We start from the raw sequence: 288,358 nt of genomic DNA, 5'->3' as shown, positions 1-288,358 counted from the left end.
GCAGCATCATCGTGGAGCATCAGCTTCCTTATTGTTTAGTCTGTTGGGTAACGGAATCAAACTTTGGGGACTGTTGGACATACTTTTATATTGGCTTTGTATATTGCCATATTGTATTAAGTCCACCTTAGCTCTATTAATATTCTGCTAGATATGGATCTAAGTGACTCTGATGACACCCCAAATGTGACTCCCCTTGTTGTGGGTAGGGGCAGAGGGTTCACAACTGTTCCTTTTTCACTGGGTGACTGTCGGGTGGGGCATAGAGCAGCAGATAGTTCTTGTGAGCTGGTGGCTGAGTCGCAGTCAGTACAGTGCACTAAGTCATCTACCTCAGACCCCCCAATAACTGATGTGAGTCTAGTCGACCAAATGAGCGACATTGTGCAGCAAATTGGGCAACGCCTGGCTGATAGCAATCTGTCACACCTGACTACGCCACACACTTCGAGCCCTGCATCTGCTACATATACATGTCCTGAGGTGGCGCATGAAACAACAGATCTCCCCTCCAGCCGCTCACTAGATCTCTCTCAAGTCCAGCTGGTGGCTCCACGACAGGTTAAAGACCCACCTGTGTTTCGGGGGGAGAGTTCGGACTCATTGTCTGTTGATGAGTGGCAGGAAGCCATGCAGAGTTACATAAAGAAGAGTGCCATTCTTCCAGAAAACCAAGCTGAGGAGATTTTGATGCATCTGAGAGGCAGGGCAAAAGATGTTGTGAAATTTGGTGTGAGGAATGGTGGAATTGATGTCCAGCATAATCCACAAGCTATCTACAGACTTCTGCACAAACATTTTAGTTCCACCCAGTGCTCGTCTGTGCCCCTGGCTGACTTTTATTCCACCCTGCCGAAGGACCGAGAGGATCCATATGAGTACTGGCTGAGGCTGAACAAGGCTGCTGATGTTGTTGGCAACTGTCTTAAGGAGCAGGGGAAATCTTTTGAGAACTCTGGTGTGGAGGTTGCACGCATGTTCATCAGACACTGCCCCTGCAGAGACTTGGCTCTTATTTTTAGAACCAAAACATGTGATAAATGGTCAGCTCGTGAAGTTCAGGAGGTACTGGATGAGTATCACCTGGGTAAGGGGTTCCAGTCTCCTCCACAGACGGGTAACTGTGTCTATGTGAATGAGGCAGAGGTTAGCACAAATGGTACTCCTTGTTTGGCTGACCATGAGCAGAGGCCAGCTGTGAGTCAGGATGGCTCTGCTATTGAGAGGTTGATCAGCATGCTAGAGAAGGTGCTGCTTCAAGGCCCAGGCTATGCTCGAGCTAATGCCAGGCGACAGAGTGCCCGACTGCCGAGAATACCGGGCTTAGATGACACACCATGTTCCATCTGCAGAGATAGCTCCCACTCCACACTCACGCACTGTCGGGAAAACAGATTGTGCTTCATGTGTCACCTACCTGGTCATTCGAGACGTAACTGCCCAGAGGGCAAGTGTACTCCTTCCAGTGGTCATCAGGGAAACTGAACGATCTGCGTGGAGGGGAGGACAGCGCAGATCCAGCAAGTAAGCCTCCCATCTTGGATGTGACTGATATTAATGATTATGACACTTTGTATTCTACTTACAGTGGCATTGTCCCGCCAAATAAAACACTGATTGCATAGGGCTTGCATAGGCTCTCAAACACTGATAGTTTATTCTACTCTGCAGTGACTACTAGTGGTGGACAAGTTCTTAAAGCATTAGTGGACAGTGGCTCTATGGCGTGCACCATAAGTGAGACAGTTGATGAGAAACTTTCACAATCGATACCTGATATTGAGAGACGTTCAGCTGAAGACGTTGTCATTGTTGGTTGTGGGGGTCACCTCGTTACGCCTTCTGCTATGTATGATCTTACAGTGTCAATATATGGCTTTAAGGTGGTGATTCCTGTTCTGGTGGTTCCGGGCCAGGCTGATGACATGATTCTGGGCAGCAATGCGATAAAGTGGCTTATTTCACAGTTAAAAATGACTGTTGGTACCCAGGATGATGCTTTCCCTCATTTGGCAACTTTGCTGTCCTATTCTGATGACTGTGGTGGCAGAGCAATGCCTCCAAGTTTCGGCACTGCAAAGCTTAAGAGACGCATCACCTTGCAGCCCTTGTCTGAACATTTAGTGTGGGCTAAGCTGCCTGCTCCTGATGCCTCAGCGGTGGGAAGTGCTGTCATTATTGAACCCACTCAGTCTCGATCCAAACCTGCACAGATCCTAGTGGGGCGAGTTGTCACTTCCTTGTTTGGGGATGGTTGGGTCCCTGTTAAAGTGGTGAATCCCTCCGACAAGCCCCTCACTCTCAGGAGAAATGCTAAGGTTGCTGATGTGTCCCCCTGTCTTTCTGTGCAGGACTTACCTGAACCTGTTCAAATTCGATCCAGTACACAATACACACAGAACTCGTCGCCCGCACCGAGATCAGAAGCGGAGATGTCACAGCGCTTGTGTGATTTGGGCCTGCAGGACCTGGACCTCTCGTCCTGTGAAGTTTCCCCAGAATGGAGAGATAGGCTGCTGCGACTCATTGAGTAGTATGAGTCCATCTTTTCAAGGCACAAAATGGACTGCGGTGAGGCTGCTGACTTTGTCCACAGAATCCGCCTGGTGGATGACAAGCCCTTCAGACTGCCATACAGACGGGTCCCACCATGCCATTACGAGAAGCTTCGCACTGCCCTAGATGAGATGGAGGAGTCAGGGATAATCCGTAAGTCCCAGAGTGAATTCTCATCCCCCCTTGTCTTAGTTGTTAAGCCAAATGGTGACCTGCGCATATGCAATGACTTTAGATGGTTAAATGCAAGAACAGTTAAAGATGCACATCCATTGCCTCATCAGTCAGACGCCCTCGCAGCACTTGGTGGGAATGTTTTTTTTTCTACAATGGATCTCACATCGGGGTTTTACAATGTCAGACTCCACGAGGACGACAAAAAATACACGCCATTCTCCTCCCCATTTGGCCTTCATGAATATAACAGGATGCCTCAAGGCCTGACAAATAGTCCTGCTACTTTTATGCGGATGATGATGTCCATTTTTGGTGATGAGAACTTCACAAGTTTGTTGTGTTATCTGGATGACCTTATGGTCTATGCCCCATCCGAACAGGTGGCTCTTGAACGTCTGCAGATGGTTTTCTCACGACTTTCTGCCAACAACCTGAAGCTCGCACCAAAGAAATGCCACTTTCTTCAGCGGTCTGTGAAGTTCCTGGGACACATCATATGTGGTGAGGGTGTGAAAACAGACCCAAGTAAAGTGCAGGCTATAGACAATGTGGAGGAAGCAGACCTGATGGAGTCTGACGGGGTGACACCATGTGCAAGGAAAATCAGATCCTTCCTGGGGATGGTTCTCTACTACCATCATTTTATCGAGCGGTGCTCTGCAAAAGCTAAGCCACTGTTTGATCTTGTGGCTGAACCAGCTGCGCTACGCAAGAGAGGTAGAGGCCGTAAGCCTAAATTTAAAAGGGGCCACGTGAAGCTGTCTCCGGCTGACTGGACTGATGAGTGCAGGGAAGCATTCAAGGCCCTAAAACATGAACTTGTGCATAGTGTCACATTAGCCCATCCAGATTTTACTGCGCCCTTTCTCCTTGCAGTTGATGCTTCCTTTGACGGCCTTGGAGCCGTCCTCTCACAGTTGCCCCCTGATGGTAGCATCGCCAGACCAGTGGCATTCGCCAGTAAGACCCTGTCACACTCTCAGCTAAACTATCCAGCGCATCGTTTGGAGTTTCTTGCTCTGAAATGGGCAGTCTGTGACAAGTTTAGCCATTGGCTGAAAGGGAGCCACTTCACAGTGTGGACGGACAATAACCCGCTGACATACATCTTAACCAAGCCTAGGTTAGATGCATGTGAGCAACGATGGGTTTCAAAGCTTGCAGCATACAGTTTTGAACTGAAGTATGTCCCTGGCACCAAAAATGTTGTCGCGGATGCATTGAGTAGAGAGCCATTTGTCCAGTCGTGCATAGGCCACAGGCTAGTCACTGAACCTTATGCTGCCCTATTGAACCAAATGCACGGTCTGGTGGATGGGACTGTGCAGGATATGTTTCGGTGTGCTGCAAACTGCCAGTTGGTTGTGGATCAGTCTGAGGAAGGAGCTACAACTATCCTAGCTAACCCTCAAGGTTCTCTCTCGTCACAGGATGTTTCTGCTGTGTTGGCTGCACATGACACTGGTGGTATCAGCCATGTGAGAGGTGTGGGATCTGATATCCCTCAGGTCCCAACTATTGCCCGTCCAGCCTGTACGCCGAGAAGTGAACTCGCTAACCTGCAGGAACAAGATGAGGTTTTGGGCAGAGTTTTCTTTTATGTCCGGCGTCACAAGAGGCCCACCAGGCATGAACGTGCTAGCGAGTCCCGTGGTGTAATGAAATTACTCAGACATTGGTCCAGACTCTTGATTAAAGATGGTATGTTGTATAAGGTGAAGAAAGACAGGAACATGAACGTGACGATTTACCAGTTTGTTGTCCCAGACACTCTGAAGACTGAAGTTCTCCGAGGCATCCATGATACGGCGGGTCATCAGGGCCAAGTCCGCACCCTGTCTCTTGCAAGGCAGAGATTCTTTTGGACAGGGATGGAGCGTGACATCATCAATCATGTGAAAGGCTGTTTTCGTTGTGTGGTTGGGAAAACCCCAGAGCCGAATGACCGTGCCACACTGGAGAGCATTTGTACCACTGAACCGATGGAGCTAGTCTGCATCGACTTCTGGACTGCTGAACAGACTGACAAGAAGTGCGTTGATGTTTTGGTTGTCACAGACCATTTTTCCAAATTAGCGCATGCATTCCCTTGTAAGAATCAGTCTGCCAAGCAGGTTGCTCGCCGCCTGTGGAATGACTTTTTCTGTGTGTACGGCTTTCCCAGACGTATACACTCTGATCAAGGAGCCAACTTTGAGAGTCAACTCATTAAGGAGCTCCTGGACATGGCTGGCATCCAGAAATCACACACCACTCCTTACCACCCAATGGGGAATGGTATTGTCGAGCGATACAACAGGACCTTGGGAAATATGATACGGGCTTTGCCCCCTCAATCCAAAGCCAGGTGGCCGCAAATGCTTCAGATGTTGACGTTCTGCTACAATTGCACTGAACATGAAACAACAGGTTTCGCACCTTTTTTTCTCGTATTTGGGAGAATTCCTCGTCTGCCTGTTGATGTTGTTTTCCAGCATGTTCTCCCTGATGGTGCCGTTGTTGACCACGGTGAATTTGTCGCCCATTTGAAGCGTGACCTGTCTGAGGCTGCCCGCATTGCCAGGCAGAACAGCCGTATTGCCCAGGCTCGCCAGGCGAGGAATTATGACCGCAAGGCTAAGGGTGCGCCCCTCTCAGTCGGTGACAGAGTCTTGCTTGCTAATCGTGGTGAGAGAGGAAAGAGGAAGATCGCTGACAAATGGGAATCCACAGTTTTTGAGGTGGCGTCTGTGAAACCTGACATCAATGTGTACCACATCAGAGACCCTGTGACTCTCAGGGAAAAAGTTGTTCACCGAAACCTACTACTTCCTGTGAGTTTCATTCCTGCAGGAAACGAGTGCATACCAGTGTCAACCTGCCCCTTGGTTGCGGATAGTGGACAAGGTGAACCAGAACTTCCAGGTGATGTGCAGGATGGTGAGACGAAGACGGTTCGCTGGCTCATGCAGATGGACCAAGCAAGTGACAGGGACTCTGCGGTTGGTCAACCTGGTTGTTCTCTTGGTGCGGCTTTCAGCGTCCCAACCTCTGAGGCAGAATCGACTGTGGCCCCGCCTGCTGGGTGTGACCCGTTGGTTTCCCGGTTGCCCTCCCCTGCCCCCTCTATTGAATCTGTTGTGTCCCGGAGTACCTCCTCGCAGCTTCTGGCGGGAGATGCTCCACATGTCCTTTCCCCTGAGCTTGTGACTGACACACGACTGAGTACAGGGGACCGTGTAGTGCGTACACAGCCACCACCTCTTTGTACTAGATCAGGTAGACCTGTGAAACCTCCAACACGTCTCATTTGTGAGATCAATGAACAACAGGTTGATGATTCAGTGTCGACAGTTGACTCCTTGTTTTCATTTGTGCGAAATATGTTTTCAGGATAGATTACTAGCCGTTTTGCAAATGTGCTGTTACTCAGAACGTTTTGGGTAATACCTGCGTGGAGCAATGTTCACATCATGGGAGGTGTATACGGCATCTTTCATATCTGGGTTGGCAGGGGAATTGGCCGCTCTCTTGCTTGCCTTATTCCATATGGAAAGTTTTTTTAACTGACTTGAACTATCTTGTGCTCCCACGGTCACACTGTTATGTTTTATGCATTGGAAGTTTCTGTTTTTCTGTTGTCATGCCCCAATTTAGCAGGATTTAAGGGGGGTGTGTGTAACATAGTTAAATAGAGTTGAAGTTAAATCCCGCTAAATGGGACATTGGCGCCACCTACTGTCGAAAAAGTGACCCTGCAATATTCACAAAGGGCAAGGGATTCTGGGTAATCCTCAGAATAATGGAGGATTCCTGCGAGGTAAGGAATGCGCAAATGTCGTGGGGAGGAAAAATCATATCGCAGGCTGTTAAAGTAATACAGTCTGACCCGATTATTTTTGTTGTTTATACATCATTTGTTGCGGGTCATTTCTCCAGTCTTTATGTTGAACTGAGTGCACGTTTATGTGAGATTTCTTTATTGGGAGGAGAGGAAACAAAATGGGAGCATAGTTAGCTAACTCTGTTGTTGCTTTCCCGTTTAGATTTTGTGCTGATTGCCCACGACATTAAAAAGAGAGCATTCTAACCATTGCCTTTTTGTTGTGAATGCAGGTATGTGACTGTGCCACACTGTTTAGAGAATTTACATTGTTTCATGTACAGCTTTAAAATATATTTCTATATTCCTTTCATTTGGGAAATTTAACATGCAATGTTAATGGTGTTGAAGTTTTTCTATTTTGGTTGTATAAATTTACCACTATACGATCACACTGCAAGTGGAAATGTAATCCTCAGAATAATGGAGGATTCCTGCGAGATTTTGTGCTGATTGCCCACGACATTAAAAAGAGAGCATTCTAACCATTGCCTTTTTGTTGTGAATGCAGACCAGAGAAGACACTACACAGAGGTCACATATACTCTTGGTTAGTTAAGTGACTCTCTTGGTCCCAATTCAAGTGAGCTGCATTTTATTTGAAGAGAATCAGACTAATGGCAAGGAAACTGCCAAATAAAAATGAGTCAAAGGTGGCTGCAATGAAAGCCTCAGAGACCATTAGCAGGGAATATACAGAGCGTAGGCTTGTGTCTGTGGGTGTGTCGATTATATTTGACTTTATGTTTCTGTCCAGTTACTTTTTAACCCATAAGCTTTTTATTTAAAAAATATAGATCCCCCTGCCACTTCATTGGGTACACCTGTTCAACTGTTTGTGAGTGTAAATATCTAATCAGTGATTAACATGGCACAACTCAATGCATTAAGGCATGTAGACATAGTCAAGATGACAGGCCAGAGTTCAAATCAAGGATCCAAATGAAAAAGAAAAGTGATTTAAGTGACTTTAAATATGTTGTGGTTGGGGGCTGAAAAAGAGAAAATATTCAGTCAGCAGCAGTTCTCTTCGCCTAATTAATTTCAGAGACCAGTGGAGAATAGCCAGACTGCATGAACGTGATAAGAATCCAACTAAAAGTAACCACTTGCTGCAACCTAAGGTATGCAGAAGAGCATTTCTGAATGCAGAACACATTGAAGCTTGATGCAGATGGCCTACAGCATAAGACCCCACCAGGTGCCATTCATATCAGCAAAGGACAAGAAACTGAGGTCACAGTTTATTCAGGCTCACCAAAATTGGACAGCAGAAGATGGGAAAAAGGTTGCCTGGGCCGATGTGTCTCAAAGCCTTTCGGTCTGTGACACTGAGAAGTTAAGCAGTTAAAAACGTTTTTATTTAAACAAGCTTTCTGTTGAGAGATTTTATTGAATTATTGTTTATGAAACTACCCGTTTATTTTTTTGTGACTGTTGAATATTTGGTTGGGTTTTTTTGTTGTTGTTTTTTAATGGCTATTGCGGCATTTAATGTTCTTATTTAGTTTTTTCTTTTTGTGTAAAAGCTGTTAATAAATACACTTATGTTACATATCCAGGTTGAGACAAAGAGCTGGGTTTGGTGTGTTCAGGTTTTATCAGCTGGCATGTGTCACTATTTTCTACAAACTGGAAAGGAAGAGAGTGTTGGAATTTTCCTGTCAGACTGTAATTAATGAAATAAAGTGTACATTTGCTCAGGAAAATATCCTCAGAATCTCAAATGATTAGGGTCCAGATGTCCTCATTGTGGGAACGGTATAACCTTATCTGATGTGGGGTCATAGATCTGTTCTGTTCAAAATCATTTAAACTTGTGTTCAAAGCTGACTTTATTAGCATTAATCTCTTGGCCATATTTTTGGGGGGGAAAAAGCAAAAGCTGACTCAGTACTGACTGGCAGACTATTTTTCTGATAAAGTCCTTTGCTCTAAGAGCACACACAGTTACTTCTGTGAGTCGGTCTGGCATATTTTCTTGTAAGTAAATTATAGCTTTCTGTCACAATAAGCGAGCCTCTTGGGTCTGACGTAAGTATGGTTTGGTCTGGGGTTTAAGTTTATACCCCAATGGAAACTTTGATCTGTTCTGTGTTCTCTTATTAACTGCTTAGTCCCTGTTGTTGACCTAAGGTCAGTGTAATCAACCATTTGTTTGCTCTAATGTCACAGATGCTTTTTATTTTATTTTATCTGACAACAAGACATTAAAATCTAAAGGTCCCTGAGAACCATTTAACAGATATCTCACCCAACCAGTAGAGGCCACTAGTTCAGAGATGACAGAACCCGGTTAATGTCGTTTTTATGTCCCCACATAAATATTTAAAAATTACTGAAGGAGGTGGAAAGTTTTTTTATCGGTTAAATCTGCCAGGATTTATTTCTTGAAGCTATTGCTTCAAGAAATGGATTAGAATTCATACACTGCTGGGAGTTTGCTATTTGAAACCATTTCAAGTATTATGAAAACTTATTTGACCTCTAATCTACAGCTTCCTTCTCACTAATTAAATTTTGCCTATTATGCAAAGAGGAGCCATGAGCCAAAACAGAGACATCATCATTAGTATTATTATTATTGAGAGATTTTCCAAGCATTACTGAGTTCTTACTTCTAAATAAGATATTTTTATATTTTCAAGGCAACATGCTGGTAGGTGCTTGTATTGCGGTTTTTATGACGGCTTTATGGGCAGCACTGACACGCCACAGTGTAGAGTGCCAGTGCTTGGGGATGTGCCCAAATGCTAATGTCTGGTGCAATGAGTGACTTTTATTCAACAAAAAGAGGTTAAGAACAGTACTTTGTAGTACAGTGCATTACTTACAATGACTCAAAGCTGTACTGCATTGCGTATTAAGCAGTTAGTCATAAAGATGTCTTGAGATTTATTTGGATAAATAATTAAACATGGACAGTAGTTTGGTCAATACATTCAGAGGTGTCCTGAGACATAAATGAACTAAGTGCCTCTTATATTAAGTACATGTACTTAATATAATGAGCAATGTAAATTTCTTACATATTTTGAAATAGTTATTTATGTTCTTTTCTATGTTTCATGTACTCTGTGTGAGCGCTCCATGCTTTATGCCAAGTTATCAATTTACAGGCAGTGAAAATAGAGGATGTTATAGCTCATTCTCGTTGCTATGCATCATTGCCTTAGGTCAACTAGTTGAGCCAAAAGCAAAAACATGTAGGTTACATGTACTGATACCTAAATGGGAAAAAAAAGAGCGAGACAGAGAAATCTGCCAACATGTCTGGTTAGATTAAATTTAACAGACAAGGCAATTCAGACAGGCCAGTTCAGCTGAGTGATAACAGACAATAGAACACCTGCAAGTGTTCATCTGCACCTATTCTAAGATAAACTGAAAGGAACAAATGTCTTTCATACTGTACATCTGATGTTCCCATGTTCATGTTCATTAAGAACAATAAATATTTCTTATCGAGTCAAAATAAAAGAGACCCGTTTGCAGTGAAGCAAATAAGAAACACTGGATTTAATAAAGAAAGTAAAGATTTTAATGAAATAAGATTACCTTCATACACTGAAATCACGGTTATTGTTTTTAAGTAACTAAAATATGTCAGAAATATATAATGATTTTTTTCAGAATTGAATTGCTATAAGGTTGTTCTATAAAGAAATGATAAAACATTAAATTACTGCTTTAAAATGGATGAGAGTGATTTCATGGAGTCTGAATCAAAAGTAGGATATCTGACATTTAAACAAAATGACTACATTCATTTTGGCTGTTGCATGAGAGTGAAGGGCACTTTTGATGGTATTAATGACATCAACCCACATTCTTTATGTGCAATTGGATTCAGTGAGTCACTTCCCTTGCACAGTTATTATGCTTTTTGCTATTACCTGACAGACCCTTAGCATAAAGTGCCAAATTACAGCACCACATCACAATCCCATATATAATGGCATTCATCCAGATAACATCCTTTTCCATATACGGTATCTTTGAGAAAATATTGACCTTTATAGTCCAGACTGGAATTTTTGGACTCCAACAACAGCTCGCTTTAAATAATGTAGATGCTGAAAGCACTAACTGTGAAACTGTGAAACAAAAATGACACTGCTTTTAGGCTATTGGGATGATTTGGCTCAAAGTATTTCACATTGTCAAAGCTTACACTAAGTGAACGTATGGGGGAGGAAGAGCGAGACAGAACTATAAGGTCCATACCCAAGTAAGCAGTTTCCTTCGAAGGAAAATGAAACGAGGGGAGGGAGTTACTGACACTGGTAGCAAGCAGAGCTTCGGTAGATCAGACATCAAACTGGAGGCAGCGAGTGATGAGGACAGTGGTGCTCCAAAGTCCCTAAGAGAAGATAGGATGATTTAGTGGGTGAGCGCCTTTTGAACATAATCACTTAAATACTGTTATTTCGTTAATTTACTGTTTATTAGTTTAAAGATTAAAGTGCAATGACCAAGAGTTTTCAATAATAATGTTTTCCCTTCTCTCTGCAGACTGCAGTCCTGAGTTCGGATTATTAAACAGAAAGGGAAAATAATAATAATAATAGCGGGGTGTGCTGGCAGAAAATTACGTAGGGAAACTAAGCTAACACAGCTGATAGAGGTCCCGAACCTGGGTTTGTGATGTGACTGCTGGCTGCGCCTAAGTGGCGCTTTTACGCACGATGGAAGACCTTTTACGCGAGCAGTACAGTTGGTCTCACAATCTCACATGGAGCAGCTCAAGTCGTGAAAATGAAAGCTACGTAGGAAACACCACGGTGAACCCTCTGAAACGAAATGAAGAAGTGGCTAAAGTGGAAGTTACCGTTCTGGTCCTTGTGCTGCTTCTCGCGCTGACAGGCAATATGTGCGTCCTGTGGGCTATTCACACCACCAAGCACAGTCAGTCTCGGATGTATTACTTCATGAAGCACCTGAGCATCGCAGACCTTGTAGTTGCAATCTTTCAGGTTTTACCTCAGCTCATCTGGGATATCACTTTTCGCTTCTATGGACCCGATTTGCTGTGCAGGTTGGTGAAATACCTCCAGGTCGTGGGTATGTTTGCGTCTACGTACATGCTGGTTTTAATGTCGATAGACAGGTGCTTGGCAGTCTGCCAGCCACTTCGCTCCGTGCACAAGAAAAAAGACCGCTTGTGTGTGATCGCCTCTTGGATGCTCAGCCTGATATTCAGCAGTCCTCAAGCTTACATATTTTCTCTTAGGGAGGTCGGTAATGGTGTGTATGACTGCTGGGGGGACTTCGTGCATCCTTGGGGTGCCAAAGCATACATCACTTGGATGAGTTTGAGCATTTACATTTTCCCAGTGGCCATTTTAAGCATCTGCTATGGTTTGATATGTTTTAAAATATGGGAGAATTTCAATCTAAAAACCAGAAGGGAGCACTTTCTGGCTCTCACTCCAAGGCCCTCCAAAGGCGCCCAACCCTTTTCTCGTGTGAGCAGCGTGAGACTCATTTCGAAGGCTAAGATCCGCACAGTAAAAATGACATTTGTAGTGGTACTTGCTTATATTGTGTGCTGGACTCCTTTTTTCTTTGTCCAGATGTGGTCGGCATGGGATCCTGCTGCACCAAGAGAAGGTAAAAGCGCACCCAACGGCCTTCGTTTTACCATAACAGTTTTTCTTTTTAAAGTGTTTACACATTTTGATTAATGGCAATATTTATTGGTTTATGACGCCGTTTTCTTCCTTCTATTGTGGGCAAAGTGCTTAGTGACACAATGACTAATGCGTCGTCTTTGTCCAAGATTAATGGTGTTGATTTTTTTTTCTTGCCAAAAGCACTTAATAGGGAAAAAAAAATTCTGTTCCACAAGTGTCCCACGCAAACAAAAATCATTCTTCCACCTCACAACACATCTTTAGGAATGCACAAGCAATCCGCCGTTCTTTCAAGGCAACACAATGGTGTTTAAAATCAGACTTCCCCAGAGTAAACAGAAATGGATGGGCGTAACATTCACAGTGGTTATCAGTTTGAAGAAAGACCTCAGAGCCTCTAGGGGAGTAAATGTACCAGAACATCAAAGCGTTTCTGTCTCAATTCCCAGTGCTATTTTGTCTAATATCCATTTAATTGAACTGTTTGTTCAGATATACTCCTCAGATCTTGTCAGTTTGCCATTAAAGTAGACATTCAAGCTGCATTATCTTAAAAACATCCACAAATGTGCATTCAGAGCTTTCAGAGATTCCAATCAATGTTTTGGTGGCCAGACTTTCCCCCCAGAATAATCATTTTCCTGTTGCTCTCATTTAAAAAAAATAAAAAATACCAAGGCCAAAAATGTGTCAAACAAGCACAAATTACATTTAAAATATATCTAAAAAGAAAAAAAATCCCAGAAGGCTGTGTTATATTAGGGACTCCAGATTGCTTGAAGTATTGAAGTATTTTTTGTCAGAGTGCATTTAGCAATATAAGTATTATCTGTGGACACAAAAAGTACGTTTAGTGGCTTAGAAATAAAGAATAAAACTTTAGAAATAAAGAAAATTTATGTTGGTCTCACATTCATATATTATATCAACTTTCAAAATTTTTTCTGTCTTCATCTTCTTGGTTTACTCAGGTCAAGCAGTATCATCTGTTTCTCAATAAATACACCTGAACAATAATTGAAAAAAGTTACACATATATTTTGCCATTAAGCAGCCACAATAAAAACTTGTTTCCTTCTTTATAACTCAGTGGGATAGCAATGTTACCGGATTTAACACTCTAATATTAAGCATATATTTAATATTTGTAAATCCAAATAATAATGCAGAATAGGGGAACGAACAGTGCAATCACTTTAAATTGATCATTCTTTTTTATTACGAACAAAGCCAAGCCAAGGACTGGAGAAGGGTTTCCAAACCTACCACTGACTTAATCTTTGCCACGTCTCTGTCTGTCATGCAAGCAGCGGGGAAGCCTCTTTCGGTGTTGCACATATTATTATCTTATCAGCAGACTGTTATTGTAGAATCATTTCTCTACTGTTCCCACTCTGGTAAATTTTAAAAAGCCTTTTTAATTGTAATTATACTTTTTAACTTGAAGCAAGTAAGAAAGCATTGCTTAAGGAGCTCAAAAATTTTATAAATCAGTAGAGGGTTACAAAAAATTCCTTTGACATATAGTCATGCTTGCATAAGTAAATCATAAGAGTGAGTGACTGGTCTGCCTCTGGTACTATTTACAGGGCATAACAAAAATACAGTGGGGCTTAATACATCAGTATAATTTGTGGAACTGGAGCAGTTTTATGAGAGGCAGACAACAGATTGAATTTAAATCAGGCTTTGTGGTTTCAGTGCACATCAAATTCTTTTAGATTTCAAAAAATACTTTTCCAAGGAAAGTCTCTGTGCAAATCTATATGCAAAAGTAAAGATAATTTAGATTCTCTATATTTTCTGACTCATTGCAGTCTCTTTGAAGTAATGCCACATGGGTTAAGACTCCATGAAGGTCGTGTTTATCAGGGCATTTGATCCAGCATGAAATCTGTGAACTTTTTTCCAGGGCCTGCACTTCAGTCATAACATCACACTGTAAAACTTCCAAAGGATTCACTGATAATGGAGGAGAATGTGGCTTCTTGCACTCCTGCAATGTTTTCTTAACTTTTTATCCTCAAACTTATCTTTGATATAGAGCCTGTTCTTCCACAAAGTGACAGCAGCTCTGTTTTTGAAGTTGACATCTCATCCTTTATATTTCTCCTGAAAAGAGCAGTAAATCACAATGCTGAAAAGGAGTTAAGATAAATGTTTTTCTTTCATTTCAGAAAGTGATGAATGCATTGTACCAATATAAAAAGGAAAAGTTGAATGCTGTCATTTTCAGTTTTTTTCCCCTCTGTATTTCCAGTGGCTAGGATTTCTTGCACCAAATGATTTTACAACTCTGGGCAGGCTGTTAAACACTTTTCAGAATTTTGATGGGCCATTTGGTTGGCACACCTCTCACAATAAAGCAAAGTACTGTGGGGACTCAGAGTACAGGGAAGAGAATGGGTCAGTGCTTGAGGACCGACGCCAGCAAGCTCTAAATCTCTCTCACCCTATTTAGGATAAAGAGGGGGGACTTGGAAGTTGTCCTCTTTCCACTTTTCAGATTATGTGCTTATTCAGTGTACTCCAGGGCTCTAATAATTGGAATGTAATCAATTGAGTGAATGAAAAAAAAAGCTGTATTTTTTCCACCAAGGACAGGTTCTTTTAATCGAAGCTGTTCGTCATATTTGTTTTCAAGCAACCTAAAGTTCTATCTGTGAGGCATCCAGCAGCTACCATGTTTCATTTTTATGATCCAAAATGTTTTTTGGAGGAGGAAGTCTGAATTGCATTAGCTTGTCAGCTAATATAATTCTGTATGAATAATGTGGGTATACAATAAGTACATCAGATTGACAGATTTACAATACATACATGAAATTAAGCATTAAAAAGGGCCCCAGTGGTTTTACTGGGTTTTATGACCCCAACCCAGTACTTTTAGTGACCTAAAAGATTATCAACCACACTATTAGATATGCTATCCTAAAATATTACATCAGATGGTGGGGCTTGATGAAAAAGCAGGGTGTTTAAGTTGTTAGACTATAAAGTAGTTGTTCAGATATTTAAATACAAACTAAAAGTGTTGGCTCAAGTAATAAATTGCCATTACCCTTCCTAGAGCCTCGTGAAGCTTGAACAACTTATGAATAAACAAACTTTCAAACCTAAGCATCGAGTGATTACATCTTACTGTGATGGGGAAAGACTTGCTAGTCTTTTTAAAGATCAACCCACTTCTTCTTTCTAAACTGTTCATTTTATTCATGGTGGCAAGGTCTGGTATTTTTCCCATCTTTATTTTCATCACTGTCAGCAAATGCAGTGAAAAGCTGACAACTAGATACGTGTTAGTTTGTCTCTTAACGCTTCTCCGCACTGTTTGTAGCTATAATTCTCACATCTGGTGGTTTCTACAGATGATCAAAATCTTTAAAAAAAAGTAGTTTGCTACTAAAGTATTAAAAGAAAGTTTCAAAAATACACAATTTAAAACAGGAAGACAGTGTATTTGTTGGGTATGTATTTGTTTCAAATTATTTGGTAAATATATCTGTAGGACTGAACGCCAATGTGGTTGTAAATTATTGTGCCAATGGTCATGTTTATGACAAAACATGTTATCCAGTTTAACGCTGCGTGTCACTCATATGTTTTTAATATCATCTGGATAAGATCAGTCGAGCTACACAGCTGATATTTGTTAGTAGAGTCAGTTCAATGTTGGTTGTGGCTTTTCTGGGAAATAACAGACTAAAAGAAGAATGTATGAAGAGGGAAAAAAAAGTCTTTCAAAATAACCTCTTATATGTTCTTGTTTCTCTCCGTCTTCCTAGACATGGCTTTCATCATTGCAATGTTGCTAGCCAGTCTCAATAGCTGCTGTAACCCGTGGATTTACATGTTCTTCGCGGGTCACCTATTCCATGACCTGATGCAGTGTTTCTTCTGCTGCTGTCGACGGTACCTGACAGAATGCTCGTGCAGCTGTGATCAACAGTGCAGACACAAAAGGGGCTCCTCCACTTACGTTAACAAGAACACCAACAGTCAGAGGAGCCTCTCACGCACATCCAGTATGGTACACTGAAAAGCCAGCTAAAAGGCATGCAAGCTTCGTGCAATCAAGTAATCTAGCACTCATACAGCTACCCATTTCACCCATTTAACTGACTACAGAGGCAGTGTGCTGGCTATTGCTGCACATTTTTTCTGTAACATTTTGAATCGAGCTAAACTGACAATGTAAACTTCCTGTCCAGATGACACCCTGCACCCACTGGTGACAGAAAACAGTACAAATGGTGTTTTATATATATCGTGTATAGAATTTGAACAAAATGTGATGTAAAATTTAAAAAGAATTTGTTATCATTTTCATCTTTCTTTGCAACAAAAAATATGTGTAAAGGTAAGGTAATATGTAATGTGTGATGTGAAAGGTCAGCTACGTTTATTCATATATGTTTGTTGTGAATTGTCAAAGAAAACATTGTAGTGTATAGCCTCCACAGGGAGAAGCTTTAAGGTGGAGGAGGGGATTATATAAAAGGGTTGGGGCATTAGTGTCAGCAGTAGAGCTGTCAAATAAAAAACAGTCTGTCTGCGAGAGGGAAAGTGCTCTGATTTGTGATTCGGGTGAAGTTATACTAATTTGACCTGAAGATTGAACCCTCCAAACCAACCAAAGTTTCATAATTCACACTTATAAGACACAAAGACTTTTTTTTCCTCAAAAGCTCAAATCAGTGTGGAAATAAATCTGCAAATACGTAATTGGTCCAATACCATCACACAGTAAATTTCATAAGTCATGAATGATAGTTATCTGTCCACTTTCTGCCATCCTGTCTGTCTATAGATATTATATCTAACAGAGATTTCTCTTAGACATAGCATATGCCACAGTAAATTCTGATGTGCATGGATTTCTGCAACAATAAAGTGTGCCAGTGAAGTCGATCTCTGTCGTGTGAATGTGGATGCCACTGCACATCTGTTCCTGCCTGTTGTTAGTGACAGCTGTGGGAGTGGAAGAGTGACATCAGAAACACCTATTTCAATCAAGTGTTTGCTGCCTCAAATTGCTAAATGTACTGTAGGCAATCTTGACACATCACAATAACTAACTGGATATACAGTATCTCCCTGCATGGTCATTTGTCTTCAAGCAAGAAGATAAAGAGATGACACAGGAAAACTTAACCTTATATTAGGGATGTTGCAACAAAAGAGCATATCATCGTTGTATTTGAAAAATGCTTTAATAATGTCTTTTTAATATCAACAATAAGTCTAAAAGTGTATTAGTTTAAAAACCATATTAAACCATGTCTTTTACTTTCATTTCCTTCCAGGACAATACATCAAATATTAATTATTATTATTCAGAAACATATTCTTGATATTCTGTTCAATGCTAAACCTTTAACAATTATAAAGTTTCTTTCTCTATGACCACAACTGAGCCGTGATAGAGGAGAAGCTCATGTCCAGTAATTATAATTGTGAAATGAAAGATATTTGCACAATCAAATATTTTTTCATTGACAAAGTAGAACTCATTTCAACACTTGGTACAAGGTAACTGAACTCTTTTTTTCCTGACTAGACAAAGTATTGTTAAAGCCCCTTTTCATACATCCTCAAACCTAGATCTTGAAAAGCCCAAACTCTATTACATATTATGTAATATTCAAATTGCAAAAAATGATTTCTGCATGCATTTCTTAAACTATAATCCCTCAGAGTGAAAAAAGAACTACATGCTGAGCAAAAAGAGTCACTAAAATGGTTTCACATCCCGAATGTGAAACGAAGAATTGCGTCACCATTGATTTTTTACTTCAAGTCTCAGCAGATACTATTGAACTTTAATAATAGCTATAAATAATGGGTGTTACATTTTGGATAAAGTATTTTTTTTTAAATGCTGCTTGGTTTGGGTCCACGTGACCACACAACAGTAAGTGCACTTGTCCATGTCAATGAGCATTTGCAGTCTTGAAGTGCTTCTCACATGTGAGTCTCATTCTTTGGCCAGGTGAATGCTGAAGCCACCACAACATTTTCCAGCACTTGTGAGAAAAGGCTGTACAATGACACCAAGGACAATGCTCCATAGGCTCTGCAGCCAGCGAGTGCCAATAAGGAGACACTGGATACAGGGACTAACCAACCTGTCATAGAAGAGAACACAAAAATGTTTGTTTTAATATGTAACAGTAATAATTTCCTATTTCTAATTTCTCATGTTGAATTAATATATAACACTCTGCTATAACACTTTGTTTCTCAACAATGAAGTGAAGAGATTAGTACTTATATGGCATCTTAAAGTTATCCTAATGCAGAAAAGCTCGGAAAACACCTGGCTTCCCAAAACAAAATTGGAGGGGGGCTTGAATCAGACCCATCCCACCTTTCAGCAGTCATGTCTTTCAGACTTCACATAACCACAAGGTTTTAATTGACATCATCGAGGTCATTTCTTTGAGCGATTTGAAAGCTCCCTCCAGGCCACGGAAGCTATCGCCCATGGAGTGACACTTTAATAGCATTATAGAAAATTTTTCCCCATCAATATTTCTCAGATTCTTGTCTCATCTCCAGAGGGGTCAGGTGGCTCTTTAGCCTCGAGGCCGGAGGTTCGGATATGTTTTGATGACCATGTGCCAATTTAGGGAGCCACCCAACAGAGGCAAAATGCACTTATGTTGGCATGGTTCATTTCTGTGTCAGTTTATAATTATAACAACCATTATGGAGGAGGATGTTATATTCTCTGACCGCAGCTGTATGTGTCAGTCTTAGGAAGGCTTAGTCTTTTATGATGGTTGGGAAAAAAAATCAAGCTGAAGAAAAAATTTGTCTAGTTCATGCTGCTATACCACAGTATGATGTGTACTGGGGAAAGATTAAAATGTATAGTAATGCATTCTTTCACTGTTGTGTGTGCAGGCTCAATAAGCGGTCACAAAAGGTCACCTGTACATTACTTTAATTGAAAACAAAAATCTTAATTACTAACCTAGAGGTCCGAATCTAAACCTACCAGATATGAAGACAGCTGAGGATGGCGAACAGGAGTCCAGAGATTATTGACACAGGAATGGCCAAAAATACTGTGACTATCCGGTAAATCCAAATCCTAGACACCTCGAACAGGGCATGGCTCCAGATCCACACTCTGTCACCGCTCCGCACTGATACCGGCTCAGCTATAACATCCTCAAACGTCACCTAAAGAAACAAAGAGAGACTGATGCTAGTGCTACCGAGGTAAACCAATAGCTAGTGTTCTTAGGGGTCTTGAGTCAATTTTTGCAGATAAATGATGTCCACTAGAGAGCGGTGCAATCAGTAAAGCAGCTCTTTGGTCCCCTGTGTCAATATTTAAGTGCTTTCTGTTTTTTTCAGCTAATGTGCAGCATGACAAATGTACAGATAGACCATGAGATAAAGTTTAATAGAGCTACTGCAGAAAGAATGCAATACCTTAAGGCAGTCATTGATACCTCGGGGGTCTCTTGCATTAATCAGCGGCTTGGTATCACTGATTTCCACTAGTGTAGACGTGTGAATGTTTTCCTCCTCTTCCATAGCAGGAGAGGCCTTCCACAGTGTCTCACGTTGCTCCCCATTTTCAAAGTCTTCAGGGTCACTGGAGTCCCCCAAATCTATATCCACTTCCTCTGAATCGTCCCCTTTCATCATGGTGTTAATTAAATGCAAAAAAAAAAGCACAACCAAAGAAAAACAGAGTGGGAAATTGTTACATTAGTAACACTCCAGACTGTGTGAGGCCATTGACTGGAACAGCCCAGCCGGCTGTGCCGGGAGGTTATATTGGGAACGTTACAGTGCCCTGGGTGGTATTTGCAGATGGTCTTTCAAGTGAAGATCATTTTCCTCTGCTGTGGGAAGATATGGGAGGAGGATATAAATACTATGGGCATGAACAGAGATAGCTCTGTATACACTGATACGCCCAAGTGGGACAGACAGACACTAAAGTATAAAGGTCAATTCAGCTTTATTTAACTGGCAACTGTAAACAATAAAAAAAAATCAATTCAGGAATCCGTGCATTGCAATGACCTTACAGTATCATAGACTGAAACTAAATGATTTCCTTCATCTTTTACTTTAGTTGTTTGTAATACAACAAGGCAGAGATGCAGAACTAAAAAGGATTTCAACCGAACATATGCAGTGATACTGGAATTCCTGTCATGCTGATTCTAAAATGTTATTCATAGGCTCCATTACTTCTGCATCTAAAAAGCCTTTAACTACGAGACAACACTGCCCCTATCTGGCCTTTTATGGAAATTAACTACTTATCTTTGCCTGTTCCTAATCTAAACACTGAAATGCTATCCAGTTCTGTACAAGTAATATTTACATCGTGGTTCACTGCTATCAGTAGGTCAAATACTCATCCAATCAGACCATATAAGATACACAAAACTAAGCAACACATACACAAGAGATAGTAAGAAACAAAATCTATACAGTAAATATTGGTGTATGATGTTGTACAATGTAGAACCTAAAATAAAAGAAGCTTATATCAGCAAGGCAAATAGCATGGTGCTGGGTGGATGGAGAGAGAGCAAAAACTGAGGCAGCCAGCTTTTAGAGATGGGCCAGGAGCTTCCAGTTGCATTCATTAACTCTAACAGGGGCTATCACAGTGCATACATCAGGATTTACATAATGGCAGCCCACAGTTCCAACCAGACACTCCATGGGTTCCCTGGCTCAAAACTAAATGAGTTTAAGATGAGCAAATTAAATATAAGGACCAAAACTTAACATATTTAATTTCTTAAGAACATAGCAGCTTTCTGACTTCCTATCCAAAGTTTAATTAGACAATTGTATATAAGTGGCTTGACGGTTGTAGATGGTGTTCTGACCAAGCGGTTGCACAATATTCTAAATGTAAATATGTGGTTGAATGAATTAAACTTTTGCAGTATGAAATGGTAGATTGTCTCTAATGGCTGTAAATGGATGATGGCTTTTGTAACTTTTATCACCCTTTACCTTTATGTCCAAAAAAAAAGAAAAAAAAAGCACATAAAAATTGAGTAATCATATCTTGATCAATATTAAGAGTAATGCATTAAAAAGTTTTGCTCTTTTCAATCCTGAAAAACAGTTTAAAGAAACAAATAAAATGGGGGAAAAAGCCAAGCCTGATCTGAAAGACTGAATGAACATGGCACTACGTAACAACCTGCTGTCGAGTATGTAACAAACTGTACATTTGTTCAGAGTTGGGGATAAGTGCTCTACTCTGTGATGAGCACTCTACGGTCTCCATGGTAATGATAATTTCTGCCTGCTGGATGGAGATAGAGAGAGAACACAGTGTATGGATGGCAGTGAATTTCCTGTGTTGGTGCAGGAGACAATGGTATGCTAATGGACTGCACACTTCACCAGATGGGGTTTGTTTGTTTCCGGCTTCACAGGTGAGGTCAACAGACGGTGAGTGCATGTGTGAAGCAGCCAGATAGGGAGAGAGGGGAGAAGCAACCATGAGGGAAAGATAGAAAAAGAAACACGAATATCCCAGCTCACTGAATAATGCTATTCTTACCCCAAGGCTACAATTCTGAGGGCTTGCAAGATAAGATAAGCTTCAGCTAATAAACAAATAATTGGGAGCAGTACTGTCTTTGTCATGTTTACTGAAACATATTTTTAAATAAACTTGTATGTAATAGTTGGAACATGATTTATACTTTTTATATAACAAATTACACTACTTACTTTCTTTTTATATAAATTGCATGGAGTACAAAACACTGTAAAGAAATGGTGTCACAGTTTAGGTATTTTCAAACAGGTAAATTTAAAGCTAAAAATAGAGAAAGAAAAATTTAGGAGAAAAGGTTATTTTCAGATTTTATTATTATGAGGGTTTAAGGGTTCAAGGACGATAATATTGCTTTGCAACACACGTAGAGCAGCACACTAGCCTCCAGTCACAGCTCTGATACAGAGCAGCAAATCAAATGCTCTTTTGGACTTTCTTTTATTCATCCTTCTAAATGAAGTGAAGCGTCAGAGGGCCCAGCCCCCATAGTCAGGTGCAGATTTCATGAAGACTTCACTGCAGAGGACCACGTGAACCATCACCTCATCTCTGATGGTGTTGATTTTTTAGCTTCCTGTTTCCTGTTTAGTAAACCTTTTATATGAGGGCTGTGTAGACGTGGTTTGATCAGATTTGGTCGAGAGTGACCCAGGAACATACTCACACAGCCAGGCAACTGTCATTACATTCTGAGTCAAATTTTGCTAAATCCCAGCTGCCGCGTGGAATTACGTGAAATCCTCTTTTTAACTGATGTCCACCTACTTCAGACTAGTAGGATAAACAAAGACAGACAGTACTATTTTGTCACAAGTTAAATCAAATGTGATCATGCATGTTGTGTCCAAGACTTGTAAAAGAAAATATTATGTGGAAGAATGCTGCATTATCACATTTTCCCTTATAGACTAAAATAGAGGAAAAACTGTGCAAATCACAGACTCACAATAAAGAAATTCATGTCACTGAGTGGAGAAATATTATGTTTGCTTTAAATAATCTAATATTTTAACGCCAGCTGAAGCTCAGATCCTTTTCTGCCAGCAGTAGCATTTTATGTGGGGCACAAGAGATGTCAGACAGTGTTTCTTCTCAGCACCTGCCGGTCCAGCTGTTTTCAGCACAATAGGTCAGACTGACCGTTATGTCATGATTCCCACAGTATCATGTATGAACATCTGCAGGTCAGCAAAGCAGCTCTGATACGAAGCACCGGCATCCCCAACACTTGGCATGACTATATAACAGAAAAGCTTAAAATATCCATCCAGTCAGTTCTTTTCTGTTTATTCAGTTTGGGGTCCCAGGGGGGCTGGAACCTAAGCTTAAAATATAAAAAATATATATAAAAATAAAGCATTTGGCAACACTGGTTCAAATATAGTAGATTCGACAGAACTAGTTCCATGAAAAACAGCTGGTTGCTAACCATCTACATTATGCCAAGAGGACTTCATGTCAGTGAAGCACTGTTGCTCTTGCTGCTGCTCTCTAAGCAGGATTATCTGAGTGAATTATTTTATTTTGCATAATTTGACCAGATGTGTCAATTTGCAGCCAATTTGCAGAACTCCTTACATCCTATCACACAGCTAATCTGTGTTCCTTTGGTTTGAGAGGCTAAATGGAGAGCGTAACAGCAGAAAGTGAAATGACTCATTAAAGCCAGTTCAAAAAGGAAATGCAGAGCAGAAATGGAAATGAAATGAAGGAAAGAAATTGCCATTTTAAATGTCAGAATAATCTGAATTTTGAATCCATTTACTTTTTTCTCTTTTTAAATTATTATTTTTTTAAATTAAAAAACAAAACAATTTATTGAGTGTTTAATGTGGCTTTCTATAAGTCAATCAAGTTTATCAATAGCTTTGTTTGTTTTACATTCTTTCCTGCTTTTGGACAGTAATTATTCTATCGATTGTGAATAAACTGGGCAGGAGGTTATGCTCTGTGAGCACTGCGAACAAGGTTAAATACCTGTTGTGTTAGTTTGTATGCACTTCTGAGGAAACTCTAGGAAAATGCTGTTACTGTATAAGAGGAAGTTCTGGCAAAATAATTTGTTTCGCACCATCTGACAGCACCATCAATCAAACCTTCTCCCTTTGATTCTTCTGAAGTGATTCTCCCATTATTATGTCAGAGCATCATTCATCCTTTTGTGAAACACCAAAGCAGGCCTTCCAGCAAACAAACAGCACTGGGTATAGAAAGGGAAGAATTTTAAGTCTTTTCAGCATACTTACTATTCAGTACAGTAATGTATTACATATTAAATGTTATTTAATTGTTAAGCAGTATGACTGTGTCACCCTGTGATTTTCCTCCTCCTGTATAGTGCAAGTGCAGGAATCCATGCTGGGTGGAACTGTATTTACCCAGCATGCAGATAACTGCCAGTCAGACAACTTTGTAATGCAAGTAATTTTATTTCAAATGTAATGTAATTACTGAATTGATTACAGTAATGCATTACTGTAATGTGTTAGTGAAAAATGTAATGTGATGAGCTGATGCGCTACAAAGTAATGTGATAATTTGTAATGTGTTACTTGTCTTAACACATTACAAATTATTACTTAAAACATTATTATATCTAATACAAAGTGATGTGTTACTTTGTAGCACACAAACACTGTCGTGGTTTGCACATTCTCCTAACAAGTGAATCCTGTTTAATTCTGAGAGAGTACACAAAGTCGGGCTGTGGCAGGAGGGACATCATTTAAAAAAAACAACCCAAGAAACTAAAATCTAATTCCAAATCAAACATGTGGATCTGCTGTGGTAATCCCTGATGGATAAGGGAGCTTTTTAAGATCCAATAGTCCTTTGGTCCTCTTTGTCCAGTCGTCTCTTTCCTTTGTGGACTTTCAATGAAAGCTCACCTGAACCACCTTTATTACCAACGGTTCCTGAGACCAGACGTGTCTCGTCATATGATTTTATGAAGTGTGACATAAGGGCCAAAGGTCACAAACATTCAATATTGGTTATCTAGCTTGTCCTGTGTGTATTCATTTCTCTGGATTCTGTAAATCCTTTAATGATGGGATGAACTATAAATCCTCGAATCCTTTGCAATTTCACATTGAACTATTTATCCCACACACTCTTTAATAGCTTCTTAAGCATTTTTAAGCTCTTTTTCATTCTTAAATGTGTTTCTGGTATCAAGTTCAAAATGTATTTTATTTTTCTTTCATCAATCAGCAGCATTTTATCATCACTTATCTCTTTGCTTCTTCACGTTCTTCTTTAAGTTGCTCACATCATGGGTGACCAAATTGGATCATCTGCTTCTATCTCACCCTGTTCTTGGCATAGTTTTCTGTCAGGGCAACAATCTGCATGCCCTCCTCCACTGCACCCGTAAAACTCCTCTGTGGCCTTCTTCTTTTCTTCTTGTCTGACACCTCCATAGTTAACAGCCCTTGTGCAGTATATTCACTGTCCCTCTTCTGCGCATGTCCAAACCATTTCACCCTTGTCTCTTTGTCTCCAAAAGACTCAAGCTGAGGTGTCTCTCAGATATACTCACTTCTAATGCTGTCCATCCTGATCACAAAAATCTTAGCAACTCTGCCACGTCCAGCTTTGCCTCTTGTCTTTTTATCTTTATACTGTATTTTCCGATAAATGTAGGGATCTAAATGTTTTGAAAGTCATTGCATTTTGTTAATTATACACACGCACACATATCTTAGTGAGCACATCTAATTGAGAAAATACTTTCCCTAGCTGCCTACCCTAACTCTAACCTTCAAAAACGATTGCCTAGCCCTGACCCTTAGCCTAAACGTAACCATAACCTAATTGTAACTAAAACCACATTTGAGCCTCAAAAATGCCTTCAAACTTGTGGGGATGGGCATTTTGTTCCCATAAGTGACTGTTGGTCCCCGCAAGTATGGTAGCATGCCAATTTTCTGTCCTCACAAAGATGTCTAAACATGTACACACATACACAAACACACACATGGTGAAAACAACACCAATGTTATCAGAGACTAACACTCCGCAGCACTTACTTGAACGTGTTTACAGCCAGACACCATAAAAAGGCAGCGTTATCTCACTTTTAACATATCTAGATGTCTATAAACTGGATTTCAGTTACTGTGTGTATGTGTGTATGCGTGCATGTGTGTGTGTGCATGTGTCTTATTACATTTTGTGTATTGTGTGTGTTGAGGAGTTATCTGTTCTGCTGCCTTTCAGTATGCAGTTGTCACTCTTCCAATTGTTATTTCTCTCTTTAAGATCTCTGCAAATCACCATGTATTTAATTTATTGGCTTACTGGTTTATCTTTTCATTTGTCCACATAAGCATGTCTGCCTGATGTTATCCCAAAAGTCTAATCTCTGTGGGAAAGCTGTGCATAGCCTCAAAATATTCACAACAGACAAATCATCAGAAACATTAAACTGTCTCTAATGACTTATCTAAATAAATAAACATCAAAGTTTAATAAGAATAACTTCATACACCAGAAGTCAATTGCCAAGCTGATTGTAAGTAAATACAGAAAATTACAAATTCTTTGCTGTTAATCTGCTCATGTACTCATATTAAATGTTATTAGAGACAACCACTTCATCTATTATGAAATGGCATTTTCTGCTTATATAATGATGTTTTAACTGGGCTCAATTTTACTTACAGTGCTTTCATAAGTGGGCACAGGGAGGGTATGGAGGTCAGAAACCATAAATTCAAACCCACAATGTCTGTCCTGAGACAAACTGTCGAACATAAATTGGGCAAATGAGTGTCTTTAGGCACGTATTAGTTATCTCTTGCAGAAAGTAAACTCAAGCAAACCTTAACAATATGCCTGAAGGACTTGGGTTGGCTGTTGAATCATGGTCACAACAGCCTAGCAGCCCCAGTGCACTCTTAGAGGCTGTTTCTGTGAGATTAATTAACTATGTGGTATATTAGTTAATGTTAACAGAATACAAAACATGAAGAAGAAATGAAGACATACAGTTTACATAACTGTATATAATCCCGAACATCTTTCACCAGAGAATAAAGTAGATCCGATTTTAGACCAACATGCTAAAAAAAAGTTTTATATAAATCTCATACTTATTTCTAATGTACAAACATTGTTTATCAACATTATTAAAATGCCAGAAATTTATTTTCACATTTAAATTGATAAGAAATAAAATATCCTTGAACAAAACAAATATTTCCTCCTGTTTGTGTATAATAAATAACATTTACATAAATTCCTGGAATATAAATACAATAGGACAACATTTGATTGTGTAATAATTACTTGTGTTGATTCATTTTCATAAAACAGAACTATTGATTGTAGATAAAGAGTAACTTTACTTTAGGCTAGCTAATAAAATTAAAGTGATCTTTAAGGACTCGTTAAGGCTTGTTTCACCACAGTAATGCTTTTTTTAAAAGTCCATTTAGTACTTCTTTGAATCTTTATAGAAACGATTCAAAGACGAAAACAGTTTTTTTTTCTGTATGCTGTCTCTCACTTGTTATTACTGTCTGCAAAAATTTGCTTGTCATATTGCATATGATCTTTAAATAACTTAATCCCCCAAACTTTCAATTATTTGTGGCACAACACTGAGGTACAGTAGAGCAAAATCTAACTGAACTCCTCTGGAATCTGTCCTGGTATCCTGAAACCAGTCTGCCCAGTATAATCCAGAGAACTGGGAGTAGCAAAGCTTGGACGTGTCTCTAAACTGCAGCTGGTCCTGTTGAGAAACTGCAAGAAGTTCTCATGACCCGAGCCCTCCTGGCTGGACGCTGGCAATTCCATTGGCCGAGTCGAGTAGCAGCGCCTTAGTTTACAAAGCTCTTCCCTAATCTGCCGATTTAGAAGCCCATAGAAAAAAGGGTTAATAGCAAATGACGAATATGCCAGCCAGGTGACAGTTTCCTCCAGGTCATCGGGGATCTGGGGTGTTGCATCAAGTATCAAATGAAGGTGGAAGGCAAAATAAGGCAGCCAGCAGATTAGAAACTGCCCAACAATGACCACCAGAGTAAGAGCAGCCTTACCACCCCCGAAAGGCCGTTCTCGGGTAATCCTGCGTGGGGCATTGCGAGTTGTAATGATGGTAGTCTGACTGTTTATTGAGTCAGAGCGATGCTTCAGTTGACTGTTTGTCCAGGAGGGCAGAGGTCCATGTTGCCGGGCAGCCACACGGGCCACTTTGTAGATATTACAGTAGACAGCAAAAATCACAACTGCTGGCAGACAGAAACAGGTGACACTGAAGAGCACAGAGAAAATACGCCTGTGGTCACTGTTGCTCCAGTACAGTGAGCAGTGTGCTGCACTGACGGAGGTCAGGCTGCCATAAGACGGCCATCCAAACACAGTAGACAATCCCAGCCCTGCAGAAGCGACCCACACTATCACCATCACAGCTGCAGTCAGCTTCAGCGTCATCTTGACCTCATATCGCATGGGGTGAACAATGTAGTAATAACGCTCCACGCTAATAGCTGTGATGGTGAAGATGGAGGCTGCTATGAGGATTACATTGAGGAAGACATAGATCTGGCACTCCAGCATAGTGAACACCACACCAGCAAAGTACCCCGAGCTGGACACAATGCCGAGTGGCATGATCAAGATGGCACACAGAAGGTCCACTGCACAAAGATGGCACAAAAATACAAATTTCCTGAGATGAGGGGCTTTGATGACAACCACAAGAACAGCAGTGTTGGCCAGAAGTGCAAGAAAATTTAGGGTCACCATGAAAAATAATCCCATGAGGTCCTTGAGACGTGTTTGTGGGCTGGGAACATTTCCTAAGTGTCTGCTGGGTGCAGAAGGCTCTATTGGCCAAGCGGCAGTGCTTTCATTGTACTCAGTCACAAATGAACTGTACTCTTCCATGATTCATAATAAAGAACGAGTTAAGATCTGTATTCCAGTGGCTCCCATTGTTAAGCGACGAAGCTAAAAAGTTCTTCAGACATCAAAAGAAATACACCTCACTTCTGTAAAGACAAAATGAAGAAAAGGATAAATATATCAATGGCAAATTTTGCATCTTTTCATTTGCATCAGATGGCTTTACTTTTGCACAGTGGAAACACTTTCTAGTAAAGCATTACGTATTATTTCGCAAATTTGGAGCTACTTTCCAATAAGTTTTGCTAAATCCTCGTCTGTATTCACCCAGTAGTTGCTCATTTTATCTGCACTGAGCCCTTTGTAATTTGTCTCAAACAGTTAACTGCTTTAGCTTAAAATGACGATGGTAGTTGAGGGCAAACTAAAACAGAACAGCTTTAGGCTGAAAATCTTTAAAATGCTCTCCAGAGCTCAGATAGCCTGCAGCTGGGTGATAATTGTTTGCAGGTTCTTTGATAGGAACGGGCCTTTTCACAAGTAGCTATATTGATTACAGTAAGGACAAAGAATGTTAACAATACACGCTATAAGTTACACAAAGCACTGTTAAGGGGGTTATTTAATACCTATTAGATCATTTCTGAATGATAAATTCTAAACATCTTTCCAACTTTAAACCTGCATTCCTAAAGCCATATGTAGTCTCAAGGCATGAGTTGAGATAACCCTAATGACATCACAACAATGGCATTAGCCATTTAAAAAAGCACATCCAGAGCCACAGAAGGCATTACATACAACAGTTTTTAACGTACAATATTACATTTGTTGTCAAATTGATCATAACTCATCACACTAACTGTATCTGACATACTCTGCAGTGTGATATATAAATACAAACATCCAGGAGTACTCACTACAACCTTCATCAAAACACACAGACGTTCACCTTATTAGTTAGGCTGTTTATGCCATTTTGTATCTATAGTGAGGGAGAAACATGATCAATGGGAATAATTCATGGAGGACACTGTGTTTCTCCTCCATCCATCCCCATCCTTTAGAAATGAAAGATAATGAGCATGCTTGTTTTAGCCCAGCTGCAGTGAACTGCCTGCATTGATTAGTATGTGTTCAGTGTCACCCTTCACCATACCATCAAAGAGGAGACCTTAAACCAGAACACGCCTGACCCCTAATCACCGAGCAATCTAGAAATAGTATATAAAACAATGTAACAAATGTAACATTAATCCGTTTACATTTAGTTTCACGTCTGTGCTGCCCTTCATGTGCCTCCCCCATAAATGTATCTAACTATCTTGTTCTGATAATCATAATCAGGTTTCAGGCTGTGGAGGACGCTGTGTCCTAAATACATGTGCTCTCTATCCACTGGTTATCCACTGATTCTCTCTGCCGCTGTAATCTTCTATGGTGGACAGCTATTGGCATGCCACGTTTGCACTGAGATTTATCCCCAGGAAGGACTAGTACATGTACATTCTCATACACATTATGTAAGGCTGTCCTCGTTCTCATCATGTTCCAGTTGCAGCCCAGCATGTGATGTTCTTCAGTCCACAAATGACTTCTGAACAGGTTTACCTTTTCTAGCCACTGCTCAGTTTCACTTTATTTGATTCTCCAAAACATTTGTAGTTATTTTACATCTATGTTTAATACTTCTGTCTGATTTTATCGCTCCTCTTGGTTTTTCAAATAAATCCTTTTTAAAAGCCAAAAAAGGTCTTAAGAACCATTTTAATGTATTTAAGCTTGCATAATGTTAGTGATGAGCATTTATTCCATTATCTGACTTTTCTGTTGAATTTGAATTGCACAAATAGGTTTTAAAGAGTTCAAACTTAACGCAAGAAACTGAAAGTGTTGACCAATTTTAATTAGATTTAAAAATGAGGTCTCCAATAACTGTTAACTCAGCTCATTCTGATACAAAATGAATGACACTTCAACATGCAGCTGCAAAATTCCATCCATGTGCTACAGTATGTTGAAATGCTGAAAGTTCATAAGTTTAGGTTAATAATTTCATTCATTCATTCATTATAATAAATTCACTAGAAGGCAACATTTCATCAGCTTGTAATGTACTTGGACTTTGTGGGTTTTAAATGTGTAGTGAACCCTATGAATTGATGCACAGTTATATTCTTAACTAGCATTATCTATCCAGTTTTTCTGAATGACATAATTTGAGAGACTTTTTTATTTCTGGCATGGCTCAACTTGGTGTTAAACTTGCTCAACTTTAAGAAAAAAACCATTAAGGCAGTGTCAGTGAAATCTGCTAAACAAATTCTAACAATTTCAGGAAGTGTTACACAAACGTCTCAGTCATTTGATCTGATAGAACAAAATAAATCAATGAAATAAGTAAATATGAAAGTGAAATGCTTTACTTTACTTTGCATTTTACTTTAAGCAATGAACCAAACAAATAGAATAATATATATTCTTTCACATCATAGTTAAGTGTTATATAATCAAATAGCTATATACTTACATCAAAGCACTTTCATTTTGAAAATTGGTCCTTAAAAAGTTCTTGTAAACTAGAAATCTTCCAAAACACTCTGATATTTCAGAAACTTTGAAAAGCATCAAATTCAGTACTCAGGTGTTGCTGCAGGTGCATAATGGTCCACCGGGAACTATCCTGCTGTGTTGCAACTTCTCATGAAAACAGCTGATTTCCGACAGGAAAAAAAAGGCTTTTGAGGCTTGACAGAGGACCCCTGGGAGGACTGAGGGTATCGGAGAGAGGTGATGTGCTGTGAGTCCACTGAGGCAGCCCAGCTAGCCCGAGGGAGGGGGGGGGGCGAGGAGCCAGCCTTTGGTTGTCCAAATCACATCTTTCAAGCGAAGATGACTGCATCAAACCGCCTCCCACTGACATTAACCATGTCCCACACACACTGTCGTTCATCAGTCAGTCAGTATGTGGCTGTGACTGTTACACACTGTTCTTGTTCTTACACTTGCTCCTCTATTCTCTTCATAGCTCCAGAGAACGAGGACACTGGTGTATTGCTTGAATGTAATGACTCATTTACCATTTAACACACAGTACTTCCTTAATTTAGTTAACCGAGTTTCTTTCTTTTCTTTTTTTGTTTACTTAAGTAACAGTCACCTTTCAGCGGAGTAGATCAATACTACAACAGGGGAAACAGGGGTCAGTACTGACATCTGTTGGCTGAGGAGGAAACAATACTGTAGGTTACTGTGCTGATGGAAGAAAGATTCAAATAACTGAAAAAATATCAGCTGCAAAACTTTATTGTTTGTTAGAGTGAAGCACAGAAAACACATGACAAACATTTTGAAACAGTTATCACATACAGTATACCTTGAAATTACCTGCAATGCACAAGTTGGAATGAACAACAGGGCAAAAGTGAGATCCCTGTCCTACTCACACGTGTAAAGGTCAGCTGACTGACTGATTCTAGCTTAAAAGGTTATTAACTTATAACCACTCTCTTAAATACAGTAAGAAAACCTAAATAAGAACACTTGTTTACAGTATTAATGATTACATATGTGGCAGTGTATAGCGCTATCGAACGTCTGGGTGTGGACACCATGTGACACTCAAGGTGAAAACAATCTAACAGACATTAACTGCTGTCAACGTAAAAATATAAATACTTATCATTCTTAAAAAATAAAGAACTAGATTTTAATGCTGAATGAACTATAGTGGATAAAAAAGGCAATCTGTGACCTATTTCTATCAGACATGAAATACGTGTGACCAACGGATGAAGACAGAGGTGAAGGACTATAACTGAGAGTCACTTGTCATTGCTCCGTCGTCGGGCAGAAGCGAGGCATCTTGGCAAAAGCTTTGCTCAGCATTAGCTCTGTTTTCTGTTTTACCCAACCCCAGTCTCTTCTTCAATAATTTATCCTCATTGTTCAACTTTGTGCGGATTGCGGTTTTTATTTGGCTGCTGTCAACACTGAACTTGGCTGCCACATGATCTGCAGGAAAGAAACAGAAACCTCTGGTTATCAAATTAGTACGTACAGTGGTGTGAAAAAGTGTTTGCCTTCTTCCTGATTTTCTAGTGTTTTGCATATTTGTCACACCTCTATGTTTCAGATCTGTTTCAGAAGTAATGCCCCCTCTTGTTAAATCACAAATTTACTATGATTCTTGTTTTGTTAATCATTGTTTTGGAAAGTGTTTTACTACAGACACCCAGGCCTGAATACTGGCAGACCTGTTGAATCAAGAAATCACTTGAGAAACAAAGTCAGAGATATTCATCAGTCTGGAAAGGGTTACAAAGACATTTCTAAGGCTTTGGGACTCCAGTGAACCAGAGTGAGAGCCATTACACACAAATAGAAAAACTTGGAAAAGTGGTGAAGCTTCCCAGCAGTGACTGGCCTACCAAGATTACTCCAAGAGCACACCAATGACTCATCCAGGACAATATTATGGAACCACAAGCTTCACATGTCTCAGTTAAGGTCAGAGTTCATGATTCAACAATAATAAAGAGACTGGGCAAAAATGCCATCCGTGGGAGAGTTCAAGGAGAAAACCACTGCTGACCAAAAAGAACACAAAGACTCGGCTCATATTTGCCTGAAAACATCTTGATGTTCCTCAAGAATTTGGGGGAAATACTCTGTGGACTGACAAGAACAAATGCTGACATTTTTAGAAGCATGTGTCCCATTGCATCTTCATCTCATCTTTCATTTCAGAAAAGGATCATACTGGCAGTAAAATATAGTGGTGGCAGTGTGATGGTCTGGGGCTGTTTTGCTGCTTTAGGACCTGGAAGACTTGCTGTGATAAATGGAACCATGAATTCTATGGCGTTATTTTTGTGCCACTATTCTGAGCGCACGGAAAAAAAAATTTTGAGCGCACGTAAAAAAAAAGTTTGCAGGTGCAAGTGTTGCATTTTGAGGAGAAATTTATTTTGAGCGAAGAAAAGCTAAATTTGAGTGAACAAAACTCATTGCTGCGTGCAAAAAAAAAAAATGTATTTCAGTGTTTGCTATTATCCACACACACAAACACACAATAGCAGCCCCTCTCGCTCAGTTTTTGCATTTGCGCTTGCTCGCAATGTGTTGCTCGCGCTCTCAACGTGTTACTCGCGCTCTCAACGTGTTACTCGCGCTCTCAACATTTCTGCCCGTGCGCGCTCAACATTTCTGCCCGTGCGCGCTCAACATTTCTGCCCGTGCGCGCTCAACTCTTTCTCTACACCGTTATATTTGTGCCACAAAACCAGCCAATCACAGACTTGGATGCAAAAAAATCCAAGCTGAGCGCGCACGGGCAGAAATGTTGAGAGCGCGAGCAACACATTGCGAGCGAGCGCAAATGCAAAAACTGAGCGAGAGGGGCTGCTGTTGTGTGTGTGTGGATAATCGCAAACACTGAAACACATTTTTTTTGCACGCAGCAATGAATTTTGTTCACTCAAATTCAGCTTTTCTTCGCTCAAAATAAATTTCTCCTCAAAATACAACACTTGCACCTGCAAACTCTTTTTATGTGCGCTCAGAATAGTTGCACAAAAATAACGCCATAGAATTCTGCTGTCTACAAAAAATCCTGAAGGAGAAGGTCTGTTTCTGACCTCAAGCTGAAGCACTATTCAAGCACAATGATCCAAAATACACCAGCAGGTCCACCTCTGAATTGCTTAAGAAAAACAAAATAAAGGCTTTGGAGAGACCCAGTCAAAGTCCTGACATAAATCCGATTGAGATGCTGTGGCATGACCTTAAAAAGGTGGTTCATGCTCAAAAGGCATGCCAGTTATCGCTAATGCTTGATTGTAGCTGTTGCTGCTAAGGGCGGCACCAACCAGTTAGTAGTTTTAGGGGGCAATCACTTTTTCATACAGGGCCATGTAGTTTTGTATTATTTTCCTCTTAATAATAAAAATCTTCATATAGAAACTCCATTTTGTGTTTAATTGTGTAATTGTGTTATGTTTGTCTGATTTTCAAATTTGTTCGATGATCTGAAACGTTAAAGTGTGACAAACATACAAAAAATAGGAAATCGGGAAGGGGGCCAACACTTTTTTCAATCACCATATACAGCATTTACAAAGAAGGCTAATGTTTCTAAGGCATCCTTAGTGTTCCTTGATTTACCGATTAAACTTTTCAAAATCTCAGGTGGGAGCTGTGGCTTGTGGCAATCCTCTCCCGTAAAGGTATTCCTACGGCCCTGCAGAGAGTGGGTGGCCAGCGTTTCTCTGTCAAAAAGTATCATGAGCAGGGCTGAAGTGTACTTCTTGTAGTCTGCAATTTCTGCAATGCGCTCATAAAGATTTTTTGGCACTCGAAGATTCTCTGAGAGATAGATGAAATTGTGGTCATCCTACAAAGAAAAAGAAATATCTTTTATAAAAACATTACATTTCATTGGTGTTTGATCCCAAATTAACCACTTATAAAATAACAAATTAGTGCTAGCCTGCCTGAGCTTAAAAACAATGAACATTTCAAATGAGCACCAATGACATATAACTTCTTCTAAGATAACAAAATGTTAATGAACTGATCAATCTGCCAACTCAGTTATACAAAGAAAGTACAAAGTCTACAGCACACAGGAGCGTTGACCTCTGGTATATTATGAAGCGCTCTCATTTCTGCCTCAGGCTCAGTCAGGAAAGAGATAGTCTCATCAGAGTTTTGTGGCGCAACTGCTCCTTCGCCTCCGTGGAGAACATGATCCAGGGTGACCCGCAGTTCATGTGCCGTGTGCCTCATCTGCATCATGAGAGTGTTCATCTCTGAAAAACGTTACAAACCACTGAAGTAAATCCGACACATGGTGAAGATATTCATCAGATAAATTATTTCATTTTATGTTTACAGCATAAACTCAGACAGAAAACTAAAAAGACTGACGGGATCCAATTTTTCCTTCCGCACATGTTATCAATGCACTAGACAGTTACACAGACGAATACTCAACATTTGACATTTAAATTTTAATAAGGCCCTGTTCTTGTCATTGTTGTTAAGAAATTCCCTTAAGTAATCTTCAGGAAAAGTTCTCCTGGCTTCTTGAAAGAAGCTCAAAGCTCTTCTTTGGATGTTGGCTGCCTTTTGTTTCTTTCTGTTTTCTCTGTCACGCACTGCTTCAGTAATATTTGCTCTGTCAAGGCCAATCCATGACTGTGTGTTTGGAATCACTGTCAGTATAAAAAAATGAAGCTGTTGCCAATCAGAAATTTTCCAAATGGTACCTCGCTGTTCTTCTGCTCACAAAAGTTTGGCAAATTCAAATTTTCCATACCCATTTCCTTCCTTACGCATGGCTTCTTGACAGCCACCCTCCAGCTGAGACTGTTTGTGATGAGGCTTCAGTGAACAGTAGATGGATCAACTGAAAGGCCAGATGCATCTCCTCAGATCTTTTCTGGCTTTTTTCCTAATTATTAAGGACATGACTTTCACATACTGTAGATATTTTTCTAACACTTCTTTTGTCCTCTGCTTATCCAGAACAAATTCTCCACAAGTTCTATAAGGACACACTTCCCACCATGTTGAGATGTACCAACTTTTAAGCTAATAGCTCTGTGAGAATTACCATGATGGTACAAAAATACAATTTTATGCCCATCAACATAAATTATCTTTGGCATATTCAGTTCATTTAACTAAAGAAATGGGAACAAATTACATGCTTTTCGCCACAGGCTGCTAGTAACAAAGATACAATTTAAAATGAACTCTTTGCTAAGTTGTCTGGAAAGTGTAGTCAAAACACTGATTCGTCTCCTCACTTGGGTGCCTTTTTATGCTTGAATGATTCATAGGTCAGTCTTAAGTGGATTAACAAAGACAAAGGATTTCCTTGGAATTGGCAAGTATAAGAACTCAACTGAAAATGAGTGAAAAAGCAACCAGTGACCAAAGAAAAACTTTGGTGAAAGAGCTTCCTGCTCTTCCACTTTTTAAAAAAATTACAAGAAGGTCTAACTCCCAGGAAGAAAAATACAAAGAAATGCAGGATGACTCATTCGGATTTGTCCTTGTAGCATCTAAACCAGTTAGGTTTAGTTAGAGTAATGTGTGTGCTACAATAAATATTAATGTGGTCTGACAGTATTTTTAAAGGATATAAATTAACTGATTGATTGATTAGTTAATTTTTCCCACCCACCTTTGAGTTCCCTCAGCTCTCTCTCAGCCAAAATTCTGCATCTGCGTTCATATTTCAGTTGTGCCTGCAGCTGCTCTATTTTCATGAGAAGGCTGATGGTGTCTGTTCTGATTCCCGGGCTTGCAACATTGTCTTCATCAAATTCAGTAGTGTCAAGCTGCCACAAGAGTTGAAAAAGAACACATAAAAAAATCCAAGTTATACACAAGTTACTTATTCTGATAATTAAACAATGAACTCTCACGTCATTGTTGGGATAAGGTGAGTAGCTGGCCTCTTCATGGAGCCTAAACTTATCCTCGCCTGAATGACAGCCAAACTCTTGTGCATCTGTAACGTTATCGATCTTTATCATCTTAATGGGTGGCTGTGCTGCAGTCGCACCTGCGTCTCTCTTGGGTGGCATGGTGGTGAACAATCTGGGAAGAGTAAAAAGCACGTTGACACACCAAGTGCTGCTGCTTTTCTGCACAGGACAAACTCAAAGTTGGAGCCAAACTTTTTTCTTTTTTTTCACTCACTCAGCGACGATCTCTGCTCGTTTTAAACTCCCCCATGCAAAAACAGAGAGACAAAAAAAGGTTTGCAGTCAAGCTTGCATCCCCCTCCCGCTGTCTCATCCCCCCTCCTCCTACCTACTACTAGCCTCCAGCTGCTGGAGCCAATGAGTGATGCAAACTGCATTTCAAAACATGTTCAAATACACGTGATATTTACTGTGCGATAGTTTAGAGGAACCTCACCTCAGGTTGAGCTCAACGACAAACTGTAAACACAGTCACTGAAGACAAAGGCAGTGCAGTACATGGAAATACTGCGTAGTAGAGGAAGTAGTAATACTACTGCAGTAGTACAGTACATAGATCCTGATATAATTAGGGATTTTTTTTAACCGCCGCGCATAACATTTTCGATTAAATATGTGTGAAATACTAATCTTACGTTTACCTTCCACTGTGTGTGGCGCGCACATTTATGGGATTACCATCTTGTCAAATGCATATTTTTACAATTATGTGCGGAACAAAGCTGCGAAAACTTATTCCCCGAGGGAAGTATTTCGCCCCAGCACAATTTCCTGTTCATCGAAATTCCTACACGGGCCAATTAAAATCCAGAATTTTAATAAAGGGTGGGACATGTTAGAGTGAACGTGACAATTAGCCAATCAGTGTGCGCTCGCGGCCCATCTCAGCTTCCTAGTTTGGTTGCAGTCGACCCATGTGGGTTCAATGTTGACTTGCGGCTTGAGAAAGTTGAAGAGTTAACGCTGCATAACTGTTGTCAGTTTTGAAACGCTGCTTGTTGCGTTTCGACATGTCTTCATCATTCTTTTTAAAAACAAAAGAAAACCCCAAGTTTGCCAAGAAGGGGAAAAATACGGCGGGCACGAAGCGAAAGGTAGGTGAATTGAACTGTTAGCGGGTAAGCTAAACCATAGGGTTCACTCGTGGCTTCTTAACTGGTTTCCACTGTTGTTATAACGCTTTTATTTACGCTTTTGTGGTAGATACATCGTATTTTTTCCCCCTCGCAGGGTGATGTGGATCCTACCGGAAAAGGCAAATTACGAGCGAAGAAATCGAGCTCGAAATATAATGAAGAGATTTCCAGCGACTCAGAGACGGAGAGGTGCGTTTTCAGTGGGGGTTATACATTAATCACAAGCCTTTGGCCTCTAAATAAAAGCACGAGTCTTAATGATCTTTGTGATAATTTGATTTTTCCAGTGCCACAGCGCCAAAGAAAAGGCAGTCCACCGAGCAGATTGAGTATGAGGAGACTCCACAGGAGAAGAAGCTGAGATTAGCTAAACTTTACCTGGAGCAGCTCAAGGAAGAAGGTAAACTTGTGTCATTTACACAGGCACAACATTAAAATTCATTATTCCAGAATGAATGAAAAGAATTCTTCTTATCTTCAGAGGAAAATAAAGCAGAAGAAGCCTCCTTTGAGACAGATCTAATTGCGGGAAGACTTCAAGAAGAAGTGGTAAGACATTTCCTATGTGAGCCCGTTTAATAAATGGTAGCTGTAGTACCAGGGTACCTTACATGACTTGGTTATTACACTGCCAGTTTCATGTGTTGAGCTATGTCTCTGTGTACTAACATTTACTCAGATTGTCCCCTCACAATGAAAATATCGTGTTGCCAACTCTACACCTAACATTACAAACTGTTGAGCCTGTTGGCCAGATGTTCCTTAGATCATGCTGTTGTGAACGCCATTCATCCTGTCATTAATTGAGTTTTCACTTCTGGTCGATTTGCCCTTGCTCCTTTGTATGAATCGATCTCTCTATGCTCGGCAGTAACACAAGTCCTCCTGAATATGTAGCAGAAATGCGCTCAGTATTTTGTTTTTGTTTTGGTTTGTTTTTTTTACTTGAGGCAGACATTTGATGGTATCTGTGGGTCCTTATATTTTGGCAATAATTATTATGCTCTCAATTCCAAAAAGTTGATTCTGTTCATCTGGACGTAGTATTTTCAGTGGGAGAAACATTTTGTCACTCATCAAAGTGACTTCTTCAGTCTCTGAAGACTGACATGACTTCTTCAGAAGTCACTTGGATGAGTGAATTGACAGTACTGAACAGGTTGATCAACATAGAGGTAGACTACACTTCAGAGTTTCAGAGGGGTTTGCTGTTATGACATTCCTATGGCATAGATTCAACTCAGATGTCTAAATCAAATCTTAATAAAGTTTTTTATGTTCCCATGATTTTTCAAAGTTTAGTTAGGCCACAGTTTAGTTTCAGTTTCACAAGACAATTTTCTCTAAATTAAATAATGACTGATGTAAAAATGCTGATGTGGTCTTCTGGGTTACAGTTCAGTAATTTTTAATAATTTGCAGCTTTACATCTTATGATCAGATGCAAGAAATATTTTGGTTGTACTTGATCACATCAAAAACAGTATCTCATTGATACTGTTGTTTTTTTTTTTGTTTTTTTTTTTGGATTTACTGTACTTGATTTGCTGGACTTGTGTTTATAATATTGATATTTCTGTGGATGTGAGTTTATTTTATTTTTTCCTTCTCCCATCAGCTTGAACAGAGAGGAAAGCTCCAGCGGCTCATCGCCAAAGATGTAATTATCAGAATTTTCATCCTTTTAATCCCGCTGTGTGTCTAATAAGAAGTTTAATGTTATTTATTTCTGTGTGTTTTTTGTTTGCTTGTTTTTAGCTCATACCACCAGATCCTTCAGAGATCAGGATGTTCAGAGGACACAAACTTCCAATTACGTGCCTGGTCATCACTCCAGATGACAAGTACATCTTTTCTGCTGCCAAAGACTGCTCCATCATTAAATGTTAGTGTATAGTTAATCCTTACAATTTTTTTTAAACTCCTGTCGTGAAAATAAATTCAAATTATTTCACAGTTGTGAAGGCTAATACTTTAATAATAATATGTTTGGAAATGTTCTTATTAGGGGATGTTGAGAGTGGTAAAAAAATACATACAATACCTGGTGGAAGGAAGGGTACAGAGGATCGCCATGTTGGACATACAGCCCACATCTTGTGTATGGCCATATCATCGGATGGCAAGTACTTGGTGAGTAGTTCTTCCTCAGCAATTCCTGCTTTTACCAATTTTGGGAATCCAGCTTATTCTACCTTTCTTACCAAAGTGTGACCATAACGTCTTTGTTTACATATTTTTAGGCCACTGGAGACATGAACAACCTGATCATGATTTGGGAGGCAGAATCGTGTAAACATTTGTATAAATTTACAGGACACAAAGGTGCTGTGTCGGTATGTTCTTGATGTTTTTTTTTTTTTTTTTTTGTTTGTTTTTTTTCCCCCCTCACTAGTTGGCTACAATTTTGACATTTTAACATCTCAGCTGTGCGTTGGTGATACCTGCAGTTCTCTTATAACACAATCTTCTTTTTCCTTCACAGGGCCTTTCATTCAGGAAGGGGACTCATGATCTGTACAGCGCCTCTCATGACCGCTCAATCAAAGTGTGGAATGTGGATGAGAATGCATATGTAGAAACTCTGTGAGTGACCAATCAGAAAATAATTTCTCACATTCATTTGGCTCTAGTGTGTGAAATTAACTGTGACTGTAAATTCCTGTAGCTTTGGCCATCAGGACTCGATCACAGGACTGGACAGCCTGAGCCGTGAGCGCTGTGTGACTGCAGGAGGGCGGGACGGTACTGTACGGGTGTGGAAGATAGCTGAAGAGTCTCAGCTGGTGTTCCATGGCCATGAGTGAGTCTCTTGACTTCTGTGCATTGCTTGTTCTCACCAGTGTGCACAAATTCAGGTGCTTTGTCTGTTTGCTTGTTTTCTAAGATTCATATAAAAGCATTTAATAATTGCACAGAAATGTTCATAGTCTGCATTAAAAATATATGCAAAATTACCATCTGAAATAAGAGAACCTGAGAATGAAGCCAGAGTGTTTCCACAGGAGTGGTAATTGTTATTATTTATCTTTAAACAGAAAAAGCGATGCTTGGCTGGAATGACAAGTATGCTGAAGATTGCTTCCCCAAAGACAAACTAGCTCAAGTTAAAACTTGACTTTGTAGTTGGTGTGGGGGGGGAATCTAAGCAGAATGTAAGAAAGAGAAGACAGTGGATAGCAAGGTGCACCTCATCTGTTGGCTTCAGATGAGAAATTATTTCAAATATTGAAAAAACCCCATATTCTTCAGCATATGCAATAAATAGTTAAAATAAGATAACTAGTATATATGAAAAATGTTAAAGTCTACACATTCTCATTTTTGTTCTTTATAGGCAATTTAATATTTTATAGTGTTGTATTTAATTCTAAATTTGAGCATTTTTGACCTATGGTCTTTTGGAATAGGGTAAATATTGACCAAAACAGAAAACGTAATATGGAAATATTGTGCTAATACACATGGTTTACACGCAGATTTGTTCACAAGCACTGTTTGTGAACCAATCACATTTTACTTTTTTGGCCTGAAAAAATAAATTAATAAATCTTAAAATTAGAAACCATTAGGAAATTATTTTTGGACACTGCAAATGTCAGCTAAACCACTAGAAGAAAGAAGTGGCTCGGTGGTGTAGTCGTTAACACATTAACCTTACATGCAAAAGATCTTCAGTTCAAGACGGAGAGCAAACAAACCCAGAGTCATGCTACTCAGAGAGCCAGTCGCAGGCTTGGATAAATGTTGTGTCAGAAGGTATCTGGCTGTGCCAAATCATACACGCAGATCCCATCTGCTGTGGCAACCCCTAGGGAAATAAGGGAGCAACCAAAAATGGCCAAAAATCAGCACAATTTCTCATGGATGATCTTGCTCTTCTGCTGCTGGCACTATACTCTCATATAAAGTTTGAAAAAATATGAAAGAAATCAAATTATTACTACCTTTGTTACCTTTGTTACTACCTTTGTTACTACCTTTTTGACTGCTGCGTGGTTTTTATTGTCCCTCTACCATTAAACATGTCTGTTGGTTGATTTATATAAAATCTTTTGATATTAGATGTATTGGAGTAATTTTCATTCTGAAAATTTAACAGCACAGCTTGATTTTTTTAATTTTTTTTAATAGATGTACACATTCATAAATGCATATTTATTTATAGTCTATTTTTCTTTAAGCATACAGTGAGACTGACAACTCTGATTTTGTTGTCTTTTATTAAGGGGTTCAATTGACTGTATCCAACTCATAAATGAGGAACACATGGTAACAGGAGCAGATGATGGGTAATAATTTGCTGCTATGTTGATTCAGTTTCTTTCTCTCCATTTTTATTTATTCGGTGTGTAATAGTGTGAACTAACTCATTCATATTTCCTGACAACCTCAGCTCTGTGTGTCTTTGGAGTGTCAACAAGAAGAAACCTCTCAGCACAGTGAAACGGGCCCACGGTTGCCATGGTGATGCAGGGATTGAGCAGCCTCATTGGGTCTCTTCAGTGGCGGCACTTCAGAACTCTGATACTATTGCCTCAGGTGCCTATAGCTGTGAGAAACCTCTTCATGTGCTTTTCAGTAACACATGGACCCGTTTTTATTCGCAGGATAATGTAAATAAAGTGTTTTACGAGTGATTTGTTTGAATGCAGATGTATTCAGTGCAAGTAATAAATTCATTCCTGATGAAAAGGACATCAAAGTAATACATCAACCTAGGTTGGTGTTTAAGTAAGCTGTCGTCATTTGGCTTTGTATAACAACGGATCTTCCTTGCAGGTTCCCACAACTCAGAGGTTAATGTGTGGAAATGTGGCCAGAATTATCGTGGGCTTCAGCCTCTGTTCAGTGTACCAGTGGTAAGCAGTTAACCCTTTCCTCTCATTTAAATAAATAAATAATAATAAGTTGCATAAATGCTTATTTTCTTTCTCTACTTTCCTTTCCTGCCTAGTCTGGTTTCGTCAACAGTTTGAAGTTTTCAAGCTCTGGTCAGTTCTTGGTTGCAGGAGTTGGACAGGAGCACAGGTACATTTATACTCATGTTTCCATAGAAACTAAAGTTCCTGAAAACTAATGAATGTCAGCACAAGTTCATGTTTAGTGGACAAAACATCCACTAGGTGGCAGTGTTAATCCATCTTTAACATTTTAGAATTTTTAGGTTGACTTGGCCTCATTCATATAGTTATGCAGTTACTAACTGAAGGTAACCAGGAAGTATGATGTTGGATAATGTCACACTTGTCATGTAGTATTTTCGATCAGTTTAGCTGAATGCAAGGTAAAATAAAATGTGCAAGTGGATCAGATATTTTGTCTTGATGCATGCTCAATCATCCAGGTCAGTAAATCCACAAAAGATGATTCTGTTCATGTTGGGGAAACCTGCAGTCAGCTGAGACTGAAGAAGTCACTTGAATGAGTGATGAAGCATTTCTCCCACTGAAAATCTGTCCAGATGAACAAAATCAACTTTTGTGGATCGGATATTTTGTTTTGGTGTGTCGATCATAGTTACAGATTTTACAGAATGACATGTAAATCTGAACTGTTTTTTTTTTTTTGTTTTTTGTTTTTTTTCTTTATTTTGATTGTATTGACATATGAAACAAACAGTGTTAAACTTGACCACTGTGAAAATTGCTGAGGGGAACTGACAGTGATTATTGTAATTTGATATCCAAAATGCTTTCTTGTGTACTGGAGGGTCTGAGCTGCTCTATAGTAAATCCATCCACCCACTCATGGCTGTAGCTCAGGTCATCTACTGATCAGAAGGTCAGTGGTTCGATCCCTGGATGCCCCTAGTCTTCACTCATCCATTGGTGTATGAATGTGTGTGAATGGTACTAAGCACTTAGACGCATACAAGGTGGTGCTTGTGTGAATGGGGTGAATGTGGCATGTTGTATAGAGTGCTTTGAGTACTATATAAGAATCAGTCCATTTTACCATTTACCATCTCTTCCACTTATCCATTTCAGGGGGGATTATCCCAGCTACCACAGAGCGAACTGTTCTCTACAGTACAGTTTAATTAATCCAAAACCTTGTCCGACAGATAGGATTTTTATGACTAATACCTGTATTGACCAATTACTCGTTTGCTCTCTGGACCAGCTGTTGCTTATAGGGAAGTTACAGATTGCCTTCATCTGCAATCAAAACTTATGACTTATCTGAAGGGATCTTGTCTTTTCTTTACTTTGTAAATGTTTATCAGTCATTATAAATACCAAAACCTCGGGATCAGGAAATGGCCTAGCTGATATGTCAGTCAGACTAATTGTGCCTCCAAAGATGTGCAGGTTACTCGTACTGTGTGCATTAATACTGCTCTATAGCAGTGTTTTTAAACTGTGTACTGATAACACGTCAGGTGGTCCCCCACCCTTTTTTATTTCCAAAGGTGCAATATCCGTGTTTTCCAAAAAAGTTTTATTGGAGCATTGGAGAGGTGCTTTTTTTTTCTTTTCTAACCTTACCTGAATCCATCTTAGATGAGCTCGGGCTCAGAGACAGCTTCTGCATTTCTCAATCACTGTTTATTCCCTCGAGGTTTTTGCTTTGCATGCTAGAGTTTTAATGAACTGACAGTTTTCAGGAGTGTGCCTGAGCCTGTGCATTGATTTCTACTTCAGAATTGTCTGTTTCCAGCACGGTGTTGCCTGAGGACACACAGATCACAGACATTAATTACTGGTTTTCAACCTTTGCGCAAAGAGATTTCTCCGGATCTCTGATTTTTAATGTACCATAGATGATGAAATTCTTTGCAGTCTTCTATTGAGTGGGCAAACCATCCTCAATTTTTCTTCTGAAAGCCTCAAGCTCACTGTGGTGATCGTTTAATACAAAATGTTTATGACCTGTTACCAGATATCAGATTTAAACCATTTCTCCAGTGTTTTATTACTCCATCCCTCCTTATTTGTTTTTTAATTAACAATCCATATGGTGGTTAATCATTAATCTTCAGTGAACTGTTAGTGTTAAAATAATGATTTGTAAATAAATCTTTGTTTTGTTTACAGATTGGGACGATGGTGGAGACTAAAGGAAGCCAAGAATGGAATTTATGTTATTCCTCTTAAAAGGAAACCCTCTGATCCAGAGGAAACTAAAAGCGCTGAATAGAAAACTGTTAAATGCTTTTCCTTTTGTAAATTAAAGATCTAAAAATAAAAAATAAAATCTCAGGATTTTTTTAATTTTATTTATTTTTTCTTTACTTACTTTAAAAAATAAAAAATAAAATCCAGACAGTATCTGTTTCTACAGTTGTCTGTGGATTCCTCTTGTTATTAAAAGACAATAAAAGCTTTTGGTTTAGTGAAGAAGTCAAAGCATTGTTGGTAAGGCATCCCTGCATAAAAATAAAGTGTGAAGAGGCTGAATTGTAGGAGAGGAAAAAAGACTGCTGGTTCTATTTTGTGATCATAAAGTTTTGAAGTGTCATGATGTTCTATGAAAGTTAGGCTGTAAGTGTGTCTGGAAAAGTGATGACTGCTTCTGTGTGTAGGGTATTGGAGGAGTCAGATCAAAAGTTGTGAATCATAGATATGGTGGTAGCAGACCAGCATATCATTTGAATCTCATAAAAATGTAATTGAAAGTATATTGGCATCTTTTAGTAATAAGGGAAAAAAAAGGTTTACAGCTTATTTCTACTTTTACTTTACTTGACATTTACTTGGTATTTACAGGAGGGAAAGTGCACAAAATCTTAATTATACAAGTGATTTGTCAGACCAGCCTCAGGGACTGCAAGCTGTTGACTAGTGACATTATGTCAGTGACAGTTATTGTTATATAATAACCAAGAATTACCAAGAATTGGTATTTGCACCATCTTCAGTCATCCTGCAGGTGTCCACTTAGACCCAGGTGGACATGTTGATGCCATTTTCATTAGGAATCGTTTTATTATCCAACTATTAATTTTGTATGCCATATAGGGGGGAAAAAACAGTATCATCTTCTTTCACAGTTAAACATGCAGACAATAACATTTAAATTTTTAATAAAGTCACTTCTATTTATGCTGCAGGCAGACAGTGGGTACAGTTTCACATCTAAAACGCCAGTCCGCATTTAATGTGTAAATGTAGGATTCGTGTGAACTTTTTTTTTCCCCCATGTACAATTGCAGGTACTCAACTATTAAAACAACAGCTATCCTGCACTAGTTTGGTAACTGAAAATTTACTGAAATGGCAGAAATCGGCTAATCACGCATCCAGATCTCAATTGCGATTCTTGTGCATAGCTCCTCTGAATTTGACTGAAAGTGGGAACCCAAACAAAGTAGAATTTGATCTTTTAATATTAAAAAAGAACATTTTATTTACATAAATTACAAGTAAGCACGCACTGCTATACCAGTCTACATTAACACACGTCCTTTACGTTGTCTAGTTGCCTAGTTTTCATCACATTCACTATAGTTAGTCACACATTTTGCTTAACAGAAGGGCTAACTTTATCTCAAAGCATTTTTTTGTCAATGTCTAAACATCTGGATATATTCACAGCACTGTAAGAACACAATAAGAACAGCCTTTTGTTTTTGTATAACACTATTGCTTCACAACCACCCATTTGACAACAAGACTCTTTAGGACAAGGCACGGTGCATTTAATCACATCTATCTGTAAACCAAGGAGATCACAGCATATTAAATCTATACAAAAAAAAAGGCTTTACAGTTGATACATACTGCTCACTGTAAGAACATCGTTATGCTTTCACAGTTAGAGTTACCATTGCCACTGTCAGTCTAGTTATCTCTCTGCAACATGTTAGATGCCATGGGGGCTTTGTCATACACAGCTCTGTTGGATGGAAGGATGATTGATGACAGGATGGTTGCTTCTGCTTAGAGAGGAATGTTTTTCACAAAGAGGATGTTGTGGAGTCCACCACTTCTCGCCCGTTGCAAACTGCTGGCACATAGTTGGAGGCTGATCCTGAGGGAATAAAAGCAGTGATGTTAGAGTTTCCTGCAAACCAGAGATAAAAGCTGCGAGGAGCAAGTGGTCCAAATACATTAGGCACCCTGTCTTTAAGTACAATTTTGAGGTATCCTTTTTGTGCATGACTTTTATTGTGAAGTTTATTTGGCTGATCACGATTATACAGACTTGCACATAAAATGTTACAAAACAATACAGTTTCTGTCCGGTTGCTTCATCACTAGCTATAATTGAACAATGTGAAATACTGCAACCAGAAATCCATCACAGCTTACAGTGCTATTTTCCAGACAGTATCCTTACATTGTTGAATTCCTACTTTTAATTGCAGCAATTAAATACTTTTTATTTCTTACATCATTTTTTTTTCTGACAACAGAAATCACTTTAGTCTAAGAGACGAGATAAAGCATAAAGTGTCAGAAGCCTTTTAATGCGCAGCTTTTCTTTTGGACTAAAAGCAGTGTGAGGTCTCCCAGCTATAAAAGAGTAAATGGCACGCTCACTATAGAACCATGTAAACGTCTCATATATATTTAATGTGTTTTTTGTCTGTGAACATAGTCAGTTTATTAATTGGTTTCAGATAAGACTTTCTCTTACCCAAAATGAAAAGAAAAACATAATGGCATGGTTATTAATTGCAGAGCTATGCTGCAAAACTACAGAAACAAGCAGGAAAAACCTTTCAGTATTATATAGAAATTTCTTCACTCTTACCCATGTTCCACTAAATAAGAATAATAAATTTAAAAAAAAAAAAATGAAATAAATGATATTTCAGTGTTTTACTGCAATGCTGTCATTTTGATCTGAGTTTCACAGTGAAACTGTCAACTGTTACCCAGTTTTATTTCTGATTTTATTGTGAAGCACTTTTGTGATTCTTATACATTTTAATTACTTACTTTTTTGTAATACTTACTTAATTTTTTAATTATGTAAGATGCCCTATCCGTATGGAAAAGGGTATCTCAGCTTAGAAAGAACACAGACAGGCATATTCTTATTTGCCTGCCAGCACCTCACAAATTTAAACAGTACTGTATATTTCATTTACAGTGCTGTGAAAAAGTAATTGCTCCCTAAACCTAATAACTGGTGTTGGCACCCCTGGCAGCCAGAGATTAGGCAGTAACACGTTACTTGTAACGTGTATAGTAACGCGTTACTTGTAACTATTTGAAAGACTGAGTGTAAACACAAAAAATATTTTATTTTTTGTGCTGGAATGTGCAGAAAATAGGTTTAAATGTTAAACTAATTTCTTCAAGTCAGAGAATGTTGCATATAATTAAATTTTTACTTGATGCATAAAGTTAAAAGATTAAAACTGATAAAACAAGTTAAAAAAAAAAGAGACTTTTCCATTTGATTACATTTTGTATGATGGATTATGCAGAAAAAGTAGAAGTGGGCTGAAAGATCTATCGCTTTATTAGTTATTCAGGTTGTAAATCGTGTTTTTAAAAAGTAACTAAGTAATTAATTACTTTTGAAAATAAATAATCAGTAAAGTAACGGGATTACTTTTTTGGGGAAGTAATCAGTAATTAGTTACTGATTACTTTTTTCAAGTAACTTGACCAACACTGCTGGCAGCAAGAACAATGCGATAAAGCATTACTCTTTCACACAGGGCCAAGTTGGTTTGACTGGGCTTTTTATTTCCTGTGAAGTGTGACAAATATGCAAAAAAATATCATAAATAAATAAAATTAAAAATAAAAAGGCCAATTAAAATAATGGGCAAATCCTGAAACAACAGATTTTTCAGCTTGCAGCCCATTTGTGCTCGTCTACAAATTAAATAATCTCCAAGTTTTACGTAGACTGATTGTTTAATATTGGAGAAAGCCATGTTAGCTGATAAGTTGTGTTAAATCTCCTGGCTGTATATTCATATTTACCATATAAAGTGTGTATGTTAGCATGTTGAGCTAAAGACCATCTGGTAGTCCTTTGTCTTTATGTTGTGTTAATAGTTTCTTTTACAAGTAAAGAACCATATTCTGTATACTCTGCATTAGTACCTTTTGAGAAGCTTGAGCTGGGGGCAGAGGCAGACGTAGAAACTGTGGTACTGAAGCGGTTGGTTGTGACTCTTAGTGTGGCCACATTTTTCTGGGGCTGAAAAAGGATGATGTGGACCTTTGGGGCGAAGAGGCACCCGAGAACCACGGAGCCACTCAGACTGACGGAGATGCACATGGTGGTGGTCTGTACCTGGGATGAAAGAGAGCATGTGTGTAGCTACATCAGTCTGCTCTTTGTTTTTTGTTTTTTCATTTGGTCTTCAAAAAGACTAATGAAGTTCATTCAAAGGCCACCTGGTCCCAGTTCTTCTCTCTCACACAGCCTTTGATTAAATCACTCATATTTTCATTTATTCCCTGTTCTGGTTATTTACAAACCTTAACCTTAATGTGTGGTTCCTTTCAAACATCCATTAATCAATCTTTACATTAACATCTTTTCTAAAAGTCAATCAAAAACCAAACACAACCCTGTAACAAATATTCACTTATACATGGATATAAGCTTTACTAATAAATAGTGATATAATAAATTAGATGTTTAACAGAAGGTTAACAACTGATAATCAACTTTTTGTTCAAGAAACAGAAAGCAAAAGAAAACGTTACCTGGATGGAATCAAAATGAAAAACAAATCAAATTTGTCCCTTTCAGGTTTCTTATAGTTATTATTCTCACATTATTAGCCATATTTTACATTTTGAACAGTGTGTGGTTTTCAGCTGCGTTTGTTAGCAATTCTAATTGTCCATTTATATGCGCATGAACATGAGGGCAAGAAGTCGAAAGAGAGATAAGCACAGCTGGCCGTCCTGGAAAGTCGGAGCCTTGTTAGTCATATTTCAGCTGCTAATGTGAGCTGACTGCTGGGGTCATCTTCCTGAGCTCCGTCTCTTCCCACCCCACTGGTTACCCCTGCAGTCCAGGAACTTCTATTTGCAGAACCACAGCATGAAGTGAAATCTCTCCCAAACATACTGCACAATAACAGCACTGCAGAAATATGAGAAGTCATCATGCATTTCAACTTCAAAAATAAGTAGTGAAAAGCACCACCAGGACTCCTGGTAACATAACTTTGCCTTCTCTCTGCAGCTCCTAATCTTTTTCAGCCATAAAGATAACTTTCTAGCAGCTATTCCCTTTAAACAGATTACACAAGTAATTAGAAACCACCAGTGTTTGCAACAGCACAACATGAGCTGTATTTGTATGATGTATTTCATTGTTAGACATTTGCATTTAATGTCGTTTTTAGCTTATTACTCTTTCTTAAATTTCCTTCCCTTTTATGAAGCACAATTTAATGTACTTTAATTTAGCCTTTATAGGTTGTTTACTCACTGTTTTATTACCCAGTGAGTAAAGTTCATACTACAGAAACTATTCTGTAGAAAGGAGACGGAAAAAAATTAAAGGTTTTGAACATGAAAGAAAATGTGTCTACATAACAGTAAAACCTTGGGCTCATCATGATTCACTAGGCTACCCTCATTACGATATTACCGTGTTATCCAACTCTAATTTGAAATGTGGCAGCTGAACCCACAGCCATTGTTATTGTTGTCACACAGAACCAAATCATCAAGATCTCCAGTGCAGTGTGAAACCCCTCATTCCTTCAGTTAATCTCTCGGTTGCAATTTTAGTATGAAGCCTTATTTCCTACAAAATGTATCTGGTCTCTTAGGGGCCACTAAGGATCAGGAAAGTTGGCTTTTGGTTCATGGGTTGGGTACCCAAAAGGCTGCTTACAACAGTCATGAAAAGCCAGAGGTTTCTCATGATACAAACCCTCTGTGACCCTAGACCTCCCCCCTATCTGTTTGCACAACAAAGGCCTTGTTGCACACTTCGACCAAAATGCTGTGACAGTAGCCTTGGGACTGCCTAAGGCATCAGCACTCATAACTTACATGGTCTGTCAGTTTTATGCTTAAAGTTTTGTCTTATTTATCCTATGTCACATTGCACAAATAAATAAATGCATTTATATATGCAGATATTAATAAGACTAATATGCTATATGGCTAAAGTCACAATGCATATTCAGCATGCTTATTCAGTGTAGTTTGATGCACTACAGACTAAATTTAGCCTGTAGTGATTTTTTTAAAGGCTAAATGCTGCAAAAACATTATCCCTATGCGACAACTCTGTAGCAGATTTGTCAAATTTCCTATTAGGGAGGTAGTGCCACAAAATGGGCAACAGTAGGCCGCTCAAAATGATTATTAATACAGACCATAATGTTGCTTATTGTGTTCCCTGTATGGGTTCCCACTGGGATTTAGCCTAGGTTTTTAAAAACAAAACCTATTGTAAATCTCTAGAATCCATCTCTTAGCTGAAAAAATGGGTCAAAGAGCATTTAGTAATGCCACGGTTTAATGAATCAATCTGACTGTCTTTAACTATTTCTATGGGTATATTCAGACCTGATCTGTCTCCAGTCTTTGTTGTTTTCTTGAAAGATCCTTCAACTCACATGAAAAGAAAGCTTTCATGAGTCTAGGTGAAGGTGATCAAATGGAATGTGAAAGTGACACCTTCTTCAGGGATGCTAAAAACACAGGGGACAGTCATTTATAGACTTTGTTTGCACTACTCCACATAAGTTGGCTTTAGAGGTTTATAGAAATATGAATTATAAATACTCAATTTGCTATTTATCAGGAAAAAAAAAATTCTGGATAGTTACCCTGTAGTCACTGGCTGTGACGTAGAAGATAGGCTGAAAGGCGAGCCAGATGATGCAGGTGGTGTACATGGTAAACCCAATGAACTTGGCCTCGTTGAAGTTTTCGGGACACTTTCTTGTCTTGAAAGCGTAGACGGTGCAGAGGATGATGAGAATGCAATTGTAGGTGAGAGAGATGAGCATGCTGGTGTCCCTACTGTTGCACTTGAGCGTAACAATGTTTCTCCTCTCTGGGCTCACCTCCTTTCGAACCCCTGGCACCTCCACAAGCAGCCAGATAACAGCCACTAGAAGCTGGCAGGAGATAAGAGCACCACAGATTGCTACCTGGGAGGCCGGGCTGATGAAACGTGGCCGCTGCGCTCCATCCTTTACCCCACTGAAGATGCGAGCGATGCGGTTCGTCTTGGTTAGGAGAGCTGAGTAACATACTGCGAAGGAGGTCCCCAGGCCTAGACGGCGTAGGGTGCAAACAGCTGTGGAAGGCTTGGTGATGTAGATAAAGGTCATGCTGTAGCACATCAGCACTCCCAACAACAGGATGTAGGAGAGCTCACGTCCACTTGCTTTAACCACCGGTGTTTCATTGTGCTTGAAGAATACGCCTACTACTGACAGGGTACACAGTATGCCAAGGCAAGAAATGGTAACAGGCCCAATAGCCCAGGCATCCTCCCACCGGATGTATTCTTCAGGCAGATCATAGCAGCCAGTCAAGTTAGCCAGAGGCCACTGACCGAAACTACAGTCAGCACAGGTGAACTCATCCTGCAGGTACTGGTAGGACTGACAGGGAATACAGATCCAGCAGCACACATCACCAGGCTGCATGCTCTTCACTTCATTCTTCCTGCAAGGGTCACTACATTGGGAGGTTGGTGGCACATCACCACGCCAGTGCACCATGGTGGTATTCAAGGTCAGGTTCTGGTCCCAGTAACCAACTTTCTTGTAGACGAACTTCCCCTCGTCTTTGTGGTAATGAAAGATGTTGTAGCGGCTTATGCCATCACCAACTGAATCAAAGCGCACCATATTCTCTGTGTCTGCAGGTTTGAATGGTGCTGGTGGGAAGCATAAAATACAGCAATGAAGACTTAAAGGAAATATAAAGGATTTAAAAATTCAAAGCCAGGAATATAATAATAATAATGACAACAACAACAACAACAACAACAACAACAACAATAATAATAATAATAATAATAATAATAATAATAATAATAATATAAGAATAACACAAAAGGCAAAAAAAGAAAAAGAGAGCCAAAGTTCAATTCATGGACTGAAGAACACATGTTTTTGTATAATTTAAATTAAAATACTTTTTTTTCTGCTATTTCATGTAACAGGAAATATAAATGCACTGCGTTATATACAGCTTTTCCTATCAAGCCCTCTAAGCCCTTTATACTACAAATCACATTTTTAACATAAGACAGTTTCACGCATATGTTGTTAGTGTTAGTTCAGGAGGGCAATGGCACTTTGACAGCAAATTAGAGGATCCAAGGATCCAAACCACTAACCTTAGGATTAATGCACCTATTCAACACCTATTCAACCTCCTGAGCCACAGCTGTTCTCTGAATTTGTTCATTCATTCGTCCTGTCAGTATTATTTTAAGAAAAGTATGTTCCCTGCCCGCTGTTTCTTCAGTGCCAATTCATGGATTATTTTTTGCTAATTGAATAATTACAAAGCCTTTCTCTGCTCAGCAGAAGTTGTTTGCTTAATCCTGTGTCATGGCTCTTTGCAACCCTTATTTGCTTTGTATCCATGGTGAAATATTACCACTTCCAACCATTTAAAAAACATGTTAAATTCTTTTTTTTTTCATGTTTGTTGTTTACTTATGTTGTGCATACCTTCAAATTTGGTCTTCAAGATGAACTCCTTGTAGAACCTTTTGCCATTACCTGGTTTCATAGCATCGCAGACCTTAGATGTGTTGGAGCACACTGCTTGCCTCATGTTGTGCAGGGCATAGGCCATCGCATAGACTGCGTTCACCACAAACATGATTTTGGATTCCTGTTCGAAAGTTCCATCTCGTAAGCTGTAGTCAGCACAGCCAGGCTCCTGTAGGTTGCAGTCAAACCGGTGCTCCCAGAACTCCCTGAACCACGGGTTCCTCATATTGGTCGATGGGTTCAGTTTGGTAAAGTAGTCTTCAAACTCTCTGACAGGATAGGAGGCTAGTTCAATGGTGAAAGCTCCATCTGCTGCAGTCTCGCTGCCCCTCACCAAACCCTCCTGTGCTCCCCACCCATCACTGGCCACCCAAGTGAAAGTGACATTCATTCTGGCAGCAGCCACAAGGAGCTCGCGAGCGTCCTCACTGCGCGTGAACAGGATGACAACCTTTGCGTTAGACTTTTGTTGCAAGGAGCGGATCACATTCTCATAGCCCTGGCGGTTCATGGAACGACTCACTTTGGCTGAAGTGGCAATGCAGATTTGGCGAGAGCGGGCCTCCTGCTGGAAGGCGTCAATGCCTGTTTCACCATAGTCACCCTCTGATGCTACTGTTGACACGTATGTCCAGTTAAAGTAACGCAGAATCTCAGCCATTGCTTTAGCTTGGTAGAAGTCAGGGGGCACGGTGCGAGCGAAGTAGTCATAGCGGGTTTTATCACTGAGCTTTGCACTAGTAGAGGCATAGCTGATCTGAGGGATCTGGAACAGTCGCAGGAGGTTAGCCACCTGAGGAAAGCAAAGAAACGAAAATGCTATCAAAACAGTCTCATCACATCCTCTCATATATATATATATATATATATATATATATATATATATATATATATATATATATATATATATATATATATATATATATATATATATATATATATATATATATATATAAATATATATATATATATACACAGGAACTGCTGGGAAAAAAGGAAATAGGTGCAGTGATATATTGAAATATATTTAAACATAAATAAACATACAAATAAGGGGAAAAATAGTTTGTACAATTCTAAAAGCTTGAAAGTCAATATTTGGTATGAGCATCTTTATTCTTAGACACAGCCTGAGCGCTCTTAGGCAGGCTTTCTTTTCTAATCTTTGATGAGTCTACAGGTATAGTTCTCCAGGCTTCTTGGAGGACATTCAAAGCATTGCTTTGGATGTTGGCTGCCTTTTGTTTTGTTCTCTGTTGTGATGATCCCACACTGCTTCAGTAATGTTGAGGTCCAGGCTCTGGGGAGGCCAATCCATGACTGATAGTGCTGCATTCTGTGCTTAGCTAGGTATGGTTTTACTGCATTGACCCCAACCGGTCGCAGCAGACGGCCGCCCCTCCCTGAGCCTGGTTCTGCCGGAGGTTTCTTCCTGTTAAAAGGGAGTTTTTCCTTCCCACTGTCGCCAAAGTGCTTGCTCATAGGGGGTCATTTGATTGTTGGGGTTTTCTCTGTATGTATTATTCTAGGGTCTAAGGGTCTACCTTAAAATATAAAGCACGTTGAGGCGACTGTTGTTGTGATTTGGCGCTGTATAAATAAAATTAAATTGAATTGAATTCATTGGCAGAGTGTTTGGGATCATTTTCATGCTGAAAATGAAGATGCTACCACAAAGACACATTGCATGATGGATCAAAATCTGATGGTACTTTGCTGTGTTCATGTCCATCAATTTTGACAAGATCCCCAACACCACTAGCGACACTGCAGACCCTCACCATGACAGTGCCTCCACTGTATTTTGTATGTCAGACAAACCAAGTGATTATTTGCTGGAATTTCAGAAAAAGGCTTGAGCCGTACACTGATGTGCTCCCAACACTACAAAGTTGAACAAGATTTTTTAAACATACAGTCATATTTGTTTAAATTTATTAAATATACCTATTCCTTTAATTGTACTTTTTAACCTGTCTTGCATTACACATAGATGTTTTATCAATTCTTAATTACAAAAATATGGGTTCCAAAATAATAATGAAGAGTGCAGAGTCATTGTTTTTGCTGTAAATTGTATAATAAAGTGTAGAAATTAATTAATTTACTTATAAGTCCTGCATTAAGTATTTATTCATTTGTTTATATATTTTTAAGCTATTCTACTTTTTGACTTGTATATTCTGTTTGTAGTTTAAGTGGAGCCATTAAGTGCAGATTAGCTATCTGTCTGATAGTCTGATTCAGCTCAGCGGTGGAGACTGGCTGTGGAAACAGCAACAATTCAGTGTTTCTCTATCTCAGACTGCTTATTGTGTCAGAGATCCACATCACCAGCAGCCAGTGCCACAAATCGATTCAACAATAGTGCAGATAACAACAGCAACAATGGCAGACAGATATGAGTTTTATCAGTGGGATTTTTCTGTTTTCTCCACTTGAGCCATTCTGTCAAGTTATTGGGGGAAGATTTTGCTGGGACTTATGATACCCATGTAACCCAGATAATACATTAATTTCCTCCTGGAGCTGATTGCTGGTGCTGCTGAGTTCACCAGGGCTAGATGATAATCTTTGACTGACAACTCAGCGTGGCATCCTTGTTGAACACAAGCCTGCAGAAAACGACTGTGTCGTAGTCATACCATAAACTCATGGCAATTATTTTCCCACACAGTATTACAGTGCCATGGCAGCAAGGCAGTAAAAACTTGTCATTTTCCAGGAATCCCCTATGAGACACAGTGGTGATTAGTGAATACCCATGGGCTTCAATGTGACCACCTCCTCCCTCAAGCACCACTGTTTGCCTGGAGGCTTTCCAAACAATGGCATCCCCGTGTATGTAATTGGAACCTACTACACTAACTCCAAGCCCCAATTAAAGTACCATTTTGTCTCCCAGGTCTCTCATTCCAGCTCACAAAATCCTAAACAGAGCTATTAGTCCTTTCTGTGATGATATAAATCATATGTATTATCCTGCATACACACCAAGTATACAGTGTTCTGCATGTAGCATGTTCCCAGATCATGTTACTCAGTAATATTTTGTTAACCTTGAGATGTAAGTTATTATTTGTAAGTTATTATTATTTGGTGCTATATATAAAAACATCCATCCATCAATCCGCTTATCCTTTTCAGGATAAGCTGTCTTATCCCAGCTGTCTTAGGGCGAGAGGCAGGGTACACCCTGGAGAGGTCGCCAGTCTGTCGCAGGGCTAACATAGACAGAGACGACCATTCGCACTCGCATTTATTCCCACATATGGGTAATTTAGTGTTTCCAATTAACTTAACCCCATTGACAGCATGTCTTTGGATTGTGGGAGAAAGCCGGAGAACCCAGAGAGAACCTATGCAAACACGGGGAAAACATGCAAACTCCACACAGAAAGACCCTGGCCTGATGGTGGAGTAGAACTCAGGAGCTTCTTGCTGTGAGGCAACAGTGCTAACCATCATTAATTTAATTTACCACCTCTTTGTCTGCTCGATAGTGCACATATCAAATCAGCTAATCACACGGTAGCAATTCATTGCATTTAGGCATGTTAAAGACAACCTGCTTAAATTTAAACCAAGAGCCAGAAAAAAATCAAGTCAAAAGCACGAAGTTGAGATAAACAACATTAAAGTATGGATTCTCCATTGTGGGGATGGTATTATGGTGTGGAGGATACTTTAGCAGTAGCATTGTTGATGACCAATAACAACCATTTTATGACAACAGTGCTCCCATCTTCTGATGGCTGCTCCGCAGGAAAACATGCCTTCCAACAAAGTTCAAATCAAACTAGTTTCATAAACATGGCAGTGAATGTATTCACACGGCCTCCACAGTCACCAGATCTCAGTCCAATAGAGCAGCTTTGGGAAATGGTGGAACTCAAGATTCACATCATGGATGTGCAGCCAACAAATTTGCAGTAACTGTGTAATGTCATCATGAAAATATGGACCAAAGTGTCTGAGTAACATTTCCAGCACCTTGGTAACTGTATGTCACAAAGAATTAAAACAGTTTTTTTGGCTAAAGGGGATCGATATGGTGCTAGCATGGTGTAACTAACAAAGTGCCTCATGTATATCAGGTCAAAACACAGACGTGAGACTAGTTGTTGTTGTGAATGCAATCCACAGTAGGCTGTTAAGACTAAAAAAATCACACTAATCCCTATCTGCAAGTTGCCATCTGCTTAAACTTGTTAAGCTAAAATACCCAAAAGCTAAGAAGCAGCATAAAATACACCACAACCTCCTGAGGGGAGAAATAGAGTAAATATGATGTATTTTGGCATTGAAACTGTACCCAGTAGTATTCTTTCCAGTGATCTTAGTGTGGTCTCATGCAGTTATTTACACTGAGATATGTCTGTTGTTGAGACATAGGTATGCCTGATTAAATCCACTGATTAAGGTTATGCTGCCTGGGATATATACACCTTTTATGCAAGCTAACATGTCAGCAATCACAATGAGCCAGTCAGTCACACTTGCATGATAATAAGGTAGTTTCCTCTTGCAGGGTTTTTTTAGACAGGCAGTTGGCCTTCATCAATAGATTCTTGGAGAAGCTTGACAGCGCACCTTTCAGGACGGCACTGGAGTGTGTGACAGTAACCGTCTGTTCATCCTCATGTGGTATTTCCCACTTGTTCTCTCAGTCGGATAGAAACACCCACCGCACCGGCTCAGAGGAAGAGACACCAAAAACTCTAGACTTGTATTTTATTTTGTGATTAAGTCACATAGCTTTGGAGGACTGTACACTTTCACTGACACTCATTTATTTTATTTAGTTAAGACCTGGGTCCTTATTTTACAAACTTATAACTCAGGCTTTTAACTTCAGTCAAACTCATATTAAGTCTTCTCTATATAGAACTTTTTTTATTTTTAAGTTTGTGCATAATGAAGAAAGGTGAAATATTATCATATATGAAGCAACCATAATCAGATCTCTAGTGATGAACCAAACCAATATAGGTTGTTTGGATCAACTGCCCAAAGGTATTCCCAAAATTACACATAGTTCTGATCATAATTAAAATTGTACATTCACAAAGCATATGTACACAGCAGTCACAACTACAACTGGGGGAGGGGTGGGTATTTTCCACCAATCATGAGCGATCTTTAAATTGAAACTCTTTCCAGATGTAGAAGTAACATGAGCTGTGCCCATTTATTTTTTGAGGACGGGTTTATTATTACATAACTGCAATATTATTTGCATAATTAGTTTACAGACCTCATTAGAATTACAGGTTATTTTTAATATATCATAGTTATTATGGAAGTACATTAAATAGTTAAGGGTTGTTTTGGTTCTGTTGTTAAGGAGGCTCATTAGTCCAGCCAGAATCTCTTTAACAGGAAAAAACAGAGAAAACGCTCTATTATACTGCACAGGAAGTGCTTTCATGACTACCAATTTATACATAAACTAATACTTTTATTAAAAAGCTGTAGGTCTTTATATGTCAAGAGAAAGCTGTTTGGTAATCAACATTTATTTCATTGGCATGTTTATGTTGACTGATGTCATTACCTTGAATCATTATTTAAATGTTGTAAAACTTTACAACTTTTGGGTGACTGAAGGTGAAAATGATGCTTAAAATTGTTGGTTGTATTCAGTTATCATGATATATTTGGTAAGTTTTGGTAATTATATTTGATTAATTGCAACTTGAAATGACTGAAATACATTTCGACCCTTAAATTTTGGCAAACATGGCCCAAATGGGGATATGTGCTCCTTTTCAGATGATCATTATTATTATTAAACTTTTCGTCCAGTTTTGATGAAATTATGCTCAAATGACCTGGAACTTTATCAAGTGCGAAATGCAATTGTCAAATATTAATTCTTTTATTATATCTGACCTTGAAATTGTCCTTCAAAGTAGTAGGAAACCTAATAATGCTTAAAGGTAAAGTTACATATACACATATAGACATACATCCCACAAGTGAGCTGCTGTTATCGCTTCCCGCATTGATCAGGTAAAGCATATACCCTAAGGCTATTGCAGAGCCTGAGTTTGAATCCTCCCTGAAGCCTTTTACTATGTATATTCCCAGCTCTCTCTCTCTCTCTTGGCTTGCGTGACATCTCTTCATTGTACTATTTCAATAAACACTAAAAAAAAAAAAAAAAAAGCCCCCCAAGTAATATTTTCATTTTCTTTCAGAATAGGATATTGAAAGTACTGTGAGTAGAAGTTGCAACGGTTGAACAGATATAAACCTTTTCTCTACTGGTGCGCTACATTGTTAAAAATTTGAATAAATCTGATTGTGGAGACATCCAAAGGCCGACATTTGGCTGAATGATAAAACTAACATATCTACATATCATAATGTTCTGAAATTGTGTACTGGAGAAAGTGATCATGTCACATCATCCCATTCCACGTTTTGATCTGGCCTTGTAAGATGGACTCTAAAACTGGGTGCAGTTTTCTTCTGAACTGTGTGATGTAGAAAAACAATCCTGCTACGATTTCTAATGTAGGGCTAATGTTTCAAATTAAGTCTTCCTTTCTCTGATTTTTAAATTTGAACATAATAAAGAAAAATTATCATACAAAAAATTGTTGACTAGTGATTGTATAAGATTTTTTTAGGGTCATTATTTATGTTCTTTTGGCCTAGCAATTCAGTTACATAGATATTTTAAGTATTGTAAGTCCACTGAATAGTTACAATGTATCAGTTATCTATCCCAGTTGGTCATGTAACTTATATTTCAAACATTAACGTCCAAAAGAGCACCATCAGTATTCAATGTAAAAATATAACAGAATGACTGCTTTTCATGTTAATTTAAAAAACAACATTTAATTCCGCAAATTTTTGTCTACCACAGCCCCCTCCCTGAGCAGTTTCCATCAAATATATTGCATGAAAAATAAACCATGACCACATGTTCTGAGTAGCGTTGTGTGTAAAAAATAAATAAACAAATTAAAAAAAGGGGGGGGGGGGGGGGGGGGGGGGCTGTAAAAAAGTGTTTCTATTTCAAGAAGAAAGTTAGTCGCCAAAGTAAAGGAATCTAAGAATGTAGTTAGACAATGGCCAACATGCCGAATATCTATGTCAATATTGGTTCAGTCAGTAATATGCATCATGTAGTTTAGACCACATTTGGAGGAAGCATTAAAAAACTGAAACAGCTGGAACATGGGAAGAGACTTTCTAATATGTCTTATAATATGTTTCAGGATGGAAAGCCCCAAAGATCAAACTGAGTCCTGTAGTAGATACAGCAGATGACACAGGTTAAATTTGTGCATATATGGTTTTGCTGCTGAATTAAGTACAATGCATTTGAATTGTATTAGTTAAATTCAAATACTGAAATTGATAGGAAAGGGTTGAGTGCAAAAATAAATATGCAGTGTAAATCATTAAACATGTTAATTACTGATATTTTTAATCAAGCTGCTAAAAAAGTACACGGTAATTAAATTCTTGGGCAAACTATAGAGTTCATTTAATTTAATAAGAATAGATTTGTTGCTACATTAATGATACATGTCATTTTAAAAAACAAAAAGAACAACAATAACAATAAATGTACTAAGTCTGAGCTCCACTAAGTCCTTGTGTTTTTTGTAGGCTATGCAAAAACACATCAAAGGTAAAAGAAAAATAAACCTAAAAGTGATATAACTGTAAATGAATCGGAAAGCAGTTTGTATGGAGCTCTTTGAATGTTCAATCTATCATTTGAATATGATAATTTATCGATGCACTGAAATATATGAGAAAATGGTTGTTAATGAAAATAACAGCTTAGCATCATTTTAATGTATGCAGCAGTTTAAACTTTGATCAAAACACTCACTGAGAGGGAGCAGCACTAAGGCTAAGTTGTTCTGCTCTACTGTGAAGAGACAGCTGAAACAGCAGAACACCAGTGGTGACTTAATTGACTGTGCAACATCAAACAGACACATAGTTTACACTAAAAATGTTCGTTCACTTCGGTCTAGTTTTTTTTTCTCTTATGGCAAACCCAACACCAAGTGTGAACCTTGTGTTCAGCTGCAGAGTCTCTCTGCAGTTCTCCAAACCTTCTTCAAAACTGAAAACTCCAATTCAGATGAATCAACATTCTTCTGCTTGCTATTCTTTCCACTTGGAGCTATACACACACACACACACACACACACACACACACACACACACACACACACACACACACACACACACACACACACACACACACACACATACACACACACACACACACACACACACACACACACACACACACACACACACATATATCTATATATATATACATATATACATAGTGGCTTGCAAAGGTATTCGCCCCCCTTGAACTTTTCCACATTTTGTCACATTACAGCCACAAACATGAATCAATTTTATTGGAATTTCAAGTGAAAGACCAATTCAAAGTGGTGTACACGTGAGAAGTGGAACGAAAATCATACATGATTCCAAACATTTTTTACAAATAAATAACTGAAAAGTGGGGTGTGTGTAATTATTCGGTCCCCTGAGGCAATACTTTGTAGAACCACCTTTTGCTGTAATTACATCTGCCAGTCTTTTAGGGTATGTCTCTACCAGCTTTGCTCATCTAGCGACTGAATTTCTTGCCCATTCTTCTTTGCAAAACAGCTCCAGCTACTTGCGTGTAAAGGATCCAAAGGGACTATCAAAAAGTAAACTAATTTTCAGACGCTTATGCAGTGCCACATTTCACCAAACAGCTCGTGTGAACAAGGGCACAGGGCACTGCACAAGAACCTCAAATAATGTTCTATGTGATTTGAATTTGGCAATACACTCCAGGAAGTCACTATCACCTCAGATTCTAAATGTAAGTATATATGGCCACAAACAGACCCATATTTAAACAACTGAACTAAGCCACAGATACAAACACACAAACCCACAAAAACAAAGGGCTAGACCTATTCACGTGTACTTTATATAAGACCATGTCGTGCATGCATTTATGTCTGTGGATCCCAGCCGGCTGTAATCAAAATCTGATATCACAGCTCATATAGCTGGCGATGCAAAGGCAGAAAGGATTGTTTGTTGAATTGCTTGCATGAGCTATTTCAGGAACAGGCAAATCTTCATATTAAACATACACCTATTATTTCCTCCCACCAGCAAAACAATACTCACCACACAAGCAACCTTTTGAGCCACACTTGAGAACAGGAATACATCTGCTCTTTATCGCCTTCTTAGAAAATAATGCTTTGATATATCACTTCTAGCTCCTAGCACTTCTGAACCAGCTTGATAGGTTTGGCAATTTTTACTGTTATTAAGACTGAAGTGCAGTGCTCCTGTCACACAATCTTCAGCGCTAAATTTTAAATAACAGCCACGGGTTCTGCGTAAAGGCTCATTTTTTATTTATGTGATACTACGTAGGAAAAAAAACAACAGCTCTAAGACGGGCGAGATGAAGGGAAGTGCATCGAGGCACAAATAGGCTAGCACCATTATTGACTGTGTGGGTCTTGACTCGAACCAGCTTTCCAGTCATTACAATGTTTTCCTTCACTTTGAATGACATACTGATGTGCTAATTAGAGAGCTGCAATGTGTTCTCTGAATGTGCTAAACTTTTCACTTCTAAAATAACCGATATTATATCCAGCTATAATATCACATGATAAACAAAAGTCTTTTGAAGTTAACACCAAAGCAAGGTTGGTTTTTGTTTTTTGTTTTACCTGACTTACTCTGTGAGCGGGGGGAAACAGAATAAAGACAGAGTTAATAAAACACTGCACACCAAACGTATTAAACATCGATATGTGGCGGGACAGATGTTATAACCTGAAATTATTGAGGACCTTCCCAGATGCTTCAGCAATGATAAAATAGAGTTTATCTACCGGTCTTGAAGGATTTAGTTGGTGTTTTTTGAGTATAATTTCAAAATATTACACCTTTAGATGTCTGCAGTCTTGATGTCTGGAGACTGAAGGGAGATAAGTTGATATTGTCATATTACATGCCAGGGATGGTTCATCTTAAAAAAAAATTTTAATGTCAAAAAAGTAACCCAAGATTTACAACACTTTTTTCCCAATCCATACATGAGTTAATGTAGGTAGATTAGACACAAGCAGCTGGGCTGTGCATATAGTCTGTGCAGTGGATTGAGCTGCTTCAGAGCTCTGCGTGTTGCATTTTTTTATCTTCAACATAAAGTTAATGTTGAAGATAAACCTGTGGCTATGCCTCTAAGAAAATGTCATTTTTTAAATTGTTCAGCTACCCAAGCATAAGACATTGTGGGAACACATTAAAATTATTTAATTGTCTTTCTTAAATGATTTCTCTGTGATGCTAAGCTAAATCCATAGGTGTAAAATGTGTGGGCTGCTGGTTATGAATCATAGATGCTTCTATATGGCTAACATCCTGTTTGGCACGGCAAACTATTTTCAAAAACCTCAACTGTGAGAAGATATAACAAAGACAACAAAATACACTGGGATGAGCAAGGCAGCGATGCAAGCCTTCTAAATGTTGCTGGGCTAATTATGAACAAATCCTTTGAGACTAAACAGAAACTGGCTCATCTCCCACCATCGTTACCACCTCTTGTCCTTGGCCCTATCACAGGCAGCATCAGCCTTTTCCACACGCAGGTGGGCACATCCCTGCCAGCCAATGGAGACATATCCCGCAGATGGGAAAAGCAGCTTCTCTCAAAGTTCCCCAGGATGGTCTCTGGCACTCATCCTCCTCTGTTTTATAATGCCCTTCATCTCCACAAAGTGCTTCTCTGGGATAAATGGGGACTGTGAAGACAGTGACCTCTCAAAAAAATCCCACCATGGGCCTCAAGCCACTCTCACGGCTCGATTCATTAAAGTGCCCAGGAAGTGAAGGCACTCACAAAGAGACTGTTGAGCATCGTGACAGTAGAGGTATGTATTCAAATTTATACAAAAACAAAAAAGCAGAGAGTTTCTTTTTTAGCCTTTGTGACTGTGTGGCTGCTGAAGATTCATTCACAAGGAAATAGACAAAAAACAAGCTGTTCTTTTGTCAAGGCATCATCAACATTACTATGAAAGGAAGCCCTGAGTGTAATGAAGGCTTTAGAAGATTATAACATGGTGCTGGATATCCTCAGTCCCTTTCTGTCGAACTCTCCATTCAGCTTTAACACACTCTGACGAAGCATTCATCTCTGCAAGAACTTAGCTAAGGTTGGATCATATTCTGGCTGTAGCACAACTCAGTGTTATCTATACTCCTCAATGCATGGTGATATGCAAAATGAGACAGTTCAGCTGTCATACTTTATATTTAAAGAAATACTAGATTTCAAAGTGAAAACCATACAGCCTGCAGTTATAAAGGATAAAGGATTCAGTTATTTATAACATTGGCTTGACACTATGGCAAACATTACTGATGACTTTTTCTATTGAAGTGATGACACGTGATATTTATAAGTTAAAATACGAAGCTTTGTAAGTGACCTAGAGTACTACACAAAAGTCTTGATCTTTGTTTTACTTTGGACATTGGTTGCTTTTTCACTCATTTTCTTATAGCTGACTCACGTTCAGACTAATGTTTTTCTTTGTTTGTTGCTTAGTACAGACCTATGAATCATTCAAACATAAAAAAGGCACCTAACTCAAGGGATGGACAAGTGTTGTATCAACAGATAATAAGCAACTTGGCAAAGAACCAATTTTAAATTGTATCATTAGTCACTTTGACGCTAGCAGCCTTTCGCAAACACATAATTTGTTCCCATTTTGTTAGTTTAATCTACAAAAAAAATAAATAAATACCATGGACACCACAGTTTGACAGGCATAAAACTGTACTTCTGCTTCAACAACGTGATTCCCAAAGAGCTATTAGCCAAAAAACTTGGCATATCTCAGCATGGTGTGCAGTTTGTCATTATTAAATTTGAGGAAAGTTGACAAGTAGAGGACAAGTAGCGCATGTCTTTTATCTTAGCTCATTCCCATCACCCTCGAACAGTCACAGCAGATAACTGCCCCTCCTTGAGCCTGGTTCTACTGGAGATTTCTTTGTATTAAAAGGGAGGTTTTCCTTCCCACTGTCATCAAATTGCCTGCTTATAGGCAGGCGGTTGTCTGATTGTTGGGGTTTCTCTCTATTATTGTAGGATCTTTATCTTACAACATTAAGCACCCTGGGGTGACTATTGTTGTGATTTGGCACTACATAAAAAAATTGAATTGAATTTACTTGAACTGACAAAGGAAGAATTGTCAGGTCAAAAAACTATCCACAGCCAATAAACAGTGTCTGAAAGTCATGTATAATAGGGGGGGGGGGGAATCCAGCATGTCCTGTTCACTGAAGCCTCAACAGAAATGGCCTCAGTTGAAGCATGGCTTTCAAGAAGCCATTCTTAAGGAAGGGAAACAGGGAGCAAAAGCTGCTGTTGCTTTTCATTAATGTAAAACAGTACATTAACTCATAACAGTAATATTTTACACTACTTGCTATATTTGTTATACGTTACTGCAGAAATTGACTTGACAGATTATATCATAACCAGTTAACACTATAAACCTGCAGCTACAGGTGATCACTCATCACAGTCTTTGTTATCTGTTGTGGTTTCAGGTTCTGGCTGCTGCACTGGGATAGGCATCACTCAAGTTTAATGTAATTCTGGGTTCTTGGCTGACTTTGTTTTGGCATGCTGGCTTTGCTTGCCAAGAGGGATGTTTTGTTAGCAGAACAGTGCAATTGTTTCTGTCCTGGATGCAGTCTGAATTTCACCATCAAACTCTTGACCTTTCATGCAATCAAAATAAAAGTACTGTCCATATTGCCACTTCTTAAAAACTGTAGATCACTCCACCACTTTCCTCCACCCAGCACACAAACTGAAATAAGCTGATTGTAGCAAACCCACAGGATGAAAAATGTGCTTGATTTTTTTTCTTTCTATTGGCAGTGTGTCGATGACTGAAGAGACTTTGTAGTGCAAGTAACAACATGAACTGTAATGCAATTATTGAATTTAGCACAGTAACGAGTCAGTTTAGAAGGCAAAGCTGGGTTTTTCAAATTGGACGGAAAATCAACAGTTAACACTTATGGAGTTATACTAATCATCAGTCACCCTAATCATCAGTGTTATCATCAGTATGTGTGGAAGAGGTCAGGAGAAAGGTAGAAAAATGAGTGTCTATAACCTTTTGAAAAACCCAACAGAGGCTCTGTCGTGGTTTGGGGCTGCATTTCAGCCAGTGGTGTTGGGGATCTTGTCAAAATTGATGTAATTATGAACACATAAAAGTCCTGCCAGATTTTGATCCACCATACAATACCATCTGGAAAGCATCTAATTGACATTTCTTCTTCTTTTTTTTTTTTTTTTTTACCATGGCAGTGATCCAAAACACACTGCCAACAGAGTAGAAACATACCAGGATAGAAAAATAAACAACAGAAGACTACCAGTCATGGACTGGCCTCCCCAGAGCCTGGATATCAACATTACCGAAGCAGTTTGGGATCAAGGTTGTGACTAATATCAAATGAAAAGCTCTGTCCTTCAAGAAACCTGAAGAACTATTCCTGAAGACTACTTAAACACGTTACAAGAAAGGGTTTTTATTAGCTTTAGAAAAGCTGAAAGAAGCTTTTTTTTGTTTGAAAAGCAAAGCCACAGCATCCAGTGGTCAAATTAGACACAAAAAATATGAATCAGCAATATAACTGAATAGAGATGTTACTGAATGAAACAAAACTGTTTCATTAGTCACATACATAAATCCGTGAACCAGTGAAACATAATGTTGGTTTCCACCACAGGAACTAACGGGCTTTTTAGGCCACCATAACCTTTTGTGCCTAGTCAAACTGCCTCTGCAGTACCTTGCAGAGGAGAAAAAGTACCTATTCCACAGTAAGTTCTTCTCATCAGCCACAAAAAACTGCTGAGCATGGACTCATTGCTTACTGGCTGAATTTGGACAGGAATGTAGGAAGAATGGAGGAAAGGAGTCTGTTCAAGTAAGTTAACTTTCACCTTCACCAAGTTCCTGCAATGTAAGGTAGCTATAAGTAGTGAGAAACCTAAAAGATTTAGCAGACAATGAAACAATTTGTTATAAAGCATAAAATGATTATTGCCGTTTTATCATGACAAGGATATTGTTACTCCTGTACAATGAGTCTCCTAATGCCTAAGAGGTTTTGTGTTGTGGCAAAAGCCAGTGCCTCTGTTTGTTTGTGTTTTCATTGTATTTTATTATTGCTGGGTTTCTCTGAGACAAATATCCAGGATAATCCCGGCAGCCAGGATGCTATGCTTTGAGGTCCTTTGACTGAGGAAAAAAGTGGATAGACATTGCCTGTAGAAAGTTGCTGTTAAAACTGGTGATCTTCACTGTGTCACCAACTTTTAATTAAATGTGATGGAACTGTACTGTTTGAACAAACAAATCTGAAGTTCCCCACAGTGTAGTGTTTCAACTGCTCAAAACAAGTTAGAGGGCAGAGCAGTGATATTTCTGGAAAACCACAATAGCATTTTCATTAGAGGTGAACATGTACTACAAATACTTTGTGACACACTGAAAAGGTTCCTGTGGCAAAGATTCCACTGTTGTACTTAACAGATCGCATGACACAAAATCTTAGGAGGCACAAAACAGGATGAACCCCAAAATCAAAAAGCAGAACTTGAGTTATTTTATCATTTCAGTCAGTATTAATTAAATATTGGTGTATAATAAATGACTATTAGCTGGATTAATGATGCTTATCATGTAACAAGCGAAAAACTGGAAAACATTGGTCCAGTTATTATCTGAACTCAAATGTGATCATGTTGCCGCACCCCTAAGGCTAATAGAGATGATCTTTACTTGTGTATAGTTTACCCAAGGCTTCGCCACATATTGTGCGTGCGTGCGTGTGTGTGTGTGTGTGTGTGTGTGTGTGTGTGTGTGTGTGTGTGTGTGTAACCAAATTATTCCTGAGCACTTTGTCTTGCTAACACTGAGTGCTTCAGTAATTATGTCATGTACGGGCAATCAGAGTTAATTAATTATGGTCAGATGAACTGCCTCTAGCAACCTTTCATACATGTGTGAAAGGTCAGTTTTCCTTGCAAGGCAGAAATGAAGTTGCTGACAAAGTGATTGATGTGTCTGTGAATGTTGATGCTTCAGACAAAATAATCTCAGTAAATTCTTACTCCAGCCAAAGAGAAACCTCTTCTACTGAAGGCTCAATTCTACAGCTTGTGAAAAGTGGAGATGCAAGGATTCTTTTAGCAACTTCAACATGTGAATGAGCATCCACCCCCATGTAACACAATGCATGCTCACAAAATAAATAACTGGAATAATATTGTGAATTAACAAGTTTTTTTTAAAGGCGTACAAGTGTTAAGTTGCAAAATATTTGCTCTTGAAATAACAAATTACTTGATTACAGATGCAGACAAAACGCAATCAACTGAAAAGACTACATATACACTTACACACTTAAAGAAACATTAGGACTTTGTTTTGGTGAGAGCCCCATAGACAAAGAAGATAATTACCAGAGGCTAATTTTGACAGATCATCCAGGAAGTCTGTGGTCCAATTTTGCTAACTGTAATTCTAAAAATATAATTGCATGCGTTAGATGGGGACCAATAAGCAAGTATTTCTGTTTCTGCAATGGACCCATGCAGTTTATGGATGCACCTTGCTAACCATGCTTGCTAGCATAGGCTGATAACTTAGCACCTCAACCCCTCATCCCAGATGAGGTCAGTACAAGACGTAGAAAACCCACATGATGTACCATAGCTATACCATATGGTATACTATTTATCTTAGTACAGTGGCATGGCAATTTTGCATGTGTCACAGTTTTCAGTAAAGGCATGCAAGTGCAACTGATACACTAAACAAAGGTTAATATACATTTGCACACTCACCTGAATTGAAACATCACTGTAAGATCCTCCGATAACCCCTGAGATGGCCAGTGGAACCTCATTTTGAATTGGTCTCGAGCCGTCTGGGCAGATGAAACCTGGGTCGTGCACCTTAGTGAGGGATGCTCTTACAAAATCTAGCGACTGCTCCAGAGCATAAGTGTCTTTCGAGCAGGTGTCCAGGATGTGAGCCCCCAGCTGGAGACCAGGAAGGATGCGATCGCTGGAGTTAATCTCATCAAGTGCCAGCAGCATGGCTTCCAGTCTCTGGATCCCTCTCCCCTCGTTGATCTTACCACAGTCTTCCATTCCATCGCCTTTTTCGTGCACCGGGAACAGGCCTCCAATCACCAAGTCCCCATCGACGATGATCTCACGTTTGGCTGAAGGGGGCAGTCTGGAAATACTAGGCAGGACTCCTGGTATCAGCAGCTCGAGAAGGAACACATGGAGAGGCCAGTAATGTGCAGAATTGGCCTGCGACTTGGGGCAGAGCACTGCACTCAGCATGGCAGGACCAGGTAGCTTGATTTAGCAGGTTGAAGTGGAGAGCAGAAGAGGTTCACACAATTTGGAGGCAGATGTCTTTCAAGTCCTCTGTCAGTGAGTGCAGCATCTTTCCTTAAAAAAAAGGGGGAAAATTAATATATGCTATCTATCTATCTATCTATCTATCTATCTATCTATCTATCTATCTATCTATCTATCTATCTATCTATCTATCTATCTATCTATCTATCTATCTATCTATCTATCTATCTATCTATCTATCTATCTATCTATCTATTACATTTGTATCCTATTCCTGTGGAGTAAAATGTAACGTCCTTGCCCAATGTCAATGAAATTCTTGAACTAAATATGGGTCAGAGGCCTATTGGTCACTTTTTTGCTCACAGGTTTACTCAAAGATATGAACAGTCATGCTTTTTCTCTCTTATCTTTTTAACTGATTCTTACCTGAACTACAAGCCTTTTTCTTAACTTTCCTGACTTAGAGTCTATATAATTACTACAGAGAAATGGTTTTATTGAAGACTCTAAATTTAAGAATTCTATCTGAAGGCTGAAACACAGCCATTAATCTTAGAATTTACTTTCTGAAGTGAAACAGAAGACCTTAATATTTTAGTCAGAGTCTCAGCAGTTCCAGTGTGAAATAAATAAAATTTTATCTGAAAGACTGACTCAGTGTTACCACCTTCAAGTGACCACATCAAACATTTATTGATATTTAAGGCACCTCTTGACTGAAGCATAATTTCCAGGCAACGGAGATATCACATACACGGTGATTCTCCTCAATGGATGTGGTTGCCATGGAAACATGGTGGGTAAAAAATAAGGGTTGGACTGCAGGGGAGTGGGCAGAGAGACATGTATGCTAATATATTCCTATCATGTTGAAGTAAGATCCACCGGGGGTTGTCTGATTAGGTGGGCAGGTTCAATCACAGCGCTCTTAGAGAGCCAATCGTATTTATTCCAAACACAATTATTAATCACATTTATCAAATGCATAGTTCAGAACAAACACATAGATTAAAGTAGATTCATACTCTGGAATGTATTTTTAAAGACTTGTGGTTTACTTTTCTTTTTCTGCAAATACTATCAGAATTTCTTATCAGAGCTTATATTTCAGCAGTATTACTCACAGAAAGCTCTGAGGGATGTAACAATGGCACATAATATCAACAAAAATTGTCTGTGGGTATGTTTTTCCTTTTTTAAATAGAAGTTGAGCTATCAGAGGAGTCACGCTGGTAAACCCACAGAGCTTGGCAGCAGTTTGGACTAGGCGATGTGCTGCCGCTACGTTCTCCTTTAAGACACAGTGGGAAGCGTATTACTGACTTTTCCCCTTCTGTCACACAGTGTTGTTACTTACATTATAATACTGTATAAAAAAAGATGCTCGTGCATTGACACTTCTTTTATTGGCAGTTCTATCAACAGTCGTTTCATTGAGTCTGAGTGTGTCCTGTTTCCTGTGCTCACAGAGGCAGAAAACCGTCACAGTGGGGTTCACAGGGACTGGTTCCAAAAACACCAGCGACACAAGCATAAGTTCATGCGTGCGTGCATGCTTTTGAACACTTCAGGATACACAAGATACTGTGAATCACACAGGATATTGTGAGGAATATCCTGTGACAGCACAAGCATCTCTTGAGTGAAAATGAGGAGCAAAAAGTGTAATGAATGCCAAATTTCTTACCAGATAAATATTACATCAGATTAGGGGTGGGGAAATCTTATGGTGCATTGATGAATCTGTACCCATCAAACTAAATTACATGTGGTAATATACAAAGTTACAGCCTCTGTCTCATGTCTGCTGTGTGTCTTGAACACTACGTGCAGGTGTATGGGACTGCTGCAACACATTTGCCCTATTATTAGAAGCAAGGTGAGAAATCAACTTGGAGAGCTCAACTTTAAGAGTCTAATTGGTCTTCAGTGCTGTCTGTTGAGCAGATGGGGGCTTTCTGGTTGCAGAGACTAGGTCACAGTATGAATTAATGGTGCAACAAGGAACAGCCAATTAGGCTGGTCAATACAAACTAAGCTAAAGTGAGGTTAGAGATGCAGAAGCTCTTCTAAAACCTCTAAGAACTGCAAAGAAATGCTGGCGTGGCTGAAGTGGACAGCTATTAAAATCAAATTTCTTCCAATTATTTGCATACATTCTTTAAATGGGAGCAGTATTATCAGCTTACATGAGAATTAAAACAACAACATCTGCTAAAGTAGCTTTTATCAGGCCTCGATCACATCATTAAAACTATCTTGAAACGGCTGTCACACTCACACTGAGCAGCCAAGAGAGTCACACGCTCCCCAGCTGTCTGCGCACAATATTCCCTCTGAAAGGCAAGTTCAAAAAGAAAAGACGGCGTGCTTTACTCAGCTTTGAACCATCAGCTAATGCATTACTGCTCCTGCCCAGCACAGAGGATTTCTCCAACATTAGCATAAAGAGGCTTTGAGAACACTATTCCTTATTGTCCTTACTCCTTATCCCGGTATAACTAATGTGTAAAAAATGACTCACCACCCAGTTCCTTTCAGCAGTGATGGTGATTGGCAGGTATAATCATATTATCTACGCAGAAGTACAGTGTTATTTATGTCTGGCGAATGAGCTGAAGAAATGAATGCACCTCCTTTTTTGTTATCATCAGGTACAGACTGAAAAATAATTGTTATAAAACAATAATTTATATTTTTAATTGTTTAAAATGGTGACACAACTCAAAATTTGAAGAGTAGACACAGTCTGCATGCAGTTTTATTGAAAAGTACTCGATGTGACATTTAATTTAGAGCCCGATCCACTGCACATGAATCATTAAGCCGGGTGAGTATGACAGCCTAAACAGCGTACTTGTCCTATGACATTTAAAACACTACTTTTCTGTGCTTATCTGATTAAAAACTAGATTTAGGTTTAAAGTTTAGAGGTTACAGTGTTATATAACATCAGATAATAAACTGTCAAAAACTGAAGGTTTCAGTCAGAAGACAATACACAAATCATCCACTTCAAAGCATCAGATCTCTACGTATGAAAATGAACTACAAAAAGAAGAGAAAACTGCAACCTCAGTAGCTCGTCTTATGATTCCCATCATTATATAATCTCCACTGGGGACCCAGTTTATCCCTCCACCTGGACTTGTCAGCTGAAGGAATTAGGATCCCTCTGTGGTGGCCAGCAGCCAGCTGATTGTGTTTGAATGTGAAATAAATGCGTATTTTTCAGAAAAAAAATAGTGCAGTTGTTTAATTTTTACAAAATAAAATAAAATAATAAAATAATGCCCTGTCAGTATGTTTATTCATAGGTCACACTTAGACTGGGAGACAAAGGACAGATGTAAGAATTACACGTGCTAGAGCAGATTTTCTTTGTTTCCTCTTGGTGAGCATGTTGGTGAGCATGCTGACACCATCTGATGATAAAATACATAACATCCATCAAGACACCGTGGTGGTGTCTCCCATAATAAGTAACTTACCTTTGAGGTAAATCCTACCCCATCACTCCTGTCTGACTCCTGTCATAACAATATGATGCGTGAGATATGTGGATGATTCCAAAGCAAAAACACTTTCTTCACTTTTTGCAATGACTCGATACATTTACCAGCTGAATTACTTCCCACATTAGGGTCGAACCACATTGTTTATGGCGCTGTACAAAAACAAAAGCCCTGATTGGTTTGAGAGGAATCTCTGCTTCACTCAATTATGTAATTTTTATTTGAGACAGTGAATACACTCGGGTCAAGCAGGATTACAACTTCACATATTCATACAGGGAAATGCTAGCACCTCCACAGTAACACGCAGGTATTGGGATGGCTGATAATAAAGTGAAAGAAAGTCTCCTCCTGCTATTTTTGGTTTGTGTTGACAAATAGACTTTGGTGCATCAGATGTGGCTTGTGAGAGGGGGAATGGGGATAAATGCTGGGAAAATCATGAACTGCTGATAAGGTATTATAATAACGGACCTGTTGGGAGTAATGTTGTGGCTGTGGGATACATGCTGGGGGTGGGGGGGGCGACGACTTTGTAACAAAAAAAATAAAAAATAAAAATGCAAAATCACGTCAGATAGGAAAGACACAAAGTACTTTCTGTGTTAAACCCACCGTCAGTATAACATCAAAATTATGAAGGGACCATTTCTTACCTGTTAGTAGCACTAGGTGTTTCTTCCCGAATGGATTTGAAGGGTTTCTTTGCGCAAGCCGAGCTTCAGTACGTTAGAAACGTGAAGAGCTTCATGTGACGAGCAGATTCCAGATGTTGTTCACTTTGGGCATCTTTGCCAGGCATCGGTTTGGATCTGTCCTTGGTTCTGAAGTGTTCTTCACATTGGTAAGTCTTACAAACTCCTTTCGGTGCCCCCCAACTTGTGCCTGCCAGCCACAGTGACTACGAGCCCGTAGACTACCGCCCAAGTGCTCATATATCCATCCACAAGCGCAGCAGAAGGACCGAAGGCTTCTCTTTGTCTCTCACAGCGAGCAGGACTAAGAGGCAAGTGAGTCTAAATTAAATCATAACCGCGCATTTTTTAACGTTACATTTCATATTGAACGTCGCTTCTCTTCGGAAAGTTCGTCAAATTAACTTCAAAACAAGCGGCGCTGAGAAAACCCTGCCGTAGCCCATCGGCTCAGAGACGCACAGCCACTCGCAGCTCTTCCACAGAGATAATGAGTGCGAGAGTCGACACCGTGCTCGTCTCAGAAACCTGACGATGCTTCATACAGCGTTTGTTTGCAAGTCAGTGAAGGGAGCCACAGCAGCGAAAGATGTGTCATTATTTTGAGTCGCTCTTATTTGTAAAAATAAATAAATAAATAAATGTATAACTATAATAATTTTCACTGTTCTTTCTGCAGGACTAAAGGATAAAAAGGTGCATCAACTTCTCAAACAGGTCAAGTGACTTATTCATGTGGAGCTGAGCTTGTATAGTGTCAATGTCATTTTTAATGATAAACCGAAAAGAAGAAGAAAAAAGGTGATTCGCATAGATTATATAAACCGGATGTCTTCTGCTAAATTTAGCAAGATTTTTTTAAAAGGAAAATGAGCATCAACGTTGTTTTATTTTTTTGTTTTTGTTTTTTAACCACTCTATGAAGGCTGGCCAGCTCCTTGTTCACCTCCATCTCATTAAAACTGAATCACACTCCAGTTGAGTGCCACAGCACTTCACAAACTCAAGAGGTTGGATGCACAGTTGGTTTTTCATTGGATAAAGCACCCCCCCCCCCCCCCCCCTCCCCCGTTCACTATACACATACACAATAGATATCATTTAAAAGTTGGCATATTTCATTTTTCTCCAGATAACTAACCTTGCTGTGCTGTTACATGTGTGAATACACATAAACTTTTTCTTGACTCTCTGCGCTAATTATCACTATTAATTTGGCTACTTTAAGGTCTGTGCAGCCAGAAGTGGGGAACTTCAAAGTCTGTTGCTAATTAAGACTAGCTTTACATACAGTTCTATGGCAAAACATTTTTTAGAGACACACATCTGTGCTACAAACTATGCACTTTTCCATGTGTACCAAAACAATATTACATCAGCAACATTCCTGTTGTACAATTAGGGAGAAGTGCAAGGGGGAAAAATGTGCTGCACCAGCTTGGATTGTGTGTTCACAATTCAGCCTGCTGCACAACCGGTTGCAGTTAAATCCGGTGATATTCAGGGAGGAAGATGAAATTAATTCTGAATGAATTCAGCTCCACTGCAATTCGCCACTTACCCACACATATAAAACACATCTCACCGTTTGCATTTTTTTAATTTGTGGATTAATAAGCTACTTTGCAGTTAGGGGTTGGCAAAAGGCGAACTTTTCCTGTGTACAGTGGCAATTAAAATGACGAGCGGGTGCAGCTTGTTGCATAATTCCCTCAGCTAACACAAAGGGACCAATTTTCTTCCCTGAAATAGAATTGTAGTTTACATTACAATAGTTGAGGGCATGTGGGCGGAATACAGAGTTTATATAGGAACATGCCAATTAATGCCAAGCAAAATTACAGAGGACAGAGGGAAAGTGCTCCCAGCCACTGGCCATTGCACAAAAATCAGACCACTTGTCTCTTTGTAATGATGACAAAACTATCGGTCCACATCCACATCGGTTCTTTTAGTGTTTTGTTAATGTCCACACACATGGAAATGCAATCTTACTTGAAGAAAACACTATCTCACAGACAGACGTAGGTGTAGGTGTCACAGATAAGAAATGGACAAATATCTTCTGATCAGATTACTTTTACCTCAGCTGAGTCAGTCACTCTTATGTACCCACAACTTGGGCCTCTATGCTGCACTTCCTCCACAACATTTTTATCAGCAGAGGAAATCAGGCTTAGTAGCTTTTAAATATTCAGTTCACCCAAAAACAGAAAGCTTGTGCTTCCAGTCATTAAGATGGTATCTGTCTTTCACTTCTGTTTCTAAACCCAATTTAATGAAGGCAAGAAGAAGCTGGTTAAACCATTTTTTTGAAAATATGCAGACCTCATTGTCAACACTGTTTAGTTTAACAATATAGACTTTTATATGATACATGATATCACTGCTTTAGTTTCAATGACCTAAGGCTCCCGTGTAAAATAAAAGTCAAGGTTTAAGTTCCCATTCTCTGTGTTTATTTGTGCCTAAAGGGAACCTACAATGCCCATTTTCAGCTCCTCAATCTTGGACTTCACTACAGCAGCTTTACATGGTTCACAGCCTTTATATCTCTCATACTTGGTGCAGATCCAGTTCATCAAATGTCTAGAGGAAGCAATCTTATCTTTTCTATATTTGAGACCACCCTCCCTTGAACCATAAGGTTTAAGCAGCAGGTGGATGGGGATGCTGTGCTCACAGCAAGAGCTATGTGCCTGAGATGACCCTAATAAGGACATCCCCTCTCACTGGCATCATTTCAAGCCAAGAGTAGAAAAAAACTGTCAGAAACTGAGCTATTTATAGCAGCCTGAAGGTTGAGGTTCTGGCTCACGAGGATTTCTTGTACACATGCTGACTCCATTATTTGAAACTTTGGCCATACTCAATATTAGCATGTGCTTTTGTAGGATTATATATCACTGCTGCAGGTGACATCACATAAATACATACAAACACAACGCAGTTCCTATTTGCCGGTGTTGATGTAACACCAGTATTAATCTGTGGTTGTAAACATTGTACATGAAGAGTATGTTGGTCCTGATTGAACCTAACACTTTTCTGCATGGTGATGGCTGAGAGATAAAAGCTGCTCCTTAGTCTGCTAGTTTTTGTCTTTATGGATCTGAAACGTCTGTCCGAAAGACGTTCACGAAGGATTTTATTAATGTTCCTGAGACGAGAGCTGTGCAGCTCTTTAAGTGAGGTGAGAGGACAGCTGACTATCCACTGGGTGACCTGTATAATCCTGTCGAGCTTTTTCTTCTGTGCGACTGTGTAGCTGGAGAACTACACTCAAAAAAATAACTCTTTGAATGAACATAAAAAAATCATAGAAAGAATTTCCACGTAATTAAATTGCTTTATTTTAGCATTATGCAATTCTGTTATTCCAACTTAATGTACTTGAGTTGGAATAACTTGATTAATTAATGATGAATCAACTATTTTACTACAGTTGTGTCCAACTTATTTTAATTGATTTGATCCAACCCATGCAAATTACGTTAGTGCAACAAAAAATGCTTATTCGTAATAGAAATCAATTTATTAATCCATTTATTTTAAGTTCATTTAAAGAGTTATTTTTTGGAGTGTTCAACAAAGTCTAGAGTCTGGTTAACATAAAATGTTAATGGATTTATAATAACTTGCACTCCATCCTCTTATCTTTACCAGGGTTGCAGTGAGGCTGGGACCTAACAGATGTGATTGCACAACACTGGTCACTATTCTTCATTTCCAGTTAATACTTGTACAGCTGCTGTTATTGTGTGTATATATATATTTATTTATTTATATTTCTTCATACATTCTTATATAGTTCTATACTGTGTATTGTGTATTGTGTATACTGTGTATTGTGTATTTTGTTGTACAGTTATTTTATTTTCAACTTTAATTTATATATTTTATCTTATTCTTTCCCAGTTAAATTTACCCTTCATTCTAATTTGTGTTGTACAGTTATTTCATTTTTAACCTTAATTTTTTATATTTTATTCCTTCCTAGTTAAATTTACACTTTTTAATTTTTCATATTTATTTCCTATCTTATTCATAGCCTTTTCCTTTTTTTTTTCTCTTTAGGTCACGAGCAGTTGTCTAAGCATTTCACTGCATATCGTACTGTGTATGACTGTGTACGTGACAAATAAAAATTTGAATTTGAATTTGATAGGGTGGGAGTCAGAATACTGGACAGGTCACCAGTCTATCACAGAGAGACAGACAACCATTTGCCCTCATGTTCACAGATATTTTAGAAACACCAATTAGCTTAACCCTAATTACTGCATGACTTTAACCAGAGTACCCAGAGAGAACCCACTGCACACTTGGCCAGATGGTAGATTTGAACCCAAGACATTCTTGCTGCGAGGCAACAGTGCTAACCACTGTGCCACCGAGCTGTCAATCTAGACTTCAAAAAAATAGGGAAACTATGATTACAAGGCTTTATATAGAATTTTTAAAACCACAATAAATAGCTGAGGGATATACGTAGTGTATGTATGGTTGTCTGTCTCTTCTAACCCCAGTGATTTTCCTGTGGTTTGAACTCTTGTGTGATCTTGTGAATTTTGTGAATCCAGGCAACTAACCACTCTTACTAGATTGTATCATGTCATCTCAACAAGAATAAATTAAGTTGCTGGTTTTCATGCAGATCCTACATGATTTAATTACGTTCACCACAGAAACATGAAATTATTTTGTGCACATTACAAGTTTGAATTTTGTAAATTTAACAACCACCCAATTTCATTTTTTTGATATGCACAGAAACAGGAGGCCAAGAACATGTGAAAAAAACCACATCAGTTTAGTACTGTAATACTGGATTTGAATGAGGCCCAGCTGTAATGAAACTGTAATTCTGACAGTTTAGGTTATAATTTGTAGTTTCCCTTTGTTTTGTAATCCAAATATGCTTATCTAACGGGTTTTTAAAATCTGTAACCTAATTTCACTGTTGATGCTTCTTGTCCCGTGTGAGTATTTTTAGAGATGTCACCATGTTCCCAGATCTTAGTAATACCTCCGGTGAGTCCATTTTTTTCTCTCACCAGAAGAAATAATACTTGGAAATTTGAAAAATGATAAATAAGATGTAAGAAATGCATTTAAATGCAAACTTACAACAACTAGGTGGTATATATATATATATATATATATATATATATATATATATATATATATATATATATATATATATATATATACACACACACACACACACACATATATATATATATATATATATATATATATATATATATATGTGTGTGTGTGTATATATATATATATATATATATATATATATATATATATATATATATATATATATATATATATATATATATATATATATACATATACACACACACACACACACACACACACACACACACACACACACACATATATATATATACATATATAAAATGAGAAGAGAGGTTTTATAGTTAGACAGAGAGGAAAGCTCCCAGGACTTACTTTTTCAGCTCATCCATCTCATTACGCTCTATCCCTGGGGAATGTAACCCCATCTTTGGAGTAATCAGCATTTAGATTAAAAATGTAAACACACTCTATAGATCATCTTATTTGTAGAACACATGTCAGGTGAGAGCTCAGCATTGTGCCAATTAAGCCCGCCCCTGAGTCTATTTTGCATTAGGGCAAACTAATGAATCAGTAATGATCTACGGGACACGGTGGACTGCTTTTTCCTACCTCCTTGTTCCTGAGAAGTCAGGGCATTCTGCAGCTTAAAGAAGGCTTATCAGCAAAATAACTCTAATAAACAACTTAAAATTTCCATTACTATACCACTAATTTTATCCAGATAACTGAAGAAAACCTGGAGTTCAAGATTTGGTCCTGGTAAAGCTTCTACTTGAAATGGCTCCCTCTCTGAACCCAGTAAGACGTGGTGGTGTTGTCACATTAACTGTAAACAGGTGTTCAGTTCAGAATCATTTAAGATAATGAAATCAAGAAATTTCATCAATTATATTTTAACAAGGCACACCTGATATCTACTTTGAGGAATCCGAAGTATTAAATATATTTAGTTAAACCTTTTTTTAAGTAGTGTATTGGGAATAATAGTTTTAATGGAGAACTTGTCATACTCTACTGCGAGTGGATCATTCTATATTGATCCCTACCTATTTCTCACCTGTGGCTCCTAGAAGTTGTTTGCATGTGGCAACGGCATGATAGTCAACAGGTCATCATACTATGTGATGTAGTAGACAGCTCTGGTTAACTGGGCAGAAGAAATTAACATTCACTGGCCAGGAAGGCAGTACAGCAGTACACAGTGCAGTGCACTCACCAGCTGGGAGAACAAAAGACAACCTGGACATCCACAGCAGCCAATCAAGTCCCTAGTTGAAATGTGTCACAGTGTCACTGGGCTCTGGGTTGGTAGATAGAGAGTTGCTCAAAAAAGCTAAACACTGAGTTTCGCAGGGTATTTTGAGAACACTGTAACCTGTGTCTTGTAATTAAAACAGACCTTTAAAAAGGTGGGAATGGTTAAAAGAGAAAGAGGATGCAGGAAGCTAGATTCAGTCAAAGAGCATTCAGTCACAGTAAAATTTATTTTATTTGTCAGCCTACTTGTCTTGGCTGGACACTCACTGTAATCATGTCCTCAATCTCAGAGGTTGTGAGAGGACGCCAGGAAGAAGGTAATTGCACATTTGCACCATTAGCCACCACCATTTGAAAGTGAAGTACAGTTTATAATCAAAATATGTGCCTTACCAACAAAGCTTGAACAAAGGTAAATTCAGTTTTATTTATACAGTGCCAAATCACAACAACAGTGCTGGAAAATAAAGGAACAAAGTAATGACAAAATTACAGATTTTATAGCCCATCAAATACTTTTACCAACCCTAGACTTAGAAATATGTGCACCAAAGAAATATATGAACCAAGCTCATTAACTGACATAAAAGCAGCTGTTTGGGGTAACAACGCTGTCTGAGAAGCAGCCACTCTAAAAAGGTCAGGCTGGTCTTTTAGCTTCAACTGAAAATCTGAATGAGGATAGGAATTCAAAGTGGACACCCTGAATCATTAAAATCTTTCACAAGCTGAAATTTGGCAGCAGACAGGTGTTTTCATGTGCTGTCCAGCTTTTCCGTAGAAGTCCAAAAAGCGGTGGCCAAACAAAAACTAAATGCAACAGAAACTCGCTGATAGTCCAGAGAATCCTGGTCAGAAGTGATTTGGGCATTAGGCCTGAAGCCAACAAGCCATTTCTCCAGTATGGGAACAAAGCCGGGTGTGTTCAAAAACACAAGGCCTGGGTGTAGAAAAGTGACAGCAGGTGCTTTGACCAAAAGCACTTTCTTTCTTTTTTTCTTTTCTTTTCTTTTTTAAATTTTTCCTGAGCTGGAAAGTGCTTCAAGTATTTGTAAGCAACAGGAGGATGAAGGTAGAAGTTCTTTACACGTCTGGGATTTATGGAGGTGATGAACTGGTCTGCACTGGTTTTCTCCTGAGAGTTTATGTTTACACCAAACACTGATTTTATTCTTTTTTGTTTGCAACATTTAGTGTTATGGTAATTGATAAACACTGTTGATGGGATTAATTTCTTTTCAGTTCATTTTCACAGCTAAATAAGCAAATCTTGTCCTCAAACTAGATCATTAACAATGATCATTAACAAACGATCAAGCAGTACAGCAATATATGAACCAGACTCATTAACTGAAATAGAAGAAAATGCTTCTTGAAAGCTAAAACTATGATTTTGCTGCACAGATAAAATATTAAAAGTGGAATACACTGAAGTGAAATGCTTTGAGTTAAATACATTAACTTCAGTGACTTTAGACTTTTTTAACATTAGCTTTGCATTTTGCAATGAACAAGTTCTTTAGAGTTAGATTGGATTGTTTTCTGCCACTGAAATTGATTTGATACTGTCTGCTCTGAAATTATTTGCTTTCTATGTTGAACATCGTTTGTTATTCAGAAACTACAAAATTGAAGCGCACAGCTACACCTTCATCATCCTCTTCATGAAAAGAATGGCCTTTCAGAGCACATTCTTAAACAGACTAATGCATTGTTGGTTCTGCTGTTTTCATGACAGTTGTTGACCATCACCAGTCCTATCATTTAAGGAATATTGTTATAGATGTACTCTTATAATTTGCAGACATCATCCTTTATTCTCTCATTCTTGATTAATACATCTAACTGAATTTAAATTCCTCTCCCACTCCTGAGTGGGAACCTCCAGGCTCCTCAGGTTGGAGACTCCACTGTGACGCTCATCTCTGTTTTCCTGTTGTCCACCAGTCTGCTCCAAATGAGGTTCCCCTGGAGCCTCTCCCTCTGTAGTTTATTCCCTTGATCCTGGATATACGGGTAGTGGACCGTGCATGCCGCCAGTGACGTCGCTCTGTTTTCTAACAGGAGAACCCCACTCCCTGAGCAAGCTTCGCTGTCAGAGCCTGTACCTAGAGCAGTTATAAAACAAAGGGAGGGGAAGGACAGATGGTGAGAGGACTTCTATAAACAAACACCACATGAGAAAAGCAGGACTGCCCAAAAATCCTGGGATTCAACCAAAATCTGCTTGATGGCATTTAAGCTATACTGTGATTTCAGTCGAGAATGACAATTTTATTTTTATTCATGTTATTAAATCTATTTCTAAATCGTATGCTCTGAGAAAAATGTCAATGTGAAAGCAAATGCTATTAGAGTTTATGCAATATGATAAAAGAAAACATGTGCTTTAGAAATACCTTTTTTAAATGATATCCATACAAAGTGCCATTGACGACACATTTTGCTGTGACTGGAAGTTGAGGCTCAGTTAATTAGAAACTCCAGCAAGCTAAAGGTCTTCTGTTCTTTAATTGGATGGGATCATATGCGCAGCTCAAGCACTCAACTCCTCAGTGTTTTCAATTTGTTCCTTGCAGGTTAATAGGATCAATTTTATACCTATGTGTGCCAGTCTGTTGACCTTTTGTCTTTGTGTGGAAATCAATATGCGCTAACTCGAAGCCAGCCTGTCATTAACAACAGACATGATGATCACGGCACACACACGTTGGACAGAAGCAGGATGGAGGTTGTCACGTCATATGTTCTATATAAAGGAGATGAGATTTGTGCATTAAACAGAACAACAAGCTGTTAGTCTGCACTTCTAGATGCTTTTTGCACATTTAAAATGTGTAAAAAGCATGAAGGCAAGAATATAAAGTTGCAAGTTCTTTTATGATTAAAAGATAGAAAAAAACACCAAATATCTAGAGGGTTTAATGCAGAAACTCTATTGCAGCATCCTGAAATCCCAAAGAAAGATAAAACAAGATTTTTTCATTGCTCATTCAACTTCAAGAGGTAAAAAAAAACAGAAAACAAACTAAATATCACACTTCTGAGCTCAAGTTAAAAAGACTTCCAACATGCAAGTCAAGAGAAAAGCATGAAATGGGGTTAGATTTCAACATTTGAAAGACTCTGAATAATTATCACCTTTGCAATGGTATGATTCTTAAGAAAAGCCTGACTCTACAAGCATATGAAGAAATCTCCACATTGATATGAGCTAAGCTTGTTGTTGAGTGTGCTGTGCTATACTTATTCAAGACATGAAAGACAAAGGACTTGTTCTGCTGTGCAACATGCTAACTAAATAAGTTATTGGAAAAGAACAAGAATAGGAACCAGAAGGATTTAAATTAATTGCAATATAAGCTGCTTAGCTGATTGTATGATAAAGGATTTATTCCTGATGCTGCATAAAATCAGCTATGATGAATTTCAAAAGATTTTAGAGTAAGAGGAGTTGTATATACGCGATGTAAATCCGGAAAAACTCAGAATGCAATATAGAATGAACTCCTATTTATCTTTATTTTTAAAAAATGCATTTTAAATTCAAATTTAAAAAATCTAAATGTGGCCAGAAGCATAAGCTGATTAATTTACATCAAACTCATGTGCCTGTGATTGATGGAGGAAAGAGAGAAATTAAATAAAACATTACAAATATGCACCATGAGATCTGACGAAGGAGTAGGATTGGTTTTCAAGTGCTGGTTGGTCCCCTGAAGCAAGTCACAAAGTCTAATCACTCTGTGGGAAAGAGAAATCCTATATGGATTAGCGGATACACATTGAGCATGATGACTTCATTTTTTTAAGTGAAATTTGCATTTTAGTGGGTGGTTAGTGATGACTTCAGGCATCAGTATCCACGTATATGATTATGATCTAACTGACAGCTGACCATTGTGAGAATGAGGTCAAGAAAAATGTGGAAAACTTTAAGTAAAGTTATAAGCTTCAAACAGAATCACACCAGTGCAGATCAGCATATTTTGTAAAGAGCGAAAACCAAAGCTGTAGACTTCAGACTTTTCAGCCTGAAGTCGGAGGCCTTACTCCATTCGATTAGTGTTGTACAAACACATCTTTTGAATTCACAGCTCTCAGTCAGATGAAGCAGAATCTTTATCTTTCTGTCTTAAGGGTGATGCTGTACCTACACTGCTGTGAAAAACAATTTACCCCCTTCCTGATTTCTTTTTTCCCCCTTTTTTGCATATTTTTCACATTTCAGAAAATCAAAGAAATTTTATTATTTTAAAAAATTCAAATTTTAATGATGATTAATTCCCCCTTAAATCTAATAATTAGTTGTGCCACCTTTGGCCGCAGGAACTGCAATTAAGGAATTGAAATGCCTGGCAATGAGTCTTCCACATCACTGTGGAGGAATTTTTGGTACCTCTTCTCTGCAGAATTGTTTTACGTCCACAAGGATGGAGGGCTTTTGAGCATGAACTGTCATGGGGCTCATTTGCAAGACACTGAGAAAAGTTAACAAAGTTTTATTTACTGGTTGCCTTAGCACAGAGAAAACCCATCTGCGAAGCAATGGTTTCAGAGAGTGGTCGGAGGAGTTGCAGGTAAGTCCATGGGCGCACACACACACTGCCAAAATGACTCAAGGGGTCCCAAAATACTAGAGAGTTCTGTACAGAATCAGAGGACAGCACTGGGAACAAACTGAAGGAAAGCATGAACAGGACAGGAGTCAGAACAATCTGGCGACAACTGAGAGTTTTCTCTCGCTTTAACTAGTCAGCAGAGATGGGCAGAGATGCAGAGATTGGCAGTAACACGTTACAAGTAACTGACCGCTGCGGCACACCTGCACCAGGGCAAACCTCCACCTGCCCCACTCCTGCTATACAGGTGAAACTAGAGAAACAGGACCGCTGAGTCTTTGATTTTATTTTTTTTCTGCTGTGTTTCACTTGCATTTATTTGAAAGAGTGAGTGTAAAAACAAAAAAATATTTTATTTTATGTGCTGGAATGTGCAGAAAATAGGTTTAAATGTTAAACAAATTTCTTAGAGTAAGAGAATGTTGCACATAATTTAATTTTTGCTTGATGCATAAAGTTAAAAGATTAAAACTAATAAAACAAATTTTAAAAATGGACTTTTTCCATTTGATTACATTTTATATGATGGATTATGCAGAAAAAGTAGAATTGGGCTGAAAGATCTATCACTTTATTACCTATTCAGGTTGTAAATTATGTTTTTAAAAAGTAACTAAGAAACTAAGTAACTCATGAATTACAGCAAAGAAGCCCCAGACCATCACACTACCAATAAAACTTTTGAATGTATGATGTTCGTTTTATGAATCTGCCATTAGTTTTATGCCAGCTGTAACGGGACAAAGGCCTTTCAAAAGTTCAGCGTTTGTCTCATCAGTCTGCAGAATATTTTCCCAACAGTCTTAGGGATCTTCAAGATGTTTTTCCTGTAAATGTAAGACGAGCCTTGGTGTTTGTGGTGTGAATGAGACACGGAGGGTCCAGGGATCATAGTTTTGAGCTATTTTATTACACGCGGCTGCAGCTCTCAAGCTGATGCCATGCAGGTGCGTCCGCACGGCACCGCAGACCACACCCGCCACCGCCACCACGCCCGCCTCCTTATGGTTTATGCCACTGCTAACCTTGGTTAGCAGTGGCTGGCTGAGAGCTCTCCATTTTTTCCCAGTCTTTTTCTTATTGTCTCTCATGAACACTGACCTTGAGGATAAGGGAGGCCTACAGTTCTTTAGATGATGTTCTGGGTTCTTTTGTCAGTGTGTTGTTGAAGCGATCTTGAAATAATTTTGGTAGGGAAGGTTCACCTCTGTTCCAAGTTTTCTCTATTTGTGGATGCTGGCTCTCACTGGAGTCCCAGAGCCTTAGAAATTGCTTTGTAATCCATTTTATACTAACAGATGTCAATAACTTTGTTTTAGCCTATTCATCTATCTATCTTTTAGCCTATTTCACTTTGTCAAACAGGCTCTAAACAGGTATGGCAATAATCATGCCTGGGAGTGGTTGATGAAATTGAATGCAGCCAGGTATGTCTGGAAAGTTTTTTTTCCCTTTAATAAATAAAATTACCATGTAAAACCTGTATTTTCTATTTAATTGGGTTATCCTTATCTAATACTAAATTTTGTTCAATGATCTGCATCACGAGTGTGACAAATATCCAACAAACTTGGGAAAGGAGCGCATTTATTTTTTAAAGAACTGTAATCTAATTACACACGCAGGGTGTGGAGATAACACTTGGGGACTTCCTGAACTGCGACTGGTTGCTTGTCTTTTCCCCTACAAGTTTCTCACAGTGGTAGATACAATGTCAAAATTTCAGCAATGTGCGTTGGTCTCAGTGATGAAAGTATTTATGCACTGTATATTAAATAATAATATTGATGGTGATAATACTACCACATAGCATACATAGCAGTCAAAAGAGTGATACAATGATTTTTTGAGACTGCTGTCCCACATAGTGAGGAGCCATGTGTGCTGAAGCTGGGGGCTGATCCGGTCACAGACAGAACTGGTATGAGGGTGTGGGAGATAGTGGGTGGTTGAGTTGGGAATTAATGGACCGAAGAAGCTCCCGCTGTGGCCCGAATGCTCCACTGACCTGGCTGAGTTGGTCTCAGTATGACAGGAGCATGGCTATCTGTCACATTATCATTCTAAGGTCTTGGACCTGAATGTCACTGCCACTCCGCACTGCGTCCATGACACATAAAGACCACAGGATTTGTCAACACCAGTCAGTATTTCTCTGCTTTATAAAGTAAAAATGCAGCAATCCAAAAGGGGGGAAATTCTATTCTGTTGTGTAGCTGAAAAGTCTGAGCTTGTGATTAAAAAAGCAAGCCACAACTGATGCTGTGTTAAAAAGACATAACTATATCACAGACAGAAGTAATAAACTATCATTTATTGTTGTAATATTAGTTTTAAGTATTGTGATACACGTCACTTTGTTTAAATTGCATTACTGACAACCCACTCAATTGCCATTGGTAAGGTAAAAATTCCTGAGTAATTGCAAAAAATTAGTATAGTCTGCAAAATTAATTCATAAAAAATATGGGGAAAAAATATGTATATGTATATGTATGTCCCAATGGTTCTTGTAAACACAAATGAGAAGCTCAAGACTATGAGAGTCAGAACAGCAGAAACATCAGAATCAAGAATCGAAATAACAGTTGCTTTTGTGAAAGAAATTCGGATATAGAAGCCAAATTATCACACAGTACTGTTTGGTAATTTTCAGAAGATTCTATTTCATAAAATAATTGCTAATTAAATTTCCGTATACTAGCCAAATGGTCACAACATGTTATTTGCAAGTTTTGAAATGTAATGCTATAATTGAGTGTGTATTTGGTTGTGGTTTACATGGTTATTTTTACTTTTATCCAAAGTCATGTTTGGACTCCTCATTAAGTCTGACTGCTGTGCCCTCTGCCACAAGACGTTAGCAAATAGGTGGTATGGAACTGCTTAAAAGACTTCTTTACACATCCCACATTAACTCATGATTAAACCTGCTTCATCGTCATCTTTACAAGGTTTTATGTCTCCTTGGAACAAATCACTGCCAGGTGAAATTGTGTTTAAGAGCATGTGCATCTTTTGTAGATGTCCATAAGGTGTCTGTAATAGCTGCGGACAGCTCCTCGGTGAGTGACAGCACACTTCCAGCAGAAGCTGTTGTGTCTGGACTTTTCATTAACACCTAAGAAGGTGTCAATCACAGTTTGCTTCTGCTTGGGATGCTCATAAACAAACCAGCAGTAGTAACAAGGTCCAATTCCCCTAAGCCCCACCCAAGCACCAACACAGGTGCCTTAGCATCCAGTTTTCTCATAACCACCAGAACCATGCTGACAGAGAAATCTTGTGGTTTTTCCTCCTGAAATCAACATCAGTCACAATGCCTCTGCATGTCTTGATGGGTATAAAAATGAATAATATTGCACTTATGTTAACAGTTAAAGACATCACCTCACATCATTATTTTCCTATTCTGAGAGTTTCTTTTAAAGAATGCAACTTTACTATTTTGCTTATTTTGCACTGAGACTAGATTGAAACTGGTGATCATAGAGGAAAATTTAGCAGCTAAGGAGTCAGATATTTCCTTTAGGAGTTAGAGACAGAAAACCAGACTGAATACTCCACAAATTAGGACATTGCTGTGCCCATAGTAGTGCAGCGCCACCAAATATGATAATAGCAGGTTAAACTGCAGCTCACGTTATAGGAAAGAGCTAAGCTGCACTGAGGGTTGCTGAGGTTATTTGTCTTGAGACACTGTCTAACTGAAACTGAGGCAGTACAGTAAGTAAAGAAGTAATGAAACTGTGGGGGGAAAGAGCCACTTGGTCTAACTTCATTTTCTTTGATGTGATGCTGTGTTATTTACATTAGGTATGAAAATAAAGATTGTGCTCTAAACGTGTCACAGAAACCTGTAAAATAAAACAGTGGATATATTTTACTATTATCTATGGAGAAGCTAACTACTGACCAAGCATCAAAGTGATTTTTTTGTAGGTCTGTTCATGTTTTCAATCAGAGCTTTAATGACAGTAAAAAGAATAATAAACCAGCATACCTGAGGTTTGATCCTGATCCATTATTGATTATTGCTTTGATGGGTTTTTATTTGTTTGTTTGTGTTGTTTTTGTTCATGTTTTTTGTTTTTGGTGGTCCTGAGTAACAATTCTTTGTAAGCTGAAAAAATGTAAATCATGTGTTCACCTGTACTGTCTGTGCCCTCTTTTATGCTACCAAACTTTAGTAACGTAAAAATTGTGCAGGTGAGTAAAAGGGACCATAAGCCGGAATCCAGTAAGCCACTCGATCTTCCCCTGTGGGGCACTTTTGCACAAAAAATAAATAAATATGAACTACATTATCACATATGTCTACAGTATGTGCTACAGTACAAAACAAAAAAGCAAGTGCATGTAATGTTCACCATAGTGGGATACAAGCAAAATTAGTGAAAAGTTTTATATGTAGATATATGTTAGAACATCACTGCTGCACATTTGCACTACAATGAACCTTTTTTCCTCTCACTTCTTTACAACCCTGCAAAACATTTTCGAAAACTAAAGATTAAGAATCCATTTTTCACACTGCTCTGTTAAAACTGATGTCCTTCCTCAGTTACTTGCCTCACTCCTCTACATGTGGGAAGTCTCACATGACAGAGACCACACCAGTTTTCAGGGCTCATTAACCTTTCATACCAAATGTTTTGTCATTCCACTCATGCACAGCTATGCATTCACACATTCACCCTTTTGGCATATGCTAACTGTCGAGTAATAATAGAAGCATTCCAGAGCAACAGTGCACTAACTTAGTGTCACTGATTATTTAAATCTGAAATAATGAAGATAATAAACATAATATTTGTGGATATTTAATTTTCATTATCAGCCAGAGCCGAGTCTGTCCATTATCTTTCGTTTGTAGCACCATGATTTTGTCCATTTGTGGAGGTATTTGCCCTCAGACAGCATACAGAGAGGGTTTTTGAAAAGTACACATAGTTGCTGTAGTGGGCACTTTTCATGGTTTTTAACACTCAATTTCACTTCAGTTCTTTGTATACTATAACTTAACTCTTCTCTGTGGCTGGCTGATGGGCCAACCTAAACATAAACAAGAGTAGCCCACATAATGGTTGTGCCACATATTTTTGACAAAATAGACTATCTGCAGGTCGACCAAGCAGTTCGTAGCTGCTCGTGAACTCCCAGTGGACTGCCAACACACTGCCACCACTAAACCGTCATTTCCAAATAACTCAAATCTTAGATCTACGAGGAGCAAAGCGGCCTCTAGCCTGGTCGTGGAACATTAGACCGGCTTTTTATCCTTTCGAGGTTGTGTGAAGGTGTGTGGACTTGAACAAGGTATTCAAATGCATCTCGTGGACATCCCGTGGGGAGTGTTTCAGAGTACGGGCCGGGGTCATTGCTGGTGGCCATTCAGGCCCTGTACAACTGTTGAGAGAGCTTGGTTCGATATTCTGTAGTAAGTCAGACCTGTTCCTGGTGAGAGTTGGACCAGTGATGCACTTTGTCACTGATTCTGTTTATAACTTTTGTGGAGAAAATTTCGAGGAGCAGCTGGGTGGTGGACATTTTATGTTTTGGTTTCTACAGGATCACGTCTCTGCTCTTTGATGTGGTTGATGTGGTTCTTCTGAGGTTATCAGGTGAAAACCTCCACAGAGAAGAACTACTACTACTCCACATCGAAGGGAGGCAGATGAGGTAATTCAAGCATCTGACCAAGATACCTCCTTGAGGCCTCCTAGAAGAGGTGTTTCAGGCATGTCCTAATGAGTGAAGGGGAAGGACCTGGGGCAGACCAGGGACACACTGGAGAGATAATGTCTCTTGACTCGTTTGGAAACACCTCAGTGTCCCCCCCAGATGACCTGGAGGAAGTAGCCAGGAAGTGGGAAATCTGGGTGTCTGTGCTTATAATAAAATAAATGTCAAAATTAAACTTTTAATTTTTCTCAAAGATGAACCAGATACCTAAAAATCATTGCTATTATAAGATTATTAGAATTTTACTTTAAACGCATGTAAATTTAAATGCAAATTTAGTGATATGATCATAATATGATACAAAAGCAGTACCTCTGTTGTAAAGAAAGTCACTTTAAACTAGAAAAATTTGCATTTCCTGCGAAAATGCAGTGTGGATGCTTAAAGCTGAAGCTGTATGCAAAAAGTAGCTGAAAAAGCTGAAAAGTTGCAGAAATTGTAAAAACTTTGCAGAAGCAAAAGAAGTTTGCTAAAATGGAATAACTTAGCAGAACTGCAATATCTTAGAGGAAACATAATACTTGGCAGAAATACAATAGCATAGCAGAATTTAGCAGAAATATTGTAACTTACCAGAAATATGATAACTTCTCAAAAATACAAGAATTTAGGAGAAATAGTATAAGATAACAGAAAGAATATATTTAGCCAAAAATACTTAAACATTACAGAAACACTATGATTTAGAAAAATAGTACAACAGAGCAGAAATATTGTGATTTACCAGAGACACTGTGATGAACTATGAATATTGTAATTTTAAATTAAGACTATGTTTTAGCACAAATATTATAATTTGGCAGAAATACTATAATTTAGCAGAAATACTATATTAAGCACAAATCCTATAAAAAGCAGAAATGGTATGATTAAGCATAAATACTACATTTAGTAGAAATACTTTGTTTTAGCACAAATCCCATAAAAAGCAGAAATACTGTACTATGATTTAGTAGAAAGACTATAATTAATCAGAAATACTAAATTTAGCAGATATACTATATTAAGCACAAATCCTATGAAAAGCAGAAATAGTATGATTAAGCATAAATACTACATTTAGCAGAAATACTATATTAAGCACAAATCTTATAAAAAGCAGAAATACTATATTAAGCACAAATCCTATAAAAGCAGAAATAGTATATTAAGCACAAATCTTATAAAATAGCAGAAATAGTGTGATTTAGCACAATAGTAATAAGTTAAACAGAAAAATTGGAAAAGCAAAATGGACAGCTGAAAAAATGCTGAACATGCTGAGGTTCCCTCAAATATACTTGTTAAATGACAAAAATCTGCAAAAAAATTTATGACAGCCACACAATTACAAATATGTACATATGAGGAAACACACATGCACAGAGAGACACACACACAAGATCCAATTCAGTCAACCAGTCTAAATATATTGAATTTGAATCTTACAATGGGATCATCCCATTAAAAGGCTTTCTCTCTCTCTCTCTCTCTCTCTGTCACACACACACACACACACACACACACACACACACACACACACACACACACACAGGGAGAGAGAAGTAAGTTTCTAGGTCAGCCTGGGAGCTGCTGAATTTGAATCCACCAATCAGAGTGGCTGTTTATGTTTTCCCGCCAAAACAGGTGCATCTTTTTACACACGCGGCACAGAGAGGCACAGGATTATTGCAGTCTATTTCTCATAGTGAGGACTCCCCTCAAACAAATGACCATAATTTCCTAACTGTAGGGGCTAGAGCGGTCATTCTTACACCGTTTTGATCAGAAGAGATGGGGGAATCTTCAAGTGTTGACAATTTATCATGAAAATGTGAATTTTTAGAGATATATGACATGGATGACTTGTTGACTTAGAAGCCATGAAGGCCCCAATATGCAAATTTGAATGACTCAGGACCAATATATGATTGGCTGGGAAGCCGTGCAGGCCCTGATTTGAAAATTTGAATGTCTGAGTCCTCACAGAGGATTGGCTGCCTGGGGACCTGGCAGAAATATATAGAAATAGTATGATTAAGCATAAATCCTATAAAAAGCAGAAATAGTATATTAAGCACAAATCCTATAAAAAGCAGAAATAGTATATTAAGCACAAATCCTATAAAAAGCATAACTAGTATATTAAGCAGAAATCTTATGAAATAGCAGAAATAGTATGATTTAGCACAATAGTAATAACTTAAACAGAAAAATTGGAAAAGCAAAATGGACAGCTGAAAAAATGCTGAACATGCTGAAGGTCCCTCAAATATACTTGTTAAATGAAAAAAATCAGCAAAAAAATCTAAAACAGCCAAACAATCACAAATATGTACACATGAGGAAACACACATGCACAGAGAGACACACACACAAGATCAAATTCAGTCACCCAGTCTAAATATATTGAATTTGAATCTTACAATGAGATCATCCCATTAAAAGGCTTTCTCTCTCTCTCTCTCTCTCTCTCTCCCTGTCACACACAGACACACACACACACACACACACACAGGGAGAGAGAAGTTTCTAGGTCAGCCTGGGAGCTGCTGAATTTGAATCCACCAATCAGAGAGCCTGTGCACTTTTCCCCACCAAAACGGGTGCTTCTGTTTACACACGCAGCACAGAGAGAGACACTGGATTATTGCAGTCTATTTCACATAGTGACGACTCCCCTCAAACAAATGACCATAATTTCCTAACCGTAGGGGCTAGAACGGTCATTCTTACACCGTTTTGTTCAGAAGAGATGGGGGAATCTTCAAGTGTTGACAATTTATCATGAAAATGTGAATTTTTAGAGATATATGACATGGATGACTTGTTGACTTAGAAGCCACGAATTCCCCAATATGCAAATTTGAATGCCTGAGGCCACATATATGATTGGCTGGCTGGGAAGCTGTGCAGGCCCTGATTTGTGGATTTGAATTCCTCAGCCCTCAGATATGATTGGCTGGCTTAGAAGCCATGAAGGCCCCAATATGCAAATTTGAATGCCTCAGGACACTTATATGATTGGCTGGGAAACCGTGCAGGACCTGATTTGAAAATTTGAATGTCTCAGTCCTCACAGAGGATTGGCTGCCTGGGGACCTGGCAGAAATATATAGAAATAGTATGATTAAGCATAAATACTACATTTAGTAGAAATACTATGTTTTAGCACAAATCATATAAAAAGCAGAAATACTATATTAAGCACAAATTCTATAAAAAGCAGAAATACTATATTAAGCACAAATCTTATGAAATAGCAGAAACAGTATGATTTAGCACAATAGTAATAAGTTAAACAGAAAAATTGGAAAAGCAAAATGTACAGCTGAAAAAATGCTGAACATGCTGAGGGTCCCTCAAATATACTTGTTAAATGAAAAAATCAGCAAAAAAATGCACAGGGAGAGAGAAGTAAGTTTCTAGGTCAGCCTGGGAGCTGCTGAATTTGAATCCACCAATCAGAGAGCCTGTGTACTTTTTCCCGCCAAAACATGTGCCTCTTTTTACACACGCAGCACAGAGAGGCACAGGATTATTGTAGCCTATTTCTCATAGTGAGGACTCCCCTCAAACAAATGACCATAATTTCCAAACCGTAGGGGCTAGAGCGGTCATTCTTACACCGTTTTGTTCAGAAGAGATGGGGGAATCTTCCAGTGTTGACAATTTATCATTAAAATATGAATTATTAAAGATATTTGACTTCTAATGCACCATAACTGAGTAGAGCGAAGCAAAAACTGCCTTGACTTGCCCTCAAACAACGCTTTGTGACTTGAAATCTATTTGGAGTATCGATATCATTCTTTCACCGTAAGAGACAGCAGGCTTTGGTGAACAATCATGGAAATTTTCAGGTCTCTGTGGAAATCCAACAAAAAGTTATGACGAGAGAAAAAAGTGGTTCATTTCCACAGTTTGAAATCTGAAGAAATCTGAGCGAAGGACGAATTTCCTACCCTCAAACAAGTCCAACTCATTTCAGAACGGTAATAGGTGAGAAAGAAATTCTTGAATTGTGAGCGTCAGGGGTGTCTGAAGATATTCGGGGACAAGCCTCATGTCTTAACCTTGCTTCGTTAAGGAGATATGACGATTCGAATATGCCTCTCATTACAGAAATCCAGCGGTGATTTTGAACAAGCTCTCCATTCACTTTATATGGAGAGTTTTCTGACCTTGTGTTAGTCTGAGGAGATTTGCAAAAATTCTATAAATCCCACAACAATGATGGTGACATTTTCTGAAAGCCAGCAAAAATACCTACGTTTTGATGTATAATTTGTGGAAGTTGAGTGAAAATTGAGCAAGTAGCAGGAAGTTGTTCGGACATGAAGTGAAAATTGCAAAACCTTCAGTGGCACACTGGAAGCCAAGAGCATAGCAACCATAACAACACATGTATTTTGTGAAAAATCACAATTTTGCAACTCAAAACTTTAAGAGGCATAAAAGTAAAACAGTAAAAGATTTGAAAAAGCTGAATCATACCTGAATAGCCCAATAATTTGTGAACATTTTAAAGTTTGAATGGTTGTTCTAGGTGAAAATATGAGGAAGTAGTTAAGTTTCAAAAACAAGCAAATTTTAGCAGAATTGCTGAAGTTTCCCATTCATTTCAATGGGACAAATTAAAGGAAAAAAGTGGAATATTTTAAAAAGTATAATAGTTAAAAATAGCAAAAATCGTAGCAGGAATTAGCAAAAATAGCTGAATAGTTTAAAATTTGAACGGTGAAAATCGGCTGAAAATTGTGGAAGTAGTTTAACGGCGAAAAGTGTACGGAAGCAACTAGAATAATAACTAGAAAAATTTGCATTTCCTGCGAAAATGCAGTGTGGATGCTTAAAGCTGAAGCTGTATGCAAAAAGTAGCTGAAAAAGCTGAAAAGTTGCAGAAATTGTAAAAACTTTGCAGAAGCAAAAGAAGTTTGCTAAAATGGAATAACTTAGCAGAACTGCAATATCTTAGAGGAAACATAATACTTGGCAGAAATACAATAGCATAGCAGAATTTAGCAGAAATATTGTAACTTACCAGAAACATGATAACTTCTCAAAAATACAAGAATTTAGGAGAAATAGTATAAGATAACAGAAAGAATATATTTAGCCAAAAATACTTAAACATTACAGAAACACTATGATTTAGAAAAATAGTACAACAGAGCAGAAATATTGTGATTTACCAGAGACACTGTGATGAACTATGAATATTGTAATTTTAAACTGAGACTATGTTTTAGCACAAATATTATAATTTGGCAGAAATACTATAATTTAGCAGAAATACTATATTAAGCACAAATCCTATAAAAAGCAGAAATGGTATGATTAAGCACAAATACTACATTTAGTAGAAATACTTTGTTTTAGCACAAATCCCATAAAAAGCAGAAATACTGTACTATGATTTAGTAGAAAAACTATAATTAATCAGAAATACTAAATTTAGCAGAAATACTATATTAAGCACAAATACTATGAAAAGCAGAAATAGTATGATTAAGCATAAATACTACATTTAGCAGAAATACTACATTAAGCACAAATCCTATAAAAGCAGAAATAGTATATTAAGCACAAATCTTATAAAATAGCAGAAATAGTATGATTTAGCACAATAGTAATAAGTTAAACAGAAAAATTGGAAAAGCAAAATGGACAGCTGAAAAAATGCTGAACATGCTGAGGGTCCCTCAAATATACTTGTTAAATGACAAAAATCTGCAAAAAAATTTATTACAGCCACACAATCACAAATATGTACACATGAGGAAACACACATGCACAGAGAGACCCACACACAAGATCCAATTCAGTCAACCAGTCTAAATATATTGAATTTAAATCTTAGAATGAGATCATCCCATTAAAAGCCTTTCTCTCTCTCTCTCTCTCTCTCTCTCTCTCTCTCTCTGTCACACACACACACACACACACACACACACACACACACACACACACACACAGGGAGAGAGAAGTAAGTTTCTAGGTCAGCCTGGGAGCTGGTGAATTTGAATCCACCAATCAGAGAGGCTGTGCACTTTTCCCCACCAAAACAGGTGCATCTGTTTACACACGCAGCAGCACAGAGAGACACAGGATTTTTGCAGTCTATTTCTCATAGTGACGACTCCCCTCAAACAAATGACCGTAATTTCCTAACCGTAGGGGCTAGAACGGTCATTCTTACACCGTTTTGTTCAGAAGAGATGGGGGAATCTTCAAGTGTTGACAATTTAATATTAAAATATGAATTTTTAGAGATATATGACATGGATGACTTGTTGACTTAGAAGCCACGAATTCCCCAATATGCAAATTTGAATGCCTGAGACCACATATGTGATTGGCTGGCTGGGAAGCCGTGCAGGCCCTGATTTGTGGATTTGAATTCCTCAGCCCTCAGATATGATTGGCTGGCTTAGAAGCCACGAAGGCCCCAATATGCAAATTTGAATGCCTCAGGACACTTATTTGATTGGCTGGGAAACTGTGCAGGCCCTGATTTGAAAATTTGAATTTCTCAGTCCTCACAGAGGATTGGCTGCCTGGGGACCTGGCAGAAATATATAGAAATACTATTATTAAGCACATAAATACTACATTTAGTAGAAATACTATGTTTTAGCACAAATACTATAAAAAGCAGAAATACTATAATTTAGCAGAAATACTATATTAAGCACAAATCCTATAAAAAGCAGAAATAGGATGATTAAGCATAAACACTACATTTAGTAGAAATACTATGTTTGAGCAAAAATCCTATAAAAAGCAGAAATACTATATTAGGCACAAATCCCATAAAAAGCAGAAATAGTATGATTAAGCATAAATACTACATTTAGTAGAAATACTATGTTTTAGCACAAATAGTATAAAAAGCAGAAATATTGTAATTTAGCAGAAATACTATATTAGGCACAAATCTTATAAAATAGCAGAAATAGTATTATTTAGCACAATAGTAATAAGTTAAACAGAAAAATTGGAAAAGCAAAATGGACAGCTGAAAAAATGCTGAACATGCTGAGGGTCCCTCAAATATACTTGTTAAATGAAAAAATCAGCAAAAAAATGCACAGGGAGAGAGAAGTAAGTTTCTAGGTCAGCCTGGGAGCTGCTGAATTTGAATCCACCAATCAGAGAGCCTGTGTACTTTTTCCCGCCAAAACATGTGCCTCTTTTTACACACGCAGCACAGAGAGGCACAGGATTATTGCAGCCTATTTCTCATAGTGAGGACTCCCCTCAAACAAATGACCATAATTTCCAAACCGTAGGGGCTAGAGCGGTCATTCTTACACCGTTTTGTTCAGAAGAGATGGGGGAATCTTCCAGTGTTTACAATTTATCATTAAAATATGAATTATTAAAGATATTTGACTTGTAATGCACCATAACTGAGTAGAGCGAAGCAAAAACTGCCTTGACTTGCCCTCAAACAACGCTTTCTAACTCGAAATCTATTTGGAGTATCGATATCATTCTTTCACCGTAAGAGACAGCAGGCTTTGGTGAACAATCATGGAAATTTTCAGGTCTCTGTGGAAATCCAACAAAAAGTTATGACGAGAGAAAAAAGTGGTTCATTTCCACAGTTTGAAATCTGAAGAAATCTGAGCGAAGGACGAATTTCCTACCCTCAAACAAGTCCAACTCATTTCAGAACGGTAATAGGTGAGAAAGAAATTCTTGAATTGTGAGCGTCAGGGGTGTCTGAAGATATTCGGGGACAAGCCTCATGTCTTAACTTTGCTTCGTTAAGGAGATATGACGATTCGAATATGCCTCTCATTACAGAAATCCAGCGGTGATTTTGAACAAGCTCTCCATTCACTTTATATGGAGAGTTTTCTGACCTTGTGTTAGTCTGAGGAGATTTGCAAAAATTCTATAAATCCCACAACAATGATGGTGACATTTTCTGAAAGCCAGCAAAAATACCTACGTTTTGATGTATAATTTGTGGAAGTTGAGTGAAAATTGAGCAAGTAGCAGGAAGTTGTTCGGACATGAAGTGAAAATTGCAAAACCTTCAGTGGCACACTGGAAGCCAAGAGCATAGCAACCATAACAACACATGTATTTTGTGAAAAATCACAATTTTGCAACTCAAAACTTTAAGAGGCATAAAAGTAAAACAGTAAAAGATTTGAAAAAGCTGAATCATACCTGAATAGCCCAATAATTTGTGAACATTTTAAAGTTTGAATGGTTGTTCTAGGTGAAAATATGAGGAAGTAGTTAAGTTTCAAAAACAAGCAAATTTTAGCAGAATTGCTGAAGTTTCCCATTCATTTCAATGGGACAAATTAAAGGAAAAAAGTGGAATATTTTAAAAAGTATAATAGTTAAAAATAGCAAAAATCATAGCAGGAATTAGCAAAAATAGCTGAATAGTTTAAAATTTGAACGGTGAAAATCGGCTGAAAATTGTGGAAGTAGTTTAACGGCAAAAAGTGTACGGAAGCAACTAGAATAATAATAATAATAATAAAGAATAAAGAGAAACAGGAACTCAATAGTGTGGATGCTTAAGCATCCACACAATAATAATAATAATAAAGAATAAAGAGAAACAGGAACTCAATAGTGTGGATGCTTAAAGCATCCACACAATAATAAGTGTACACAAAAATAATAATCACAGCAGCAGAACAGACTTTAACTCTGGGCGCTCCATCTTTTATGTTCGGTGGAGCGACTAGCTGAACCCGAAGCGCCACAACTGGGGCTTGAAAACAGGTCGCCACCCAATCACCCCATGAACACTTGCACATAATGCGTGTTTCTGTTTTTTTGTTTGTTTGTGGGGGTTTTGTTTTGTTTTGTTTTTTTCATGCAAATTACAAATTATTCGTCAAGTTTATGGCTGCCTTTGTTGCCTTTCTTTGTGTTCTGATTGTATTTTGATTTTATTTGTATAGTAATCATTTAATCATCTTCTGGTGACAAAATTTTGAGTCCATGATTGCAAATAAATAATCATGTAGCTCTAAAGTCTTTTCACTTTGTCTGACTGAGACTTTAAATATCAGCTGGAGGATATTTGTTTTTAGTTTAAATTGTTATTCATGAATATTTTAACTTCATAGTACAGAATATAAGATGGGACAAACTCCAGACTTGCAGCGGGGAAACAATTCTAACATGTCAACCTAATATAAGAAGAAGAAGAAGTAGTTGATAAGTTTCTAGGAGCTTAACGTGACAACCAAGTGCACCTGTAATATTAGTGTGCCCACACATAAAGCCGGTTACTCATACGGCACTCGTTGCTGACTAGGTAAAACAACAACCTGACTGATCCCATCCATGCAGTCATTTTCTGTCTTTTACAAAGAGATGAGAACATAGGGAAGGCTAATAATTAGTCCAGCAGAGAAGTTACTAAGGAAAACTGTAGGCTTTTGAAAGTGGGTATGGGGATTGTGAATAGTGTAGTTATTGATTTTTTGTTTGATTTTCTCCATGCTCCTCCCCTACAGGATCAGGACCTCATAGCCCAGGGGAACCCTTAAAACAGTCCAGAGTAAAGGGTTCAGGATAAGGTTTTCTTTTTTCTTCACTAACCTACGGCAATAAAATGGCTTTATTTTTCTAGATATGGTTTTTGTAATTTTGTTTTATCCAGCATGAAAACATTATTATATTGCAGCATTATTAAGTGAATAGACATGGGAAATTACAAACACCAGCATAACATGACCTCACCTTGCTTTGATTGAATCGTTTTAAAAATTGGGGGAAAGACGTTTATATCCTTCTATGCTTCATGTTGCTTGCTTTCTTGTCCATCTTGTTATCCATGATTGACAGTTCAGGATAAGTTGTGAATAAATGACTAATTATTTGCTGTGATTTTGATTGTCACCATCTATGTCTTCTTTTATGCCTCCCTCACATGCATGTATTGTGTTACTCTGCAAAATTATTTAATACATTAGAATTTAGAGAAAACACAGATGCACAGACAGGTGTAAACAAAGCCCTTTATTCACCTCTCATATACCTTTTCCTGCAAGCTGTAGTCACTCTGCGGCTTGCAGCATGTCCCTAGGGAACGTGGATGAGAGATGGATGAGGCTGAGCTGATTTCCTCTCTATACAGGTTTCTAAAACAGCACGTGAGCTTGAATATATAAATTAAGCAGCTGCCAGTACAACAAAGCTGTTCAGTTGTTCTAAAGTTACTTTTACTTTCAAGGTCATTCAGAAGTACCATATCATATGAACCAGAGCTAATATATTGATTTAATCACTTATATAATAATAATAATAATAATAATAATAATAATAATAATATTTCCTCTATACAGTTTTTCATTGCTGTTTTTAGTACGTGCAGTGGTCAAAATAAGGACTAGATTTTTACATATTTATACACACTATCACTTAAATCTGTTTAAAATCTGGCTTAAAGTTTACTTTACAATACTTAATAACATTGCTACAATCAAGTGGATGTTTGGTATCCTTGGAAGTAAACAGGCAAACACAAAAACTATAATATGAATGCACAAATAATAACACAAGTCAGCAGGATTGAGAAAGATTATCTAAATATTAAAACAACTAGAAGAAAATAGACTAAACCCTCATCTGTTAATGTTCATGTTTGCTATGATTTTAACTGCAATTAGATTTTAGGTGCTGGTAATAATAAAAATAAAACAAAAGCTACATAACAATCATGATTTGATGAATATTTCTATAGACCTGTTAGCAACTAAGTACAAGAGTATAAACAACAGGAGCAGTTGGACTCCTCAGTTCTCAGACATTTACAAACTGTTGTCAAATAAGAATTGGTTGCTCTACAGTGGTGAACATGACCCTGTCCCAGCTTTTTGCCATCAAATTCAAAATGAATTTTTATTTTGTTTTGTAATCAAATGGGTTTATGAGAAACACAAATTATTGCAGTTTTTATTTGCATTTACAGTTTCTCAACTTTTTTAGAATTGGCTTTGTATATACTTTTCAGTTTTCCTTTAATGAATTAAACTGTGAGTCTTACTAAGATGAATATTGTCCTAATCTGTCCGATGTAGCAAATAAATAATACATCTAAAAAAGATGCATTTTACTGCAGTTTCCCTCATGAGCAGCAATTCAATGACAGACAAAGGAGAAAAAAGGTTTTTCTCCAGTGTGGAACTGGAAGAGTTGAAGGAATAGACAAAAGCAAAGAGCTCTTTCCCTCAAAGAGGCACTTTGGGGCCGTGTAGAAAATACAGTGAATACATCTGGGCATCAGATGTATGCTATTATCGTAGAAGGAGACAAACCAAAGTCAAGCCTGATGCAAATAAAGGCTGTATTGTGCACGAGCTACAAGTGGTGACTTTCTAAAGGAGCCATTAACTTCTAGCACAAAAAGAAATAGGACACGCTTTCCATGGGTGGAATTTAATGAACAAATTTCAGCAAATTTTCATGAATCTCTTTATTTATCTAGCAAAATATAAAATAAGAATCATTGCAGAATCATTATCAGGATAAATCAGAGGATAGCCACCCACATGGCATTATAAGCACAATCAACTGATTAACAAGGTTTACTCTTACTCTCTTTTATACTTCTTACAGTTTCTATTTTACACATCTAAACTAGATTTCTTCATGATGGGTTTGCAATGATCAGGATGCTGTCCATTATGTTGTACACTCTTAATCTAATCCAAGATAAACTCTTGTTTTCCTTCTCGTTGTTCCCAATCTACATGATGCATGATGTTTTCCATCTTTCGCCTATGCCTTTTTCAGCCGTGATGATAAGCAACATTAGTGGGTTAATCAGTCTATTAGAGTGAAGGCCTTCTGTCACTCTGGCATAAGTCCCTTTTATATAAATTTTCCTCACAGCTTTTTTTTAAACATACCAAAGATAGTAACCAACACAGTGAACACAGTCTTTGCCACAGTCAAGCTTCAAATGAATAATAAAATATGTATTGTTAGTATTGACTCTAGTTATTTATAGGAATGCTTATGTCTCTGCAATTTCAGCTGCATAGTCAGAGCTTTAACCGACCCCTACTGCACAGTTTTAGAAAGAGAGATTTTTCCTCTGGATAATTACAAGAAAAAAAAAACTTTTTCCATATTAAAAGTGGAGTTAGTGAGCTAAAATCTCATTATGTAAATGTTATTGCTGTTTATGGGATTCTTTAAGAGAAGAGTAACTCACAAAAATGCATGTGCCTATGCATTAATGTGACTCCATATATTCAGACTCATATATTTCTAGGACCAGTCTGGGAAAATTGGCATGGTAACCCTTACAAACCCTTCCTGTTTAGATATGATAGATAGTCAGCCATGGCACAAAATAGGTTTAGTGTAGCTCTGATTGCAATGAGACTCATTGTTTCTTGACTTGAGGTGAGTGCCCCTCCTCCTGTTATATTTAAGGTCTGGATTTTTGGTCAAAAACAGAGACGGTGTCTTTAACCTGTGAAAAGTTCTATATAACAAGCAGTAATCCACATTGAGAGGTGGGAATCACCATAGCACCCAGTGACTCAGCAACTAATTGGATGTTTACATTCCTTTTTTTCTCAGTCCAATTTCCATAACAGCTGACAGCATGGGGATAAATTATTTTTTCTGCTAATAGTGTCTATCTATTAGCGAGAACAGCAGCAACCACAATGAAATTTCCTCATTAAACTTTTTTCTCCGACAACGATGAAAACTGGTACAATATTCATGCCACATCCATCCAATAACTCGTAAAACCAAATTGCATATGTCCAGGTCAAGAAGACTAACTCTCCCTCAGCAGCACACAGGCAGTCTGTCAAACAAAAAACCGGGTACCACAGAGCGTTGCCCTTTAAGGGTAATGATGATGACACCTCAGCTGCCATGCTCTCACTGTGGGCAGAGAAATGGAGAGTTATGTGTCTGGCTGGAGGAAATGTGGCTCATGTACAATCACAAAGTAATTAGAAATCTAATACTTTCATAATAAATTAACCTTATTTCAAGTCCAACTGAGATAAAAATAAATAAATAAATAAATAAACTTGAAAGAAGTAAAAGCATGTACTCAACTAAACGACCAAATACCAATATTTCAGTGCATTCACATGTAGGCTTTAGCTCAGAGATGGTGCTTCATTATCTGCTGTAGCATAAAGAATAATATGTTATAGATAGCACTCAGGGAATAAATTAAAGCATTTTCCTGCATCTCAATGTCTTAAAGATGCAAAGTTTAGAATGACTCCAATCCCTTGGGGGACATTGCACCTACTGTATCTAGGAGAGTGAGTGAGCCTAGAAGAGACAAAGGAAGTAAAAAAAATGAGAGCATCCCATAGGGAGAGAGAAAAAGAAAAAAAGTGTGTTTTTCAGTGGAAAACAGTCCACAAAAGAGTATTCTGAGTACTGAAACCAATACAAATGCAAGCCCTGCCTCAACAATGCCCCCGCCTCCTGAGGAGAAAGGCAAAAGAAAGTGAGTGCCACAGACAACAGTTTAGAGGCAAGCTGATGGAAGTGGCAGATAAGTGCTCCCCACTGTCTTGAATTCAAATAATCTGCAAAGGGAATTGTTTTATGTCATTTACAATTTCCTAGTGAGAAAGAAAAATAGGAACAATGAAGCCAACAGCCAGTCCATTTCTGTTCATCCATTAGAATAACAAAATGTAATACATTAAACAAAGTACACCAGGGATTCTCAATACCTGGACTCAGCCGCTGGCCACCAACAGCCATTGAACTTTTTGAGCTGTTCTCTCCCATTACAGTGTGAAGGCAGCCTTAAAGCCTTTTTAAAAGGGCTTTAGCAATGGACACATTGACTGTGGACAGCTCTTTCAGTTGTTTTTGGTTACCTTTCATTTTTTTAACTGAACCACTCTAGCACCAGAAATGCTGGGGGTGTGTTGATGTACCAAAGGTGAAGTAAACATCAAAGCTGCTTTGCTAGAAGCAGAAACTGCTGAAGCAGACGTATGGGACCTTCTCCACAAGAAAAAAATCACCCCATTCATAACTGGACAGAGGTCAAAGCTTTTTTGTACTACCAGGCTGTAAATAAAACTTTTATTGCTGTAATGTTGGTTATTTTATTTCAACAGTCTGTGGGGTCTTATTTATTTATTAATTCATTTATTTATTTATTATAATTATTATTTATTATCATATATTTTATTCTTGAATAAAATATATTCCTTATGAAATTCAGAGATAGCACCAAGTATGGGTTCCAAGCACTAATAGAAATGCAAGAATATAGAAGTATATGTGGTTTAGTCCAGTTGTCCTTTCAGGGTCATCCTAGTCATATTTGCTGAGGCATGTTTGAGTTCAGATTGGTGTCATCATGCTTCAGTGAGTATGAAGACACGTGCAGCAGATTTATCTTGAATAATGCTTGCAGCAGTGAAAGAAATGTATCAAACAAAGAGAAGATCCATCATTTGGTATTTACTCAGGCTTTTAAGAACCAATGTATTTTAGTGCAAAATGCTGTAGGGACACAGGTAAAATGCTTTCAAATATAATATTCACCTGATGATTGATAGTATCAGTGTTTTCAGTACAGCCACAGGGAAAGGGGATTGTCTCTGACAGATAACAGAATCTTAAGACCATGTCTTATTACTGCTAAAAGACTTTTCTGAACAGAGAAAAAACTGAAATTGCAAAAATGGAACTGACTCTTGGAACTGACAAACACATGGAAAAAGGACTTCTTAAATTAAAAGCTGCACTCTTGTCTCTGTCAAAATGGACAGAATTCTTTTATCATCCGTTTTATTAAACACGTTTTTCAGTTCTTATCTAAACCCTTGCATGTTTTATTTAACATAAATGCTCTGATCAAAAAGTTCAGGAAAATGGTCGGCGAACATCAAAATGACTGAACTGACTTAAATTTGACCCAGCATCTTTCTCATGCATCTCTGCAACCTGCTGTTTTCAATTGCTCTCTAAAAAAGTATCATTATGACCACTGCCATTATGCACTCTGTAAGAACAAATATCAACTGTCCCTTTTGAAATGACCTAGATTTTGTGTGGAGGATCATTGCTGGTGATGAGAGTTGAGATGAGAACAGTTTTCAGCAATTTTCACTTTAAGGGTCCACAGAAAGTCATTTTTGACTTTCACTGGGTTATATGGTGTAACATGGACTTTGTCTACTTTTCAAAATAAAAATGAATCAAACTCCTTTTTTTCTCTTTGTTTTGGCATACTGAAAGAGATCCAACATGTGTTCCAAAAGTACAAATGCTAAGGGACAGAATGAGACTTCAAGGGAACGTCATTCTATACACCATAATATACTATATACACTAATATAATCATGCATTGTGCTTTAGGTTTCATTTTAAAAAGTTCCCTTTTTTGCATCAGTGTTCATTCACAATGAATAAGCCAAACCAAATACAATTATGTTTGCAGGATTTTTTTTACTTTTTAGTATTGTGACCCCTATTAAAGACTCAGTAGAAGCTAATTTCTGAGCAGTGGAATTCAATTTTGTTTATACAGCACAAGTGTTTTGACTAGAAGGTAAATACCCTATAAGAGCGGTCCCCAATCCCCGGGCCTCGGACCGGTACCGGTCCGTGAGTCCTTTAGTACCGAGCCGCGAGAGTTGAGGCTCAGGTGTGAAATGTATGGTTTTCAGGGTTTTTATCGGTTTTCAGCGTTATTTTGTCATCGTTTTTATCGTTAACTCGGTTTTCCTGGGTCTTTTCACGTGTGTTATGAATAAATCTTCTTTTTTTCGGTACCAGTACTAGTTTTATTTTGTTGTATTTATCCGCAACACCTTAAAGGCCGGTCCTTGAAAATATTGTCAGGCATAAACCGGTCCATGGCGCAAAAAAGGTTGGGGACCGCTGCCCTATAATATTAGAGAGAATATTTACAGCTTTGAGTCCTCTAAAAGCCTTTAGGTTTTTACACCTGGATTTTGGCAGCTTATCCGATTTTTCATTTCATCCAACAATGCCTTGGCAGTATCCTTTTGGGTTATTTTGAAAGTGTAATTATTGCTACAGTCTCGGGTCACATGGACTAACATGTGAGCCAAACCATTTTTCATTTCATTACACACAATTTAATTTATGGACATCTATGGTTTGTTTTCCTTGCGTGTGTGGATTGGATAGGTTGCTACCAACATCTGGTGAGAAATTCGTCTCAATAGCACCTTTAGAAATATATTTACTTACATAATCGGTAATGTCATCAATACTCGTTAGCCAATAATATGACTCTGAAAAGTCCTCATTTTTGAAACTCTGACCTGAGTGACTGAGCCCATAAACTCAGTTGGAGAGCTGTTTTCCTGCAGACTTGAAAAGGACTGCAAGTCTTTTTTTTGGCAACGGCAGGTAGCTCCCCACCCAGTGCCCATCAGAAAGTATGTAGGTTTTCCATGTTCTACATTGATGTTTTATACTGTTTATGATCTCTCCAGTGGATATTTCTAAAGTTCTGTTTGAGTGAGTGATCTTGGTTCTCGGTCGCCACCCTGACCACAGTCCCTCTTGTTCAGCTACTCAATTTTTCCAAATGGCCAATGCTAAGAATAGTGCTGGTGGTTGCACATGTCTTCCATTTCACATTTTAATAGGCCACTGCCCCCCTGGTACAACTCAAAGCTTTAAAAATGGTTTTGCCCTTGTCCTAGTCAATGTCTGTCCAAATTTTGCCACAGGTCTACAGAGAGCTTTGCTTTTGTCCTGAAGTACAATGTGAAGTGTGGGAGCCTATAAACACAGTTTTGTGGCTTTCTAAATTAAACTCCATTCAACTCAACTCCAGCTGTAGTGTATTTAAGAATGATTAAAGCAAAAAGCATGACATTGAACAAAATGAAAAGTGCCACAGCAAAACATACTTCTGCAAATGATTAAAAGCAGCTTTTTACTCTGTTATTACTAGTTGCCATTTTGACAGTGACACATTATTAATATCAATGAATAAAATTGCTGCAGCAACAGCAGGATATGTACATATCATACTTAGTTAAAAAGAAGACAATTAAACACACCTACGCAGGCCAGACAGCAAAGTGTACAAAAAATAAGGGCTCTAAATTGGTTTCAGTATTTAGAAAACATGCTTCTCAGATTACAAAGGGATTTGCACAGCTTTTATCACATATATACTAATAGTTTTTCAGAAAGGTAATGTTTTAGGTGTAACATTAGTGAAGGTCCCGTTATGTTGTATTTTTAGAATAAAAAAACAAAAACATTTTTGCTGGACAATGCCACTCTGTCAAACCGCCTAATGTGTGACTCAACAGGCACTGCAATGCAAACAAGAATGCCCAGCAACGACACAGAATGTAATTCAGAGGATGGCAACATTTGACCATTTTCTGTAGCTTGTGTGTTATTAACAGCAATGGTGGAGACCACTCTATCAGAGGCATCCCTTATCTCCCTAGCAATTATTTTTCCTTTTATATATTTTGCTTTTATTTCATTACCCAGATTTAATAGACCTATATCATGCTAAATGTCCTGTCTATTCTGTGTTTGCTTTGTCACATGGGTATGCTGAGTGTTAAAATTTCAGTATTAAGGAAGTCTTTTCACAGTCTTGTTGCTCACATGAAGGAAAGGATGATGGAGCATGGTATCTCAACAACCCTTTTATAGTCTACAATTCATTTCAAAGCTGTAAGGGGAAAAAATGGTTTGAAGGGCCTGGGAGCATAATGAGTGACAGTAGTCGCTGCCACCATGAACAATCTAGGTGTCACTCAAGCAACAACACTCTTTACACAGACTTATTCAGCTCTGACAAATGAACAAGGGCTGTCTCAAAGTCACAGAGCTGAATAAAGCCGTTAAGTCCTAAGCCTCTTTTTTTTATCTTTCCCATTTACTTTTTCATTTGTTGACTGAGGTCCCAAAACCCCACACCTTGGTTAGGTTCCCCAATCCTGCTCATAGACTGACTTGAATGGTTCAATTGTTTCATGGATTGCTTTTGAGAAAATCCCTCAAGAGGACACTGGAGCAATTTATTTAATTTGCATGCCTATCTCAACAAAAGATACACCCAAACTGTTGAAATATTTTAGCGGACAGAGAGTGTGTGTGTGTGTGTGTGTGTGTGTGTGTGTGTGTGTGTGTGTGTGTGTGTGTGTGTGTGTGTGTGTGTGTGTGTGTGTGTGTGTGTGTGTGTGTGTGTGTGTCTTCTCTTTTATATAGCAGAGCCTTGTCACAGATATACAAGCTGGCCAGGTTTCTAAATGCAGAGTTTTATAAACCCAACATGTGGTCCAAATAGTACTACAAAGAAATAATTTGTGCTGGGGGAAAAAAACACATATGGGGTTCACGTTGGGAAATCATCCACATCCTACTGCAGCCAGCAATAGTTGGGTTCCACTGAGTCATCTATCTGTTATTTGAAGAACCTTTTCATCCATTTTCCTTTGACACTTTCACCCTTTCGATATTTCAAGCAGGACAAACATGGAGCACAATAAACAATATTCAATACACAATTGCTGAATCCAATCACAGAGCAGCGGAGAGCATCTGAAGCCATTAATAACTTGGTACCTGGTACATAAAAAAAGAGAAAAACAACCCTATGTCTAAAAATAACTACCTTTCTTATATTGTATTCACATCCATCTTCCTGATATTCATTCACAGAGAGAGGAAAACAGCAAATAAAGTTTAAATCAGATCAATCATATGTAGATGTGACATTTAACACCAACATTAGATTCCCAGCTGCTTGATGATAAAAGTCATGTTTGAACACTTGATGGGCCAACTCTGCTGAGGCTCCTACGCGAGCAGTTAGTTTCAAGGTAGTTATTCAACAATAACTTACTTATTACATTAATATGATATACTGATTAAGGATTATATCGCATACAAAAGATGCATCTCATAGAAAAACCAGAAGGAAAAAATACTTGATAATATAGTCATTGAGGTCTTAAGGTAAACAATTCCATCAAAAAGGCTTTTTTTAAAGCGATTTTAATTAATAATTTATTATTACACTTTTTTTTTCATCTTAAAGAGTCATCACTTTGTTCACATGGCTTTCAATATAATTATGTACCGCCTGCTAGTATAAATGTTTTGACATTAATCTTTTATTTGCATTTTCGCTGTGCAAAATTGGTTCGTCAAAAAAACCTTTTTTTTTCCATCATCTTTCAAGGAAGACACATAGCTTCATCACTTTGAGACTTTGTGCCCAAGTACAGTTTAACACATTCATTGGACCATCATCCAATATAAGGTTTATGCCACAGCTCCCATAAGTAAACAGCAGTGGTAATTGCCAAAATCAACCATCTGTAATCGGTTAATCCATCAGTATACACAAGGTCTTTAATCAAAATGACATTTTTAATGCTAAAATATAATTATTGTTGTTATCCAAGGATTTTAAAATGTACTGTTTTTAGTAGAAAAAAATAGTAATGTGACACATTATTAGTTTTTTTTATTAAGATGCCAAATTACAGTTGTCTAGGTTTTTGTTTTGAAACAATTTTTTTGACAGATTTCTACAATCTGTGTTGTGTTTATGATAGGTGGGCTAATAAATAGTTTAGCACTATATATAGTATAGGCAATTGTTTGGAAAGAAGAGATGTAAGGCTTCATAGAAGTTAACAGTTTGATAACAAATCATCCCAACAACCTGTAATAAGCATGAAAAACACCTAAATGAACCCATCATCCCTTTTACATTTTCGAGTATGATACTGTAATATGCACAGCATACAAATCCAACAACCTTTTCTGACCTTTCTGAATAAACATCATGTTAGCTAAAAGTCTGCATTTTTAACAGACCCTGCGGACTAGCATCTGTGCACTCCTTTGCATCACTCTTGCCCATGCAGATGACATGAGTAAGAATTGCAAGAGGCAGTACCTTATGTTCCAAAACTGGGGCTACACTTTCTTCATGATCATCTTTCCATGTGTGCCAGTTGCTAAAAAAAAAAAAGAGTCTTTTCTAAGGCACAATTGACAACTTGCTTTATATTCAGTCCAAGACCTCTGTGCTGGCAAGAAACTTTGGTGCCCTAAAGCAAACAAATGTTCCATCATCTGCCTTTCACAAACCTTTAGATCTCTGTGAATGTCAGCAGTATTATTCTCCCACTCCAGTTCCCAATCCAGTCTGAAGGCCTGGCTACCATGCTCGAACCAAATCTCAAGATGCCAAGGCGCCTGTGTTGTAGCTCACCACTTAAAAGCCAAGGCAGAGACGAAAAACACTCAAGCCGATCGATGGTCTGACTAGCGCAAATATCAGGCCTGACCATGGGGCAGCGACTCAAAGTGTCTGACAGACAGAAATCATTCTACCATGACAAGCCAGGCATACTAAATGCTGATGAGCTTGTCTGAAAAGGTCTCACCACTTGGGATATTCAAAGTGTCAGCTATCTTCCGAATACTACAAAAAAGAGAGATGTAGAAAGAGACTTACGTTGTTCAGCTGCTTCTGTTAAATGTGAGCTATATTTTAAATTCTATTTCATTCTTCAACATCAGAAATAAGTGTCTTATTTTTTTGGTTTAATTTTTCAGAGCATTTGCCTTTTAAACCAATTTCAAATAAGCTTAAAAAGATTTAAGGTTCTAATGTTCAAGATGCTCTTCAAACCCTTCCTGCAAATATATTTTACCTGACTCTTCAACTGCTCTCAGAGTGACTCAAAAAGTTTTGAAAGGGGAATCAAATTCCAGCAGAATACTTTTCAGTCTTCTGAAGTCAACAACACTTAAACTCATCCAGGCAGGAAATGACTAGCAGTGATGTGTCAACCAGAGAACACAGAAAGTCAATGACATTCTCCAGCTTTAAGTGACGAGGTCGGAGAATGCATAGACAGTGGTGTGCACCACACTAACAGGTAGGCTGAATGAATTTCTTATACTTTGTATACGTACTTGTTCCCTGTCATTCTTTGTTTTGATTGGTGCAAAGGTACGTCCAGTGTGATCACTCCCATAGCAGCACCTCTACACTGCGACTTGTTCAACGCAGTGGCGAGATGGTAAATAATGTGTCTGTGAAGGTTCTCAGTCATCCAGGTCATCGTAGTCAAAGGAGCTTGCAAAGAAAAGCGTCTGGACTTCTTTAAGTTGCTTGAAGACGTTTCACCTCTCATCCGAGAAGCTTCTTCAGTTCTAAGGTCAAATGGTGGAGAGTCCCAGATATAACCTAGTGGGAGTAACCCCCCACAGAGGGACAAAAGGACCCCCTGATGATCCTCTAATCGCCTGAGCCAAGGTGTGAAACTGGGTGTGGGTCCCAATCAGCCAGAGTTTCGGGTGTGTTCATTGTGAAACCTGGCCCCACCTTATCATGCGAATTCCTGAGATCAGATGGCCCAGGATGTGAGTGGGCGTTAAGGCGCCTGGGAAGGGATCTCAAAACTGGATTATAGATGGCAGAGAGTTGGTGTCGTAAACCCCCGCCTCTGTTCAAAGATGGTCGCTCACAATGGACATAGATGGCTTCTTTCACTCCTCTTTCAAAATCATCTGTCCTCTCTGTCCAAAATGTGAACATTGGCATCCTCGAAAGAGTGTCCTTTATCCTTTAGATGCAGATGAACTGCTGAGTCTTGTCCTGTGGAGGTGGCTCTTCTGTGTTGGGCCATGCGCTTGTGAAGTGGCTGTTTGGTCTCTCCAATGTAGAGGTCTGGGCATTCCTCGCTGCACTGTACAGCATACACCACATTGTTAAGTCTGTGTTTTGGCGTTTTGTCTTTCGGGTGAACCAGTTTTTGTCTGAGCGTGTTGCTGGGTCTGAAATGCACCGGGATGTCATGCTTGGAGAAAACTCTTCTGAGTTTCTCTGATACACCGGCTACATAGGGGATGACAATGTTGTTGCGTCTGTCCTTCTTATCCTCCCTCGCTGGTGTCTGGTCTTCTTTTCTGTGCCTCTTTGCTGACTGTAAGAACACCCATTTAGGATAGCCGCACGTTTTGAGTGCTTCCTTTACATGTGTGTGTTCCTTCTTTTTTCCTTCAGGCTTAGAGGGAACATGTTCTGCCCGGTGGTGTAGGGTCCTAATTACTCCAAGTTTGTGTTCCAAAGGGTGATGGGAGTCAAAGAGGAGGTACTGGTCCGTGTGTGTGGGCTTCCGGTAAACTTCGATGTTGAGGTTGCCATTCTCTTCAATGTGGACAGCGCAGTCCAGGAAAGGCAAACAGTTGTCCTTTGTGTCTTCCCTGGTGAACTTGATGTTTTTATCCACAGCGTTAATGTGCGCAGTGAAGGATTCCACTTCTTGTGTCTTGATTTTGACCCAGGTGTCGTCTACATATCTGTACCAGTGGCTGGGTACTCTTCCTTTGAAAGAGCCAAGTGTCACGGTTTGCGGGGCAAGCCGTGTGGATTTGTAGTAAGGACCCAAAAGGCGGCAGCTCTAGTGCAGGTGAGTGTTTATTTACAGGGGTGTAAGTACAAACAGCGGTGGCGACAAAACATGAAACCGGAAACCTAAACTGGGTAAGCTAATAAGACAAACCAGAATGAGGATGCAGGGAGGTCCGGAGAAATACATACGGGGAGACGCAGGGAGACCGAGGGGAAACAACACAGACGAACCAGCGATTACTAAGACAGAAAATACAACTTAAATACACTCAGAACACAGGGAGATTACACACAGGTGGGAGACACAGCTGGGAGTGATTAACATGACGAGACCAGGGAGGCAAACTGAAAACACTCACATAAGACGCAGACCTTCACAATAAAACAGGAACACACGGGGGGAACAGGGTAAACACCAATTAGAGAACAGAACCAAAATCGCGAAGAGAAAACACAAAACGCTGGGTCAAAAGGACCCAGGATCATGACAGTACCCCCCCTTCAAAGGCTGGCTCCAGACAGCCCAACAAGAAACAAAACAGCCAGAAAAAACAGAAAACAACCCGACCAGGGCGGGCGGCGGGGGCCCAGGAAGGAGGGCTCGAAGCAAAACAAAACCGGAGCACCAGAAGGCCAAAAGACTAAAACAAAAAACGAGCCCAAAACCAAAAGAAACGAAGCACACCAGAACACAGGAAAAAACAGAGCCCAAAACAGAAGAGTCCAGGGGGCCGACAGCACAGGAGTCCAAAACAGTTCAGGGGGCCGGCCAGGGGGCCGACAGCACAGGAGTCCAAACAGTTCAGGGGGCCGACCGTGCGGACGGCAACGGCGGCGACGTGGACACGGTTCGGGGGGCCGACCGTGCGGACGGCAACGGCGGCGACGTGGACACGGTTCGGGGGGCCGGCCGTGCGGAAGGCAACGGCGGCCACTCAGGCGATGGCGGTCCGGGGGCCGGCCGTGCAGAAGGCAACGGCGGCCACTCAGGCGATGGTGATCTGGACCAGGCGAGGATGAAGACTCGGATGAAGCCGGACCAGGCGAGGATGAAGACTCGGATGAGGCCGGACCAGACGAGGATGAAGACTCGGATGAGGCTGGACCAGACGAGGCTGAAGGCTCTGAGGCCGGACCAGACGAGGCTGAAGGCTCTGAGGCTGGACCAGACGAGGCTGATGATGAGGCTGGACCAGACGAGGCTGATGATGATGCTGCAGCCGGCGAGGATGATGATGATGCTGCAGCCGGCGAGGATGATGATGATGCTGCAGCCGGCGAGGATGATGATGAAGCTGCAGCAGGTGGCTGGACAGGCTCCTCAGGCCCTCCAGCTGAGACAGGTGGCTGAACGGGCTCCTCGGGCCCCCCAGCGGAGACTGGAGACAACGGCCGGAGCGGTCCCTCGGACCCTCCAGCGGAAACAGGAAACAAAGGCCGGAGCGGTCCCTCGGACCCTCCAGCGGAAACAGGAAACAAAGGCCGGAGCGGTCCCTCAGACCCTCCAGCGGAGACACGAGACGAAGGCTGGACGGGCCCCTTGGACCCTCCAGCAGAAGCCATCACAAAGCCAGCAGGCATGGAGTCCTCTGGCAGACATGAAGGCAATGGGTGCTGTGCTGAGCACTGGCCCTGCTCAGACAGCACTGACACGGAGTTGTTCTCTGAGGGCTGCTTAATCTTCAGGGGTCCAGAATCAGCTGGGGACTGAGACCTAGCCTCTGGGGAAGCCCTGGAGTGCAGAACGGTGCCTGAAGCAGCTAAAGCGCGAGAAACTCCCTGACTGGACCTTAAATTTTCTCCCTGCATGGAGTGAATGAGTGGAACCGGTACTGCTGGAGCCAGAGCTACGGGTAGCGGGGGCACTGGAGCTGCTGGAGCCAGAGCTACGGGTAGCGGGGGCACTGGAGCTGCTGGGGCCTGCGCTACAGGCGGCACTGGTACTGCTGGGGCCTGCGCTACAGGCAGCACTGGAGCTACTGGGGCCTGCGCTACAGGCGGCACTGGAGCTACTGGGGCCTGCGCTTCAGGCGGCACTGGAGACTGAACTGAGGGTGGCACTGGAGACTGAACTGAGGGTGGCACTGGAGACTGAACTGAAGGGGGCACTGGAGACTGAACTGAAGGGGGCACTGGAGACTGAACTGAAGGGGGCACAGGAGACTGAGCTGAAGGGGGCACAGGAGACTGAGCTGAAGGGGGCACAGGAGACTGAGCTGAAGGAGGCACAGGAGACTGAGCTGAGAGTAGCACTGGCTGCGGGGGAGCTAACTGAGCTGAGAATGGCTGCGGGGGAGCTAACCGAGCTGAGAGTGGCTGCGGGGGAGCTAACCGAGCTGAGAGTGGCTGCGGGGGAGCTAACCGAGCTGCCGGTAGCTGCACAGGCGATAAGCAGCTCGCGTTGACATCCGCCACACAAAACGCAGCCCCTGAATGAACAGTCATGCAGTCTGAAAATGAAAAAGAGTCCTCACTCACCACAGCCGGCGATTTAGAAGCCCGAACGTCCGGCTGTGGGTTGGCGCGCTTGCGGCGCGATCGGCGTTTCCTCCCCGCAGACGGCTCCGACGGGCCGGGCAAGATCACATCCGGCGAGTCGGGCAGCGAGGCAGGAGTGGCTGAGAGAAGGTGAGGTGTGTGCCGGAGAAAAGCCTGTATGGTCGGAGGAAGTGAATTCAGTAGCCATGGCAGGCCGGAAAAGAGACGTTGTAGCCGACCTTCCACGGCGCGGCGAAGCTCGTACGGAGGATTCTCCAGCCACAGCCCGAGGAGGATCTCCACATTGTAGCCGATGTCATCCTGGAGCTCCTCGGACGGATTGACTGCCGCTGGGTCCATGGTGGCTGGTTCGTACTGTCACGGTTTGCGGGGCAAGCCGTGTGGATTTGTAGTAAGGACCCAAAAGGCGGCAGCTCTGGTGCAGGTGAGTGTTTATTTACAGGGGTGTAAGTACAAACAGCGGTGGCGACAAAACATGAAACCGGAAACCTAAACTGGGTAAGCTAATAAGACAAACCAGAATGAGGATGCAGGGAGGTCCGGAGAAATACATACGGGGAGACGCAGGGAGACCGAGGGGAAACAACACAGACGAACCAGCGATTACTAAGACAGAAAATACAACTTAAATACACTCAGAACACAGGGAGATTACACACAGGTGGGAGACACAGCTGGGAGTGATTAACATGACGAGACCAGGGAGGCAAACTGAAAACACTCACATAAGACGCAGACCTTCACAATAAAACAGGAACACACGGGGGGAACAGGGTAAACACCAATTAGAGAACAGAACCAAAATCGCGAAGAGAAAACACAAAACGCTGGGTCAAAAGGACCCAGGATCATGACACCAAGAGCCTTCCTTTCCACTTCCTCCATGTAAAGGTTGGCTACAATAGGTGACACGGGGAAGCCCATGGCACAGCCATGTTTTTGTCTGTAAAAGCCTTCGTTGTATTTGAAATATGTAGTGGTGAGGCAGAGGTCTAACAGTGTTCAAATCTGATCGGGTGTGAAGTTGGTCCTGTCCTCCAAGGAGCTGTCTTCTTGTAGTCGTTTTCTGACAGTCTCCACGGCCTCCGTGGTGGGTATGCAAGTGAAGAGAGAGACTACATCAAAGGACACCATGGTTTCATCTGGATCCAGGGTAAGTTTCTGGACCTTGTCGGTGAAGTCGGTGGAGTTCTTGATGTGGTGTGGGGTGTTCCCCACAAGAGGAGCACGGATGGTAGCAAGGTGTTTAGCAATGTTATAAGTGGCTGAGTTTATGCTACTGACTATGGGTCTGAGTGGGACAGCTTCCTTGTGGATTTTAGGAAGTCCATAGATGCAGGGTATGGCATCCCCTGGGTAAAGGCGGTGATATGTAAGGCGGTCAATAATTTTGTCCTTTTCAAAGTCTTGAAGGTAAGCTATAACTTTCTTTTTGTAGCTGCTTGTGGGGTCTCGCTTTAGGGCTTCGTAGGTATTGTTGTCACTGAGGAGAGTAGTGATCTTTGTATGGTAATCTGTAGTGTTTAGGACCACGGTGCATCTTCCCTTATCAGCTGGTAAAACAGTGATGTTGTGGTCCTTGTTCAGGGAAGCGACGGCCTTCTTTTCCTGTATTGTGAGGTTGGATGGAGGGACTTTGGCACTGGAGAGCGTGGCTGAGACTTTCATCCTGATTTGCTCTGCTTCTGTCTGTGATAATTTATTAATCCGTATGGCAGATTCTGTGGCTGTGATGAGGTCCACTATGGGCAACTGTTGTGGAGATTGTAAATAATGGGTTTCAGGAAGCAGTGCTATAGTGTTGCATATGAAGGGCCCTTTAAACTTTTCTCAACTTTCAGGCAATCAATTCAAGCTACTTCCAGTGAGACAGCTAGAGATACACCCTTGACTGATATATGACTGCCAAGGTAACCCAAGGGTATGATGGTTACCAAGGCAACAAAATCCTAGAATGTCCTGCCAACAAGTTTTTTCAAAAAGGTCTCAAAGACTTTAGAGTCAGACCTGTTACAGATCGTCAACTTTTCTTTATTATCAGGTGTGTTTCCAGAATCACTAAAAACTGCTGTAATAAAACCTATACTGAAAAAGGACAATCTTGACAAGACACAAATGAACAACTACAGGCCGATCTCAAATCTCCCATTTTTAAGTAAGATCATTGAAAAAGCAGTTTCTCAACAGCTCAGTTACTTCTTAAAACAGAATAACTACTATGATGCCTTCCAGTCAGGTTTTAGACAGAACCACAGCACTGAAACCGCTCTGACCAAAGTGTTTAATGACATATGTCTGAATACAGACAGTGGAAAAATGTCAGTCTTAGTTTTACTGGATCTCAGTGCAGCATTTGATACTGTTGACCACAACATATTACTCAAACGACTGGAGAACTGGACAGGTCTTTCAGGAACTGTACTAAACTGGTTCAAAACATACTTAGAAAACAGGAAATACTTTGTATCAATAGGTAACTTCACATCTGAGCAGACAAGTATCACATGTGGAGTTCCCCAAGGTTCCATCTTGGGACCCCTTCTGTTTAACATTTATATGCTCCCACTGGCACAGATTATAAAGAACAACAAAATAAACTACCACAGCTATGCAGATGACACACAAATATATATCACAATGTCACCAGGAGACCGAGGCCCTGTACAGGCTCTTGGTAAATGCATTGAGGAAATTAATGACTGGTTGCGCCACAATTTTCTCCAGCTAAACAAAAACAAAACTGAGGTAATAGTCTTTGGCGCCAAAGAAAAACGATTACAGGTCACCAGAGAACTTCAATCTATACATCTAAAAACCACAAACCAGGCGAGAAATTTGGGTGTAGTGATGGATGCAGACCTAAACTTAGAAAAACACATTAAGACAATAACAAAGTCAGCTTACTATCACCTCAAGAATATTTCAAGGATAAAAGATCTGATGTCTCAACAGGACCTGGAAAAACTAGTCCATGCATTCATCTTTAGTAGGCTTGATTACTGTAACAGCATCTTTACAGGTCTACCTAAAAAATCAGTCAGACAACTACAGCTCATTCAGAACTCTGCTGCTCGAGTCCTCACTAAGACCAAAAAAGTGGACCACATCAGTCCAGCTGTGAGGTCTTTACACTGGCTGCCTGTCCGTCAGAAGATAGACTTAAAAGTTCTGATGCTGGTCTATAAAGCTTTGAATGATGTAGGGCCAAAATACATCAGTGACCTCCTGACCCAGTATGAACCTTCCAGATCCCTCAGGTCATCTGGATCCGGTTTTTTATCAGTTCCTAGAGTCAGAACCAGACACGGAGAAGCTGCATTCAGCTTTTATGCTCCTTATATCTGGAACAAACTCCCAGAAAGCCTCAGATCAGCTGAAACACTCAGTTTATTTAAATCCAGGTTGAAGACTCACCTGTTCTCAGCTGCATTTGAATAAAGCACCAAATCCACACTTTTAAGCTTAAATTTCAAAACTTACATTTAACTACTGATTTTATCTATCGTTCTGATTTTATCTGTTTTGATTTTATATACTGTTTTGTTTGTTAATTAGTTTGTTTGTTTGCTTGTTTTAATCAATTTTAAATCATGCTTTTTATTTGTTTTTGTTTCTAATGTCTCTGTAAAGCACTTTGAATCACCTTGTTGTTGAATTGTGCTATACGAATAAACTTGCCTTGCCTTGCCTAGCGATCAACAGGTGGTGATACAGTGACAGGTGAATTGCTTCCTGTGTGGATGCCCCTTTACAGTCCATATTCTATCGACATTTTAGCTCCTAGTTTCAAGTTCATCAGTTATTACCATACATGTTTCAGATGGTATAAAATATCAACTGTGTGATATTGCTCCTTCCTACATTTTAACAGTGTTATGTGAGTCTGTAGGAAACTAACATTCCTGTTACACTAACACTGGAGAAAACACAGCTATATTTAAACAACTTCATACTCTAAAGCAGTTAAAGAGACAGCCAAAATCCGCAAAATCCGCAAGCAAATTTCCAACAAGCAGCCACCGAGTAACAGACAATGTTATTTGTGTTAATTAAATTTTAAGTACTAGTTTTCTGAAGCTATAGTTACAAACATGTAGAATTAAATGTCCCACAGATAAAGCTACAATTATTTAAAAAAATTATAGTGAAATAACATTTGTTTTATATAGCTTAAAATTACTGGTGTTTTTCTTAACTGCAGAAAAAGAAATTCAGACTTTACAGTTGACCTTCTAAAGACAGATTTCGCTCTGGGGGGGGGGGGAGGAAGCCAGGGGTTGTGGGGAATGTCTGGGGGATGTGGGGTGGCAACACACACACACACACACACACACACACACACACACACACACACACACACACACACACACAGTATATATACTTTACATTCTGCCTTATAAGTCTGCTTTCTACCACTAAAAGATCAATATGGACTTACAGAATATTTTTCAGTCATCAATAATAGCCACAGGGGCTACACAGACAGACAGACACGCACACATTTGAGAGAACCAGTAGTGGATAACAGATAAATACATTTCTAAATATACATATATTTTGTTTTGCTTTTTTCATTTAAGCACAACAGCTGAATCTGTGCAGTTTAAGTACAACGTCCTGTGATAAAGCCAGACTTTGTGAAGGTTGCTATATCTAAATGATTTGATTCTGTTGAAAGCCATATTTATCACTTTAACCACCCAAATTATATCTGTGTGGCTGTGGTTGTATTTCATATTAGAAACTAAAACTTCAAGACGACCAGTGAATTAAATAAGCAGCTCTCCAGCACAGTTCGTGCCAAAACATAAAGACGATAATTTGATGTAAACCTATGATTTACATCAGAAGACTCCATTATTTTAGCTAGGTAAGTAAATTGACCATTTGAGTTTATCCTGTATTGTTTTATTTTAAGATTTAAAAAAAACACGTGTCCAAATTATAGGAAACCACAAGCACCTCAAAGACTATCAAAAAACAGCTAATATATGAAGCTATACTATTACAACTGCAGTCATACTGTAAGCTGACCTCTGAGATAGGCTAAGTGCCACTGGAGCAGAGCCAGGCTTAAACAGCGTCCAAGCAGATGGTAGAGCCGGCCAGACATGACACACAAACACATTCCTCCAGTGGACACAGATTTATTGAGACAACCTGTGGTGTTGCCACCTGTTTTAGTACACTTCACAATTAAACCATATTCACAAAACTCTCTGCTCGTCACAATGATTCACCTTCACAGAATCCCTTGAGCAGCTATCACTGGAGTCATTTATCATTAAGTGTGAAGAACCCCAAATTGTTTCTCTCTCTCTCTCTGTCTGTCTTCAACTTTATCACCAAGTTCATCTTTCATATAAATTGTGGGATGCCAGGAAGGAAATCTGATCATGTTTTTGTTTTTTTACATAATATATTTTACCTTAGATCTGCCTGAAAACTCAGAGCATGACTCAGAAGGGCATGTGTTGAACATGGGGTTAGATACCGATCGTTTACTTGCCTCTGCCTGACGTAAGCCCACCTCAGATTTAGCAGTGATTCATTCTGTTATACACACTTATGCATTTCCTTTAGGGAGTTCATGAAATTAAAATAGGAATACTGGTACAGCCATTTTCTAAAAGAAACTCCACAAATATCACAAATACAGAAAATATTTAAAATTTGGACAAGACATTCATTCCCCAGCAGCTAGTTACACCTTGCTAGTTGGATCCTATTTTGATCCTATTTTCAAAACTGCCTTAATTCCTAACAGTGTAGATTCATCAAGATGGTGGACCTTCCATATTGACATGAAAGCATCACAAAATTGCTGTAGATTTGTCAGCTGCACATCCATGATGTGAATTTTCTCTTCCACAGCATCCCAAACGTGTTCTTTTGGATTAAGAACTGGTTACTTTGGAGACCATTTAAGTAAGAAAACCAGTTTCTTGAAAAGAGCCCAGCCTTGTGACAGGGTGTGTTATTCAGCTGGAAGCAGCCATTAGAAGATGGGTACACGGTGGTGATAAAGGGATGTTCATTGGTCAGCAGTAACACTCAAGTAGGCTGTGGCATTTAAACAATGCTCAGCTGGTACTAAGGGCCTCAAAGACTGCCAAGAAAATATGCTTTCATGTTGTTTACACCAAATTCTGACTCCACCATCCAAATGTTGCAGCAAAGACTTGTCTAAAAAGGCAAAGTTCTTCCAATCGTCTATTGATCAATTTTATTGAACCTGTGTGAATTGGGTTCATTTTCCTGTTATTTGCTGGCAGGAATAGCAGTCTCACCAGTCTCCTTTGACCTCTGGCACGAACAGGGCATTTTCAACCAGAGAAGCTGCTCACTAGATATATTGTTCTTTTTTGCATCAATCTCTATGAACCCTAGACATGGTTGTGCAAGAAAATCCCAGTAGATCAGCAGTGTTTTAATACCCAGACCAGCCCACAAACAACTATGGCAAGTCCAAAGTCACTTAAAGCATCATTAAAATCATAGCTGAGATGCTGTGATTCAAAGCAAATGTACGTGATTGGCTTGATGTTGATGATTCTTGGCATGTGCTTACATATATATGAACACATGGCATGTAGTGTGCCTAAATCAAAGTGTTCTAGATTTCGTATTTTATAATTCAATTCAATTCAATTTTATTTATATAGCACCAAATCACAACAAAAGTCGCCTCAAGGCGCTTCATAGGTACAGAGAAAAACCCAACAATCATATGACCTCCTTTGAGCAGCACTTGGGCGACAGTGGGAAGGAAAAACTCCCTTTTAACAGGAAGAAACCTCCAGCAGAACCAGGCTCAGGGAGGGGCGGGGCCATCTGCTGTGACCGGTTGGGGTGAGAGAAGGAAGACAGGATAAAAGACATGCTGTGGAAGAGAGACAGAGGTTATTAACAGATATGATTCAATGCAGAGAGGTCTGTTAATACATAGTGAGTGAGAAAGGTGACTGGAAAGGAAAAACTCAATGCATCATGGGAATCCCCAGCAGCCTACGTCTATTGCAGCATAACTAAGGGAGGATTCAGGGTCACCTGGTCCAGCCCTAACTATATGCTTTAGCAAAAAAGAAAGTTTTAAGCCTAATCTTAAAAGAAGAGATAGTGTCTGTCTCCTGAATCCAAACTGGAAGCTGGTTCCACAGAAGAGGGGCCTGAAAACTGAAGGCTCTCCCTCCCATTCTACTTTTAAATACTCTAGGAACAACAAGTAGGCCTGCAGTGCGAGAGCGAAGTGCTCTAATAGGGTGATATGGTACTACAAGGTCATTGAGATAAGATGGGGCCTGATTATTTAAGACCTTGTATGTGAGGAGCAGGATTTTGAATTCTGGATTTAACAGGAAGCCAATGAAGGGAAGCCAAAACAGGAGAAATCTGCTCTCTCTTTCTAGTCCCTGTCAGTACTCTTGCTGCAGCATTTTGGATTAGCTGAAGGCTTTTCAGCTAGTTTTTTGGACATCCTGATAATAATGAATTGCAGTAGTCCAGCCTGGAAGTTATAAATGCATGAACTAGTTTTTCAGCATCACTCTGAGACAGGATATTTCTAATTTTAGAGATGTTGCGCAAATGGAAGAAAGCAGTCTTACATATTTGTTTAATATGTGTGTTGAAGGACATATCCTGGTCAAAAATGACTCCAAGGTTCCTCACAGCGTTACTGGAGGCCAAGGAAATGCCATCCAGAGTAAGAATCTGGTTAGATACCATATTTCTGAGATTTTCAGGGCCGAGTACATAATCGGGACATTTTCCTAAACGAGGTATTTGCCTCATTATTACTTGTCTTTTCAAGTGAATTTAATTTCAAAGAGTATTTATTATTTTTTGATCTGTCACTAAAAATACCAAAATTCATTGGATGGTAAGTTTATAACAGTCTACAAAGGGACAATACCTTGATGTAGTCCTCATGAACTGAAATGACTTATTAGTATCAAGAAGCTACAGCCCGACGTGTTGGGAAACAAAGTAGTAGCACATGTTATTTCAGGAAAGGCAAACACTTTATAGCCAGATCCCTTATAGTGCTTTTGAACCTCCTCATCAGGCTCGTTTTCTCTTTTTCTCAATACACGACTGACAGCATATCAGCAATGAGGTCCAACCATCTAAAGTATCAAATAAACTGAATAAATAAGGATGTGTAAATAAATAAATATAACATAGAAACAAGATAAACTCATAAATAAATGAGAGGGAGGAGGTCCTCATTCATTAGTCTTATCAGCAAACTCTTTCTCATTATGATGTTCTCAACTCCCCAAATTATTCACAACCTCCAAATTGACAGCAGCAGCACTGACATAGAGATAAATGCTGTCAAAACAACTGTCATTTGGCTATTTTGGAGTAATCCATAATGTTAATTAGTGTAGCGCTTTTGTGCAAAATCTCACGGCACGAAAGAACATTGCACTATTGTGCATCATCTTGTTTCATGCCACTCAAATTTGCAGAAAACTGAAATCCAAACTCTAAATTGCCCCCTACCACCAACATTTCCAATGTAATAACCTCTACATACTGAGGACTCACAAAAACAAGGATGTGTAAAGCAAGGCAATGGTAATAGTTCTGCATAATATACTTAAACAAAAAATCTGGAGATGTTAGCCAGGTGCCAAAGTTAAACAGAAAATATGCTCATTAATCTGAGCTCTAATTGGAGCATTTGGCAGCACAGCAATTATCGCTCTTTCTTCCATCTTGAGCACCCCGGTGCCCATTAAAAAAAGAGGAAAAGGGAGACACTCTTTACAAATGAATACTCCTGGGAGAACCAAGACTTTCTTCCTGCTGTGCTGAGCTGTGCACCACTGATGGCTGATGTAATAAATAAGCTGGAATCGTCCAATTTGTTCATAAACCTATCAATGTTTTACTTCAAGCACTGTCAGCATGTATTAGAAGGCTTTTTTCTCCTCTGCTTCTAAATACAGGACAGCAATAGGTATAAGTTTTACGTTCAGGGTATTCACAGTGCATTACAGAGGCTAATTAATAAAAACTTTATTTAAACTTTAAAATAAATACACAAACATAAAAAAAAAGAAAAACAGAGCAAAGTGCATATACATTTCTGACGTTTTTTGGTAAAAGCCAGTGAAAAAAGGTTGGACCAGTTTTTAACAAGTAATAAAGGAATTATATAACACTATGACCATGGTATTGAGTCATCTTTTGGGTCTTATGAAACGCCAGATTCATTTTTATTTGTAGTAAGTAGAAATTTTGTCAGCACACTCACATGTATTAAATGTATATTTTGAACAATATTTTGTTTATTCTATTATAACAGCCAAAAAAAAAACATAGACACAAAAGAATAACAATAAAGTGCTCCTGTCAACTGCAACAAACAACTTTAAAACAGTTACATCCAAGATCTTAGTTAAAAAGAGGTTTATGTTGTGATTTATAAAGAGTTCATCTAAAGTACTGTACTTTACTACTGTACTTGTCCGTCATTTCTTACATACCCACTTGGTCTGTCTGTTGTATATTGTTGTTCAGTGTCACTCCTTGTTTTGTTGTTATGGCATTCTGTGTAATATGTTGACTAACTTTATTTGTCAAAATAAAAAAAATGCTCCTCTGCATTAGAACCTGATTTATTAGCAGGCCTACATTATCAACTGGTATTAGCTGTTTGTAAATCTATCAGTATCTGTACCGTATATGTACAGGGCAATCTGCAACTTCCATTTTGGCAATACATGTGTTTGAAACAGCACAAACACATGAGCCAGTTGAGCCAAGCAGTAAAGAAAGAAGTAAATAGACAACTACACATCAGATATCTTTTTATTCTTTGTGTATCTAATTTTTTTAAGTATATATATATATCAACTGATATTTTGCAATATCAAAATTTTAAATCAACAAATATCAGTATCAGCGTTTGCCTTGAAAGTCCTGCATTAGTTGAAATTTTGTTACACACAGTTAAAGTGTGGTCTTGCTCAACAACCTCTTTCTTTACTGTCAAAATTATGTGATTTAGAGATTAATGAGGTAAAATACTTTGCAAATGGCCAACAGAAGTAGAATATATTGATTTAATTACTATTTAAAAAGGCCAACATTTTTATTAGCATGATTAAAAAACAAACTAGTTGATAGCAAATATATATACCTGAATATAAATTATTGCCATTAAGGAATCTAATGGAAGACCTGGCATGATATGGTCTATGAGTTTTTACCCCAAAACAATAGCACTTATGAACTTATTATCCAAAATTACACACTGAATAATTAAAATTATACTATTTAATGTGCTTTATTGAATGGTGATTATTCAGCAATTGCTATGTTTTGTTATATAAATGTTCTCTTCTGAAAACAGACCAAAACAGAAATATTGTTGGTTCCGTTTGTGCCTTAGTGTTTTTGGGAAATACACACAAAGTTTTTCTGATTTGGGGCAGCTTGTCAAGCCTGCTACATGCATTATATTCTCTTGCCATTTTGTTTTATTGATGCATAAACAGAAGAGCTCTGTACAAAGAATTCTGGTGAAATAAATATCAAGCTTTTAAGATTTGGGCTCTTGTCTTTTTTAATGGCGTTGATGTACATGTACTATTAGCAAACATCATATTACCATTAATATCCCTTCATTATTTTATGATTGATAAACCTCACCAAGCACTGGATACTCAGTGAAGATTATAAGAGTCAAATTCTCTATCAAATGTCCACAAACCGTGTATTCACCAGTTCAAAATATAATAGTGGCTGCTTTCACTGAAGCTGTCAGAATTAAATGACAACATGGCAAATGCTTTGTGTGGATTTATTAACCATCACAGGACTCCAACTAGGGAGTCCAGAACAAAGAATCACTGCAAAAAGCACAAGCCTCTGTACACAGCCTTTGTTTTGCCCCTCTGCACTCATCAGTACACAAGTGTGCTGTCTTTTGATGTTTCTTCAATATACTGACAGTTCATCTGAAGCAAAAAGTTCCGAAATCCAGCTCACGCAATCACAACTTGTTGTGTCTCTGCTTCGCATCAGCTTCACTGGTTTTGGCGAGGGAGCAGGGAAAGTAGCGTAAAAAGGGTGGTTTCTCCACCAGCATACAAAATGTTAACGATCCACACTCAAATTCAGGAAGGCTTACATTTTAAATGTTGTACTATGACTTGTCGAAGGGGGAAGAGGTGGAGCGATTTCAGCATTTATCACAAAGACCAATTTTTGAACTGATACACATTTCCTGGCCAGTCGCCTCTCAAGCTCCCTTTCTCACTGCTTTCATCATATTGTAACACTAATATGGTCCCTAGAGATGGGCAGACACATGTGCCATTTCACTGCAAGCTCACTTATCATCCATCACTTTCTTTTTTACACAATCTACATCTCCAGAACCACTTTGTCATTTGGAATATCAAATTGGACAGGAAAACTATACAATCTACCCTCAGTTCTCTCTCTCACACATTTTTTGGATGTGAAGGTGGGAGGGCGGTGAAGTGGGCACACTGGGTCAGAAAAATGCCCCTGGCCTTGAAACTGTGAAGAGGTTAGTGCAGAAGGAGGATTTAGCAAGTGCGGCCCAGAATATGTGTTAGCCATTTGGAGGAACAGACAGAGCTGCTCCAGCCCTGTATCCATGGCAACCATTTCAGGACCAACTCAAGTTCTCGTTGAGGTCTTTTGTTTCTCCAGAGGCTGTGATTAAAGGAGGTAAAAGTGAGAAAAACGAGAGAACAGAGGATGAGACTAGCCATGCTGACACTTATCCTCTCTCAGCTGCACTTTTGAAAATCCTTCCCACAGCAAATATCAGTGGACAGTGTCTTACTATTCAGACACAAAGTACCAGTCCTCCTATCTGAGAGCACTCTCTGGAGCTCCTGATGCAGGGACTGAATGACATCCTGAGGCCTGGACGCTAATGAGCTGAGATCATTACGCCAATTATTTTAGCTTAGATCAGGACTTGGCTGTGACTGTGCAGAGGAAGTAGGACCCACTGCTAGCCTAATTGATGGCTTGGGAAAAAGAGGATGAGCAAAACAAAAGGAGTTTGAACCGGAGATGGGAAAAGTTCATTGCTAAACTCTAGTTAAATTCCATCAGGTTGGTGTGCATGAAGCTATGATAGGGTTTATGCACTTAAAGTCAGTAAGGTTCAGTTAGCTCCATAAACAATCAACATAACTAAATTTCAGACACAGAGAATTACACAAATGTTGCAGGTTGCTCTAAATTGGCTGTAGGTGTGAATGTGAGCATGAGTAGTTTTCATTCTTTATGTGATGAACTGTTGACCCGCATTTCAAATATTAGTTCTCTCAGCCCTTTGTTTTGCGCTAATGTTACCAGAACCTCCCAACTCCCAGCACTGTAGCAGTGCAATAACTTCTGACTAACCATTTCAAGGTGCTACTCCTTGTTACACTGTTTTGGTAGAGCCCAGTACAAACACAGCTCAGCTGGACTTGCTTTGAAATGTGGGAAAAAGATTTCGGAGACCCAAGAGAGGGTGCAGTATTAAGTATCATGAAAACAGATCCAGCAGAAATTATTTCCTGCTGTTTATAGGATATTTGAGGAAAGATGAGTTCACAAAGGGATCAACTGGGAACATACACAGACATCTCACTAAGAGACAAATGACTGATTGTGCTGTTAGAAGCACTTGAGTGACAATAAAGCAGATAGCTACAGCTTCAGTAACAGTTCTATAGGTTTAGTAGTCTGACCTTTGATTGAAGTTGGTCGTGCTGGCTCACAGAACATCTGATGTAGTGTGCACATTTAAAAAGGGGCTCCAGAAGGACATTAATCTGACATCAGTGATGACTTGGCAGGTTTAATGGATAGAGGGCTAGGTGGATGAGTGGATGAACTGATGCATATTTTTTTCTTAAGATCAAAATAAGAATAAATAATTACAATTAAAGATAGAACCAAATCACATTACTATCAAGCTACTGAAATAATTAAATAAATTAGGATAATATCAATTTCCGCCATCCTAGTATTTCCATTTTCCTTACAGGCAGCAACAGAAGGCTAAGATTCTTTGTTCTCGTCTCAGTGGTAAGGACGTTTTTTTCTTTTTCTTTTTCTTTTTTAAGGCTAAACAGGCCTTCTAAAGCACCTCATTTTATTGAAGACTCCGCGAAGTCTCAACTCCCTTCAGATAGACTAGAGCAACGATTTTGTCACGTTTATTTTTCTAACATTACTTTTAGCTAATTAATTCATTTTAGTGTTTTCATTTGTCCTTTATTCATTGAACTTTTCCCTTGATGAATAGTAGAAATACTACAAACCCTACATTTAGCTCTGTTTTCAGACTGTATCAAGTCAGCTATCCAGTAATGCACTTGGATTACATTCCATGACATCTGAATCCACAAAGCACACCACACCCTGACCAGATGTGCCATGACAATGCTCAAGGGAAAACACAAAAATCAGTCAGTCCCAAGAGTCTTGCAAAGCGTTGGGCAGCTAAAAAACACAGAATATGTCTACAGGATAAGTAGACATGGCTATGTGTTGTTGAAGTAACAATGTAGCTGGATTAATATGATAAATCTCATCATAAGTTGTCTACTTATACCTGGTGAAAAGTAGGGTACTCGTCGTCTAATGCCATTTTAAGAGAATGGCAACATCGCCATCTAGCGGTCAACTGCACAGCCTTGTTTAGATTTTTTTTAAACATATACCTGATTTTTAGGTTAATATCTTTTAAAATATTAACAAAATAATAATAATAATAATTTAGACATTACAGAAAACAGACTTTATATTATTGCTAATAGATATGCTATACTAAAAAATTGTGTCTACCAGATGTTTGACCTTTTATTTAATTATTATTTACCTTAGTACTGTCAATATAAAACACTCCAAAAAGTGGAAGCTGTGATCCAGTCCTTTTCGAATCCCCAAAAAGCTCGACGAGGTCCTCGTATGAACTTGCAGGCGGGTGTAATCTTTCTTTCTTGTTGGCTGATGGCCAGTTATCACAGTAACTTCTGAGCAGATTCCCGAATACAAGATGTAACGGATAGCAGGATATCAGGATACTGACCACACACACATTCATATAGTCTGACATGATTGTTTACCCACAGGGGGAGCCATAAGTGAACACAGCTATGGCTCTTATTTTTAAAAAAGCCACCATGTTTAACAGCATGGTTCTTTTTTTTTTTTTTTTTTTTGTTTCTTTTTTTTTTTTTTTATTAGTAATATAAACATACAAACAAAATGCACCATATATTACAGATTCAGAGAATAAACATTTCTTACATATTAGCAACTTTCATATATAGTGAAAATAAAATATAAAGATGGGGTCACATAAATTAACAGATTATTAACTCACTAAATCAAAATCTTCTACAAAGGAAACAAAAAAAGCAGCCTTTTTCTTTTTAACTAAAGTCAAAGATTTAACCAACAGGTTTAGGTCGTTTTTCCAGTGAGCCAGTGTTGGTTTAATCTTAAAAAAGCGACATTTATGTATAAAATACTTACACAAGATTAATAACACATTAACACCATAATTAGCTTTCTTTTCTTTCAAAAACACTCCAAACATTATCATATTTAAGGTAAATGGGGTAATTTGAATCCCACTGGAATAAAGCCAGGTATGAAAATCCAACCAAAATATTTGTATAAAATTGCACAAAAAGAATAGATGGTCCAAATCCTCCTCTTCTGTTTCACAAAATACACAATTACCCGTTTCTATTTTGAATCTATCACTAAGGAGTCTATTTGTCGGGTAAATTTTATTCAAGATTTTAAATTGGACTTCTTTCCCTTTAGGAGGGATAGGGAAGGTGATATAATCAGTTCTTATTTTTTCAATTTCTTCCCTTTGGAAATCTTTTAATATGTAATTACGTCTAAGTAAATTTGGAGAATAAAGACTCCTTAATGAAGATCTAAGAAACTTATTGTTGCATTTAACATCACAAAATCGAATACCATCTATATATAATTGCCTTAACTTGGGGGAGATGTCAGAATATATTATATCATTTACAACTATGTTTTTAAGTGACAATGGAATGGATTTTATAACCCGATTAAATTGACTTTTAGAACATTGGATATTAAACTTTTGGCAAAAATCTTGATGTGTTTAACAGCATGGTTTGTGTGTTTTCCACTTCTCCAGTCATTAGTTCTCAAGTCATTTCACTAAGCAATAAATAAATTCACTTCCTGTGACTTCCTGGAAAGTACCATTCATGCACACAAAAAGGGGGGATTGTTGTAAACAAACTGTAAATCTCTTAAGACATACCGATGTGAAATACGTTTTGCTAACAGAGTTTCTGCAGTTTCGGTTGTGTAGGTTTGTGTACGTGTCCAATATCAAAATTGGCAGTGGTCATTTAATAAATATTTGCTAAGTAAAAACTATTATGTCATTTTTCTTTACTTATTTTGATTGGAGATTTAGACGTCAGTGACTTCCTCAACTGGTTAGAAACAATGATAATTACCATACTGGATTACCACATTTGTTAAATTCTTGTGCAACTTTATCTTTATAGATCAGTATCTATAAAGAAATACATTTAAAACAAATAGAGAGAGATTTCGATAGCAGGTGAAAATTAAATGCTTTACGTCTTTCTGCAAAACGATAATAAAATAATACTACTAATAATAATAATACAAATAATAATAATAATAATTTGCATTTGCACTGAGGGGTGTTGTTAGATAAGCTACTTGTCCCGCCCTAAGAATAAAAGCGAGGGCTGGACTTGGAGCACATTTGAAACGTGATAAGGAAAAGGTTTTTAATCCGAGTTCACGGTTTCAGAAATCTAAATCATCTGGATTTTTTAACAATGGCTGGCCATTTGAAAAGGTTTTACGACCTGACAGCTAAGCTGTTGTCTGGAGAAACTCTCCGTTTCTCTGCACTAAAGGACAAAGTTGTACTTATTGAAAATGTGGCGTCTCTCTGAGGAACGACAACCAGGGACTACACTCAAATGAACGAGCTTCATTCTCGCTACTCCGCCGAAGGTCTCGTTATTTTGGGTGTACCCTGCAATCAGTTTGGACATCAGGTACAAAGCGTGTTTGTTTTTTACTTGAGAGAGAGAGAGTAATGTTTATGAGGTGACCGAAACTCCGGACTAGCCAAATCCAGGCCTAGCTTCCTTATTCTTGACATGTGAGAAATATGACCTAAGAGCCGTCCGTATTTTAGTAACACAAGTTTACAGACATGCGTGTGTGTTATCAGTCTGAAATGAAACAGTTTTAACTTTAGGAATCTTTTACTTCAACTAAAGTGGGCCGTAAGTGTTCAAATACATGTGAAGTGTCATATTTTAAAAAAGTAATATATTACATGAAGTGTCTTATTAAAAGTATTCTGATTGTTACTAAAATATTAGCAAATTATCAGTGTCAAAGCAACATTTTAGCTTGCATATTTATAATATTTATAAGCTCCTGGTATTGATTTTTATATATAATACAGCGCATTATTTTCTAATATCCTAAATTTTCAAAGATGTTCTATGGTAAATATGAATCTGTCCAAATACCATATCTGTCGGATACATTTATCAGGTTCATAAGCACGATTATTTACTGCTAAAATGTCATGAACCAGAAAAATACAATACAAAGTATAAATTAGCGAATAAATCTCAAATACAAATACACCTGCCTCTATAGTGCACCTAAGTACTCTAGAGGAAATGTAGGTTACACTACAATTCCTCTTATTTAGCTTGTTTAATTGAAACCCCACTTTAATGTCTACATCTATCTAACAGTGCTTGTGTTTTGGTGCAACAGGAGAACTGCAAGAACGATGAAATCCTAAGATCTCTGAAGTATGTCCGTCCAGGGAATGGCTTTGAACCAAAGTTCCAGCTCCTCGAGAAGGTGGATGTGAACGGAAAGGATGCCCACCCCTTGTTTGTCTATCTGAAGGAAAAACTTCCATTCCCCTGCGATGATGCCCTGGGTCTCATGAATGATCCAAAGTACATCATTTGGAGTCCAGTGTGTAGGAATGACGTATCCTGGAACTTTGAGAAGTTCCTGGTTGGTCCTGATGGGGAACCCTACAAGCGCTACAGCAGAAATTTCCTGACAAGTGACATCAAGGCAGATATTAAAGAGCTACTTAAGAGACTCAAATAAAGTGTGCTGGGAAATTTTATGGGTGATTTAAAACATAACAGTTCAGAAAGATCAGTCAGCACATACACATATTAGGATAATTTGTCATGCTTTCAGATCTCAAGTTCCAAAAATGTTGTAGCAGGCCTGGGTTTGTTTGTGATATTTTAAATGACATCCACTACTGGATTGTTCAGCCTTTTAACTCAATGACGACACTCCTTTAAATGTTTTTGTGGAGGGGTTTCTGATAAAAATGTAAAAGTTTGACGACCATTGTGAATGTCTTTAATAAGATCGCAAATATTTTCACTTCCTTGACTTAAAAGAAGAAATAAATGTTATTATAATACTTGTGTTGTGCTCATTTCTTATTTGCAATGGTAATGGACAGGTAGATGGTTTACATCAGGCAGGAGTCTTTGTGGACTGCGATGTTCAGATGAGGCATTGTGCTCTGTAGTGACAGTAGGGAGCAGGGAGAGGTATGCGCTTGAGAGAAGAGGAATAAAAGTAGAAGCAAGACAGAATGAGATGAAAACAGGTGTAAGACTGAAGATGCAATGAGAGGTAGTGAAGGTGGATGAGTTTTAATACCTGGGTTCAACCATCCAAAACTATGGACAGTGCACGAGAGAGGTGAAGAAGAGAGTGCAAGCAGGGTGGAGTGAGTAGAGATGAATGTCAGGGATGAATTGTGACCAAAAAAATAGCAACAAAAGTGAAAGGAAAGTTCTCACTACAAGACAGTATTGAGACCTAGTATAGTTTGGACATGGTGGAACTCCAAAAACAAAAGGAGGCTGAGCTGAAGGTGGCAGACTTGAAGATGCTAAGATTTTCATTGGGAGTGATGAGCTGGATTAGAAATAAGTACCATCATAGGAACAGCTCAGTTTCAGCAGTTTAGAGGAAACGTTAGAAAAGCAACTCTGAGGTGCTATTGACATGTTCAGAGGACACATAGTGGATATATCAAACAAATGATGTTGAATATGAAACTGCCAGGCAGGAGGAGAAGATGAAATCCTCAGAGGAGCTTCACGGATGAAGCGAAGGAGGACATACAAAGGGTTGGTGTGACAGAAAAGGATGTTAGGGATAGAGTGAGATGGAAGTAGGTGACCCGCTGTGGCGACCCCTAAAGGTAGCAACCGAAAGAAAAATTGTGTTGTGCTCATTTCTATAAAATACACACAAATATCCTTCAGAAATGTATGCAGGAAACTTAGGAAATTTCGGTAAATAGAATCTTCATGGGGGGAAAAAGTGTTGTATAATATTTTCACATCGACGCAACACTTTCCGGTACTTCCTGGGTGAAAGCAGAGGGATACTGCAACTCGTCCAACATGGCTGGCCAGGAAGATCCAGTGCAAAGAGAGATTCACCAAGACTGGGCGAATCGAGAGTACATAGAAGTAATTACGAGCAGCATCAAGAAGATCGCCGACTTTCTTAACTCGTTTGGTAAGCTTTTAACAAACTAGCTGAAGTTAGCTAGTTCAGCCAGCTGTTAGCATTGATGTTTTCAATGGCCACTCCCAGCTAGCAGTTAGCGAGGCTGTTAGCTGTTAGCTTGTTTTTGTTTTGGAGGAGGATTGTGACATTTTGAAGAGGAATCGGCTTACATTTTGCTCCAACTAGCTGTCCTTTAAGAGTCGGTCGTATTAATGAATTTATTAATATACCAGATGCGACAGACGATAGGAAAGCATTAGCAGGCTGCCGTAACCGCTAATGCTAGTGTTGTCGGGCAATATGTATGCGGATGTGCCCTTTAAACCTTTTTAACCCAAAATGACGGTGTGCATCTTTGTTAAGCAGCTATTGAAAAATTGATGACAATGTCATGCTTCGTCGTGGTAACCTCTAAACGTTCTAGTTCGTTTGTTTGTTTTTTAATTCTCCATCAGACATGTCGTGTCGATCTCGTTTGGCCACACTCAACGAGAAGCTGACAGCGCTGGAGAGGAGGATTGAATACATTGAGGCAAGGGTAAGTTAACTGGATGTAAAGTGCCTTTATTTCTTTGTTTGACTTTGTCTTTTTGTCAAGTAACCATACCCGTTACATAAACATGTCTCTTATTGTAGGTGACAAAAGGAGAAACCCTGACCTAGAAGTGGCCATTGAAACTCATAACACCCCCAACCTACCTGCCATCTCTCACCCTGAAGTTTTGGACTAAGTGTGATGGACTCCACCCTCCTATTTTTGGACGATGTGGACCTTTTTTTTTTTTTTTTTTTTTTTAAATATATTATATGGCTGGATTTTGTGTTATTTTATCTCATGGTGCATTTGTACAGAAGATGTGTGTCTAACTTGGCTACCATTGATTCAAGCATCATTATATTCTATTACAAAACAAAACTAAGCTCCACTAGTATTGGTTTAAAATAAGTCTGGAGCACAATTATGATTTATAAATTTTGTATCACTGCAGTTTGACCATCTGTGTTGTGTACAGTGTCACTTCCAAATGAAAGCTGTATCAAAAGAGGAACATTTGCCTGTGCCAAGATGAACTATTATTGTGTACTTACATTTAATAAGGGCCTCCTTGTACAGCAAAGTGTTTGGTGATGTTTCTGAATTTAACTACTGTAATAAATTACCCTAAATAACATTGTAGCTGAACTTAACTTTTTTTCAACAGTTATGTTGCTATGTTGAAGATGGGTCTAGTTATGACTATTATGTAATCGGACAGACACACAATGTTTATACAAACTTGTAGTGTATATAGACTAGAGCTTGACATGAAACAACATATTAAATGGGTCAGATTGCTATTGTATGCAGGTTTTGGTACAGTTAGAAGAATTCATTGCAATGGCATTAATGTGTAACAAATGTTTTATGAATAATAAATCATACTTGCATAAAGAGTAATGTGCATTCTGGTTGAATTGAATTATTAATAGCGTGTGTTAAAAATAAAAAGCGTGGTTATAGCATGACGGTAACTTAATTATGTGTCCAGTAGAACATTAACAATTTTCAATTCCATGAAAAACCTGCAGGGAAATTCTAACAGCAGCGGGATTAAGCGCTTTCAGAACGCATCCATATACTGCTATTACGAAAATGTAACGAAAACAGCCAATGAAATGGCGGAAATCTGCGAGATGTGATAATTTTGTCCTGGGTTTTCCCTCACAGGCAGCACTACGCTATATCCCTTTGTTGTCCGTCCAGGCTTTTCTACCCAACTGAGCACTCACTAAACCACCAAACGTTTTAAGAAAATAAAAGTAGCAACGCACATTTACTGTGAGAGGATACACAATTTATGGAGAAGACAAACTCCACAAAGAAGGACTTTAGAAACCCAGGACTTTCTTATTATGAGACAAGAGTTCTAACAACAGTGCCATCATGCTGCTTCATCCTAGCTTGTATAGGTTAATTTATCTTATCCACCATTTTTCCACTCAAACGTTTAAACCTTAATTAGATACTACTTTAAAGTCTTCTTTGCCAATGATTTGTTAATTTCAAGAAAACGAAAAAAACTAACCATGCTCTATATTTAAATACCAATAAACGTATATATACGCTTTGTTGCGGTTTTATGTTTTGTTTTGTTTGTTATGATAATTATAACAACATGTAACCCCAGTAAGTCTTAACAACTAACTACGGAAGAGTGAGGAAAACAACCAGGCTGAGAGACCACTCCATGCCTGTAAGGCAAACTCGGGGCTGACTTTTCCATTACCCATAATGCACCGGGTAACACCAATGCATCTTGGGATAAAGAAGGTGCCATCGCAGATAAGTCTTTGGACGTGAGATGAATTTTCTTCTCCGCAATTTTTCTATTACCGTTTTGAAAAAATAATAGTGCGGGTGAAAAAAAACCCATCATAAAAGCTTACACTGGTAAGTTGCTTCACGGTCAGAGTTGAAACTAAAGCTTTCGCGGTCTCTTGTTAGCACCGTTGATTTTGGCTTAAGAGACGTCCGTTTGATGACGTCTAGCTCCATATTATGGAATGAAGAAAAAGGAGGGCTTTGGTTTTTGTTTTTCTCACGCCAAACGAGTTCACTCGACTACACGGGGAATTGTTATGTGTAAACGAGTAAAACCGCTACGTATATTTTTAACGTTTTTATTTCTGTTTTCTAGAGGTCGTGTGAGTGCGGAAGCTGTAAGAAATATGGGGGCTGACAAAAGGTGAGTAGCAACGTTAAATGCCAGTTCAGCTCACCATGGTAGGTGTGGCTTATCATAGTGGGAATCCTGTGTTTTTCCCGTTTCTGATACATGTTCCGAGTTTCGGGGATATGTTTAACCAAATAATATTCAAAAGTTGTGTTTAAACTGAAATGGCAGACAAAAGTAGCGGTGATTTCTACCAGCTTTTCCAGATATGTAAACCCTTACATACAGGGCGACCGTGGCTCAGGGGGTTGGGAAGCGTATCTGTAACCGGAAGGTCGCCGGTTCGATCCCCGGGCTCTTTGTCCTGGTCGTTGTGTCCTTGGGCAAGACACTTTACCCTACTTGCCTACTGGTGTTGGCCAGAGGGGCCGATGGCGCGATATGGCAGCCTCGCTTCTGTCAGTCTGCCCCAGGGCAGCTGTGGCTACATCCGTAGCTTGCCTCCACCAGTGTGTGAATGTGAGAGTGAATGAATAGTGGCATTGTAAAGCGCTTTGGGTGCCTTGAAAAGCGCTATATAAATCCAATCCATTATTATTATTACATGGAATTTATTTTTAAACCAAAAAATAAAAAAAGGCAAAATTTGTTTTCGTTAATACTACAGGTAAACAGTTTTATTGCCATCAAATTCTCTCGTAAAACGTGTTACGTAATTCGAATAAAAAGTTAGGACAATACAAGAATGTAAAAGTGATTATCTGCCAATGAGTGATTGCCAGTGTTGTTGTTTTGGGGGGTTGTTTTTGTTGTTGTGGATTTTTTTTTAATATGAGTAACATTTCTTGCCTATATTGGTGTATTGTACGTGCTTTTTTTCTACATTGCAATCAATTAAGTCACTTTCAGCCACTTTAAAGTATCTTTAAAGAACTGATATGTTACATTTGTTGCAATTTCTGGTGCCCTCTCCGGCAGACATATTCCTGTCAGAAGGTAGAAGCTACAATCTTTCCTTTAAAACAAAAAAAAAATACAGCTTAAAAGAAAAAAAACATGTCACAGCGATTGAAAATCTGACATTTTTCATGCACATGAATAAAGGATTTATACATTTCACCTGGCCAAAAACTGCTTCAATCAGGTCACAAGAATCGTTTTTCCAGTGCAAAAAAACGTCATCATTCACGTTAGAGGTGTTTCAGATATGTTTGACAGACTATCGGCCAACAAGTCACTTACAGCAGTTTGAATTCCAGCAGTTTTTTGGTTTTTTGGCATGACAGTGTTAAGATTAACTGAGATTGACAATGACAATGGAGTATGACAATGCATTGTTCAAGGCTGGAGTCATGATAAAACTAAAATGGTAACAAAGTGATTGAAATGTTATACATGTTGAACACTAAGGTGTGCTAAGTTGGTTTGTTTATTGCAGTATTAGTTGTGCTCCTGTTTGACTTATTTATTTATTTTTTTTGTAATGTCCTTCTGAATAGGATTAGTCGAACAGAACGTAGCGGTAGATATGGTTCTGACCAGTGCCGTGATGAGTCTGAGTGGCGCGACAGACGTGAGCGAGACCAAGAACGTGGTGAACACAACATGCGCCGCTGGGGTGACGAGAGACGTGGTGATCGTTATGAAGGAGATCGCAGAGGATCACGAGAAAGCCCAGAGGTGCTTGTCCTAATAGCACTTGGGTTTAAATACTGCATTTGAAAAAACAATTGTCCAATGACACTTAGCAGCTGTTGTTGTTTTGTGTTAAAGCAAAGGGAGAGGAAGCGTCGTAACAGTGATAGATCAGAAGATGGTTATCACTCAGATGGTGACTACCAAGAGCAGGACTATCGAAGGGAACCAGGGGACGAGAAGAAGAGCAAGACCATCATGCTGGGGGGTCTGTCTCCTCATGTCACTGAGGATGATGTAAGTATTCAGTTGCACTGGTCGTGTGCACCCTTTTGTTCCTTTTCTTTGTTTTTATTGTGCAAGTACCTTTCTAAATGTATTAATGAATGAATGATTGAATTATGATGTTAAGCAGCCTCTGCATGTTGTTATTTAGATTCGTTTTGCCATTGACCAACTTGAGGGACCCCAGCCAGTGGATGTCAGGCTGATGAAAAAGAGAACAGGTGAGAACCAGTCATGTGACGGACTCCGAGCTTCCCCAAGTCTTTGACCATAGAGCCAATCTGCTTCCATTCAGACCCATTTTCCCATAGAAGTTAGGAGATGACTATATCAAAGTACTTGAAAAGGTTGTAAGAATATTGATTCAAGGCTTATCTTGTACACTGTGGAGCAATTTAAGGTAAGTAAGAGCAGCATTGATTGCTATGAGTAAGTCAGCTGGCAGACTCATGTTGATGTTGAGTGTGGTTCAAACAGTTGTATTCTGCAGGATTACTTGCTATGGTAAAACTCCTAAGGAGTGGGCTATTGTGTACCAATCTGGCCCTGGGTCGGGAAGCAGTTTGTGGAAGAGTTTGAATAATATGCCCTTGGACTCTTAACTAACACGCCTCCCGTCTATATTTGAATGCTGTCTCTAGGTATAAGCCGTGGTTTCGCCTTCGTGGACTTTTATCACTTGCAAGATGCTACACGATGGATGGAGACCAATCAGGTTGCTTCACAATCGCCAAGTCTAGTTTTAATCTTGGGGATCTGGAAAAATAACCCAAAAGGCAACCAGAATGTATTGAATACGTAGTGTGGAAACTGTATAGAGAAAAAAAAACTGGAAAAAACAAACTGAATACAATAGAGCAAATATAGAGATGATTATATTATTATTTACAATGTCATATTTTAATATATTTTTATAGTTAATTGTACTGGGTAATAAGCTTCAAGAAAAATTTCTGGTTTTGTTAAGTGATCTCTTTAAAAATCTGCATTTAGATTTGATGAACACACCATCTTTGCCTTGCAGATCATGGCTATATTAGTTATTTTCAGATTTCAGTGTAACCCCATTCTTTTTTCTTTTTTTTTCTTTGCAAGCTTACCCCAAATACTGGGAATTGTTATTTTTGTATTTTCTTAATCTTTTTAACAGAATTTTCTTCTGTTTTGTTTTTTGAGAAGCCCATACATTTTTTTCTTTGGAAAGCAGTCAGGAAAAGTCTGTTAGGGTCACATTGTACACTTTGCTCCAGCTCAGCCTGGGCACTCGGGTCCCAAACACCAAAAGAACCCTCTTTACATCATGCTCACATACACGTCATGTGCCTGTCTGTAACTCAAAGGCTATCTGTTGGGGGTCCCTCTCCCCCGTCCCCTCTCCCTTCCAAAACTGCTTGCTCTTTTGATGAGACGAGTTCCCTCCATGAACACTTGGATGATTTTGTTCTCCTCTTTCAGAAACGTCTGACCATCCAAGGAAAAACCGTAGACATGCACTACAGTCACCCCAGAAACAAGTATGAAGACTGGCTCTGCAGCACAGTAAGTTAATGTCTCGGTTTCATGGTCTCATTATCCAACATTTTCTTCTAAAGAACACTGCACACACTTGAGATAGGCCTGTAAGCATCAAATTTTGCAATCCTGTCATCTTATTTTGTTGTACACCTACATTTGGATAAGTGGTAAAGGTTAGGTTGTGTCTTAGGTAAGTATGGTATGCAGTACCAATATAGTTGCCTGTTCTCTGAGGCAGCACTGTTCAGGGCTTTAGTAGGTGTATAATCAAAATGATGTGAACGGTTACTTGCAGTGTGGCCTGTACAATTTCCGGAGGAGGCTGAAGTGCTTCAGGTGTGGAGCAGCCAAAGCTGGTAAGTAGTTAAATCAACAAGAGGCCACTGACTGCAGACATCTGAGCAGCCTGAGTCCACAGGGCTGGGATGCAACACCAAGTTTGTTTCTGTAGCTGTGAGATGATGTGGATTTTTAAGGAATGTCACTCTGTCTAGTAAGGTGTATCAGTGCTAATTGGCCTGAATAATATAAAAGAAAACGTGAAACACAACAGACAGTGTAGTTCATGAAATGGGCACATAGTGTCAACACTATCTTTTAAAGAGATATTTTTTTTTTTTTTTTTTTTTATACACCATTTTATACCTTTTTTTTTTTTTTTTTTTTTTGTTGCAGTCTCTCACTTCTGGAGGTTGTGTTAATGCACTTCTTACTTCTGTCTTTCTCTCAACAGAAAGTGAAGCGACCAATAACACTGGAGTTCCTGAAACTCAACCCAGCGGAGATTTCTATGGCGATAGTAAGAGTTTCTTCATTACTGAAGCAGTTTCATTTGCTTAGTTTCGAAGCAAAATATCTCTATTTATAGTATTCTTTCCCTAAATATCATCTTTTGTCCCATCAGCAATCATCCTTAGAAATATTGCTCCTATGACCACAGTGGAAGCCATCATGACTGCCCTGGCACCATATGCCAATCTATCATCCAACAACATTCGTCTTATTAAGGACAAGCAAACGGGCCAGAACAGAGGCTTTGCCTTTGTGCAGCTGTCTTCACCTCTGGTAATTCTTTAATATGTACAGATGGAAAAAGCTTTCCCTTTGAAAAAAGTTTTGTATATAACTTAACATATTATCAATCATTTTAACAGGAAGCATCTCAGCTGCTAACAATCCTTCAAGGACTGCAGCCTCCCTTAAAACTAGATGGAAAAACAATTGGGGTGGATTATGCCAAGAGTGCTAGAAAGTAAGTAGTCCTCACTTGTTTTGTTTTTTCTTTTTTAAATGCAGGAATGGCCTCAGTCTGGCTTTTTCTGGGATGCTTTCTAAATAACTGGTGTCACTAAAGAAACGTTAGCCATAAAGGTCGATGTAGAAAATGCGACAAAGCCCCATCTGCTCGCATAATTGTTGACATGATTTTGGTCTTCAAGTTTGCATTCCCTCGAGTTGTTTTAGCAACTCAAGACTGTCATAAAAAGATTTCACCACATTGGAAGACTTTACTAGAGAGTTGAAAGTGATGATTAGAGGTCTAGTTTGTGCCACCACAAGTTGCTGTGGTTAAAAGCAGCGAGGCTCTGTGGTTTAACTCCATCTATGCTCTTAACCCTTTAAATGTTAGCCTTAGGCCAACCTTTTCCTGGTTCCTCAAGTTGCCTGTCTTGATTCACAATATAAAGAAAGATTGAGCTTCACTCAGGTGAATATCATTTTTTTCCCTTTTCTTTTTTAGGGACCTTTTACTCCCTGATGGAAATCGTGTCAGTGCCTTCTCTGTGGCCAGCACAGCTATTGCTGCAGCCCAGTGGTCCTCAAGTCAGGTAGGTCCTTTTTCTGTCTATCACCTTCCATTTTTGATATCACAGAGTCGTAATTGGTGTTTTCCTTTTCAGCCACAGCAGAGCTCAGAGGGAATGTCAGAGTACAGCTACCTACAGGAAGGTTATACTCCCATGTCCCAGGTTAGTAAGAAGAAAATTATGGTTACATTACCAAGACCTAGAAGGTAATTTCCGACTTCTCAGTATCAGTGAGATACAGCTCTGTATCATCATTCAGTGGCAGCTGTGTAACTCTACAGCCATTCAGAGAAAACGTGCGGGTGTATCTAATATAATGACATTATAAATGTACAAACACTGTTTCTTCTTCCTTTTTTCTTTTTTTTTTTTTTTTTTCCCCAGGATTATCAGACATACTACCAGCAAGGAGCAGCAATCAGCACCTCTCAGGGAAATGGAATTCTAGGAGGTAAAGAACTTCTAAACTCTGTTTAAAATATTGGTTCTGTAGCTAATTGTTCACTGTATCATTTTAACATTTGAAAATTAGTGTCTCCAATTTTTTTTCTTTATGTGGTTGTGATTAGACAAGACTACAAGCTGTTCTAACATTTGTTCACACTGAATTTATAGTTTTATGAGCTTCAGTTAAGCTGATATGTTTAATGTGGTTGTTTCCATCATTTTTGTCTGTATTCTAATAGGCATTTTGGCGTTAACAAGTAGTTAAGATTTTGAATGCGTGCACAGCGGCTGCTTTGCAAGCCACTGTGACCCTTTGCTCGGATTTATGTGTGTGCATCCTCAGAGAAGCGCAACAAATGCTAAGTTACTGTTTCTAGAAAAAATGCTCAGATTTTCTGTAAACTTTGAAAAATATAATAATTGGACTTTGTTTGCATCATGATCTTGAGTTTTGTTTCATTTTTTTGTTTTTGAACTTACAGCTGCCCCGGGTGTAAAGATTGTTCCAACTGCAGTTGGAGTTGTGATATCACAGAACGCACAAGTCTACCAACCCCATATAATTGCACAGCCTGCTGTGCAGGTAATGTACACGGTTGATAATTCTGTAATAAGATAAATTTATAATACTGTGTAAGTTACTGATTCAACAATCTCCAAATAATCTTAAATAAACTGTTTATTGATTGTAGGCATTGCCACTTGCCCAACAGTTGGAGGCAAAACCCCAGGCTGGACACATTTCAGGAATTGAAGCTGCTTCTTTGCCAGCTGCTGCTTTAGCAGCTGCCACTGTTACCACTGCGGGGACATTAACAGCCTCTGAACAGGCGGCGGACACCAACATTGGTATGAGCACATAAGATCCCTTTAAACCAACACTGCTGAACTGTGACGTGCATAGAAACATGACAGTTTTCTCAAGGTCACTGTCATGTGTGTTGAAGTGTTTCTATGTATAGAACCTGGATAGAACTTCAGTCTCCAGCCTGTAGTTTAAAAGAACTGTGTTAATCTGTTATTCCTTAGACCTAACCAAATGTGCGGGGCATGATATCTAAGATTGTTTAATGTTGTACATAATTGCTAATGCTTAATTCTTTAAAGCTTTTCATTTTATTAATTGTGTGTTAGTTAACAGTTAAATTTGGAATGCGTCTTTATTTCTATCCCTGTCTTTTCTAATTTGCCAAGAAAGATTTTTACCACCATTGTTAATGCTGTTGTGTTTGCTAATTCACAGCTGTTCCTGATACATCCACCTATCAATATGATGAGTCTTCTGGCTACTATTACGATCCTCAGACTGGCCTCTACTATGACCCAAATACACAGGTAAGTAGTGCACATCCACCTTGTGTGAGTTGCATGTTTTTCTGTCTGATCTGTGCATTTATAATGTGTAATTGAGCTTCCTTTTTTTTTTTAAGTTTTTTTTTTTTTTTAATTAACATGCAAATTGCCGTTTCTACTTTCAGTATTACTACAATTCTCAGACTCAGCAGTTTCTTTACTGGGACAGTGAGAAGCAGACATACGTACCTGCCAGCACAGGCACTGGACAAAATGATGGCAAAACAGGTGGTTCTGCAGCAACAGGCACCAAAGAACAGAAAGAGGGCAAGGAGAAAAAAGAGAAGCCCAAAAGCAAGACAGCTCAGCAGGTGTGTTCAAAGTCCTGCATTAACATTTTTATTATGCCTGAAACAACTTTCACACATTTTCAGTTCACTCGTTTCTTTGTGCACTTTACTATATTTTAAAAATCCTACAGATTGCTAAGGACATGGAACGGTGGGCTAAAAGTCTCAACAAGCAAAAGGAAAACTTCAGAAGTAGCTTTCAGCCTATTAGTCAAGAAGAAAGAAAGGAGGCAGCAGCTGCTGATGCTGGATACACATTGTTTGAAAAGAAGGTATCTCATTAGGCTTCGATACGTAACAAAGTTCTGGGACTGCATGTGTAAAGCTTCTATGTCTTTAATGGTTCCACTTCCCTTTTCCAGCAGGTAAGTCTAGACAGACTCATCCCAGAGATGCTAAGGGCCCCTGAAGAAGAGCCATCCACCACCTCAGTCACCTCTTCAAAGGTGAGTATTTTCTGCATCTCTCATTTTAGTTGGCTATACTTCTGTATGAAGATGATAATGTCAGATTTTGCATGAATTCAAAAATCTGTTACCCTTAGTAATAAGCTAATATTTATGTATGGTTATCCTTGGTGTGGTCAGTGTGGCCTTGTGGCTGCCTACAGTGGAGACAGTGACCCTGAGGAGGGAGGAGCAGAACCTGATGGTGGTGATATAAGCCAGGACAAGCTGACAGACTGGAAAAAATTAGCATGCTTACTGTGTAGGAGACAGTTTCCCAATAAAGAGAGTCTAATCCGACATCAGCAACTCTCAGACCTTCACAAGGTAACAGTACATGTGTCATCTTCAGAACTAACAATGAGAATTTTCCAAAAAAAGGGAGAGAGCTCATTATTCCGTTGGTCTCGTCATAGAAAAACCTGGAAGTTCTTCGCAGATCCAAAATGAGTGAAGCAGAGCTGGAAGAGCTGGAGAGAAAAGAGACTGAGGTGCAGCTCAATATAGAATCACCCACTTACTTCTGAGTCATTCTTTTGTTTTTCAATGTGGATGCATTTAAACATTGTTTTTGTACATTATACCGTGTTTATTTGTTTCTTTTTCTATATTTCTATAGATGAAATATAGGGACAGGGCAGCCGAGAGAAGAGAAAAATATGGCATCCCTGAACCGCCTGTGCCTAAAAAGAAGAAATTTAATCAACCAGCGCCAGCAATGTAAGCAGTCATTTTTGTTTATTTTACTGATTTGTGTGAAATGTCGTTCCTCTAGTGATTTCAGTCTATTTTATCATTAAACTTGGCTTTATTTGATATTCTGCTCTTTTATGTACAGTAACTATGAACAGCCCACTAAAGATGGCCTCAACAGTGACAATATTGGGAACAAGATGTTGCAGGCAATGGGCTGGAAGGAGGGGAAAGGTCTTGGCCGCAACCAGCAGGGCATCACAGCACCAATTGAGGTATTTGTAACAGTTGTGGTGTAATAGTTCATCAGACTCAGTAACTATATACAGCTCTAGAAAGTACTCAACTCTGTGGACTTCCTCCTCAGGCTCAGTTAAGAACAAAGGGAGCTGGACTCGGCACTAAAGGAACCAACTACACCCTCTCTCCTTCAGACACCTACAAAGATGCAGTCCGCAAAGCCATGTTTGCTCGCTTCACTGAGCTGGAATGAGTCATTAGTCTGAAGCAAAAGTGACTTCTTGAAATGGCCTGCCAACAATCTGCTTCTTTTTGGTGTGGAGCTCCACTGTGTCTGCGTCACGAGAAGCTAAAGAGACGTTCCTAACGGTATCAGTCCAGTCTGTGATCCATAAAAACTATACCTCTTACTCTAAACCAGTCAATGAAGAAAAAATCTGTTGTAGGAATAATGACATAGTTAATATAATTTATAAATTGTACATATGCACAGTGAATTTACATTGCTGGTTTTCAGATTTCTTTTATAGTCATTCAATGTTATGACAACTTTTTCTTTAGTCTGAGCATGTTTAAATGATTGTACAGTTTATACAAAATCTGGATTATTTGTACAGAAATAAACTTGTGGCGTTATTTTTCTCTGGTCTTCATTATGTTTGATAACATATGGCAGCTTTTCTTAATGTAAATTCTGAGTGTTTTCAGCAGTTAAATTCAGAAATATTGCAGTGAGATCTATATGTGCACCGCTAATTCCAGAATCTCACTGCTAATAAAATCAGCTGAATATGCAGTGGGAGCACTTGGCTGTAGAGGAGGCACATTTTCACGTGTAGAGAAAAACCTTAGATGACAAAAGCTGCTCTTTTGTCTGATTTTGGTGCTAAATTAAGCATTGCAATCTGAGCAGTGGCTTCCTGTGAAACTTAAAGCTGTTCTCTGTAGTTCGGAATTGTGGAAATAGCAGTAACTGGCCTGTGACAGCAAAAATCTGAAATTACATTTTTCCTTCTTTTGTAGAGGGTTTTTTTTTTTTTTTTTTTAAACTTATTCCAAATCATTATTTTGTCAGGGGAAAAATATTGATGTGACAATTCAACCACATGAATTAAATGCAATCGTATTTGCGCACAAACCGATACTGATACAATACCACCTTACTCTGGATATACCCATGGTTCCCTAAAAATGCCACAATGCTTTGTGTTATTTCAGTGTTTCATAATCCTTGATATACCTGGGAAGCTTCATTTTTTTTTTCTCATTTGAAGAATTTTTCCTGGTTGTCAAAACTGAAATTCAGTGTTCCTTTTTGTTTGGACAATATGAAATAAAATTCTCCAAGTCAAATATAGTAAAATAAAAAATCCTTTTTCAGTCTGTGTTGATGCAGGTGCAAGTGCTGTCTCTACTGGCTGTTCTTTTGACACACTTATTGTCCCTTTTTAATTGTTTATTATATAGTAAATCCATTGTAGTCTTTCCTTATGTTACATGTAAATAAAAGTTTGACAAAACACTTTATTGATTTTTATTATCAAATTGTTTTTTATAAACAGTTGATTGTCAGTTGTAATTCCACCTGATCCCACTGCTGCACTCTGGTGATATTTTGTACGCAGGCAAAAGAAGTCCAAGGTCAAAACCTTGAAAGTTGTGTTTTGTGGTTTATTTATCCAGTTTGGCAAGGAATAAACAAAGATAGAAAATTGCCCTGCAGTTCTTCCTGGCTGATTTACAAAGGCAAACAACAAAAACAAAACACAAAATTATGCAGTCATTAACCTGCAAATAAACCTTGTAAATAACCAAAAAATATAAAGTAAACCAAGAACAAATTTTAAAATAAAAAAAGAATAAATTACTCCAGCGCATCTTAAAACAGAAAAAAAACCTTGAAAGTGATATTAATTCTTCACATAAAGAGTTGGTCATGTGGATGCTAGCAGTTTGTATGAAACACGATATATCTCTCAGATTGTTTCATGACTCTCATCATCTTTCATCCTTTGATGTTTTCACTTCTTAGGAAGAAATGTCCTGAACCTCAAGCTCACTTCTTTTAGACACATATATTGTAAGAAAGAGTACAAATTGATTACATATCTCACCTTTGTTCTGTGCTGTGTAAAGTGTTTCACCACTTCCTAAAGCCACGCCTAGAAAACCAGCTGGGAAATAGTAGAAGAAATCAAGCGCAGGACGTACATCAGCAAGAATGTAGTGTTGTTTTCTTTAGCTCCTCTTATGTAATACCATTATGTTCCAGTCACAGAACTTGTAGTCTCTTTTTTACATTTTTGATGACACTTTTAAAACAAACAACCAGCACATGATTTTTTTAATGAACTGAAAACTGAACAGACTTGAAAAAATTGTAGAAATTGAGTGGAGATGTGTACTTTGCATGTTTTTGTATTGGCATTTAAAGACTTTTTAAGAGATGCCTATCTCTGTGGGACAATAATTATAGAAATACGTGAGAGACACAAAGTGCTGCTTTTCTCTTTGTCTTTTTAGTCAACTACTGCAAGTTGTTTAGCTAAAAATGTTCCAGCTGATCAGTCTGTTGAAATGTTTTGTACTTTTCATGTAAACATTACTTTAAGCAGATTATCTGAAGCAAGCATCAAATCAAGACATGCCACCTTTCCTCTCCTAAGCACAACCACAATGAATGAGTGATCTGTTAGCCAGCTTGTGCTAAAAAAAAAAAAAAAGGTATTGTCTAATGAAGTTGTATGTGAAAAAGCTTGGCAGTGATTCTCTTGGCAAAGAGAATCATCGCTAAATCTGCAGCATTACTTTCGTGCCTTGAACTACTGCTTTGCTCCATATTTAGCACGTCTAGTGTGATGGATGAAGGCAACTGTTTTCAGGAAAAGGCTCTAAAAGCTCACTAAGCACCAAACTGCAATGTTAGCACCTATCTGCTGAACAAATGTGAAGCGTTTTGAACCAGAATAGCTATGAGCACATAGCAAATAAGAAGAAAAAGCCAAGCTAAAATCTCTCTGATTCAACTCTACATATGGTTAAGCAGTAAGACAAATATGACAAATAGATCATGTGATCCCACTTGTTAAAAGATGAAAACTTGGCATCACTCAAAAATATGCATCTTACACCATTTAGTGCAGGCTATTGGTGATCTCAGACTGGGTTATTGTTTCAGTCACTCCAATACATGCTCAGTCCTCTTGAAAAGTCAGGGGAAATGTGTGTATAAATATCACCATCTGTTATTGTTGTGTTCTGAGGCTCCTCTGAGCTGTTCTGCATTTAACATTTACTTACTGTTTGGGCCAAATTTGACCTCTTTTGAGATGTGATTATAGTAAAAAAAAAAAAAAAAGTACCCTGTATAATATCCATATAGATGGTAGTTATGGTGATGTTTTTATGAAAACAGCAGTGAGGAGTAATGATAGTAATGGTTATATGGTTGTCTAGTAAATCCCAGCATTTTTAGAACGTTATCGCCATTTCACTTTCTAAAATATATTTGAACCCTTACAGCTGTTGTGTTTTCATGTCTTGAACAAAGCAGAAATAAGGTTTCCCTGCTCTCTGAAACACCCATTAAGAATTAATCATCTATTTGTTGGCTTTTTATACATTCTAAACAGATCTGTAGTTCAGATTTTGATATTATAAAGAAATTATTGGCTTTGGTCAAAACTCACCAGGACCCTACAGTGAAGGCAAAGACATGTGTAAGGGTTAAGGATGTGTTTATGGAGATGTGAATGAGCATTAATCTGTTAATTGGCGTCTCTAAATCTTCCTTCAATCAGCATGACCTCTAGAGGACGCTAAAGTGACATTTAATTTAAGTTGTCTTTTGCTTAAAATAATTTAATGTCGTGGCAACAGTGTAAAACTACATGATTCATTTCTGCAGTATAACCATACCTTTATGATATACTTGTAAGCTATGTAATAGCCAGTTATTTGATCCAATCTGGGTTGCAACTCTTGCTTCACACTAGGCTTGTTTATTTTATGTTTTAATATTTTATCTACAACTACACTATTTTTGTCTTTCATTGGTTTCCTCTTATGGTCTATTCTACTGAATTCTGATAATTGTCTGTATTTGTGCAGCTGCTGGCTGGTGATATTTCAGGATAAGATATCTTAAACTTTAATAACTCATACCTGCACCAAAGCCACATCTCAAATCAATTTATTGATTTAGATTAAGAAAAATAAATACATAAAAGAAAGTGTGATCCATTGGTAAATACTTGTCTGAGTGCCAGAAGCAAACAAGTGACCTCCTCACCTTTGCAATTTTTTTGTGAGCGAGCAGAGGAAACCACTGGATCCAACACAAGACACACAATTTAAGAAAAATAATGTACTAATACAGCTTTTCAGTGCAGGAACCACGGTATGCGGAATATAGGGAGACAAAGATGAACGCGCGTATTTGGCACTGTCGGGTTTTTAAAAGCTTTCAGACAATTACGACACGTATGTGAAACTTAGCAGGACGTCTCCTCTATTATCAGACAGATCTAAAGAGCCGTGCAGTTAAGTTCTTCATTCCGAAGACTTGAGTAATCACTGCCTGCTGAAAGTCAGATTTTTTTCTCATATTCGCTCACAGGCTCACTCACAGAACCAAGTGGCTGAACACTACATCGAGCAACGCGGCTAAATACCCGGCGGGGGCGGCGGGGGTTGCAAAGGAGGCGGACCTACCACGACCCCCACAGTTGGAGCTTCAAATGGTTTTACAATGCAGACCATCTCTCAAAGAACAGTTTGTGGCCACTGGTTTGGAAAGAGACGGTACAAATGTGCGTAAAAATCCACGAATACAGATAGACAGATAGATGGGCAACTCTCACCTTCCCTGAGGAAAAGAAAGACACGCGAAACGCACGAAAGGAGAGCGAGGTCATCAGATTGTTCCCACTTACCAGCGGAATTATCGTGGAAGCTTCGTGATACGAGCTTTTGGTAAGACATCACAATCCTGTCTTTTTTATTTGTTTTATTTATTTATATTTATTTTTTAGGGGAATGGCTTTGTTACTTATTGTGACTGACATATTTCCAGGTTTTTCTGCCTTCACTGAGAGGTGGACACTTGTAAAATAATACTTTAAACCTTTATTGCGATCTTTTGATTTTCATTCAACCACGCAGGAATATAGTAACCTAAGGGGAAAGCAATGAAGAAGACATAAAGGAAATTGTAGCTTCACTCTTTGGATATATAGCCTATAGCTTTGTTTCCTAAAAGGGGGTGATCAATGAAGAAAGAGTAGCTCGGTCCCTCTGGAGTGAGCCCCAAGAGCAGATGTCACGACTATGCGTTTCATCCAGGGCAACAAACTGGTGCTCATCCGTTGTTGTTGTTGTGAATCTTTCTTAAATATAAACCGATGCGCCTGAAAGTTACTGTAGCGCAGTTGCAACAGGTAAATCCAAGCTGGACGAATGCCTACGTGAGCAGTATGTGACACAGAAACGGGTTTGATCGCTTATATGATTCCTATTTTGAGCTAATTTTTTTCACAGGAAGGTGTAAAACTTTGACATGTTGTGACCCCAGTGTCCCAGTATTCTTACAGGTTGTAGAACAGGCTACTTCCCTGCGGTTTAGGCTGTAGCACATGCAGGCACATGGTATGGAGTAGCTAAGCCCTTTCCTTTTCCTCCTCTTAGCGAAACCATATCCGACGGAAACTAAAATTTTTTCCGACTTAGTTCACCACAAGGTGACAAACATCTAACAACGGCAAGAGTGGATCAGTAGCTATAAACACCAGAAGGAACTAAGAGCAGCCCTTTAAAGCACTTTAAAGTCTGCCTTTGTTACTGTGGGCTGAAGATTAAGCATGATTACATTATTACATTTCATATGTTGTGTCACTGAGGTTTTTGTGAACTAAATATTCGCTGCTTTTCTGTTTTCTTAAGCTGAATGTGTCTTGATTTGTATCAGGCTACTTCTGCTGTATTGTTACTTGATTTATTTATTTGTGGTCATTTTAATTTAGATAATGCTGTGAAATGGATTTTTATCCCATTCTAAGTATAAACTAGGCTTATGTGTTGACCAATAAAGAGGCTACAGTTCAGTTAAATAAATAAATAAATTGTAACAGGTAATAAATACATTTAAAACGAGCCATTTTCAGCTGAAGATGCCTAAAATAAACAGGTTTCAGCTACTTGACTGTGAGCATTTGTTTTGTGAGAAACTGAAAACCAAATGATAGTACAACAAGATGATGGGTGGAAGATTAGTGAGAGTGACACTTTTTTTTTTTTTTTTAAATTTTTGCATACAGTGTGCATTCTAGCTCTGAGTATATAATTAAGAATTTGCAGTGGCTGTTTATGTTGAAAAGCTGCTTAACTGTAAAGTGTTGTTCAGCAATAATAACAATACTTACAGTAAAACTGTTTGGGCCAGGTGGTTTCATGAAGCTGCAGTTTTGTTTTGCTTTGTTTTGAAATCAGCATAACAGCTTGTGTTAATGTAGGATAAAACTTAACAAGTGGGCTGCAGGCGGCTGGCTTAGATTTTCCTTTTGCTGGAAATGTGTGGAAATGTGGTAGGTGGTGAATGTTTTTCTGCAATGGCTGTCAAGATCTTTCGACCCCAAGCTGCTTAAATGCATGTGTTGACTAGATGTGTTCGACTGTGACATATTGGGGGGGGGAAAAAATTGGTTTCCAGGTAGTGTGAGAGAGGGTGTATGTGTTTGACTTTGGTCCCTATCGAAACCCCAGTGTGGGGTTTTGTCCTGGGGTCATTATAGTGCAGAATGAGCAGATAAGCCTTGTGTAATGAACAAAGTGACTAGGAGTTTGAGCAGGAACCTGACAGGTGCACAGTGCGTGGAAGTCAGTGTTTTATCCATGTGGGATGCAGCCAGCTGTACTCATGTGTCACATTAAAGAGACCTGTGAAATGTTGTATTTAAGTCAGTCTAACTGTCATGTGTCAGGTTATTATTATCTTTGTCATGGGTCTCATAATCTTTGTGGGTTGAACCAGACTTCATCATGCGCCAGTGTCTATTTATATTGAAGTCATTAGAAAGTCATAGTCGTTTGTTGATATTGTTTATATTGTGTGGCAAAAATACATTTTGTTCAGCATTTTATGAGAGAGTTAAGATTGAAAAGAGAGCTCTAATTCTGTTCAGAGTGGATTTTTTAAGCTTTTATCCCCCAAGTTTGTTCCCTGTGGATGAATATGCACTGACATGTTAATATATGATGACTGAAATATTCCACAATGAGCCATAGATTTTGTATTTATATTTGTACTTGTCCTAAAGAATTTCCTTGGCTATTTAGTCTAATGTTTTGTAACCCCAAGAAATCCCCTGAACGACAATTAATAATAATAAAATGTTAGATAGCAGCTGTTCAAATTTCAGCTCATTATTTCGATTTCTAACTCATAGCATCATGCATCATTTTTGGCTGCAGCAGACATGTTTTCCAAGGAGTGCTGAGTGAAATCTACTCAACACCATACATCAGATAGAGTTAGACATGAAAGAGTAAGATATTTCCCTCAGTAGAGACAATAACTGGACTTCAAATGAACAATAATGATAAATTCTGGATCTGATGGACAAAATTATTGCTCTGTGTGTACTGACCCATATGGGAAAGATTATAGAAAACACTAAGGTTTCCCATTCCCTCGGTAAATGTTTAGGTTTTATCCCAAAAGCCTGACATTACAATTTACTCATTAAAGTGGTCACTTTGATAGGTTTTCCTCATACAACATTATTACTGCATTCATCCTTCTTTCTCAAAACAGTGTTTCATGGAAAAATGTGAAAAGGGACACTTAATTGTTCAAATCATAATATGAGACATAAAAGCCCTCAGAGACAATGTAATAAAAACATACAACATAAAACATTTATTATTATTTCCCCCCATGTCGTAACAAGGAATCAAAATATCCGTAGGCCTTTAAGCCAGGGTACCTGCTATAATGCTTCCACTGCAATCACTTTATTCTCGCATTGATGTCACATTTAATCATTTTGTATTTTTTAACTGTTCAAATAAAACAACACCCTGCCCTGTCAGTAATTCACCCGTTAAAAATGAAAAATGCAACATTCTTGTGAGGCAGTGTAAAAGCTGCCTGAAACACATGCACAGAGTATAATTGCTCAGTACTTCCCGCTGCAAACTCCTGGTTACCAAACTGTGCTTCAGAAAAATGTCCTGCAGTTTATCAAGTAATCATAATTAATGAGAGTTAACTATTTGCTTAAATAACTTACCAAACTGTTTTGGCTAAAAATTAAATCAAACAGCCCCTTTAAAAAAAGCTGGTTGTAGTTACTTCTTACTTCCTTTTGATAACTGTAGGACATATGCTTTTAATATTAAAAGAAATATAGTTGGTTTATTATTATTGCACTGCACTGATTTTTCACTTTACTCATGTATGGCACAGATATATATGGTTAATTCTTGTTATTCAGAAGATCTTCTTTGTAACACTGTAGATTACAAAAAAAAATAGTGTTTGTTAATAAACACTTAATTACAGCTGATAAATATATGTAATCTCTTATTCTCACGGTACAAAGTCATGCTATCATCTTGGTCTGTCTTGTTAGATAGTTGAAGTTGAGAGGTCATTTATAGAAAGCATTACAGTGGCTTTATTAAAACTAAAGCCTCCTTAACTGCTTTAGTGCTAATAAAGCATAATAATTGCATAATTTGCACAATGTAAAATACATCTGTGTATTTGCTGGGTTTCAACACGATACAAAATTTTGTTTGTTTTTTTAAACTATTTTTTTTTACTACAAATGGGCAAAATCAGTTCAAAACCATGGTAGCAACAAATGTAAAACTCTTCTCAAAGGATCAAGACATTACTGATAACTCAAGCTGTCTTTGAACCATCCTGGTTAAACTAATTTGAAGTATCTTTTACTGTCTTCTTTCCATGGTGACTTCGTTCTGTGCTATCAAGCCTGAAACCCGGTGCTGTTCTCTATAACTGCATATGTGCGCTTGTCTGTTGTATTTTATTTCTTTGTGTTTTTGTCATGAACCTATGCACGTTTGAGTGTTTTTATCTTCTGTGTTAAACACAGTGACTATATAATGATTGTATAATAAAATGTGAATCATAAATAAAATGTCCTACTGTTTTTTAAATTTTTGCTTTATTATTGTCTATAACATTTTACATCTAGCATTAATTATAAAGATTGTAGACAGGAGAATCTGGGAAAAACTTGCATAAATAATCATAAATAATAGCTTTTATATCTACTCGGACCTGTACAGGTGCTTGTACTGACTTCCTTTGGAACAATTCGGGATGTATCAATTAGGCTTAAAATAAAATCTGACATTTTATGGTTCCCTAGATCCTAAAGTGTCAGCCTCTGGGATGTGTAACTCACAACTTCACCTACCATCAGGGTGCACCTGAACCCGTACTGATGAAATATGGGGAGGTTTGTTGGGCTGTTTGCTATTGCTCTACAAATCATCCTTTATCGGACAACTGAGCCTAATGTTTTCAACTAAATCTTTGTACAAACACAGACTGTATTGTCTGCTTGCACAACTGCACATTGAATTTCGTCCTTGTGTGCTTTCTAGTGGTGGTGCTTCATTTTATGACCCTTTAAATGATTTAGGCAGCTTGTATGTGATGACTAAGAAAAATAAGCCAAGATTATTTTATTGAAATTATAGAGGGTTCAACCTTAGAGATGGAAGACAGTTGTACCAAAGCATCAAGTTGCTTAAATAAATGTCTATCATGTTTATTTTTTACTTTATTTATGCAGTTCAGCAAAAAGGCAATTTCAGAACTACTTGGGGGTAGTTAAAGCTAAAAACAGAAATGTTTTATAGTTAACAGCACTCCTTTTTTTTTCCTGCAACTATTTTCTTTTTATGTAGTCTTTAATGTCCCTGTCTGTATGATTTAACATACATTTGACGTTATACATTTGTATAATATATAATTTATGCAATTCATTTCTAAATTAAACACCTCAGTTTTCCTTCAAAATGAATGGTTAGAATACTTTTAGTATACTTTCTAGTCATGCCTGTTTAAAGTAAAATAAATCATCTGTTCTTTTGAACTGTTTAAAACGTTCGTGTTAATATGAAGGTTTTAGTTGTTGAGAAACCTATCATGATAAATGGAAAGAATATGTAATTCAAGTTCTGGCTGTAATGCAAGACATGAGCATGTGGTCCCCTGTCCCCTGGAAGCACGTGGATTAGGATGAGCTGGTGCTGCCAGGCGCTCTTGGCTGAACCTCGTGCCACATGCGCCTTTCTCATCTACATGTGCTTGCCTGCTCCCCACTGTCCCGTGTTTGTCGCATGCATGCCCTGCTTTATGTCCTAGTGTCACAGGAATAGATGCTCTGGTTTTAATGATAAAAAAAAATATATAAATAGCTCCTCTTACTTGAACTTTTAACCTTGAATTGTCAAAAAAGAGAGAAAGAAATCAGCTAATCTTTAACCCTCCCACTTGTTCAAACATTTCAAATGTCAGATAAATATAGTAGCTCAAAATGAGACTTCAGTTTTTGTCACTTCGTTGCTGAAAACAAAACTCATTTGGAATCTATATAAAGTCTAAGAGTTCTTGAAATTATGTTAAAGCAAGTTTTAAATTGATACCTTTTTAGAACCAGCCCGCATTTCAACAGGTTTTAGAGCTAAATTTCCACGTAGGCGGGGTAATTTCTTTGGAAAGAAAATGACCAAATTCACAGGTCGAATGGTTTTAGGAGTGAACGTCACAAATTTTCATGGGACACAAATATACGCTTAAAAAACTCAGGCTTCTGGATCAGTGACAAGCTCTGCTCTTTAAAATTATCTTATATGTGTTAGTATAAAGAAATAATTTGGCTTTAGTTTACTTTTGTGTTTTATGGGAACATTTAAGTGGAAATCACTGGCAAATATTTTCTGTATTTGTCAAAGTTCTATACTGAGATGTGTCCCAGCTGTAGCAGCTGTGACATTTTCCTAATATCTCCTACAATTTTCAGAAACTTTTTCATGTGTCTATTAACTTTTTGTACTCTGAAAAAAGATTCTGAATGTAGAAAAATATGTGGAGCTGGTTTGACTTGTGATATTTCTTTGAAAACAACTTTTTTAAAATTTAAATTTGATATGTATTTGCTAAGATATGCTGCAAAGTGCCTCATATCTATCATATCTCCTTTTCACAATAATAAAGAATTCTCTGGTTTAGCAAAGCCACACTTCTGATAAAATTTGTATACAAATCTGTTTTTAACATTTGAGCCAAATTTTATAAACTTTGTGGTAATTTGAGTCCTTTTACTTCTGTAACTAGTAATTATGTGGTACTATGTTGTCTTTTCAGTCCATAGTTTGGTAAATCCATTAGGATGTACGGTGCCATCTATAAAAGTCATGCTCCTGTCCCCCCACCTCTGTACTTCAGTGTTGAGACAATATGGTAGTCCTGGCGAGCTTTGTGCCAAACATCCTGATGCCAAATATATTTATGTTGGTCAAGATCACGAGGAGCTCACTGAACAATGATTATCCAGTCATCAATTATATGTTGATGTTCTATAGCTAAATTGAATCTTGCAGTTTTGTGCTGAATAGCAAACAAGCGTCAGATGCCATCCGCTGAGACTGACATTGTGCAATGTCCTTAACATTGTCCACACTGTCACAGAAACACTGACTTCCATTGATAATCCCTGTGCCAAGTCTGAAGCGCTTTCCCTTCTCATATTCACCTCTGCTGTCTGTGGTGTGATCTTAGTAGGACTACCATTGCGGCTCTGATTAGTGTTATGAATCAATTTATATTCCCAATTTCCCAAGACTTTTTATTTCCCAATTTGTCCTGCAACTGTGTTTTCACATAGTTTTAGTTGGCCACCTCTGCTCTTGTAGCCTTTTTAAAGTTTCATCAGACTTTTTATTTCCCCTGGCAGCTCTTTCCATACTTTTGAATAAAGAAATAAATGAGGAAGTTTAAATGTTCATGGGTTATTTTATAAGAGTGTTCTCAGTTGCACTCAGTTTTGTTTCAGTGATCATGCACACACGTGCACACGTGCACACTCACTTTGTTGCATGTGTTTCTACAGTAAGACTTTTATTTTCATTCCCTCTAAATGAGGTTTTTTAGTGGTCATAAGAGGAAATTGTGTACTTGTAACTTTAGAAATAATGCAATAATTTAGAGAGAATACAGCCTTGAATAATTTGACATTTAATTGAATAACCTTAACCATAATACTTTTTTATGGTTGTGGTTAGATTATGCTTTTCTTGCATTAACAGTTTTATCATTTTTTGATGAACCAAACTGAGATTTTTCTTATTTTTCATGGTACTCTATGCAGTACGGAAGAGGATTAGGGCCACTGGAAAAACAATCTGAGAAAAAAGTCAGAATTCTGACTTTTTTTTCAGAATTCAGGAAAAGAAGAAAAAAAAAGACGTGCCCACTTTTTTCCCCCAGTGTCCCTAATCCTCTTCCGTAATGCAGCCCTGTGAAACACAGAGTAGTCTATGTTTCAGTAGATCCACCTTTAGCACCGATAACTCAAAGTAATCTTTTTCCGTTTGACTTTATCAGTCTCTTCCATTATTGAGGAGGAATTTTGGCCCACTCTTCCTCTTAATAACACTGCTTCAGTTCATTTACATTTGTAACCATTCATTTATGGGCAGAGTTGTTCAGGTCTCACAGCAGCATTTCAATCAGGTTGAGGTCTGGACTTTGACTGTGTCATTGCAACATCTTGATTCATTCTGCTGTAGATTTGCTGCTGTGCTTGGGATCATTATCCAGTTGTATGACCAAGTTGGGGCCAAGATTTTGCTGTAGGACAGATGGCCTCACATTTAGAGTACTGGCATACGGACAGCAAGGTGCCCACGACCTGTGGCAAACAGCAAGCCCAAATGATCTTGACAACTGTGTTTGGCAGCTGATATGTTGCATTGTTGCATTTTGTTCTCACCATGCATGGTGCTGTGCATTATGGTCAAGACATATATGTTGAGTTTTAGATATATAGAAGACTACAACAGAACAGTCACTGCTGTATTTAGGTATAAACATGATAAAGTCACGAGACAAAACAATAGGCTCTTGTTGTGTTTACTGTAAATTCAGTGATCCCATGCTTTGTGGTTGTTCATGAACAAACATAATGACTGTAGTTTCACTCACCGTGAGAGGCTCAACATTTTGAGCTCTACATGTTTACGTTTCTAAGTTTGATTTATTTTTGCTTGTTTGCGATTGCTTTTCGTGTGATGGCCAACACTAATCATAACTTGTATCACAAAGTGTATTTCAATTTGAAAATAGCATTCACACAACATTTTCTCCTCTGAATTTACCTCACTGGAAATAATTGCTGTCAAAGGCCAGTGTTGCAACAGGAAGTGTTTACATCAGGGGTTTTTAGGCTAGGGGATTGAGGCTACGTTAAGGGACGTGGTATCATTGAGCAAATACTGACTCACCAGATAACATGGTGCAAGGTATCAGTAATGTTAGGTATTTTTACTTTTTAATTTAAAATCCAGATTTAGATCTTCTTCTTTTTTTAATTGATGAAAGGTATTCATAAATTTGAAGAGCTCAGTACCCGATTGTATTGTGAAGCAGCACGCAGTGTCCTCTCAAGTTTCTTTCCTAGCTTCAGTGGCATTGTATCAATGACACTCTTTAATTGTACACTATGAATAGCCACAGCAGTGATCTTCTGGCAGAGAGGACACTGTGAACACAATTGAGCTGATCTACCCTGGTCACAGCGGAAACTACTAACAACACACCATTGTCTGTCTAAGTTCTCACTGAAGTATAGAAGAGTATTTATTTCTGTTAAAAAGTCCGAGGCAAATTTTAAAGAGCTATTAATTACAGGCTTGCTAATGATAAATGACAAATACTCTGACATTCTCTTCTGACTGTAACTGTGAATACAGCATCCCCCACACTGATGCTACTGTTAAACTGTATAATTATAGTAGCCTCATAATAGCTGCTTTGGAAAGCGCTTTCTCTGTTATTTGAAGCATTTTGTTGTGAGTGATCTGGCATCTCGTTTAATCATACTCATGTTTATATTCATCATCAAGGCCACAGTGTCATTGTGTGGGGATGTCAGCAGTAGCACTAAAAATCGAGGGATCTGGAATATAAAAGACAAGAGCAAATACGGTGATAAAAAAAAGTACTCTGACTGTGGACTTTGCCTTAGTGATCCTGACTTGTTTGCTTTGCTCCATTCTGAAGTTCTGGAAAGCAGAACATGCATCGTCATATTTCATCCTCACATTTCATTATTTGCAGTTCAGTGTATGGACTGCAGAAACTTCTGAAAAAGAACAAATGAGGTCAGATCCTGTTGTCAGGCATGTTGAACGTCACTCTGTTGACTCTGAGTCATTCCTGTGCTGTACAGATGTATTCTGGATAGAAAAATTTGATAACGTCATGAACACAACATTTTGTTCCAATTTCTAAAAAAGAAAATTAGGCAAAAACAAATGACTTGTTTGTGGCTTGTAAAGTTTAGCTTTCAGTGATGTGGCACAGACAAAGGCAGCCCCACAGCATATTTCTAGGCCCTCTCTGAAAAGAAGGATTGTATATAAGGGTTTCTTCAGGTCCACCCTTTTCAAGTTTAACAAACTTGCAGAGATGTATATAAGGATATTTTTCACATGGACTAATCAAAAGTCTATGAACTTTTAGAGAAAGCTTGTGTTTCCACAAGCATTAAAAAGTAGCTGATTGTCTACAACAGGCTGGCTGAAACCACATGTCTTGAGGGCCATTAAGCATGTTAAGTGTACATTGTCTTTATGAAATGGTTTATCCAAAACAAATAAGGCCTCTTGTCTGATATGTTATCTGACTCATGTTCTTTCCACCTCTGCCCTAGATATTCAAGTCACTCATAAGAACTGCTTTAATCGAACGCATACACCAAACAGAGCTTGAATTATGGAGCCTTCTCAATCAGAGATGAACATATTATCAAACGGGAAAAGTCATGACCTCGGCGATGATGTGGGTGTGCCATTGAAAACAATGCTAGATGAGGATCAGTGAGTATTCTTTCCTTATGAATGGCTGCCTTTGTTTAATACAGCTTGAAGCAAGTATTTTTTACGCTTTCCTTTTCGTCTTTCTCTAGTTATACTTGTGTGAAAGCCACAATCTCATAAATCCAATTAACCAATATTCTTTTAAATTCAAATGTCACTGCTAAAGCTAAAAGCAGATGTTTGATTTGTTTTTGCTTACTGTTGCCACTATGATAATTCTCCATTAACATTGAAAATGATGAACAAGATAACAGATGTGGTGAACCACATAAAGTATAACTTCATAAATAATATTTGCTTTTTTAAATGCATGTTTACCTTGTTTTTGTGCTCGCCTCAACTGGTGGATCCTTATACAGAAATGGCACTCAAACAGTCAGGTATGTTTGCAGAGATTTACGTCAAGGGTTTTCAGCTACATATTTGCTCATTACGTCACCTTCAAAGCACATGATTTGCTAGAGTCTGCAGACGATGTTTGCTCACTTTCTCAGTGGTGGATGGAAATGCCATCAATTAACACCTGCAAATCTGGCCTCTAGATATGAAGAGCCTGATGATGGACTGGAGAACGAGGAATTTTTGCCCAACGAAGGCGGAAAGAAACCCATACGTTTCACAGATGTAAGTGAGAAACCCAACAATTATAGCTATATAACATAGGTAACAACGTTAGGTTTTATCTTAAATTGGCATTTAATGTATACTCTGTTTTTTATTTATTTATTTATATTGCATTTACAGTTTGAAGGAAAGACGTCTTTTGGCATGTCGGTCTTCAACTTGGGCAATGCTATTATGGGTAGTGGAATCCTGGGTTTAGCTTATGCCATGGCCAACACTGGGATACTCCTTTTTTGGTGAGTAAATGAGTTTTAAAACAAATATTGTCTTAAACATTCCTTTTGGAGGAGGATACTTGTTCACCTTTTATCATTAATTAGATTGATACAATCATTATTTCAAGCCTCGTACAATAGCTTTTACTGTATGGGGACAGTCTATTCTTGCACTGTCAAAAGAAAAGACTATATCTATCAGCATATAGAAAGTTCTGTAGCAGGTAGTTTCAGTGCCTCCCTTATGGATGGATCTACATATTTTACACTGGATGTCTTTTCTGGCACAATTCTCCCATTAATACTCCCAAATGGGAGCAGACTGGCTTGTGACCTCTTGAGGCTGGTTTTGTAACCCCTACTGGTCTCAACACAGGGATCTTTTGTATATTAAGGAAATGTGTTAACCAGTACACTATGGAGCTAGCATATGGAAAACTATTTTGAGACTAATTCTTAGAACTACGTTCTCATGGCAGTGCCAAGAAACCAGTGAAGACCTCAGGAAATATCTTCACCTAGGAAAGGAATTCTCACATGGATGTAGGGAATCACAGAGATCTTGGTATAAGGAGTCATCCTAAGCGATGCTGTCTGGCCCCACATTTATATTGAACAAACAAATGTATGACAGCTTCCCACCTGTCAGCAAAAAAAACAATTAGTCTTTTTCCAACAATTTTCTGACCTCAAGATTTGCTATTCTACTGATATGCAGTGATTAAAATGAAAGGAGGTAAACTAAGTTGTACTTCTCAAAGTAATCTGCCTTTTCAGTGCATTTATAAATAGTACTGATTTATTATATGTCTTAATGTCTTGCAACACATTATATGCCAAGATTGGTTCACTTTTATTTATTGCCTCTCTTAGGCCCCAAGCCTCCTTGCCACATAGGCCATAGAAAGGCCACAGCTCAGAATAACTGAACCGCCAGACCCCATAGAGGCATCCATACAGACAGCTGCTGTTAGACCATGACCCAGGTTTTCCTAGTCATATAGTTTATGTTTTTTTTTTTTTCTCTTTTTTTTCTCTTTTTTCTCTTTTTTTCTTTTTTTCTTCTTTCTCTTTTTTCTTTTCTTTTTTTATAAAACCAAAGCATGCGACAGGCTACACTCACATACATTTAATGGAGTAGAGCATTTTTCAGTGTTGTGAGAGAGAAAAGGATGCAGGTAATGTGTGTTTTAATTGCACAATTACTTTAGATACATGCTTGCTATTTGTTTTTTACTGCTACATTGTCACTTCCCCAGCTACTCAGTTACATTATCATCTCCCCATTAGTTTTGCATTATTTTTTTTATGATCACAGTGGGTTGTTTTTTTTTTTTTTTGTATTTCTGCTGTGTTTTTTTCAACTTCAACTTTTCGTGCTTTTACAGCATTTTTCTATTTCCTGGTGTTGTTAAGTTGCATTGCGTTTGACCTTTCAGGGCCACCGTACAGTCTCCACTGACTGTAGTTTATGTTTAAGTAGCTGCAAAGAAGTGAGACTGGAGCAGAAAATGGCCTCAGCATCTGGTGAAAGCAGGAAGTCAGTTTAGTTTATACAGAGTAGCTCTTGTACTGAAGGAACCTATAGCCTTATGGAATCTTCCTATTAGTACTTGCATTAGAACTGTATAATGTATGATTAGCACAAATATAGTTAGAATGTAATATTACATCAAGCCAAATTTAACACATACAGAAGAAAAAAGGAATAAATAAGTACAGCAAAATAAGTATGTTTATAGATGTCTGTATTATAACCACATTAATGCTAGAACAGGTGTTTCAGCCACTGAAACATCTATCCAGACTGAAAAAATACTACTGAAAATACATGATACTGCAAGGTTTATAGATCTGGCTGGAATAAGTATTTTAAACAGTTGCAATTAAAGTTGATATAAACACTTCACATATAAAGGCTAATTTACATCATGAAAAGCTGACAGATGTAACACTGCCTGTGTAGCTGGATTTAAGAAATAAGTGCTTAATCCTTCGGGATTCTGAAAGTTCAAGTTTTTAAAACATGTTTATTGCCATCTTGTGCCAGTAGAGAACGTGACATCATGTGGTAGGTTTTTTTGCGGTCAATAGACTTACATTAGTTTATGTTAGCTAACAAAACTAATAACTCAGGAGAAAATAAGGACATCCATCCACCCAGTCGCTTCCGCCTATCCTTTTCAGGGTCGCGGGGGGTGCTGGAGCCTAAAATAAGAACAGTAAAATAAAATGAAATATAAAAAACATCAGTTTTTCACTTTTGTCCTGCCCTTGGCTATATCAATGAGTTTTATGTTAAAAGTGAGGTAATGCTGTCCAGCTGTCACTCTCTGTCTCTAAAGCAGTAAGTGGTTCTTCATTGTTTGGTTAGCTTCACTCAAACTGGAAAATCCACCTGTTAGCCATAATGCTTGGATTTGTAAAGCACTTTATGAATGAGATTAGTATGGAGAGCGGGTTTGAGACAGGTGACAGGTGGTTTACCGAAATAAAAAACCTGGAGTCAGAAACGGATTTTTTCTTGTGTGGTCATATGTACTGTGCGGCACAATCAGCTGATGCAGTCAGTGCTAATTTATGACCACAAAATATCATGAATCAAAAAACAAATTTCAGGATAATAGTGGTATAGAAAATAACGAGTGTGTGACTTTTGTTTTTTGTCACAGGTTTCTTCTGACTGCGGTAGCAGCTCTGTCATGCTACTCTATTCATCTGATGCTCAAATCCTCAGGCATTGTGGGTAAGCATTGTGTCATTTCTCAGTGTTTTGAAAAGAAATGGTACAATTACATGTTGTAAAGTTCTCACATCGAAAATCCCCTGGAGATTGCTATTGTGGTTGCCATTAGAAAAGGACAGCTTATAAAGTTAAAAAGATCAAAAACCGCTTAATGTCAAAGAGTGCTTGACTGAAAAAAAGGTTATGTGAAAAAAAACTTTATCAACAAATAAAGTATTCATAATTTAAATGTATTTTTAAAAGTCAATTTTGTATAGAAGGATTTGATTTTCAGTCATCGCGACTTGTGTAATGCCCTGTCTCATTAAATAAAGACATTTTGTTTTGTTTTTTTATTCTGTAATTTGAGGTTTCGCTGAGTTAAAATTGTCTAGGCAAATTTTAAAACTAGAAAAAAAGTCATGTCAGCGTACTCTCTATTTATCTAAGTTGTGCAGTCATTTGTCAACCCCTCTGAAAGCGTCTCGTTGTGTTCCTTGGACAGAGATCATAGCAAATATAACTAAATTTGTGATTGTTTGTAATCTGCTTACAGGAATCCGAGCTTATGAACAGCTGGGGTACAGGGCCTTTGGCAATCTTGGAAAAATAGCTGCTGGCACAGCAATCACCCTGCAAAATATTGGAGGTGAGGAGACAGTGTAGGTTTGGAACATGTTCGCTCATGTGTTCTTCCACTGGCCTGAAGCTATAAACTGATTTCACTTCAATTCAATTCTGTTATATGCTTATTGCACCAAATCACTTCAAGGTGCCTTATACTGTACGGTAAAGACCCTATAACTATAGTCAAATAAGCCATTAGTATTACTTTGGCTTTTGGTCCTATTTATAAGTTTGGGATATGATAGAGTATTAACAATGAAGTAGCTGCTTATAAGTAGCTGTATTCCTTGTGATTTTGACATTAAAAAGATTTGCTCTTCTTACTGACCAGAGAGTTGTTGAGACAAACTAGGTCATACCTTCTTCCTTAAGCATGAACTACTCAACCCAGCTTCTTAAGAAAAAAGCCACAGTTTACCCTGTTGATTTCAGAATTGAAAATGGAGCTGCTTGATTACTAACAGACTCAAAAAGATAATGCTGCTTTCCTTTCTTCACTAACGATTAGCTTTGGTACTGATTGTAAGATTACATTTGATGATTACATTTAAAGCATTTCATGGCCTACAACAAAAAAACATTTCATCAAGTGAAACTGAAGCAGTCAGTCCTGTGAGTGTCATCGGGCAACAGTGGCGTTTCCTAAGACCAGAGTCAAGACATGAAAATTATCTGTGAAAGTCACCTTAGATTATCACAGTCATTGATGTTTTTTTGTTTTGTTTTTTTCACTCTTTCTTTAAACTTGACTTTAAAAATGTTCTCAAATGCATTTTTCAGCTCTATCTTGTACTTAATTATTTATTGTAGGAGAGCTTGATTATATGTTTTAGTGTGATGTGATTTAATGTGATTTTAATGTGCCTCGCAAAACTTCTTAAGCTCTAAATTAGTCCATAATTGAGATAAACCCATACTGATTTCATAACTAGTTTGCTGCTACTACGTGGTAAGATCTGGTACGATCTGTATCCAGATAACTGAAAAGGGGAAAATATGTTAATGCAAGCTGTAAACGCATAAGCATGTCACTGTGATCAGTCATACCACTCACTACCACTAACTTCACCTGCTTCTTCTAACCAAAACAGTTGCAGATATTACTCATAGGTATAACAATTGCACTGTAAAGAAGCTACATAGCATAATTGTCATTGGAAAACTGACCTTATTTTTCAACAAATACACATTTTTGCTTGAAAGGTAACAGAGTCTATCGTCCCAGCTCAGCTAAGTTATAATCTTAAACCTGTTTCAAAGCAATAAAGTTTTGGTGCCAACGATAAATACTGAAAGTAGTAAAAATTTGTAAAACATCCAATTTCCCAAAAGTACAAAGGACGCGACCACAGTGTCCACAGTAGTAGCGACGGCTGTGTCACCTATGTAAACATGATGTGATAAGTGTACTTGTGTCATTGTTTTTCTGATGTCTGTTTGGTTAGCGTGTGTACTTGCACTGTGGTTTACTTCACCACATGTTACATTTCCCCTGTCTTGTCTTGTTACAGCTATGTCCAGCTACCTTTACATTGTTAAATCCGAGTTACCGCTGGTCATCCAAGCTTTCCTGAAGGTTGAGCCCAACAGCGAGTGAGTCTTGTCATTTATGTCCTTTTCAGTACATGAGCACATGAGTCTTGCCTGTTGTTGACCCAGAGCTGAGACACTGTGTGCAGGGTCATGGGGCCTGGCCCAGTTTGCAGCATTTACTGAGTCAGTTGGTTTGGGGGTGTAATGAGAATGGGAGCCTGGAATTGGCTGAACAACAGGAAGGACATGAAGGAAGGGCATCTGATACTAAAGCACACAACATCAATCCTCACTACTGTCAGCTTGTAGAGGCAAGCACTGTCCACGTCAGAGTTATGCCAGAGACACGGTCTGCATAAGGCCACGGAGGACTGAAGTAGATTCCAGCTGTCTGTTTAAATCTAAAAAAACCTTGTGCTCAAAATGGATTGCAGCTATAATACTTATGTGCTGCAGCCTAGACGGTCTGAGGGCAGATATTCAATAGCTCAAGATACTCAACAGAATACTTTATTCAGTTCAATTTAGTTTTATTTATATAATGCCAACTAGCAGGATTACACATGTCAGGGCATAATGTGCAGACCTTCTGAGTTAAATGGGCTTGACACAAGATTTTCATCTAAGCATGGGGCTTGTTCCAATTGTTGCTCGTTTGTGTATTTTAGTGGAATTTTCCTCTTGCTTGGATAGACTCCAGCCGCCCCATGACCTTGTATTCAATAAGCAGAAGGGAATGAATGATGCATGGACTCATAATTACATAATTGTTCAAGTCGTAGGTGCTTCAAATATTTAAAGTCATAAAAAAAGACCTTCGGTTGTAAGGGGTCTTGCAACACATAGTGTGGCAATCCAGAATCCTGACCTCAACATTATTAAGTCTTAAGATTAAGATTAAAACCAACTGAGACAACCTAAACCAGGGGTAGGCAACCTTTCTGATGGTGAGTGCCATCTAAAATTTCCTCAGAAGTCAGTGTGCCATATGATTGCATTAGCAATAAATTTAATAACACTCTATATTAACAGCTACACAATATATAGAACCACTTTATAGAATGATATTAGTTTGCAGATGTTGGCAGGTATCAGCGAATAGTTATCAGCTGTTTTGAAACAAAAACTTTTTATCCATAACAAGAACTCCATAACAGCAAATGAACTGTACAACAGAAAATGCAAATGCTATTTATGGTCTCCTCACAACAATGATAACAAAAATAAACTAAGCCAATATGGCATGTCTGTTAATACAGAGACACACATGTTAGTGTGATCTCTGGCCTCCCACTCAGAGACAGAGGTCTCCGAGTGTCCAGCATTCAGACGGCTACCCGAGGACACTCATGTGAGAGAAAATCTGTTCACACAGATATGTAGAGCCAAATACTGTCAATAAGGCCTCTGCAATGTTCTGAAGACAGTTAAACTTGTCAGGTAGTGATGTCCAGCAGGTGAAAATGCAAGCTCCATGAACACGCACAGCTGTGGATTCCAGCTGCTTCGATGTTGCATTAACTGGCATTAACTCAGCCAGCTAATGCGAGACAAATCTAGCTGCTCATTAAAGATTTCTGGTTTGATCAGAAAATAAAACATTGGTCCATACACCTGAAAGTCCCAAAAACGCATTGTGAATTCTGTCTCGAGTCTACGGATGCATTCGTGTATTTCCCTGGTGCTGATGCTGAGCGGAAAGCTCCTGAAGCTTTTGAAGTGTCGGAATGTGGAAAGGTAACAACGTCCCTCTCACCGATAGGCTAAGTTATTTTTAGCCAATTACAAGTTGAATCTGGTAGTTGGGGTTGTTAGCTAAGATACTATCATTAAGAAGTGGCACAACTAATGTATCTATGTGAGTTGATTTCCGATGTGCATCGTTGACGTGGCCATTTATTTTTTAATGCACCTTCTCAGATTAATTCACTGCGTGTCGTGCCCAGGGCTGGATTGGGACAAAAAAACAGGCATTTTGACTAGAGACCGGCCCACCAGGTATTAAAGCTATAAAGACTTTGAATGAAAGCAAACACTGTGGTGACAGTGATGTACAGTCTTGTTGGTATATGTATGATTTCTATACATTTTACATCAGATAAAAACTTTGGTTGTAAGCTTCAGATAATTATTTAATAGCAGCCTGACATTTTAAAAGAGAATAAGAAAGTATTTCTTTGTGCCCCCCTTTCCCTGTTAATGCCCAACCTGGCCCTCCTGCCAAAACTTTGCCAGATCCACCCCTGCACAGTTACCAGCTGTCAGCTACATAAAAAAAAAGAATCCTGGTGTTATTTGTCACTCAGAAACAGTTCATAACTTCCCTTCAACTCATTCATGTCACCTAAAAGTTAAACCTGTTTCTCCATCACAGCTCTGATGATTCAGTAAGGACATCTCCTGGTTTCATCTTCATGTTTCCCTCTCATCACATAACCAAACCATATCATGACCAGCAGGTTTACAGCTGTGGCTCCAGCAAACATCAGCTGATACTAGAAATTAATATTAAATAAATTCTAACAACAGCTGATCAAGCTTAAACGTGCTGCTGTTGTTTAGCGCAACATCCGCTGGTTTCCTCTTTCTGGCGCAAAGTGGGAGATAAACAAACAAGAGAGAAAAGCCGATCAGCTGATCATTGATCAGTTTCATGATTAAAATAGCAACAGGAGAGGGAGGGGGAGAGAATGAGAGAAGAAGAGGCAACTCCAGCTTTGTGTCTTTTTCCATCCTAGCTGAAGTCCAGGACAAACTGCGTCCCTTCTCAGCTCAACACCAAACGCGTAATATTTTCTCTGAATACGGGACGATTCCGTCTTTTTACGGGAAGGTTGGCAACTCTACTAACTAACCTTATGAATAAAATAAAGTTCAACATCAGTAACATCATAGCACCCACCCAGCTGTATAGAAACTCCGTCATGCTAGCTAGTACGGAGTACGGGTTATTGTAACTGACTGTAAAAGGTCAGCACAACGAAAATAAACTAAACTTGGTTTATATCTGACCCAGATAGACTGCAGGTCATAACTTCTTAGCTGAAGTTCAGTTCACCTGACACTCGGACCGGCGGCTGCCTCGGGTCTCTCCTCCTGCCTCCCCTCTCCCTCATCCACCTGCTGGCCTCCACCACTTGTTAATTTTACTGAATCTGTGGAAGCTCCGCCATAGCCACCTCCAAACAACTGAGTTATTTTTACACACCGGCCAGCATCTGGCCAATCCACCACCTTTCATTGTTTATACCGTTACAAAAAAAAAGATAATCGGGCCACCGAGCAAATGCCTAGTACGCCCGATGGCCAGTCCAGCTATGGCCGTGCCATCAGTTAACCCTTAGGGTTGCTGACCCCTGACCTAAACCCACATGACAACAGCAGTTCTCTCGTAGTTCTCAACCTACTTGCCACCTACGTTAAACGCTTATAGCCAAATGAAATAGATGTATTGAGCTCTGTAACTGCTCTACATGTCTTGCACACACACACACACACACACACATAAATGACAGCAGCAGGTGGTGTAAAATGGGGTGCCAAATTCTGAGGCTGAGGATAGGTCAGCTCAGGGCCAGCCCTTTAGCAACGGAGGCACACTGTGTTCATGTCCACTCGATGAACCTTGTTGTCCAAATTCATGGCGTCACAGCAACTAAGAGGAATGAGGGGTGTGTAGTGGGTCTGCAGTTTTATTTATGACTAGTGGCTCTTGAATTAGAAAGCTATCGTGTGGTGGAGAGACAGCCAAGTGCCTTTCACTCTGCCTGAGTTTAAGTAGTTTGTGCCAGTGCTAAAGTAGATCTGAATTGGTTGGTGTTGTTTTATGTAGGGTATGGGAAAGTTTTTTGGGGCAAAATATAAAGGGTCCAGTGATGTCCATCATGTTCAAATGCAGAGAGGCTGAGACATTTGGAAACAGTAGCTACTTTGTTGATTTTTTCTGTCTGCCATTCGGTTCTATAAAAAAATCTGTTAATCCAACCTAGGGTTGTCACTCTATGAGAACAGTGAAAGTTAAATCAAAAACTAATTTTGAGGGAGAGAAAACCAAAACTGTTTGTATTGTCACTATTGTCACTGCTAATGCAACTTTGGAAGCTAAATGTTAAAATACTGCTAGTCAGACTAACACAGTCTACTTCCAAAGACTTCATTTGACTGAACTTGGATTTGAACTCTAGACTTGACTGGACAGAACTTGTCCCAAGTGCAAGTGCACCTGCATGTGAAAGCTGCTCTCATTTGACCTACCGCCTAAAAGGCCAAAGAAGACATGACCTATGATTTGTGCAACTTCCCCTGCTTTTAAGTGACTCGCCCAAATTCGCATGCACACATGCATACACAAATAAACACTGGTAGTGTCATAGATCACACTGTGTTCCAGCATGTAGGACTGTGGCAGACAGCCGATCCTACTCATTGTGTTTCTTGCAGGGTTAAGAATAACAGGCTTAGCAGTGAGAAACAGGCTTTAGGGGACAAAGACTTTCCTATGCACAGGATTTAAGAGACAGTTGACTTTAAACTGCATGTTTGTGTGGTACCATTTGGCTCTACAGCTCCTGATGTTTTAAGTTTAGACAGGTAAAATGACTATAAACATGCTGTTTCACCACATTCATTTATTTATATTCACTTAGCAGATGCCAGGTAGATAAAGCGCTAAAGTTCACAGAATAACTCGCTGTATGGATACGGTAAGTATAAAAAAGGCACTGTAAAGTGCTTAGATAGATTAGTCCCACTGGAAAAAAGTCATATAGATGCCACTGCATTCCATTTAGTATAACTGATGATTTGAGTAGTGATTAAAGACAAATAAATGTTTTTAAAACTTAAATATATTATGTCCATCCTTTATTATACAGCTGGATCACAGTGTCAAATCGATAAAAGCTATATCATAAAAGAAGTCAGACTCTCTGCAGCATCTCTAACTGCACCCTAACACCTGACAACTGAGTGTCAGCATTTATACAGAAGTTATTAGACCACCTGTCATAAAACAATAAAACACAAATATTTCAGTAATCTGTGCAAAACGTATTTAAAACTCAAATTTAGAGCTGTTCTTTGGGCAAATAACAAAAGGAAATAATGTTTTTATACCCAAATTTGAGCAGGCGCAGTTGATTGGTAGGTAAATAACTGTATTTCGGTATCTTGATAAAATATAAGAATGTCTTTTACTATTTTTTCTGCTTTTTCTGAAAAATAGTAAATTTGAAAAATTGATGATAACAACAGTAAATTTTTTTTATAATTAAACTTAAAAAAAAAACAACCCCAGAACTGAAATATAAATCCTGCTGCTTTTACACACGCACTCACATAACTAAGTTACTAATTTAAAGTAACTTACCCAACACTGCTTATATTATATCTCTTATAATTATTTAGAAAACACTATTAATTAAAAAAAGCAAAACACGCATTAACATGACAAGATTTCCACTTTAACTCACTAGTCAGTCGGAGCCTTAGTGATACAAACAGACATCAGGTAAAATCACTTATTTTTTGAGAACTTGACAACGATAATGTAAATCCAAGGAGAAGAGTACAAAACTGTCACAGTGCTTGCAATTTTCCCTTTATAAGCAATATAAAGCTGCAGTGAGTCTCTTAGTAATAGTATGATTGCTGAGCCAACAGAATAGAAGGTGTACCCGTAAAGGTGGTGAGGCAATTAAAAGGTCACAAATACAATTTAGGTTTGTGGCATTCTGGAAAATTGTGGACGTTATTGTTCCTCTTTGCTAGCATTCTTATGTCAGTTTGTTTGACAAATATATTCATCCTCTTTAAAATGTGTTCCCTGGGCCTTTGTATCCATGGTGTAAGTAGGCCTTTTGGACTTTATTAGATTTTTCCAAGACTGAAATCTCAAAGACCCTAAAAAATTCTTATCTATGTTGAAAATTTTACTAAAGCTAGAGCTCCAGTCTCAAATTATTTTCTTCATCTTTTAATCAACAGATTTACAAAAAGTCAAATTTTAGACTGAATCATATGAAATGTTTTCTGATGATATATGCAATTTTTTGTTCATGTTAAAATAGTTTAGCTGTAGCACAGGAGATGAAGAATTGCTGCACGTTTACTCACATGTTACACTGTGCTTATACTGAATATTGGGAACATAAAAACTACATTTTCTCAAATGGATAGATACACATGCTAATGAAGTGGTCAAATTGATCATTCTTTTTGGCCAGTGAGGCTATTCCCCTGGGACTCCTTTCACCTGTTCTTTCCTTTAGGGGTTTCTGTTGAATTCTGACAGTGAGGAAAAGTATATGGTTGACTTCATCTGTTAAAGCAACCCGTGGAAAGAAACCCTGGGAGGCTAGCTTGACCCTTTCCAACTGCAAATTGAATATATTTTTTCTTGTTTGTTTTTTACCTAAAGCCATTGTGCCTCTCTAATGTCTTGATGTTTAAGGGAAATCGCATGTCAGCCAAAGACAAGGGATACAAAATACCCAGAACATTGATAAGAATGACTAGTAGCATCTGTCAGTAAAAGATAAGATCATCTCATTTTCAACAAATACCCCAACAGCTAATGACTCAACTGAAGGGTGATTTTTTCCACCTAATTTATTCAAAGTTTAAGCTGTTGGGAGTTGTATTGAGTTGTTACTATAGAACAAATCTGCATAATTAAAAGGCATGAGGTTTGTAATTAACAGCATTAGAATATCTATATTCCTACATATTCCCCCATCTTTGAAGTGACCCTGAAATTCTTCTTGAATGATGTATATTTACTGCTTTAAGAGAGATCCACAGAGTTAGAAAGTTGTTTCACGGTTGATGGTTGCCTGTGGGCTGCATAGTTCTAGTGAAGCTTTTTTTTGCTTTTTGAAGTGTGGTGCTTATGTGAGAGATGAAAAATTCATGAAAATAATTGACTGTAAGATTCCTGTCTCATACAACGTCTAGTGTGAAATGTAGAGCAAAGTTTTCACATCATCTGCCCAACTAGTCTTGTGTCCTGCCTTATCGCTGTCCCGGTTTAATATGCGAAATATATGAAATTATGGATGAACCTTGGAGACAGAGAAGTATGAGAAGATGATATTGCAAATTATATTAAAATTATATTAACATTCTAAGCGATCTATCTATCCAAATCAGACAGAGACATAAAACCATCTGGAATCAAAGACAAGTTTGCTCACTATTTTGTTTTGTAATTGTTCATTATTTTGAGCATGATACAATTTGTTGAATTCATTTATCACCTTAAGAGTTATTTTTTAATTTGGACTTGAAACATATTTCACATGGCGGCTTAATAATAATAATAATAATAATAATAATAATAATAATAATAATAATAATAATAAGAAGAAGAAGAAGAAGAAGAAGAAGAAGAACTAGAACTCACACAGAGAACAAACACTCTCGTGTCAAGGACCATCAGTGGTAATTATAGTTGTTTCTCTGGCTCATATGATACAAACTGATAGATTTAGGTCTATAAGTTTTTTGATACTTTTTGTATTTCTGCCTATGTACACCACCAAAGTGGATGATAAATTAATCTATCAAGGTGTGACTGAAGAGCAGCTTTTCAACTTTAAATCTAGGAGCTTAAGAAAAAGTATTAGATTAACTGTTTAGGAATTAAAACCCCACATGAATAATTCCCCATTTTCAGAGGCTCAAAAGTAATTGTACATTTGATTAAGAAGCAGTTAAAATTGGAGTTGATTCTAAATGTTGAACTTGGTAGCTATTCACTTGAATTCTCAATGTGAGGTCCAAAGAGATGTTCATACAACCGAAGGAGGCCGTCATTAGGCCAAAAAGCCAAAATAAACATTGCAGAAAAGCAGAAATGCAATGGCCAGCTCAGCAACACCAACATGCTTAGCAGACCAGACCAGCTGAACTCTGCAATGTACATGGGTTGACTCAGCCAAATGCTGTAAAACTGATTAAACAGTGCTTCACAGTGCAAATGGTTAATGACTCAAAATATCCCGTAAAAGGTGGCACAAGACTTTCTCACAACAAATATATTGTTCAATGGAGAAATAATTCACCTGATCTCAATCCAGCAGAGCATGCTCATCAGTTGCTGAAGACAAAACAAACAAACAACAACTGAAGATGACCGGAATAAAGGCTTCTCAGAGGATCTCAAAAGAGAAAAGAGAAAAAAAAACAAAAAAAAAAAACAAAAACCCATAAATAATGATTTTGATAATTACTAGTACTGTTATTTAGTCAATTGGAGAATAAACCTTCGCAGGTTTGCACCCTCTGAACCTGCACAGGATGTGTCAACAACAACAACAGGTTATGACACAGGTTACAGTGTAGGTTATGGCGTGGGTTACAAGATAGTTTACAGTGCAGGGTTTCAGCAGGGTTTGCAGATATGACAGATACCACGGTGTAGATTTAACACAGAAGTACGAAGCCACTGTAACACTAACATTTGTCTACATGTCCTTAGAATAAACATATACATGTAATCTCAGCTATTGAGGTTGCACAACAGAGATATTTCTTTTTGAATGAATTTCACAAGATATTTGTTCAGAGTGAGGACATGTCTGATGATGACAAACTAGCAGAGCTGTAGAAGGAGACTGTAAATGTGAACACTAATACTTGTCTGATGTCTTTTTTTCTGTTTGAAAGAGAGGATAAAGTGTCTGACAGGGACTTTAAGCTTATACTGGTAACATTTGCTGACTTCTTCAGTCCTAAGATGTTTAGGCACCATAGTGTTTTGCTTTACTGCAACTGTGACCTGTCATATAAATAATCTGAGTTATGCAACACACTATTCTAGTACTTCTGTCGAGAGTAACATAAGCAGACACATTTTTTCCACAATCTTGCGGCCAAGGGTGTTCCCAACAGGTTACTGTTGGCCTGACAAAATGGGGTACATCAGCCATTTGGACCAACAGATTTTTAACAGCCTTGTGTCACAGATTTAGCCGCACTGACATTTTTAAAAGTACAAAAACAGCACTAACTCTATGCTACATGTACAGAATGAAGAAATATGTTACCACCACACACTCTTACCAAAATAAACTAGATTTTTCTCCAAACAGTCTGTGGTACTTGAACGGAAACTACCTGGTCATCATGGTCTCTGCCAGTATCATCCTGCCCCTTGCTTTAATGAAACAGCTTGGTGAGTATAATGTAAATATATCTTTGTTATGGGAGTACTGTTTTCCACTTCCATTTACCAAAGAAAGCTTTTAGTGTGTTGGAACATGCTATAATAATACCTTTTTACAGATATTAGAAAACTGTCACAGCTACAAATTGCTCCACAGTTTGAATAAAAGCCATATATTAAAGATAAATATGCACGATCGAATGTACAGACACATAAACAGGCACACAATCGAACATATGGTCAGAAGCTCTTTCAGACATATAAGCAAATAGTTGTAAACTATGGCCAAAAATAAAGGGATGAGGATTAAGGGAAAGCTAACCTATAAAAATGAGTTTTCAGCAGTCATTCAAAACCGTTATCAGAATCAGCTAACATGTGATCTAATGCATACATCAGACAGTGATGATGTTTTTTCTCCCTACAGTTGCCCTGCTGTTAAAAAAGAAAACAAAAACAAAAACATCCTCTTTTGAATCAGACCACTAAGGCAACTTTAACCTTATTGCTGACACAATATTAAAGCGAGTGGGCAATTGCATATAGATGAATGTATAGGTGTTTTCTGTACACACAGTGACCAGAGATAAAAGATAAGCTTGAAGCAGATAAAAAAGCCAAATTCACTGATCTGTGAGTCTAGCCAGACTTCCAGGACCATGTACACATCACCAGCGGGCTTAACTTTCCAATATAAATAATAGATTATTTGAATTCCCTAAGAGTAAAAAAAAAAAAAGTAATAATATAATATGTAATATACTAATAATCAATAGCTAGTGAAATAATATAAAATATTTATGTTGTCTTCACTTAAATTTACAGTTTGACTTACATTTTTTTTTTTTTTAACTTAATTAAATGTTTTTTCTGTTTAAAATGGATCTCCATGGCAGCTGGGCAAGGTTCCTGCATAACAAGTATTATGTGTTTACAGTCTGTATTAACAGTTAATGTCCTTTTATTCAGCTACTCGTTGTAACATAGCTTCTTTAAAGTAGTTTTGCTCCTTTTCATTATACTCCAGAGTAGTGGGTTTGAGTTTTGGGTTGTTTTCATGCAGTGCATTTATCTAACTCGTGCATTTGCCAGTTTGTGTTCAAGAAATATTTTCTATACTTAGAAGTTATCAGTTAAGATTATTTGAAATTAATCCAACTTATCTAATAATTTTTGAAGGCAAAGGTATGTACATTGCAGTCAAGCAATTAGTGCGTTCTTGTCCTACCCCTCACAGCGAAAACAGCGGGCTGTTCAGTTAAAAATAATTTCTCCTGACATAATCGCACTCTCAATTCCGGCATATTCTGCTCGTTAATACACAGTATAAACATGCCGTCTTTGCCCTCACAGTGCTGTGAGGTCACTCTGTACATTTTCAGGATGTTATTGCAGTAGCTTCATTTATGACAAGGAGCATCTAAAGCTAATGCAGTTAATAGTGGTTCCAAACAACACATGAATTCAGTCTGAGGAGCAGTTATGAATTTTCTCGTTCTCTTTATTTTCAGGTTACCTTGGCTACGCCAGCGGGTTTTCTCTCAGCTGCATGGTGTTCTTTCTCACTGCAGTAAGTTGGTCCAACACACACAGTGGCACATCATCACAGTCACTGCGCACACAGAGCCTCTTTTGCTCTGGCATGCCTTCCTGGCGTACACTTTATGTTGCTAACTTTCCCATCCTTGTCTCTATTTTTGGTGGAATGTGTCAGTGTTTGATAAGGCTAATATAAGAGCTACTATACAGACATCAGAGGTTCAAAGTTAAATCTGTCTACTTAGAGGCTGAGTGGCCCTAATCTAGATTGAAATGGTTTTTCTAAGTAGTTGTTGATAACTGGAGGATGTTTTTTTAATGACTGACATATCACCTTATCCTTATTTTTCATGATATTCCTGTTTGTTCTTCCACATGTTGCCACATTTGCAGGTCATCTTCAAGAAGTTTCAGATTCCCTGCCCCTTTGAGGAGTTCTCAGTGAATGGTACCGCTTCCCACCTCAGCTTGAACGATTCAGTCCATATCCATGAGTACAACAACGGTGTGGTTCACGAGGATGATGACTCCCACTGCACCCCACGCATGTTCACCATCAACCCACAGGTAGGCGGCTGAGATGAAGAACCGTTTGTATCTGTGGATCTGTATCGCTTTTGAATATTGAAAGCCAGAGATGCTGAGATGTTGTAAATGTATTTGCTAGTTTCCACACATGTATGCGGGGAAGCTCAACTGCACTGCTAATAATAGACAGTCATGTGTTTATGTGTCTCTTAACAGACAGCATACACCATCCCGATTTTGGCTTTCGCTTTTGTTTGCCACCCTGAGGTCCTGCCCATCTACACTGAGCTACGCAAGTGAGTCGCCCATCTGTAACCTGCAATGTTTGATAACATCTCAGTGCAAAATGTGGCATTAATGTCCACTCTTTGATTTTAGCCCATCAAAGAAGAAGATGCAGAAGGTGTCCAACATTTCCATCTTAATTATGTACACCATGTACTTTCTGGCAGCTCTCTTTGGCTACCTGACTTTTTATGGTGAGGGCAATTTTCCCTGACATTTCTTTTACGATTGGTGTTTCAGTACCAGCGGACGAATACAAATGGCTGTGTTCATATCAAGTGGACAGAACAGTGATAGATATTTGTTATTATTAAGTAAGACAAAAGGAATCTAGTTTGGGCTGGAAAATATTTGACTAGAGAGATTAGTTTTTTTTAGAGGGGCAACTCAGATACAGTGTTAAAATGTTCATTATACTTTACAAATCTTGCAAAAAATAAAAATAAAAATCATTTTCCTCGCAAAGGAATAGCTTTTCCTTGTTGTTAATTGTTAGTTATTGTGTATTAGCTATTAAGTGCCATCATCCAGACGATCTAATGTGGTTTCTATAAAAGCGTAGTAACCTTTTTCATGGAAAAATTGAGTCTCTGTAGACAGATTTTCTAATCAGGGGTTTTGTTTTGTTTTGTTTTGTTTAATGATTCCATCCTTTACAGAATTTGCCTCTACTGTGTTACATGGAACCCAAGCGCCCTCTTGTGGAGATTGTTTGTCATGGTATGCTGTCCACAGTTGCTGAGTAATGAGCTCATGCGCAGCTAAACTAGTTTATGTTGATATTTCTGTAGGCAATGTGGAGACTGAACTACTGCACACATACAGCCGGATTGATCCTTACGACACTTTGATCCTGTGTGTGCGAGTGGCTGTCCTTACTGCTGTAACACTGACAGTCCCCATTGTGCTATTCCCAGTAAGTGATGCATTTTATTTCAGTCTTCATTCAATAATTAAATTAATATTGTAACATTATAGTGTTTCTAATGTGATTTTTTTTGCCCACAGGTGCGTAGAGCCATCCAGCAGATGATATTTCCCACCAAATCTTTCAGCTGGTTACGTCATATTGCCATCGCTCTCATTCTTCTCACCTTTATTAACATGTTGGTGATATTTGCTCCTAACATTCTGGGAATCTTCGGCATTATTGGTGTGTATAATACTGAATGTAAAGTTGGAATAATATCAAAACAGTAATGCTTTTCTTATGCTCTGGAGTCTGAGACTCAAGAAGAGGGGGTATAATGCTTAAATCTCCAAGAGGCAGTAAGGGAACTGATAGGTTGGATTTATGGGTAACTTCAGTTGCCATTTGTATACACACACAAACAAATATTAAATGTTAAAAACGTGACCAGTGTCATGGACACACTGACAGCTTAAGTCAATATTTTTGTTCCACTTTGTTTTCAGACTGAGGTCATGTTTCATAGGTTACAGGTAAAAGTATAAAACATTAACCTTAGGGACTACCGGGTACTTCCTCAAAGCAAGGGTTCACGTACAGAGTTTACCTGTTTTTGAATCTATGCACGGAAGCAGAAAAAATAGAGGATATAATAAATAGAGCTGTTTTCAGATTTTGCTTTTTTGTGTGCTAGCGTGTAAAACAGAGGGGATTAGGAGAATGGGATTAGGATTAGGCACATGTATATGTTGTATAAATAATCAAAAAGTCTGAATAAAAGTATAAATTACAAATCAAGTTTACAGAAGGGCAGCAGTGACACGGTGGTTAGCACTGTGGCCTCACAGGAAGAAGGCCCTGAGTTTGACTCCACTGTCTGCCCGGGACCTTTCTGTGTGGAGTTTACATGTTCTGCCTGTGTTTGTGTGGGTTATCTCCGGGTACTCCGGCTTCCACTCACAGTCCAAAGATATGCACTTAGTGCGGTTAGATTAATTGGTGATTCTAAATTGGGTGTCTATCTCTCTGTGTTAGCCCTGTGTCAGATTAGTGACTTGTACCCCCTGGAGGAGAACGAATGGATCGAGAATTTAGAAAACAGAAAACAAACATCAACAAATAATAATGAGTCCCGTGTATTTTTTTCTTATCAAAGTTTTATTACAGCATTGCATGCTTTTTTATTTTTCAGGCGCCACATCAGCTCCTTGCCTTATTTTCATCTTCCCTGCTGTCTTCTACATCCGCATTGTTCCCAAGGAAGATGAACCCATGAACTCTCTTCCTAAGATAATGGTGAGGCAATGAAAATATTTGCCATGCATGTTACATCATTTTACAACTTCTTGATAGTTAAGTCCAAAATGTTTTCCCATCATTCTTAGGCTGCCTGCTTTGCCGCTTTGGGTTTCTCCTTCATGGTAATGAGTCTGAGCTTCATTATTATCGACTGGACAACAGGGGAAGGCCTCGCTGTTGGAGGACACTAAGTGCTGCTTCATTGTGTGTAGTCTTAGGGAAGGAGTACATACTGTAAAACGGTCAATGGTTAGAAAATACTGTCAAGTAAGCAGGAACACACTACAGGGCTGCTAAGAACAGCTTCCGGATTTCTAAATGTGTAAAACACCCAGTATAGTATGTGGGTAGAAAGGAATCACTCTTGGAAATCAATGTCACTTTCTGACTGTAATTTAACATGTATCTGTACAAAATCCATTCATTTCAATATTTTATTATTTAAGTTAACAGAGTGTAAAATTTTATTTGAATAATTACGAATGAACAGGGTTGTTGTTCTGTTTTGTTTTTTTGTTACCCTGTGTTAGTGCGATAACATCCAAGGATGCAGGGATGATAGTGAAATTGTCTTTCCCTGTTGTTTTCCCTTTACTCACACACACAAACAGCTGCAGCTGGTACTGTACAGAGAAAGACAGTATGATTGACAGTATGAAAGGAAACAAATTAAGATAAAGTATAAACAAGAGACAGTAAAATAACATATTTTTTTATGTAATATTAGTTATTTTCCATTAAATGCACAGAAGAAAACAGATTATTTCAACCTGCACCAGCAGCGATCTGAACTGTTCATTCTCATCATTATTATGTAATATTATATAGTGAGGTGTTTTAAAGCCTTAGAGCATGGCTGACATTTAATTATGTGTATGTATTGTTTGCTTCATATGCATAAATCAACAAATTTTATTCAAAAACCTGGGTGCCTTTTAGCATTTAACAAAAAGCACACAAAGATACGATGAAAGCAAGAGTTTATATTTATTTAGCTAACTACCAGAAACATGTTTTTAATTTCAAATGAAATATATTTAATTCTACTTTATACAATGAAACCAATAATCATGATACAGAGATAATTCACACAAATAATATTTCACTTGTTTGTTAAAATGTAAAGTGTTTGATAAAGAAATGCCTTTTTAATGCTTTTGTAGTGCATATAAGCCAACTGTGACCCTTAATATAAAGAGTTCAAGTTTACTTTAACACTTTGTAGAAGTTTATTTACCTTATTTTATTCCTTCTTCGAGGGTTTCAGAAATAATTTCTTTACTCTACCACATCACTACAATTTACAAGTTGGATGATGACTGGGTTTAAAAAAAAATAAATCTAAACAAGTGCCACGCTTTTCATGGATAAAAAAGAACACCTACATGAATGTTTAAAGCCCAGTAATGAGCATGTTATGTCCAGTTTCCAGTCTTTTTGCTCAGCTAAGATAACAGCTAAGTAGCTCTACTTTTATATTTATCGTAAGACGTAAAACTGGTGATGATCTCGTTTAATTTTAAGCAGCATCAAAGAGAATGTTCATCTTCCCAAACTGTCCCAACTATTCGCTCACTTTTAATCACCCGTGGTTAAAATTTAAAGGATGTATTTGCCCAGATTCCAAATGCATAAATAAAGGGCATGTAAATAGTTTGGTTGTACCCAGGGTTTAATAGGAATTTTATAAACAAATGTATAGACACGATGTATATATCTAAAAAAAAATAAGCAAATAAAACCAAAACGTCATCCATTGCTAGATGCCACTAGGTAAAAATGAAGAAAATGTAGTTTCTAGTTGTAATTCAGTTTGGACCTCTGACCTCTGACCTCTGAGTTGTTGGGTTTTTTTGTTGTTGTTGTTGTTGTTGTTGTTGTTGTTGTTTGGCTCTGCCTGCTGGAAATCTGTAAAATTAAAATGAGTTAATTTGATAGATCGATGTGATGATGATGCTTTTGTTATTCTGTCGCATTATCATTGCTTCACTAGTTGATAGTAATTTGCTTGGTCTTGTTGGCCATAAACATGAAGTTAATCTTTTTGCATGATGTCAAGTCTGTTCTGTATTTGGTGTAGTGAGCAGAGATTTGCCTTCCAGCACTGTCACATAGAGATGTTAAGTAATAACTGTGCATTTGGCATCTTATAGTGAAGCGTACTGAAGTCCCAATCGGTTTTGTGTTACGTGTTAAAAAGTCGTTCTTAAAAAAAAAACCCTCAGACTATTACGATTACTGTCATTACGCTCAGAGAGAGAAGACTTTTTTTTTTAGTTTAATTCATGTGTGTTGAGGAATACCTCCCAAGTTTTGGCTTAAAGTGATCTCAACACCCATAACGGGTATGACTAACTACATAGGAGTATGCTTTCACAGACTACAGGGGCTTTACATTATGTAATATATATGAATATAAACCATAAATTCACAGCTTTTAAACCAATGGAAAATTTTCTCATGGTCAAAAGTGAGAAAAGCTTATGACAAATACTTCTACCCAAAGATGGTTTTATATTGTGTAACAACTCCCAGACTTTAGAAAAGTCAAGGACAAATTCTCAGTTTATTTATATATAACTCTATTTTCTGTTTTTTGTAGCAGTTTTGACTCCAGGTTAAGTTGGGGTTTTTTTTTTTCAGACTAATCATGAGCAGAAGAAATATCCAGTATCCTTTTCAGTATTGCTTTGTCACATTTACTTGCTGTGCTCCTTGTAGTGTTATTGGAGGTTTAGTCTCATCAAGTTCAGTAACCAAAGTTACTAAAGGGATCTTGGGGTTACTTTAAGGGATCTTGCCAAAATAACAACTGACTACCTACTGCTTTAAAATGCTATAGCTTTTAAACATGTGCCACCACATGATATCAAATGTTAATCCATCATGTATGTAAGAAAATCTATGTGATATGTTACTAGAGCTGTAGTTCAAGAAGTTAATTATAACGTCGCTACAAGTAGATAACAATGCCTCTGGACTTTGGTGACTTTATATAAATAATGTATATAAATGTATGCCTTTTATATTTGTGTTGCATATTTACAGTAGCTTGTAAAGTGTAAATAGCTGAACAATTTTAGTTTGCCAATAAAATAATTGTAGATGTTTTTAGATTGTCTTTCTTGGCCTCATTTACCCCTTGACTCAAACAAATTGTTATTTGGACAGTGTGTGTTTCTGTTTTTTTTTTTCTTTTACTATGTACTGCTCTTAATTTGTAGGCAATTTTAGTATTTGATAGATATTAATACAATAATATGTGCAAGCCTTGAGTCATTCTTCATTTCTTTTTTATATTGCTAGGAAAATGCATTCTCTGTCAAGATGATCCCGCACTACTTAAGTAATGTTAAAATCTGGGCTTTTAGTGATTGGTGGCATCTATGACTGTTAGTGCCTCATCGTGTGTTTTGCTATCTTGGTCTGTTTGTATTGCACTGGCAATATGCTTCAGATCGCTGTCATGCTGAAAAATAAATGAGATCCTTTCCAGATGGTACTGCGTGGTGGATCGAAATCTGTTGGACTTTTTTGAATGCATAATTCCATCCCCAACATTACTAGCTGACATGCAGCTCCGACCATGACAGAATCTCCACTGTGTTTCCCGGATGACTGTGAACACTCACTGTTGGACCTCTCTCTTGAACTCATCTGCACATACTGACAACAATTTGAACCAACATTTTCAAATTTTCAATTTTCACTCTGTAAGACCTGTTGCCGCTGATTTTTAGTCCAGTTGTTCAGTAATTTGTCATGCATCAGCCTTTTCTCCTTGTTGTCTTTGTTTAAGAATGGATTCTTGACGGCCAACCTTCTACTGAGACCATTGCTGACCAGTCCCAAAAGGTTGATTCTGTTCATCTGGATGTAGTGTTTTTAAGTGGGAGAAACATTTTGTCACTCATCCAAGTGACGTGTCTGCAGAAGTAAGTACTGGAAATGCTGCGTCCAGATGAACAGAATCAGCCTTTTGGGTTTTCCTTACCTGGATGATTGAGCATGCATCAAAATATTTCTGATGAGGTTTCAGTGAACACTAACTAGATCAACTACAGGGCCAGATGCATCTCTCAGGTCCTGGGTCAGGTCTTTGCTAGATTTTTTTCCCCTATTTCTTAAGGACATTACATTTAAATACTGTTCATTTGCTGTACATAGTTGGAAGCAAAACATAAATACATAAAAAAAACTTTTGCATTTGACTGTAGATCTTACCAATATTGGAATCCCGGAACCTCTGTTTTTTTAAAGGTGTTCAGGCTGTTTTAAAGACAAGCTTATCATTTTAACTGCTCAGTTTTCCTATGAAACTGTTTGTCATCATGAGCCGCCGCTGCTGACCTCATTATGTCAACATACTGCTGGTTTTTACTGTAACACATTAAGAATTTTATTTAGACCGGCACAGGTCTGTGTATTTCTGAATGCTCAAGCTAACGTTACATTTAAGTACTATAGAAATGAACTCAACAGAATATCATCTATATTGACTCAGACTAAAGACATTACAGCAGTAGCAAGGGCCCTGCAGTTAAATGGTACATTAGAACCCAGCAATAAAATGTTTGATTTATTTTTTTTACAAGAGAACAAAAGCCAAGACTGGTAAAATGGCTGTAATAAGCCTACTGTGAGCTGGTATAGTTCAATATTATTTATTATTTTTAAATGCCCCATTCCTTTATTGTGCTGTGAAAATATTGTTAAAATAAAGAACGTGTCTCTCATGTCAAATAAATATAAGTAGCCATGTTTTTTCACTCTTAGAAGATTAGAATAATTCAAATTATAGCAGTGGAAGTGATTATTTTATCTTAAATTGTATTTGACTTTATATTGGAACTGTCTGTTTTAACATTGTGTGTCTGACAAGGTAATCAGCAACACAGAGGCACCACAAGGGACTGTCCTCTCCCCCTTCCTCTTCACCGTCTACACCACAGACCTAGGCCACTGCACAGAGACCTGCCATCTTCAGAAGTTTTCTGAAGATTGCGGTGGTTGGATGCATCAGCAGGGATGATGAGACAGAGTACAGGGCTGTGGTCGACTCCTTTGTCACATGACGTGAGCAGAATAATCTGCAGCTCACCGTGGCAAAGACCAAGGAATTGATTGTGGACTTCAGGAAGACCAGGAAACACTTGGCCCCTGTTTAATCCAGGGGGTCAATGTTGACATTGTGGAGGACTATAAATACCTCGGAGTATAAGATAAGATAAGATAAGATAACCTTTATTAGTCCCACACGTGGGAAATTTGTTTTGTCACAGCAGGAAGTGGACAGTGCAAAAGTATACATAGACAATAAACTGGACTGGGCTAAAAACACCACAGCACTTTACAGGAAGGGCCAGAGTCGTCTCTATTTTTTGAGGCGGATGAGGTCCTTCAACATCAGTCGGACAATGTTCAGGATTTTCTACGAGTCTGTGGTGGCCAGTGCAATCCTCTACGCTGTTGCATGCTGGGGGAGCAGATTGAGGGTTTCTGATGCCTACAGACTCAATAAACTGATCTGCAAGGCCAGCAATGTTGTGGGGATGGAGCTGGACTCTCTTAAGGTGGTGTCGGAGAGGCGAATGTTGTACAAGATAAAGACAATGTTGGATAATTCCTCCCACCCACTCCATGGCATGCTGGCTAGCCACAGGAGCACGTTCAGACTATGGCCATCTTTCTGTACAACTCCTCCACCTAACACACTGTATACACTGTGATAGCTACACCCTTTTTGCACATGCTCTTCTTTCTTATTCAGATATTTATTAGTAAGTGACTTATATGTATGTATATATATATATATTGTATATATTGTACTGGAGCACTGTAACCCACACAATCTCCCCTGGGGATCAATAATGTTTTCTGATTATGATTCAGATTTTTAATGTAATTGGTTATTTCAGTGGTAATATAATTTGATTCTATATTTTGATATAATTTGATTCTTTATGTTTTGTTTTGGAAAACAGCTTGTGTCCAACCTCAGGCAGTGCACCATACACATAATCTGTAATTTCTATATAAAGTTTATTCGCTGCAATGCCTTTAAGTCTTTAACGAGTAGTATTTTTACTCAGTTGTATATAGTATTTGTATTTGTATTCTATTTTTATCTTATTGTATATTTATTTTATTTTATTCTACTGTATATAGTATTTTATTTTATTCTATTCTGTACAGTTGTGTACTGTATTTATTCTTATTGTATTCTAATTTTTGCCTCATAACTTTTGCACTGTCCACTTCCTGCTGTGACAAAACAAATTTCCCACGTGTGGGACTAATAAAGGTTATCTTATCTTATCTTATCTTAAACTCTATAACTGTGTACGTCCATTGGATGACGCTGCACGTCAGCTATTCTAGCGGTCTCATTTGGTGCCAAGGTATTTCATAAACATGTGACGACAAGACTCATTAGCCATTTTAACAGCACTCTGTGCATCCTTGACCAGAGAGGTGCCCCTGCGTATCGCAGTTGGTCAGTGAGAAGAGGGCGGACTGCTGGCCTTCATTTCATTTGTCATGCTAGAGTCTGCATCCGCGGGAAATGCAGAGGAATGAGGCTGGCACAGCGCCCACTGCGGTCTGCACATCACACTCCTAAAATCACGCCTCGCTGGTTTGCACATTAATTGGTTTCGCTCACACGAGCTACAGCGGAGAGCTCACCTGATTTAACAGGGCTATCGCGACAAGTTGCTCGAGTGACGTCGCTGCGACTGGTTGACAACTTACAGTTGTCACACGATGATCAGGTTTTTCGTGCGAGCCTAAATACGCACAGAAAGAGACTGCAGCACTGTCGCCACCACCGAGGGACGCGCTGCTTACCAGGCCAGGACTAAGTGAGCCAGTCTACCGTGGAGCAGAGAGCACGGGCATTTCAGTCTGTGGATGGATGCAAGACATCGGGATTTGATAGATTCGACATGGACCACATACAAATCTGAGGTTTAGTGTAACAAACACAAACCCAATAACAACAAAACAAAACAGCAAATGTTCTGAATTCATTTGCCTCCCTTTTGAGCTTCTTGTAGACCAGAAGAGCGGGACCACAGACTTCTTGCAGGTGGATAAGCTGACTTTGTTTGCAAGTGAAAGAGGCTGTTTTTTTTTATAGAAGGCAGTACTGGAAGCAAAAGCTGTTCCATTGTTATTCCTGGCATCGGCCGACGCACTAAAACCATCAGCTCTCTGAGATTCTTATTGTTTTTTTCTTTTTTTGCGCAAGCGGTCGGTGCGCCCCTGCGTTTGGATCCAATGGGTTGTACGGTGAGCGCCGAGGATAAAGCTGCTGCGGAGAGGTCAAAGATGATTGACAAAAACCTCCGAGAGGACGGGGAGAAGGCAGCCAGAGAAGTGAAATTGCTTTTATTAGGTAGGTAGGTTACATCTGGAGTTGACTCCTCAGGAAACTGAAAGGAGTGTTTCTTACTCCAGAAATGATCGTGTCACGTTGCCTGTACATAATACTCCGAAAACTCATAAAACCATAAATATTACAAACTACCACAAAGGCAAGTTAAACCTCACTATATCTAAGGCAGGACACTATACACATAATCTTAGCTACAGCATAGAAAAGGGGCCATTTCAGTGCTCATCTGTCTACAGTCATGTTGTGTATTATTAATTAGCCTACACAAGTGCCCACACTATATACTTGGAGATAAGTCAGATATCCTCATGTCAACATGCTGCACAGCTTCTTAGAGGATTGAGCTGGCATTTTTCCCAGAAAGCTTAATTCAATATATTAAACCTGTGGACATTCACAGGATTACACTTCAGCTCTACTCTTATACTCACATTAATCTCTCTCAAAGGGATACAAGGAAGAAAATGCCAATTTAATAGGTGGCAACAGCAAAGCAACAGTTTATATCGAACAAATTCTGCATCTTGAAGGCACCATCTCCTTTCCTCCTTCTGCATTTCCATCCTGTGTGCACACAAAGTCGCATACATATGCAAACAGGAAATACATCCTCCCACTCATTACCGCATTCTCACTTCCCTTCTTAACAGTTTCAGCTGTTTAAGTTTGACTCGATCGTGCTTCTGATTGGTCTGTCAGCTCCTTCGAAAGGGATTGCGTTTAATGTCAAGACAAGAGTTTGTGTGAATGCCAGTAGAAGTGGGCATTTTCTGAAAGCTGTTTTGCCTGGCATGATCGCAAGCTTACCAGCAATCTCCCTCCTTACTCCAGCTCTGTTTTCAGAAGATGTGGAAAGATTTGCAAATCATATGGGCGATGTAAAAACATGATAACCAAAAAGACTCCATGATAAGCAAAAATATACTTGCAGGCCACTCTCTCAGTTAATTCGGTTAATTGGCAATTAGTAATTTAACTTGGTTGTTAATATTGTTATTGCTAATATTTATTACCTCTATGGATAGTTTGGATGTTTAAATGGCCTGTATTTGTATAGCGCTTTACTTAGTCCCTAAGGACCCCAAAGTGCTTTACACTACATTCAGTCATCCACCCATTCACACACTGGTGATGGCAAACTACATTGTACATAGCTGCCCTGGGGCGCACTGACAGAGGTGAGGCTGCCAGACACTGGCACCACCGGGCCCTCTAACCACCATCAGTAGGCCCAAGGACACAACGACCGAGGCTGTCCGAGCCCGGCAACCTTCCGATTACAAGACGAACTGCCAACTCTAGAGCCACGATCGCCTTCAACTCTGGTCATGCACACATATTTCAACTAAAATAAAACTGGTTTTTCCTTCTCACATAAATTCACCCCATCTCTTAGAGGAAAAAATAAAATATAAATAAAAAATTGTATCAAAGCTTAATGCAAATTATTGCCTTCTCTTTTTAACTTTTTTAGTTAAAACATCTTTGCCATCAAATAAGGTGTTTAACTACCTGACCTAAGTGAACCTCCTAAAGGCAAACTATAACATTTTTTACTTCTTTCGTTGCACCTACGTGACAGATGCTCATAGGAAAAATACTGAAAGGCTGTGAGATCTCTTTCTGTTTCTGCTGCACAGATTTTGGTAAAGACTTGTGTTTTGTCCATTAAGTGACCATTTTTCAGAAAGATTTTTTACTCCCCATGTTTGGTGGACACTTATCTGTGACCTAATGGAATGGGAATGTGTTGTAATCTCAGTGCATCTTTGTGAGCTGGATGGATATGCTTACGTGCTGTACAGCTTTGCCTTTATGGATATTTAAGCTGATGATGGGCAATTTACTTTAGCAATCACCATGAAATATTGTATTGTTTTTCTTGGCCTTCATGCATTATACTGCAGGTTGTGGTGTGTTTCCAGGCAAACACAACTCTACAGCACTCTTTGTATGTGATTTTTTTCTTGGTTAGCATCTCTTGCGCTAAATCCAAAGTATTTTCAAACAGCGGATGATGATGTCCTTCAAGGGATGAGCTTCTCACATTCTACCGTGTCAGACGTTTGATTTTTGTTTGATATTTGTCTGTTATCTGTTGAATATCTGACTTTTAATGTAGTGTTACTCCTCCAGACTATACTCAGGAAACTTCAAATGCGCAGTGCAGGGAATAGCTGTGATCGGCACATGAAGGCTCGTCTTCAGGCTGACTTTTAGGAGTACATAGTACTCAGTACTTATTTTGATTTGTGTTGTGCTGGTGGATCATGTATTTTTGTTACTGGTTTAATCACATTCATTTAGTAGTGGGAAGCCAAAATTGTGATCAAGATTAATATTTGATAAAATGTGCAGGCCTGCTTTGTTTGCAGGGATGATTAAAAAACAACAACAACAACAACCCAATAGTTCGGAAGTTGGGGGAGCGGTCACTTGGATAGACAGATGTCTGGATGCAGGCAGGTGGTGTCTTCAAGGCCTTACTCGGGTAATAGGACTCACTGAACTGGACCTCTCTGCCACTTGCGTAGATGTTTGTGCTTCAGTTTTGGTGATTGAAATACTAGTGTTATATTAGTCTGTTGCTAAGCACTAATTAGCAGGTATAGGTAGCTGGTGCCCCCCTATGGTTTATGGATGCAGCTTGCTAACCAAGGTTCCTGACATTAGCTGATAAATTAGTAATGCAACCTGTCCTCCAAATATGGTAACTTCTGTCAAAAGACAGCAGTGTTTTCTGTGTCAAGAGCAGCTCAGCTCTCATTAAATACAAACATCTGCTCTTAATCTAGACACGTTCTACTTTTTAAACACTTCTTTTGCTTAAACTTATCATATCTTGATGATTTTTTATTTAGTCTGTTGTAATTTGATGACTGGCTTCACCTTGTCTGACATCTCAAGCAAGCCATTTGCAGACTTCTGTTTGCTCACAGCACCGGTCAGTGGTATTTATATATATCTTTGAATCTTTGTGTCTAATACCAACGTGAGGTTGTAAGAGGACAGTTGACTGGCAGAGTAAAATTGACAGCAACTAGTTCAGAGTCATTTAAAAGTACAAGTACAGTGCTTGGAGCTTACAGCATTTTGAATTTCATTTGCCTTCTTTGGTTTCAGTCCCGTGCTGTGGTTTTCCTAATAAGAAAAGTCAAACTGTCTGCTGTAAAAAGGGCATATATTTATTATACACAGTTTATCAAACATTATGTAACATAGTTTGTTTTTCATGATTCAAAATAATTTTTGGAAACAGATGCAAACAAGCAGCCTGAAGTTCTAAATAGTTAAGTTTACTTACAAACTGCTTAGCAACCAATTAATTTGTCACAGCATCTGAATAAGTATAATAATAATATCAATTAACCAACAATAGTAAAATAGCAGTAATAATAGTAAATGTAGTGATAATAGTAGTCATGCTAGTAATCTTAGCATCATTGTAATGCAGTATATAAAAATATTATGATTAAAATGTATATGTACCAGTCCCATCTAACTACTGGCTAATCACCTGTGCACCGCCTGGATTGATTATAAGAAAGCCTTTGACTCAATGCCCCACACGTGGATCCTGGAATGCCTGGAACTGTACAAGATCAGCAGGACGCTAACAACACTAGAGGCCAACTTCAAGTCAATAGCATAAGTCACCATCAAGTGCATGTTTTACTAAGGAGATCCTCTGTCCCCACTGCTCTTCCGCATAGGCCAAACTCCCTCAGTAAAATCAAAAGACTGTGGTATGGAGCAATAGACACACAGAGTATTGTATTATAGAAAGTGATTAGAGGAGGTATGAAAGATTTTCTATTCCTGTGCTTGTGGCAGTCTATTAGAGACGGAAGGACTGCTTCTGCCTGCCTATTAAGTGGTGCAGAGGGTGTTCAGGATTATCCATGATGGATAACAGTTTGTTCAGCAACCTCCTCTCTACCATAGCTTCATAAAGAAAATGAAAAAAGAAACATCACAAAGCAGGCCGTCCTAGTCAGTTTATTCAGTCTTATGGTGTCACCAGCTCCATCGCTGCTTACCAGCAAGCCATAGCAATACACTCCATTCGCCACAACTGTAGTGCTAGAAAGTCTCCATCATTTTGCTGCAGACATTGAAGGGTATCAAATTCCTTAGGAAATAGAGCCTGCCCATCCTATTCTCATATACGGCCTGTGTGTTTTTCTTCCACTCCAGTTTGTTGCCAGTGTGGATGCTCAGGTATTTTTACTCTTCCAACACATTAAAAGTATTTCTGTAAGTGCTGTGACACTGACTTGTACTGAAGGCCTGAGGTGTACAAGCGAACAGGAATAGAGACAGAAAAGTCCCCTGTGGAGCTCCTGTACTGCACATCACCAAATCAGACAGACCAGTACCCAGCCTCATATACTGAGGCATATCTGTCAGCCAGGCAGTAATCCATGAGATGGTGGACGTGTTTTTGGACATTTGCCCGTTCTCTTAATACCAGTGGCTGGATTGTGCTTTCTCACAATATGAAGTATCTTCTTCTTCAAGTATCTTCTTGGTCCAATTTGTCCATAGACTTGTTTTCCTGTCTCAAGCATAACAGATAGAAGAATCAGATTGATGTGTAAGTAAACAACACATTTGGCCTTTCAACAGCATAAATATTTTACAAGGTGTCCAGAGGAATTATGTCACAAAGATTTTGATAAAAGCACAGGGGGCTGTGTTTGGGACTATTTCTTTGTTAGCCGAGTGGCTTCCCGCTGTCAAGGGGCTTGAGGGAATTTCTTCAAATGGCACAAATGTGGCTGCAACTGTATTTTGTGAGATACCTTAACTCAAAATTTCACATGCTACTTATTACACAGTTGTATGCAAATGTCTGATTAGATATATTTTTTTACACCTAAAATTTCATAGAAAAAATTTGGATTGAACTTGAGAAGATCGTTCTAGTTTTCAAGATTAAGGCAACAAAATGAAACACACACTTTGTTGGCTTCAGAGATCTTAGCATGTGAATTTTGTAACGTTAGGCAAGACAGCATCAACATCCGTGATATTTAGAAGGGTGAGGCAGACAATTAGAAAAGAAGAAGAACTGACCAATGAAGGAAGTGAAACTGAGTGGAGTGCAGAGATTAGTAATTAGTAAAAATTTAAAAATTACCGTATTTCCCGGACTACAAAGCGCACCTGAATAATAGCCGCACAAGCTAAAATCAGGGGAAAATCCTGTTTTGTACATACATTAGCCGCACCTGACTAAAAGCCGCAGGTGTTTCAATATTGACTTATCATATGTAAGAGAATATGCACAAAGGGAATTGTCAGGAAAGAGATGGCTGTTTGGAGACATCACTTTTATTAATATTTTGAAAAACAAGTTATGGGTACATATTTACATAACTTTTTAGGTATATGTACAAGTAGCGGTAATTACAAGTACGAAACATGTACTGTGCTTCATAAATGAGTAACAAATGTAGTACATAACAATAACCTACAGCACAGCAGAAAAATAGATTCGGACTACCTTTTAGGCTCAGGTGCAGTGACACGGCTTTAACAAGAAGAAAAGTCAGTCATTCACCACCATCTTCCTCCGCACTAAAACCACCAAAGTCCTCTTCTCCAGTGTCGGATACGAACAGGCTCAGGATGGCTACTTCATCCACTCTTCGTTGTCACTTTCAAAACCAAAGAAATCCTCGCTGTCAGTGTCAGAGTCGAACACCCTCTGAAGGGCCGTGGCGGTGTCCTCCTCTCCATCATGCAGCAGTCCAGCCCTTCAAAATCCGTTGGTGATCGTGGATGTTTTCACACTTTTCCACGCTGTCAGATTCCACCGGTGGAGTTGAGCATAACTTGCTTTTCGCAAGTTTATCGCCACTCGTCATCCACGCCTCCCGCTGAACGCATAGCGCTACTTTGAAGTTTGTTTTTCGCGCTACTTGTACGGCACTATGTTGCCTGGCAGATGGACATGTGACCAACATACCACTCTTGAACCCCGATACTGTGTGTCTGATCACATGCCCTTCCGCCAGGCAACGTAGTGCCGTACAACAGCGGAACAAACAAAACAAATCGTCTTATGATATGACAAAAATCATGGACAATCCATAGAAAAGCCGCACCTGACTAAAAGCCGCAGGGTCCAAAGCTTGTGCAAAAAGAAGCGGCTTATAGCCCGACAATTACAGTAATTAACTAAATCACAAAATACAAACTATGACACTTTTCAGTTTAAAAAAGGGTATCTTTCCAGTTTAATTTTTTTTAAAAAACACTGTTAAACCCTTTTAATCGATGTCACTTTTGTGGATGCTGAGTGAATTTTTTTTTTCATGAGATCAAGTATTTTGAACAGCATTCCTTCTTTGTTACCTCATGATTTGACAAGGAATCCTCAGTTGACCATATAATCACTGTTTTGTAATTCTACACAGCCGCACTGTATCGTCTTTTATCGTCTGTCTTGATATCAGTTCCTCAGGATGTCAGCAACATCACTAAGTTAAAATAATAAAAATATTCTTGAGTGGCAATTTACTGAAAGCACTGAGAACACGCAGGAGCTTACTGCTTTTTGATTTCTTGACTGAGCGCATATTGCAGTAAACCTAATGGTTGTATTTGTCCAATTTGTGTTTAGAAAAAAAATCATCTTCTTTTGGCAAAGAGAAGATGAGTCACTTGATAGAAATCACTGAAGCATGAAGGAGTGAGTACCAAACTGTCAGGGGAACGGGGCAGCTGTTCTTTGCAAACTGAGTATCTTAATTCCAAAAATACTGTTCATGAAATAAAATTCCCAACCAACTAAACAATTATGTACACTCACCTGACACTTTTCTAGATACACCTTGCTAGTACCAGGTTGGACTCAGTTTAGCTTTAGTGCTTTGTGGCATAAATTTAACAGTGTTGGAAACGTTCCTCAGAGATTTTGATCCATAGTGACATGATAGCATCACTCACTGCTGCAGATTTGTTGGCAGCCCATTTTAGTACAGTACTCACTCTCATGTTCAAGAAACCAGTTTGAGACAATTTAAGCTTTTGTGACATGGTATGTTGTCCTGGTGGAAGTAGTTATCAGAAGATAGGTGCACTGTACTGACATTGTCAGCAAAAATTCTCATGTAGGCTGTCCTGACATTTGACACCACCGCGACTTTTTCTATTTTGCTTTGGTTTTCTATTGTTGGGTTTTAGTGACCTGCGCAAACTGTAACCTCAGTTTCCTGAGAGAGTGGCACCTGGTGCAGTGTGTACTGCTGTTGCTCATCTGCTTCAAGATGTGACATATTGTGCAGTCAGAGATGCTGTTCTGCATGCAATGGTTGTAGCGAGTGTGAAAATCCTAGTAGATCAGCAGTTTCTGTTCTCAGATCAGCTTGTCTGGCACAAACAGCCATGTTGCATTCAAACTCTCATGTTTCAAAACACAACTAACAAATGTCCTTTTACTTGATGGCCTGAGAATGAGCCGTAAAGTAAGAAGCTTAAAAGACTGTAAAGTCCATAGAAAACTCTTCTCATATCAGTTTTCATGGGTTTTAAGGGTGAGAAAACACTTATTTCACCATGTTGCACCATGCCCTCTCTGTATTGAGTAAGTAGATGGAATGTCTTTATATGAGCAGGAACTGGGAATAAAAACCAATGTTACATAAATGTATAAGACGGCTTCTCGTGAAGCAAGGTCATCACTTCGTCACATGTATACACTTTCAAATTGTCATTTCAGTACTGATAAACACTGAAACATTTCTCTTATATCTCTTATCAGAAATGTTATGGAGAGTTGGCCTCATGTCTTTTTTAACCATTTAAAGCTATTTAAAAGAATGTGTAATACTTGAGAATAGTAAACAATTTATTTCCATGACTTTTCCATGACAGTTACTCTCAAGTAATTTTGAGAGTAACTGATTGGCTCTGTAGATTGAGAGTGAAAATCCAAGGTTAAATGAAGGCAGACAAGCACCCATTGCTGCTGGTAAAATATAGTAACACATCTGAAATGCTATTAAAAGGATTAGGGAGCAAGTTAAACTGAAACTGTAAACGGACAAGAGAAGATTTTGAAAAATGAGAAGGAAACATCATCACCGTCAGAAACTACACCGTTATAAGTCATTAGTGATTTATGAGTGCTGACTTTAATATGCAAGATACTCCCTACTCTAATAGGCAGATTCTGTTTCCCTATTTTCACCCAAAAATGTGAGACTATTTTTAACCGTCTTTGTTCCCTTGAACCTCGTTGAAATCAGAACCCACTGCAGCTTATCTCTAATTCCCTCCCTCAGGAGACAGTAATAATAGTTCTTCACAGACATTACTCAATTCTCATGATGGAGAGAATAGCTCTGGGTGAGGCTGCCCATCCGGAGATGACAACTTTACAATTACACACATGTTCAAAGAATATACTTAGTACTGTTAGTCATGTCTCTGACGAACACCACTAAGTCCTCATTAAATCCCAGCGAGTTTACTGTATGTGCTGATCTAGCAAGAAATGAATCCTTCCTACAGTCACGCTTAGGATGCAGTTTTTACTTTGATGTAGATTTTGCACCAGGCAGTGACTATTGGTGAGTTTTTCTGCTTAAAGAAAACCAAAAAATCCACATTTTTAAAAATGTAATATACTGCAGTTGGTTTTTAGTTTTATTTTTTAAATGCTATTTATTTTTGTATGTATTTAGTAGTGAGCTGACAGTTTTTTGTGCTCAGAAGTAAAAATGTATTTTGAACAAACAAATAGTTTTTCTTAATGAGGCTTTTTCACTCTGAGTCACGATGAGCAGTCGAACAGCAGATCTTCCAGATTTCATGTATGTGCGTGCTTGATTTTGGGCCTATGAATGAGATAATGTCTGAGACAGTTCATCCATGTGTCTGCTTTGCTTGATAAAGTGAGATGTGTGTTGTGGCTGTTTCCTGAGGCAGGATGGTGGTTTATGACACCCTGTGAGAGTGTTAAATTCGGTATCTGTGGGAGTGAGCATACCACTCATATTCAGACCAGTGTGTTTATGACAGTTGTCGCCTGCCCAAATCTGACATCCGTCTCCTAAAGACTTTCATTCTTATATTTTTTTATTTTGCAAGTCTGAGATTTGTGGGCTTTATAGTATAAGTTAATAAAAAAAAAAGTTAGCTAATTGAGGCATTAGTGTGGAATAAAGCTATTCCCGGTGGCATGTTTGTTTGTTTTTAAGCAGTTATTGCCTCCTTATTTAGGGCCCCTTCTGCCTGCTCCAGCATTTACTAAGTAAAAGGTCAGTGAACCTCCTGCCTATCACACGAATATCTTTCTCTCCTTGTTTACTTAAAAGCTGACTAAGTTTACTTAAATCCATCTTAGTGACTATAAGGTAGCTGAACTTGAATCCAAGCAAATAAATGCACAGCTTTCACATATGATAACCTTATAAATGTATAAAGCTGGGATCAAGGAGTTACAACATAGACTACACATACGAGCAACAACAAAAACCCACAGCAGGGGACAAGCAGAGATACAGCTGGAAGGCCAGAGAATAAAGGTAGGTTTTGCGCCTACACTTAAAAGCAGGGATGAAGAGAGAACTTTTTATATCAAGTGGTAACTATTTCCACAAATGAGGTGCAGCAACGGCAAAGGCTCTGTCATTTTATTTTCTGTGGACTTGGGATATGTAAGAAAGCTTTGCCAGCAGATCAGACCTAAAGGTGGGAATGTAAGCAAATTAGGTTGATGATCAAATTTGGAGCCTGCCCATTAAAAGCCTTAAAAACAGTTGACAAAATCGTAACTGAATTCTAAAATGGATAAGGAACAAAATGCAGAGAGGCCAAGACTGGAGCAGTGTGTTCATATTATGACAATATCTAAGCCTTACAAGATGTTTGGCTTTATTCAGTAGCTAACTGCTAACTTGCCTACCATGGTGGTGGGAATAGGATTTGGTGCTGGATTCACCAAACAGAACACCCACAGGAAAAAGGATTTTAATAGCCGTGCAGTGTTTAGAGCACAGGGCTGTTTCTCAGCCTGAGAAAATGCTTGAAATGTTAAATAGCTGTTTAAATCTTTATATGGTGGTGCTCATCCACACTGCACGGTACATAAAATTAAAAACCACCACAATTGTTTTGATGATTCTTTGAAATAGCAGACATGCTTATTAAGTGAGAGAGGTGGATAAACGGAAGGGTGATTATTTACTAGACCACTATAGTGCAATTTTGTGGCAGAGTAATAAAGCAAATTTTCCTGTCCAACATTATTTGTCAATTATCCCACAGAACAAGTTCTGTACAACCCTAGAAATGATGTTTTCTCTGAAATGCATTTAGAGTTCCCCAACATTTTAGCGAGCTGAGTTGCAGTCTGCTTGCTATGTGAATTCTACAATAAATTCCTCCATAATACCACAGTTCCTGGTATTGTTGATGTTGTTCCAAAAGTGACAACTCCACTTCATTTTATTATAGAGGTAATTCCCTGCATTATAATGAAAGCTGTTAGTAATCTGTTTTAACCACGGGTGTACGTTTATAGCTTAGTGTGGAAAACGGATATTGTTTGGAAAAGCAGAATTTAGAGCAAAGCTGTCGTTTTCAGTTAAAGAAAATCCCTCTTTTGTGGCTCATTTTAAAACGAGCTCACAATTTGTGTAGTATCTGCAGAGGTCAATACATTTTAAATTCCCCACAGTTTCCGCTAATAAGGCTGGATTTAAGGAGGAGAATGAATTAAGGTAGAACCCTTGACCCTTTGTGTTTTTTACCAAATGTTGTGGTTATCAGTCTTCATCTTCTATTTGGTGCAGATGACACAGCAGGTCCTTGCCCATAATTCATTTTTCAATCACGTTTTCTATTTTCAGCCCCATCCATAATTTAGGTAACTTCTTTTATCGCTTTCACTCCTCATCTTTTCATATTACAGTCATCCCCTCTCATACAGTGGTGTAAGAGTGCAAACATGCCTCAGCAAGCAGCAAAGTCTTGCGGAATGACCAGAAATCATCACCATCTGTCTATATCAGTGTAAGATGATATAGACAGATGATATATTCTGTCTATATCATCTTACACTCGACTCCAGAGACAGTTTATTTAGGTGCTGCATGCAACGTGGAAGGACCTTGACCTTTTGCAAGAACACTTAAAAAGCTTAAGTTAGAGACAGCGAAGGAGATAAAGGATGGGAGATAGAAATAATGTAGACAGTTGAGGTCCAGAATACTTGGAAAAACAAGGGTTTGCAATCACGACATGAAGGAACTGCTGTCACATGGGGAAAAAGGGGAAACCTGAATTCAAATATTAAAAGTTCTCTTTTATAATTCAGACTGAGAAGATCCAAACCTTAAATATAAAAAATCGATTTTACATAGAAAATACTAGACATTGTACAAATTGTGCACCACAACATCTTTATTTTATTTTATTTTGGCCACTGATCTGTAGTCTACACTGAAAGAAAATATTGAATCTTACACAGCTGCTTATCACAGAGACCCAAAATGTAAGACGTCTTCAGATTGTTGTGAGTGGATCCCGTGATTGTTTTGCATCTTTCCTTAATAACCACTGAAAGGTTAAACAGCTGCTTTCAACTAAGTAATGTCATTTCAGTAGGTCTGACGTAACTGAAGGTAATTATATTAAACTTTACTATAAAAATCATATTTTTGGTAATATAGTTGTATACTAACTTTATTGATATGACTCTAAGTATCCCTTATATGGAAGCTGCAGTGCTTGGGAAACAGGGCCTCTGCAGATCTTTTAAATTGGTTTTCCCCCTGGAGATGATTTTCTGCTCCACCTCTAAATAGGCGAGAAAGTAATCACTGTTGGAAAAGGTGTAAGAGCACTTTAAAGCGCACTGGGCCACATGAAATATAACTGTGATCAGATTTAACTTATGAAATGCAGTCATCAGCAAAGGAAAGTAACAGATCAGTCGAACATTCCTGAATGTGCAAGATTCGATCATGAAGTCAGATTCCTTTATTTTGCAGATGTAGTAGACACAGATGAAACACACTGATTATAAACTGTTAGACAGATGCAGTGTACATGAGCCAACTTTGTTACCAAGTCCTCAGTTCCAAGCGTCCCCATTAGAAGATAAGCCAACATTGGCAGTGATGACAGTGACAGTGCAACAATATAAAAGGCATACGAGTGGAGTGTGAGAGACAAGTCTGTGTTTCAGAGCTACAGCTGAGATACGTTAACCATCACTGTGTCCGTAACTCGCAAATGTCCAACCTACATAGACAGTGACAGACACGACAGGCAGCTAGAACATATGTGGAGTAAAACGGTTAATAAATAATACCTGTGCTATTCACATGTGGCAGTGACTCACACTGTAACAATATCTTGCATAAAAAGTAGCAAAAAAAGTGTAAAAATGTAAGATCAATATAGAGATTTTCAACAAAAGGCTGCCATTGCACATATGATTTTATTTATTTTTTATCTTTGTGACATCTCAAAGCAACCATATGTATAAGTGACAATATGAGTTTCAGTATCTTGCCCATGGTCACCAGGAGAGCTGGGGGTCAGACCACTGACGTTCTGAGCAGTGGATAACACTCTAACTACACAGCCTCAACACTTGAGACAAAAATTATGGCAAGATATGGAACATGAGTAAAAAAAAGGAGGCTTTAAAGAATTTAATTAAAATTCTAATTAAAATTTTGAATATTGAACAACAGCAAAATATGCCTGCATGCATTCATATTAAAGAATATAGTCAGAGCGTGTAAGCTCTTCACAGATAACCATTTTATTAGCTGCTGTAGGGCTTAGGACTCTACCAATTGGAGGGCATCAACTCTGTAGCTTTTGTGTGCAAAATGTCTGCTCAGCAGCGGTCTAAATTGAATACCTTCAGTAATATTTACAATCAGTGGGCCTGATGTAGAGTCCATCAAGTTAAAGCTCTATATCAAAGTTCACCCATCGATCTGTCTGCCAGCTGATTCCTGGAATAGCCATCAGAAACCATCCCCATATTCATTCATATAAATGTTGATGCCAGAGCACTGACACGGAGAGACTTAAAGAATCCGGAATAGAAATCCACAGGAGACTGAATGCCAGAGATTGTTGTTGTTTGACACATGTTCTACTTGTACCCCAGTCAGCTGTCTGGGTAACTGCCAGACAGGGAAGCATATTTAGCCACTCGTATTGCTACCCCCCCTGACACAAGTCATGCAGTTAAATTACCCCAAATTATTGCCTCGGGATGTTACTTAACGACCATCAAGTGGAAGTCTTTTTTGTAATGAGCAGCTTTATAGGTTAAACTTTTCACATACTCTTAAGTTAGAAAGGTAAATTTAAAGGTTAACATTTGGAACAAACCTCCATGGATCACAGAGAACCCACTTGGAGGGCTGATACAATTTATGTGTAGTAATGAAAATGTTCATTAATAATACAGTTAGGGTGTAGATCATACAGAAGCTGAAAAGGGAACGTCTCAGTAGAGTTTATGATGATGCACTGGTCTTCAGGAAGGTAATATACAGCTTGTTCCTACTCCGAGGTAATAATAGCATTTTAGGAGTAGCACTGAGGTATGATCTGTAGAAATACAGGCACAGTAACCACAATGAAGCATTATAGCCTAGTGCTTTTCCAAGGTAAAGACAAATAAACTGTCTACAAACAGCTGAGACCCTGATATCTATATTGTATTATATTATAGGTTTTTTACTCACTACCGACTTTGTGGCTTTAAATATATTATCTCTCCCTGCTGGTAATGCAGTTTCTGCATGCAGTAATTTAATGTGTATGTCACATTTTGGAGAGGCAAAGCATGAATTGGACACGGTGGACCACCGGGTCTATTACACGTTTTGCTGTGATGCTGGGTTAAGACACCAGATACACTCACAAACAATCGAATAAAAAAAACAAACATTACTTTGTACAGTTCATCTGTGATCGCATTACTTCATGCCATTAACATTCCTCAGTCAAGTCTTACAAATTGTTGCATACACTGGGCAAGAATGTATAACAGTGTGAAGTTAACGAGATGATTTGAAATGCTCTATTAATTAAGGTCGCCTCATAGCTGTTTCTGTTTAGCTGATGATGGCGAGTGACATAAATGTTTATGCTTGTTTATAAAGTGAAATTTCTGTCCACAGTATGCTACTACGAATAATAAACAGAAAGTTTACATTATGCTGGACAATAGTAACTCCAGCATTGTCGCTCACTGATTAAGATGTCCACAGCTGGTCTGAAACAAGATACTTTGTCTTACACTGAATAATATTACTGTGTAAGATGTACTCTGACATCAACTAGATGATGTGGGGAGAGAGAAGAAGGCAGAGACCTAATTTTTCTTGGCTCAAGTCTAAATTAATGGGCCATTAATTTGGCAGTTATTCATTACTATGCAGTGAAGGAGGCAGACTGCAAAAGATCCGAATGCTATTAACAAGCTATTTAAATGAACTATACTCGAAACTTGAACTACAACCACTCTGTGAAAGACAGAGGTAGCTATAGATGTTATTTTAACAGCAAACAGGTCTGTTAAGATGTGTGATGTTTTGTTGAGTTGTCGTTAATTCTTGATGTTTTGATTGAAGTAAAGTGGGATCAATCATTGGTATACATCCACACATGCATCACACCTCCATTCTCAACAGGCCAGTTCACTGTTCATCAATGATTATCAATACTGAGGTCCTGAAAACATGTGCCATTATACCACACTTTATTTTTCTCTTTTGTTTGTTTTTTACATATGTCGACATAATTGTTGTATGTATGTTGTATGCATAGGCAGTTGAACTGATAGCCATTTTAAAAGTTCACTTAAATGAGAAAAGTCCCTGCTGTTGCCTTGTTTGTGCTATGAATCTGTGACCCAGTCAGCCTTCGCTTAAACAAATATTTTTCTACTGTTGGAAAAAGATCTTTTCTACTTTCAGAACATGAAAACGCGTGAATTTGTTGTTAAGGATTTTGTTTTGGGGAGGAGACTGTAGTGTCGTAACCATGGCAACTAATCGAATGCCAGCACAAGCAAGGCAACCCATCATTCCACGGGCAGCTCTGCCAGGGCCGACATTTAGATGTGTTTTCCAGGCGGAGGCTGTACTCTGTCTCATTTCTCTCAGGCATTGGGTCAACAGTAACGAAACAGCTGCTGCAACATAAGCATCTTACAGGCACATCGCAATGTGAAAAAATATTCTGATTTAAGTCGGAAATGAGCTGTCAGGTGTGTACAGTCTGTTTTTATACATAATGATAATAATATGCAGCATGACTGGACATGAAGTGGTAAAGCTGTGTGGCTCACACATTCTCACCATTTCTATTGCACTCCAGCTACCTTTCATCATCTTTTCATCTAGATATCATAGCATCTTTATATGCAACAGAGGGTTTTTGTGTGTGTGTGGGGGGGTTGCATTGTCAGAGTTTGCTTGCCTTTTAAAAGGTTTCATGAGAGTGTCAGGGCACTAAAACTGTACTGTGTGTCCTTACGTATCCCAGCAATCTGGTGTAACAAGAGAATACTGCATGATTTTATGGTCCCTCAAATAGTAGAACAGTTTACCTCCAGATGCCTCATTTGATTGCTGATGTGTGTGTCTAACTAAAGAGTATAACCTAACATAATGGTCTGCAGAAACATAGGGAGATGGTAGAGTAAGCAGACTGCCTAATACCAGTTGTGGTGGTTTGTTATATGAGCAATCACTTTCCGGGTGCAGCAGATTGATTTGAGAGCAAAAGAAACAGCCTTCTCTTTGCTACAAACTTTGTGTTTTATACGTATTGTTCTTGGTCAGATATATGGTTGAGTGTCAGTTTAAACTACATTAGAGAAAACCTTTTCTCTCTGCCAAGGATTTACATAATGACCAGATCAGTGTCAGGAAGCTACCCAAGTCTAAAGCCCTCCAACTGTTTCCATATCAAACTGTCTTAGTAGCTCATTCTTATTCACTCCAGCCTGCAGAGTTATATATGAGGTATTAAAGGGCTGATGTTTGTGGCTCATCATCAGAAATGACCAAGAATAGAGAAATGTAAATGTAAATGAATTTAGCCTTGAGATATGACTGTTAACAATAAATGACAATGTGTAGATGTTTTTTTTTTGGAGGGGGCATTTTGTTGTCTCAAAACTTACTGTTAAATTATCACTCATACCACTCTTTGTGCTAAAGCCTAAAGAACAATACTTAATGATACACAGAAGTACTTTGCAAGTACTCTGATGAAATGTCATATTAGAAAGGTTTCCCAAGCGAAGGTAAGAAATAGGACGGGACCCCGGAGTCTAGATTCTGGTACTAGAGCAGAGTTAGCAGATGGCTGATTGAGGCCTTGAAAGAGATTCTCTGGACGGGGGAGGAGATGGGATGAGGAGGAGTAGTGTGGCATGAATGCTGGTCTGAAAGGCAGAACAATGTGTTGAAAAACAGGGATCAAGAATTGAGAAATGCTGACTGGCTCTCATGAAGATGATCGGAGTAGTGATAATAAAATTAAATTAAATGAACTGAAAACCGTTGTAATGTGGAAGTGAAATAAATGAATAGATGCAGAAACAAGGCAATGGATCAGATCGAAATCATTCATTCCATTTTTGGAAAATTTTACACTGTATTTTGTAGAGCCTGCCCAAAAAGATTTTTTAAGACTAATACTTATATTTGGTGACTTAAAATGATCGACAGATATTTCTTTCTTCCACACACACAAAACATAAAGACAGTTACGTATGTGTTGTTATTAATCAGTCCTTACTGAAATAATATTCCAATTTATGTATCCATAGATAAGAAACAAATATCTTTTCCTAGAAATTGGCCTCAAGATGGGATTTAAAGTCTGTCACAGAATCTATTATCTCTATGTAATTCAAAACATAAGCTACGGTAGGATAAGCTGATTTTTCCATTTAAACAGATGACCCAAAACAAGGTCTTAATGGACTGACAAATAGCTGAAACGAGAACTCTACAGGGAGTTATTTAATAGCAAATGTTAGCGTGCTACCCCATAAAAAGTTAAAAGGACTAGGTGCAGTGCTCTGACTTGGTTTCTTTAGTGCATTTTCTTTTCTGCATGCAGAACATGCAGTGATATGTATATATATATATATATATATATATATATATATATATATATATATATATATATACTGTATTGCAGGTGTAAAAAAACAGGACAGAGCTACATTCATAACCTCATCCTGAAAAGTCATATTACTGTGAAAAACACCCACAAATGGTCTAATGTTGGCAGATAGACCTCTGTGCTGGAAATGGAGAACTATTACTTGAGACTTTAAATTGCCGGGATGTAATAGGCTTTGAAAAATCCAGTACTTGATACAATAAAGTCACCTTCTTAAATTGTCAAGAATTGCTGGGTCATTTGCTTTTAAGAGTGCATTATTATGCATGTTCCTTGTGGTTTACATTGTTATGGGAGGAACATGTAAAAAGAAGTAGATTAGAAAAAGAAGGGCATGTATTGTCTTTCCTAATTAGGCCCTAGTTTGATGTTTTGTCAGTGGTGACTGAGAAGGTTGTCACCACAGAAATGTGTGAAACAATCAAGAACAGTACTGGAGACACCTCCCAGCTGCTTACAGGCATTAATTTAAAACAGGATGTTAAAGGTGCTGAAGCATGCATTGTGTTCTAAAAGGATTAAAAGTGAAGAAGTGCTTCTGTTATAAGGAGACAGTAATGAAGTGGGTGTCTGCTATACACTTATAAGCTCAGCACACTTCCTCAGGCACCATTGATTGATTGCACTGCATACATTTGCATGTCATGTTACAGCAGCCATTGGTTGTTTGTTTTTTTGTCTCATGTTCTCCATGTGCTGTGAATTTGTTTGTATCAGAAGAAGCTTCCAACCTGATCCTCTTTAAATGATATACATCTGTTCTCTTCTTATATTCACTCTGCTTTCATTGGTGCGATTTAACACTGGGTATACATTCAGAGTGCAGCCAGCATCCTACTCTGCAGAGCAAAGCAGCGAAGCTCCATTGCTCCGTGCAAGGCTGATGACCTACTTTCTCACTTCAAGCGATAACATACTGTACTGCATTCAGCCATGTAAAATTCCTCCATTGCTCTCTACTCTGCATGTGAATGGGGTTTGGGTGGTGGTGGTGGGGAGTTAGCTGCTTGGTTGGCTGGAACACCTGCGCTACCAACTCTGCTTGTCCAGCAGTCACCACTAGAACCTGCTTATTGTGACACAGTAAGCTTATATAGGTCTTTATTTCTTTGGGGTGTCTGCAAGAAATTACTCATAGGCTGCAGCATATTGACTTAAGACCTGCAGAAAAATTCGGGGTTTCTTAATAATAGCCTGCTAACAGAGGGCAGTGTAGCTGAAGCAAGTCTGTGGTAAAAAGGAAACAGATTAATTGTCTTGAATTGAGTTTCTCTCTTGCACAAATAAATTCCCATAAATAACCATACTCATGCTGAGCAACCAGAGATTCCACTATAAACTCCTGTTTTCACTCTCTCTTTTAGGCCTCAATACTTAGCTCCAACAGCCTGCTTCTACTACAGATGATGCCTATGAAGGTGGTAAAAGTAAACCAAACAAGCAAATCTGCAGCAAATCTTAAGACTGAATTAAGCCAATTTGCATAATTTGGGAACAGATATTGAGTTTGGACAATGTGTCAGCAGTTATTTTCAGTCCACTGAAGGGTCGAGCTATTCCATGCTAAAAGCAGTATTTTGTTGACAGGAATTAGACTCAATAAGAAATACAAATGATAGTGCTACAAATTCAGAAAGAAATGATACTTAACAAGTTAACATTAACAAGTTTTGTTCATATGTTACTGTTCAAATTCTATTCAAGAAAATCCTCCGGGAATCAATCCTATGTATGTATGTATGTACTATGGCACAGAACATCACACCAGTACCCAGTACATTGAGACAGAGCTGTATATAAAAAATAGTCTCTTGTTGAGGATCCTTCTTGATGCTATTAACACATAAAAAAGAACTTTTAATTGGCTGTAAAAGCTATGAAGCAGTCGTGACACCAACGGTTGGGGGCAGTGGGCCGGATGAAAAAGCAGGAGGAATCGTGTCACAGCTGAGCCAGTGACTCATTCTCCCATGGCAGACGCTTAAACAATAGATGGCCTATAACGCTGGCATATGCTGAGATGTGTTACATGTCTCCACAAAAGAAATGCAAAGGCAGTGGGCTGAGTGGCACAGAGATGTGAAACAGTGTTTGTGGTTATAGGCCTCGTTAGGATGCTGAGACACTGTGCTGAAAGGGCAGAATGGATTTTTTATTCTCCCTGTTTCTAGGAAGTGTATTTGTTTGTAGTGTATGTCAATTTCACTAAATCCAGACTCAAATAATTGTTTGATGCATTCCCATGAAATTTAGTACCAGCATTTATATTCCAGGGAAAATGAATCCAGTAATCTAGTAATTTCTTGACCTTTCCTCTAGGAAAATTACTGAAGTGTCATTTCTGAATGTGAAATAATTCAGCAGTTATTTGATGAAACGCCACAAAAGGCCAGTTCCCCATGTAAAAATTAAGAGGATTCTCACATTTCATCAGCATGATCCATTGAAGGTACACTTCTTTTTAACAGAGTGATTAATTAACCAAGTCCTTTAGTAGTTTATATCCTTGTTAGCTTGATTTTTCATTTTTCTAGATCAATTTTATGCTTGCAAGTATTGTTAATTACAGTCAATAATGTCAAAAACCAAAATAATAATACAATAATAAATTGTTATTTGTATAGGACTTTTTTAAAACATAGGGACAAAGAACTTTACTGAATACAATAAAATAGAAAATATACAGAAAGAAGAAAACATACACTACAACCACAGTGTACATTTTTTAATGACCTATCAAATGTTAGCTAGTAATACAGGTACTCAATTAAATAGTTTGCCCCTACCATGCAAAATACTGGCCACTGCAATAATTTGCTAGCAAACTAAGGAACTGCAAAGGTTTTCAGTGCAGTGCTTTATATCTGTAACAACCAGCAACCTCCAGCAACTACTCGCCAACCGGTTGCAGAATACATACTTTTCCCTAGGAAATGGCAGTTGCATGGGGCGTCACTGACCAGTCTTTAGGCTTGAGTGAATGATGCTATAGCAATTTGATGTTTCAATGCCAGCAATCACTTGGCAACTGGTCAGAGCGTGCACATTTTCGTTCATGACCATTTTATTCCAGATGGTTGCTGATTGTCCTTTAAGCCTGTGTGACTGGGGCCTTAGCTAAACACTAATTTGCTGAAACAACGCTGGCAGTAGGAAGAAAACAAGTGATTTTTGCTGCTGAGTGCTTTACAGCTCACTCTTACGTGTTTCTCATTCCAACATCACCTTATACCTGAGCTCTGCATTTATCTATGAGTTGGCAGATAACCTGTTATGAATATTCATTACTTTTTTAAAAATCAAGCACTCATGCTAGTTCTCTCATCCCACTATCTTTTCTCCTAACCATTTCCTAGTGTGTTCAGTCCTCTCACACACTTTACTCTGCATTGTCATCCACCTCCTCCACTTCTTGCTCATTTGTCACTCTTGTTCACACTGTCCAACTCTACTCCCAGTACCACCTATCTATCCTGTCTTTGTTAACAGCCTTTTAATTACAGTACTTTTTCTTCCTCCCCATTGTCCTCACTCATTCTGTTTTAAATTCTGTTTTACGTTCTTAATAATGTTTGCTGGATAGAAACGGGTTCACCTCTGCTCAGAATCCCCACACCATACACTTATAAGGTCCTGTGCCAGCCCTTCCAAAGGGACTCTGCGAGTTCTTATCTCCTCCCTGTTGTACGCAGCTATTCTGAGCCAATTTATAATGCAGCTTACCTCAGCCTCAGAATTTTAATTAAAAGATGTGACTCAAATAAAGACCATAAGACGTCAGTTGTGTATTATGATTTTTTTGGTCAGTTTTTTCATATGTTTTAACACCTACGTATGTCAAAAACAACTCCCCTCTCGTTTCTGCATTAGTCTAAGTGCTTCACCAGGCACAATGTAGCCATCCTCTGATAGACATTGAGTCACACCAGTGATTTCTTTTTGCCCGAAGACAAGCAGCATCACTCTGAGCTTCCCACTTTCCCTGACAGATCCAACACTCATTTTCACAAGTCTAAGCAGCAGATAGAAGTCAACAGTAACTGCATGTCAGAGATGGTGCTTTTTATATTTTGAACATTTTTAGTAATTATAAAGTAAAAAAAAAAACCAACTATATAAAACTGTAACTTTATTGAGTAAAAGTTACAGTGTAATAGTAAATAAAAAACAGTGCTGGTTTTTAGTTTTATTTCCCCAACAACTAAAAGCTACTTTCATCTGAAAAGTGGGCCTCAGCTTTATAGACAGTGCCTTCAAAAATGTCAGAAACAAACATTTTAAAAAATGTGACATTTAGAGAATAACTGCTCTTCCTCATGGCAAAAATCTTTAGTTGGCCTGTTTGACTAAGAGTCCAAAAGCAAATGGTTTACAGTCATACTAAACAGCAGTAAATTTTTGGCATTCATGCTGTATAAATAATGATAAAAATTGTAGCAATTAATTTGCCGTCAGCTGCCTTATCTTTTAATCAAGCAGTGCTGTAAACACCCTCGAGAAAATGCCAGATGTAGATTGGTATCGTAAAAGCTTTTTGACTGATGACTGACCTTTTCTGCTGTGACATTATGTGTGGATGTTTGTGTGTTTGCCCGGTTCAGAATATCTCATCACACCATGAATGGACACTTTGTGTCATCAGCAGTGGGTGACTGAGGCAACTGCCAAGTTTTTTATAAATGTAAGTGGGTCTGTGAGGGTACTGGATGTGTTGAGAAAAATGGCTGTATTTTTTGTAGCCTGGCTACTTATGATCCTCATGCTACAAATCACGTTGTTACCATTGCTGCATGTTCTGGTACTCACTGAAAAACAACTCTGGAACAGCTATGAATAGTTGAGGTTAAAGAAGCAGAAAGTACGGGGGGCGGGCGATTTTCTTCTAATTGGCAGAAAGTGATTCTGAGCCTATTTGACTGAATGGGCTTTCGCACCTGCTGGCACAAAGCATAGATGGATCTTTGTAATGCTGGTTCACCCTCATTTCTGCACTAGCCCTGAAGCAGTGGATACAAGTCTTTATTTAGAACAGGGATGCCAAATACTCAGTATACATTGTGGACCACATACAGCCAGCTTTCATCTTTAGTGGGTTTAGGTTTATATAGTGCCAAATCACAACTGAGATGTAACCATATGAAAACGTTATAAAGAAAAGCTAATAATGTAATAATAAAAAGATCTGTCAGCATGACACTTTGAGTTCTAGTCATAAGTAATAAATGTGCAAAATTGGAGAAAAGGTTCAGGTAGCTCCCTGACCAGACTCTTGTAATTATAAAACTAAAGATTTTGGTTAATTCACAACAACGTTTTTTTCTTTTTTTTCCCAATTTTATGCCCTCCTTCACATTTTCCAAAGTCATGCTGTGGGCTGGATTGAAGTTGGATAGAGATTTAGAATATTCTTTAGATTTGTCAGTAGCAACAGAATTGACTGCTTTTAGTACCACTATTTGATGTACTCTGCAGGGGCTTGTGTAACTGTTTTAGCTCCATGTGGGAAAGTTGCTGAAATCAATTGTGCAATCAGACATTTTATTGACATATAAAACTGTGTTAATATCCTTCTCAATGGCAATTGATTCATGTAAAGTTGTCAGGCGCAGTGGCCCGTGGACATGGGATGGACTCAAGTGCAGATTCAAAACCGGAGGCCAGGGGTGAGGTGTAACGAAAAGAGATTTTATTTTACAATGCTCAGAGGCTAACAGAAAGTGCAGACTAGAATCAATGAACTTAAACTAGATGTCTGAGGCGAGAGAAAAATACTGTGATGATAACTAGATGGCAGGGATAACTGGGTGCAGGTACTGGGCAGGGGAAACTGTGGCGGGCCAGGGCACTGAAACAGAGGACAGAGCAGTCAGGGGAATCCCACAGAGGGTTGCGAGTGAATCTAAGGATAGTACACTGAGCTGTCTTACAAGCTTGCAGGTGGGGGTTGCGTGGAGGGGGGAGGCAGGAGAGGTCCAGGCGGGTGCTGCATGCAATGCAGGGAGGCAGGCAGGAGAGAATGGCAGCTCCAAAACGGACAGGGATTACCAGAGGTGGGACCAAGTCATTGTTTTGCAAGTCTCAAGTAAGTCTCAAGTCTTTATCCTCAAGTCTCAAGTCAAGTCTCAAGTAATGTCAGGCAAGTCAGAGTCGAGTCTCAAGTCACTGGTGTAAAAGTCCGAGTCAAGTCACAAGTCTGAAATTTTGAATTTCAAGTCCTTTCGAGTCTTTAAAAAAAAAATGAAAAAAGCATGTTGCAGTTATGCTAAATGTAAATATTAGACCATATAATTTTAAAATCTGTGTTTTTCTCAACACATGACAAAATAGTGAACGTAGAAAATATACACAAATTGTGAAATTGCACCTCTTTAAAATGCAGCTCAATTAAACCTAGCTCCTAGAATAATTTTCACAGTTCTGAGATAAGCTGCATGTTATTCTTGGATGCTTTTGTAGGACCGGCTTTAAAATCGCATGACAAAAATATCATACACATTAAAAAAAACTGCATCACCAACGTAGCCTGGAAAACATTTGCTAGTTAGATGAAGTCAGCTATCTCATCGTAGCATATTTATATGCATATTTATAATCATACGGTTCTTGGAGTGAGTGCATACACTCATGAAGTTTAGTAACTTCAGGTCACTGCAACAAGCCCAGGTACAGTTTACCGCCGGATGGGTACAGGACCTTGAAATGCACCGTGTAGAACGAAAGACCATCGTACGTATCATAAGTTTACCAGTCTCACAAATTGTCGTCATAAATACACATTCGTTAACCGTTTATTAATAGGACCTTTGAGCTCAACGGTAATTAATTAGCAGTGGAAATAATTTCTGGTACGAGTTACAGAAATGTAGCAGTGACAATAATACTGTATGCTGTAATCGTACTGGGCAATTAGTGATACAAAAAACCTGTTTTAGACTGTGAATAAAAGTATATGTTTTTGTCAATGTACCATAATAACAGAGGCGAAACGCAATATTGTGTCAGGACAATTCACTATTTATGCACAATAAACAAAGGAGCATAGCGCGACAATTTCTGTTCAGCGCCAGACTTGCTTTTAACCTATATCACCAATTATGTTATGAAAATGACGTATTAACTACAACAGCAGACTGACCTTTGTGGAAATGCTTGGAGCAGACTAACCTGTGAGCTGGAGTGTTCTGGGACGTTATATTTGATCTTTGAATGGCTGCAATCCAGGCCATCCGTCGCGTCTTTGTTACTTCGGAAACATGGCTCGAACAATTTCTCTTCAACGACGTAATCCGATAACAACCGATCTCTTTACCCGTCGGCTTCCCGTGGCTGTCATGCGACCGGCTATTGCAGTTAATAATACAACAGCTTCTCGACATTTTTGTGTTTCTTTTTATCGCTGTGTGACTGATTTCAATTGAAAGCCTGCGTGCGCTAGTACCTCTTGCCACGAGTTCCCAGAATTCTTTGCGGTTTACCCCTGAATGACGTCACATTTTCAATCTCTATATAATATGCATGTTAAATTTTATATTTGGGGTGAAATATCAAGTCTTTTCAAGTAAACCGGTTCAAGTCCAATTCAAGTCCCAAGTCATTGGTGTAAAAGTCCAAGTCAAGTCACAAGTCTTAGAACATTTTTTCAAGTCAAGTCTAAAGTCATAAAATTAATGACTCGAGTCTGACTCGAGTCCAAGTCATGTGACTCGAGTCCACACCTCTGGGGATTACCGGCGGCAGCAAACTGGTATCCAGGAGAGCTTGGTAGGTGGGTTTCAGAGGCTGACGAGAAAAACAGAGATACGGTCAATACACACGATTAGTCACCAAGGAACGGACGTGAGGCCGAGAACTGACTAAAGTTGGCAGATAATCTGGCGAAGACCAGTTGAGTGCGCCTGTCATAAATACTGCTGGTACGATTGCCATCAGGTGAGGAACAACAAAGACTCCACCCAGTGGGGAGGAGCTGATGCTGTGGAAAACCACCCAGACCACGACAAAAGTAGCTCTTTTTACCCTTGCAAACACTGTTTTGAGTGCCAGTGATGTAAGTTTGGACACACCTTCTCATTTCAATGTTTTTTTTTCTGTATTTTCATGACTATTTACATTGTAGACTCACTGAAGGGATTAAAACTATGAATGAACACATATGGAGTTAGTCTGAAGTATCTCAGAGTCTGAAATATCTCAAAACATGTTTTACATTTTAGATTCTTCAAACTATCCACCCTTTGATCACTGCTTGCACACTCTTGGCATTCCCTCGATGAGCTTCATGACCCATATGGAAAAGAAATAGTAAAAACTTATATGTGATTACTCATGAAAGTGGCCACTTTCTCATTACTTTCATATATTGTTTTAGTAAGTATCCAAAACATACAAGTTTCATTATATAAGTTTTCAAGGGATCTTATATCTGTTTTCACTCTTATATGCATTTCATACAAGTTTCACACCAGACAGATACAAACTTTATAAGATTTATATATATCTTTTCCATATGGGGAGGTTTGTCACCTGAAATGGTTTTTCAACAGTCTTGAAGGAGTTCCCAGAGAATATGAATTCTAACAGTTGTCAAATAGGGCAGTCAGCTGTGTACCAACCTGACTTCTGCACAACACATCTGATGGTCCCAACCCCATTAAGAAGACAAGAAATTCCACAAATGAACCCTTGCTTGTTTGCAGTGCTGTCAGCAAAGCAAAGAGTGGCTACTTTGAGGAATCTAAAATATTAACATATTTAGAGTTACACATTTTTTCTATAATTCCACATATCTTGCTTCATATATTTGATGTCTTCAGTATGTATCTGCAATGTAGAGAGTGGTATATATAAAGAAAAACCATTAAATGAAAAGGTGTGTCCAAAGTTTTCACTGGTAGTGTACATTTACTTAAAAAACAGTTATCAATAAAAAAGTGTCTGTTCCCACCTTAAATGGTTAGTCTACTTTTGCTGTTTTGTGTAGACGCAACGCATGCTAATTAAAAATAATAATTTGAGCTTTTGAAATAAGCATTGTGTAACACTTTTTTTTCACTCCTTAATAAGATTTATGCTACTACCTTATATCTGCGGAGGAAATACAACACTCCATGATCTTAGCAAGGTGCTATCCCTGCAAGAGAGATAAATGAACATATTTAATAATAAAATACTCTACTCAGGAAATATTTAATTAGAACACTTTTGAACCTTTACCAAGATTCAAATATCACACCTTTAATGTGTGCTTTTGAAATCTGTACTTGAAATCTGTATTTGGTATCTGCCTGAAAAATCTTCTGCTGGCTACAGTGCATTTTTATATTTTTCATTATAAAACAAGGAAACACAAATCATTCAGACTGCTTTTCTTTCTAATGGTTCACAATCAATTCCACACTGAAGATGGATTAAAAATATTTGTGTTTGTCTTGCACTGTCTATTCCCTTAGGTTGCAGGAATAGTGATATTTTCCTGTAAATACAACATCAGTTCAAAAGTTTTCCCCTGAAGCAGAATAAGAGCAGTCCCCGGTTTTCCTGTAATACCGTGTGCCTGAAGAATTGGGAGGCTCTTTTCTTTTTCTCTGCTGCTCACAAGCGTCCACCTCCCTTTAGGTCTGAAATATTAATGGATGAGTTTTATTCTGGAATCAGAAAGGTGCCCTTCATACACATGTGTGTCCACAGAGAGGTGGATATCACACTTTCTACCACCTACCTTATATTTTTAACCAGGACATTTTTTTATATAAGCACTTGTAAATCAGAGGCTGTATTTATGTTATTTGTTCATGCTTGTGCATCTGAAAGGAAGCTTTAATGTTCCAGATATAAGTAGATGGCAGTTCAAAAGAGGAGATTTGACAAGGCCCTTGCAATAAAACAATGTGTTCTTAAGAGATATGGTGTTGAAAAAAAGAAGCAGCTCCTTACACAGTTTTGTCTTGATTAGAGGTTTCTACAACAAGAAGCGGGCATTAGTAATTCAAAAGAGAAAACTGAGAAGATCATTTTTCATGTTTTAAAAAAAACACACATTCTTTTGTCTGCTGGGTTGTTGCATAAAATATATATATATATATATTATAAATACACAAATCACCTAGAGATCCATCCAGCTCTCTGACAGCTTGCAGCACAGCAAATGTAACCTAAGACTTGGCTTTTTACACTTCTCCCTTTGCGTTCCCTTCTTTTTCTCAGAAAAGTACTTGATGTGTGCGAAAACGATGTGTGTTGACAGCGTGAACGGGCAACGCTGCTTGTCCCAGTTGGTCCGTCAGCCCAAGGCTAAGCTAATGTCTGTTGGCAGGGCTGGGTCAGGTGGCGTGAAGGGACAGTTTATGGTGGCGCAGAAGTGGCAAGAGCTCGTGTCTCCTCATTTCAACATGATAACAATTGTCCGGAAACATTGTATTCATTCATTGTGTTACTCACTGTATTCAGAACTTATGGAAGTAGGTTTACAGGCTATGAAACAAAAGGCAGTAAAGCGCTGACTTGTGAACTGTGTGCGTGATGATTTTGCTTGTGTAAGGAACATACAGTTTTTGCTTGGCTGACTCAGAATTAAGTTTTAAATTCTTAATGGATCTTTAGTTCTTTACTTTTGATCCAGAGGAATAGGAATTTTACTGTCCCGATGGTGTAGCGTTTCTTGCTTTTACAGCAGCGTAACCAAGATGGTGGTTTCAGCACTAAATCCAATGTGTGCCCTGTACTGTGCTCTGCAATGCATTGAATTCTCTTCACTATTTCAAAATCTATTGTTTACTTTTATGCTTGACTAGCTTGTTGTTTTCCTCTTGCTTTTATTAACTTTTCCTGAGGAATTTTGAAATTGCTGTCAGTTGACATTAACTGAAATACTGGAATAGGATCAAACTACAAACAAGCGAACGGAGTGAACATTGCTCCATATCGTCACTCATAATAATAATAAAGTAACATGAGAGTTTCCAGTCCAAACCAAAGGGTTTCTAATATAATTTGGCATAAAAGACCATGAAATTCTAATGTTTCATTTGTGCACACAGTTTTCTCTACTCAAGCATGTTGGTGTCACGTAGGCCCTTCCACATCTGTGTGGGCAAATAGAAACTCTAATATAAATGTGACACATTTTATAAATCTCGTGCATCAAAGAACTGGGCTTCTTTAGAACTGGGCTTCTTTATTTCTAAAAACAAAAGGTATGGAGTCCCAGATATTTAACCTCTAGTGGAGGTTGTTCCCTTTGAAGTGGACATTGATCTACTATTGACTTGGTCATCCCTAGGAAAAAACGTTCTAAACACAAGCTAAACAACATATACACTATGTGCACTTCAGTGAGGAGAGGTCAGACCTGTACATAGGAGAAACTGAACAATCATTCCACAAATGCATGACAGAACATAGAGTTACACCTCAACAGGACAACACTCACCTGTACACTCATTCACCTGAAGGACAAAGGTCACTCTTTGGACAGTGAAGACAGATGGTCGCTGTGAACAAACATCATTGAACAGAGGTGGTGGCTTACCACACCATTTGTCAGCCACCTACAATGCAGTCTTTAGGTCCTTAGATCCCGGACACACACACCTTGCCTCAGGTTAGATTGGGGTAGGTCACATGATGGGGCAAAGTCTCACAGTGGTTTCACCCTTTACCCCTGCTGATGGTAATGACCATTGACTTTTTTCACATCTTGGCTTATGTGATGATGCACATTATCAATAGTGGGTCAACGACCACCTCCAAAGGATACTTGGGAGTGTCCACTTTGTTTCTATAACTCAAGAAGCTTCTTGGATGAGCGGTGAAATGTTTTCATAAACTTAAGGAAGTCCAGTTGCCTTCTTTTTCAAGCTCCTAAGACTACCATGAACTGGATGACTAAGAGCCAACACAAACTTCTGCTGTGTAGTTTGTCTAATTAGCCAACTAGCTAAATATGACATCCCTGATAAAATGTTGTGTGCCGCAAAGCCACCTTTAAATGATCTTTTTCTCATCATAATAAGTGGCTTATTGTTGTGAACTATTTAATAGTCAAAAGCCACTTCTTCTGGAGTGAAAAATAAACACTGAAATGAATATGGGAAGTATTCATGCATATCTGTACATCGTGTTCTCACAAACGGAAACATAAATAAACCAGGCAACCCAGAGGATGAATGTGATGTTAGCAGTAGGTCATCACTGTGTTGCTCTTATTTTCAAAGCAGGAACAGCCACAACTAAAGTTTAAGTTTATTCTTGTTATGTGCGCAGAGATCCTTTGTAACTCTTTCATGTTAATGTTCCAACAGGTGCTGGGGAGTCTGGAAAGAGCACCATTGTAAAGCAGATGAAGTAAGTTGCAAAAGGAATGTTTATTCCACCTTTTTTAAATTCTGTGTAACACAAAAGCTTTTTCACGTCACTGGAATTTGGTTGGTAATCACAAAACCATTAAAAGCTACAAACTAATATTAGCTCTAATGCTATATGCCCATTACTCATTTTTTCTATGATCTGTTGGTCAAATAGTTGTTTCCTTGTTTAACAAAAGCAACCAAAGTAGTTCTTATGTCTGTGTGTGGAAGTAAATGTTGCCCTTTAAGATAGTCCATTTAGATTTTTACCCCTCAGCTGTGAAAGGATGTACATATGTATAATGTGGTATATTGCCATCACCATGCCAACAGGTGGGGGACAAGTTTGTGAACGTGATGACTCGAGAACGGAGTGACATTTAAATTGATACCATAGGTGTATCTACTCAAGGTCTCAGAAGAGTTCGAATCTCATAGACCTCGACCTCAAGCATAGAAGTCCGAGGTCAATTGATCTGAAAATCTTGTGAATACGATAGTTTGAGAATAAGGTGACGTGGGATTTTTAAATTCATACGATAGGTGCCTCTACTAGGAGGCTGAGGGGTACCATTGGCCACTGCCAGTATTTGTAAATGTCTTTTAAAAACCTCACAAATTAAGAAATTTTTTTATAATCACAATAAACTTTAATTATATTGTGTCACTGAGCCTAATAACCACAGTCATATTATAAGTGGTCACACGATGCCGGTTAACACCCCAGGAAGTCAACCCAGATTTTCTGACTTTAGCAATGAGTGTGTTTACATAAGAGGGGGCAGTGCTGACACCAGATGACCCATTTCCAAAAATGGACAGGTCTAGAGCTGCATATTTAAAGAAGAACAAGAGATAATCCTAAATAAATATAATAAATTTAAAATATAATACAAGCTAAAAGCAACACATTTGTTTTAGCTAGAGACTGCAAGAAAATCTGGCAGTTTGAATGTGTAAACTGATATTGCTATCACTGCTTAATTCTTCAGTTACAAAAGTGTGCAGAAGAATACATATAATCGATTTCTGACAGTCTGTTTAATTCTAAGACGCTCATAAAATCCAAGACATTTAGAGAGGTAAGTTATTGGCTTTATTAAAATGTCAGTGCATGAGGATGCCATGTTCTAAGGTTAATAGGCACAACTTTATCCATCATGTTGATATAATATTTCCAACTTACAGTGGGGTGTGCTGCATAGGTTGTTGTAATGGTATGCCTCAATAAGTATTGACTGACTGCCGTAAGGGGAAACCCTGTTAACTTCCGGTCACAGTTCACTGTTCTTATTTTATGTGTTTCAGTCAGAGAACTTGAGCAGTTTACAGTTAAATCGTTTCAGTTTTAGATACAATACAGTGGAGTTATTTCAAGTTGGTTCCCAGGTGATGTTGTGGTCACAGGTGTTTAGAATTTTTTTGTACATGTGAGAACGTATAGGGTTATTGGAAAGTACTTAACACATAGACTTGGCTTCTGAGACCAATAGGAGTCTATGGGAAAATGTCCCTCCATCTTGACCTCTGCAAACACTTTCCTGATAGGTTTCTGGGCTCAGTCTCTCAGTCTTGGGTCATACTGAATAAAAAAGCCTTTTGTAAATCTTGGGAGTCCTGTGTTTCAGAATGGAGGTCCAGTGCGCAAGTAATTTTAAAGCTAGACCCCTCCATGTCATATAGCTATTTTGAAATCAAAATGACGATGGTAAAAACACTCATTTTGAGGCTTCAAAACGAGACTTCATAAACCAGGGGATGATGTCAGGGTAGCTAGGTCCATCTTTTATGCTGTCTATAAAACAAAGGCTTTTCATTTCTTTCTTTTCTTTCTTTCTTTTTCTAAAGCTTGTGCACCAATCAGGATACACAATGACACAGATACTCACACACTAATGGATAAACACAGAGGACACTAAATGCCTTAATTATTCACATTCCTCTGGGCTAACCAGGCATTGAATCCATTTTTTATGAGTTTGGACCAAGAACAGTCTGTTGCTTTTGAAGCTAATTTATAAACTTGTACAGAGGTATCGATTTATCAGCATGAAGACAGAAGCAATCATGACTCTGACCTTTTATTTAATGTCATACATGACATTAAATAATGTCATGTATGATGACATTGTGCGGTGTAAACATGTCTTACAGTAAGAAAAGTTAGCTAATTCAATGTTCTTAGAACAGCTCAAAAAGAAGGCAGCTGTTTTCTAAATTATTACTGTTCATTAACATTAACATCGGTAGGCTGTTAAAAGCAGGGGGCAGACCCACTTTAGAATTACTGTGGGGCTGTCTCACTTCGCTCTCTCTGCACTTTGTTCTGCAGCCTGATGAAATCTGGGTGATTGCACCTCATGATGGGCTGCACACTTGTGCATGCACAAACACTTAGTTCCGTCGCAGTCAGGGTAATAATACTGCAAGAGGTAAAGTTAGGATACTGCATCAGCTGAATGCTGCAGTGTTGAGGCAGTCCCACTGTGTGTTAACCCCGTTTGCTACACATCATCCTACACAGCATGCTGACATGATAAATGTTACACTGAGTATTCAGTATGATTTTTTATAGACTAGATAGCAACACAGACAAAACAAAATCAGCTTTTAGCTTCAAAAATATTTTGAGTTTAAACACAGCCAAAACTCTTAATGTAATCATTAATGTGTAACAATGATTGTAAAGAAAATGATTTAAACTATACAGTACAAAGACATTAATGATGTTAATCATTAACTAGCCAGTAACAGAATTTGAGCTAGTCTGATTTTCTGTGTGAAAGAAGCTGTTTAGTTTAGCAGTTTGACTTAAATCTGAGCCTGGCAGCTTAACTATGTAACTGCATTTGGGAATATGTCTTCTTAAAAATAATTCAGTAATAATCAACATGTATGTTTCTTTAAGAGAATTTCAGACAACTTTACATTGATTTATTAAAAGAAATAAGGTCAAACAGGTGACAAATAGGTAATAAAGGCAGTAGGTAATAAATAGGTTATAAATAGGTCAGATTCTGTGCTATTCCTTACTCTGTGTTGCCACCCACATCCATCCATGTCATCTGTACCACTGAGCTCCAGCATGACTTTTTGGGATACCTGCTGACAGTAAGAATTCACAAGTTGCTTCATTTTATATACTTTAAGCTGTTTTTTTCTTTATTTTTATAGCAAGGATGCTGGAGAACACTCCAAATGAGCTTGTAGTGCACATAGTGAAGCATAAGAAGTAGTTTTTGAAGACTTCATTAAAACAATAATTGATTCCCCCTCATGTACATCGAACCAAGTGTTGCTAATCTGTCATCCTGTTCTTATCGGCCATGAACTAATTCCATCCTGATGTGTGTCTGCTGTTAAATGAATTTCACATTCTGTGCAAAAAGCAAAAATGTGTCATTATTTACACTTGAAGTGCACCAGAAGAGTTTTTTAATTGACAGGGTAAACAGTAGAAATGATTTCAGCAAGCATAATTGCATCACACATTTGAGAATACTGTGGGCAATGTTTTAATGTGCACTTAAATAAAACTTGAATGTCTCTTGATATTCTCAGGATCATCCATGAAGATGGCTACTCAGAAGATGAGTGTAAGCAGTACAGAGCAGTGGTTTATAGTAATACCATCCAATCTATAATGGCCATTGTTAAAGCCATGGCCAGTCTGAAGATAGACTACAGCAATCCCATCAGAGTGGTAAGATGCACAAACACTCCCAAACACAATGTATTTTCTAAAGCATGGCGTTTGTGTACAAAATAATCACTCTAAATGCTTTTTTACTTGATCTTTACAAAATGCTTTATCTGTTGGTAAGCATGGGATGTGTAAGAGCAATAAAGACTCAGGAGCAAGATCCAGACCAAAGGCTAAAAACCATTGTTATGTGAGAATGCTGAATTTAATTTGGCCTTACTAACCATTGACTTACCAGGATGTCGCTTGGGGCTAAACAAAACAAAGCCTGCTTTATCAACAGCATCTTGCAACTGTGTATCTGGCACAGTACTTAAGAGTTACATTGTGCTTTCCCAGAATTGAAATCACAAGTTTTCCATTGTTTCCAGTCACTGTGCCCTATTTACTTGGTCCTTTTTCTCAATATAAAGAGGCTAAATAACCCAGTTGCTTACATACATACATATACACGTATGTGTCATTACTAAGACATGTATAACACGGTAAAATAGGATTATTTAAAGGCTACTATGACTCTTTCTTACATGTTTCCTCTTCTTGGCAGTTCTTTTTCAGTCAATACCACTGTCGGGCTGTGCCAGTGTTTTAAACAAACATGGTATCATGTGATTTCCAACATGCATCTGTTCACAGCAGCCTTTTTTTTTATCAGCAGTAAGATTTATGTAGTAGGTGTTACACAGAACTGGAGCACAGTATAATCCTTTCCTGATATGTCTTTGCAACCTGCAGGTAGGGTTGCCAACCGTCCCTTAAAATACGGAATCGTCCCGTATTTCGAAACAAAAGTACACGTCCCGTATTGAGCTAATAAGGGACGCACTTTGTCCCGTAATACAGTGAGAATCAAAAGTGGCCTATAACTTTTAATGGAATTAACGCTTTGTTTGAAAACATAATTCCCAGCCCCTCTCCTGCTTTGTGACCAATGAGCTGACAGCACACTTATGACAATTCGAGTATGACAATTCAGATTACCGCTCATCTCATTGGTCGAGGAAAGGTCGCTTGCGGAGAAAATACCGGAAGACAACAGATGACCACAACAAGAAGCATGGCCAACAGGGAAACAAACGCCGACACTGCGGTGCAAGTCTCGGACGACAGTACACCTAAAGCTGGGCAGACACTGTGCGATTTTTTCAGTCACGTTATTCAGCTCCTGCTCAAACTGCACGATTGACTCGCAGGGTTAGAAGTTGGTAGGTCACGATGCAGAGTCTCACACTATACCGCCCGATGCTCTGATGCGACCTGAGAGCTCACACTGTGCCTCCATAACATGAAGGTTATAACAGACAATCTGTCGCTCGCTCTCTCAGTCTTTCACTCACACAGACACACCACCACCATCAACTTTGCTAAATTGCTAATGAAAAACATGATCAGGCAGCTGTGATATTTGTTCCCCTCAGAGAAAGGGAAGAATGGGAAAAGGAAAACACCTGGCTGGAAAAAGTTAATATGGGCATGTGCAGTGAATATCAGCGCTATGTGGCCAGAAGTGTGATAATATAATTTATTTTGTGTAATAAACAACTGCAAGGATAGATGATTACAACAAATTGATGACTAATACATAAAAGTAATACATAGATGAATAATGATGATGAGTTATGATGCGTAATCATGGGAACAAGCGGGTTTACAAACAGGAGCAGCTGATTAGCATTAGAAAAGCTGAAATAATACCTCAACTGAAGCCAATTGTACTAAATGCACTAAATGTGCACAGTTACAAGAATATTTTTCTTTCTATTGTTTTCTATTATTTTAAGTTAAGCAGGACAGAGTGCTTTTAAAGAAAGATTTACTTTTATTCTCAAAAGTTAAGCATGACAGGCTTCTGTTTAAGAAAGAGACCTGTTTTACTGTGTTAATGTTGTCATTTTGAGCTAAAAATAAATGGCTAAATGATCATTTGTTTCCCATGTGTTCATATCACAAAGAATAGAATATGCATCTACTTAAATCAACTTCAAGTCAAATGGTTAAAAAAAATAATTTCACACACAAAAAAAGAGCTAGAAAATTCACCACACTGGGAAGGGTGAAGACAACTGGGTTGCCCGGCCCTGGCCACGAGGTGTCCCTTATTTATTTTTCAGGGAGTTGGCAACCCTACCTGCAGGGAAATAGCACTTGTCTTACTGACTCCATCTGGTCCATCTTTGATCTGCTGTCTCCTTAAAGTTGTACTAGACAGAGAGGAGTCTGAAAGTATACCTGCTGCAGGAGCAACAGCAGCCACTGAGAGCTCTGGTGCAGATTGGATTAATTCAGTGCTGCTAGCAGGGCACGTTTGAACAGCACTGCAGAGGCTGGTTTCTGCAGCCTCAGCAGCAACACAAACTAATTTCTTATTTTGAAGAATACCCAACTGTAAAAGGAAGATCTTGTTGCTAACCCATTTGTCTGGAGGTGTTTTGTAACAATTGTTACCCATCATTTATGTTTGCTTTGCATGTTAGTGTTTGCTAAACCTAATCACTCCCAAACTAATGGTTTTATAACTGGCTAGCTAATGAAAACAGGCTTGTCAGTCTTTAAATTACTCCACATATTAAAGATGATTGATTATGCATTTATTTATTTTCTGTCATATATAAAGAGTTACAGTAGCGCATGCTTGTGACAGCTCTAGGTCTTGTGTTTATGTTCTTTGGCAGGCCTGCCTTTTACGTGCTCTATTTCAGATCCTAATCAGGAAATGGCTTGGGAATGCTTGGGAACTCTATAGAAACCAGTTTCCTCCCTGGCTGTCTCTTCTTCTGGAAGGCTCTTGCCTTTCAGGTCGCTAACTTGGTTTTCATTTGATTTCGCTTGGGTGTGCTGCAGTAACACCTAGTTTAAGCCATATTTGGTTTTAGGTAAGCACCTGCTTATCAGTTCTCCTTGAACCGCCTTTGTGTTGACTTGTTGTTAAAAAAAATATTGACCCAGGAAAAATTGTTTCTCTGAGGATCTCCATTTCTTGGTATGTTCTAAATGATCTGGACATAACACGTTCATATTAAATGTGTTCAAAATTTCAAACAGTGAGGCAAACGCTTACATCGTTAAAGCTGTTTATTATGTATAAGTGTTAAAAAAAAAAAGTGATGAAGTGAAAACAGTTGTTTTTAGTGCTAAAATCCACAGAATTATCAAGTAAATCTGTCTCTATAATCAGCTTTATTGAGCTTTACAAGCTCTAGGTCTTTGTTAAGTCATCCAATCCACTACTTCACAGTTCATCATCATTCTCATTTTAGAACGAGGCAGAGTGAAATATTTGAGAGGCAGCCAGAGACGATTTTCGACGTGCAAGTCATGGATCTAAAAATAATTTAATTAGCCATAGCTACAGCTGATAAAATCTGCCAGCAACAGTTGTCATCTGAGTAGAAAAAATTAACAGTTGCTTTCGGGGGGGAAAAAAAATGTACCTCTGTTTAAAAGTAAGGATTTGCAAAGAATGCCACATTTAAGCTAAGTACTGTGTCACCATACAAGAATTTCAAAGGCTGACACGTAAAAGATATTTAATGATTTCTCTGATGTGCGGATGTGGAAGTTGTCTGTGTAGTTCATCCAACAGCAAATTTAATATCTATGGGATTTTGGACAGAGATGTGATGTGATTGTGAGGGCGAGATGTGCATTTGGATTCAGTTAATTCAGATCTTTAATTAGGTGATTAACAAACTTCATTATTATGACTGCACAATTCGAGCATATCAGAAGTACTTAATGAACACACTAAATAATTAGGTGCAGCTCATACAAACACACACTAAGTTAAACACAACAGGGCATCCGTGAAACTTTTATACTTAAACCTGCAGACAGAAGACAAGAGATGCTGAGTTGCAGTCTCCTGCACCCTGTGAACACTTATCAACTTTCAAACAAGCTGCCGGTGAGGTCTGACAGTGGCCGTGTGTGTATCCTGTAAGTGAAGCTGTAATAGAAGGATTAAGGACTCTGCTGTGGTGACGTTTTTTTTCTCACCCATAGATCTGTCAAATGGCTGGGTGTACGTGATGCTACTCTCGCACTCCCACACATAGCAATTAGTGTGCTAGCCTGCCCATACTTGCGCAGCAGCCCTGTAGAAATTGACACACGCTTATGGCTTTCATACTATTCTTTAATTATGCCCCATATTGGATTTCAGTTGAGCTGATTGTAGCAGCTGATCTGCATGTGATAAGGATCATTAACAGACACATTATGCTGCTGTATAGAAGTAAACATGAAACTCAAGTCAGTGTTTGCAGTTTCATGGTGATTCATTGCAGCTGCAAGTGCAGTCGGAGCCTGCAAATTTGTAAGTGAATGACAAAGAGGAGAAGGATAAGGCGAGTGTGTGTGAGTCTAATATTCTGCAGTCTGCAACTTGTAGCTGTGTTAAAAAGAGCAGAAAGAGTTTTAGTAAATGTGTCACATTCCCAGAGAGCCATCGTAAACATCAATTTCATTGGCAGCATGTGAGCGCATCACTCATAGTGACGCACCACTAAATAAACACATTTCAAAAGAACAGTAATGCTATTGGTCCAGTCAATGTCTTGACTGGACCAATAATAAAGGACATACACAAATTCAGTAAGCTGGCCATTTAACCAACGTAAACATCACCATCTAATAGGCACAGACGTACATTCACCGGCTGCTTTGTTAGTACTGGACTCCCTTCTGCCTTCAAATTCGCCTTAATTCTTCACTGCATAGATTTAACAAGGTGGTGAAAACATAACTCTGAGATTTTGGTTATTATTGATGCAATAGCATCCTAGAATTCCTGCAGATTTTAGGCTGCAGATCCATGATGTAAATCTCCCATTCCACAACATCCCAGAGGTGCTCTATTGAACTAATATCTGGTGACTGTGGAGGTCATTTGAACACAGTGAACTCATTGTCAGTTTCAAGAAACTAGGTGTGTTGGAAGCATCCATCAGAAGATGGGCACACTATGTTCATAAATTTGTGGACAGGGTCAGGAACAGTATTCAGAAATGATGCTCAGTCACTACTAAATAGCCCAAACAATTAAAAAAAAAATAAAAATAACCTTCACGCAATTACACCACCCTGCAGGATGAATCCAGGCTTTTGTGGTTGTTACGTTCCCCCCGAAAGGGTCTAGGCATGTGAGTGAGGGGACCAGTAACAAATGAGTCCAGAACAGAATGAAAGGAAAACAGACCAGTGTTTTCAGTAAATAAAATAGTCTTTATTATAGATCATTTTAACATAAAGAGCCGGCAACGCCGTTTTACCAATAACACTTGGAAAAAAGAAAAAGGGTTGCAACAACAAAGAACACAATAACCAAACAAAAACTCCACACCACGAGGAGGTACTTCCAGGGGCCCACAAGCTCACCCTGTCACTAACAGCAGCTGGCTTTGCTGCTGCCAAGGCTCACAAGCCCACACTACTCACGCAAAGCAGCTATGCTGTTTCCACAACTCCACACTTTGAGCAGGTTAACCACACACAACGCAGAGACACCAGAGAACACCCCACACCCTGCTCACAGCTCATCCCCAGCTTATATGACCTCCGAGAGGTGATTGCTGACTGGGCCCAGGTGGTAAATGAGTCCAATGAGCAGCAGCTGTGTCCTGGGGAGAGAGAAGAGCAAGAGAGAGACAGAGGGGTGGAGCAAAAAAGAGGAGGAGGCGGAGAAAAACACCACGCCCACACAAGGGCAGTATCAGGAGGCCCAGCTAGGGCCGTAACACCCCCTCCCATAATTACAAACCAGTGGTTTGTCATAGAACGTCCTACCCAGCTTTTAAACATATCACCTACCATCCACCATAATAACGGTTAGGCATACCCTGCCGAATCTGCCAAGACCTTTTTGATGGGTTGAAAACACTGCACGGGGTTGGCTCAAGTCCCTCAACATAGTGTCCCAAATGACAGCCAAATGTTTTTTGAGCCATCACATATGGAGAACCCATCAGGCAGCTAGAAGGCCTTACAGCAACACTTCTCTGACGCTTCTTCGCTAGGTCATGGCAAAAGGCATGCTGGTTAGCCAGAGGTGCAGGTTGAAATGGTTGTGTCACACACAATCTATCACACTGTAGGTCATCTGGACCCGAGAGACCGTCATCAGGTGGCAGATTACAATTAGTTGATCTCTGACAGTGACCAAATGACACCACTGAGCAATTATGCTCCAACTGTTGCCTAGGACTGGCAACTTTGTCGGTTTGTGAACCACAGTTCACTCTTTTGAAAGCAGATCGATTTTGCTTTGAGTTTGCTTTCAAACAGTGAGCAATCAGGTGGCCAGGTTTGTGGCAGAAGAAACAGAGCTTTGTTTTGGCTCTTGAAACCACGCCTGTATCGGCTTTGTTAGCTGGCACACTCCTAACTCTCAAGACTGACTGTTTCTGTTTGTAGGCTCCACAATTTGCTATTAAATGGCCAGACTTTAAACAAAAAAAACACTTTCGTTTCACACTGGAATGGGACACAAGTACCTCACCCTTTCGGTACTGTGTAGCTGGCACATCACTAACCTTCACTAGGTCATCGCGTCGGTCGTGCTTAATGACACTGGTTTTATGGATGAGGGCAAACTCATCAGCCAGTGTTGCAGCATGCTGTAATGAGGAAACCTTCTGTTCACTGAGGTATACTGCAATCTGCTCGGAGATGCAGTTCTTAAATTCCTCCACCAGCATTAATTCACGCATCGACGCCAGGTCAGTAGCTTCGCTGGACACACACCACCGATCAAAAAGCACACTTTTCTTCCTTGCAAAATCTCGGTAGGATTGACCCTGCACCTTTTTCAGCCCCCGAAATCGCTGCTTATAAGCTTCTGGGACTAGCTCGTAAGCTAGCAGGATGGCACTTTTCAGCTTGTCATAATTCAGACTGTCCTGAGCTGACAATGAGGAACAAACTTCTTGAGCCTTACCCGCCAGCTTACATTGGAGCAAAATGGCCCACGAATCCCGTGGCCAGTGCAAGGCCGTGGCTATTCGTTCAAACGACTCGAAGTAGCTATCGACCTCAGTGTCACGGAACATCGGAACCAGACGACTGTTTTTCCCTACGTCAAACGAGGTGTCGGCCTGACGAATGGAGGCAGTCGGAGGAAGGGAAACCTGCCGGAGTTCCAGCTGTCGCAACCTCACAGCTGTCTCTGCCTCCACCTCCACCTTCATCAGCTCAACCTCCCTAGCCCTAGCCAGTTCTGCGTCCAAACGCCTAAGCTCTAGCTCCCTTTTCAGCTGGAACTCTCTCTCACGCTGCTCCTTCTCCAGCTGGAGACGAGCCAGACGGACACGGAGCTTAGCATCCAGCTTCGAGCCTTCACTCGATTCAATGGAGAGGGGTTCGAAGCGAGGCACTGTCATGGGTTTGTCCTCAGGCAGCCCCTGATCAACAGGTGTCGACACCAATGGACCTACAGCTTGAGCTGGCGCCTGCAGAACGGGCTGAGACGCTGCACCACGCTCACCCTTAAACACTGCAATATCAAAGGTAGCCATTGACTCTAAAACAAAAACTACCTGAGGCTAACAATAACAACAAAGAAGCACCACCTCCAATACACAAATGAGAAACAGGCGGGAAAAGTGTGGCCACAGGTTAACCAATAAATAAAAATACCGCCAACCCTCTCCCCAGACCTGCCTACTAAAATCTTAGCCTAGTTAGCTTCTGGAGTGTACCAGGCTCGAGGCAACTTTAAAGGCTAAGCGTCAAGTGCACAAAGCACCGACAAGCCTACCCCCGACAGGGAACTAATCCCCACCCGGGATTACTCCGAAAATAATAAAGGAAAAATAAAAAATGAGTGCCTGAAGGAGGAGCTTACGCTCAGCTAGACACTCCCCTTTGCTAACTGGAGAGAGAGCGCAGCAGATACCATACAACTAAACAAGCCACCGGCAAACAACTCACTAAAACTCAATTGTTGTTCCTTCCATTCATATCCCGGACGAGCCCCCACTTTGTTACGTTCCCCCCGAAAGGGTCTAGGCATGTGAGTGAGGGGACCAGTAACAAATGAGTCCAGAACAGAATGAAAGGAAAACAGACCAGTGTTTTCAGTAAATAAAATAGTCTTTATTATAGATCATTTTAACATAAAGAGCCGGCAACGCCGTTTTACCAATAACACTTGGAAAAAAGAGAAGGGTTGCAACAACAAAGAACACAATAACCAAACAAAAACTCCACACCACGAGGAGGTACTTCCAGGGGCCCACAAGCTCACCCTGTCACTAACAGCAGCTGGCTTTGCTGCTGCCAAGGCTCACAAGCCCACACTACTCACGCAAAGCAGCTATGCTGTTTCCACAACTCCACACTTTGAGCAGGCAAGGTTCACAAGCCCACACTACTCACGCAAAGCAGCTATGCTGTTTCCACAACTCCACACTTTGAGCAGGTTAACCACACACAACGCAGAGACACCAGAGAACACCCCACACCCTGCTCACAGCTCATCCCCAGCTTATATGACCTCCGAGAGGTGATTGCTGACTGGGCCCAGGTGGTAAATGAGTCCAATGAGCAGCAGCTGTGTCCTGGGGAGAGAGAAGAGCAAGAGAGAGACAGAGGGGTGGAGCAAAAAAGAGGAGGAGGCGGAGAAAAACACCACGCCCACACAAGGGCAGTATCAGGAGGCCCAGCTAGGGCCGTAACAGTGGTGTTTTCTGTTGTCCAACTTTTGTGAACCGTTGTGAATTTTAGCCTCAGCTTCCTGTTCTTAGCTGACAGGAGGTAGTACCTGGTGTGGTCTTCTGCTGCTCTATCCCATATACTTACAGGTTCAATGTGTTGTGCATTCAGAGATGGTCTTCTGCGTAACGTGGTTGTAGCAAGAGATTTGTTGAAATACTGCTGTCTTCTTCTCAGCTTGAAGCAGTCTGGTTATTCTCCTCTGACCTCTGACTTCAACAAGGCATTTGAACTGCTGCTCACTGGATATTTTCTCTTTTTCAGAACATTATCTGTAAACACTAGAGATGGTTGTGTGGGAAAATCCCAGTAGATGCGCATTTTCTGAAATACTGAGACCAGCCCTTGCAGCATCTTACTTAAATCATCTTTCGTCCTCATTCTGATTGTCGGTTTGAATCCCAGAGAGTTGTCTTGATTATGTTGGCATGTCTAGATCTAAACTGGGTTTTTGGCATGTGGCTGATTTGACATTTTTGTTAAGGAGCAGTTGAATACGTGTACCTAATAAAGTGACCATGATTGTATACTGACTGGATGACAATGGCAGGTAGAGATAGTAATAGATTTCTACTCAGTCCAGTTTGTTTCCATTCACAATTACGAAATGTTTCATTATGAACCATTTGTGTATTTTGATGATGCCATACATATTCAGAACTCTAGAAAATCCTGACTGCAGTTGCATTAAGTTAGTTACACATACAAATGTGCAGAGAAAACCAAGGTTTATTTATTACTCTTAGAATTTCTATCCTTGAGAATAAAGGTCAGAGAGAAATAATTAACATTGTGCCAACAGGAAGATGGTGAACTGAGAGAAACAAGCAAGGTGGCAAACAGCAGGAAATCAAACCACAGTCTGTTGAAGCAGCCCTGCATGCTGTTACTTTGAGTCATACAGACCTATCTCATATATCTTACATGTGGTCAGCCCAAATTGGCTGCCACATTGCTTTATCACATGTTGTAATGATATTATAATCACTTTACTTTAAAATATTTCCTCTCTTTGTGCCAGTTCTATAGAGATATCGCTCACATTGGTCCATACTGTTGTATTAGATTATCAATAAGTATTTAATAGGGGTGCAACGATATTCGTATTGATATTGAACCGTTCGAAACAGTGCTTTCGGTTCGGTAGGCATATGTATGGAACAATACAACATTTGTAATTTATTTTATCAACTTTCCTTCTGACGATGCTGTCTGTGTTGAGCGCTCAGTGAATCTGTGTTCGACTACTCCGCCTAGGCTGCACTGTTGAGCGCAGATCCACTGAGCGCTCAACACAGACAGCATAGTCAGAAGGAAGAGCGCAGGGCAAGCTAGCGAGACAGAAGTTAAGGTCTCCTTGCAACATGGACCCCCCCCCCCCCCCCCCCCCCCCATTCAGATCTGGCGTTTGGAATTATTTTGGTTTTCATGTGACGTATGACCCTGAAGGTAAGCGTCATGGACTAAAGTAAAACAGTATGTTGGATGTGCCATGCAATGCTCAATTACATGGGTGGGAGCTGGCGTGTTAGCGCAGTTAGCTCGTTAACGTGTTGGCCGTCTAGCCCCATGCACGGGCGATCAGCGGTAGCTCGTTAACGGAGATTTGCCGTGTTGTGGCGTTAAGGTCATTTCAATGAGATTAACCTGAAAGCACTAGTGGGAACACAACGAATATGACTGCACATTTACGCCGACATCATCCTAGTGCAAAGACAAAAACAACAAGCATGCTACTACCTTTAGCCGAGTCATTTAGACAGCTGTTAGCACATGATTCTCCTTATGGGGACCTGATATGTTTAATATGCTGCTGAGAATATAGCCCAGAAGAAGCGGATAGTATAGCTTTTATTTTGGAAAGAGACATTTCTCTGTAATAAACTCTCTTTTCCAAAGATGAGTGATTCCTCAATCAGATACAGGGCTTGCAATATCGCTAGCCCGACGTCCTGGAGCTAGCGATTTTTTCAGTCGGGCTACCAAAATCTATCTCTGCCCTGCCCGTCGGGCTATTGTAGGAAGGAAAAATATATGTCAATGCTTTTGCATTCTTTCAGAAATGTAGCTGGGTAATTATGTCATTGGCATCGGTGAGCCACTGTCAATATGTGACATATTGAAATCGCGTTTGAATTTGCGCTTGTTTTTTTGCTTTCACTTTGCAATCGTGTGAACTGTGTATAGAGAGCGACAGCACTGATCTGTGAGTGATGATAATTTGTGCACCAATTCCTCTGACATCGTCTTATTAATTGTTAGCTTACTACGCAAACATGACAAGTGAAATCTCCCGCAGCTTAAACATGTGAGAGGTTGATCGCGCAGAGAATCGCTGAGCTTATGTGAGTGAGTGTGTAAAAGCATTTCAGTTCTGCTGAGCCAAATAAGACAGGTCAGGGTGAAGAAGTGACAGCCAAAGAAAAGCTTACCACAAAACGGAGAAGTTATGACAAATCAGACTATAAGGCAAAAAAAAAGTGCAGCTTTATGGTTTCATGGACAAAATAATTTCTGTGGCTGCGATATGAGCTATATAACCAGGGCTGCACATAAGTGGTCCGCAGGTGCGCATTCGCTGTCAAAATAAAAAACACGCACAAGGGTTAGGGTTAAATTTAAAAACTGTACTTTTGAGTTAAAATATATATTTATAATTTTAATAAATGACAAATTAAAAAGGCATGAACATTTTTTTTGTATCGAAAAAATATCGAACCGTGACACCAAAGTATCGAACCGAACCGAACCGTGAATTTTGTGTATCGTTGCACCCCTAGTATTTAAATCAAAATCCGATTGTAACTGCCTGTTGAAATTTCTCTAACATGTTACACAGGTTAGCTTGTTTCTAAATATTTCCATAGCTGAAGAATATGTTTTGGTTTCCAGTGGTGCCATTTTGCAGGAATTCAAGAACTATCAGAACATGTTTGCCAGCTAATTGCCATTGAAATTTTTCCTCTTGATTGTACTGGCAGAAGAAATATCCTTTCTATTTCTAAATGCCATTGTTAGATATTTCTTAACCTTATTCCTTAGCTTTAGCTGAAATTTTTAAAAAAAAAGTTACCAGAGAAATACAACTAGGGTTTTTGTCATTTGATCAGTTATATGAAATTTGCTTCAGGAACGACTTCCCTCCCAGCCATTATAGAAGGGGAAGTAACAGCGGTTACTCTTTAATGTCCTGTACATAAGAGCATGTAACTCTTTGTCTTTAAGAACCAACTGGATCTTTGATCATGTTTGATTGTGTCAAGGATAGCAGCTGTCGCCTTGGTTTTAGTTGCAGTGTTCTTAACAACCCACTCCTGTGTCCTTATTGCCCCCTGCAGGACGATGCCCAGCAGCTCTTTGCCCTGGCTGCAGCTGCTGAGGAACAGGGCATTCTCCCTGATGACTTGGCTAACGTGATCAGGCGACTGTGGAGTGACAGCGGCATACAGAGCTGCTTTGCAAGATCGCGAGAATACCAGCTGAATGACTCGGCGGCATAGTGAGTGTGAATTTGTGGGCGGATATTTTTCTGCTGTGATCTGTTAATTAAATGCAAATTTACTGATTTTTACTGTGCATAGTCTCAGGTTTCCACCATGAGCATCTTCTCCTGCTCGTACGTCAGTCAGTATGCATTCTGTTTACACCAGACGCTATATTAATCCTCTACAAATGGAAATGTGACTAATTGGGAAATTTATCAGTTGTTTTCATATACAGATGAAGATTTGTTTAAGAACTAAATCACTACATTTGCTATTTCAAAAGGCATAAAGGTCGAGAGAGTTATAGTTTGAGATTTTTTTTAAATTTATTTTTTGGAAGGGATGTGCAGTCCCTTCAGCCTCGGTCATATGTGGGAGCTTTGAACCTGTTTGTGACTTCTCCTGGGAGTCATAGAGACAGGAAGGATTGTTCACTAACTTTCATTTAGTGATTATTTCTCCCTCTCTGGGTTTGATTCTTTAATACTATAACCCGATAAGCAGAGCACCGAATAATTTGTCTTGGGGGAGTGAAAAAATTAGATTTAAAAAAAAATGTGTTTACTTCAAGGAAAATTAGCTTAGAAGTAAACTTTGAGAATTGATAGTTCTTATAACACCCTCAAGTGGTCATTTTTTATTGGAACATGCTGATTAATTTTGTGGCAGCGCTATGTAAAAGTATGAAATGTTGCTTTATGTGATATTTCCGCAACAACTCTGTCATGCCATTTAAAAAATCTATTGTAATGGCTGCTGTGCTGTGAGACAAAACAAAAATTGTAGTCATTTGTTATAGTTATAGGTTTTGTTAACTCATTAATTATTCTGTAACATTTTAAGTATGCATGAATGGTTTGATCAGCCCGATTGAAATGGTGGATATATATCTCAGTTTCTCTGTGAAGTGTGGGCTGGCTGGGCAAGTAAAGCTCCCAGTTGGCCTCGGATGATGATGCAATGCTTGTGTAAGCCAGGCAGTGTCAAACATGGTGCTTTCACACTCCCCTACTGACCAGCAGTCTGTCAGATAGCAGAGAAAATGCAAAAAGGACTGAGGGGAAGTGAGAAATATGAGTTGTAAATTTTGACATAAAAAACAAAAACAAAAGAAATTACCTTCTTTCTTGGATAGTCTTTATAATGTTTCCTTTCCCCCACATGCTTTTCATATTGAATACTGCTCTTAAAGGCAACATGTCTTTAAAAAACAGAATAATATGATGGAGAGTATGACTGTATTTCTTATCATGTGATAATGGGTATAGAGATGGGGTTTGTTCTGCATGCTATGATGTCATTTTACTCCAAAGGCCTATACCAGCTTAACATTGTAGAGATTGTGTTACGTTGGTATCAGATTTTATTTTTTAACCCAGTTGATGGCATCGTGGGAGACTGAAGGCAAGCAGTAAAATAAAGAGATCTTTAGTATGAACTTTGCAAGGCACTGAGGTAGCAGGAGAAAAAAAATACAATAAAATCCATAAAGCAGTGCAAGCAAACCAACTGTGAGGAGCTTGCACAAGAAACTGAGGAAAACACTGGAACTAGTCAGAGATGAGGGTAATGACCTGACAAAGACTGGGGGAAAACAAGCAGACTATATCCACATCAGGAGCGATGGATAATAAGACACAGATAAAAAAACAAAATGAGGGAGGCAAAAGGAACAAAACAGGGAAACAAATGCAACAAAAGCATCATGAGGAGTTGAAAAGGACAAAGGACTCACACAGGCAAGCAGAGGACACAGACAGGAAATACAGAAGGGATGTGGAAAAGGAAAAATCACCCAGGAACATAAGAGCAAAAATTAAAGGTAATAATAATGGATACTTTATTGATCCCCATGGGGAAATTACTTGTTTTTCTCTGCATTTGACCCATTCACTCAGTGAAGCAGCCCACTAAGCAGGCGCCCGGGGAGCAGTGTGTAGGGACGGTACCTTGCTCAGGGGTACCTCAGGGTAGCCGTTAAGTGGATTCGAACCGCCGACCGTCCGATCATGGGGCGACCACTTTACCTACTGAGCTATCCCTGCCCCAGGTGTAATATAAATCAAGCATCACACCACAAGTACCATGGCAAATTGGAGTGATGATGAAAAATGTGTCATCGTCCCGTCCCCCCCCCCCCCCCAAAAAAAAAATGCATTTAATACAGAGCCTTACAGCTTGTGCAGTATTACACACTTCTATTGCAGGAGATGCACAGCTGGTAAACTGAAATGGACAAAGAGAAAAAGACATCTGAGATGCAGCAGCGTACTGCAGCAAATTATAAATGATTAAGGTCAGCAAAGTAAATGTGCAGACGTGTTTTCTCAAGCAGACAAATAACTTCTAAAGAGATCTTAGGCAGAATTAAGCCAACAGATAACTAGTATTCAGTGTAGCTGTTGGTCTCTGACAAGCTCAATTTTAGTAATGAGTGCGGCCGAGGCAGAGTCACAACCAATATTCAGTGTTACCATCTGCAGGAAACTCGTTGGCCGGAGGCGCTATAGCACAAAAATCTTACAACAACAGAATCAATCAAGAGGAAAATATGCTGCAAAACCAATTTCACATATACAAACTCAGCCATGAGTTCTGCACTGAGTGAAACAGGAACATAGTATGTTGGATTAAATACCCGTATGTAGATGTAGCTGCAGGTTTTAATCTGTTGATGAAACACAGTGATATACTTCTAGCATTGTATCTACTGAGAGGGAATATTAAATATCAGCATGATGTTACACACCTAGAAAAGCCGTTTTTAGGCCACATGAAAAGATAGCAAATATGAAATGTTTGTGGATATAATAACTCGCATTACAGAGAATAATAATCAATTTTGTTTGTAGCTGGTCAGCAGTTTTATAGTGGTGATTTATGAGGAAATGGGCCACAAGATGTTTTTGTTGAGTGGCAAGTGAAACAAACTGATAGCAAAGCTGAGCAATAAAAAAAAGCCAGAAATAATGAAACTTTATTTTTCTGTTGTAGTTCTGCAACTCTAAACTGGCTAGAGTGAAAGATGCACATTGCATTTGACTATAACTTTACTGTAGGACCTGATTTACACACTTCCTTTAAAAGCACTTCAGAAATCAAAAGTTTAAAGCTATTCAAGTGACTCAAAAATTGCAGTTTTGGGTAGTGCCTCAGCAGCCACACGCCTTCCTGTTGTTGTTTTTGTCTCTCATTTGTTGCAGATTGTAAAGTCATTTTGAAACCTTGCTCTCTCTCTTTCTGTCTTAAGTTACCTGAATGACCTGGAGAGGATAGCTAAAACAGATTACATTCCGACCCAGCAAGATGTGCTACGAACTCGGGTTAAGACAACCGGCATTGTTGAGACTCACTTCACTTTCAAGGAACTCCACTTCAAGTAAGGTTCAATATCAATAACCTGTCAATTAAAAGTGACATATTTTTTAAACAAAATAAATATATAGATGAAAAAAATATATTATAATTTCACTTTGTCACAATTGGGTTGTTTTTTTTTTCACATTTAAACTTCTTTAGCCATTTGCATTGTTTTGTGAGAGTTCTGGGACCCTCACTTGAAAGTTGAGCCCCCTCCCCATAGGCAAGAGGCAGGGTACCATAGGTCATAGGTCACCAATCTGACACACATATTTGACTTTTAGTGGGATGCCGAACATAATTTGGGAAAAGCAGTAAGGCAAAAATGTCACTTGAATATTAGATATGGGCATGTTGTCATTTAATTAGTGTAGACAGCGGCATATCAAGATACCTGTTCTAGAGTCGTATGACCTTCCTTGTGTGAAGACAGGCGAAAGATGTGAGCTGCAGCCCTGAACCTTTCTCGACCACACCTTGCAAAGCTGTGGAAACTGTCTTTAACCTGCCAGCTCCACAGTAGTTCATGTCTGATATCTGCACATCTAAGAATAGAGCAGTATCAATCTGTAGAGTTCACTGTTAGTGCCTTCTGCACAGGATTATTTTCAACCATGAAAACGTGCCTAAAGGAAACTATTTCTTGCTCTGTTTTACGTGTTTGGTGTCTCATCAGCAGTTCATGGGGATTTATGAGGGAAATGAACCATGTTGACTGTGAAAAGGGCAAGAGAGGACCTGATTTTCTCTACATTTTCCAGAGTTCATGGGTTAACGTGGTTCTAGTTTACCACAAAAAATCTACACTTGATTTTGATCTCAATCTTTATAGCGTTAAGAGGCAAGTGACCCTCCTGGCTTGAAATATGTTAAAACATCAGAAGACAAATTATACCAGCAATTAAAAGCTTAATTACTGTGATTGCGCTAAGAGCTGACTAATAAATTAGATCCTTCCCACAGTGCTCCTCCTTAATAAAACCAGAGCATTATTTAGTAATAAAACATGTTTGTCTGACATGGCACAGAACTAGTACTGTTGGTCTTACATAAAATGTGCTCTAACCCAGCCCAAGCACTTATGTGTGGGATAGTAATGCATGCATAGATATGTAAAGTGAATATGTAAAGTATGTTATATAAATGTGCAAAGGGTATAAATGGAGAAAGAGAGTGGCAGGTAGATAAAAAAGATGAGCTATATTTTTGGGGTTTTTTGCAGATTTCTTTGTCTTTTTGGGTCTCAACACATTTTAATGCACTTTTTAATACATATTAAGAGGTTATGGGTACGGTAATAAAAAGGCAACTGTATCCACTTGGCTTTGGTGTGACCTGCTTCCTGATAATCTCTGATATTTGCTTTGTGTTACAGCCTCAGTATTTGAGCTAAATAATGCATGAAAGCGATCAATACAAAAAAAGCCACGTTTGTGCTGTTTCTGCTCTATTCACCTTAATGAAGCCGATGCTGTCACCATTGACAGTGGCTGGCTTTAGATCACGTTGTGTCTGGTCGAAACTTCATTTTGGGTTCCAGTATTATATATGTATACAGTAGTTGTCCTGGTGAACTGTTTTCATCTTTCCGTAGGCTTTTCTCACACCTCTCTTCTGCGAGTTTTAATCAAGTCTCAGCATCTCCATTAACTGAAGCTTTACTCTGAATATGGACCCTGTCTGCCTCTTCTATCCTGCACTGACCCTGCAGTCTTTTATCAGATAAATTATGTGACAGACGTCTCTCCACCTCCTCACCATTTTTGGTCCCCAAACAACTACATGAAAGCCAATTTATTTCCTGGCATTGAATGTCACTCTAAGTTTGCCCTTCCTTCATTCACAGCACTTTTCCTGAAATAGCAGTTTTTTCCCCTGTTAGGTTCACATTACTCCTTTTTTTTTATTGTGACCTCCTTCCCCAAATATAGACACACAAACACACAATTTACCTCCTTTGTTTGATCTCTCTGGCAGAATGTTTGATGTGGGAGGCCAGCGCTCAGAGAGAAAGAAGTGGATTCATTGTTTTGAAGGAGTAACAGCCATTATCTTTTGTGTTGCACTGAGTGCTTATGACCTGGTGCTGGCAGAGGACGAGGAGATGGTAAGGAAAAGTCCACCCTCTTATGCTTGTGTGTATGTGTACTTGTATGTGAGCCTCTTTCTGTATGGATGATATCACTTTACTAGCTTCATAAATCTGCTTTCAGGCTCATTTTCAGTATGTGATACATTACATTATATTGCACTGCAAGGAATGTACCATTTCCCATCCCTCCTTATAATGGCTGAATGATAGTCAGCTCCATGTTGTAAAATTAGCTCATTGAGCTTCACTGTGAAGTGTAATTATGCAATAAAAGACGTAATAGCTATTTGTTCAAGTTATAGCACATGAACTATTTAACCCCAATTTCTTGAATTGCTTAAAGAAAGTGCTCAGGAGACATTTGGCCAAGAGATGCTGTGAAGTACCTGAAATATTTGTCCTCACTTTTATAATATAGAAGAACATTGTCCCCTGGTGGCAGCGCTGATGAACTGTTACACTGTAGTGAAAGTCATGAGCCATGACCAGTTTTGATTCTCTTTAGAACCGAATGCATGAGAGCATGAAGCTTTTTGACTCCATCTGCAACAACAAATGGTTCACCGAAACCTCCATCATCCTCTTCCTCAACAAGAAGGATCTTTTTGAGGAGAAGATTACCCGCAGCCCTCTTACCATCTGCTTCCCCGAGTACGGAGGTACACAGCGGAGCATCAGGAATGATACTGCATCTGTGATCATTCTCTGCAGAAAGTTCAACTTGATAATAAACTGCTTCCTTGTCTCTTAAATCATATTTTACAGGCGCCAACAAGTTTGATGAGGCTGCCAGCTATATCCAGACCAAGTTTGAGGACCTGAACAAGAAAAAGGACACCAAGGAGATCTACACCCACTTCACCTGTGCCACTGACACCAAGAACGTGCAGTTTGTCTTCGATGCTGTCACTGACGTTATTATTAAGAACAACCTAAAAGACTGTGGTCTTTTCTAAAGGTATGCTTCAGAGTGGGTAGAAATGTTACCGTAAAGTCTAATGGGCTGTTATTCATTGTATTTTCATTTGGGTTGTCATTTAGGTGGCCTATTAATGATCTCATCAGCTATGTATTGTCTGTACTGGCACAACTTAATATTCAGTCTAGAGCTGTAATAATTTATCACTGTGAAGAAATAAATTGGCAACATTTTAATTTAATGCTTCATCGCTTAAGTAATGTGTAAGAAAAGCTGGCAAAAATCATTTAGCTTGAGCGCATCAAGTGGGTTGCCTTGTTGTTCGGCAATAGTAAACAGTGGATTATCCAGAGTAAGACAAATGTCATTGCTGTGATACAAAATTAAGTTCATGTCTGCTGAAAAGAAAATTAAAGGGAAGACAGAACTTGGGAACTTTGAGTTTTTCAGCATGAATTTGTATAGTGACTTATTTGAATGTGATTTAAATTGAGTGAAATTACTTTTTACATTGCATTTTTTTAACTTCTCAAGATCTGTGCAATTTTTTCACTAAAAATTTAATTTGCAATCAACACTAGAAATCAGAAAGTCAAACGTGAAACAAGAGCTTTTTCTTCATTTTATTTTATGTACATTAACTTGTCTAAAGAATGTATACTTGTTTGTCTTTTCATGCAGGACAAAACCCGACGCACACAGACTGCATGAGTGACTGCAATAGCCATGAATGATTACTGCTTTTCATAATGAAAACCATAAGAGAACTGATTCCTAGAGGGGGAACCTGAAAGAACTTTAACAATCACTGTTTTGCAACCATCACGTTATCTGTCTGATCTGTTGTTATTGTTTTTATATACTGTATAGCTTACTGCTCCTTATCAGGGGTTACTTGTACACATATATGACCGAGAACTTTCTAATTTGACAAAAGCAATCAAATAACAATTAAGGCACTTACATGAAAAGATCTGCTTTTTTAATTGCATTTGGAAACTGTGTAACTGTATGTTGGCCAACTGGCCTTCAATAAATGATTGTTGTAAGAGTAAAGTTTGACACAATTAAGACCTGCAATCTCATTATACCAAACGACTAAATCAAAACACTGGGGGAAAAAAACAAACAAAAAACATGTTTTCCATTTTCGTGGACCAGTTGGGGAACCTCTTGATATTTATTTGACTTATTGAGCGTTCTTTTATATTTGGATCTCTTATTGTGTTTTCCTTTTAGGTTTACATTTTACTTTGCCTTTTACTTTTGCATTTTAATAAAAGGATAAAGTCAAATGAACCTTTTTTTATAAAAATTCTATTAACTTATGTTAACTGGCATTTTATGAACCTTTTGACTGTAAACAGAACTTATTTTTTAGAAGAAAACCAACAAGCATGGAGAATGAAAATGGATGAAGGGAAAATGTTTTTTGTACAATGTTTACACAGAATCAATATTCACTCTTGTACTATAGTGCATTGTTCTGCATGACTTGTCCATAGATTAGCTTGTATTCCCCACAAACTGATTAACATTCCTTAAGTAACTTCTTAAAAGAAACAAAACATAAATGGTTATGTGTCACTTTTAAGATATCTGCAAAATTTTTAAGTGGTTATGTCTGTTCCTAACATGGATCGTTCTGTACTTTTTATTTCAATCCAAGTCTTTTTACATATGTTTGTGCCTTGATATCTGTTTACACTTGTTCTTTAGAGACATGCTATCTTCATAGTGTGAACTAGGGCTATTTCTACTCCACTTCAGTTCACAAAATCTGTCATTTAGGATGCACCACAATACCAAGACAAATGGATGATAGTTGTTTGTTAACATTAAAAGTCATTCACTTGTTAAACGTAAATAAAGGTTTGGTCACATGATCTTTTATTCTGCTGTGTGATGTGTTAAGGGAAAATTCAGAATACTTTATTTTGTTTCTTCATTTTTTTTAACCAGTTCACTAGCAGAAGGACACTAAAGACAATGAATTGAGCAACTTTAAAATATAGAATAAGCACTTTGCTGATTAAAAAGACATCAACAAAAAACTGAGAAGAAAAGGCCAATCATACAACTAAACTAAAAAGTATTTTGGTAAAACAAGACTATATAAATACCATTCGGACAAACTGCAGCTATAAGCCAAACTTGTTTTCTTTTATTTTAATACATCCTTTACACGTTAGTTCTTGCAACTGAGCATGTAATAGGTACTTAAAGCAAAGAAATGAGTGCGACTGCAACCTAAACTTTGCTGAATTACAATACAGAGTGTTGTCAGCATATAAAGAGGTGAGATAATGACGCGCGGTAGTCATGCCAGAAGGTATTTTGCGTTTCAAAAGGACCATTAGAATAGAATAGTGAATACGCATTGCTGAAGAAGCTTTGTGGAAAAGATCCACAAGGTGGCGACATGTAGATTTATTTCTATCAATACATACCTGGGACTTTAGGCCTTTAGTAGCCTGCACGATTCTGGAGAGAATTAAAAAATGTATTTTAAATGCTTGTTTATCAACTGAAATCACAATTTTTCATTATTTTTTCATTATATATATTATAACTAAATTAATAACTAAAACTGCACGTGGAAGAAAAAACATTTTATTTAACTAAAATAAAAAAATAGACTTTTAGTAAAGGTTTAAACTAACTGAAATTATTTGTAAAGTTGGGGGGGGGGGGGGGATATAGAGGTAATGTCCTTAGTTTTAGTATTTGTTAATCTAATAAACTGTATCATAACTTAGCTCATGAGTATTTAACGGGCATGTTTATTCTAACTTGTCTGAAAACTCAGAGTTATTTTTTGTTGCTAATACTAATCTTCCTAAATCTTGTCTCTGGCATATTTCCTCCATACAATAAAAGACTAATATTAACACTGAAAATAGCAAAAACATTTCCAAACACTAACAACTAAACCGAAACGAGCAGCACTACTCTGGAAACTAAACGGATAAAAAAAACAAACAGTCAAAATGAGATTATAAAAACTATAATAACTCTGCTGGAAATGTATAGTGCTCAAAAAATTCAAAATAGCAATTGGACGACTTGAGTATTCTCAGGTGTCTAATTTAAAGAGCTCCAGATGTGGAGTCCCAACAGTGTGGTGTGAAACGCACAGCGGGAACTACTGAAATGACTCCAGGGGGCATCTTATTTCAGGCGACTCACTATTGGCTGGTTTTTTAATGGGCTGTGCTGATTCGCTGCGACAAAAAGCTCAGCATCGACAAAGTCCGCTGACGGAGCTTCATTTGGTTCAGAGGAGAGAGGACCCACAAAGAGCGAACAAACCTCCGATCAGCTGTTCGTCTGAGGAGTTGTTGTTGATTGTGCTGCGATTCATTTGGAGCCACATACAGAGGTGAGTATTGGCAAACCGCTGTGTTTTTAGGAAGGGTGGTAGTTGCCACACGCTCAAAACTTAATCCACTACTCTCTTTTCTTTTGCAGAAAAAAAAACACAGGCTTTGAACTTCACTTTCTCAGAAGCAATGGTAAGTTTATTTTTTCTTTAGTTTACTTGTGTTTTAGGTGCTGCATTAGTTTCATTAAGAGTACAAATGCCCCAAACCCCTTGGTAAACCCACTATGTGAAGCTTTCTTAAGACACTGGCTTATCCTAGTTTTTTTGGCATTTATTTTCTGTTTTGTTTTTATTTTATTTCTTGACCAACTTCTCTTTATAGTGCTTTAATCCACCAAGTCACTGTTAATTCAAACCAGAATTGCCTTTGCCAAAAGCACACAGCTGGGTGAATCACTTCTAGCCCATTGTGTGAAAGCAGCCAAGAAGAACAGGGCATTTTAAAAGTGGCAGACTGACCACAGAATCTCACAGTGGATGTCTCTGCATGTCAGATGAAGTCTCCCCCAGAGGCCAAATGGTTCAGCACCCACAGCTGTGATAACATCATGGCATTGTGGCACCTTTAGTACTCCAAGACAAACAGTGACAGGAGTTAGAAGCTCAGCAAGCCAAATATTGTAAGAACCTGAAAACTAAACAATAGCATTACGGATTAGACTGGAGGCATTTTTGCAACTCCCTGACCCAGAAACTCTTAGTAAATTGTAGTTTTTTCTTCATTTTTGTAATGATCAAAGTGCAGATTAAAATTTAAAGGATTTTTTCATCAATATAATTATACTGCCTACTCGAAGATGGTTTAATTAACACTGAGCACATGATCTTTGTGCAATTCCAAAATGTTGCTGTCACTTCCTGTTTTATAATACATGCCAGTCCACATCCTGTGAACTAGGGGAATCCAGAGAGGATATGTGAGCCTTCACACTCCACTCCAGACTAAGCTCTACTTTGTTCAACTTCCGCTCTAAATTTAGGAGGCAGGGAGAGTTTTCCCCAGTATGAAATGTGCATCCTGTGCTTTTAATTCATTTTCTGGACTTATATTGCATGGGATGGTCTCCATAAAGCTGAGGTTTTTCAGGAATGCTTGAGTTCTTATAAGGCCAGAGAGCACAGTGATCTCAGCTGGTAAAAATCTTACTGGCCGAGTCCTGGAAATAACACACTGAACTGTTCAAGATATAGCTAGAATGGCCAGGGGATGATGGGATATGTTGGAAAGCGGCCTAGGAGCTCTCTTGGCTGTTGCAACGAATGAACATAGCTTGTCTTTACTTAAGTAGTTTTGGTGGACATGTCAATTTTGAATAGACTTTATTTAAAATCTCCTTGCACCACTAACTGTTTGTCTGCCTCTCCTGTTGTGCAGCTGTGTTTAGGAGATTCTTCTGACTGCCTCCGGGACCACATGCAGTACATGAGGAGATCCCTGCAGGATTTGAAGCAGATAAGCAGGCCGAGGCCACTTAGCGAACCATGTGTTCAGTCTTTCGCTGTCACTCGGTTATACAAACAGAGGGCACAGCAAGAGCGACTCACTCGACTGCGTGCTTCTGATGCCAGTGAAGCCAGCACCTATGACTCTGCCTGCTGCCTGGCCAGCCCACTGGAAGAGGAGGAAGAGCAACAGGAGCATGAAAGGCTGAAACAGGGCTCTCCCAGCAGTGAGAAGAGTGTGGACTTTGACTCAGGTTACTCTGAAGCTTCTTGGCCTGATGAAGGCGTGGTGCTGAGGAGGACCAGAAACATACGAGTTTCTTCTTCTGCCTGTCTCCGCACAAACAGAGGACCTTCTGGTCGTATCCGACCCAAATCAACATCAGACGCCTGTCTGGAGCGCTGGACATCATTCGAGGCCAGTGAGCAACAGGACTGGACGACAATGCTGCTGAGCCGCAGCAGGAACAGACAGCCCTTGGTTCTGGGTGACAACAGTTTTGCTGACCTAATAAAGAATTGGATGGACCTACCAGAGCTTCCTGAGCCAGCAGAACAAAAACCAAATGCAGGCCGACGTCTTGCCAAAGACATTCTGGTTAACATGCGCCGAAAACTTGCAGGGGTGTCCAAAGGTGTGGAGATGAGGCAGAGGCCAGGAGACTCCACCAAGGGCTGCAGGAGTGCAGAGGCTTCTAAACGAATGTCCTGTCCCGTGGGACTCCAAGGACTCAAACCTTTCTTTCACCAGTCCCACACAGGTCTACATACACTGGACACTGATTTTTACCAGTTCACCGCTCTCATGAAGACAGGGAGCCGGCAGCCCATCATATGCAATGACATCATTGGCTACATCTGAAGACTGTACCTACAGACACCCGTTTCAAAAGAACTATTGTTTTTTCAGTGTTTATATTTTTGGAATAAAAACTGATTATTATTATTTTTATTATTAGTATTATTATTTAATGCAAATTTGTCTGTCCCTGTTTGTCTGAGCAGTGCTAAATGCTACAAGAATATTAAAAATGTACAAAAAACAATCAATGTTTTGCATTCAAATAATTTTTATCATCCTAAAGCTTCATCATCACAGCAGTATTTTGTGTCAACTTTTAGCAGACATAAAACGACTGAAATGCGTTGATATAATTATTGTATCACATCAATTAGTTAAAAACAAACAGAAAACAAATACAAAACAAGGTTTAGGAGCTGTGTAAAGGGCACAGAGTTTGTACCAGATTAAGAAAAGGGAGTGGTGTGCATCAAAACTTGCACAGTGTAGTTCAAAAGTCTTGATCCTCTTCTCATTTCTTTATGTTTTCCTAGGAAAGCCTAAACTAGATCCAGTTTATTGAAACACGTGCATATGGAAATACATTATATAAGGCAACTGTGGAGAGGCAAGTTCGTGACTGCTGGATTATGTGTGTTTCTATCCAGGTATGCTTTTACAACACTGGCAGTGTGTTTGGCATCACTCTCATGGTAAAAAATAAATAAAAAGAATCTATAGCTAATCGGATGCTTTTCAGATGGTATTGCATGGTGGATCAACTTCTGACGATACATTTCTGGGTTCATAATTCCATCACTTTTGACCACTCTCTGAAATCCAGTCCCAAACCATGACAGTTCATTAAACCTGTTTCCAATAACTATAAGTCCAGTTCTTGTGTAATTTAGCATACCTTAGCATTTTCTGCCTGTTTCCCTTTCTTAAGAAGGCTTCTTCACAGCAAACAGAAGGTAGATCAACTGAAGAGCCAGACATGTCTCAGGTATTGTGTCAAGTTATTGCTGGACTTTCAGATGTTGTTCATCTGCTGTAGATAGTTTTCGTACGTCTGTCACTTTTTCTTTTGTCCTCCACTTGTCCAATTTCCTTTGAAGCCCACACTGCACATCTTGCAGAGATATGCCACATTTCAGCTAATTTCTCTTCAGGAATCTCCAAAAGTTGATTCTGTTCATCTGGACGTAGCGATTTCAGTGGGAGAAACATTTCGTCACTCATCCAAGTGACTTAGATGAGTGACGAAATGTTTCTCCCACTGAAATCGCTACGTCCAGATGAACAGAATCAACTTTTGAGTTACTTACCTGGATGACTGAGAATGCATCAAGACGCTCTTCAGGAATCTGCTTGCCGGGGCAAAATTTCATTAATGTCAAATGAATGATTGTTGGCATTGTTTCATAGATTCAAAAAACACCAAAATGTTTTTTGTGTTTGCAACAATCTGCTAGTATCTAAAGTGCCTAAAGATACAATTGAAATTGTTTCTTTGCTAAGTCGTCAGTTATATGTAGGCACTACACTAGTTTATCCATTGAGTTAGGTGCCTTTTTACGCTGAAATAGGTCATATATTAGTGTAATGTGGATTAAAACAGTCAAGGACAAAATTAAAAATGAGTTAAAGGCATCCAATGTCCAATTAAAAACTCTTCAGAAAGCCTGAAGAACTATTACTCAAGGCAACTTTGAAAATTTGGAGAACATCTGGCTCCTCGGAAACAATATATATAAAGAAATGCGAGGTGGCTCAAGAGACTTGCACAGTACTGCATGCACAATACCAGCAGAGAAAGAACATTTTAAATGATGGGGAACTGAAGTCTGTTCATGAAATACACAGAAATAACTTGTTCCTCAAAGAGGCATTTTATTGTTCCAACTGAATGTAATCGCAAATTGCATCATCATGCAAATTACAAGGTAAAGTTGAAGACATATATTAAGTAGTTGCAGAGAAAATTACAGAGCTGATTCACTTTATATAAATCAAATTCAGACAAGAGCATCAAGAGCGTGCTAATAATGTCAGCCTGTTAATGCGAGGGTGTGGAGTGAAACATTGAGGCTGCAGAAAGGGGCGGGGAATGTACAGAAGCATGCTGAGGACAGATGAAATCCTGCTAAATGACTTTGGCTTCTCCACTCTGAACATATGGCAGTATATCTTCCGTATCCATAAACACTGTGCACAGCATGACCTTAACTTAAGCCAAATTACCAACACTGGCCCAGTAGTGCGAGATCTATCATGTATGTCTTTGCAACTTCACAACTTCTCAAAACTTTAGGTAAAAGAGTGCAGTTTGCCAAGATTCCTCATTTTCCGTAAAATGATTTATAAATCGATATATCAGTGTTTTTTAAACATAGATCATTAACACAACAAAGAATGCAGTCTAACAAAAATCATGCCATTTCAATAATTTAAAAACACGAGGAATAAAAACGTAGAAGAAAATCATTCAAATATCAAGCTCGGGTAATAAAATCTGTTCATTTTTAAATGTTAGATCCTGAGAAGTCCCCTTGTTACACAGCAGCAGATCCATGAAACTCATATTTACTGAAACTGTGCCGATGGTATCACAAGTAAAGGTATCTGATCGTTGGGACTGACTCGCAGTCCTCGTCTTCAGAAAATGACGGGATTAATTCCAGCATCTTCTTATGTGGAGGGATGTCTTCCTTTGTTACCTCCTTCACTACATCAGACACCCTGCAAAAAAAATAAATAAATAAATCATAAGCTATTCTAAATAATAATGTGGAAATCAAAGTTTGTGTTGAACAACTACATATTCTCACTATTAATCAGGTGCCCCTACTAATACCTCTTTTGTAGTATATATCTCCACATGGCTTTACATTGCATGAAAAATCTTAAACATAACTAATAACTAGCAGATAGAAGAAAATTAACCCCAATAACAAATGCATTGTCCAAGTTTTTATGTTCCCTTTTCACTGGTCCAAGCTCTGGACAGGGTGACTGCACAGGAAGTGAATACTCCAGAGGACATTTATCTTGTATGGTCTGCTGTCCACATGGCCCGCAGTCTGCACCTCTCTCTCCCTGTGGGTTAACCTAATCATAACAACAACACCAGCTCCCCAGAGACTTGAGCTTCCAGTACTCACAATATTATTTTGGCAGACGGGACTAATAATCGAATGTTTCAGTTTACCCAGTGAGCCATTGCCTATAAAGTTTGGAGGTGAAAAGTGATTTATTACATTTCCCTCCTACTCTCTTCAAGGAATCGAAAAATCCTGCAGGGTCTTTATTTAACTGATAAGGAGAGTTTGCAGCACGAGTCATCTGATTTATTTCAAACACCCTGGAGCTAATGAAACATGCCTTTAATTTGCTGCAGCATTGAATGGGTCAAATACCATAGCTTCTTCTAAAACGCAGAAAAAGAATGTCACGCTCATTTTATTCTTTAACGTCTTTCCTCAACAAACAGAAGGAAACCCGAGGAGGAGTTTCAGTCATCTGTGTTTAGTGATGCGTGTTAGTGTGTCAACATGCTCTCTCCTCACCGGCTAGGAGGAAACACCTCATTAGCCTCTAAACAAACAGGAGACTGTTGCTTATTGTGACTGTTTATATGTGCAGCAAAGGTCACGTAAAGGTAGTGATGGGCAGTTTGTACTGTATCTGTGTTTTAAGACATACCTCTTCTTCAGCCTCTCTTTGTGTCCATTGAATAAGACAGAATTCCCATAGAAAAGACTGCAGACATTCAAGTTGCACTTTTCCTGCACAAAGACAAATAGTCAAGATTAAATCTGTAGTACAGTATAATAAGCACAATAAGCCATGACAGTAAACACAGATAGAGTGCACGCAGTAACAAAGACTGATGTCCTTCTGCAAGGACACCAGTCTGCAGAGCTGTAAGTCTGCAGCAGTTCAGAAAACTCCACAAGCAAACTAAGGAAACCCAGTGGTTAAAAGGTTAAAAGAAACAACTGGAGCACTGAGAAGACGTGCCAATTTATTTTCCCTTTGCTTCCTCAGAAAAAATAAATTCAACACCATCAATAAACCAAATGTCTGTTCAGAGCAAGATTGCAAGCACCTAACAAATAGGCTGGTTGTGCTGTGCTCAGATGTTCTGGTTGAAACAAACATATCTCATACGTATGATGAAGACAGTGACTCAGAGATCAAATGTACAGTGTAGAAAAGTAATAAAGATCGCACTAAAAACAGGAAGAGTTACAATGGGATGTTAAGGATGGGTTTTCCATCACTGCATTCTAGGATACGACATTCAGGTCAACAGTCAGCTGTACCACTCTATCTGGGATGGAAGTGACATCCTGAAATTAAACGGCTTGCCATTCCTCACAGTAGAGGACTGAATTCAGTATCATGTGCTGCTCTTGTCTTTTGTCACTGGTGATAAGATGGACAACCCAGACCGTGGTTAAAGTACAACAGTGTCAAAGTTGCCTTCAACCAAAGCACAGCTCTAATCTGAACTGCTGAGAGGACTTAAAAGGTACAAAAACTGTGACAAAAACAGTGCAGAAACAGGAAAATGCAAACAGTTATGACAAGCTTTTCAGTTAAACTGTTCACTGCATGAATTTGTAGATCTTATTTTCAACAAAAGTATTGTTTTAGTAATAAAAGGAGCAATTACCTGTTTACTTATCAAAGCCAGTCTTTAACCCACTACAAATTTCAACAGTAAGAAGATTTTTATTCTCTAATGCTTATTCACTGTAATTTTAATTTCTCTGAGAGGGTAAGTGTAAAATAGCAAGTCAGGTTATACTGGATATATAATGGATGTTGTGTAGAGGGGTGGAAAGGTTAATAAAAAAAAATCATGCGTGTACTCAGCAGCACCCGCTGTGAAGAAAGTGTGTTTCCTTGCTGAAAGAAATAAGAAGGCCATACCCTGATACACTGGAACAGATCCTCCAAGGTCATTTCCTGCTGACCACTTCTTCTGCCCTCAACGAGGAAGTCATCCCACAGGCTGAATTTCTTTCCTGCAACCTGATGATAGACATATTACATACAGCAACACTCACACGGACAAAGATGACAGACAAAGTACTGCTTGCTGTGAGGGATGTGCAGAAAATGGTTAAGTCCATAACAAGAGTCCTGCATGCTCAAAGACAGAGAGACTGCATTTTTCATTGGTAGAGCAGCTGAGAACAATCAGCACTCTAGAACCGGCCACACTAAGGTCAAGAAGCTTCTTCCTCATATACGATGAAGGGCACTTTTCTCAAGTTACATCTTTGAAACTTCACAGTTTATGATCTGTACCAGTAGAATCTACATTCATCCATGTGATGTTGTGTGTTTGCATCTTTATAAAAGTAAAAAAATAAATCTAAAAAATCTGTGTGAATATAAATGTGTTGCAAGAGAAACAACATGGGAATTTCTCCACAGACTGCCAGATTGTACTTCACTTTGTTGACATTTTAAATCTGAGGGACTATTTTCTTTCTCAATTTCCTGAAGTTTTTGAGTCTAAGTATAAAGACATCCATTGTTTGAACTCTTCTTATTTCCACTGTAACGACCGTACCTTAAGGATATTCAAGGTATATTTGCACAATTTGATCGGCAACCTTTCCAAATGTCCTTAAATGGCCACATTAAGGTTGAGTTAATTGGCACTTAAGACAATAAACTAAAACAAATTGGAATTTTAATAGTTTTTCTGGTATTATATCATTATATTGAGCAGTGGCCAAAGTGAAATGATTGATCTGATTTTAATTTTACAGCCTACAATACAACAGAGGCCAAAAACAAAAGGCACTGCCTTCAAACCCCTCGCTTTCTCATGGGATCAGATTGTAAATTAAGTTATTTATAAGGTCAATAGGATTAATCTTTGACTTTGCACATTGAGACAGATTAATTAAACCCTTGTAAGCATAAACAATGCATTTGCCACTGGACCTATTGTTCATCACTTGGCGCTATATGCGTACCCTAAACATGATAATCCACATATGCAAGATCTAAGGGAAAAAAAACATCACTTGGTGGAAATGGATCAGAAATCCTCACGTGCAGAAATTAAGTCTAAACATGTCACGTAGTCAGTCGACTCTGCTCACATACAGACGCTGTCTGCTAGGAGAAGTTGTGAAGATCAAAAGTTGGCTCGAGCTGAGAATACCAAAACTCTGGCTGAACCTGGGTCCAATTATCTCTGCTTCAGCAGCCAAGGGGAACTTTTTGACTAGCCCTTACAACTCCCACCACTTATGAGGTTTGAGGCTATGGAGACACACTCGAGACATACTTTTACCCAAGTCTCACTGGACGTGATGTCGATGTCCTTTGTCCCAGTTTTCAGACAAAGCACACTTTTGTAAATGGACTAATAGTTAAATACTTTTCTACTCTATTTGAGCAGTTAAAATGCTTTCTTGCATTTCGTTTGCAAGATGTGCATCATAAGGGTGGACATGTCAGCTTATGTTAACGTGTGACTAGCATCAATTGTTAGTACAATCCTAAACTATCCACGGAAAGAACAAGAACTAGAACCTGAACACATCTAAAAAAAGAGGATTCTTTTATGACCTTGCACATGCAACATCACTGTTGGACTGTAAAGTAGATCGTGTGTTTTCAGTGTACCTATGCTTTTGTGTGCAGTTGCTCTTTATACACAATGCAAAGCAGGCATGCAGTCTATTTTCATTCCCACTCCTCCTTTCCTCTCTCGCAAGTCTGTCACCCAACTCTGGGGGGGAACTAAAAGCCAATCAGCTACCATGGTGACGTCAACTATTCACAGTACAACAGGAGTGAAAAAATAAACGAGAATGCTAGAAACTAACAGGCCGCTGGAAACAATTACAAACGGTTTCCCACAAGCACAAATGCAGTATCTTTCTGTCATGGAACTTCCGCAATAAAAACAAAAATGCCCCCACAAAACAGTTCTTTCTGGGGAACCAAACGAAATGTGGATCAGAAAGTAATTGTTTTTGTCTTAAACTGAACTGCCAGACTGGGGACACTGTTAAGAGACTTTTAGCTGCACTTCTGAAGTGGTTATAATTAAACTGCATGCACTTATAGTGGATAGTGTATATACTATAAAAGCTGGGAAAGGTCGTCTTGAGGTTAGAGTTTAGAATTACTGTCTGACAGCCCTCCTGTTATGTTGAGAATAGTGCAAATGACAAATTCCTCCCAAGTGTTGCTTGGTGGTTTATCACAGCTGCACATATTCAGTTGAGACTTGTAGTTGAGTATCAGGTTGTCGAACCTCAAAAACCACTTTATTATGGATTCAATACTGGCTATAAGTGTGCTTTTAGGTTTACTGCTGTGTGTCTATTGTTGTATGTGGTACAAATTAAGCTGTTGTGTACAGTCTAACTTCAGAAGATGAGAATGAAGCAAATAGCTATTTTATCAGCCTGAGGGACATAAATTCAAATTGATGAAAATATGGTGAAAATACAGTATATAATTTTTTTTCATCTGCTCTATAGTCTTTTTATTATAAAGAGCTTCAAACCTCCCCATAAAACTTGAAAGAAGCATTTTTTCCAGAACAAAACCAGACTTGCTTCATGTGTAATATTTCTGGCTCTGATCTGTCCTCCCCCTGCTTTTCATTCTCACTCTACAGAGCCCTTCAAACAGTCTGTGAGGTTGTTTTTGGTTTAATGAAATGAAGCTTTTCTCAAATACTCCGTGTTTGTGACTTCTCCATAATTAACTACAATGCATGATGTAAATTCTCTCTCCGTGCACATTCAGATATGAAGTTCCCCAACATCTGACATTAACAGCCAAACGTGCAGGCTGCTTCCTCTTGTTGACAGGAAGCCCAGTGATCCCCCCTTCTCTTCCTGACAGACAGTATTTTATCTATGTGAAAACAGGCCACATACAGTGCCAAAATCATACACACACTGAACGTGGGATTAAAAAAACACACACAATATATAAATCCTCACCCCTTAATAATATTAAATGTAATCAGCTGATTCCATAAGATATAAATGTGTATTATCACATAAACATAGGTGAGTACTGACATCAATATGGCCTACAGACAAAAATGACCTTTTAGCAATACATGTAAGCAAGTGGGAAATTAAAAGCCATCTCAAAGTGAATGGGAGCTACTTTTCTGTGCGTACACTTTGCAGACTGACATGAAAAGGTCAGAAGGACCTGGCTCACAAAGTGTTATTTCAAGTGAGTCAGCACAGTATTAGACTCTTTAAAAAGGACAAAAAAATACAAAAGTAGACCAAGATTGCCAAAATCTGACCCAACAATCAAAGGCTTAATATCACTAAACAAAAATGAGAGTTTTCTTTTTCTATTTTGTTTGCTTGTTTTCTAGATTACATGTTTTGGTTTTAGTCACTGTTAACAGGGCTGTTAACAACATATGACATGATACACAATACAGTCTTTTGTGATAACATAATATGCAATTGATTGATGGAGCCCAAAATTAGATGCCTCCATCTACAGATATGAGAGCAGGAGTGCAGTCTGAGGAAGTTTAGCTCATGAACCTGATAAGGAGGTAAAATGAATCCCAATCTAACTGAAGCCCATTTTTGCTGGTTATTGTGAACAGAACCAAGCATTTGAAGAAATATCATAATGTGTTGTTCATAATGTATATTTCAATCTTGCCCTTTGAGACAATGAGCACTTTCGGAGACAGGAAGCGACCAGAGACCAGTATGAAAACTTTGATAAGCCCTCCTACTTTCAGCCTGCACAAGAACCACTTCTGCACAGGCACGCTCCTGTCTCAGCTTCACTTGCTGGCAAGAATCCCAACAGTGGAAATATTTTTACAACCCATTGAGGCTTGAGGCCTGTTTCTTCAAAGGCATCTATTTTCCTTTAGAAGCCCTCAAAGAGAGCTTTAGAGGAGGCAGATGGAGGATCTGTGTGGTCTCTTTAGATCACATTTTCATCTTGATCTCTTTAAGCTTCTTGTAGCTTTCCTTTTACAGACATTCTGGTAGCATTTCAATAAGATCCAATGTTCTAGATACATTCTTAAATGAACCTGAAGGTCAAATTGCTCTCCACTGCTGATGATTACTGAATGTGATATTGACTGCAGTTTAAGCATATATTTGTTTTTTTGTTTTTGTCAAGGGTGATTTGTGACAAAAGGATAGCAAGAAGGGTGAAGGGTAAGGTTTACAAGATGGTATTGAGGTCTTCTATGATGTATGGTCTGGAGAGGTGGAGGTGAAGATGCTAAGACTTTTATTGGAATTGAATTAGAAATCATAGGATATAGGGATAGCTCAGGCTAAGCAGTTTGGAAAAAGCCTAAAGGGGCAAAACTGAGATGGTTTGGGCATGTGCAGAGGAGGGATAGTGGATATGTTGGACAAAAGATGTTGAAGATGGAGTTGCCAGGCAGGAAGGAAAGAGGAAGATTTCAGAGAAGGTTTATAGATGCAGTGAAGGAAGCAATATAGAGGTTTAGTGTAACATAGGAGGATGCTAGGGATAAAATCTGCTGTGTCCTTAGCTAAAGGGACCAGCTGAAATAAGAAGATTTCAGCTATATGAAATTCATAATAACCATTATTTAGCCATAATGGCACCGGTTCTGACACAAACGGTAGTAACCAGACTGAAAAGCAGCACACATTTCGGTGCTTTATTTCGGTGATTTTTTCCCTGAGATGTCATACACTTTGGATTCTAGCCAATCATTTTACCTTTGCAAGCGTAGTAGGCGGGCCCAGGTACTTACGTTCTTTTAGAGCAGAGCTACAGATTAAAAATGCCCAAGGCGAAGTGGTCAAAAGTCTGGCTGTACTTCACAGCAAAAGATGCAAACTCAGCAGCCTGCAACAAGTGCTTTAAGGTGATACTGTCCAAAAGAGGTAACACCTCGAATCTGATGAAACACCTGGTGACGTATAGCATTTTGTTAAAAGCCGAGAAATGCGCCGTATTTGATAGCTTGCTGCGAGACCTCACACATCTACTGTGGGTGTGGTGCCTGTTATCGGACGTGGAATTAGCAACATCCCCCAAAAATCCGAAAAGGAGAGTCCTGGCCCCTAGCCCTGCCAGTGTAGCAGAAATGATGACGGATGATGATGATGGCAGCAGCAGCCGTTCTTCTCTGCATGAGTAGCTTCATGTTGTTCGTGTGTAATTTACGTTGAGTAGGCTAACCACGTTATTACATTAATGCACGTAAGGTGAACTAGCAAACGCCGTCGTAGTTACATGCGGCTGTCTTCTTGTTTGATGGCAGATACTCCCTTCATCCTGGCCAAAAAGGCTAAAATGACCCAAGAAAAAGTGGAAAACAGTTAAACATGAGAGGTTTTTGGACAAAGTTTGAGTTTTTTTCCATTGTTTAAGCACTGCTTCCAGCCAAGAGTGATGCCATAAATCCCCTATAGCTGCAGAAAAGGCTAACATTGTTACCTTTTTTTACAAAAAAACAGCTAAACATGAGAGGTTTTTGGACAAAGTGTGTGTTCTCCATTCTTTAAGCACCGGTTCGAGCACCGGTTTGAGCACCATTTAAGCACCAGCACCGTTTCAAAAGTACCGGTTTGGTACTGGTATCGGATAAAACCTAAACGATACCCATCCCTAGTCATATCATAGGTCTTTTCTGGTAGACTGGAAGTTAAATTTTAAGATTAGGTAAAATGCATTTTCTTGAAAATGTAAAAATCATTCAGTGATGCTAGCTAACACCCAGCGCTACATGCGGGGCTTTGGTGTTAGCTCAGATATATATACTGGTAAATTTACCAGAACAATCCTGACTGTAATAATATAGCAATTTTCTTAAATGTCATATATTGAACAATATAAATATTAATATCATATCAATATATAGTATTTTATTAAAGATCAACTAATATCCAATGTGTTGCTTCATAAACTGTCTCTTGACATGATGATGATCATTCAGACTTCCTTTTCTTATCTCTACATTGTTGTTGTTTGCTCTGCAGCACTTTTTTCTAGACTTTACGGTTTTATAGTGGCCTACTTTGATGATGCTTGAAAATTTTCGCTGACCGTTAAAATACATATCGTATCAAACTAAGAATGTGCACAAACTAAACAAACGGCACTAAATTACTAAATACAAATGCTCAATTGAACTGTCAAATGTACAAATACATGGGACTGTAGTATTTTTTATAAAATATCTGTATACGCCATATAGATGTTGATGCTCACTATAGAAAGTTTCAACGAGATTGGTCCATTCATCCAGGATGAGACACAAACATAAATACAAACATACAGTCATTATTGTATGACCAGTGAGCATGTGTGAGACTTAAAATAGTGAAAATAGGCAGCATCTTTCAGTAGGTTATTCTTATAGCACAAAACCAAATGACCAAATGACTGAAATGACACATGACCAATCATATAATAACATTAAAAACTAAAAACTCAGTTGTAAAGTGGAAATTCTTCCACTAAGGCTTGTTTATACAATGTTTCTATGAAACCAGAAAACCAATCTCCCAGTTAACATCGTTTTGGTGACACTGAGTCCTTCGGTCCATTTTAGCATTTAAGACTGAAAGATAAGCCTTTGGTGTGCTATCTAATCAAGGCCAAACAGTCCATGATCACTGTAATGCCACATGGTTCCAGATTTAGTGTAAACTGAAAGAGTAACTTTAAAAAAATGTTACATCAGAAACAGTTTTGTTTGTTTTCCTGTTTTCCTTAGTGGGACAACAGTACTGTTATGTAAAATATGCCCTTTGTTCGATTGGAAGTGTCATCTGCTACTTGACCACTATTGATCACCACTCTTCTTTAGGCTGCAGTGAAGAAGCAGATGGCTGGGACCTCCAACTGTTCTATCCAACCCTCTGCAATTATCATACCCCAGAGAGAAGACAAGGATGCCAGCCTGATGCAATTCCCATGCAATTTTTTTTAAAGCTCCATTAGTATTAAAGATCCTTTTTATTTTAAATTTAGGTCCCTTTTTGACAGCTAACTTGTGAGGTACAAATGGTGAAGGCGGTGAAGGCAGAGCGGGGGTAGGAGCAGCGATCAGACTCTTCTCAGGAGAGTGCAGAGTTTGACACACAGACTAAAAGCAGTGAGAAGCTTTGAAAAGGCTTCCATTGACGTGTAAAACAGCAAACAGAATCTCAATGTGACTGTCTTTCAATGAGAAGATAACAGCACTCCACCTGACTGAAAATGACCTGGGGCAGAAGCACTAAGTCAATAAAACCCTTACAAATGGGCCACTGACGTGCTGGAGCCTGTACACACACTCAAACACCAGATGTTTGATGGATTCCCACTTATAAAGCAATGGATTATAATTAAAATGCCTTACAGGGATGCATCTGATTGTGAGACATGCATATGCATTATAATTTTCTTCCATTTGGAATAAGTGCAAATTTCTTTCTGCACATTTCAGTTTTGCCATTTCTTGATGGCTTGCACTTAATACTGCATTACCTACTATGAACATACAGGCACAGACACATGTATGAACGTACTCTGTGAATAATATGGTAACTAACAGGATGTTTACTATTGGTATGAGGCATGTAATGGGACACAGCTCTCTGCAAATCACAGGGATCAGTTCAATAACAGCATACAGCCCTGGGCTCTGTGATCAACATGCCCTTTGTTGCTACATATTTATTTGTAACATTGATCTGAGCTTTAGAAATCAAAGGTCATGCTCTTTGGTTACATGATGTGATGCTGTATGTAATGATGCAACGTTTTCATGTATTGGCTACTGGAACAAGGTATTGATATTTATAGATCAATATGACATTCAGCTCTTGATGACATTAAATCAGCGTCTCCCTCTTATCCGATGTTGGAATTGAACCCACGGCACCAGTAATTTCCTTTTAGAATATTGGTAATTTGCTCAATCCTGTAAGCCCCACTGGCTCCAATATCACATGCAATGTCCTTTGAGTCTTAATCCTAATTCTTCTCAAACTGTCAGGTGTTTGTCATGTATGTTTTTAAATCAAATGCTGGATGGATTTCCTAATTTTTGGTATAGACATTTACTCCTTTGTAGTATGAATTATAACCATTTTGGTAATCCCCGACCAACTGGAAGACTAGGCCATTACACAGCCTCTTTCATCTATTTTAGTTAGCTTTCAACTGAGTAATCATGATCTGAATCAATCAGACACTTCTTATTTTCATTAGTAGGTAGTACGTGATATCATTAGTAGGTGAAAATTTGGAAAACCACTTATGTGCCACCTGTGACCTTACTATAACATTTTGTTTATGACGTAATAAGAGGGAATGGCTTAGTAATAAGTACTCAAGACATGCTGTCTGACCATGTTAGAATTCAGATGTGTTTATAGTCGTTCTGAATGGCTACACTGGAAGATGCATGAAAAAGTGGGTTTAAATGTCAAATCACTGGTTTCAAAATGTTACAGATAATGGGCCATGCAGACACCCACTACTTACGTGGGAAACGTGGGATATGGTCTCATTCAGTGTTATCTAAGTTAAACTTAGCTTTTTCTTGAGGTTTCTTGTGTTTAATTAAGGTAAAGAAAGAAAAAGAAGGATGTGAATTGATGGGTAAATTTTAAAAACTCACAACCTCATGAAAAGTGTAGAAACCTGCACTCATCTTGAGTCATTTCCAACCAGTATTGGTGCTTTAAAGAGTTTCCAACAGAAGTTGGAACATGGGAAAAATGAATTACCAAGAAGTATGGGAGAAAGGGATTAAGACAAATACTGTAATATTTTTCTGTTTTCATGATGGATCTTTGTATAAAATAATTTGTGAGAATATATATTAATATTGCTCAAACGTATAAATGAAAACAGTGGGGCGCCTCAGGGATCGATTTTCAGGCTGCTACTTTTTAACATTTACACTCACGTGAAGTTTTCCAGTTTTCAGAGGACTCAATAGGTGTAGAATCACTTTTAGCAGCACAAGCAACTGTTTTCTATATGACTTTATCGGTCTCACACATTTCGTTGAAGGAATATTAACCCACTCATCTTTACAACATTACTTCAGTTCTTTGAGGTTTGCAGGCATTCATTTATAGATGGCTTTCATGACCCAGTTTCAGCCAAGCTTTAGCTGTCAGACAGATGGTCTCAGATTTGACTCTAGAGCACTTTGTTATATAGAGGAGTTCATGGTTGACTCAATGACAGCAAGGTGCCCACATCCTGTGGCTGCAACACAACCCCAAATCATCACACCTCCACCACCGTGCTTGACATCTGGTTTGAGGTGTTTGTGCTGATATGCTGTGTTTGGTTCTTGCCAAACATGGGACTGTGCATTATGACCAAGCATATCCACTTTGGTCGTGTCTATCAAAAGTACATTGTTCCAGATGTCTTGGAGTTTGTTCAGATGCAACTTTGCAAACCTTAGTCGTAATGCCATGTTCTTTTAAGAGAGAAGATGCTTTCTTCTGGCAACCCTTCCAAACAAACCATACTGTTTTCATCTTCTTCTAGTTGCACTGTTGTGAAATATAAAAATGACCAAGTGAGGCCTGTAAAGTCTGATATTTAGGTCTTGGTTTTTTTCTTGATGTTTTTTTTGCAGTTTTTCTGAGCATTGCTGCTAAATTACGTCCTTTTCTCTCTCTGAGTGATGCAGAGAAACTGATACACGTTCATACGCTTTCAAATCTGGTATGCTTTTATATCTAGTATGCCTGATTACTCTAATGGTATTTGATCTCTCTATATCAAACAATGTATTGTATACAATACAATGTATTCTAGTATCTGCTATTCAGAACTTGGCAGCCAAACTGCTTACTAGGACCCGAAAGAGAAAGCACATTACACCGTAGTAGTCTTTAAACTGGCTGCCTGTCAGTTTCCATATTTAAAATAATCTTACTTGTTTTAAAAGAACTTCGTGATCTTACCCCAGTATATAAGTCTCACTGTGCATTACCCAATGTAGCCCCTCAGGTCCTCCAGCATGAATCTGCTGATAGTTCTGACATGCAGGACACAAAATGCTTGTAGAGGCAGCTTGACAGATCATCAAATTGTTGAAGGGCTAACACAGAGAGACAGACAAGCACCCATTCTCAAAATCACGCCCAATTTAGAATCTCTAGTTAACCTAACTCATGCATGTTTTGGAACAAGAGCACCTGGACAGAACCCACTAAAGCACAGGGAGAACACATAAAATCCACACAGAGAGCCCCAAGCCTGGATTTGAACCCAGAAACTTGTTTTATTAAACTGTGTTATGTCTAATTAACAGCTTATCACTCATATGTGAAGCACTTTAAACTGCAGCAACATCCTTGAAAGGTGCTTCATAAATAAAGCTATGACTAATTTAATTGATTGTACAATTGTGTTGAAAAGTAAATCTTTCCTGTTTATTAATAAAATAATTTCATCTATAAATTCGAGTCTGAAATAGTTCAAAAGTAGAAATGAATGTAGGTATAAACAGCTAAAGTTCTTTCATCCTAAAATGATTGTATCATCTTCAAATATCTGCAAAAATAGCAAGAAGACAATTCTATGCCCCATTTCACGTAGAAAGTCATGCATTCTGTCCTCTACATTTGCAATTTAAAATCCAAAACAATTTAATATTTGCACAGAAGAGTTTGAGTGGACAATGAGCAATTCACAACCTTTTCAAAGATTCTGAGTTTTTGAAATCCTACAGGAAAGGTGGAGATCAAGGCCAGTGACGCAGCAGTTTCGACACACACTTGAACACAATTAGTTGAATTGCAGCTGCCATATTGCCCCTGTATTAAAAATGTATGGAAGAGAAAAATACTACTGAGGATAATTTAGCTAGATCGAGCACTGGTGGCTTATCAGTTTGAATAAATGGAGTTTTGTGAGTTTTGAGATGTATCGCACACTGTGCTAAATAAAAGATCTGGGTAGCGACTTTTATTGCCTCCTACGGTCTGTGTTTAACAATGTTCTGGATCTGCTATATCCAGTCTGATCTGATCTGCGTCTGTTGCTACATAAATAAACAACCAGTGCAAAGACACAATATCGTTGTTGATGACACAAAAAGGGAAAGAGAAGATAGATGGGGAACTAACGCACAACAATAACAGTACAATGCAGTAGAGAAAACATCTGACTTAACAGCATTCTACCAAAACAATACTGCCTCCAAATAAACCGTGGAAAACAACAGAAGGCACAAGCCGCATATGTTGATCACAGATTACTCATTATCCCACAAGCACTATTCATGTCTGGGTCTTGAGTTACAAACTGCACAATGGCCTCTGCACTCCTCTGGGAATCCAGAAGGCCTTGGATCATATTCACCCCATTTCTTTACTGGCACAGTCCAAGGAGACCAACACATATTTAACCACATGTGAGGCAAATCTCCTCCTTTGTTGTTCTTGTTCTGTCTTTAAGCCATTCCCTGTTATTTGTGTGACAGATGTGTGACCTTCAATTACGCTCAAATCACAAATCAGTTGGCCGTGGGTTTTCTTTTCTACATTAAAAAAAAATAAAAAAAATAAACAGACACAATGTCTACTCAGCAAATTTAAACAGTCTTCCTTTTTTCAGATTTTTAAATCCAAACAAAGAAGTAAGTTGTGACTAAAAGGTTTATTAGAAACAGAGACTGGAGCAGATGGACATAAAATCCTTGCCTCCTCCTGATTCTCTGCCGACAGCAAGATTACATAGAGTTCTTTGGGAAATCTGGTTTCAATGCACTGCTTCCTGTGAAGGCAGGAAATAACCATCATTTCTGCAGGTAATTAACAAAGAAGCGGTGTGACCATTGACCGACGAGCGCCTCCAGAGTCTTGCCTCCAACTCTGCTAATTCAATTAGAGACTGAAAGGGCAAAGTGGGGAAGTGGGGCACCGAGGAAGCGTGAAAGGGCACAAAGTTAGGAGTAGAGTGTGGAGGATGTGTGCACAGGCATGTAAGACGGAGTATTTCCATGGAACACAACTACCAGGCATCCTAGCAGACAAGTAAAGACAGCGTACTCTGATAGAGCGTTGGCAAGGTGCTACAGGGGTTGAAGATTGAGATATTTAACACACAGCTGAAACATGTCCTCCTCTGCCTGCCTCAGGTGATGTTTCTCTGCATTTTAGTGAGGCTGCAGCTCAGTTACAGCGGCACTCATCAATCTTTGCTGCTCTTGAAATGTCCTTTAATGACTTAGTACCAGAAAATCTCAGAAAATGAGTCCAACTAGAAACAAAGAGTACATAGTTTTAATTAGATTTTTTTTTTGTCCCTAGGAAGCAGAATTATTATCACTACTGATTATTCAAATATACTTACTATGTTTGATATGTTTACAAACAATGCATTGGACAACATGATTTTTTTTAAAGTTTTGTTCAAGTAAATCTGTTTTGGCCTCACCAACTATTAAGGGAAGTACTGATCTCTTAATGCTCCACTTGCGAGGCACTGAGTTGGTAGAGTACAGCCAGTTAATCACTGTTGGTTTTTTTGGCCCCTAAAACTCTCCCCACTGTAACCTTGAAGGTGAAACGTAAAGGTGGCTTTGGTTTGTAAAATTAAAAAAAAAAACAGGCCCTGCATGTTTGAAAATAGTCTGCAGCTGCAGCTGACTGTTCTGTGTGAAGGGCACAGAGAGGACATTGTTGCTGCGGCCTTAAACTTGCAGCTGAGGTAGTCACAGAGCTGATTCAACATTTGACTGAATGAGAGAGCTGGCATGGATTATACTATATGGGACAACTGTCGCTCAGTTGGTGGAAAGGGTTGTGTGAGTATTTGCCCTTCAATCCCTGGCTCCTCCGTGTGCCAAGTGTCCTTGGGTGGAGGACTGAACCTAAAGTGGGACCTTTTTAGTGAGCAACTCTGCCATTTTTGTGGAACTGCAAACATTTTGTGTTTACCAGGCATGTTCACTGCCAGCTTTAGGACCAGAACACAGATGGAAAAACTCATATTTTTTACAGTATAAAAAACATGTTTCTGCTTCTCTAAAAAGAGACTACTTTGGTTGCAAAAATGTCTCCTTGTATGGAAGTCTTTGTGAAAACTACCTTGCTGCTGCTCATCATGTCTGGTTTAAAAAAAATGTCAATACATTTTGTCGATGCACAAAATGCTTGGCTCGAGGTTTCACAGTGGGACTTATGGGACTAATGGTTGGCTATGTGCACCTTTTAATTACAGTCAGCAGTCTATGGCTGTATTATATTATGATCCTTTAGTAAAAGAGGTTTTAGGAACTTGTTACTCTAGGTCTGCCTTTGATGTCTGGGCCTTGTCTCCCCAACTGAAAAACATAACATAGGGAGGAATGCTACGCAAAAGAGTGTTGAGCAGACAAGGACAAACCTCTTGTTTACATATCTCTACCTCTATACAGAGCACAGCAGCAGGGAAATACCAGGACATTTTCATATTTCGCCAAACAGCTGCAAGAAATCCTGGAAAATTATTAAGACAATGGGGGCATTGGGAGTCATTTATTTTAGTTTAAGAGCTAAGTTAAAGGGTTATTTAGTGACAGCTGTGTATGACCACATTAAAAACACATTTTCCATAAGCACTTAGGCGATCAGAACTGTGGCACTACAGGTAAAGTTATGATGACTGCCCAGAATCTAGCAATGGAGTAATGTCATTAAACTCACTTTGGAACAACACTGGGTGGCCCACCTGCACAACCAGCAAGATGTGACTGTTGTTACTTGATATTAATGAACTGAGACTGATCTCATAAGGGGAGAGGTCTTAGCCATTGCAAAAGTAAACTGAGACCTTAATACTGCATGTCTGATCAGTGATTTTTAACAGCTGCATGCCTGCAGTTGCTTCAAAGGCTGTCTCCCAAAAACTCTAATCTTAGATTAGAGAGATAAGAGAATATAAAAGAAATGGCTTTGCCTTCTGTGTCGTTGTCTAATTTATAATATCTAAAATCATTTATATGTACACCATTTATGTATATTTCCACACTAATTTATTTCAGCACATGAATGCGTTAATCAAGGATTGCAGGACTCAGAAATCTTATGTTATGTGATCTCTTTAACTAGTCACATAATATCTACACCACATTCATGCATAGGGGATGTTTACAGGGAATCAATTTGTTAAAAAATATCTATATATCAACAAAGGAATAGACACCCTGGACCTTTGACCCCGGGTGATTAAGTTAGTCTCATACTGGATATCTGAGGCCAAAATCTGTGTCAATATTTAGGTTAAATTATTATTGGCTTTTCATGAATCCATAACATAAACAGTTGTGATAAGGATCCCTTAAAAAGGTTAATAAAAACTTTGCCAATTACAATCTCATAAATAAAATTATCTAATTTATTTCCACTAGTCAAAATATATGTTGTTGCTGATATACTCATGATAATGACATGTGCACATTCAAACTATTTTTACAATAAATAGACGGATGAGAAACTAGAATTGATGCCATATTGAAAGAGTAAATACAAACAAATAAAGAGAGACTATCAATTACAAAGCTTGGTATAAATTATGAATTTAAAGTAATCACAAAAACCAAAATGTTTTCTTTGGCACTATGTCCCACATTATATGGCTGAAGGTTTGGCAGCTAACCCTCATTCTCTGTTTCTCATATAATTGCATGTGTGTTCCTGATATATGAATGTCTTCCGGTATTACTTTAGGATTTATCTTTAACTCTAAAAATGCTGTTCTGGCTGTGGGTGTCCTGTCTCCTTTGGGTCCTCTGTTGAATAAACAAAAGCTTAAAACCCAGAGCCTCAACCCATGAAGAAAGAGCCTGCGTCTGAAAAATTTAATGTCTGCCCATCTGTCCAATTCAGTACTTGAATACTTGAATAAACCTTCTGGCTGGGATAATGTCAGCTACTCTGTCACTGTGACTGATTATTTTAATGACTGACTCTATCCAGTGTCCCGTGCTGCTTTGGAAATGTTAATACATCTAAGAAAATTTCAGAAGGCATGAAAAAATAGAAAAGTATATGCAAACATCAACAAATTTACAGGCAACAACTGTAAGAACGGAGAGAGGAAGAAGGCACGTCTGGAACCTCCAAACCTCCAAAAGTCACAACTGCTTCTGTCATCATGACAGCGTTTTATGCAGAGGCTGAATTTTCCCCTGTAACCAAAGCTGAAACCAGACCCACAATGTCTCAGAGTACCCTCAAGCCCCACAGGACACAGTTACCCCAACTACTGACCCTGTCAGAGGTTTAGTGCCCTGAGTGGGAAAGCTGGAGCATTCCAGTCTAGTATTTGATTACCTCCAGAGATGACCTACAGTGAGATGTAAGAGTGCTGTAAAATTAATTGGCATGATATTCTCTCAAACCTGACCTTAAATGTGTCTAGCATGTGGTACTGAGCCCAGAAGGACACTGGCTTCAGGGAATAGGGTTGCTTTGAATTCACTTAATTTGTCCAAACATGCATGGATCTGTTTTATGTCTTGCCTGCACTGAAATATGCTAAGGATTATACTGAGCTAGTTAAAGAATGGGCTTACAGTATATTCAAGATACTGAGGGCCAAAAGTGGGTTTTTACTCTGAGAGCACTCATTCATGGCTTAATGCTTTCCACTAAAAAAGGAAGGACATGAATCTACAAAGAACCCACCAGATTTATCCTCAAAATAGACAGGTTTAAATTATGAAAGTACGTTACACAGTAAGGGTCTGTCAGACTTTATGAAGTGCCTTACTCAGGTCCTATATGTGACTGAAAGCTTTATTGATCTCTTCCCTAAAACCACTATAACTAAAATAAAGCTGTGGTCATATGGAGCTGTTACTCACTTCAAACTGCTGAGGCCGGCTCGGCTGGGACATGACAAAGTACTGGACGGCCAGGTTGATGTAAGCCGTGCGGTAAGAGCTGATCTTTTGGTGACCCTGAACCAGCTTATACAGCTCCAGGCACATGAGGCCTGCCACCGCGGCTGTCGTGGTGGCTATGGCAGGGATGATCCTTCCGGCAATGCGCTTACTCTGCAAAGGTGACAGTGGAACGTTCAGTTTCACATCGCAGTGTCATGTAGTGGCAAGAAAATATTTCAGTTATCTTCAGTCACTTTCAGTACAATCCTAACGTGATCCAACAAATATAAACTCGTGTTTTACAACATTTCACTGGTAGAAAGAAACTTAATTTGTTTACTCTGTTAGTTCTGAAGTACTAGAAGTTGTCTTTTATTTTAGTTACAGGTATGTTTACAAGTAATTTCATGGCTTATCAGTCAATTAAGACCTGTCCCCTTGTTACGTATGGACATATAAATCAGATATAACATCTGAAGTTGATTCAAAGTGCTGAATTTGTATTTTATAGCTTTTCACTTCAACTTTAATATGAGGCACTTTATTGCATTATTGTTGGGTCGTTACCTTACAATATAAAGCGCCTTGAGGCTACTGTTGTTGTGATTTGGCGTTGTATAAATAAAATTGAATTGAATAGAAAGAAAAATATACCAATCACAAATTTTAAAGGAAAACGTTATAATGTACAAGGTTGTACAAGAAACCAGATTAAACTTTGCCAGAAAATATCTAAAAGAACCTGCACAGTTCTGAAAAAAAAAAAAACATGGACATAAAGATGAACTTGTTCCAGAGTGATGGGAGGGCAAAAGTATAGAGAAGGAGAGAAACAGCTCATGATTCAGAGCATGCCACCTTATCTGTCACACATGATGGAGGCTAGGTTATTTCATGGGTAGGGATGGATGCCAGTGGATCCGGGCCACTATTGATGATTAATGATGTGACTGCTGACAGAAGCAGCAGGATGATTTCTGAAATGTACTGGTCTTTACTCTCTGCTCAGATTTAGTCACATTTTTCCAGAACTGAGTGGACAAAGCAACAAAAATTGTGTCTTGGTCCAACAAAACATGGACCTAGCTGTATATACATACATATATACAATATACTGATGATGTTGCATGATGAGTATTTTTACCTTTGACAGTTACAAATATATTAGAGTCTAGCCCTCATGTGGTCTTGCATTACTGATATACTGTATGTTTATTATGTACTGGTTAAATTGTGACTAAAAGAGAAGTTATTTCCAAAGAAGACGCAAAATGTGGAAATGTCTGATTACACAAGGCAAACTCTGTTTTGTCCCCCATCTCCTAGGGGTAACTCCCCCCCCATCCATGTTCATGTCTTGGCTGTGTATGTCACTGTGGCAGCTGGTACAAGGCCTGGCTCAGGTGTCACCTCCCAGGCGACAGGTAAAGTGCCGTGATTAGTTCTGCTCTGTGAACAATAGGTGAGGGGTCTGTTTTTGTGGCTTTAGGGCAGGTGTGTGCAGCACCTAGGAAAAACATGACCTACAGGGAGGGGGAGCAGTCGGCAGGTCTGTTTTGTCTCATTCGCCCCTCGGCTCAGCTTCATCTCTTAGATCTTTGTCCATATTTTTCTTTTATTTTTACTATGTATACATACAATTACTGACCTTGTGACGATCAGCTGCAGGGATGTCATAGTTTTCTGCTCTCAGGTTAGATGCAGCAACAATGTAGTCCATGTGGAAATTGCTGTCATCATCCTGTATGAGTAGGAACATTAAATATTTTTTAATTAAGATATAACACTATGAAGCTTAATACCCATGAACAGCAATTACATATAATGACAAAAAACAGAAGGGCAGCTTAACAGTATTAACAACATTATAAATTGCTAGTGGGACAGTTCAAAGCCACGTCCACGTCCAGTGACATACTCAGTGATGTCATTCTCTGTGCCCTCTTTGAGCTTTGCCTGCTTTGTTGTTATGTCGCTTCAGTCACTCTGATATATGACTTAGTACCCTGTCAGAAAGCAGTGGAAATCAGATTCCTGTTGTGATCGACGTGGCCAGTGAGGTCATGCCTCTGCTAGTGCGGCTCTACAAAAGCTAGGAGGTGACTGTCACTCCAGGTTTGCTTTAGGGGTTGTGAGGAAGCTCCAAGCTGGCAACCTGATGCCTTTGAAACCCTCTTACACACATTCCATCTATCCACAGCCTGACCAGGGCACAGAGGGATAAAGATGAAGAGAAGTGGGTTTGGGAGTCTTGTTCTTATTCAAGACAACATTTGATATTTAGCTGACTTACCTCATGCACCTTCATTAGAGCCTCTCTTGGTTGATTGCATGTGTTATCAGAATCTCATTTAAAGTCATTTACCTTCTCTAAATTCTTTTAATAACAATCTCTATCACTCAGCAGCGGCATCTTGACCTGCTTTTACCTTTTGTTGAGCAACAGTATCTTATTCATGGGGTAATATGGTACAGCTACTTTGTGGGCAGAGTTTATTGTAAACTCGTTTAGAAAAGACTTTGTTATGCCCAGTGTCCAGATGTTGGCTATTACATTTATTACAGGATCCAGTCCTGTCCAACAGGACATGTCAGATGCTGAGGAAAAAAGTTCCAGTAGGGAGGAATAATTGAACAAATATAATGGCGCTATAAGGAAATGGCTCATTTACTGCAAAAAATTTTTATGCTTACAACTGTTAATTTTTATTTAAACAGATTTTGAGTTAATAGTTACACTAAGTCTTGGAGGATATAGATTTATAGTTGATTTAGAGCCTGTTCTTTTTTTTTCCATTTATTTTATCATTTATTAATTAAGCTACTAACTGGAGTCAAAACTTGAAACTGGACCCAAGATGTTCTACTTTGTTTTTCAAGTTGGCCAATGCGCAGCAACACCAATGTTTGCTTAATTTTTTAACTTATCATGCATTTGTAGTTAAAGCTAAACTATTGAAATTATTTTTACCTGGCATTCAAAAGTTTACAAGTACAGAAAGACGAGAGAAAATGGAGAAAACAAATGGAACAAAGTGTATGGCTGGCATCTTAAACCATGAGGTTGCCTCATTTGAATGTGTTTTGTGGCCATGTTTCCCAGAGGATATCAAGGAAGAATATAGAGTGTTAGGGATACTGTCACTGGGAAAGTGCTGTCCTATTAAGAAAATCGCTTTACTCCAAGGTGTGACTGACTTTTAGGAAATACATTGGAAGGAAACGATTGCTTAGGGAACTGGGGATTATATCTAGTCTACTCTCCTAAATAACTTTCTAGATTAGATGAACTTTTATGAATATTTACAATGCCAGCCAAGTGCAAAACGTAACTTAATGTCTAGAGTGACAATGTTTTATTAAGGGAAGTCTGCCTTCAGGAGTCTGTGTATGCTGTTTGACAGTCCGCAAACCAGTTCTCACATAAAAGTACACATTTTATATCTGAGTTGTCTGACTCAATAATCATTATATTGCTACAATTTTTGAAAGCAGGAGGGACAGTTTAAAAATATATAACTCTACCCTGCTAAAACCACTGTTGAATCAGCTCAGATCAAGATGTCACTATCTGCAGCTTCTCTGAAGTCTGAGGCAGAGGTGTCATTGTCCTATTGCCCTACCTTCTCAAAGTCGATAGGGTACATCTGAGCTGAGCTCTTCAGAGAGGGCGAGGCCAACTTTCCTTTCAACTCCTCAAGTCTGACCTTTTCTGTGGCAGAGAAAGAGAAAAATATGTAAAGATAAGACGTGCTGGAAGAAAGCGAGTTGGTAACAATAAAAAAAATTGAACTAACTGACCCGCATCATCGCATTCACGTGTTTTCTCCTCCTCCATCTCCTTGTCAGTAACATGAATCTTCACGGAGGACTTGGGAGTGAAAGCTGGCACACGGACATTTTCTAAGATTCCTCTGATGGAGGTCAAGTCCCTTGTCCCTTTGATCCCATAGATTTGCCCATACAGATTAGCTCCAGCCATCACATACTCAATATGAGTAGTCTACAACACAACAATCACATAGTCTTGATGAAGAAGAAAATATAATGTTTTGGAAAATACATTTAACATTCTAGTTAAACACGGTCTATTACAGAAGCACTGCCATCATGGTGAAACTGTGGAAAGCAACGTATTATAAAAGGAGAATAGAGTCAGAACAATGTTAAAGTAATACCAATTACTTCCCTTAATGGAATATATAGCTGCAATAATTTCTCCAGTGTTCCCAAAAATGCGCATCTATATTGTGCATAGAGTGGCAGTAACTTCTACTTAGCAAACAAGCACAGTACAGTTCCATTATTTCACTTCTCTGCAATGCTGCTTTCAATTCACTGATAAGGAGAATAACATGAATTGAATGTGTCTAGAAAGCAGATTATTATCTCTCTTTTATTGCCCGTGTGTACCTGAGATAAGACTCAATTATATGGTCAGAGTGAGGAAGAGCCATTATCAGACAAGATAAAGAAGGAATGTGAGTGGTTATCAGTATACTGTGGTATGTTTTCTCATTACCATCTACTATGTATATGATTGCTACTGGATGAAGAACTGGACCAGACACTACTCACAATGCTAGGATCAAACGTCAGGGGGTGAGGGCATCTCTTGGATCCAGACCAGAACGGCAAGCCATGAGTGGTCTTCTAAACAGAGGCAGAAGAAAATCCCTTTATTGCAGCGAGTAACAGATGTAAAATCATTTCACTTTTATTCTTTAAAAACATTTATATAAATATAAGTGTAACTTGGTGAGTAAACCTATGACTGTCATGGTGAGATCTTTGCCTTACATATAATGAAGGTGACGCTATATTCCAAACAAAAACGCACAAGAAAACAGATTAGGTTTTACATTTTCAGCTTATATGATATTTAATGCATGACGACTCCAGTGCATTAGTGATTTACTGGATAAAGCCTGACAACTACTTTACTATTCTAACAAAGCAAGTCAACTACCTTCCTTTGGTGCAGTCACACTAATATTGTTATCAGCTGTGTGTTGACTACACAATTTGTATGTCTGATAAAGGAACAAAGGGACTTGAGAGCTTTGATGTTTCCAAATGGTCCATATGCCGAGAAAGAGAGAGTCTCCTACTGGTGGTGCCAGTTTTCACTGCAGGGGGGGCATTGTATAGCAGCCAAAAGGCACCAACAACATTGTCCTTTTCAGAAACAGGCATGTTGTTGGCCTTCTCTTCAGGGTCAGAGGGGGCCAAAACAGTGATTTGTCCTTAAAAAGAAGGATGACACTTTCATTTAAGACTTTTTGGGGCCTCCTAAGGTTCTTTGACCAATTGTTCTTTTTTCTTGTAGAGACTTAAGAATAAAGGTGACTTTAATAATGGAAATTTCTACTTGAAATCAACTTTGTTCTGGTTGTTAAGAAAAAGAGAGTTGAACCAAATAACTACATGGCCAAATTTATCAACAATTCAATTAATTGCTGTTAATTAAGCAGTTTAAGAGCTGAATATCATTTATCTCACTAATACAGCAAATTCTATGACAGGATACCTTTAAATCTCTTGTCATTTCATCTACACTCATTCAATAGTCATACATGTATACTGTCAGGTTATGTACCGATGAAGAGTGAGTTGTAAATTATTAAATAGTATTAAGCAGGGTTAGATCAGATGAGTGTAGAAACCCTTTTAAACATATAAATTGTGTGGTATAGAGAGATATGGTAGAAACTCAGTTTATTTTTCGCTATTTTGTTGTTATTTAGATAGTAAATGGTAAATGGCCTGCATTTATATAGCGCTTTTCTAGTCCCTAAGGACCCCAAAGTGCTTTACACTACATTCAGTCATCCACCCATTCACACACTGGTGATGGCAAACTACATTGTACATAGCTGCCCTGGGGCGCACTGACAGAGGCGAGGCTGCCAGATACTGGCACCACCGGGCCCTCTAACCACCATCAGGAGGCCCAAGGACACAACGACCAAGGCTGTCCGAGCCGGGGCTCGGACCGGCAACCTTCCGATTACAAGACGAACTGCCAACTCTAGAGCCACGATCGCCTTCAACTCTGGTCATGCACACTTATTTCAACTAAAATAAAACTGGTTTTTCCTTCTCACATAAATTCACCCCATCTCTTAGAGGAAAAATAAAATATAAATAAAAAATTGTATCAAAGCTTAAAGCACACACACATTCACACACTGGCAAGCTACATTGTAGCCACAGCTGCCCTGGGGCGCACTGACAGAGGCGAGGCTGCCGGACACTGGCGCCACCGGGCCCTCTGACCACCACCAGTAGGCAAACACGGGGTTAGTATTTTGCCCAAGGATATTTGGCATGCAGCCAGGAGGCAGCCTGGGATTGAACCACCGACCTTCTGATTAGTGGCTGACCTGCTCTGCCACCTCAGCTACAGTCAGTGGATTGACTGACTGCTTTGTTTAAAATAAAGCAGTCAGTCAATCCACTTCTCTCACCCGTCACTTCTTGTATTTTCTGCTTTTCCAACTTGAGATGCTGTGGCAACATAGAGCACAGTAGCCGTGCAGTCATCAGTGTTGCCCGTGTACCAGCTTTGGTCAGTTTAGCTTTTGACTTTTAACTGACATTAGCTTCCTTATCATAGTTCCCCCAGAAGGTCTGTGGTAAAAATTGACTTTCAACGAGAACAATAAAACTATAACTCTTTTTACGTAACTAGGACAAAGAGAAGTATGGAGGGGAAAAAAGAGAGAGAACCAAAGCCAAAACCACAAATGACGCAGAGTTTCTGTATCATGTGCTGTGATGATTAGATGAGAGAATATTTATATTTAATAATAAAAAAAATGCCATACCAAAAGCTGCATTAATAAATATTAAAACATTGCAAAACACTGCTGGAGCTCTGTTAGAAAACAGCTTGTTAGTGTTCTAAGTCTTGGGTTAGTGAGGGTTTGTTTAGGTTGATACTGATCTGTGCACCCTCCTACACCAAAGGTATGACAGCAACATGTGACACCGCTCTGTCTGCACGTTTCAACAGACTAAAAACCCCTCAGAGACCCTCAAGAGACCCTGTTTATCAGTAGTGCTTTTCAGGTTTTCAGCAGGGCTAATGTTGCCATCTACTCTTGGGGAAATATGCTGCAGTACTCCATGAAGTGAAATGTGAAAAATGCAATTCCTATTGTTCAAATATCTCACTTTAGTGTTTCACTGTTTGGAATGCAAATATCTTACCTGCACAACAGTGCCCCTGTGTGTTCATGGAGACAAATTACACATGTTACATTTTTGGCACCAGGATAGTTGCTTTTTTTACCTCATCGGGAGGGAAACAGTGCAGAAGCTGACGGATTTCGTTGTTAAACAGGGTCTCCCACTTGCAACGTGCCCAGCGCACACAGTCTTTCCAGGACTTTGGACGCTGTCCTCCAGCTTCCGTGTCATGCAGGCTGCTCCACACTCCTCCGAGAATCTCCAAGGCCTCAGTGTCACCAAGATCTAGAGTTCGCTTAATAAATGCCGTATCCCTGTGGAAAATAGAGCAGCAATAGTTGTATTCAGTGACAGAGCAAATAATAATAATAATAATCATTGGCTGAGCAGAAAGACAAAGCGCAGGCTATCGAAAGGTAATAATAATATGTTCGATGCATTCTGTGGGTTGAACCTTCACAATAAAAGATTCGATTTTTATTTGCAACATGACTTGGCTGAAAGTAAACTTTAAAAACAACACACGTGGCATACATGACCTGCAACGTCAACCTGACTAAAGCCTTACTGGAAACCCCCCAAAACTGTTTATACCTGTGTCACAGAAGAGAATGACTAAAAATCTTTTGAGTGTTGTCTCGAAAGTGACTCAAAGGGGGGATTTCTCTGAGTGTTTCGACTCATAGGCAGGAGAAGACAGTGTTGAGTAACTTTATCAGGTGCTGGTCAGTACAACTCTAAACCCACACATGGGTAGTTCTTGCGCCATTAATATGCGCTCGCTCAGGAAACAAAAAACATGCCTGAACAGGAACATGCATACTCATAGCTGTACACAGAACTGTATGGGTGTGGCATTAAAACAGCAGCAACAAAAAAAACCTCCTTTCCATAACCTCATGAACCATGACTTAATATTTGCTGGACTATGACATGTAGCTGATCTGTCTCATAAAAATGCCCAGAAAACTTTTCCAGGATTGCGCTAGAAGGAGGGCCGGGAAAAACTGGTTATCTTAGTAGACAAGCGCCCTTATCTCTAAAAAACTGTGCAATATGAAAAATTTGAATGGTTGTTTCAACTCACAAGCACCATTTTTGCTCTAGGCCCAGTTTTTGCTTCCATATAGAAACAAGAAAGAGAGTAAATGCTTTTACTGTCGTGGCAGATTAAGTTAATCTCACTAAAACAAACAGAGACAAATCTCAAAACATGGCTGGATTAGGATGGCTCCGAGCCTCAGTACTCAGACATAGTTTCGACCTGGAAGCTTAAATCTGCCTTTGATGACACTTCTGTGTGTTATAATTAGGTCAACGCATTATGTAAAGCTTGATACAGTGGTTATTAATTTTTAAAGATTAGCCATGTACTTAAATCTCACAATTAAAATCCAGCAGATTCACTGATTCATCCATTTCACATCATATAGCACTCTTTCCTGTCATCTAATCTCTTTTTTAAAATTTGATGGATGGTTCCTAAACCACAAAGCCTCTAATTATCAAAGAATGCATCTATTATTAGTAGAAAACTGCTGTGGATTATACATTACAGAGAGGAGACTTGGCAAGACAGACTGTTTATGTAATTTCTTACAAGGGCTTTACTGCTGAAAGCCAACCAAATGTTTTCCTGTTAATAAAACTAAATAACGAGCTTGAACCACTTCATTAGCTGTTTTGTAGGTGCGCTGGAATGCTTTGTAAGAAAGTGGAAAAGCATCGTAAAATGACCACGCTAAGTAACACCAGACTGGTGAAGACACCGTCTCGCTTTTGGCGCCAACACAGGAAAATCGCACGAGGATGGTATCATCGTATCTTACCTCAAGAAGAAATTTACATTTTCAGGTGTCTGTTTGAACAGTCCTTCAAACTGGTCCCTCGCCCACTGAAACAATTACAAGACCAGATTAGTGAAAAAAGAATTAATAACACAATAAAAAATACTTTCTTTTGCAGAGCACTGTGCAAAAGAAAGTCTGCAGTCATTTCAAATGTTTTGGTCATTGTTATGTTTAAGAGCTAATATGAATTTTAACAGCATTACCTCAGCAGGTCTTGGGTGGAGTCTGCATTGCACTAATTTTGGTGATACCCTGATTTTATCTAGCACTAGTGACACTTTTTAATATCACACAGAACAATCCCAGTTCTTTGTGCTAATTACTAAACTACATACCAATAATACATACCGTAGTGACTATTGTATTCACTGGTCATCTGGTATTAGATGCAATAAATTCCCGTTACAACAAAAGTGAACACAAAGTTGAACAACTTGATTTTATACCTGCAATGTGTGCTCAATGCGGTGGGGGAAGTTCTTGAGAGTACACAGCGGGATAGCATTGCTAGAACTTGATTTAGCCGGTCCATAAGACTCCGTCAGGTGAGGAACCACCACCAGGGTGTGACCTTTGGTCCCTAGAGTGCCCCCCTCCAGCATTGGCTTCTGGTGTTGCACACAGCGTCCATCGAGATAGACCCCTGACCATCAGAAACAGTGGGTTAAAGCTTAGAAATGTACATGTACAGTCCTTATACTTACTGTAAATATAAACTGTGAATGTTTTTATATCATTTCTATAGACTGCAAAATAATTTTTATACTTGACATCTTATATGTAGACTGAAATACTGTATATAGGCTATAATAACATTTGTATAATTCGTTATTTTTACACCAATACCTCATTTTTTAAATACCCATGCCCCATATTTTTACATCTCTTTTCTTATTCATAATTAGTCTTCTTTTGCACACCATGGGTATGTGGGTATGTCCCGAACCTATGGCGATATTAACAATAAAGATGACTTAAGTGTCCTCACTGGCTTCCACGTTGTCAAGGGCTGCAGCCACTCCATCGAGGCCCATGAAGAAGCAGTAGTCGTATACTCCTTCACTGTCAGCATCAAGGCGATTCTGGTGCGCTGTGATTCTCATCTGTGGGTTTATGTCACACGCAGCTCTGGCTGCAACTTTTGATTTAGGTTTCTGCCAATTGACAAACGCACAAAAATGGAAAAGTTAGTCTGTGACATAACGTATGTGAACAAGAAAATGTATTAAAAACAAAATGATAATAAAGAGCTAATCAATTCAAGATGAATATCTAGCTTTGTTTTGATAGAGCCGCTTAGGAAACTAACTAAAACAAGCCATCTCAGGCTGTAATAATACCTTCATCACAAGCCTCTCCTGTAAGTAAAGCCCTGTTAACTTGCAGAGATGTGCTATGATACTTTTTTACATTTTTCACTACAGAATTGTGATACAATATACTGTGTGGCTTCTCACCCCGACATCATGAGTCCTGAACAGGAATTGGCGGTTCAAGTTGGATCTTTCTATTGAGTCCATGTCTGTTATGGTGATGTGTCCATCATCTCCTGCACCAAGCCCCATAAGGGCAAAGTTTTTAAGAAGCTCACAGCCGATAGCACCAGCTCCAACCTTGAAAGTAACAGGAAAAAAATGAAATTGTCAGATGTGTTTTACAATGTTGCAGAAAGTCATTCATCTGTTGTTGCTTATCACTACATAGAGATTAGGCATTCAGTAGCTCCTGTACTTCCTGATGTCTTGCAGACTTTGCGACAAAGATAAAAGAAATGCATACACTGTCTCCCTTAAAAATGTTAACCCAGCACAAAATCACACTTTTAAAGGAAACAGGGAAAGTGCCAAGTACTGTTAAAGAGCCCCTTTACAAGATGCCAGGAAATGCCACCTGAATCACAGCTTTTTCCTGAATGTGCCATCATTTACACCAGACAAGATCAAAGAAAAACACACATGGAGTTTCTGCATTACAGTGCAGAGTGTGCCCTCTGTTGGACAAATGTCAAATCAGTCCTCACCAGGAAATACTTCTGCCGTTGAAGCTTCTCCTGGAACGCGGAGCCAAACACAGCAATCTGTCCATCATACCTTGTGCCGTTCTATGAAAAGGAAAAGAGACAGATTAAATGCGCCTTAATGCTGTTCATATCAGTCAAATGGAGAGCTTGTTTGATAGCCCGGGAATCTATATTTTAAAGGTATACCATCACAAATGAGCATTCTGTCGGCTGATCCTCAGGCAGGCACTCCAGTGCATCAAAATATAGCCACTGCTGAAGAGGTGTGAATTTCCTACTGCATGCCTGCAGGAATATTACAAAAGACACACAATACTTGGTCAACTCAGCTAAATACAAATGTTATTTATTATACAGTGTAAACAGTGATAGTTTATGATGAGTGAACCCCCCCTCCCCCCTCCCAAAAGATGAACATTTTCAGGCATTTTCTTCAGACCTCACCTTAATGACTTCCTGAGCAGCCAAGCCTCCTATGAAAGCATTGATGGGAGCCAAATCCCCCTGGGCTGTGTACGACAGGCTTTGTACTGTGACCTCATCTAGCTCTTCCAGTTGTGCGACTTCATTTAGCTCTCTCACTATGGTTAGCAGGTAATCCGCATCGGACTGTAGAAGCACCAACAAGTGAGTGGAAACAGTCCTGTAAATTGCTTTAATGGTTAAACTACAACACCGTAGCTGGATTTACAGACCTGGGACCAGAGACCAGGGAGTCGCTTTTCTTTCTTCACAAAGCTATGGAGTGCTTGGAAAGCCAAGTGCAGGGTCTGATGCCGAGATATTTTTCCATAGTCGTTCATTACCAGCAGATCATGGTCCTGTAAAGCCTCACTCAGTGGTTTCTGCAATTAAAATGAGATTGTTTCATTAACAATGGATTTATTGTTTAAAAGCTAAAGTAGAAACAAAACGCTTGCACCTACAAAATTTAGCAGGACTGGCTGTTTAGCCTCATTCACCACTCCACCCCGTTCATACTCAGAAAAGGCTGAAGTGTCACCAATGCTGAAGGAATACGGGCCTAATGATTGAGATGACAAATGACGAAGGTTTTTATGGTAAATTGAAATTAAAAAAGTTAAAAGTAAATTTAATGAAAAATAATACAAACCCAATGCTGAAAATATAAAAATATAATGACTGCAGATGATAAAGAAGAAAAAGAAAAAATCTCTAGTGTAGAGTAGTGATCGTCATAGAGGTTAAAAATGTCATGAAAAGAAAACTTGAGGAAAGAAATTGCCAACACTGACCCCGGACTTTAATTCCCACGGGGGCCATATTGTTTAGTTCTGTCATGCCTTGCACTTCAGAAAAAATAACGTTATCACCATCTGAGAGTCCGTGCTTCTGGTCATCTGTGCAGATCACCACTCCAGGATTATCCTAAAATAAAGACATGCTAACTGTCAATTCTTAAGCCTGTTAAGTAAACCTATTTGCAACACTTTGTTAGTCATTAAAATGGTCAGAGTTTGAAAGCATATCTTGGATTCACTTAGGGTTCCTCTCATACGATCTGTTATATACATTACACAGAAATAAATGAAGTACCAGGATTTCAAAATGTATGGCTGGATCTGCAATTTAGCTTTAGCACAAAATAAAATGGAAAGTTTTACCTTAGAAATAGATTGTATCATCACTGATGCAGGCATCTCTCCATCCCGGTCCAAGACCTCAAATTTCTCCCCAAAGTCACAGAACAGCTGACTGCAATTGAGAGTTTTCTCTTGATTGTTCCATAATGTTGATTTAGTACATGTTCCAGAGTTTATCTTACCCACAGAGCCCCTTGGTGTCTGCTACAATGAACTTAATTCCATGTGAATGACACAGCTCCCCAAAACGCTTCTGATCCTCCAATGAGGAGTCAGTGAGGACCACTACCTGTAAAAACATAGCACCCCTACTCAGAAAGGTGTTTTTTGCTTGATGTGCACTGTGATTTGGCCTTGATGAATTGAATATTAATTTAATGAAGGGCAGAAAGTTTCTTGGTTCCAGAAATTTAAAAAAAATATTATTTTAACCTTAGTGGACATCAGCACAGTATTGTTGGGAAAAAGATTAAAATACCTGATATTGCAGAAGAAGGTTTTCATCTAGTGGTCCAGTATATTGTTCCACAACCACATGCGGGTTTAAAACTGCCAACTGTTGTACCGAGCATGCAGCCCGGTTCTGACCAAGATGAGACTCCTTCAGGAAAAACTGTTGGGAACAATTAAAATTGAAGACAAAACAATCTCAACCCAAGGTCCACCTGCTGTATTACGTTTGACCATCCATCCATCCATCTATCCATCCATTCTCTTCCACTCATCCCCCCATGACTCTGAATTGTATCAATGAAAGAAAATAAATGAATTTGTTTGAATTTGTTGTTTTGCCTGTGTCAAGGCTCAAGAGTGAAAGAGAAATCTCAAAATGTATCAGGTGTTTCCCAGCGCATGATAAAGAAGGCGGGTGTCCTCAGTCGTGAAAGGAAAAGCAAAACTAAATGTGCACAATCATTTGATCACTTAACATTGAAATATTGAGGATTTATTTAATCATGGAATAATATCAGTGCCACAGTTTCATCCTAAAGTCTGATAACATTTGAAAAGAAAAACAGGTTTGAAAAAACAAAACTCCCATTACCAGGATCACAATCAGCTCGGTTTAGTAACCCTTCATCACACAGGCTTCCTAAAGTTTGTTGTATATTTATGTGTTTATGCAATCAGCTCAAACGCATCCCTCTTGGATACCTGAGATGACAGGTCGCTCCATGTTGTCATTCCTTCGTCCTGGACAGTGACATGTTTAACTCCGGACAGGACCACATTCTTGGCTATTTCTACTCCCAGACCTTTCATTCCTGCTATGAGGACCTTGGCTGAGCCCATTCGGTGCATCGCCTCGTGGCCCAGAACATAACTGTGCAGATTAAAGAACACACAGTGTCATAAGTCATTTAAAACAATTTAAATACCAGCAATCATTCATTTTTTTAGACGATACCGCCGGTCACTTTTTGGCAGGTGTGCACTTTTTGGCACAACATCGCTGGTACTTACAGTTGTCGGGAGTAGAATCCTTCATCGATTTCAGAGATTTCTGACATTTTGTAAAAGCAGTTGAAGGCAAATCTGAGAGAGCTTAGAGAAAGAAATGTCCAGTCAAAACCCGGAACTTAATGTAAACCGGTTGTGACAAAAAGAAAAAAACAAACGTAGCCGTTTTCAGGAAAGTATTTCAGTTTCGATTCAGTCTCTGCAAGGTCCCACTAACAAACGCTTTCTGTAACCACTAGAGGGCGACTCGAAACTTTGTAACCTTTGTCTCCTCTGTAACAGCTTAGTGTTGGGTAACAATAAACGTTTCTCACTTTTTCATGTTTTCTCCTGCGAGTAGGAAAGTGCAGGTGAATTATTTATGATTCTCTGGCTGAATTTCTCTTTAGCTCTAGTTTCTCTGTGCTCACCTTAAATCTGAATATCAAATGTTTGTCTAAAAGCAGGATTTAATACATAAACGTTCAAGTCCTTAATGAAACTCACAGAATCCCCTCATGCATCAATAAAATAATCTATAATCTCAGTCTAGCAGTCAAAGAAAAAAAAAACAACTACTGAATGTAGTACTGTATGTGTAGGATGGACCAAAAGTGACTCATTATTATCATCAGACAGAGAAATAAACAGGCTACCAGGGTAACTATGGTGTGACTGGGGAACACACAAGATTAGCAAATAATAATTTTTTTAAAAAGTTGTTAGGATGTCCAAATTTTTGAAGTTATAGATGAAATTCATAGACAACACAACATTTCAGATGGTACAGTTTCACTTCCACTTCCAAAATGGTATAATAATAATAATAATAATAATAATAATAATAATAATAATAATAATAATAATAATAATAATAATAATAATAATAAAAAGTTTGAATACCCTTACTTTAAACAGTCTTCTGGGGATTTAATATCGGGCCAAATCAAAATCTAAACTGCAGTGAGCTCTAAGTCTGTTTGCTTGGCCCATGTCTTATGAGTCAGGTTGTCAGATACACAGATGTAAGCTGAGGAGCAAACATGATGGCCTTACAGCTATTGTTTTTGGCAGATTGTTTGATTAGTTTCTCACTCTGACTCAGTCCAGCAAGTCCTTGTGGAGTTAAAAAAAAAAAAAAAAGAAAGAAAGAAAGGAAAAAACTTCTTTTCTTTTTTTTGCTCCTGCACTACCTCAGACTTTTTCTATGACATTAGGAGTAATGGTTGCTTGTGGATTTTTATGGTTTTAGGTCTGGAAGTGAAAGCCTGCTGAGTGACACTGCAGCATATGTTTACTTTGAACTTTGGATTCAGTAGTAGATGTTTAACTTCGGAGTATAAATCCACATTATAGCATTTCTGTTGGCACACTGATGACAGTGATGGTCATTTTGGCCTCAACTTTTACAGCCTCCATGTACCATCATCCAACAGAGCAAAGTTGAGGTTTTTCCATGTGTGTTTTATATCACTAATACATTTTTAGGTGATCTGTCAGGAGAATGGAATACATTCTTCCCATAACTTTCTGGCTGCTGAGGAGAAACTGTTCCTCATCCAAAAGCAATGTATTTTTGGCAAATGTCCCTCAGGCGCTGAGCTACAGACTGCTTTCATAAGCCAAGATTTTTTCCACAAAAATTTAAGTCTGACTGGAAATATGTTTCAGGATGAAATATGACAAAGCTCTCTTGGAGAGGAAATTATGCGGATGGTCAAATTTAGCAACTACTTCATACTTCCTCGTTGCAGGCGCGGCTTGGTAGGGCAGAACCCGCTTAGGGATATCACAGTCCACAGTCAAGCGAGTCAGAATGATGATGGCATTTCCGGTCTTTAACAGTTTAAAAAATTAAACATTGAATCATATTAGAAAACTTGTTTGAACGGGCAGTGTCATTCTCATTTTTACAGCACAAAAACGCCACGAATTATCGTTTGTTTTGTAATAATAACCAAATGAATATTGTTCCAGACATTTAGATGTACCTTGGCACGATAATGGCAGGATTTAAGGATATTAATTTCCACAGTATTTATTTTTTCAATGAAATTTGACTTATAATTTATCCAGATCTCCCGTCGATACAGTGCCATACAACTGTAAAAATGCAAATCTCTCTATAGGTCTGATGACCTGATTTGTTTTTTTTTTAATCACCCTTTAGACACAAGACCGCTGGCCTGGAATGCTTTTATTGTGAAGGGTTAGTAACTTCCTGTTTTGTTTTGTTTTTGGTTTTTTTTTTGACGTGAGATCTTAAAGGAATGGGGGAATTCAGTGCCAGTGTAAACTCATTGATAGAGGTATTCAGTCGCTGTCAGGTGAGTGGAACTTCACTAGCATACGTATCTCTGAGGGATTCAAATTTGTTAAAGAAGTTGTTAAAGATTTCTTAAATTTTATTGGTTCCGGAGAACTTTCAGCTATTGGTCCATGTTAATGATTCCTATCCAAACAGTTCGAGTTAATACAAATGATTCTAACTGTAGTAGTATCATGGTTTTCATTAGAAGTTATGTCATATAGTAATATGAAATTTACAGTAACGTAGTCCTTTATAAGCCTCCATGACCGTTTTGCACTGATAATAACTATTACTTTTGTGTATTTGACACATGTAATGTAGTTGTTACTCTGTATGTATTTTGTGTAGTTTTGGTGGGCTGAACGCTCCCATGGTTTCTCCACATGTTACAACGCGTTGTTTCTTGTCCGCTTTAGATTGTATCGTTATCCTCGCAAATTCTTGTTGGGTTTTACATGCCGTGACTGCGTATATTAGGTAATACTACCTTTTAAAATGAGGCATTTGCAGCTGAAGATAAGGAAATGCTTATTCAAGAGCCTCAAAAAGAAAAAGAAAAAAAGCAGCTGATACTTTCCTCCTTCCTCAGTTCTCCAGCTGTGTCTCAGATTAAGTAAGCTAAAATGTTTACAGTATGAAGTGGAGAATCTCGGCTGAATGTGAGAATCCAGTGGTACAGCTCCCTGTCTGGTAAATCTCAACATTCCTTCTCTGCTTTTTCTTGCAGAGCTCCCGCTGGTTCTCCAGAATGTTTTCTTTGAGAAAACTGTCTTATAGGTAGCATTTATTCACAGCAGACCATAAAGTGGAAATGGTCAGTTTGACTGCCTTGTTGACAGTATGGATATGGATGCTATCACAAACTGCCTTGGGGCAGCACACATGTCCTTCTACACCTCAGAGTTCCATAGATTTCACTGTAACATATTCCCTCCCCCACTTCCAAACCCAGAAACCAATACAGAACATTGCAGTGAACCCGGATAATGAACAAGTTTACATTGGATATCAGAATGCGGTAGTGGGAGTCAACAGTTCTATGAATAAAATATGGGAGGTGAAAACTGGACCTATAGGCAGTCCTGATTGTGAAACCTGTCTGGCATGCGATGTAGAAGTTCAACCCGAGGACCCAGTGGATACAGACAACGAGATTCTGCTTTTGGATCCTGCTCTAAATCTAGTTCCATACCTGTACATTTGTGGAAGTACTCGGTATGGGATCTGTTACTTTACTGACATTACCCTTGAAGCTCCTGCACCTCAATGTTTATACACAAAAAAAAGGAACTCTCCAACCTACTGTCGTGACTGTGTGGCCAGCCCATTTGGTACCAAGGCCATGATCGCTGAAGATGGGCAGACATCATACTTCTTTGTTGCAGCCTCTGTCAATGACAGAATAACACAGACGTACCCAAGGAGGTCATTATCAGTGCTGAGGCCACTTTCAACTGAAGATGGCTTTGACATGGTCACAAACGTGACAGTGCTTCCTGGACTACGTGACTCTTACAGCATTAACTACATCTACAGTTTCTCTGCCAAGGATTATGTCTACTTTCTTTCCTTGCAGAGGGAAAATCCCTACAAAAACGATTCAGCTTTTCAAACTCGTCTGGGACGACTGTCTATTTCTAATCCAGAGATGTGGATGTACAGAGAGCTTATTTTGGAGTGTCGGTACGAGCCAAAGCGCAGGAGAAGAAGGAGAGGGACTTTCAAGGGTACTGTTTATAATGGATTACAGGCAGCACATTTCGGGCAAGTTGGGAAGGACTTGGCTGATGAGCTGAGGGTAGCTGAGGGAGAAAATGTTTTGTATGGGGTGTTCGCGGAGGTAAACAAGCATGGCCAGCCTCAGAAGAACTCAGCCCTCTGTGCGTTTCCTTTAACTAAAATAAACCAAGAAATCGAGGCTGGTGAGGAGGCCTGCTGTAAGTCAAGTACAGAGCAGCTATCCAGAGGTCTCTGCCACTTCCAGCCATGTGAGAACTGCCCACATGAAGTGAGTAACTCTTTTTTTTATGCTCGAGTGTCATCAGAATATCACTATATGCCCATACAGGAAATGGTTTGTCCAGACAAGCATTGTATTATTAAGTCATTTGTGATGAGAGCAAAGTGGTTTACAGTACAGTATTATTATTTTCTTGAGCAATAAAGGATTGTATATTCAAAGTAAAACTAAAGTTAGTCCATAAATCTTGAAAATTAAAATGATGTTTGCCTGCGGTAAATCTGATGAAGGTGAGTGTGTGTGAGAGAGAGAGAACAGGGAGGGATGGATGAGTCACTGGTGTGACCTGCATGTTGCGACACCATTACTCTGTTTCAGTCACTGCTCAGTAAGTTTCAGTCTTTCTCAATGAAAAGGTGTGAACTGTTTGTAGTACAAGGCTTTGGTAAAAAAAACAGTTGCAGTTTCTTTTCATTTTAAAACAAATAACTGAGAGGACACAAACTGCCTCAGGGCAGCACACGTGTCCTTCCAGTCCTAGCAGGTCAGTGGATTTCACTGTGGAATATTTCCTCCCCAACTTCCAAATACACAAACCAATACAGAAGAGAAAGGTACTGGACGGTAAAGGCAGGTTCAGCCTTATAAGAACATGCACACCTCTCTCTTGAAACACCTTGAATGTAGCTATGGTTCCTCACGTCAAAATAAAATAAAGGTGTGGTCTTTCCTTTTATGGCGCTCAGTCTGTGTCCTTTGAGCTCCCACAGGCATGTACACCTACGGGAATGTGTGCCAGGAAACACAAGCTATAAATCCTGCTGATAAAAATGTGGAACTTCAAGGGGAGGGTCAGTGTTGGACTGTACTCATCTCTATTTGAGTAGGAAATAGGATGAATATGAAAGAAGTGAGGGGCAAGATTTTTACTTATTGAATCTGGTGTGTTCAATACAGTGAACTGCATTTCTATTTAAGCATTAAAGTCTGAGAAGCTCAAATGGTGTAAAAATTGGACATTGAAGTGAGAACTCAAATATGGGCATGCTGGGGCAGGTCAGCTTAATTACCTCACCAGTCTTGCAAATCCTGCTTTTTTTCTGGTTGCTGACCTTTTTTTTAAACCAGTCTAACTCATGTTTTGCACGCCCACCATGCAAATGTTTAGTTTCAGCAGAAGACAGAAACTACTCTGAGAAACAGTCACCAAGTCAACAACGCTGAGGTCACTGCTGTTTTATGACTTTCCACTCACGGCTTGTTAACATGACTGGAGGAAACTACAGCACTTCCTCTATAAATGAATACAATTAAGAATTTTTTTCCATCCCTTTTTCTTGTCACACAAACACGTCTTCATGTACCGGTACTTATTCTAGAATGAGCCCAGTGCTGATAGAGGCAGATATGCTGAAGATGAAACTCCTTGAGCTGTCCATGTGTAAACATGTTTTTTCTGCTTGTACAGAACTCTGATAGCAGATGCACTGATAAGCCCACTCTGGTGTCAAAGCCATACTACAGAGTCGATCTCTTCAACAGTGAGATGAGAAATGTACTGTTTACTTCAGTTCTGGTGAACACGATTGAGACTCATACGGTGGGCCATTTTGGCACGTCAGATGGGAGGATACTCCAGGTAATAACATGGTGTTGGGCTGGAGAGTACGCTGAAGTTTGAATGCATTATAAAGTACTGAATGTAGATGTTTTTGCTATGATTTCCATGAATCCTCGCGACATTACCTCTCTGTTTCACATGTTTAGGTGATTCTAAGTTCCTATAACCATATTATTTTTGCCAACTATTCACTGGGAGAGACTGCAGTTTCGAGGAACGCAGCTGTGTACTCTGAGGATTCACTTCTCTTTGTGGTTGGAAATAAGGTAACACTCGTAATACCTGCCACAGGTACTGCTTATCTCTTGATGAATTTTCCCTTGTATGTCTTTTATAACACCCTCATCTTACTCTCTCCACGATCAAGATGTTCAGGGTGCCTTCTACAGGACCAGGGTGTGCACATTTTAAGACGTGCCCCATGTGTTTGAATGCTCCGTTTTTCATGAACTGTGGCTGGTGTTCGGGAATCTGCTCAAGGCAGGAGGAGTGTAGCTCACAGTGGAACAAAAAGTCTTGCGGACCCATCATAACAGAGGTAGATCTGTCACTCTGTGTGACTCTGTGATAAGCCATTGCATGGTTAAACAAAATGAGTCATAAAGTTCCTCCAGTCACACTGATTATAAATACACATAATTAGCTACTGATTTATGTTGGTAATTTTATTTTTCCAGTTTTTTCCTAAAATGGTCCCTGCTGGTGGTGCGACTGAAGTGACGCTGTGCGGATCAGAATTTCAGTCTGTTCTGCGGCCGCCCATCATCAGTGGCAAAACCCACATCGTTACTGTGGGCTCGGGGACCGTGTGTGATGTCCTGCCTGAAAAGAGCAATAGTAACAGGTGAGTAGTTCAATCCCACGTGTAGTCCATTTCCTCGTGTTGGAAGTGCTGCTCAATGTGCTGCTCAGACTTAATTAAAAAATGATGGTATTGAGCTCTTTATTGGTTATATAACTGATGTATTATTTCAGACATATAAACTTCTGTTCTTAACATCTCAGTGACATCTTTGGTCAAATTTTTGTGCAAAACAATAATTTGGGGCTGATTGGCTCAGAGGAGGCAGGAAAAAAGATTATTGGACAAGAATGACAATAACAGCGTTGAGACTGACAGCGTAGTGATGTCAAGAACAGAAAAACAACACTAAGGAAAACAGGCAGATGAGTAATGGATTGGATTTGTATAGCGCTTTTCAAGGCACCCAAAGCGCTTTACAATACCACTATTCATTCACTCTCACATTCATACACTGGTGGAGGCAGCTACAGTTGTAGCCACTGCTGCCTGGGGCAGACTGACAGAAGCAAGGCTGCCATATCGCGCCATCGGCCCCTCTGGCCAACACCAGTAGGCAAGTAGGGTAAAGTGTCTTGCCCAGGGACACAACGACCTGGACAGAGAGCCCAGGGATCGAACCGGCGACCTTCCGGTTACAGATGCGATTCCCAACCCCCTGAGCCACGGTCGAGTGATTACAGTTTGTCCTTATTGAATTTAGTTGTCCTCTTGGGTCTCAGAGTACAGGCTTATTTTTTTTCCTAGAGTTTCCAAAAGTAGAGTAGAAGGTAGAGCCTTGAGCTATTAGGCCTGCTCCTGTGGACTCAGTTCTAGTTTGGTTTCAGGAGGCAGATTAGATATATAAGTTTTCCTGAATGAAACTTTTCATAGCTTTAATAAGGGCTGATCATCGACCATAGTCTTGTATGCTGCTATACGCAAAACAGCTCGGGGAGTTCTCATAATGCTCTGAGCACTTAACCTTGACGACCCTCTTTTCAGTCGCCACTCGTAAATATGACGCTCTTGCATGTCATTAACTTTTATCTTCT

The 288,358-nt window shown here is 38.8% G+C and overlaps 14 protein-coding genes across 30 annotated transcripts in view; 9 read left to right on the top strand and 5 right to left on the bottom strand.

Moving 5' to 3' along the window:
* The first annotated feature begins 10,546 nt into the window (after positions 1–10,546).
* On the top strand, positions 10,547–16,810 carry oxtrb (oxytocin receptor b). The gene is made up of 2 exons (XM_085407967.1): positions 10,547–12,208; positions 16,017–16,810. The coding sequence occupies exons 1-2, from the start codon at positions 11,284–11,286 to the stop codon at positions 16,268–16,270; spliced, it is 1,179 nt and encodes a 392-aa protein (XP_085264093.1). The 5' UTR covers positions 10,547–11,283; the 3' UTR covers positions 16,271–16,810.
* A 621-nt stretch (positions 16,811–17,431) lies between these two features.
* On the bottom strand, positions 17,432–20,043 carry cav4a (caveolin 4a). The gene is made up of 3 exons (XM_085407966.1): positions 19,678–20,043; positions 19,235–19,422; positions 17,432–18,359 (listed from the first exon to the last, which is right to left on the bottom strand). The coding sequence occupies exons 1-3, from the start codon at positions 19,894–19,896 to the stop codon at positions 18,209–18,211; spliced, it is 558 nt and encodes a 185-aa protein (XP_085264092.1). The 5' UTR covers positions 19,897–20,043; the 3' UTR covers positions 17,432–18,208.
* Positions 20,044–27,050: 7,007 nt separating this feature from the next.
* LOC146670168 (putative G protein-coupled receptor) lies at positions 27,051–28,761 on the bottom strand. Its single transcript, XM_085407965.1, has one exon. The coding sequence runs from the start codon at positions 28,688–28,690 to the stop codon at positions 27,422–27,424; it is 1,269 nt and encodes a 422-aa protein (XP_085264091.1). The 5' UTR covers positions 28,691–28,761; the 3' UTR covers positions 27,051–27,421.
* A 3,183-nt stretch (positions 28,762–31,944) lies between these two features.
* LOC146670167 (uncharacterized) lies at positions 31,945–37,878 on the bottom strand. Of its 10 annotated transcripts, none has more exons than XM_085406956.1 (7): positions 37,791–37,830; positions 37,364–37,376; positions 37,087–37,261; positions 36,843–36,999; positions 35,288–35,460; positions 34,814–35,042; positions 31,945–32,662 (listed from the first exon to the last, which is right to left on the bottom strand). In XM_085406956.1, the coding sequence occupies exons 1-7, from the start codon at positions 37,813–37,815 to the stop codon at positions 32,460–32,462; spliced, it is 975 nt and encodes a 324-aa protein (XP_085263082.1). In that variant the 5' UTR covers positions 37,816–37,830; the 3' UTR covers positions 31,945–32,459. The 10 variants fall into 10 exon arrangements, with proteins under 10 accessions (XP_085263082.1, XP_085263085.1, XP_085263086.1 ...); XM_085406959.1 differs by lacking the exon at positions 37,791–37,830 and adding an exon at positions 37,586–37,770 and having other exon boundaries at positions 37,146–37,261; XM_085406960.1 differs by lacking the exon at positions 37,364–37,376 and having other exon boundaries at positions 37,146–37,261; positions 37,791–37,869.
* A 162-nt stretch (positions 37,879–38,040) lies between these two features.
* rrp9 (ribosomal RNA processing 9, U3 small nucleolar RNA binding protein) lies at positions 38,041–45,490 on the top strand. Of its 2 annotated transcripts, none has more exons than XM_085406950.1 (15): positions 38,041–38,243; positions 38,380–38,474; positions 38,573–38,685; positions 38,767–38,834; positions 39,904–39,945; positions 40,044–40,170; positions 40,294–40,418; positions 40,529–40,621; positions 40,771–40,871; positions 40,954–41,088; positions 42,515–42,577; positions 42,682–42,827; positions 43,068–43,147; positions 43,243–43,316; positions 45,326–45,490. In XM_085406950.1, the coding sequence occupies exons 1-15, from the start codon at positions 38,160–38,162 to the stop codon at positions 45,426–45,428; spliced, it is 1,449 nt and encodes a 482-aa protein (XP_085263076.1). In that variant the 5' UTR covers positions 38,041–38,159; the 3' UTR covers positions 45,429–45,490. The 2 variants fall into 2 exon arrangements, with proteins under 2 accessions (XP_085263076.1, XP_085263075.1); XM_085406949.1 differs by having other exon boundaries at positions 42,682–42,839.
* Positions 45,491–46,856: 1,366 nt separating this feature from the next.
* On the bottom strand, positions 46,857–75,107 carry LOC146670165 (metabotropic glutamate receptor 2-like). Of its 2 annotated transcripts, none has more exons than XM_085406947.1 (6): positions 74,601–75,107; positions 69,896–70,516; positions 53,875–54,712; positions 52,006–53,069; positions 49,301–49,493; positions 46,857–47,261 (listed from the first exon to the last, which is right to left on the bottom strand). In XM_085406947.1, the coding sequence occupies exons 2-6, from the start codon at positions 70,403–70,405 to the stop codon at positions 47,188–47,190; spliced, it is 2,679 nt and encodes an 892-aa protein (XP_085263073.1). In that variant the 5' UTR covers positions 70,406–70,516; positions 74,601–75,107; the 3' UTR covers positions 46,857–47,187. The 2 variants fall into 2 exon arrangements, with proteins under 2 accessions (XP_085263073.1, XP_085263074.1); XM_085406948.1 differs by having other exon boundaries at positions 69,896–70,511.
* A 56,900-nt stretch (positions 75,108–132,007) lies between these two features.
* Positions 132,008–133,770, top strand: gpx1a (glutathione peroxidase 1a). Its single transcript, XM_085406946.1, has 2 exons — positions 132,008–132,346; positions 133,089–133,770. Exons 1-2 carry the CDS (start codon positions 132,122–132,124, stop codon positions 133,437–133,439), a joined length of 576 nt encoding a protein of 191 aa, XP_085263072.1. The 5' UTR covers positions 132,008–132,121; the 3' UTR covers positions 133,440–133,770.
* A 775-nt stretch (positions 133,771–134,545) lies between these two features.
* Positions 134,546–136,313, top strand: brk1 (BRICK1 subunit of SCAR/WAVE actin nucleating complex). The gene is made up of 3 exons (XM_085406945.1): positions 134,546–134,888; positions 135,335–135,417; positions 135,516–136,313. Exons 1-3 carry the CDS (start codon positions 134,771–134,773, stop codon positions 135,540–135,542), a joined length of 228 nt encoding a protein of 75 aa, XP_085263071.1. The 5' UTR covers positions 134,546–134,770; the 3' UTR covers positions 135,543–136,313.
* An 849-nt stretch (positions 136,314–137,162) lies between these two features.
* rbm5 (RNA binding motif protein 5) lies at positions 137,163–147,311 on the top strand. 2 transcript variants are annotated; one of them, XM_085406944.1, is made up of 25 exons: positions 137,163–137,310; positions 137,558–137,605; positions 139,033–139,213; positions 139,307–139,465; positions 139,605–139,674; positions 140,095–140,168; positions 140,909–140,992; positions 141,264–141,324; positions 141,702–141,767; positions 141,873–142,033; positions 142,123–142,220; positions 142,710–142,797; positions 142,870–142,938; positions 143,161–143,227; positions 143,706–143,806; positions 143,937–144,072; positions 144,467–144,558; positions 144,702–144,887; positions 144,998–145,138; positions 145,229–145,312; positions 145,454–145,639; positions 145,729–145,803; positions 145,932–146,032; positions 146,151–146,280; positions 146,373–147,311. In XM_085406944.1, the coding sequence occupies exons 2-25, from the start codon at positions 137,589–137,591 to the stop codon at positions 146,496–146,498; spliced, it is 2,553 nt and encodes an 850-aa protein (XP_085263070.1). In that variant the 5' UTR covers positions 137,163–137,310; positions 137,558–137,588; the 3' UTR covers positions 146,499–147,311. The 2 variants fall into 2 exon arrangements, with proteins under 2 accessions (XP_085263070.1, XP_085263069.1); XM_085406943.1 differs by having other exon boundaries at positions 143,916–144,072.
* A 3,626-nt stretch (positions 147,312–150,937) lies between these two features.
* On the top strand, positions 150,938–183,169 carry slc38a3b (solute carrier family 38 member 3b). 2 transcript variants are annotated; one of them, XM_085406941.1, is made up of 17 exons: positions 150,938–151,219; positions 161,218–161,383; positions 161,743–161,763; positions 161,926–162,007; positions 162,128–162,243; positions 164,895–164,968; positions 165,504–165,596; positions 167,086–167,167; positions 176,200–176,282; positions 177,785–177,843; positions 178,206–178,379; positions 178,557–178,636; positions 178,719–178,819; positions 179,417–179,541; positions 179,634–179,778; positions 180,728–180,831; positions 180,921–183,169. In XM_085406941.1, the coding sequence occupies exons 2-17, from the start codon at positions 161,280–161,282 to the stop codon at positions 181,023–181,025; spliced, it is 1,548 nt and encodes a 515-aa protein (XP_085263067.1). In that variant the 5' UTR covers positions 150,938–151,219; positions 161,218–161,279; the 3' UTR covers positions 181,026–183,169. The 2 variants fall into 2 exon arrangements, with proteins under 2 accessions (XP_085263067.1, XP_085263068.1); XM_085406942.1 differs by lacking the exon at positions 161,743–161,763 and having other exon boundaries at positions 150,939–151,219.
* A 4,244-nt stretch (positions 183,170–187,413) lies between these two features.
* On the top strand, positions 187,414–241,912 carry LOC146670160 (guanine nucleotide-binding protein G(i) subunit alpha-2). Of its 3 annotated transcripts, XM_085406939.1 has the most exons (10): positions 187,415–187,924; positions 188,087–188,233; positions 217,729–217,771; positions 221,335–221,476; positions 233,524–233,684; positions 236,921–237,049; positions 239,008–239,137; positions 239,628–239,781; positions 239,888–240,080; positions 240,723–241,912. In XM_085406939.1, exons 2-9 carry the CDS (start codon positions 188,116–188,118, stop codon positions 240,076–240,078), a joined length of 1,068 nt encoding a protein of 355 aa, XP_085263065.1. In that variant the 5' UTR covers positions 187,415–187,924; positions 188,087–188,115; the 3' UTR covers positions 240,079–240,080; positions 240,723–241,912. The 3 variants fall into 3 exon arrangements, with proteins under 3 accessions (XP_085263066.1, XP_085263065.1, XP_085263064.1); XM_085406938.1 differs by having other exon boundaries at positions 187,415–188,233; XM_085406940.1 differs by lacking the exon at positions 240,723–241,912 and having other exon boundaries at positions 187,414–188,233; positions 239,888–240,081.
* Positions 241,913–243,310: 1,398 nt separating this feature from the next.
* LOC146670159 (PAK4-inhibitor inka2-like) lies at positions 243,311–245,915 on the top strand. Its single transcript, XM_085406937.1, has 3 exons — positions 243,311–243,423; positions 243,513–243,556; positions 244,802–245,915. The coding sequence occupies exons 2-3, from the start codon at positions 243,554–243,556 to the stop codon at positions 245,729–245,731; spliced, it is 933 nt and encodes a 310-aa protein (XP_085263063.1). The 5' UTR covers positions 243,311–243,423; positions 243,513–243,553; the 3' UTR covers positions 245,732–245,915.
* Positions 245,916–247,524: 1,609 nt separating this feature from the next.
* Positions 247,525–280,851, bottom strand: uba7 (ubiquitin-like modifier activating enzyme 7). Its single transcript, XM_085406936.1, has 24 exons — positions 280,655–280,851; positions 280,346–280,514; positions 279,669–279,803; positions 279,373–279,479; positions 279,212–279,302; positions 278,843–278,975; positions 278,513–278,610; positions 278,282–278,431; positions 278,031–278,195; positions 277,773–277,871; positions 277,587–277,667; positions 277,024–277,179; positions 276,555–276,720; positions 276,013–276,209; positions 275,546–275,610; positions 273,820–274,030; positions 271,101–271,175; positions 270,324–270,525; positions 270,146–270,234; positions 268,171–268,263; positions 266,502–266,693; positions 250,592–250,693; positions 249,356–249,438; positions 247,525–248,392 (listed from the first exon to the last, which is right to left on the bottom strand). The coding sequence occupies exons 1-24, from the start codon at positions 280,699–280,701 to the stop codon at positions 248,260–248,262; spliced, it is 3,039 nt and encodes a 1,012-aa protein (XP_085263062.1). The 5' UTR covers positions 280,702–280,851; the 3' UTR covers positions 247,525–248,259.
* Positions 280,852–282,866: 2,015 nt separating this feature from the next.
* mst1ra (macrophage stimulating 1 receptor a) overlaps positions 282,867–288,358 on the top strand; it is a 13,503-nt gene continuing 8,011 nt past the window's right edge. For both annotated transcript variants that reach the window (XM_085406935.1, XM_085406934.1), the window contains exons 1-6: positions 282,867–282,957; positions 283,669–284,949; positions 286,370–286,540; positions 286,669–286,788; positions 286,890–287,060; positions 287,200–287,366. In XM_085406935.1, the coding sequence (XP_085263061.1) occupies positions 283,753–284,949; positions 286,370–286,540; positions 286,669–286,788; positions 286,890–287,060; positions 287,200–287,366 (1,826 nt within the window). In that variant the 5' untranslated portion in view covers positions 282,867–282,957; positions 283,669–283,752. The remainder of the gene's footprint in view (positions 282,958–283,668; positions 284,950–286,369; positions 286,541–286,668; positions 286,789–286,889; positions 287,061–287,199; positions 287,367–288,358) is intronic.

Source organism: Rhamphochromis longiceps, linkage group LG5 (assembly GCF_057381845.1).
Source record: "Rhamphochromis longiceps isolate RC_006_pf linkage group LG5, R_longiceps_female_GT1.1, whole genome shotgun sequence".
NCBI lineage: Eukaryota > Metazoa > Chordata > Actinopteri > Cichliformes > Cichlidae > Rhamphochromis > Rhamphochromis longiceps.
This window is presented reverse-complemented; position numbering and strand designations above follow the sequence as displayed.

Excerpts from the sequence above, each read along its gene's own strand:
- oxtrb (XM_085407967.1), top strand. The coding sequence starts at position 11,284 with ATGGAAGACCTTTTACGCGAGCAGTACAGTTGGTCTCACAATCTCACA. Across the intron at positions 12,209-16,016 it reads TCCTGCTGCACCAAGAGAAG|ACATGGCTTTCATCATTGCA; the intron begins GTAAAAGCGCAC and ends CCGTCTTCCTAG.
- cav4a (XM_085407966.1), bottom strand. The coding sequence starts at position 19,896 with ATGATGAAAGGGGACGATTCAGAGGAAGTGGATATAGATTTGGGGGAC. Across the intron at positions 19,423-19,677 it reads GTATCAATGACTGCCTTAAG|GTGACGTTTGAGGATGTTAT; the intron begins GTATTGCATTCT and ends TTGTTTCTTTAG. Across the intron at positions 18,360-19,234 it reads CTCAGCTGTCTTCATATCTG|GTTGGTTAGTCCCTGTATCC; the intron begins GTAGGTTTAGAT and ends CTTCTATGACAG.
- LOC146670168 (XM_085407965.1), bottom strand. The coding sequence starts at position 28,690 with ATGGAAGAGTACAGTTCATTTGTGACTGAGTACAATGAAAGCACTGCC.
- LOC146670167 (XM_085406951.1), bottom strand. The coding sequence starts at position 37,815 with ATGTGCGCGCCACACACAGTGGAAG. Across the intron at positions 35,043-35,287 it reads CGCTTCATAATATACCAGAG|GATGACCACAATTTCATCTA; the intron begins GTCAACGCTCCT and ends TTTTCTTTGTAG. Across the intron at positions 32,663-34,813 it reads GATTTTGAAAAGTTTAATCG|ATCATGTGGCAGCCAAGTTC; the intron begins GTAAATCAAGGA and ends TCTTTCCTGCAG.
- rrp9 (XM_085406949.1), top strand. The coding sequence starts at position 38,160 with ATGTCTTCATCATTCTTTTTAAAAACAAAAGAAAACCCCAAGTTTGCC. Across the intron at positions 38,244-38,379 it reads CGGCGGGCACGAAGCGAAAG|GGTGATGTGGATCCTACCGG; the intron begins GTAGGTGAATTG and ends TCCCCCTCGCAG. Across the intron at positions 40,872-40,953 it reads AATGCATATGTAGAAACTCT|CTTTGGCCATCAGGACTCGA; the intron begins GTGAGTGACCAA and ends AAATTCCTGTAG.
- LOC146670165 (XM_085406947.1), bottom strand. The coding sequence starts at position 70,405 with ATGCTGAGTGCAGTGCTCTGCCCCAAGTCGCAGGCCAATTCTGCACAT. Across the intron at positions 54,713-69,895 it reads ACAGTGATGTTTCAATTCAG|GTGGCTAACCTCCTGCGACT; the intron begins GTGAGTGTGCAA and ends TGCTTTCCTCAG. Across the intron at positions 49,494-52,005 it reads TCACAGCCAGTGACTACAGG|GTACAGACCACCACCATGTG; the intron begins GTAACTATCCAG and ends CTTTCATCCCAG.
- brk1 (XM_085406945.1), top strand. The coding sequence starts at position 134,771 with ATGGCTGGCCAGGAAGATCCAGTGCAAAGAGAGATTCACCAAGACTGG. Across the intron at positions 134,889-135,334 it reads CGACTTTCTTAACTCGTTTG|ACATGTCGTGTCGATCTCGT; the intron begins GTAAGCTTTTAA and ends ATTCTCCATCAG. Across the intron at positions 135,418-135,515 it reads TTGAATACATTGAGGCAAGG|GTGACAAAAGGAGAAACCCT; the intron begins GTAAGTTAACTG and ends CTCTTATTGTAG.
- rbm5 (XM_085406943.1), top strand. Across the intron at positions 142,798-142,869 it reads CCCAGTGGTCCTCAAGTCAG|CCACAGCAGAGCTCAGAGGG; the intron begins GTAGGTCCTTTT and ends TTTCCTTTTCAG. Across the intron at positions 144,073-144,466 it reads GGCGGCGGACACCAACATTG|CTGTTCCTGATACATCCACC; the intron begins GTATGAGCACAT and ends GCTAATTCACAG.
- slc38a3b (XM_085406941.1), top strand. The coding sequence starts at position 161,280 with ATGGAGCCTTCTCAATCAGAGATGAACATATTATCAAACGGGAAAAGT. Across the intron at positions 161,764-161,925 it reads AATGGCACTCAAACAGTCAG|ATATGAAGAGCCTGATGATG; the intron begins GTATGTTTGCAG and ends TCTGGCCTCTAG. Across the intron at positions 176,283-177,784 it reads TGCTTTAATGAAACAGCTTG|GTTACCTTGGCTACGCCAGC; the intron begins GTGAGTATAATG and ends CTTTATTTTCAG.
- LOC146670160 (XM_085406939.1), top strand. The coding sequence starts at position 188,116 with ATGGGTTGTACGGTGAGCGCCGAGGATAAAGCTGCTGCGGAGAGGTCA. Across the intron at positions 217,772-221,334 it reads ACCATTGTAAAGCAGATGAA|GATCATCCATGAAGATGGCT; the intron begins GTAAGTTGCAAA and ends TGATATTCTCAG. Across the intron at positions 237,050-239,007 it reads TTCAAGGAACTCCACTTCAA|AATGTTTGATGTGGGAGGCC; the intron begins GTAAGGTTCAAT and ends TCTCTCTGGCAG.
- uba7 (XM_085406936.1), bottom strand. The coding sequence starts at position 280,701 with ATGTCAGAAATCTCTGAAATCGATGAAGGATTCTACTCCCGACAACT. Across the intron at positions 276,210-276,554 it reads CCTTGACAACGTGGAAGCCA|GGGTCTATCTCGATGGACGC; the intron begins GTGAGGACACTT and ends TCTGATGGTCAG. Across the intron at positions 275,611-276,012 it reads GCATTGAGCACACATTGCAG|TGGGCGAGGGACCAGTTTGA; the intron begins GTATAAAATCAA and ends TAATTGTTTCAG.